Source organism: Buteo buteo, chromosome 19 (genome assembly GCF_964188355.1).
Source record: "Buteo buteo chromosome 19, bButBut1.hap1.1, whole genome shotgun sequence".
Classification (NCBI taxonomy): Eukaryota; Metazoa; Chordata; class Aves; order Accipitriformes; family Accipitridae; genus Buteo; species Buteo buteo.
Genome location: NC_134189.1, coordinates 4,885,058 through 5,119,470, shown reverse-complemented (window position 1 = coordinate 5,119,470; position 234,413 = coordinate 4,885,058). Strand labels below are relative to the sequence as shown.

General features: G+C 45.7%; 1 protein-coding gene across 2 annotated transcripts; it reads left to right on the top strand.

Annotated features, from left to right (window-relative positions):
* The first annotated feature begins 49,978 nt into the window (after positions 1-49,978).
* On the top strand, positions 49,979-226,138 carry ABTB3 (ankyrin repeat and BTB domain containing 3). Of its 2 annotated transcripts, XM_075050920.1 has the most exons (18): positions 49,979-51,147; positions 150,998-151,147; positions 164,573-164,777; positions 176,904-177,056; positions 190,819-190,984; positions 194,384-194,473; positions 197,623-197,724; positions 198,842-198,935; positions 199,044-199,179; positions 200,853-201,073; positions 202,559-202,737; positions 209,111-209,182; positions 214,700-214,805; positions 215,614-215,716; positions 217,479-217,560; positions 218,562-218,630; positions 221,734-221,847; positions 224,730-226,138. In XM_075050920.1, the coding sequence occupies exons 1-18, from the start codon at positions 50,157-50,159 to the stop codon at positions 224,937-224,939; spliced, it is 3,243 nt and encodes a 1,080-aa protein (XP_074907021.1). In that variant the 5' UTR covers positions 49,979-50,156; the 3' UTR covers positions 224,940-226,138. The 2 variants fall into 2 exon arrangements, with proteins under 2 accessions (XP_074907021.1, XP_074907023.1); XM_075050922.1 differs by lacking the exon at positions 209,111-209,182.
* The last annotated feature ends 8,275 nt before the right edge of the window (positions 226,139-234,413 follow it).

The following is a 234,413-nucleotide window of genomic DNA, read 5'->3' as shown; positions in this document are numbered from 1 at the left end:
CCTGCCTTTTCTTCTTCCATCGTGTCGAGTCAGCATGCCAGAGTAGGGCACAGCAGAGGAGAACAAAATGGCCTTCTCCCTGTGGTGGCTGTAAAACTGTGGGTCTTTTTTTTCCTTTCTGCTGCAGTGTGAAGCTCTGTGGCACAGTGAAGAAAACTTCACCAAAAATGTAAGGCGGTGCCAGGCAAACTGAAAATCGTGTGCTCCAGCCCTAAAAGCAGCTGGGGAAAGGTGCTTGCTTCAGGCTGCCCGGCATCCCTGGGCTTCAGGGACAGCTTGTGTGTGCTGCTGGTTGTAATGTAAATGGCCAAGGCATTGGCTATGGACAGGACCTGATCCCTAAGGGTACGGTAACTATTACTGGGAGCAGCTGCTGCAGAAAGCACTTACACGCACTCCTTAGCTAAGGGTTAAGTCACCATCACTGGTGTTAAATGTCCTTGGGCTCTGCTACAGGTGAACCACACAGATGGAAGAAGCGGTGGCACGTAGTGAATTTCAGCACTGAATCCTGAAGCAACGTATTTCCGACCACATACTGACTCGCCCAAGGAGCTTTGCCACTTCTGGGGAAAGCCAGGGGACACCACCTGGAGAGAGGTTGCATGGTAGGAGGGTTTTGGGGAACCCGTGGGCCTGGAAGTAAAGTGGATACCTGGGGTCACTCTGCAGATTGCAGCCCTTCCTAATATTGGTGTGGACCTTGGAGGATCCACAGCTCTCCATGTCCTCTAAACACAGGGCAGCTCTTCATGTGGTTTAGTGGGCATGGTGGTGTTGGGTTGATGGTTGGACTCAATAATCTTAAAGGTCTTTTCCAACCTAAACGATTCTATGATTCAGAGGGCACATTCCTCCTACAACTACTGTCCGCCTGCTACGATCAGCGTGGGTCCTGGTATCTTTTCCCGGAGAAGCTTCTGCGGACATCCTTGTTCTGAGGGCTCACAGGCATGTCTGAGCTGTTCTCCAGGGAGCTGTGGGAGCGTGGGACCAGCCGCAAGGCTGACGACGTGCATGGTGGCTGCAAAGACTCCCCCAGAGAGTTGCAGCTCCTCTGCGAGAGGAGCGTGGGGTGCAGAGGGCTGCCTTCCTCCCCACCAGGACTACAAAGACGAAGGTCTCTGCTGGCAGTTCAGAGCACGTCTAGCTTACAACTGCATGCACTGCAGACAGACTCAAGAGGAGACACTCACACACGAACCTGAGGTAGGGGCTGCAAAGCCATGTGGCATCTTGCCTGTGGACTCGACTAAGGAAATGAACTTCATGTAACATGGGCTCTCCGAGCCAGCCCTGACCAGGAACAGCACATTCAAAAGGGAAAAATATGTATGGGGCAAGGTGGTAATATAAAAGAATTAATCAGCTTTCCCTTTCTGCTACTCAATATTTAATTTACTGCAGTACCTGGATACACACTCAGTAAAAATCACTGTGCACTTCTGCTGAAGGCATTTCTATGTTGTGCAGTACAGCACTGTACGGGGCAGATAGTTCTGCTTCCCATGCTTATCAGGAAGGAAAGCCAGTAACTGAAATAATGATCATTTAATTGCTCATGCACTCTCACTTTGTTCTGCAACAGCATTGTCAGAGTTTTCTATCTATGGCAGTTGTTTTTTTCCTGATCTTTAGGATGAGTTAGTTTTAGGAACACAAGTCTGCTTTTAATCAGTGTTTTAAAAAAAAGTTCTTTTCCTAGAAATAACTCAACCATTGGGATCACTGGAGTCGCTTGCTCCCTGAGACGAGCTCTCGGCTGCTGTGAAACGCTAGGGTCTGCTGGATACTCTGCAAACAGTTTCAGGCACTAAAGCATTGCATGTTTTGCTCATTGTAGCCAAGCCAAACACACTTCAAACTGTGAAAGTTCATTGTTGGGGTGGGCAGCATCTTTCTGAGTGTGGAATGCAATCCCTGTACTTGTGCCCACGTAAGGCATCTCAGGGGAGCTGTGTCCAGTTTCTCACATTCACATACTCAAGAGCAATTCAGTCCATATAAAATTTTCAGAAATGTTGAAGGAAGCCTCAGACAACATCCTCAAAAATTACATAGCTACTGTAGAAGCCTTTCACTGCAAGTCAATTTTGAAAATGGGCTATGCCTTAGAAAATAAGGAAAGGTAAGCATATTTGTGCCTTTTAAGGCCATGGGACATCATGCAGTGGTGTCACATAGGGCCCCGAGATGCCCTTTTGTCACACTCCTTGAAGAAGGTGCACCATCCCTTTTGCTCTTTTGTACAGTATTTACTTTCTGCTTTGCTCCCAGTTCCTCTGAGGTGACTCCTCCTGGTCCTTCTCTCTGAGAGCCCACAGGAGTAGCAGTCCAGTTCAAACCATTGCTTCTGAATCCAGTGCTCCTAACAAAAAGGAGCTCATTCACCTGGCAGAGAGATTTGCAAAGAAATGCAAACCAGGGTGTAGGGTTCAGCAGCACACTCGAGGGTCGGATTTACTAGAGAGAAATCTAAGCATGTGCTTAAGTGCCCTGCTGGGTCCCTGCTGTAACCCCTCGGTCAGCAGCAGACATGCAGCTGGAGAGACACCAGTCTTAGTTGCACAGAATATAGGATAAACAAGATGACACCACCCCCCCCCCCCCCCCCATTTTTGGCTCACTAGCACTGGGCTGGCTGTAAGCTGAGTCCCACACCACAGTCTGCAGCAGTCCAAGTGTGCCACGGCCTCCTATCCTCCACATCAAGCCCGAAGTGGTGTGGGTACCCAGGTTACCTGCCTCCAGAGGGCAAACCCTGGTGTCACTAGAAGCCTTGTTCCCTGAAAGGCTTGATCCACTTAAAGGGCAGGACTTGGGTCAGACTTGCTTCTCACCGACCTAAACAGAGCTTCTGCACATGCTTAAACTTGGTGATGTGGCTAGAGAGGATTTTTCCTCATTCACTGTTAACAAGAAGACTGATTCAAATTTTAGAAATACTTCTCCTTCTACCAAGGCTATTTAATCTGCAAGGAATATACCCAGCAAATGATTTTTCTTTATAAAGTTTTGCTAGGTATTTCAAGAGATTGCTTTGTGCAAATTCCTGCCTCAGTGAATGTACCTTGTAAACCTTTATGATGACCTAATTAATTTTGCTAAAGTCACTTTAGTAGAAGCATTTCCTATCTAAAGGCAAGGTACCCACTGTCACCCAATGAATTTTGAAAAGCCTCTTTTTTTCTTTTTGTTTCAATGGTCTTTGTTGTTGAGCCACCAGATAATATGTTCAGACTACAGACTTTTTTCCCCACTGCATGTATAAGAGTGTAAAACTGTAAGTATTGATTGAATTGTACATTCAGCTTGTAAGAGGCCATCCAGTAGCCACAGTGGAGTCCTGCTTTTCTACTGCTTACTGAGTGAAAAGCAATTCTGCTTAGCTCTTCCTAGCCAGAAAGCATCCTTCTGCCTTTCATACCACAGGCTTATTCCCATGCTTCCAGAGTCAATGGGGGTTTTGTCATTGATTTTTTTTAATTTTTTTTTTAAGTCTTCATCTTGTTAGGTAGATTATAGGCAGTAAAATGATGTAGAATCTGATCCTCTCTGTACTAAAGTCAATACACAATGCTCGTGGATTTTGGTGGCACTACATTAACTCATTAGTTGTAACTACTTTTGCAGGGAGGTGAGGACCATGAAACATGCCTAGCTTATACCTTCTCTGGCATAGGCATAGACACAGAATCTAGTTTGACATCCTTAGCCATAATCATGTGGGAAATCACTAGATACTGACTTACCAACTCCATGAAATCAAAGCACAGCCTGGGAGCTCTCACAATATCAGTCTTTCTAGGAGTGACCTGTGCACGCCCAGGCGTCTGCCCAGAATCACTTCTTGGGTATAAAACTGCAGGCTAAAACCATCCAACATAAAAAAACCCCAACACTGTGTTTCAAAACATGACAATCTGTGGACGCCTACCTTATCAGTTACTGGTGTGGATACCTGCCATTTCCACTGATCTCTCAAGGGAAAGGAAACTATTGCTTTTTTTCCCCCAGCTCTGGCCTGCGTAGTGCTGGAGTCAAAGGTAAATGTAAGTTATCTGAATGTATTCACTTCTCATTTGACCAATGTCAACTTTAACTGCTTTTCTTATACCAAACTCATTTTATATATTTAAACCTGCTTTCTATTTTGCTTTCTACCATTGATGTGTTGCAGTAGGTATGAACATGACATAGAAATACAAGAAACAAAAGCCTTGAAGGGGCTGGTGCTTCTGGCTAGTTTGATTTGTTGTCATTGTTCTTCATCTTGATGGTATTGACTTGCCCTCCCCCTGGCAGTACCCAACGTCTCTCACATGAGACTCGTTCCTTTTTGTGTTCCTGTTAGGGAGAACTGTGTGCGATGGCATTTTTTTAGGAGGGCATGTTTACAAATGTTCATGTTCACTAAATCAGCCGTTCTCAAACACAGGGCTTTTGGTCTGAAAGGGGAGTTTGAGCTTGGGAAGAAGCGACAGGACCAGAAACATTGGAGCACAGCAGTACTTGCCACTAGCTAAATGTAGCTGGTAAGAGAAAATGATCTCATGGAAATAATTCCACTCTTCTTACCTTTTTTCAAAACTTCTGGAGCCAAATCTGACCCAGTAATATTTTAATTTTGTGAACTTCCAATAGAAATATTGATGCACCGGGAAGGCACAGACTGACAGTCAGTGACTCATCAGTCTTATTTTATGGACTGCCTCTGCTTCTCAGCTCTTCTAATTAAATATTTATTCCTTGGAAATGCCCTCCCGGTGCGTCCTCACTGGTTAGTTATAATCCTCTCACCTTGGCTCTGAAACCTCTCCTGCAGATCGAATGCGGCAAACTGCTGCTCCTTACCCAGGCAAATCTTCCACCAGCTCCCCGGGCTTGTGGAGGGTGACATTGTGCCCCTGGGGTGCCGGCCACTGGGTCCTGCGTGGCTCCGCTGGGTCTGCTGTCAACTGTGGGGAAGCCACGGCAGCTTCTGCTTGGAGAAGACCCTCTGTCTTCATCAGTGCTCAGACTCTCAACCTGGTAACCCAGTGAAAGGTGTTGAAATTGGAAGAGGACCAATCTCCTATTGGTGTGAACTGGAGCAATGGCATTTAATTAAAAGAAAAACCCACAAACAAAAACAACCCACATGGCTTCTCCAGCTCCACTGATAACTTTCCATGTAGGCCTCGGTCAAATGTAACCAAAGTCCATGTAGATTAGATCTACCACTTTTCCCTGATCAAGACAAGCAGATATCCAAACAAGTTTAGTCTGACATGATCTGTCTTTCCTAAAATCACATTGCATTTTTGTCTCCTTCCATTTCTGCATCAATTGTTTCCTCCAATATCTGTTTTAAAAAGTTGTATATGATAGAGGTCAGATTAATGAACTGTACTTTCTAAATGATTTTCTTCCCCAGCTCAAGATCTATCCCCAAGTCTTTAAAACTCTTTCAGTTGTTTAAGTGCCTGCACAATCTCCGCCACTTCTATTATGTTAACAACATTGCAATACTCAGGGAAGATACGCATAACCTTGAACTGTCAGTATACAAAGGTTCTCTGGCTGTTTAACATCAGATTAAGTTTTCAAAGAAATTGAACGTGATGCAGTTTAAGACTTTCTCTATTTCCAGCCTTAAATTTGTACATATTGCTCAGTAGCCTCTGCTCAGTATTGCCATTGTATCAATAGTTAACAAATGCAGGCAAAAATGTTCATCTGTTTCATTTACTTGAGTCCCACAGATCAATAGAAAGAGTGTCTCTTTTTTTGACTTTCTTATGCAAAAATGTCATCAATTATTAATCAAAGCAGACTAGATTTCATTGAAGATCTGACTTCCTGAAGCAATATAGGGTATCCTTAAATGTTAAAGGTGCATCTTTCTTAAAATACTGCATGCTAGAGTAGCTTTTAATTGCAATATGAAATGGGTCCAATGGTAAAGCCAAAATGAGTGTAAGTGTGGGCTGCAATGCTTTCACAGGCAAAGAGCTTTAATAGGAGTACTGAAAGTGTGCAGAACAGCATGCTACACAAATGGTCCTGCAGGACTTCAACAGGAAGCCATCCACCCTGGATTGTTTCACCATCCCTGAGGATTGCTGTGGACCTCTGGGGAGCACAGTGGGGATGTTCACTCCTGTGCAAAAAGCCAATAGGCCCCCAAATCCAGATCGTCTTTGGAAGAAGTGGGGGATGCCAAGAGCTGAATTGCAAGACTGGGGGTTTCTTTCCTGCAGTGGTCTCTGGTGATCCTCACCACAGGTAGCAAAGTGGTCCTGGGAATCCTCAGCCTGCCGAGGCCATGCCAGGGAAACATGGGGGCTGCTGAGGGAAAGAGGGATGTTTGCTGGATTGCGACTTAGACCTTGCATCAGCTTTCAGCAAGCAGCTTCCAGTATTTATTTTAAAGCTCTGTTGGCTCAGTTTAAGCCATGCCTGTCATGAGCATTATGTTCAAATGCAAGCTAAAATGACTTAAAGACACATTTAGAAGGACCGTGAACCCTGTCAGAATTGATAACCAAGGCCTCGCTTTCTTTATTATTTTCACATGCTCAATTTATTGAATACGTACAGAGAATGAATTGAAAACAAAGTGCTGTATTTGTGTGACATATTTAAATTATGTATCAGTAGCTCAAGACACTGTGGTTAGCCATTAAATAAATCATCGTAAACAGACCAATTCAGAATGATCTATTTCTATATTTACATTTGTGGCCTAAGTGAAGAAATGGAAGCTTTTCACAGAGGAAAAAAAATCCATCCATCATGGGGTCCTCCAACTAAGGTATCCAGTGCTAGTAAAAATGGTATTTTAAAACACAGTATCGAATGGGTTTCCAGCTTCTCCTAGGAGTGGAAGGCAGTCAAGTTTCTCTGTGTTACCTTCTGGGTTTCCTACGATGTATGCGTTCACTTTGAGAGAAATTTAAGAACAGTTTGTTGGCTGGGCTTTTTTTTTTTTTTTAAAGAAAATTGTTTTCCCTTAATTAAATTGGAATTCATCCCTTTGAAACTCACCTGCCACAGAGCTCAGCAGGCAGGAAAAGGCAGTCCTGCTGGCCCTGGGAACAGTAGCAATGCTCCAATTAATTGCAGTTGGACCAGAAAAAATGGCACTTCTCACAACCGCCTCACAGATTCAATGTGTGCACTCAGGTGTTTGTGCTTTTATTTTTACGGCTGCAGCTCCTGGAGTCGTGAGATTCCTGTCACATTTCAGTTGTCCTTTTCAGAAAAAAGAGGGGAGAAGTTTCTACCTCTAATTGGGGACAAGATTGAAAAAGGGGACCCCTACGACTCGGGCATGAGAAGGTAAGTAAAGGCATCTCAGGTTAGCATAGTAAACCCATCTCATGAGTGCTTTTTTGAGTCCTTGCCTCATGATTTTGAGAGGCCAGAGGTTGGTTATGCTGCAGCAGGATCAGGTCCTGTTGTTCAGGGCTGGAAGGTCAATTATGCAGGTGACTTACACAGGTGATCGGCAGTCAAATGCACACCTGAAATGTATCATCCTCAAGCATGTGGCTGACATGGGACCTAACTTCCTTGGAGTATCCTACTCCAGGGTCTGTTTGGGCAAAACATTGTGTCTGCAAGAACATCTTTGGGGATCCTGCTCTGCTTTTTGGTAATTGTGTTATTTATGTAATTTACATCTCAGTTTGGCTGAGAAAAGTAAAACTAAAGTTTCACTTTCTTCTGCAGAGCTTCTGGTTAATTTAAGTGTCCCATCTGCATCCTTCAGTGCAGTGCTGTGATAGCAGCAGCAAGTGCTCTGAGGGATTCCTTGGCTTTGGGTTTTACTTTTCTAGGGGAATATATATATATATATATATATATAAATAAAAGAAACATTTTTATTGCTTAAAGAAAAGGATCTTAACCTGCTGACTTCCCTCCAGTTTTACACGCTGACCTCGCTGTGTTTGCTTTACACTAGGGCCTAATCTCCAGCAATGAACCTTCTAGCCTTCAGGAGCTGAGCAGTGTCTTTTGGCATTCCTGATAAACCCCTTGATAACCACGGGTACTATATAAAATGTAAGTACTTGGAGATGCTATCTTTCTATGATTGTGCATTTTTAACCCAAGAACAGAAAAAGCTTCCTGCATGTACATTTTGCTAACACAGAAAAGCCCAGCCACAAAGGCACAGAAAAATCAACACTGAAAAACCACCACAGGCTTGCTTTTCCCTTTGTATAAATATGCTGACTTATATCAGCTGAGATCTGAACCCATGTGGGAAACCTGAGAAGCTGTATCTAAGCGTCAGGAATAGGTCCTCCTATATTAAAACCTTGTAAAAAGGGGAACAAGCTGTTCTTTAGAAGGAAGAAAAATCGCACAGCTCTGTGTGTGAATGATGGATCTGTTACACTTGCACAATTTCACTAAAGATTCTCCTGGCAAGAAAAATGCTCTGGGAAAGCATCCCTAAAAAATCCAACACTGCCAATAGTGTCAGCCATGCAAACACCACCTCTGTGTATGTCACCGTATGTAAACCCGGTGAGCTAAATGTTTAACTGAATATTTCTGCTATTCCCCTCTCACCCTGAGAGCTGTTTGCATTAGCAAACAAAGTCTAATGTTTATGTACACAGTCACCCACTCTGTCTCCCTCCATCATTTAGCTTTTATTCTGGAGAATTATTCTCTCCGGTGACGCGAGGCTATAAGGCTGCTGTAATAGCTCCACTGAGGGATCCTGCCTCTTAAAAGAGAGCTGTACCGGTGGGGCCAGAAGATAAAAGCTGGGTCGGTGCACTTTAATTGATACCAAAAGTTCTTTTAATCAAAAGCAAAAGGCACTGCCACGGTCTCTCTGTGACTGGAAGAGACACAGATGAGGATGAAAAGCAGGTCTCTCACTCCCTCTGAAAGTTAACCTGGATAGAACAAGAATTGCCTTTACAGGAGAGGAAAAAAAAATACTGCAATTAAGCACTTATCATCCATGCAGTGCGGGTGAGCAGACAAGTCCACAGTGGCTCATGCAGGTGGGTACTGCATTTGTTCCTGGGGGCAAAGCTGTGGCACAGAGGTGAGAGGTTTCTTCAAGGCTGCAGAGATTCTGGAGTAGAAACAGGGAGAGAAAGGTTGTTTTGTGATGCCACGCTCGCAGCTCTGTCCCCTGGAGCCCTGTGCATGGTGCCGAGGAAGCTGCGAGACATTGATTGAAGCTCTAACAATTTTCTCCCCTGTCTGGCTGGTAAGTGAGTACTGTTGTTAAAATAGACTCTTTCCAGCCATCCTCCTCATTGCTCCTACAAACCACAATAGTAAAAGTGGCAGGAGTTGCCTTCCTCTGCCTTTGAGTTATGAGGAAACTTTATCCTTTCCCTTGAATTACTGTCCAGTCTTTTGTTGCCAATAAATTATTTTCCTCAACACCAAAGGGGGACACTTCACTGGGGCTGCAGTGTGGACCACATACGGTCTCATGCTCAGATGGTATAGTGATGGGCCATATTTTAAGACTCAGTGGATAGAAGGAGCAGGCCATGCATATGTGTAAGAAAACCTGCAGAATACATCTGCTGTTCCTAGCTGAGCTGGGGCCATTTGCGGGGGAGTGCTTCCCTGCTGTGGGATGATGCACTTTGTGCTGAAGGACATGGGGCATGGGTGGGGGGGGTCATTCATTAGATTTTGCTAGGAAAGACTTACCTTGGTGTGGCAGAACCATGAATGGATGATGAACCTCCCACAGAGACCTTCAGGTGACCATCGGCAGGCAAGCCTTGATGAGGAAAAAGCAGTCATTTGAGGATGGTGCCCAACACAGGTCGGTGTCTACACACCCTTTGGCCCTGCCTCTCTCCAGTCTGGTTTTGGGGATGCTGCAGGTGACTGGGACCGGCCTGATGGCAGCTCAGGCTGTGGCAAGGGCGGTCTCATCCGTTGGTGAGAAACCCACCAAGGTAAAGTCCCTGGGGGCACAAGCACAACTGGGTTTGTGTGATGGGGGGCCCGTGGGGTGGCAGGGTGCTGGGGGAGGCAGCAAGGCAACCACGCATGCCCAGCAGTGGAAAGCCAGCTCTGTTGGAGCTGGGCAGTTTTGCTCCTGATTTCAGCAGAGCTGGGATTTCAGCGCTGATGGTACACACTCCTATCTTACAGGAGCTCAGTTGCTCTTGGAGGCGGGTGTCCTACCCTGGTTTGGAGTAAAAAATTTGGGGACAGGAGATAGCAGACAAAGCACAGAGCAGTGGTGAAACAGAGCTCTGTTCTTCCATCTTTACACAAACAAAAGTCCCATTGAAAGCAGCAAGACATTGAGTCCTCTGATTGAAATATATATAAATACGTATAAAAATTTGATGTATTACAGTTTCAGCTCTATGCTTTCCCTTGATTTTAATTGTCTTTGTGGAGTTCAAATACAGAGTGTTCCTTCACAGTTTATTTTCAAAGCCTTTTTTTGACTTTCATACTTAAACTTATTTAAGGCCCTTAGATTTTTCTCCCAGCTGTGGAAGGCAAAGACAGAGAGAGATAGAAAAGTCAAAGACTCTTTTACAATACTGGAACCTTTAAAGAGCATCCTTGAAATATAGGGGGAAAACCACAATAAATAATGCTTAAATTTTTTAAAGGAATTTATCTTTTTGAGTGAAGCCTTTTTCCATTTTAAGAGTATGAAATAATTAAAGTCTGTGCATGCATAACTATGCTTTGTCTCTACACCTGCAAGTATTGTGTGGTTTTTTCTCACTTTTGCTCCTATTTTATCTCCCTTAGGTTACCAGTTGGATACTGCTTCCCAAGCAGGTGCCCTTGGAAAGGAGAAATGCCTGAGCTTATGCCAGAATCACTGTCCTGGTTCTTCAAAACCAGGTTTCCAATATGTGCAGCACACGCTGTGCCCAGGCAGGTGACTATCTCAGGGCTTTCATCCAGCAAGGGTGGGTGTTGCGCTCCGGGGTTTTGTTTCCATCCTTCCCTGTAGCTGATGTGGCTGCTTTGAGTTTTCTTTGCTTGTTGCTGGGAGAAAACAACCAGGTTTGTGCATTCAGGCAGATTTATGCAGAAACAAGCAGCGTGTATTCAGGTGCCTCTTGGACATCTAAGCATCCCTGGATGACTGAAGCTCTTGTTAATGGGGCTGCAGTCCTGGTCTCAGCCCACCCCTTTGCAGGTCTGAGGAGCCCAAGGTCCCTAGACCCACTTGTCAAGTGCAGCTGACAGAGGCAGCTTGCAGATGCAGCAGCTTGTGCAGCAGTTTTTGGGCTCTATTTTGAGATCTGAAATCAGGGGTGGCTCCTGGGAGCCCTTTGAGGACTGTGAGGTGTGGGGTGAGGACAGCAACCGTGGGCCATGACCACTAGCGAGCTCTGGAGCCTGGAGTTCATCTACCCTCTGTAACCTATATTGCTGTAAAATGCTGATTCACTGAAACTCTTTGCAGACATTTGCCTGTTTCAGCAACCATTTGCTTCAGAGTGACCAGTGGCAAGAGTGCTCAGCCCTAACCTGTATCATGCAGACCATGATTTTGCCCTCCAAACTCCACACCCAGGTAAGGCTTTTGCTTGTTCTCCTGAATGCCTCAAGGACTTTGGATGGGCCTGACCTCATCCTGGGTGGGGATGGGCAACCTCTGAAACTACACATTTCTTTCGCCCCCTCAGAAAGCAAAGTTTTATTTCTTTATTTTTCATAGACGAAGTTGGAGAACCAAAGTGAGAATTTTTATATTGCAAAACTTGGTTCATTGTGTCACATTTCCCCTGTACTGTACTTCCTCCTCCAAAAGCCTTTTTCTCTGTAGCTCTTCAGAGGACTCGTATTAATATCGCTGTCTGTGCTGGATTTGGAAGCTCAGTGCCTAGAGAAGAAGGCAGGGAAAGAGGCCATGTTCCCCCAGGATGGACACAAAGCAGGCTGGCGCTGGGGCCACCCAGCCTTATGGTGTGGACTCTTTCCTGAAATGCTTTTCAAATGCTGGCAGCTTTGTGTGCTAGCTCTGGTAGGAGCAGCTGGGTTTGCTTTTTCAAGAGTAAAGCAAGCCACTAGCAACCCTGGGAGGAGTCTCTTAAATATCAAGGTGTGGGGGTATCAATCAGACAACCTAGGGAGCATGGAGGTCATCCTGGAGGGCCAGCTCTGATGCCAGTTGTTCACAGCCCCTCCTCAGCCTGGATTTTCTTCCCATGGAGGAAGCTCTTCTAGCTGAAGCTGAGGAGGACAGCTTTCCACTTAGAAAGCTTGGGGCATCCCAAGGAGCTGCTTGGGGCCTCCTGCCAGCAGCTGTGTAGCCTCCAGGTCATACACAGCTGACTTCATTGGGTGTCTCTCCTGAAGCTTGGAAGCATTGCCAGGGATGCTGTGTTTGTAAAACACCCTGGTAATACACCTGGGGAGGGGGATGAGTTAATTTCTTCCTCCTTTATTTTCTCTGGATGATGCATTTATTCATGCAGTGTAATTAGTGGGGGTGCATGCAGGTGTCTGCCATCTGGAGCACGGCCAATTAAGTCAGGAGACTGAAAAAATGGGCTTGGAGGCTTGCAGAGGGTGTGAGAGGGAAAGGTGTGCTGGCTGGGAATAGCACCCCAAAAAAGAGTCCTGTTGCCACCTTGCTCATGGGCAGCTGTCCCCTCAAAGGGACTGTGCAGCATGGGGACATAAATCTCAGCCTTGCCCAGAGTCTTCCTCACCTCACACAAACATGCCATTGCAGCGGCAGTTTAACCCACTGCATGGGGAGAGGTAGTGGAAGGAGACGACGGGTGGTGGGCACCACGGAAGAGTGGAGGAGTTTGCCCCTGCTTATGGAGTGGATGCTTTTTCCAGCCCCCTGTGTCAGGGCAGTGGGACTTGGCTGCTTGTCACCACCGTTAAGTTTTGATCCCACTGGGCAAATCCAGCAGACTTTGAGAGAAACTCATGAGTCTCAAAGTTAATTATATATTCTCAGCAGATTTATGAAGAGGTTCATTCAGGCAAGGAGGTGGGCCCAGACAGGGGTCCACCAAGGGGACCACGCTTGTAGCTCAGTCCAGCTGATGCCGGTCCGGCATCTTGCCCATGCGTATGTCACCAGAAGCAGAGGGTAGGAGCTGGTTATTGCTGGGATGGTGAGAGTTGTTGGGGAACAGATGCAAATCTGTAGAAACACAGGCTCCATTAATTTCACTGCTTTGTAAATGAGGGTGGGGGAGAAGGGGGAAGAGCAGTCATTACTAGGATGCTTGTGATTACTAGGACAAATCCACTAGAGCTATGAAATTAGTATGCTTAAGTGTGCTATGTCTCTGGATGTTCTTATTCAGAAGTCACTTTTTTTACTATCAGATCTTTTGCTAAATTGTTAAAAAATAATTAGAGGGGCCCAGCTAGAGCTCAGGGTGGCCAACTATGTGAATAGGACTATGTGAGCAGCAGCTTATCAGGTAAAAGCTGAAGAAGTAGAATGAAAATCTCAGGTCAAAAGAAAGCGTTTCCAGAGCCCAGGAAGGGAGAGAAGCTGAATGTTCTGCCCATGTATGAAATAGATCTCTCCAGCTAGATTTTTTCAGAGGGATTACTCTGAAGGGGCTGTTGTGGCTTTATTTCTTAAGCATATCAGAGAGGCCCTTCTAAGATAGTACTTACATTTCCACTCCCTTTTGTGACAGTTGCAGGTTCTCAGCAATGCTTGTTATGAAGTCTTGTTCTCAAGTGCATTTAAAAAAAAAGCCACAGAGCCACACTTAGCCATCTTTTCTATGGGGACTTGATAGATTTTCTGCATATGCTATACAACTTCTTGCATCTCATGAGCAGCTCAAGTATTTTCTATTAAAAAATGGCACAAACCCACTTCCTAAATCAGTTTGAGACATGCCATTGAAGGGATGAATAAAATGTTTGTTCTTTACCTTTTTTAAACAAGTAAACATGTCCTGCTCCTGCAAATGCAGGCCATTCAGCTATGCCTAGACTGTAGGCTGCAGAACAGGATAGGGAACCCATTTGGCTCTTTGAGATGGGTATTGAGGTGCCTGCTCACAAGAGAGTGATGGTCCCAGCAGGATGAATGAGCAGCTGCTGGGCTCTGTGCTCTGGTGGGAAGGCTGTTACTGGCACTCCAGCTAGCTCATTTACAGCTGTGAGCTGCAATGTGGACTATCAGACACACAGTGGCTTTAAAACGGAGGAGAGATCTGAGCTGTAATTTTCCACTAGGAATGCAGGTCTTTTCCCGCATCACTTTTTAAGTTGGGATCGTTCATAATCGTTCCTGTAGCAGCACATTTGAGATTGGGCTCCCTTGGGTGCACTACTGCACAGCCTCGTATTAAAGGTACCCTCTGCCTTGGGAAACTTCTCCCATAAACATATAAGTTGAAGGATGAGGGAGGGAAGGAAGGGCCCATCATGTAGCTGGTGGGCAGGGATAGCAGCAGAGATTTCCTGAGTCCCAGCCCAATGTCTTTGCTAGCATTGCCCTTCTGCAGAGCCCCCGGTCTCATTGTAGCTCAGCCAGTGGTGGCAGATGCAGGAGCTCTTGCTCAGCCCCTTGCTGGTGGAAAGTTGTTCTTTCTGCAGCGCTTCGGTGCTCAGGAAGAAGGGGCCGACTTGCTAATTGGAGAGCGTGGCTTTTGCTGACGAATGCGTCTCGGGAGCTGCTCAGCCGATGGCACTTGCTTCCCTCAGTCAATCCAAAGCCACATAAAATACCGTGCCAAACTCTGCCAAAACATTGCACGTCTGCCAGGCGTTATAATTAGAAGTAATCAGGCCCCGGAGGGGTTTTGCTGCCTGCAGCATAGCATGCTGCAGAAGACACTGCTGTCCAGGCCAGCTCCACATTTGGGGCACTGCTATGCTGCCAGTGCAGCTGAAGTTAACCCTTGAGTGTAACGTTGTCCAGGCAGTGATGTTGCTGTAGAGCTGCACAGGCTGGGCAAGCAGGCAGTGAATCCAATCGGTTGTGCAGGTGCTGCCTATGCTGCACTGCATTTGATATCTTGCCATAATGCCTGATGTGAGACTCCGTGGGCATATTTTGTGGGTTAAAGTAACGTGTGTAGGAAGCACCACAGTCAATCCCAAAGGGTTGAAAGCAACAGGCCGTGCAAGGCAGAGCAAACCTGTCATGTGAGGAAAAGCTGTTTTGATATAAGACCCTTTGGTGCTTCTGGTCCCATATGCAGCAAGCCTGTGGCTCCTCTGGTCTCTTGTTTGCTGGATAAGCATGTGCTGGCCTCATTATGTGGCAGCATTGTGACTGCTGGCAGAGCTCTTGCTGACTTTGATAAATGATGTACTGAAACCCGACTGCTATTCTTCCATAAACTTTCACGGTAAAAAGTTGTGATTTTCAATTCTTAGACATCTTTCTGCATCCATACAGGAAGAAAAAAAATCTGGGAGTTGATTGTCCATAACTCCTGAAACAAATCGGGAGTCTTCCTCCTGTATGAAGTGTAGGAAACTCCCACAGTAAAAGTGCTGTAAGACAGAATACAGTCAGAGTCCCTTGGGCCTTACTTGGCAAGCGGTGGGCTGCAGAAACGCTTCTGAGCCATCTACTGCCTCTTGGAATAGGAAGGGGTATTTAAACGGGACTCATGAAGATGTCTCCTTTGCACTTCCATTTCCAAGCTAGTGCTCCTGTCATGCCATCTCAACCTCCTTACCTATTTGTTTCTTTTTTCCTTCATACCCGTATCTCTGAAACTGTTTGGACAATTAGCTATTTGCTGTCACCTTTGGTCCTTTTTCTTAAAATTTGGAATGTTAAATACTTGCAAGTACTCATGCGTTGCTCCTTCTCATCTTTGCCTCACTCTGATGGCTTTTCTTAGGTTTGTCTCATGCTTAGATCCATCTGCTTTGTAATACTTGAATACAGCTAATAAGCAGTATGATTTTTATCCAAACTGTTGTAAGCCATTATTATTTATTTTTACCACTCCTACTCTAATTTTTGAGCTAATAGTAATGATGCTATAGTTATAATTGAGTTCTAGTTTGTGCATAAGGCTGGGCTTCATAATACTTTTGTATGAAAAATACAATTTGTCCTATACAAAATTTGCAACATTTACTCACTAAGTAGAAACAGGACTTTTTTTTGAGAATTTGCAAGTATATCCTTTAATTAGCTCAGAGTTAAAATTAGTTATAGGTTTGTCTCTTTAAGTAAGTTAGTACTTGGGTCAAATATTTCACTATGAATACTCTTGCTATCAGAGTAGCACAGATACCTCACACTCTCTGTATAATAAAAACGAAATCTTGGGCCCAGGTAACACTGAAAAATATTAGGTTGTAAATATCCTAATTATTAACAATTGCATTTAATTACTGTAATTAAGCAGGTTAAATACGGTCAAGTCAGCAGCTTAGATAAGTCTTAGGTGAGGCCATTTGAGATGTCAAAACTAAAGTCACCTCCCGCCGTCCTGCCTGTACAGCTAATTGGTGTGACACAATTCAAACCTCTGTAACGAGGAAAATCTGTGGGCAAGCAGGGACCCTTGCACCCAGGGCTGCGTGGCAGATTACGTGAGGCAGCCCTGTTGCTCTGGGAAGCTTTGTGGCTGCACGCTGGCATGGGGGCTTATCCTCAGCCCTGCTTGTGCATTGGTACCCCATGGCGAGGGACATCACAGCAGGGGCTGAGCAAAGCATTATGTGCCCGAGGAGGGCTGCCCCAAAGCCCTGAATGGAGAGGTTGCAAGACAGCCATCACACCATGCTCAGACAGGGCTGTGGGTGGGTAGTTGGGTACCCAACCAGGCTGCCAGAGGCACTTCTGCTTCACGTTCGTAGCTTGTGGCTACCATTGGGTTGGGCTTTTCTTGATGGCCATCCCTGAAGGTGCTTTCCTGAACTGTGTGAGACTTCGACTCTGTTTTCTCCTCCACCTCTGAGCAACTGAATTCCCATCTCCCACTTCCAAGATGGGACTCTTCCTTACCCTGCTGAAAGCTAGTCCTCCAGCCAAACTTGTCTGGCTTTACACAAATACTGCCATATTCCCTGTGACCCACAGGAAAAAAAACAAGTTCCTAGTCTGAGGATTAAGATGTTCTTCCATCCAAGGCAAAGTGGGGTGGGGTTGTTGGTTTCACTCCCTGTTCCTGCAGGTGGTTACATATTTCATATCAAGTATTCACAGAAACAAGGGTTGGAGCCCCATTTCTGTGCTGTCACTGTCTTGAGGAATGTAAAGGGTTTCCGTGCTGAGGGGTGCAGCTTCAAGAGATGATGGGGGAGCTCAGCCTGCTGGGAAGCTGTGTGCTCAGCTTCCAGGGGCTGGGGATGGCATTAAGACCACCCCCATCCACCAAAGGTGTCCTCTGAAGGACAGCAATATCAGGTAAAAAGGGACAGGCATTGCTGCTCTCGCACTGGAGTCCACACGGCCTTCCCTTGATGCCTGAGGGATGCCAGAGACAAATGTGCAAACTGTTGCTCTAAGGTGATTGGTGTGAAATGTAAAAAGATTAGTAAAATTAGTTTGTAAGACAAATTAATGTTGACCTTTAAAATGGTGGGTTGAAATCAGCAGCAAAAAGGCAAGGCTTGCCAGAGACAGATGTTGATTGGATAAAACTATCACAAGATAAATGAGGAATGATTTGGAGAGCCCATGCGAAGCCTAGGCCAGAGATCACATTGTCATGTGGAGATGCTGCTGGCCAGAAAGGTGATGGCTCTGTACCAATGGGTCACTTGCTGTGTCGCTGAGCCACTCTGGTTTGCATTGTGTGCCTGTGTATGTTGTCATTGTAGCCATCAGGTGAGCTACCATTTGTGTAAAATCATAATAACGTTGACAACAATAGTTGAGATATTGTTTTATGTGATGAAGGGTGCATAACTCAATGATCCTTGTGTAGGTCATCATCTGATCCAACCATAGGACTTGCTGTGTAAATTGATCTGTAAGTCTCTCAGAGCTTTAGGTGCTGCATGCTAAGATTTATTCTTGAGAAATGTCCCAATCCTGCAGCGTGAGGAGGTGACTGACATGGCTGTGTGCAGAGCTGGCCTTGACTTTGGGAGCAGGGATGCTGACCTTGCTGTGGCCAGGGAGGGAGAGGAGCTCTGCTGTAGGCAGCACAGTGACCTTCTCTTCCTTGCCTTTTCTTTAGTGGCTGTGTGAACTCATTCAAACTGTTTTCCCAGTTAAACTGAAAACTAAGAATTAATATCAATAATACTAATAATCTAGAAGCATTGTAATTACTTCTGCTCTTCCTGGAAGTTAGGAGTCTTGCCAGCCATGTTTACCTCAAAGCATTCAGATTTCTTCTTTTGCTGCTCAGTAAAAGTGAACAGACAACCATATCTCTGTGTTGGTGTGACAGTGCAATGAGAAAATTGTATCTTTAAATACCAACTTAATCTAATCTGGGACAAAAACAATAAAAGGCTTTAATTATAATTGCACGGTGCCTGCAGGCTGTCACCAGAGGGCAGAGACAAGGTTGTTCATTGCCACGTGTAGATAGTTTAGAAATTAAATCCCCTTTTCACAAAGGCAATAAATTCTGCTCTTGCTTATGTCCTTTCCAAATATTTCAGCTCTGTAACCAGATATCTCATTTCATCAGCATCTGTCAGAGACTTTCTCTTGCTTCTGTCAAGCTAGGTACAAAGGGGCAAGGAGAAATGTCTTTATAATACTATACATGCCTGACTTTGTAACATCACAGCTTACATGAAATACTAGCTGTGAATATGTACAGGAGACTAACTTTTCCTTCACAGGGATTTTTCCACTGTTTTGTACTTGCAGTGCGCACGCTCTGCAGATGCGTCTCACCCTGGGTACCCACAGCAAGTACGGGGGGAGTCTAGTGGGAATGCATCTTTGATCAAGAGCTGCTCCCATATGGTACACGTAGAAAACCGTGCTGTGGTTTCAACTTAGAAGAATAAAGGTTTTAAAGCCCAAACCAGTGAGGTACAATTTGTACACTGCCTACCCTATGTAGGGAAGGCAGATTCTGAGAACTCCTCTATTTTCCATTTCCTAAGTTGGAAAGACAGCGAGGGTTTTGAGAGCGTCAGTGACAGCCTATGAATTCGTTTTTGTTCTGGTGAATATTGTGAGGTTTACAGCAGCAGGAAACCCGCTCAGTCTTAGACACTGAAGCAAGGCACATCAACCTTGAGAAACCCCACCCTGGCAGAGCCCTGGCAGCAACTGGTAGTCGTTGACTCGAAATAGCTCTGTCAGCATTTCTGCTTGAGGACTAGCGCATGGAAAATCCTAGTACAGGGCGAATGGGCAGAGGTGCCACAGGCTCACTGTTTTAAAAAGAAATGCCCTCTGCCATGAAACAGGCAGTCTCTGGAACAAGAGTCAGGACACCTGCAGTCTCTAGGTTTCCTGCAAATACCAGGGACCTGTGAGCAGCATGGGTACCTGGGGGAGGGAGGTGTGCTCAGGTGTCTGCTTTTCTGTGGCTGTGTACCTCCTTGCTGTAATCTATAAGCAACTTGGTTTTGTTTAGGAAGAGGTTTTTTAAAAGTCCTTGCAATCCTCCCTGGTTGTTTCCTGGATGGTTAAACGGCATACAAACATCTAAGGACTTTGCACCTTGGGCATTCTGAAGGTCCTGCATCAGATGATGCCAGGCAGGAAACATGTACAAAGAGAGCAGGATTACATACAGGATCTGAACAGTGCTCACAGCCTTGCAAGGAACAAGGCAGGCTGAGTCCTAAGGACAGCATGGGAGTAAAGAGGAAGGCATGAATCCTTGAGCACAGATTAAGTAAATAGAATTTATTTTACTTTCTGTCTTTGCGTATAATGAAACACTCAGGTCTGTTTGTTTCCCTGTCTGAAGAGTGAAAAATGATTGGAGAAATCCATAGGTTGGGAAGGATTTGTCCTATGTCTGAACTCCAGGGGTATAATGATGCAGAAAGATGCTGGATGCTGTTTGCAGTGTACTAGGTTTGCAGTATTCCCAGATCTTAAAATCCACTGCTCTGCACAGTGAAAACAAAGAAGTTAAGCTGAAATTGAGCAGTGTCCTAAATGTGACATGGAGGTCTCGGAGGAGGCTAAGTGGGTATGCAGAAAGCAGATTCAGCATCACCGATGTCAACCATGTTGTTACAGATGTCTGATCAGCGTTTTTTGCCATCGAGTTCCTTTTTGGCAGGTTTGATGACGAGCAAATGCATCGGGAAGGACAGAAGCTCAGTGTGTGCAGAAGCTCAATGCATGTAGGAGTTTGGCTAGAAGGCACTGAAGCAAAAAGAGCGAGGGAGCTGTGGCTCTTTCAGCACGTCTGGTTCTAAGGAGCTACTGCTGCTGGATGCACTGAGGATTTGAGAAGAAACAGCATTACATGCGCTCTTGCAGTTCAGGTACCGATGTTTCCCTCTCCTTCCTCTCCCCACACTGCTGCTGCCCACGGTGCCCACGCATCACAGGGAGGGGTGTGTGTTTTCCCAGGGACACTTCTTTGCTACCAGCTTCCAGACAACTCCAGAGGCTTGATCTTGCTCTCTGCTTTCCACTGATGGTGTTGTTTAGATAGCTCATATGATGAGGGATCAGGTAGTTACACGTTTCCAATCTTAAATTTGTGATCAAGAATAGAATAAAAGATATAGGGAAGCAGACTTGCTCTTTTACCCATCCCCTTTTTTGGTCTCCTAAGGACTTCATCAGAATCCGATCTCTCCCCACCTTGCACCAGGATATCTTATTCTTTAATTAGAAAAACATTTATGCACTAGCTCAGGCAATAGAACAAGGGAAGGGGGAAGAGGCCTGTCAAAGCATGTTACCAATATATTGTAGGGTTTTGTTATTTTGTCCTACTGGCTAATGTTCAGACTCTGCATTTATCGTTTTTACATCTTAAACCTTAAATTTTTGTAAGATAATCGGACTATAACATCTGATCACACTTACACGCCTGTAGTTTTAGTTTAGTTTCATGGTCATGATATTGAATCACCTTGAAACAGAGGCAAGATAGTTTGACTGCAGTAACTATTTATTTCCATGCTCAGCCAGGCTTGTGTTATTTCTCTGTGCATCTTTCATGCTGATTGTCTAATGCTTAGATTTTGGATTATTGAAATGTCTGTAGTCTTTTACCCCAAAATGCTGTTTTGGACTGTCTCCCTTCAACTATACCTTAGCACAGCTTTGGTTTGGGAAAAGCTGCGTTATGCAGAACAGTGCTGCCAGGCTGCATAATAAACTGCAAGAAGACTGAGAAATGCTGCTTATTTTTCTCTGGGGTTGCTGCTTTGTTGCTTAATTTATTAGAACTGAGGCCAGTTTTTCACCTCATGATTAGGGAGGCTGAATTCTTGACCTGGCTCGCTGCTCCCACCCTCCTGGGACACCTGGTGCTTCCAGAAAGTCTCTATCTGTTTCAAAGGTGATCAAGAGAGGTAGGCAGCAGACGGCTGCTGCCAGTGAAGTTGGTTTGTGCCACATACCACTAAACGACCTGGTTCGGTGTCTATAAATGATCTATTTGGTCTGCTGTTCATCACTTCAGTGCGATGGCTTAACTGGAGTTAAGCCTTCACTCAGCAAGGGAAGAAGGAAACACTTTTAATCAGAAGCAGGAATCATTGGGCCAGCTTGCCAAATCAGATTAGGAGAAGTTTATATGACCATTGTAAGGATTTATCATAAAGTGCCTGGCCATAGGAGACATCATTACATAAACAAGATATACCCTGATTTTTTAATTATTTTGGCCTGCAAGAGTGGAAAGCATTCGAAAGGCCAGATCCTTTGTAGTGCTGAATATCCTCAACTCCAGTTGCGCTCCTTGAAATCCAACATGCTTGGCACCTTCCTGGGAGGTTCATCTGGTAACGGCCCCATGCTGCCCTCCCTCCCAGTGAGCAGCCTCTACCACCCCAAGGATGGAAATTAAAAGAGCAACATGACTCCATTGAGAACCGCAAGACATTCCTTGTATGTGAAATTACTTCATATTCAAGATTTCTACATAGCTGTGCTGCCACTTACAGAAACATGTTTTCACAGCTTAAATGCATTAACCCCTACCAGACCTCAGGTCTCTATGTAGGATTTGACATGTCTTCAGGAGATCTTCAGGACCCGCACAGGAATCTATGTGAACTAAGCAGCAAGAAGAAGAAAAAAAAGCCACTCCTGGAAATTAAAAAATAACTGAATTTAGATCAAACACATGGAAAGTCTGGCTTTTGCCCTAAAAGGTTAATCACTATTTGGAATTTTTTGCCATGGAGATTCCTTGTGTAATTATTGAAAGGCGAGATCAAAACCCAACATCATCTTTTGAGTGCCAGTGTCATGCCTGCATAAAAACAAGCTAGATCAGCCCTAATGATATTTGCTCCCAGACGCGCTGCTGAATCTCTGGCTATGTTTGGGATAGGAAGGAATTTCCTCATGTGGTGAATTGGCAAAGCCTTGGGGTTTGTCTTGTTCTCATGCATTGCTCAAGGACCATTTTTTGGAGTCTTATTTCACATTCTTTGACTTTCTGCAGCCTTGTGATCAGAGCCGAACATTCGCCTTTTCCCATCACTGGGCCCTGTTTTGTTTCTAAAGATTTCCTCTGCTTTACCAAACAGGTATGGATGGATCTGATTTTTCTGCATTACAAAGATACTCTAGCAACTGCAAAAATAATCCAGATTATTGCCCACCTGGAAATAAGATGCAGGGAAAGGAAGAGGGCAAAGGGAATAATAAGCTGCTCAGTCAGTTACAGCCTTCAACTCCACTCTCTAGAAAACAAATGGATTGCAGGATGCTGCAGCATGCAGAAGTATGGTCAAAGCACATGTTGTATTGGGGCAGCACTACCTGTAAGGAGCAACCTCTCTGCTTTCATGTGTGACTAGATCATTGGCAGGCCTAGTATGAAGCAAAGGAAGTAATTACAAAACCTCACAGTTAATGGCAAAATTCCTTTATTATTCCCTTTCTGTTATGTTTATGAAAATAGTCTGTAGGTCTGGTAGATACTTACAGCACACTTGATTAGTCTTGTTATTTCAGGCACGTTACTTCCAGATCTTTATGGACAGCCCCAGTGCTTTCTTTTGGTGTTCTTGGTCACCTGCGTGTACTTCAGCTTTGCTTGAAGCCAACAGGAGACTTTGTGCTGGACTTACAGAGAGCAAGCTTTAACTTGGGTCAAGTAGAGCCAACAATTAGATCCAATAACAACTACTTGATCTGATGTTTCTCTAGCTGTTTTCTCTGTTCTGCGGAAGGTAAGCTTATTTTAAATAATAATCCCTGGCTTAGTATACACCTCTGTCATGTTCAACCCCCAGGTTTTGAAACCCATCAAGACTAGACAGCTGCGTGAAGGTTGTCTTGTGAGCATGTGAGCAAACTGAAAATTGGAGCTCAAAGAGAAGGGCAAATCAAATCATTCCTCCAAAAGGGATATTCACTTCAGCATGTTGTAGCTGTAAGCAATGTTTGCAGTTTAATACCTAATTCCATTAGTTATAGTTAAACTGGTCCATTCTGAGGGTGCCAGGGGAGTTTTCCCAGACATGGCACTGCTGTCCTCCCTTCCCTATATTGCCTTGGCAGTGCACAACTGGTTTAAGATCTTCCTCATTGTTCATGGGCCGCCCCATGGATCAGAGGCTGCTGAGGATGCTCATGCGAGGCAATAGCCCCCGCGTGCATCCAGCAGGCATGACCCCAACTATGCGACCAACAAAGTGCTCATTGCTGCCATCAGCTCCACCACTACCCGACGTGCAAAGCTTAAAGGGCTCTTTGACAGGCCCCAGCCGATCGCACTGAAATCCCTTTGATTTAGCTCTGCTTTGCCCCTGTCCTTCTGCTGCTGAAATCAATAGCAAAAGTCCTTTGCCTTCAGTCGTGCTGGAGTACATGTCCTGCCTGGCCAAAAAAAGAGGAGTTAGCTGCGATGGTGCATAAAAGGCAAGTGAAAAGGCAGGGGCTACTGCTCCTTCCATTGTTATTTTATTATTGTACATCAATTATTATAACTGTTATTTCACTCCTAATTGCTGTTCATCTGAGGAACACGCATGGAACACGCTTCCTATTTGGAACTGACAGAGAAGGAGCATCTCAAAAAATCCCTGAGGATTTTTGAGATCACAAGCACTAGAAAGATAACAAAATTAGCACACATAATTCCCCTTGCCTGCTGACAAGGTTAGCAACAACTGTTCTTTCTGAGAGCTTGTTTTGTCTCCTCTACCAAAGAATTCAGATTGGCAAGTGCTAGGTCTGATTTATTATTGTTTTTCTTATGGAGAGGGTGGTGAAATTAGAAACAAATTACATGAAAACATCATAAATTATAAAGGCTGGATGCTGAGGAAAATTAATAAAAAAAACTATTTTTTTTTCTTCATCATTAACTTAAAGTGTAACCTGAAGACCATCCCTAACTGACTCCTATCTAATACATCCACCCTCTAACTTGAGTTGGAGGATGGTTTAAGCAGCTCTGCTGGGAGGTGAACGATGAAGCCCAAGCCTGGTGAAACTGCACAGCGATTAGACTGAGTGTGGTCTGTAATATGGCTGTTGGTGGCCGAGCCAAGCTGTCTGTCCTCAGACGAGTTCCTCTTGAGTTACAGTAACTCAAGCATTCTGTCTTCTAGATGCCAGCTCTCAGCTATTCCTGGAATTAAATTCTAGGCTAGTAGCATGTGTTTTAATAGAAAAACATCTATTTGATCTCCAATTTTTTCATTCTCATAAAGAAATGTTAATTTCTCTAATTTCTGTTGTTTTTTTTCCCATGCACCCCCTGCTTCTCCCACATGTTCTGGCTTGTGACAGAGGCACTTTTGTGATGAAAGAAAGTAGCACCTATTTATGGGAAGAGGCCGGCACAGTCTGGATGCTTCAGAGGATCATCTTGTAAGTAGCTTGTCTTTATTGTTTCATGGTACGAACATGAGTCGTTGTCCTTGTTAATCTGGTTGATTCAAGAGTTAGGAATGGTGTGCAATAATATTGATGGGTTATCCCCAGGGCTGCAGAATGAGAATACCCATTAGTTATATTTGAAAATCTCAGTTACTTATGTTCTCAGGAAAAGCTCCTAATTTTCTCAGCTATTTCTGTATATTCAGCATAAAAGGATTGCATAATGGGCCCAGTGACTCCCGCAACTATTGTTTACAATCTGTCAGCTAATCCTTTCTGTGAGTCAGGCGGTGCCTACTGGGTTGGGCATTTGACTGGGATTAGAAACTCATTATTATGATGATGCATATTGCAGTGCTGCCTGGAGGCCTCAGCAGGATTACGGCCACATTGTGCTAGACAGTGTGCAAACCTATAGCTTGTAGCCTATTGTTAGAGCACCTTCGCTCTAATTCTGCATTTGACCCCATTTCTCCTAGTGGCCCTTGGGTAAGACATCTAATCCTGCTCTGTTTCCATATCTTTTTGTGGGAGATGATAATTCATTTCCTACCATCAATCAATGCTTGGAACAACCTGCTTTTGGAGGAGAATGCCAGGATGATGTCACCCAAAGGCCACAGGGAAATACTGCAGCGCAAGTGGGAAATAGCAGTTCCTCTGCTCGAGTACCTCTGCCATTCAATGAAGTAGGTTTTGCAATGGGAATTTGTGCCCTTTCCAGCAGTGCTGAAGGGCACCTGAAGAATACACAAGGTGAAAAACGCAGCAAGTCTTGAGTTGCGCCAACGCTGTTTGCAGCCGTGGAGTCGCTCGCTGAGCTGGGGCACAGTAAGTGGCTTTAGAGTCTTCCTTCTCCCCTCTCTGTGCTGCACATGGCTCCTGTCCTAATGCGGGGCCCATGTGGGGTAGCAGGCAGACTGTCCTCCTCCCCCTCCTCCTTTCAGGCTGTGGTCGTTCCTGCTGCTGTTATTCCAGTTTCATGCCAAAAGAAAGCTTGCTGGGTCCAGCTACCATCACACCTTATTTGTACTCCATCTCTTCGCTGCCACGGCCACACATCCATGTCTACAGTTAACCCCGACCCTTGTCTACACCTGCCGTTCACTCACTGCCAGCTACTGCCCTACAATACTGCTCAAGCGTGAACCTTGACAGGGATAAGCTGTCTTTCCATGCCGTTTCAGGTCCGGGTGAGCTTGACTGGATTTTATCTCTCCATAGAAATGGTACCTCTTCTTGTCTGTCCTGGGCGCTTTACTGAGGTGGCCATACCAATAGCTTGGAAAAATGGGGTTGAGCCATGTCCAGATGAGCCCTTTGGGGGTTGCCTGCTGCCCCATTTCCCTTGCTGGGAAAAGTGCTGCTAAGTGAGACCATGCTGCAAGATGCTCCTAAAGAACAAAGATGTCTGAGAGATAAAGGTGACATGCATAGTAAAAACCGTGCTCCTCACAGCCATAAGTCCTTTAAGATACCTGTGTGCTTGTTTTTATGCTGAAGGCAAATGGAGCAGAGCTTAAGTTTCAGTTTAAAAGTCTGGTCATTCTAATGCTGCATCCCATATCCCTCAAAGACAGGAGCAAAGGTGGTTCTTGCTGAGAAGCTCCTGAACAGCTTCAGCTTCATCTCCCTCTTTACTAAGCCCAGATCCCTTCTCTAGAAGCTAATAACTATGTGCTGGCATCACAGCCATGGCAGGCTGGAGCTGGCACACACAGGGCTATCCTGTTTTGTGAACTTTTTTGTCTCATGGGAGATTTGCAACTTAAACCACTCACTTGGTCTGTGCCTCCTTATTTGAGACTGACCAGTCTGAATCACTTTTGATAAACTATCAGTAGGAGTCTCAAACATAGTTGAGTTCCTATCAGTTTAATTAAAGTAGATCACTGGATAGAGAAACCCTGTGAAATGCTCCCATTAAGGAGAAAGCTACACCGTAAGTGCTCCCCTGAGTAATTGCCAGAGGCTGCTATCGGCAATGGCTGATATCACAGGACACTTGAAGAGCTTAACTTGAAACTCGGACGTCAACACACACCAAAGAACAGTTGAGGCACAAGTGACTAAGGACTAATTGTGTCCTCTATATTGTGAGAGTAACTGAAAAGTAAATAGAGGAGCCACCATAAAGTGGTCTGAGACACAGGTCTGTAGGAAACTGGGCTTCATTAATTTTCTTGTACGAGGGACGGCCTGTTTGATATGGCCAAGGTTTTTAGATACTATTTTTATGCTATTATAGGCACACGGTTAGTCAGTAAAAACTAACTTTGTTAGTTAACTTTGTTAACTAAAGCCAAGTTATATTTAAAGACTTTCTTTACCTGTTCCATTCCAGCTCTGTCCTGCAGTACCTTTTGAGGATGTGGTACCATGTGAATGAGGCTAGATATGAGAAGCTGAAAAGAGACAGTGAGGAGAAGAAAGACATTTAGGGTCGGCGTGGAGTTTACTTCATGCTTCTCCTACCCTGGTGAGTTACTGGTGCTGGCCACAGTGGTACGAGCTATACCAGGCTGGCCACCTTTGGGGACTCAAATGAATTTGATAGATGTATCTTCTATCTTCTATACTTTTTGTTTTGTCTTCACAAATTACTGTTTGCAGAAACTAACCACAGATTAGATTAGTGCATCGCTCCCATGGGATGCAGACTTTAGGGTTTAGGCAATGCTCTGTGGCTAACAAGAGCCGACAAGTTTTACCTGAGTCATTCCCCTGGGTGAAACATGCCCTGCTCTGATGATGACAGGAGCGAGCTGAGCATCCTCCCAGGAGACACCAAGTGTTGACACAAGGGCAGTCGTCTCCCATTGTGATTAACCAAGCAGAACTTGCCGTGGAAGAGCCACTGAGGCAATCGATCTTACATTTATCCTAGCGGTGATATCAGGCTGCTGACAAGATTAGAAGTACGACACTTAATGTAGTCTTTGGTAGTGGGGCAAGATTTATATTCTTAGCATAAGCTGCTTAGGAAAAGCTTCTTTTACCTAGTATTTATCACTTGTTACTGATGTTTTATTACATTGATAGCCATCCCAAGAAAATGTTTTAAAGTCCCTGCCTGTTTCATACATAGGCATATTCCCTTCGATGCCAAACATACTTGAAAGAACAAGACTGGAGACAAACTGAGTTAGACCTACTTAGTTACACTGACGTAAACTTAGTGTAGCTCCCTTTTTGACCAATGCAACAGGACCTGATGTGCTTGCTGAGTCGTTGTGTTTCTTCCTATTGGCACTGATGGAAGCTGGATCCAGCATATGGTGACTGCAGATCTGTGGACGTTACTCAGGAGAAGCTTACACCGAGTCTAGCAGGACCTCTGGCTTGAGCAAGAAATGCTGAATTTGATCCTGTAGTGTAAAACATGCTGAATTTCCTCAAACATGTCTTTGGTTCACTACTTTTTTCCCCCTAGATGAGCCAAGCCAGACACATTCCTTCTAGGTGAAATAGTCTTTTGTTGTTGTTGTTCACAGGCTTCTCGGGTATACAGAAGGATAATGCAGTGTACAGCACCATCACCTAACGGTGCCTGTAATGTGCACTATGCAGAAGAGTCCCAGGGTGTTGTACAATGAAATTCTACAATAATCTTAGTAACGAAGAGCAATTAAGAGCAGCAGTTAACCTATATTTTTCTACCCTAAGTGTCAACATACACCCAGGATTGCAAATACTAGTTGGAAGTGCATCGCACTGTCCAGAGGCATAATTACAGAAAGCTGTAGTTGTCTTTATCACAAAGTTTTAATTAGCAGGACACATTAAATAACCAGCTGATACAGATCTTAATGAATCATTTATAGGCCTACATCGAAGATAATTATATGTAGCTGGTCACACATAATCACTCGCATACGCCTGGGCTTATGTGAAATGGAATATGCATCTTCTTCATGTGAAGTAAAGGTGAAAGATAGGGACGGGAAAAAACTGGGGCAACAGCCCACCTTAACCAAACAGCTTGCTCCTGGACCATTGCTGACAAGATTGGGGAGGAAATAAGAATAGCTGGCTTCAAAAGAAATCCACCCTGAGGAAAGACAGGAGCTCTGGGCTTCTGAATTGTTGGCTGGTTTGGTTTTTGGTTTTTTTAAATCAAGGTGATTGTCACAGGTGGGCACTTTATGTGGTGCTGCTCAGGAACGAGGAGAGGGCAGGCGCACACCAGGGATGAGGACGTGGTTTCTGGGGTACGCTAGGACTCTGGTGTCTGTGAGCCAGGTCGCGCTGTCCTTGCTGCAGCTCCCTGGCAGCCTAGCATGCCCTGGATGTGTCCCTTTTTTCTCCAGCCATACTGCCTGTCCTGGAGCACAGAGAGGCTGCTCCACAGCAACCACTGCAGACCCCCAGCAGCCGCGTCTCTGCCCCACCAAGGGGAGTTCCCAGCTCTGCGGTTTCACCAGCTTTCTTGCTGCTTAGTATGTCTGGATGAAAAAGTGGGAAACACGCCCAAACATCCAATTGCTCCAGGGCTAATTTTTGCTCTGTGTGCTGTTTCAGGGTCAGATTTTCACAGCATTTGTTTGTGACTGCTCCTTGATAGTAAAAAAGAAGTATACGTTGTCTATCTGGCCAAGTGAAGGAGGCATGGGAGCAGCTGGCTGTGAAAGTGTATTTGGTGTTACTGCTGATTTCTGTAGAGCTCAGTAAGTGTATGCACGTAGCATGGCTGAAGCCACGTGAACAAATAATTGTGGTGTAAGAGGTGTAACATGTGCCTCTTGCTCCCCTTTGCCTAGTAGACGCAGCCGGCCGTAGGCAGGCTGCTCTCATCGATCAGCCGTGGCGGCAGGATGGTCTGACTGACGGAGCTTCGCCCAAGAAACTTGTTTTTAGGGGAAGTCTGCCAGGCCCCGGGATGCATATGTCAGGCGCGGTGCCAGTCCTGTTTCTTTCAGCAGGTTTATCCTTCCCACCTGCTGTGCTGAGCTCCCTCGTGTACTCGCATCTCCTCTTCTCCCTGCCTGGTGTGCTGCCTTGGTATGTGTATCAGGTCCTGTAGTTTAGCCTGTATCATTCTGAGCTGTTGGTTTCTTGTCCTGTTTTTTTAGCAAGTAATACTTCAATGCCTGATTGTATGTAATACATTATGTCCAAGACCCCCCCCCCCCCCCCCCAACAAAACAAACTTCCTGCACCAGATAGACGTATTTGTCTTTCTTGCAATGTCTGACTTGGCTTACTCTGCTTAGCTGGAGCTCCAGCAGGGGCAAAGCCTGTGTTTGTCTGACTGCGAGGCAAAAGCTAGCAATAAACAAACCATTGCAAATGTGTATGTGAAAAGATTAGGAGCGAAGTATTACCAACCCATGCAATATTGTAATCCAAAGTCCTTTAAAAGCAGCATTGAATAATTTTCTCAATTATCCAGAGTCTGCTGTTAACAGGTTTCCCAGGTTCCCTAGCATCAGACGAGCTCTGCTGATCTCTGCAAAACTTCTTCCAGTTTAAGTACAGAGTCCTCCTTAAAATTAGTAAGCTTTTCAGAGTTAATATGTTAATCTCCTGATGCACCACAGCAGGCGTCTGGAATAGATCTTACTAGTCGGTTTAGGCTGTGCTTCCTTTCAGGGTGGTTAGAGGCGAGGGAGCACTTGTGGCAAGAACTGATGTGGTGCAGGGTTTGACAGCGTCTTTCCACACCTACTTGTTGCTTTTGTGGAGGAGGGAGGAGCAGAGGCTCCCAGTATGGCTCCCAGTGTGGCTTCTTGGCTTCTTCCCTGTTGCAGAGCAGGGTGCGAGCTGCTCCTCCATTTCCCCCAGCATGCCCAAGGTGGCAGAGGTTTCTTTTGCCACCTTCTCCTGGAAGAAAAGGAGAAACCTGGTGGAAGAGGTTTACATTCTCTCTCTGAGGCAGAAAATGGTTCGTATGATGTTCAACCCTCCGAGCCTGGAGGCACCTATGCAGAGGAGTGTGCCAAGTGCTCCATCTGACAGGGCAGCCGCTGGGAATGCTCGCAGCACTGTGTCTGATAGCAGCCAATGTGCTAAAGCTGACAGTCTCTCCAGAGGGATGGTTGTAATAACTTTGTACTTTGTGGCTGTCACTGTTTTTATCCTCCCAACACCCACCCTCCCGGGAGATAAGGAATTGCTGTTAGTCATTTTAAGGGGAGAAACTGAGCCACGGCATGATGAGGCCACACAGGGAGACAGTGGCAGAGCCACTCAGCTGTTAGACCCTCCTCTCCTTCCCTATCAGCTCTGCCTGATACGTGTGCCTAGGTAGGATATGGGAAAATGGCTCCTGAGTGACTGTGAAGAGTAGGAAGGAGCCAGGCAAATGGGAAGAGTAGTGCCTGCTTCCAACACCAAAACCTGCCTGAAAGCCCTCAGTACACTGAATGACGACAGATTTGCTCCAGCACCATGTTTTCAGTGGAGCAGATTTTTTCCCAGTTCTCTTGTTAGACTCTCAGTCTTGGTTTTCCAGCCACCGCCAACACTGTCTGGGCACAGGTCCATGTTTACTCTAGCTCCACAGCCAGAAATATGGTGATCTCTGCTTCATGCTAGTGTGTGGTTGTTCTGAATGCATCAAAATGCGTCATCAAGAGTCACCAGCTACATAAAGCACGGAGCTGTGGCAGGGAAATCAGAGAGTATATAGCACAACACTGAGGAGAGTAACAGCACTGGAAGCCAGAAACTTGTCCAGAAGACTCTGAGGTTTAAAATCAGTTTGTCAGAAGGCCACTTCCTAAAGTAAAGCATTTCTTTCGGAGTGCCGTCTTTTGATTTCTGAGCTGGATCAGGAGTACAATTTATTTTACAAGAGACAATGGTACTAATTACAGCCCAAGACTTTCAGAGCAGCACAGGGGACTCAACCACACATCTTCCATTAATTATCTCTTGGCCAAGTTAACTCTGCAATGATAGCACAAGTAATATGTCACAAGCTCATTTTCTGTCATTAAAATCAGCAGATATGACCCTGATCTTTGCTGGGAGCACATCTTCTCAGTAAGACGCTATTTTATCGCAGGCGCTTTTTGAAGAATGCTGTTGTAATGCCAGGTTGTGCTGAAGCAGAGCCCAGCTCCTGCTTTCTCAGACCTTCTGAAGCAGGGAAGAACTAAGAGCCTGCACTAGCCCTCTTATCAGTGCAGAGCCTGGACTAAGCGTGTCTTTGCTGACCACCTTCTCCTCCTCCTGGTACAACAAAGAATTGATCTTAGTTTCAAAAAGCTGCCATGTAGGTACAGCTGGTAGGTATTAGCACTTCAGTTGTATATTGCTGGAATGCAAATAATTTGGTGGCTGTTGTTTTACTTGCTTGACTCCTTGGTGTATATGCTTAACAAGTTTTAGAAGCAAGTATCCTGGATTCCAAATCCAACATTTTGGGCTCCATGGTGAGGCACCTTCACCCTGGGAGAGGGTGTCCTCTGCCCCTACAGCCGTGGTCTGGGGTCAGAGTATTGAACCAGGGGTTGCCACTGTTGTCCACCTTCAGAAATTGTTTCAACTTTTGATGCTCCTGTTCTCTCTCCCATTCCTCCATAGAAGCTTTGGGGGCCAAAAAGCGTCTATTTCTAGGTAATGTCCAGTGCCTACCTCTATGCATTCAGACCTAGCAGTGCATTAACCGCTAGCAATGACAACTTATGCAGCAGCTTGCTCCGCCTGCCAATTCAGTTTGTATCTGAGAAGGAAAAAGCAAAAAATTGCTCAGTTTGGAATAACCTCATAACATGTGTGAGATTGCCATTTTAAAAAGAGAGATGGAAAAACCCAGCCACTGGTATTAGCCATATCCTTCTCTTACCCTTCACGAAAAGCAGTGCCGATGAATAGACGTGTGCATCCCTCAGTCCATCTGGCTGCCCAGTGCCTCTGAAGATGGCAGCTGGGCTGAAAGTGGGAAGGAGGTAACCTGCTGAGTGAAGGTGTGCAGATAATAAATTAGCCCCTAAAAACAACAAGAAAGAAATTGCACTGTCCGAGACCAGAAGTTAAAAGGGACAGGATTACACTATGTTAAGCAGCCTCTTCTGTTTGCAATTAGCACTAGGCATCAGTAGCAACAGAGCAAGTTTTCTACCAGCTCCTGGGAGGTGCTCCAGCGGGATGGATGTGGAGACTGCGAGGCAGTGAGAAGCACCTGACCCTCAGCCTTTTAGAGGGGATTGTCCCTGTGCGGGTTTGTCCTGGCAGACATCAGCTGGAGAAGGTGCCACGTGGCTCAGGTGGAGTCTGCAATCTTGTTGGGATGCTGTGCTAATTCAGGCAGTATTAATGGCAGGATCCAGTTAGAATTTCTTTCTGTGAATATCAATGGGTTTATTATTTTTTTATTATTATTAGAATTGTCATTGAGAGAGTCTACTCTTTCCTTTACAGCAGCTATTCTAAGACTACCAGAAAGTTGACTTGGAAGATGCACTCCTTTGGGTGTGCAGGCACTGATGAGGTCCTTACCCAAGGAGAGGTTTGTGCAGACAGAACCCGGCTGAAGTCAGAGTGGCTATGTGTAAGTGTGGAGTTTCTTTCTCTCCTGGAATCACAGTAAGATCAGAGGTGGGACTGTGTGCCAGTGGCTGCAACCTAATTTCAGTTACAGGGTTGTAAATGTGCTTTGGACCTTTGCATGTATCTGTGTGGCCCAGGGGCTCTGGAGCACCTCTCTAAATTGCTGTCACAGTGTGGAGGATCTCTATCCCCGCACTCATCCACAGCTACAGGCACAGAAAAACAATCAATCTCTTGGACTGACAAAACTGCAAAAGCTAAAAGCTTCTGTTTCAAGGCCGTCAAGGAAAAATATTGCCCTTTACTTCCTCCATGTGCTACAGAACCTTTCCTAGAAGGGCTTCGTGACATGCTGCAGCAGGGCACTGGGGCTGGTTTCCCACCCTATGCCACAGGCATAAATGTGAGTGCAGGTGAGCAAAGGCTGATACATCTTAACCAAACCACCATGGATGAAGAAATAACTATTCAGCAGGAATGTCTTAAAGCAAAATACACTAAAGATTGCGATGAGGTGAAATACTGTAGCAGTGGGAACTGTATACGTTTGCAATGGGCTATATCCAGTGAACTTTACAGGAAAGTCAAGATTTCAGGAATAAGAGGAAATGTTTTTTAAGCTGATTTCTAATAAAACAAGGCTTACACAGTTGTGTTTTCTGTCTCTTTCTGCCTGCTTGTACCCTCCCTCTTCCCCTCAATAACTTTTGCCTCCATTAGGGTCACTGCCGGCTATCAAAGGCAGCGATGATCCCACCAGGTCTGTAAACACCAGCAGTGCATCTGGGGAGAAGCCTGGGGAAATGCTGCCTGTGGACAGTCAGCATTCACACAGCTCCAGGCTCTGCTAGGGCCGGTGGCCATGGCCAATGTCCCTCTGGCCGCCCCGGCAGCTGGCTGGTAGAAGCTTCCAGTGATGGTTTTCACTCTTTTCCCAGGGGAATGACCTCTGCTTTTCTCGGTTTCCTTGTGATGCAGAGACTAGTCTTCAAAGTCTGCGACATAGGCTGGTTTCACAGATGACTTCCAGGCTTATTTTAGGGTCTGTTTTAAGCCAGGAGAAATACTGGTAGAGTCTGTGGCTGGTATGGTCTCGCCTGGCTCTCATGCTCTCGGGAAGCCAGTTATCAGACGGAATTTTAATGGCTCTTACAGGCTGTATGAAAGACTAGTGATATCAGAGGGAATTCTTAAACAGTCTTGTTCCAAGCTTTACATGATGTCTTTTTTTGCCTTGCTGCAGAAATGTAAGCCCTAGTTGCGTGCTGCAAACCAGTTCAGCTGATGGATGCTCTGGGGAGATGGTGCTGGGAGAAGCTGCCTCCGTTGCTGGTTCTGCCCAAAGGATGGGTTTGCATTTGCTGCCTGTGACGATAACCTGGCTCACGGGCCTGTGAAAGGGCTGCACATCGCACTACCCCTTGTCCTCCTGGATGGAGCCATCTCTGGATTTGTGGCTTAAAAGCTGCGTGCTGGCAAGGGGAGAGAGGAAGATCGATAATCCTCAATAAGGGGATAAGTAAGACAGTGGCTTAAGGGAAAGCTCCAGAGAGCTCACAGTTACCATTAGGAGGGACAAGCAGTGATGTCTTATTGGCATATCTCATTAGAAATTGCTGGGAGCTACTGGACTGGACAGTCGCTTCAAATGCCAGCAACCCCAGGGGAGCTGGATGTAAATGTTGTAATTGATAGAAGGACGGAAGCCGCTCCACTACAAAGTGACATTTCAGATATTGTGGGAACGAATGATGTGAAACATCCTCAGCGAGATCTGTTTCCCTCAACTCTTTTGACTCCTGTCAGAGGTGCATGTTCGAGCTTTTCTCTGGGCAGATGGCTTCTGCAAATAGAACTGGCTTTGAAATACAAAGTTTTACTGAATTCATTATATGCCTTCTGACTTCAAAGCTTTGCACTTTCCTCTTTAGCTTTAAATAGAGCCACTTGGCTGCTTTCAGGCCTGTTACATTTGAGACGGGTGCTGCAGTGGATGTCACCAGTGAAGCGCAGCAGCGGTGGAAGAGTTATTCAGGGTGCACTGAGCAGCAGGGTGCCCGCCTGGGGCCGCATCTCACCTCTGCCCACATCTGGCCAGGAGGGACATATATGGGTCTCAGGGGGCTCTCCCCATTGGGGACTTTCCTGATTTTCTCATTCCTCAGCGAGAGGGACGGCTACACCAGCCTGTCCTTGCACCCCCAGCTGTTCCGGGGTGCAGGACGCTGTGCAATGAGAAGGACGGGATAGGGTGGGGATGGTGTTGGCAACAGTTGTTCTGCTCAGCTCTTCATTGAGGACTTCACAACAGGAAGCTTCTTACACAGGAGGGAGGATCTATATGAATTAATATTTAAAGAAGAGCTTTATATTGAATTTACCTTCTGGAGCATGGGGGTTTTCCACTTCAGCTTAGCAAGTAGATACCAGTGGTCAGAAGTTACTGTAAACATAAAGCTGTCATCATTACTTTGCTTTGGCTTTATGTACTTCACTTTGGTCAAAGTGATGGGTTTTGGGTTTCACATCTCATTTTTACTTTTGAGGATGTGTTGGAGGCACTCAAAGGGATACAAATTGGAGGGCTTTCTCTTTCTATCTGTTTGCTACATAAAGAGATGACATTTTGTTGGCCAAAAGTTTTCTTGGAAAGAAAATGTCACTTTGGAGACTGAAATGTCAGTTTAGTCAAATTGTTCATATGCACAAAAGGAGGGAGAAATGAGCACCCAAACTTCAAAGCAGCTGAACCAGTCCTTTCAACATGATTTGCCACACTTTATTTCAAAATCCTTCAGGTTCAGTTTGGAAGTTTGAAAGGCTCAAAGCTGAAATGTTCAGACTGTATAAAATGTTTGCTTTACCCACAAACTATTATTTTCCTTTTTTTTTTTTTTTTAGAACTGGCATCAAACTGAAATTCTATTATTTGCCCTTCTCTGGTTGCCTACAGCATCTGGGTAAGTTGGAGGCAGAACTTGCTAAACTGAAAAGCTTTTAAGCAGAAAAAGTTCTTCATTAGTACCACAGCTCTCAGCAGCTGGATCCTTTATGGATGCTCTAAAAGAGTGGTGTATTATGACTTTCAGCATTCCTCCATATACTCTTCAGCCGAGAAGCTTTTGTGGGATTTTTGTCTTATCAGCAGTACATTATAAAAGTGTCAACTCTTTCCAAACCTTTGTCATGTCATTGGAAGGACTATTCTTAATTTTAGCCCTGGAGCCTGTTTATATGTGGTTTGATCATCTGTTCCTCCTTTCATACAGATGCTATCAACATGGGCAGCAGAGCAGCCCTGTCACACAGGATTAATGGCAGAGTGTGGTGTCGCTTTTGGAGGCAAAGTAAATAAAGGTGAACAGTAATATCATACCATATGAATAAACACCGAAATTGGAATAATTTTTCTAAATATTTCAGCATCCTAAGTACAAAGTAATAACCCTGTCAGGAACAATATTCACTGCTCTCTTCTCTGGCTGTGATGGAATTAGCAGCAGCCTCCTGGGAAGAAGGCAGGTATGTCAGTGGTGGAAACCCAGTGTGCAGTTGTGTTAAAGCAAAAAGGAAACAAATCCCTTGGTCACAATACGGGGCGGAGAAACCTAATATTACTTGGAAAATCAGCACTGCTTTGAATATGGCATTTATCTTGATTTCCTTGTGAGAAGGATAATGCAAAAATGTGATATATATTTATATGTATATGTATTTGTATATCAGACAAAATGTGTTGTAGAATTTGGTAGAAGATGAAAGTTGGAGCCTGTGAAATCTAGAATTAGGGCAGGAGGATATCAAACAGTGGACAATGAGAAAAGACTTACTGAGTACTTTCTGCCTTAATACAAAATCAAGGAGGGGCAAAGCCTCAATGAAGGATGAGAGTTAAAAATATTCCAGTTCACCTCACAGAAATAGAAATAATTCTACAGCATTAGCAGGGTGGGGGGAGGTTACTCAGCTATTTTTCAAATTTGTTAAACTACTTGCCTCTAGGTTTCCATGTGCATTCATTTTTAGAGGTGCCAGCCAAAAGATGTTTGATGTTGAGAAAATTGTAAAAATCTAGCTTTTCCTAGCTGCCCCAAGGTCAGTGCTTAGAGCGTTTAAATTTTGGAAATGTCAGGTCAAGACACTTGCATAGAAAAAATAGATGCGCAATTACACTGTTTATCCTATCTACTCAAAAACATGTTGAGCCCTAGTCATCTTTGAAATAAAATCTTCCTCCACAACATATTGCTGCCCAGTAGCATGTGTCACAGAGCATATTTAAGATTTCTTCAGAAGAAGCCAAGATCAGCCACTGCCAGAAATCAGATATTCAATTAAACGGTCTCATGCTTCAAGCCAGTATGGAAAGGGTACCTCTTCATGAAAAAATTGCTGCTGTGGGAACAGCTGGGATTAAATGATTATGGAGAGAAATTTTTTACATCGCAACAAGGTCACTTGCACATATGTAAAGGTAGGATCTGAGAGGACGGCCACGAGACTGGATGCACGTGTGATGTTTCCCTTGAGTGCTCTTCTTTTCCAGCCTCCAACCGTGATCTAGTCTGACCCTGGGAAATCACAGGAGGGACCAAAAGTGGCTGTACTGAGAAGATGGCCTTGCAAGAAGCAGTTGCACTCCGACTATGGCTTTCCAAGAAGCGGCTGTTCTAGGGCTATGGCTTTGAATGTTGTCTTTGACGGCGCAGGTTTATGCCTTTGCTGCCTCTCTACCCTTCTCCTAAGCTGGCTGTGTCCACGTGTAGGGCTGTTCTACCACTGAACCATGTCACAGAGCAGGGCTCATGCCCTCCCCCTTTCCCCTTTTGCTTTCTCCACGCTATTTTTCCCACCAGCTCAGCTCCCTGGTGCCATTTGTGGTGCAGCTGGTGCCCTGGCATGGCTGGGGATTACTGGGCTGGGGCAGGGACTCACCCAAGGGAACAGAAGATTTTCTGTGCCAGTGGTTGGATGTGTGAAGCACAGGTTATTTTATTTGCCTTTGGATCTGAATTTCTTGGTTTAGGTATTGTCAAACAACTGAAGGGACTGACATTAGCTGCCTGGTTCCCATTAGCAAAGCCACTTTAAAATCTTGTTGCAATCACTTTGTTTTCTAACATGTAACTAAAGGCCTTTTTACTACTCCTTTACGTGACGGCTGCTTTCTACAGTCTGAGCCATGCAAACAGAAATCAGGCATATGCATCTTGCTGATACGGGTATTTTGAAAGCCTTTCCAAATACTTCTGCCAGTGACTGCAGAAAAGCTTTTATATCAGTAAGAACGTGTATATTGAGCTTTCTTCCAGAAGCTGTGAGAGGGCCACAATATATGCTGCTGGCTTATTTTACCAACTGAATAAATGTCATCTCTTTTTCAAATAAGAAACTTGGACTATGGCAGGAGAAGTATTTCACTGTATAAATGAGTTCTACACATCCAGAGCAGGAACTTGGTGCCTTCACTGGGCAGAGATGCTCGGATGTATGCAGACAAAGCACCCCAATTTTTTAATGTGGCAGATTTTAACTGTCCAATATCGTCCATGGTTCCCACCCCCCCTTGGATGAATTGGCTTTTTAAAGCAGCAGCTGAGACCAAGGGGAATAAGTGATATCTGGAGGGGAAAAGAAATCTTTACAAAATCTCGGGCTGAGCTTCTGATTTTGGGCCACATGACTGAAAATGTGAATCCTGGACTTTCGCCCCCCCAACCCTGTTGTTCTGGGGGATGATCAGGCTATACGCTGTTTTGCATAAGGTGATGGGTTATTGCGATAAAAAGCCTCACTGAGTTACGTAGTCCTTCTATCTGCTGGCATGTCATTGGGGTATTTTTTCCTTCATAGGATGAGAATGTACCAGGAACAACAGGACTCCTCAAGAAATGCATTATGAGGCTTAAAACCTAGTGTACAACAAAGGAAGGTATCACCTTAAAATGAAGCCTTCTGTTTGTAATTAGGAGATTAGTTAAGTGCTGTGCTCTGCAACTCTGGCAAAGCCATAGGCAGGAGCTGAAATGCCCTGGGAAGGACTGTAATAGCCACCTTGGTACTTAGGAACCAGGCTGTGGCAAGCTGCGTGTGTTCCCTGAAGTGACATGTCATGTGGACCCTGATGAGCTTGTCCTTCAAGAGAGCTACCACGCCAACCTTGCTGTGCTTGGTGAGGTTACCACAGATGTAGTGTACAGATGCTGACCCCAGGGAGTCCATCTCCTACACGCCGATCTGGATGCTCGAGCCAGTGGTGCTGTGCAGTGACTGCAGCATCCTGCGACTGCCGAGGCTGCGGAGCCAGCTTCTCCGCTGGTCTCTTTTTAGAAGAAAACCTATTCCTCTCCTTCCTCGCTGTAGGACTTTGGAAAACACAGAGTAGCGCCTACCATCCTGCAGCTCTGTGCCTGCTGGGATGGGAGCTGGGTGGTGTGGGGCCACTGCAGATGCGGGTACCCATGGCAGATGTGGGTACCCACAGCAGATGCTGGTACCCACGGCAGATGTGGGTACCCACGGCAGATGCTGGTACCCACCACCTGGCGCAAGCCTGCGGCACGCAACTGCTCTCTGCTCACCAGCGGGTAAAGCACCTCTGCTGCACACCCTTGTTAAAAAACGCATGGCTTGTGGCACCATAAGAAAGAAATCAATGCATTTCTGTTTGAGTACGGTTAAGTGTATTTTGCTTTTGTGGGTAGCTCTTCTAACGCCTTAATTGGCATCGACTGGTGACAACCGGGGTGCAGAGGGAGAGCTGGAAGCGGACGGTTTCTCAACCGCAAAGTAGCAAGTGGCTTTGGGCTGGCTTTTAGTGCTGCATAGATTTAAGCTGGTTTCTTCTGAAGCTTTCCTAGAAAAACCTTGAAATCGTTCTCCAGTTTGCCACTTTGCTAGATGGAGTACAGGAGATGTTTGTCTGAACTTGCGTGGAGGTTAGTTTGGGATGTTTCTTTCCCATTGTTAGCAAATGGGACAGTGCTTTTGTTCCCAGACAGCTTTTAATTTTTAAAGCTGATGAGTGCCTCACTTTGACATAGTGTTAAACATTTAAATGCACCGGTAGGGTGCCTTCTTCATATCAAACTCAGATGGCTCATCTGCAAAAATAACCCCAAAACCAAACTGAAAACAATTCTTTTCATATGCAGAAAACTCAGCCAAAAAAACTTACTTTCTTCCTTCTGTGATCAAAGCAGGAACTATGTAGTTTGGTTTGTGCAATGGGGTTAGATTTTTCTTCTTCCCTGTAACATAGCTTCAGTCAGTTGTCAGCCAAGAGATATGTTTGGATTTTTCATCCCCATGTGGATTTGTGGGAACACGCACTAGGAGACCAGATCAACATTGTAATAGTGCCTGCATTGATCTAACGCAGTGTTTATGTGGATTCCAGCCATCATTCATTTCTTCTCCAGCATCCAGAGGCTATAATGGATTATTTTATACAATAATCATGATAGTACTTAGCTGTTGTCTAGCATTTGCAAGGCATTTGATGAAGAAGGTCAATATAATTATCTCCATTTTACAGCTGGGAAATAAAGGCACAGAGACATGAAGTGATTTGTCCAGGTCTGTTAAGCTCCACAGCAGTGATGGGACTAGGGAGAGAATTTGGGTCCCTGGAGGCCCAGAGTAGGACTCTGGATGGCGTGTCCTGGCCCTGCCGCTAAAATGAGCCTTCTCTTTTTCACTCAGATAGGACTGTGCAGGGTCAGCCCGCTGTGGCTTTGGGATCAGTGCCCACCCGGGAGACCCATGTCCTGGGAGGGGGTACCTGCCCAAAAGCACATGGCTGCTGAAGGATACAGACCATGTGGTTTTCCAAAAAAACAATTTCTCTTTCCTTTGGTCACCGCAACAACGACGTGGAGGTGGGCGCAAAAGGGAAGTGTCTGTGTCTTCCCTCCGCCAGTTGTCTTTTATCTTTGGGAAATCCCATCACTGAGATTTGACTGGAGCCTTACTGAGGTCTGGGATATCTGCCCTGGCAGCTCCTTTCTCCACTGACTCGCTGCAGCTTCACCTCTCCTGCAGCTGGTTTCTCCGGTGGCCCAAGGAAATGGGTCTTGTCCTTCCTCACCCCCTCTCTCATCAAGTCCAAGGGGGTTTGGGGAGCCCGGCATGGCCACCTGTGACAACTCCATCCCTCCCAGCCCATCCACAGCTCCACGATGAGGTGTGAGAATACCAGGGCTTCCTAACACTGAGCTGAAATTAAGATCTGAACCTGGACGAAGGCGGTGGGCTGTCGCCAACATCGCAGAGCTTCTGTGCTTGGGGGTAACAGATTTTGCACATTGGGAGTCTGTGGAGAAGCTTATCTTACTGCCTTAAACTCCGTTGAAAAAAATCACAAAATTAGTCTTTAATAGGGCCTAAACCATCTGTGCTTACAAACTGGGCCCCACCAGCTCATGCCTATGTTGGCAGCATACCCTGAACGGCTGCTTATGGGCACTTTCCTGCAGACAAGCCCTGTCCACAGGAGACAGGAGCAGGGGCTAAGCGTGTCATTAGCTTTTCCCTTCCACAGTCCTTGCAACTACAGGATAAAACTGTGTGTGTTCTTAACCCACACCTCCTTCAAGGCCCAGGGTGGACTCCTGTCCTGTATTTACGTCCTCCTTCAGCATCCAGCAGCTGTCAAGTGTGAGCATGTCCCAGCCCCTGCTTTGGGTACTGGAAATGTTATTTTCCCTTTGCAGCTGGCATCAGCGTATACCTGGCATCAAGGTATATTAAGATATCCAACAGGGGACTCTGAAAAGAGAAAAAGTTGCTTGTTTGGAAAGGTGCTTTGGCAGATTTCTAAATGAAATACAGGTCGTTTGAGAGCTTGCAATGTGAAGCAGAAATGGCTCCCAGCCCTTCCCCCTGCTTCTGTAGTGCTTGCTTCCCGAGCCTTTAGGCATCTGCAAATGCAAGAAATAAATACTTGAAATTACAAAAATTGGAAGAGGCAATTTGGTAGCTCATATTTCTTAAAGTACATGAAACTCCAGTAGGTTGCTGGCTGGATAAAGTGGGTAAGGCATAATCCCTGTGCAGACCATAAATAGTGTGTCTACTCCGAGCAATGGCAGAGAAAGAGGAGGAGAGGGTGGAGAAAGCGGGGATTATGGATTGATTAGGGGGAGAGATTTCCCCCAAATATTTTATCATTTGCTTACGCCTTCACCGTGTGTGAAATCAGGGGTCTATAATAACTTTCTAATTCCTGAAAACACAGTCACTCAATTCAAAAGCTGCAGCGGGTTTGCAGGAGATGTCTGCTCCCGCATGGAGCCTACCGCCCTCGCAGGGCGAGTCCTCAATTTTATTAAACCGATCGTAACCTTGTGTAACCACATTCCCCAAAGTGAATAGCTGGCCTTTCCTTTCCCAGCTTGCTGCACCCTCCATTTCCGAGTCACCAGGGTACCTATGCTGGACCGCGCTGTGCCATGTCGGGGCCCCACGGGATGATGAAACAGGTGATGAAACACACCTCGTGATGGAGTTGGGAAATGTCAGTTCTCATTGCCCGGTGCTCTCTACTGTTAATCTGAAAAAAATTACTGTGAATCTTAAAAAAAAAAAAAAAAAAAGAGGTTTGTATTATTTACAATTTAATTTCTTTAATTTTTTTTTTTAATATAAACTTCTAGCAGGAATGCTCCCTTGTGTCTCCCATGTATCAAGATATAGTTTGTTGTTGAACCCGGTAGACTACAGTGATGTAATATCTCTGCAAAGAAAAGCGCTGACAGCAATGTGAGTTTTTCTGGAGTTAGTTCTTATTAGGTTTAAGGTGAGGGTTTTTTTTTTTGCTAATTTATTTATGGGCATTTCAGCAATACTTCTGGTCAGTCAAGGAATGAACAGAATGCTGTAATGTTAAAAAAAAATGGAGCTTTGATCAGTTTTTGAAAGGAACTGCGAGGAAAACATGCAAATGAAGTTGCAAGTGCTAGGACAAAGGAAAGGGAACGGCACAAGACTGCTCAGTTCCTTAAATGTTATCTTGTGCCAAAATGTCTATTTTCTTGTTTTCTTATTTTTAAGGGATGAATTATTGGAGGAAAAAAAAGCCCTTCATATTAAAATTACTTCTTTTGTGTGCTTGTCTAGTGGTTCGCCTACAAATAGAATGTTCTTACTTAATATCAGGGAATTGTATTAGTCTCTTATCTCAATTATGCTTTGCAATTGTGTAGGCCAGTGGCTCACTAATGCCTTCCCCAATTATTGCGGGGGGAAGGAGAAAAAATCCTTGCCTGCTTAAATGAGAAAGGAGTGAGGTTGGGAACTTGTATGCAAAGCCCTTTCTCCTGGACGTGGGCTGGAAGGTGGTGGTGGAAGAGCTGCTCCCTGCTAGGATGGCACCGGCTGACCCCGCAGCCTGGGGGCTCCTCGTTCCGCTGCCCAGCCACCCACGAGTCGGTGTGGTACCCAGTGAGCTCTGCAAAGCGAGGGAGGCTACAGGAGATGCTGGGAGCAGGACCTCGGCCGTGGCAGTGTGCATGGTGGGGCTGGGAGCTTGTGGTACAGAAGAGGTCTCCCACGTGGATGGCAAGGTCATTCGTCTGCAAATGCCCCCTTAAAAAAAAAAAAAAAAAAAAAAAAAGCATTAGACGGGGAAATTGAGAAAGTCTTTACCTGGGACTTTCCTTCCTTGTCAAATAGCGCCATGTGGGAATAGACTTAACTGACATCATGCTTTTTTAATAGCAGAAATGTAAGTAAGCCTTAAGTACTGGCAAGAAGCAGAGGTGTGAATGGATTTTGAGATAACCTTCTGTAGTCCTTTTTTTCCCTTCTCTTTTTAAAGGAAATCCCCATGAGTGGGGAAAGTGGAGAGCATGGCTCATGTCCTTCTCCCACCCTTCCCTTTGCAGGTTTGCCAGAGGGAAAGGTCATACTGTAGAACCTGTACCACCTAAAATTGCATGTAAAACTATGTGTGGACTACAATACCATGAAGAATCATATTTAAAGCCCCCAAATAATTCTTTTCTTTTAAAACCAGGACTGACTCTTAAATTGCAAACAAGGACTAACAAATACAACCCCCCCCCAGGAGAGAGCAGACGCACTGCGCGGCACGCCGGGGGCCGAGTGAGCGCCAGACCCAGCTTGTCACCTCCTCGCAGCATCAGGATGCAGCAAGCGTGGCTGCCTAACTGTGGGGCCAAGACACGGCAAACAGCCAACAACTCTTTGAGCAGTCCGCTCCTTGAGGAGGCAAAACCGTCACTGCCGAACCACCAAGTAGGAAGAGGATTTCAGTGGTGATAGAGAGAAGCAATTACTTTAAACGGTAGAGTAACTTAAACCATTTTTATGCTGGACATCCTCCCAAGTGAAGAGTAAAGGGCTGGCTAACCTGACAGCCACCACTGATCTCAAGCACGTTTGTTGCTTTAGATTTCACCTTTACATTGTTTTCTCATATACCCATGCATATATCCCTTATGCAGGTTTGTTGTGTCTTGGGTGGGAATGGAAATTACCACTGGCTGAACAGAGTCTTTCCTTGTCTTTGTCCTTCGGGAAGCCTGCTATTCCTGTTTCTTTTAGTTCTGATCAAAACGTAGTATGTATGTATTATCTCACTGCACGGAAAGCATGCAAACGCTCTTATGCTTTTTGGCGTGGTATAGCGAATTGTGAGAAGCACCTACATCTGCTGGCTGGGGGCTACCTGTATATGTATTATGCTTGGCTCTAGATACGCTTTTAGTAATGCCGAAGATAAAATGAGACAGAGATGCCAGTCCAGTCCACTAAAAAATGTTTGGGAGCATCTTTTTATTCTTTACATTTGTAGCAAAGAAAAGTTTAGATGTTAGGAAGGCTGTTTCAAGCAGTAAGATTACTTGGACTTGGAAACAGAGCCTCCAGGGAAGTTGTAGAATCTTCATCATGGATGGTTTTAAGAAAAGAAGAGATTAAAACCTGTCAGAATTCATGTAGAGGTTGCAGCTGATCCTTCCTTAGAACGAAGGACAAGATCCAACATCTTGTAAAGACAGTAAGTACTGCTGCGTTGGCTGGGCAGACCTCTGAACCAAGCTGCGCTTGTGAACTGGTGGTAATGTCCTTGGCTGGTGTGGGAGTAAGGGCTTAAACCAGAGGACTGCCCTGAGGGCTCTGGTCCCGTATCTTGTCTCGCACAGCCGCCAGCGACAGAGCCGTGAGGAACTGAGCAATTACAATGTGCTCCTTCCCCTGGCATAACCTCCCCATTTCTGGCAAGCAGCTGTTGAGAAACTTTCTGAGATGAAGATTGTATGTACATCATCGTGTTTAATAGTTATCAGTGGCCTTAGCCTCCAGGAATTTGTCAGATCTCTTTCTGAAATCATTTATGCTCTTGGCTTCCAAACCATACCATGGCCATGGGCTCCACAGCTTCGTTATATGTGGTGAGATTCAGTTTTGGCTGGCGGTGTCTCTGACCATCCCCAGTTAGTGACTTCTGAGAAATGCCAAGTAATCGCTCCCCTCCACGCAAGGCACGAGTCTACACATCTCTAACAGACCTCTGCTCTCAGTGCATGGGGACTGCAGGAAGAAAGTCGGGAAGGGTTTTGAGCTCAGTGGGAGGCAGGAGCTGCTGCTTTTGCACAGCAGAGGCGTAGAGCTGGGCGGCTGCCCCTGGCTAAGCAATAGCCAGCTGGAATTCAGGGGCAGCCCTTTTCCTTAGTGTCTGCAAGAGGAGCAGCTGAGCTGCTGAACCTTGCCTCTCTTTGGGGCAATAGCTCCTGCTGAGGGTCCTAATGCAGCTAGATGCTGAAAGCAGCAGGATGGGGCTGATCCGGTAAAAAAAGGGATGGTGTGGCATCCGGCTGCCGTGTGTCCTTCCCTCCCAGTCACGCTGGAGGCACCACCAGTGCCTCCCTTCCAGCTAGTGAGCCGGTGGCCTCATTGCGTCACTCATCCCCACTCCTTTCAGTGTTGTACGTGTTCGAAGAGCAACACCAGAGTCGTCTCCTGAGCCTGCTTGTCTAAACAGTTGGCAGCAGTGGCCCAGTGGCCCTGCAGGGATGATGCTACCTGATACTAGCACTCGGTTGGTTCCTTCTTTGATGGACGTCTTCTTCACAGCAGACTGTACACATGCTGCAGCCCCAAAGGCTCCTCTGCCAGGGACATGCATTTCACGCCTGCTTTACAGGTACAGGATTACAGCATTGCTTTGTAAATTAACCCCCTGTGATTAGAAACATTAGCACTCCAACTTCCCCAGCAATATAAGCAACGCCCTCATAAGGCTTGCTGCTTGTTCCTAGCAGTTGGAGATACCCCTGGGAGATCCTGCAAATGCAGCTTTTGATCTGAGCTGTTATTGCGGTGGGGCACATTGAATTTGGAATACAGAAATTGCACGGAGTGGACTGATCCTAGGTACATTCCTGTTCTGTCCCGCAGCCTGTTTGCTGTCATGTTTTTCCCTACAGCTCTCAAGAAGATGCCGTTTGTGGGCAGTTGACTGGGTGGGGAAGGAAAGAATTGCAAATTGCGGCACTTACTGCTCTCCCCATCCAAATGGCAACTTCCCATTCACTTAAATTTGCCCTGAGCACCTTTTAAAAATGTGGTTCAACTTCCCTTCTTTCAGAGTTTTTGCTGGCACTTATCATCCTGGAATGGTACTTAATCAGGCCCTGTCTGAATTCTCTGTAAGGAAAATTGATGCCCATGTCTCCAACAAGCTGAAAATTGTTACCCCCCACCCTAGCCTTTGACATATAAAGGCACTTTGTTTTCTGCAGTGGATGTTTTTGTCTAATAGGCAAATGACCCTGGCTGTAAGGCCTGCGGAGTGGGGTACAGCTGCAGACACCTGCCTTTCAGCCCAGGGCAGGAGAGGTGTGGTGCCCTTTCTGGATTAAAGCTGAGGACTGTCCCCAGAGCTCACCCCATACAGGCACCGGACGTTGCAGGGGTGTGTTTCCCTCCAAACTGTTTAATCCTATCTTTTCCCTCCGAGCTGTTTGATCCCCACTTTTCCCAGGTGGTTTCAAGAACTAAGTCACCCTGTCTCAGGAGAAATTTCAGATGTCCTTCCAAATCACACTGAAGCTCGCTTCGGGATGCAACAGCCAGGATACCCACACCTGGACAGGCAAGATCCTTCAGGCGCCGAAAGATCACCAGAGATCCAGTATGGCCATTCTGTACCGATTTGAACTTCCAGCCCTTTCAGTGAGAAGGTAATTAGTCTTCTGAAGAAGGCAATTAGTCTTCTGAATAAATGAGTCAAAAGCTCTCGCTGCCACTTTCGAAAGTTTAAACCAGCCTGGTGCTGCTGACATGCCTTTGGTGTGTCCAAGTGTCGCAATGTCTTCCGAACTGGTACTGTGACCAGGAATCAAATGGCCATGTGTGAGGTGATCTACATCTTGTCATGACTACAAAATCTCTAGTAAGGCCCAATATTTTGCTTTCCGAATTAAAACACCCCACCACCACCACCCTCTTTTGAAGTACAAACTGGCTCTGAGCTCTGAGTCAGCAATATGAATGCCTGAGTCCGTGCGCAGCCTGAGAGAACCGTCCACTTCTCATTTCTCCTGTTCATCTCAAACCATGATTAATGCTGTAGCCTAGAAATGATGTAATACCTGAAGCACCATTTTTTACAAAGGCTGATGAACGAACCACCCAGTTCACTTGTTCCATCCTCCCTGGAAGCCCACCTTGTGTCTCCGTGAAGCCCAACAAACCGTTTACTAGAAAACCTCCCAAACTTGGACTTTCCCTGAGTTTGACCTGCTGTCACCTGTGCTCAGCGCAAGCAGTTGTGGCACTTTGTGAAAGTGTAGAGACAGAGTTAGGTGAATGGCGTTTGTTAGAAAAATAACTGTCCTGAGGAGTTCGGTCCTGGTGGTGCCTTCCTTATACCAAATGGAAATGTGAATTTCAAACAGCCTCTGCACTGAAGTGCTGAAGACACCAGAGGGCTCTACTGTGAGACGTACAGCTGGATCGCCACAAAGTCCATAGGATTTTGCTCTAAAGATACGGTCTCATTTTTGATGATCCCCCCACCCAAAGACTAGCTCCTGCCGGCAGCGTGCCCTCACCTTCTTACTTGCAGCACGACAGTGGCTCTAGTTGAGGTTCCTCCTGTCCTCAGCTCTGCTATTTTTTATCAGGATATGGTGGTGTTTAGGATTTCTGTGGAAACCTATTGTGCATAGTGCATCTTGTGGATGGATCAAGGCTATGCTGAGAAACCAGTTTCTGACAGCACTTGACTTCATTTGGAAGGCAACCCCCTCTCCGTGTTTTCAGTGGTGTCATAGTTTTCCCCAACCTGTTTGACAAATGAGTCTACCTGTAGTTGCGTTCGTGCCTTTCCTGTAGGAAGTTTATGTTGAAGGATCGCCAGGCTTCGCTCGCTTGGACAGGGAAATCTCTTACATGACTCGCCTTGTCTGCTCAAGAATTTTGGCCGCCTCTGTTGGCATGATAAAGAAATGTGTTTGCTAGGCTTTTATCCTTAAAGGGATAGAATTTTGCTGGTATTTTACACTTAAAAGGATATAACATTTCTTCAAAACCAGAATGCACAAGCACATACATTCTCAGTCTGTTGCCTGGGATATTAGCCGGGCAACTCATAATAACGCTAAAGCCTAGCAATGTAAGATTAAAATACATTAGTTGGGGATAAATTGTCTGTATATTGCACAAGAAATCTTAATGTGCGTAGGAAACGCACCGTAAGCCCAATACCAGTCTTGCTTGGCAAAGCCTTTGTGACACTCAGGGCGTTAATTTCGAGAACATCCGAGGGCTTTATTGTACTTGTTTTAATCATTTGGAAACTGCTCTTCCTGACTCGAGTGATGCCTCGTATTCTTGGGTGGCAGTTTCTGCTCGGTTTCAAAACATCTTGACATGCTCTTTGTGTGTGTGCCTGCGCTCCCTCTCATCTGTTTACAGCAACATCAGGAAACCGCTGGTGCGAAGAAACCAGTGAGGGCCAGAGCGGGACTCCAGTTCGTGGAATGCTGGTGGCGGATGTCACAGACAACCCTCACACCTTGCCGTTCCCAGCCGGGAGGGACAGCGGACACGGTAGGCCCCACTCCTCCCCCCCCGAGGCTCGCCCCGCACCCGCCCGCCAGCGGTACCCTGGGCCAGCGCCGGATTAACGCGTCTTCGTCTCGCAGCGCGCAAAATCCGCGCCTTCGGGACGGGACGGCGGGGGTCCCGCCCGGGGTGGGGGGACACGGGACGCGACCCCGCGGGACCGGGACGGGACGGGGACGGCGGCGGCCGCGGAGCAGCGCGGGGCGGGACCGCTCCCCCCCCCCCCCCCGCCGCCCCTCGGCTGCGCGGTGCGGTGCCGCGCTTCGCGCCCCGCGGAGGCGAGGGAGGGGCGGGGCCGCCAGTGGCAGAGCGCCGCCCCGTTGGCCGCCGGCCGCGGCGCTTTGCATATCCCCGCCCCTCCCGTGCAGCCCCATTGGACGCGAGACGGAGGTGCTTTGCATAGCCCCGCCCTTCCCTCCCTCCCTCCCCGCGCCGCCTGGCCGGCGCTGCGCTGCGGTGCGGTGTCGGGCCGGCGGCGCGGCGCAGTGCAGGAGCCGGAGCCGGACCGGGAGCGCGGCCGCGGCCGGGCGCGGGCAGCACCGCCGCTTCGCTGGCGTCTGGCGGAGCGGGGCGGCGGCACCAGCAGCAGCAGACTGCGGCCGGCGGGTCTCGCCGCGCCCCCTCGCTGTTCTCTCCCTCCCTCCCCCCCCGCCCGGGTCCCGCGGGTGCAGCATGAAGTGCAGCGATGGCCCGGAGAGGTAAGACGGCGGTGAGGACGCTGGAAGACCTGACGCTGGACTCCGGGTATGGTGGCGCGGCGGACTCGGTGCGCTCCTCCAACTTGTCGCTGTGCTGCTCGGATTCGCACCCCGCGTACCCCTATGGAGGAAGCTGCTGGCCGCACCTAACTGACTCCATGCACAGTCGGCACAACAGCTTCGACACCGTCAACACCGTCCTAGCGGAAGACTCCGAGGTGCTGGACTGCGCGGGGCAGCAGTGCTCTCGGCTCCTGCCCGACCTTGAGGAGGTCCCCTGGAGCCTGGAGGAGGTGGAGGCGCTGCTGCTGCCGCCGCCGCCGCCGCCGCGCCGGGAGCCGCGGGCGCCGGGCACCGCCGTCGCCGCCGCCGCCAGCCCCGGGAGCCGGGATGCGGCGGCGCGGCTCTCGACGCTGGTGAGCCGGGCGCTGGTGCGCATCGCCCGGGAAGCGCAGCGGCTGAGCCTCCGCTTCGCCAAGTGCACTAAGCACGAGGTGAGGAGCGCCATGGAGATCGTCCTGGGCTGGACGCTGGCCGCCCGCTGCACGGCGGCCGCCCTCGGCGCCCTCTCCCTCTACAACATGAGCGGCAGCGGCGGCGACCGCTTCAGCCGCGGCAAATCGGCCCGCTGCGGGCTGGCCTTCTCCGTGGGCAAGTTCTACCGCTGGATGGTGGACAGCCGCGTGGCCCTGCGCATCCACGAGCACGCCGCCATCTACCTCACCGCCGGCACCGAGAGCCTTTTCCGCGACATCCACGCAAGGGTGCTGGCCGGCCCCGCCGCCCCGCTCCCGCCGCCCGGTCGCCCCCCGACCGCCGCCGCCGCCGGTGGCCCGGCCGAGAAGGAGAAGGAGAAAGAAGGCGGCGAGGCGCCCCGCTTCACCCTGGAGGCGTTGGAGCAGACGGTCAACAACGACCCCGAGCTCTGGGGTTTGCTTCAGCCCTACCAGCACCTCATCTGCGGCAAGAACGCCAGCGGTGAGTACGGCCGCCCACCACCTGTTGCGCCGGGGCGGGGACCCCCCCTTCTGTCTGTCCGTCCGTCTGTCCGTCCGTCCTTCCCTCCGGGTGCCGGCCGGGCCGCGGCACCTGCCGCCGGGAAGGGAGGAGGGGGCAGCGCCGGGGGTTTTTGCCCCTTCCCGGTGGTGCCCGGCCCGGAGAGCGGGGAGGGAACTGCCGAGCATCCCCGGCTGGGTCTGCCCTGGGGGGTGCAGGGGTGTCGGCGAGGGCTGGGTGATACAGACGGCGTTCGGAGCTTCAATTTTCCACAGGAAATGGCAGAAGCGCAGCTGAAGCGCTCGCAAGCGAGAGCAAACTTTGTTACATATGCAGTGGTTTGGCCAGAGATTGCGTGGTTGGCGCTGAAATGCAGTCTTTCTGGACAGATTTCATTCATGTTGCTGCTTGTTTACCCGGAGCTTGACACAGATGCAACACGGTGATGCATCAGCTTCCTGGGGATTGTTATTTTTTTTTTCTCTTCCTTGCTTTTTTAAACGGAGAGTCCAATATTTTTAATGAGTACAGCAGGATCCCAAAGTTGACGTTTCTTATTTCAGCTCCCTCTGTTTGCCAGGGAAGGGAAAATGGAACGAGCCGCGTCTCGGGGAGCCGGAGTTGCAATCGGGTGGTTTTCTCCTGCCTTCTCCTAAGCGTGCACAGGCACATGCGAACACTTTTATTAAGCTTACATACAAAATACCTGTCAAGCTGAGATGCAAATATTGAGGGGGGGGGGAGGCGGAACTGGGAGAACAAGGATAACTGGAAGCCTAGATCAGGTCTACAGATAAGCCCTGTTAAGTTGTTATAGCCATAGAGGATGCATTACAGCTAATTATCTATTGTGTTAAGACACCTTCTCTCCCATAAGAGACCCAGAGGAGGTTGCCAAGCAGGAGCAAAAGAAAGGGCCAAATCCTCCTCCCCGGTGTAAAGAGATGCGGCTCCGTTCTGTTCCTCTGGCGGTTTTGCTCCAGCCCTGGATGTCCTCCCCAGAGGCTCCGCTGAACCTCCCCTCGAAATGCATCTGCTGTCGGGGCATGTGTTGCAGGACCCTTGCGCTTTATTCTAGCGCTGTTGCAGGCAGGCATGTCTTCCCCAGGAGTGCCACCGTTGTTTTTTTCCTCGAGTCCTGGTACTGTGCCTGTAGGTTTCAGATGGCACTGTGTTGCGTTTCTGACATTGCAGCACTGGCTGTGCAGGCTCCTACTGAGCCTTTCATTTTGTTTTGCGGCTCTCTCCTAACTCCCTCTGTATCAGCTTGGGGGATTTAAATGAACTTCATTCTGACCCTCATTTATCTCCTTTCCAGGGACACGATTCAGAGTGTTCGTCTCCATTTTGTTGTAGCTTTACCTGGCGCAAATCTCCTTGGTAGCTCACTCCTGACTCGAGCAAATGGCATTTTTCTGAGATGTTTGAATCAGACCCTAGCAAGTTGTCCATTTTGTTTTGCCTCTCTCCCTGTGTCATTATGCCTTCTATACAAATGACTGTAACGTTGGTTTGCTTTTTAGCATCTTGTAATACGTAGTCTGGCATCCTGTTATATATGTTCAGAGTTACAGGTGCAAACAAGAGTCAGGCCTTCTTGTAATAAAAGCCATTTTTTATTGCTGTTTACATTTATTTAGATTTAATCCATGGACGCGTTGCATGCTTTTAAGTACTTTCATGGCAACTAAAACAGCCATTATAAACCATTAAACACATCAGCCTGTTTCTTCACCAGTGAGATATGTATCTGTTTATACAGTACTCACCATTTTGATGTCTGAGTGCTCCATGGTTGGTTGCAAATGTTTCCTTCTCAGGCACTTGAAAGGGGGGGAGATCTGATGTGAGAGATTATTTAACGTGCTCGAAACTATTTGGGCAATCTGTGGTAGGAGGCTAGGACTGCTGGAAGCTACGTCTCTATGTAGTGGCACAACCACAAGTTCATCCTTCCTCTGTACTCAGTGCTTGAAACACCGTGATAAAGCAACTTAACAGGTAGTAGACTTCTCCTCACATCTCTCTGCACTACTCCAGGAGAAGAGACAAGTCTTGTAGTCTGGAGTTTCAATAAATCGGGGTGCTATTCCCCAGCTGGGTGGCACGTGGACACACAGGCACTGAAATCGGTGGGTTTGGTCCATCAGACGTGGATGAGCAGTGGTGGCAGGGTCCTTTCTGGAGGTACCATGGCAATATGGTTTGAGTGAAGCGGAGAGAAAGGAAAGCAGCGCAAAAGCAGACCCCCTAGCAGTACCTCATCTGCAGGCATTTTTTGGGGGGCGAGAGATGGTGTCTCTCTGGCAGGCAAAATGCCACACCTTTAAAAATTTTCCAGGCTAAATTCAACACCTTAAATTCTATCTGGACAGTGAAACAGGGAACCCTTGAAGATCATGGGACGCAAGTATGCGAGGAACATGAGTTTGTGCGTGATGTAGTCCGAGATTGCTCTAATATCGTTTGTGACCACGAGTGTTGGGGAAGATGGTCTGAGGATCTGCAAGACACAAACCAGCCTTTCAGGGCTTCCCCGTCAGCTGTGCAGAACGTTTAGTGGTTTCAGCTGAGGTTTTTTTAGCCTGGTGTCATACCCAGTCATCTTGGAAGCTGCTGAATAAGATCAGTATGCAAGATAACCTTCTCCTTCCTATAAATGATGGTCATGTGTCTTCAGACAAAAGGTGTCTGGGCCGGTTCTTTCGGTGGGCGCTTCAGCCTGCTGGGCTTGTCTCGGGTATGTCTGGCCTGAACTCGGAGAGCTGCCTCGACAGGAGCCCCGCTCTCCAACAGGTGCCCGCTCATTCCTCGTGCGGGGTTGAAGGCATGTGGATGAAGGCGGTGGCAGTCCTTGGTGGCCTGCTGCCTGCAACGCACATCTCCTTGATAAGCCTTTTAATAACCCCTTGTGTGGGATGCGGGTAGGGATGACAAAGGAGCAGCAGGCAGTGGCGTCGGGAGCAAGTTGCTGGAGTACGCCAGCAGCTGCTGGCATCTTGGCTGAGCTTATCCCAGTTACTATATCAGAAAGAATAGACCTTAAAAGCACTCTGAGGTAGTAATATTTTTTTTTTCCCCCCTGCACAACCAGAATTTTAATGTCATGGTTGAATGAAAATTAAAAACTTTACGTTTGGGATTTCATTGGCGCTCAAATGTTTCAATTACGAGCTCCGTCTGAACAGCACAGTACACATTTTACATCCTATAACAGTCGCGCCGAGTGTTATTTCCCTTGAAATAGTGGGAGCAAAATATTGTGTACTCAATGAAAGGCAGTAAAAGCTGGCACCTCTGTGGTTTAAGCGATATTATTTTCGTTTCTTTATTGCTCATCAAACCCCTACTTTTAGGCCAGATCTGAGAGCTGCTTTGAGATGACTGGGAAGTTTCCCCAGGTCTTGGATCCAGCGCAAATCACAGGAGTAAGTCCACGTATTCCATTTTCACAGGGGATGCCTGGATGGCAGGTCCAAGGAGCTCAAAGTCACCTATGCTGTATTATAAAGGTTCTCTTTTACCATGTGGAGGAATTGGACAACACTTAGATTAATCAAGAGTTTAGAAAATGTTTTTTTTTCTGTTTCAGTCGGGGGGGGGGGGGTGTCTCCTTATCTTACGTGGCAGGACTCATGGTGGGAAGGGCAGAGGCCACGAGGGAGACAGCCAGAGGAGATTTCTGCGGAGCAGCCGGCGTGCGCAACTCTGCCTTGTCTGTTTGTGTACAGCTACTAAAAATAGTTATTTGGAACCCAACTGTGTCTCTGTGGTTTCTTCCTATTCTTAATATTATTTAGAGAGGAAGACACAACAACTAGGAAGAAACCCAGGATTAGGTCAGGCTTGGCTGACACGTGTCAGCTAACCTCAGTTTAACCTCAGCCTCTTCTCCTGATCCAGGCAAACTAGAGGGACTCCAAGCAAATGAGCACTACCAATATATTAGCACAGCTTAACCAAATCAGTTAATGCTTTTAAGTTCTGATACATATGTATATATACATGTGTGTTTATAGAGCCCATACCCTTCCTTTACTGGCGAGCATACTGTTATCTGTTTGTTACTTCTCTGCTTTCTATGGTAATTGAACCATTCAAGATGCTATTACAGCTTTAGGAGCAACATAAAAATCAATCTAAAACTTATTTCAGCTAGGATGATCGAGGAATATTTGGGCACAAAATGGAATTTCATGCCTTTTTCCTGGGCTTTTTTTAACTGCAGTTTCAAGAACATCCTTTCCCCACCCCCATTATATTTCAATCGTATTTTTCGCTGGTAAAAAAAAATTTCGAATACAGTTTGAAGTTGCACCTGTATGTTACACTTGGAGGTCTTTGCTGTTACGTTTTTTCCCATCTGCTCCTGGGCGCTTGAGTCCGTTGCCTGGAGGTTGACGTGAGTAGTGGTGCAACAAATGATGTGTATTTTTGCCCAATTCTCTTAACCTGACAACCTCCCAAGCAAACTTCCACAGCCTCTCTGAACAAGTTGTGAATTTGTCCCCTCTCCGAATGGGAGGGAGAGTCGCCTGTCCAAAGGTTGTGCCTGATCGTGGCTTGTGGCCACCAGCGCTGGTGGGAGCTGGGATGGCAATGGGGAAACCATGCTCCTTCCCTGGAATGGGGTGGGTTGCTTCAATACCCGGTGTTGGCAGGAGCGGGACAGACGGACGCTCCACGTGTGTGTGCGGGTCGCAGACCTCTGTTGCCTTGTGAGGGTTGAGAAAGAGCGATGATGGGTCTGGGAAGTAGAGACCCAGTAGAAGGTTGTGGTTTGACTGACTGGCTGATGAAGGTTTGTTTCCCCCTGGACATTTTTATTCATATAATTTGTTTCAGTTATGAGTATAACGGGAAAAAAAAATCCCAGAAATACCAGAATAATCATAAAGCTGATGTATGCCAATATGATTATTCCCTTTTTCACGTTGGAAAGTACCTTAATAGCAGTTACAGCCATGGCCACGCTAGGGAGTTTTAGGGGTGCAGCTACACCGCTTGGTTCCTGATGTAAACGAGGCTTTGGAAGGATGATTGGGAAATATGATTGTATATACAAGGGGCGTGTTAGGGGAATAACAGCATAATTATAGCAGTATATTGGGTTCCCGACTTTTTCGCTGAACGCCAACAGGCTTCATGTAGCCTTTCAGCCCTCCCGTGAGCTGACACAAGGTGCAGGTGAGCATTAAGGACAACTTTGCGCCTTTCCCTAACGCTACTGCAGATGATATCTCTTTCGTAGCTGCCCAAAGTTACTTTGAGTGAAAAAGGCACCATGGTTAATATGTTGGCGTTTGGGTAGTACGTATCAAACCAAGCTGTTGGTTATCAGTCAGAAATCTCCCACGTTGTCCGGGGTAAATACCCAGTGATGCACCAGCTTGGGGACACCTGCAGCCTGAGCCTTTTCTCCCTTGTCCTGGACAGGGACCAAGTTCTCCTCTCTCAGAAGTTAGAGGAAAGCTTTATGGTCTTCCCCCCACCTTACCCCTGGTGAAGGTGTGAAAGGAGAAAGCTGCGCTTGATTAGATGACACCAGAGAAGAGAGCTGTTTCCTGGAGCGTGTGGGTGCCGGGAATTAAATCATCCGCCCAGAGTAATTTCCTCTGGCCAACGCGTAGTGCAAAAAGAGCAGGGGCTCCTTTCAGACGCCTCACCGAAACTAGCAGCTTCCACCCAAAATAGCTCTGCTGCTGGCCCAGTAGAGGCTGTACAGAAAAAGCAAGGAGTGGATGGATGAGGGAGTTCATCGCCGGGACGTGTGCTCTCGCTGTGGGGATGAGGAGCAGCAGCGCTGCCGCCATTTGCGTCCCTGAGCAGGTTGGCTTTCTGCGCGCTCGCAGGGGCCGAGGCGGATGCTTGGAGCCCGGTGGACGGCGGACTGCTCCTGTTATCTCCTTTAACACCAACTATTAGCATTAGCTGCTGGGCAGAGAAATGAGCAGCTGCTCGGCATTGTGGGCTGATTTTTTTTTTTCCCAATGCTTTCGTCTCCCAGATCTCCTGTATGATCTTCATGGCGTGCATCATTGCCTGCTCACTTTTCCAGTCTCCTCCCAGTTTCAAGGCTTTGCTGCTGCCTCTCTCAGTCTCCCAGGCTGGGCTGTCATGTCAGTCCTGCCAGTCCCTCTGTCCCAGTGCTCCCACCTGTGGCTCTGTCTGTAGGGTGTTTTCCTTTGCCCCAGGCGTAGGAGGCTTCAGTAAGGTGTAAGGAAAATTAGGGACTTTTTTCTTCCTCTGCTCTTGTCCTTGTTTTCTTCCTGACCAAAAGCAACTTAACTGCACCAGCTCCGTGTAAATCTGTAATTATAATTGTTATGGACCTGCTAAGTATTTTAAAGATTTTAAAGGACATACAGATGGAGTCAAAATTTTCCCAGAGCTTGTGTGGCCAGCTTAACCTCTGGTTACTTCGCCAGAGGTGTTCAGTTGGACAGCCTGAAAAAAACACAGACATTGGAGGACTACGCCAGCCAAATGTGGCTCTTGATCTGTCCTTGCTTTCAGGGATTTCCTACAACAAAAGGTTTCTATCAGTGGGCTCAGCGTGGCCACATTTGTCTGTCAGCACATAAGCTTCCCATTTTCCCAGAAGGTAATACAGCAATCCTGCTATTGTAGGCTGTGAGGAGATACAATCTGGTGGTCAGTCACTCCTTTTGCTTTCCATAAAGCTGCATCTTTCTCCTGTAAAAACAGAAGAGAGGCGGCCACTGATCAGGTGAAATGAGTGGGTAAGAAGGCAGCTGTGGGCTCGTTTTGATGGCAGGAGTGAGGGGTAATGTTTCTGGGAGCAGCTGAAGAACAAGGAGACGTTGTCGGTGTGGATCAGTTCAGCAGCATGGATGGGGTACAGGCACTTACGCCGATACCTTGCTGAGGCTGCAGAGGCTTGTCTTGGTTATTTTAATTAATTTAACCTGTTACACTGAACTGATGCTTTTGAATCATCACACTCCCTTACCATGGCAGTTTGTGGGTGAGGAAGAAGTTGTACATCGTGGCTCATGGGCCGAGACCATTTTCTTGGGCTCCTTTCAAGCGGTGCCTATCATCTTGATGGTATTTTATTCTCTTCCTTGATTCCTACACTCGGTTCATAGTAAGCAGTACCTTTTTTTGGTGTAATTGTTCCAGGAGGTATCATAATATGGTACTGTAAGAGGGCTGTTGGCATCCTGCAGTAAATACATGGACCAGCTTGGGGGCTGAGGAGGTGCTTGGGACACTTGCATTTTACCACAGGGATTCTCTTGGCTCATCACTGATAGGGAAAAGAAATTGGCTTTGACTTGATTTAGAGTTAAACGATACCAGATTGGTAATAGGGAACAGGGAGAAAATTAGACCACTTGTACCCACAGTCCTCAGGACAGGTGATTATGCCCCTGCTGAACTGAGCTGGCAGAGATGGGGAAGGACTTGTTCACCCCGGTCGGTTCCAGGCCATTTAAAAGCACCGTGTTAAGTGGCATCCTACTTGTTGAAAGACTGTGGTCTGGGCGGCTGTCACGCAGACCTGGTGTAAATCTACGTGCGTGGTGGTGCGTGGGTGACTGTCCATGAGCGTAACAGATCCGCTTGGTGGGAACTTTGCTGGCGTGATGCTTGGGGACGGGGCTCTTCCTACCGTTGCGCTTAAGGCAGTAATGGATGTTGATACTGGGATCTTTCAAAAGATGGGTGGAAGCATAAGAGATGGGTATAAGCTCTTTTTCCGCGGTGGTGTAAGGCAGCTGAAAGCGAAAGTGCAGGGAGGGATCAGCGCTGCGGGATGCGTGGGAGGCGGGATGCTCGCCAGGAGATAGAAGTGCACGGAGGCGTTGCAGCCGAGCCGGGAGGGACAGGTAATACCTTTGGGTCAGCAAATTTGCAGCGTGCTCCCAGAGCCCTTGCGTGGATAGATCTTGCTCATGCGAACAGCTCATGGGCTTCACGCAGCCGTTAAGGTCCTGGGACAGGCTCGTGAGTGAGCAGGCGAACAGGAACCCCCGAGAAGATTAGAGAAGAGGCCTCTTCAAGGACCGGATTTCTGTCCTCGAGTGCTGTGGAGTAGCATCTGGACCTGTGAGAGTCTGAGGCTTTAAAATTAATAAAAACACCCTGCTTTTAAATTGCACTGCTATGAAATATTGCTCCCAGGTGGGGGAATTGAACAGGGCCGGGGTTGCAGCAGAGGTATGGTGAATGCATTTGCATTTTCAAGACAGTCAAATTATTGGAGGAAACTTTGCATCCTGCAGCGTTTCGCAGTTTCTCTGGCCCCATGATAGTCTTGGATAAACACTGCTGGGCTGTAGTGCCTTTGCTAATATATTGTGTTTGGCTGTGAACAAGGAGCTAAAGTTGGGGAAGGTCGTTTTTAACTTGCAGAGGGCTGAGCGAGCCTTGCGAGCCCCTCTCCGGGATGTTATCCAGTGGGGATTTGGAAAAAAAGAGGTTGTGGGGCTGTGGGCTGTATCCACTCCCCAGGCTGCAGGTCCTTCACCCCAGGAGAAGCATCTTTGCTTCTCTGTCACCTGAAAGCAGAGGACGTGGCTGGTAGCAAGGGAAGCTGCCACTGGCGAGGTGGGCCAGCTGCCCCGGGACTGACGCTGGACTCCAGCCCTTTGGTGGGAAGTGCTGCCAACAGAAAGGAGAGAGATTGCAGGGGTTGGAGTCGTTTCGGGTACCCACTGAGATGCTTTTTGTGGAGGATGCTGAGAAGATTTTTTGTAATACAGGGGCATTTTTTTTTGCATGCCAGCATATCACAGAAGTTAGTTTCACTGAATCGTTCACTGGAAGTCTGGGTAGGTAGATTATTTTGCTCTGGGTTGCAATATAGTGAACAAAATTGCTAGGAGCTAGATGAAGGTACCTCTGACTCTGTGATGTTTATAAAATAAGGGTGGCAAAACTCAATACTTCAGAAAAATTATCCTTGTGGTACTGATGTTATTTCACTTCTCTAGTGTACCTTTTGTGTGGAGTGATGTATGATACAAGGTGTTCCAAAGGTATTGCTAAACCCAATCCTGTAGTCCTTGCCTGGGCAACATTCCCACTGATTTTGGTGGCGAGGGCAGCCCGTCAAATACCAGGACGAACTCTCACATTTGGTAACAAATTAAAGAAACTCCTCAGTCAAAGCTGTAGGCCCAGATTTAGTTTTGCTAAAAATAAGCTTTTTCAAAACTAGAGGTCAGTATCGGTACCTCACTGCAGGTATTTATTCCTAAGTTGAAAGTTTTTTTCTTTTCATTGTTTTACTGATTCATAGTGTTCAGCTTCAAGACCCCTCAGCGCAGCCTGTAAGCCCTCACACTAACTGGCTAGCCTATTTCCGCTGGCCCACATAAGAAGAATCCTAAAAATAGTCCAGAAGCGTATGTTTTCAAAAGTGAATTAGATTTTTAAAATAAGAGCTTCAGTTTAATTATCTGGCATGCTCTCAGTAAGGAGGAGGGGTTTCAAAATACGCAATTCCTTTAACATGGAAAAAACCTCCAACCCCAAACAAGCTGTCTCTCAGTAACTAGGACCTGCTGCTGCTTTGTTAATAGTTCTTCGTTATGCCACCGTGCTCACAAAAAAATTGCCTTGTGCATCAGATGGTTTTGGATAGTGAAAACAGTTTGCGAGCTGAGTGAATGCAGGGGCAGACACCAGCAACGTGCAGGCTATTTTTAATGAAAAATTCCCGCCTGTGTGAATGCATGTGATGCCTTGCCTTCCATCTTAAAGAGCACGTTTGGTGAACGACAGGTAAGACAAGCAGGAGTAATTTCAACTATTTTACAGGTTTAAATGTAGGAATGAGATAAACACCTGTCTAATGCAAAGGTTGCTGAACTTATGTAGCAATGTTCTCACAGCTGAAAGCTGGGAGCCAAGGTAGGTAAGTCAGCGACGCTGTCTGTCTGACATACATCAGCAGTTAAACTGTGGTGGCTGAATGTTTCTAAAGCAAGATTAAATACAACGAGAGAAAGATACCCTAGCCAAAGCTTATTCCCCCTTAAGCATACAGATAATCTAATTGATTTTCAGGAAAGATATGGGCTGTCACCTCTCTTCAGCACATAGAAACTGCATATGCGTGGGATAATTGGCAGGTTTTATAAGGAGACCTGTGGTGATGGGAGCCATCAAACCGCCACAGCAGATGGGGATGCTGATGTCTGCCGGCTCTGCCTCCTCACCGTTGACCAGGGGTGTCACGGGGAGAGAAGGGCTCGAGACGGAGCTTGGGGTTGTGGAGAGACTCGGCAGTTATCAGATGGGTGGGAAAACACCGCCTTATCAGGGCTGGTGAGGTTCTATCGAGACACCTTTAATTACAGACTGTGTCGGTGTGAGGCTGGAGCTGGTGAGTCACAAAGCGTTTTCTAAGGTTTTGGGCTGGCACTCGATGCTCAGGCGTTGGCCGCTATCGTGGGTGACTCCTCTTTCTTTCGGAGCGAGGAGGCGCAGCTGTGGCAGGGTTTTCCTTTGGAAAGGACCCTGCTGCCCTTACTCCTGCCTTTGTCACCTGGAGATTAGATGGCTGGGATTTGCCCAACCTAGGGCTATGCTTTGGGACTTGCTGGGAGTTTACCTGGAACGCTGCTGCCTGCTTAATAGCTGCTTCTCATGCAAACAGTGCAAACACACCCAAACTACAAAACTGGCTACAAAGCTAGTTGCTGAGCAGAGTTAGACCTGTACTGTCAAAAGGAGCTGCGAGGCCCATGGGCAGCTTGTGCAATCCGTGTTGCATACTCCCGACAGTGCTGCTGAGACATCCCTGGTTGGAGTGAGAAAGTGTTGTGGGCACACTGGGGTCTTTAGGGGTGGGATTCACACCGTTCGTGGTCTGGTAGGGTCTCGAGTTGGATGCGCCCCTGGGAAAACATCCATTTTTGGGGGTAAGGACAGCGTTTAAGGGAAGAGATGTTGAGAAAACGAGGACTTCTTAGTTTACTTCTCCCCTTGACTGTGGCTTGAGGAGCATCACGGGGACGAGTTCTGATCTTGTTCCCTGTGAAGGCTCGCAGTGCTGCTGGCATTGCACTGATAGACTGAAATAGTTGTTGATATTTAAACACACGAGTGTTGGCTGTGGCATAAGGAAAAATGAGAACAATTCAGCACCCCCATAAAACATCCTCTGAGCCTGGAGTAATTAGTTCAGTTTCAGTAGCCTCATTTCCAGAAAGAGAAAGAATAGAGCAAATAGCAGAAAAGATAATGAAAGTCGGGGGGCCCAAGGGGAATGTTTTGGTACGGCGATAGTCAACCGGAGTGGCGTTATTTGGTCCAGAAGGAAGGCACCCAGGGGAAGCTGGGATTGCACTGTGCAAGAGAGTGAGAGGCAAAGTGGAAACTGATCAGCCGCCTAATTTTTTTGCAGACAGCCAGGATGCGAGAAGATTAAATGAAACCGAAAGAGAGTAAATTTAAAATAACTCTGAAGAGCCCTTTCCTTTTTGCAATGTACTGGGGGTTTGTGGAGCTGAATACTGCAGGGAGTGACTGGGAAACAATGTGCTGGGGTTATGCACATGAAGGAGACTGTTTCTAAAGATTATATTAATATTCTGTTTTATATTAATAATTGCAGAGGAAGTACTGTTTCATATTTTAGGCCAAGCTTCGCTTGGACAGCCTTCCCAGGCATTGCACAAGACGTGGCGGGCGTTCCTGGCCTTTCTCTGCGCTGCAGAACCATTGCTGCTGACTGGGCGCTCTGCGAACAGACGTTCCTTCCTGCAGTATTGTTCACACGAATAAACTTCATTCCTTTCAGTAGTCCTGTGAGTGAGTAAGAGCCACAGGACCGAATGATCTACTGTTCTGAGCTCCTTTTGTGATAACTTCTCTAGGTTTCCTAATGCAATTTCAACACGGGCAAATCTTCCTTCCCTGGCTTTCAGATGTGCTCTCCACGTTAGGAGTGGTGACCCTCTAGATATAGCTGCTTTTTCCCCCCCTTAACTTCAAAGAAGTTCAGTATTTACGTAAGCGGCTTGCTAATTTACTGTGTTCTGGCTTAATCTCTCGAATGCCTTTCTGAAAATAGTCTGTCCAGATGAGGTAAAAATACTCACTGTCAAAGCAGAGTATTTAGAAATAGCTGTAATTTTGAGTTATATCAAGTAGAAACCCAAGCATTTGCATTTGATTAAGGACAGGTGTTTAACTTTTTGCGCAGCTGTTTTTTGGATTGTTAACTGGAATTTTTGACCTAGTGCCTCCCCCCCCCCCCCCCCCCCCCCAACCTGGCATCAGTGCTATAGCACTGTGAACTTGGTGTTCAGTAGAAAGAAGGATGCAAAGCACTGTTTCATTACACCGGACTGTTGCATCAATAATGTAGTAACGTAATGTCTTGGAGGGAAAATAATGGGCTCTAATGATGTAACCAGTGTGTTTACTGATACCGTAGCACAATTAATTGTGGCTTTCTTGGAATTAAGTGCTGCAAACAATTTCTGTTAAAAGTGGATGCAGGGCATTTTTGCTTAACCTCCTCCCTGCAAGGAGGCTGGTAGCCTTACACCATTCCCTTGGGACAATCCACAGAAAAATAAAAACGGGGCTCGTCAATTGAAGATGATGGGAGTAGATTTCTCCGTTTGTTGTCCAGTGGCGCGTGAGAGGCCGGTGCTCTGCTTTCTCAGGCCTGTGTTTTGTTGAGTTATTTGTTATCATGGCCAAACCCCGGGGGTGGAGGGATGAGGAGGGCTTCGTGCTTGGGTTGGGTTGATGAAAGCTTCTTCCGTCTTTGTGTCATTCAGCACACTCCTGTGTCACTTCTGCAATGCCCGACAAAGGTTCAGCTTGCCGCCAGCCTTCCCTGTCATGGGGGAAGATAGTATAGTCTCTCCTAGATCTTTTTTTTCCATAACACTCGCAGAATCGCGGTTGTCAGCGGCCATCCCCTGTGCTGTAGTCCTTGGCCAGAGTTGGTTGAAGTCTACCCATGAGCTGGAAGGTTGGTGGGGAGCAGTGGAGGGAACTGTCAGGCATGTGCAACCACATAAATCTCATTTCCTTAGAAACTAGGTAAGAAACACAACTTCCTGCTTTGGAAAGATTTTTGAGAAATGGGTCTGCGTGTGCTCGTTCATATTTCTTGTAATCTCACTGAACAGTCACGCTCGTGTCACATACAACAGGCAGAGACTTACAGGAATTGTAGCTTGGGCTCCAAACATGGTGGTTTATGGGCACCCCTGAGGATCCTGATGTCTTCGGCAGGCAAAGCTCTCACTGGTTTTGTATCATTGGGCTCCAAGACGCGTCCTGCCTTTTGCTATGTATTATTGAGTGGGGGTGTCCAGAATAGGAGGGAATACATTTCTTAAAGCACTTTATAATGCACCTTTGTCCCCCACTTTGAAACTGAACAAGATGTTTATTAAGGGATTTTAAGTGACAGTTGTCTGTTAGAAGATTTCTTTCCTGTTATGAAATGAAAGAATTCTTCAGTTTTATCTTTTAATTTGTTATAGAAGAGCCAAAATGATACATTCAGTCATTTCATAACCACACACTTTCAAAACTGTATTTATCTGATCTTTTTGCTGCAGAGGATAATTGGTTTATATGAAACTAAGTATTTTCTGGTAGCGGGTTACTTGCTTTTTCACATGTATGTAGCAGCTTTGTTTTAAAAAGACTGTGCCAGGGAGAGGTCATGCTGCAGTTCACGGAAGTGACAGTAAGCCTTTAAAAAATGGGACACTTTATGTAGCATAGAGAAGCAGTTGTAGATATCTGTGTGATGTGAACGTGGGACTGGGACTTACTGGGAAGATTCACCATTTAATTATCTGAGAAGAGGAGCTCACCTTTTCATGGGAATTTGCTGGAATTTTGCTGGTAGCGCTTTCCGTTAATAAGCATTTACCTCATTACCTGAAGATGCTATGTACAGACAGATGTTTAGTGTACTGTGGACTACCTGTAGCTGTAAGCCCCCAAGGGCATAACCAACTAATGATGGTGGTAGACCTTCCTCCCCGGGAACAAGGGTGAGCTTCTTATGTGCTTGGGCCACAGGCCAGGCTTATTTTTTCTTACGTTCGCTACATGGATTTGGTGTCAGCTTTCTTCCAAAGAGTACAAAATCATAATTTATTTTATTTATAGAGCTGTGTGATTTATACCCTGAGATATGTCTCGGTGGTTTCAAATTACAGAGAAGCATGGAAATATTGGCTGATTTTTCCCTTACCCAGTCCATAGACTCCGAGCTGCAGGTCCAAGCCTAAAACTCAGCAGCTGGTAATGAAAGCAGAATTTAGGTTCATGGCTTCAAGTCTTGCTGCAAACCTTTCCTAAACTTCTGCTTCCTAATATCTGATGAGGACATGCTGCAATGATCTTTCTTAGGCTTATTGTTATTGTGAGATAAAGCAACTTCAGTTCCATTTAGGTCAGATATATTAAGAGGCAGATCTAGCGGCTGAAGAATGGAAAAGTTCCACTGAAGTCAATATAGCTGTGTTTATTAAAAAAAAAAGAAAAGAAAAAACCAACCCACCAAATGAGTCTGTGAATTCTATGTACATCCCTCTGTTAATGACTGTGTTTTACTGTCGTTTCTATTCCTGGAGCATGCTTGTCAGAGAAAAACATCTCTTATATTTGAACTTTCATATAGCACTTACCTCCTTCAACAATTTTCAGTGATACCAGCCTTTGTGTTTGAAGCGCCGCAATGTTGATGGAAGCTGTCCTTACAACACACACACTTGAAATACCTCAAAATGAGTGACTGACGGGGACATTAGCACGTAGCATGTCATGGCTTTGGCATGCCACCCATTGGCGAGGGCAGCTTAAGGGATACTATCCAGATCTAGCAAATATGCTACAGCCCATTGCCATCAGGTTGCCCGATGCCTTCTCCTGGTGAATGCGAGCAATTCTCCGAGCGATTCTCCGACAGGGAGTTGTTTCAGGCAGTCTGGCTGCCTCGGGGTGCTGGATAAGCTGTCAGCTAGTCGACAATTTGCCTCTGGTTTACATGTGTAAATGGAGCGTTGGGAAGCGCCATCTCCCTTGAGAATGCACAGATCGTGTATTTTGTGCACGTACTTTAATGCGGGGATCTTGAGGTTTGCCGTCACCTCGCTGTTCGTGCGGGAGAGCACCAGCGGGTAGGTACAGCTGTAGCTGCTTATGGTGGTAGTCAATTTGATGCCTCTCGTCTTGGCGTAGCATCAGCTGCCTGACTGTGGGAGCTCTTTTCCCTGACTCTTGGGAAGCTGGAAGGGATGTAAAGCAGGGGTGGGTACTGCCTTCACATATGGAAATGGCACGTCTCCTGGCATGCCTGGCCTGGCTCAGCGCCCTGTTCCAGCTCTGGGCTCTGCCAGGTGGAAACCATGCAGAGCGTCTGGGTACTCGGTGTCTCTGGGCTCCTCTTTTTCTTAGCTGCGAGTTTGCCAGGGTGGGCTGATGGGCCTGTAAGGAGATGCTCTGGTTGGCGTCTACCTTTCTGTCTCTGTTAGCACGACACCCGGCTTTAATGTCTTCGAGGACAGTATCTTGGAAGCCTGGTAGAAAGCAAAAGCTGAAGTGCTTTGACTTCTTGATCTTCCTTGCGGAGACAGACTGCTCCTTTCAGCCCCACGCATTGAGTAGACAGTCCCTTCTAAAGCCTAGTTGTTTCCAAAGACCTCGAGCCAAAGAGGAGGGTCTCTGGAAGCTTTTCTGCTTGGAGGTGACCTTCGCTGGCAGTGCCAGCTCCTGCCTCGGCTCAGCGGTGCTGGGAGGCTGGCACGGTCCTGTGGGATGCTCTGTCGGGAGGTACGTGAACTCGGAATTTTTTCCGAGACTGCAGCAGGGCCTTTGCACAGCAGCTGATCGCATTCAGAAACTCTGCACCTTTTTATGGCAGCAGAGGGAACCAGAAGGCTTAACGAGTCCTGTTGGCTCCTCCAGAAAAGGAAGGAGGGATTTATGTTGTTCTGTAGGCCTTTAAATAAAAATAATAAAAAGCCAAATACGTTTTCTGACTTGTGCAAAGTGAATGTCTAAACTCAGTGGAAAGTGAGGGGAGATTTATGTGTCATCTGCTGTCCTGCAGGTACCTGAGTGATTCCTTGAGAGAAAGTAAGAGTTAAGGAAAGTGGCAAAGAAGGGCAGGTCCCTGCAGGAGTAGCAGTTACTGTGCTGTGGGAACATGGGATGTTGCCCCTGTTCTTGCACGTGTGCACTGAACCTCTAAAGACACCTGGAGTCAGTATAAAATTTCAGGCAAAGACATCTATCCAGGAAGAAAAGACATAAACAAGGGGGGATAACTTTGCTCTCCTGAGATGATGCCGTTTGGGTGTCAGGATCAATACCTGTTCCTGAAGCAAAACAAACAAGCAAACAGACTCTTCCCTTGCAATGAATCATTAAGTTTCTGGAAAGCACTTGTGCTTTTAAAGTATGTGTGTTTGCATGGCATGGATCTGAATTTGCCTGAGTTTGAATGTCCGCATTTGTATTTGATTGCTTGCTGTCTCCTGTGAGGCCAAGCAGCTGGAACTGCACGTGCGTGTGGAAGAGAAAATGCATCTAGCCAGGAGCATTGTGGAAATTAAGAGATCTGATTGACCAACTAAGTTGAATTTCAGTTTTGGTTGCTCAGGAACACCACGGTGAGTAGCTTCCATACCTGCTCAGCTCAGGACCCCTTCAAAATGTGGGTAGCAGATGTCTTGGATCATGTCTTCAGTGGGGCCAGCTGTTGATATGCCTCAAAGAAAAACAGGCAGTTGTTAGTTGCTCAGGTTTGGCTAATGATATTGTGCTGCCCACATCTGAAAACCTGGCTCAGCATCTGCCTCCATGGTTTGTAAGGTGTTGATGGTACCTGAGGCACGGTGCTGCTCCACTGCCTTGCGGGGTGCCTGCTGGTCCGGCTTCAATGGGAACAGAGTCAGGTCTGTAGTAAATATAATCGTCAGCAAGCGGTGAGAGCGTGCTGTGAATCCGGAGTAATTCTGTCCTTGTGGTAGTTCAGTGACGTGCCCGTAATTGCATAAAAAAAAATTGATCACAAAAATTGGTTTGTGACCTGTAAGAAAATAAAAGGGAAGCAAGAAGGAGTGAATAATGTTCCTGTGACAAAAGTGCTCGCTGAATTCAGGTGTGGAGTGAGCTCTGGAGGCTCCTTCCCCTCCTCTGTTGTGACTTTGCACCGACTGAGCTCAGTGTTTGAGAGCTTCACCAGCTATTGAGGCCGGTTGCCTCTTTTTACCCATGCGTATGCTGCAGGAAAATAGGAAGGGTGAGTTCTTAAAAAGCAGACATTTCTGGGTGAATTGTCTTCCCAGCACCCCTCTCTTTCTTCAATGTGTAAATAGTGGAGGCGAAAGCGGTGTCAAAGCTAGCAGTGGGTGAAGATGACATATAAAAGTGCTCTCCTCTGCTTGATGGTGCAGTGCATTTGACTGGAAGCGATAGCAGCAGCCGTCTCTCCTAGCGTGCCCGTAGCAGTGTCCCTTCTGCCGTCATTCCTCCGAAGCATGCTGCGACGTGGCCTGTGATGGTAGACACCTTCCTGACAGTGTCCAGCACTCCCAGGCTCTCCCAGGGAGCGGCTTCTTCACAAGGTTTCTGCTTTACTTCTAAATTTGGATCGTGAGGTTTCATGTAAAATCCAAAGGTTGTGGGAAGTGGTGGGGATGATTTGATTTTTTTGCCTGAGGCGTAACATCCAGCTTGGATGTTCCTCGACTGTCACTGTGATGCATCCTTCAAATAAATTGTTAAAACCAAAACCGCGTGTTGGGCTGGGAGGTCTAACCTCGTTCCCCTTTCACCGAACGGGAGGTTGCTGGAGTGACAATGTCACATACCATGCGTGGTGCAGCGTGTTACTAATTATTGGACATGGATGCAGGCAGGCCCATTCCATACATTCTCGTTTCTGTTTGTTACTAATTAGGAGTCATCATGCTGCTGGTGGTCTCTGGTGCTCCCCACGTATCGTCTGTAGGGTTGGCATCTGCCAGAAGGTGGTGTTTACTTCAAACTAGAGCTAAGCAGCCATTTCCCCCCTCCTGCTATTCCCTCAAAGTTTCAGACTTCCCTAGCTTGAAAAATGTGAAATACCTACAAGCATAGCTGTGGAGAATTACAGGTAGCCGCTTTTGTTGTGAATCAGAAGCTGATGCAAAGGAAAGTTGGGAACACCAGGCTGTGCAGTACAATCCTATCAAGAATTAAGGGATGGTTAGGAAATAGCAATAGAAAGTAAGCGTGGGTATACATGGTGAATTCTTGAAGGTGACCTGTAAAGTGCTTTAAAAATGGAGTTGTCCCTTTAACAATATGCAAACAGCAACAGGAAAGGGAGCATTTAGTCACATACTTTTTTATTTTATTATTTTTTTAAACCTCTGAAGTTCTCCGAAACTGCAGCAGCAGGCTGTCCCCGCTGTGCTGCGGTGCCCCAGAATGCTCTGATGTCCCTGGTACCCCGCTGGGTGATTGATCTACCCCATACAGGTTCTGCGCGGTGGTGATTGCATATTATGAGATGGCACAGCTTAGCATGGCCTATGATCACACTTTTTTATATCCTTTTGAGATAATATATACGGAAATGTTTTTAGAGATTGTGAAAAACTGTTGCTCTTTTTAAGCGGTATTTTTCCATCCTTCTTTCCAAATCTGTCTTTTTTCCAGTGAGTGGAGAGGTGAAATGAGTAGAGATAATTGCCTCAGCCGTATGGGCCGGCAAACCAAGTGGATGCACTCCGTAGTCTGGTATTTTAATTTCTGAGTTCCTATCAGTGCTGCTGAAAATAGTTTGCACTTTAGATGCTCTTGGTTCTGCTGCTTTGGGATGACACGAAATGTGTCTGTAGCATTTTGCAGCTTTTAGCTTTTGCAGTTTGGCTTCTGATGGTCGAGTTGCCTCTGTTTTCTCTCGCTATCTCTTCTGTCTCATCCTTCAGCTGGGCTGAAACTTGTGTTGTGTTGTGCAGGGACAGTGGAGGAGCCACAGAAGTTCTTCCCTAACTGGGACCACAAAACTTATTCTGTTAAATTGGATCTACTGAGCATGGTTGTATGGGTTAGATGTAAACTTCTAATGTGTATAATACCCGACTAGCTTGGGAAGCTAAGGGATAAAGCAGATCACTACCGCAGCACCAGTGGAGGATGTGTAAATAGTCTAGGATGAGTGTTTTTGCCTCCTCTTCCACTTACTTCTGTGCTTCCTAAATGGTTGCTGAATATGTCATGCACCAAGTTACTTCAAAACATCATTGCACTGTGCAGCTGGTTAAAAGGAAATGCACAGTGACCGTCTTGAATTCAAAAGTCCATGTACTGTCACTGGAAGATACATGCTGATACAGGCCCAAAGTTATTAAAGCCATATTTCCAAAGACTTTCCCTTCCTCTTAGCGCTCTGCTTTCCCTGCCCCGTGGCCTGCAAGAGCCCCTGCTGTTGACCAGAGCCCCGGAAAATTGCAAAGATGAAGGAGGTCAAGGCTGATGGGGAGGTGGTGCCCTCCTCCCACAGCTCGTTTGGCGATGCTGGTAGGACAGCCAGTGCTGAGGCTCAATGCCACTGAAGGACCGGGCTTTTGGCACCATTGTGCAGAGATTTCTTAATAGCATGTGGCTGGTGTCTCCTGATGCCTCACCTGGCATCGTCTCTACGCCTGCATCACCTGGCTTTCTGGGAAGGACGCTTGATGCTTGCTCTTGGAGAAACAGAAGGAGTCTCAGAAACTTCACTGAGAGCGGAGAAAGGCAGCTAAAAAGGGATGTGGGGAGCAGCCCAGCTTTTGATAATCCTTGACTAAGCCACCCGGCACCAGGCTTATCCCCTGAGTTGCTGATACAACAGTTGAAAATAGCCTCTCTGCAAGGCCCGGGACTTCCCGAGAAGCCACGTTAAGGGTAGATGTCCCGCAAATCCACCCCCTCACCCTTCACTCTGGGAATGCTTGTCATCTCCAAGCAGCGAGAGGGGGATAAAAAAAAATAAAAAGGAATTTTCACAAGGGCCATGAACTCCATAAAGAATGAGCGAGCCTGAATAAACTTGTTTTCCCGTTCCTGTCTCAACAAGGTAAGCCACCTTTAAAAAACACAAAGTGCACAACAGGCACTTGTAGTGACTCCTCCAAGAAACAGAAATGATTGTGTTGTGAGCCTTTTGATTGACAGCTGCTGCGGCAGCCCTTGGCCTGGCTTTGAAATCCCCTGTAGCTTGCCAGAGCTATCAAGCAGGTCGTGCAAAAGCTGTGGCAAACGTCAGGCGTTGGAGTTGCGGTCAGTGTGTCCCTTCAAAGCCAAGGGCACGATGGTGTGGAGGTCTGGTCTCCTCCCGTGTGTGTTAAGTGCCAGCTGGGAGGCAGAGGGATGAGTTGGGTGTGATGGGGAGTTCCCTGAAGTGGGCAACTCCTAATGTTGCGGGGAGCTGTTGCTTGCTGATGTGTTATTAGGGATGGTTTACTTATGAAGTACCTCTGCAGGCAGGGCAGATAATGTCAAATAAAAGCAATTTTGAGGTACGGTGCCAGTGGAGGAGCTGTTTGGGTAAGCGGCAGGAAGCCTGCACCCTGGCAGCTTGGTCTGATACAGTTTTATGGTAACCTATAGAAATCTTTCTTTCAAGCTCCTTGTGACTTTTCATCTATCATACATTATCCATCCCTTTGCTGCTATATATTGCGATTTTTCAATTATGCGTAAATTGTCTCCACTTCCTCTTGTCTCCCTGAACTATAAACAAATTTCCTCAAAGCCCCTGTGCCTCCTAAACCTGCTGATCCTCTTGGTGGCATCTCCCCAGCTGTGCCTTCCCCTCCCCACCCCCAAACCTGCAGCCTTTGGCACAAAATTGTGCCTTTTGGCTGAACAAAGGCTTATCCTTCATGAATGTGCGCATCTCCCTGGCGTGCAGGCTCGTTGCATGGTTTCACTTGGTCTTCCCCTGTGTTGGTGGTTCTCCATCACCTGGTGACCTCCTCAGCGCTCATCACAGTGAAATGGGTTTTCTTACTAGGCTGTAAGAGAAGGGCTGGAGCAGATGCACATCAGCCCTCTTCCTGTCATCAGGTACTGTTCATTACCATTCGTAAATGTGGTTTGATCATGAAATTTGCTTGATATCTCTGGTCTTGAAGTAATTTTTTGTAAAACCTCCCTGTATCAGTGTTATTCATGTGATAGCGTTTGGAGATCTAGCGGTTCTGCGTAAAGGTTGTGGGTGCTATAGGAACTTCTTCCTCCTCTACCAGTGTTGTAAATAGGCAAAATTTTGCATTAAAATATTGTGAAAATATATAAATGTTCTAAATTGCCAACTGGCTAGTTAACCCAGATGTATCAGAAATGTGGGTAATTTAAACTCGCAGTAAGCACACGAACAGAAGACGTGGATCTGTGATTTACGTAGGTGACTGAAAATCTCCAGGCGTGTTCCCACTGGTAACGCTGGTCTCCAGCGGAGAGAGTCAGTGATCTGAATATGGTTTTGCGTTCATCCAAATCAGTCTTCATAACTGTCTCCTCAGTCTGGCAGCTTGAGGTCTGACCACGCTCGCTGATTTATTTATGGTTCCTCTGGCATGAGCGGCAGTTTACTTTCCAGGATGAGCTGAGAACATCGTTATCCCTGTGTGCTAAGTTAGCACCTTTCCTAAGAGCATTAGTTCACACTGTGAAGGGATTGGGTCCAAGGCTGGTCCAGCCTTGGCTTCCAACTCCACTGAGCTAAATCCACGGCAGCTGGTGAATGTTATTCAGGTTACACGGGCGTAGATGAGCGTAGGCTATGACCTAGGATTTTCCCATTCCCTCTGTTTTCATGGAGTTATTGTTGAAATCATACTCTTACATGTATGTTTGCAATCCCATAGGAATAAGTAGTAAAGACTGCTTAGTTAATCTAGGATTCATTCCCTCCAAGACAATTCTGTGTTTGGAAGACATTCAGGTTTCTCTGTGCAGAATCATTCTTTATTGAACTTTTCTTTTACTCATCATGCTGGTTTATGTTGTGTATTTTATTTCTTCTAATAAAACAGTTGATTGGAATTTCCTAACTCTGTCTTACCCCATGCCCATGTCATACCTCTTTTCTACAAACTGTTTGTCTCCAGACTGCTCATATCTTGCTAGTTCCATATGAGCTTCAAGACTGCTCAACAGCAGTTTTATGGTCTCAGTGTATATTTGGTTTCTTTAGATCCCTTCTGTGCATGTCATTTGGTCTTACTGAGTTGTAAAATGGTAGGCTAAATTTATCCCTTGTTTAACTCCATTGACTTCAGTAGATGTTTGCTATAGAAAGAATTTGGCACATTGATTAAACAGATATACTTTAACATTTCTTCTTCATTTTTTTTTTCCCAGGCTTATCTAGATCATGAATTTTATCTCCTGCTTAATACTTCTGTGTCCTTTGTACAGAACACATAGGGAAATAACTATTGAGTGCTTCATCCGTCTGAATTCTTGTTATGTGATCCCCTGCCTTGTTCAACAATAGACCCATTCTCTGCCCTGTATTTTCCTTGGTTATATTTATAAAAACATATACTTGTTTCCCATTAGTCTTTCAAGCTAAAAGCAAAACAAAAACCCTACTGTTTGTCCCCTTAACTTTATGCCTTATAATATTTTACCTCCAGCATATATTCAGACTTCATAACTTCTTTTCTTTCCTCTCTCATTTCTTTTCTCATTTAAGAAATGAACTTGCTTCATGCCAAGAGCCAGAGGAGCCATGTATTTTGACCCACTTGTTTCTCTCTAGCTATGGAACTGCTTTCACATGTATTTCTTCCAGGTTAGCCTTTAGGATATACCATCCTTTGCATTTTGAAATGCAGGTCACTGTTTTGTCAGGTTTTTTTACTTGAAGATAAATTTGTTTCCCTGAAGAGCGATTGTAAGTCCCTTCCTTTGTACTTTGTTCATGCAGAAGGGCTACCAATATTTTTCTTCTAGGTTTTTAGTAAACACCTCCCTCCTAGCACCAAATTTAGCATTACCTCATGTCTCATTGCATTCCCTGTTGAAATGTGTTATCGTTACCTTCACAGTTCACAAAGTCTTCTGACCTATATATTACAGAATGGCAGGTCTTTCCCAAGAGCTAGCTCAGCAATTAAAATTTCCCACTGGCACAGATGGTTATGATAATAGGACATCATATATGTATATACAGAGAAAGTGAGAGAGAAGGAGAGAGCGAGCACTCCTACATTTTTCAAAGCAGTGTACAAACATTAGCTAATTAACCCTAATAACAGCTCTGCAAGGATATTAAATGTGATTATTCCCATTTTATAGATGGAAAAGCTCAGGAAAGCAGATGAAGTGACATGCCAGAGGCCAGCACAAGATGTCATTATTGAGGGGTGGGATGAGATTTGAGGACCAAGAGCCATCCTGGCATGGCCGCTGTTCAGTCCAGCAGGCTGCCGAATGCCAGGTGAGATCTTTCCTGAAATCCAGCTGGTTTATGCCTCTTGTATGGTTTTGAGTCGTCCCTGGTGTGCTCGTTTATTTAAGAGAGAGTTAAATTGTTATTTTCAAAGCCCGTCCTTCTTTGCATGGCTTGCATTTGTCACTACCCTGAAGCCAGAAGAGGTGCTTGGCGCTGGAAGTTTATTTTCTATCCACATTTTTTGGCGATGAAAACAAGCAGGTTTGTGTTGTAGCTGCACTGAGGATGTCCACCTGGTTTCAGTGCAGGGAGCTCCAGCACCATTTTCTGCAGGTGGCTGCTGTTGGAGTTGAAATGCAATCACTGAGGCTGTCGTCAGAGGCTCCAACCTGCTGAAAAAAAAGGTGTAAGTAGTTGAGTAGTGAATTGTTATTTAGTTTAGATGACCTTTTTTTGTCATCTCATCCACTTCACCCATGGGTGGGCGGGGGGAGTCCCAGTCTGTGAGTGGAAATTGTGCTTCAGTGGGCACAATGCTCAACCTTTTGTGGAAGCCCCTTTATGCAAGGGGAATTTGAGGTGATGTCCATGTCAGATGCAAGTGGGCAGTGAGTGCATTGAGGCTGTGATGGCAGTTCGGTGTTCGGATGGTTCCTAGGATTTGAACGTAAGATTTTGATGTATTCTTCCTGATGAAATAAAATGTGAAATCCAGTTGCACTTTCTTAATCTTTTCTCACCTTGCCTGTCACTTCTGGTTTTTGAGAACCGGGCAGAAGTGTTGTATCATGTTATCAGCTGCTATTTTTAACCTGTGCAAACAGCACCGTAGATAACCTGTACACTTTGCAACCATTCCTGGAATGCAAGTCTTTCAAATAACCTTCATCTCAAAGAGCACGTGCAAAATCAGATGCAGAGGTCGCGAGCATTTTGGAAAAAGATGGTGGAGTTTTGAATGTTGTTTGCTTTTTATTTTCAGGTAACCATCTGGCCGAACACCTGAAAGTGGGGTAGTATGGTGTTTACTCTTTCATTATCAGGCGCTGGCAATAGCAGCTTTTCCCTGGGGAGTTGTCCTGATGAGGGCACAGCAGGAGCATTTGAATTGGAAATGGTTGTGCTATCTGAATTTTTCTGTGTCTAATGGAAACTACAGCAGGGAGCTGGAGGAAACAAAACTCGTTTCTTTTTCTGCGATGTCACTGTCATAACTTAGAATGTAATGAAGCCCAGTTTATCTCTAGTTGGCCTTCCACCCAGAAAACAGGGAAGCAGTGCAAAGCCATGCTGGGTGATGAAGGGCTCTTACTCACTGTCCCACCCCTCTGCACAATAGAAATGCTTTCTCAGCAGCAGGCATCTGCAAAACCTGAAATCCCTCCTAAAGCGAGCGCTTGTGCCCGCGCCCAGGAGCTGAACCTGTGTGTGGCCACCCATGCCTGGGACATGTCCAGGGGCTCCCCCCGGTCCCTGCTGCTGGGGGGGAACCCATCTTGCCATCGCCCTGTGAGCCGGTGAAGCTTTGTTATTCCTGTGTTATGGAAGGAGGGGAATGTTTTTGGCAGGGCCAGGGGAGGAGTAGGATGTAGGTGGATGCCCTGGGAGACTGTGGTCCCTGTGAGCTTGGAAGAGGACCAGGGACTGAAGCTGCCGTCCGGGAGAATCGCCCTGGGTGGCTGCAGCAAGCGAGGGAGGAGGCAGAAAGTGGGTAGCTGGTGAATTTTAAGGGTTTGTGCCACAGACCAGACCTCTCTGAAGCAAGGAGAGGTGGGGATGCACCCCAGTTTCCCCTGGGTAACCATAGCCTTGTCCCCCCACCCCCGAGGGTGCTGGCAGGGAGGTGAACCCCACTGGGGGGGCTGCTGTCCCACAGCAGTGATTTCTGTTTCTGCCTTCATCAGCCCTGGGCGTAACGCCTTTGAGAGGAAACTCCGCATTGTGTTAATTATCCTTGGCTTGTGCTGGGTTTCATTGTTTAAATGGGTTATTCGGCACAGGGCTAGAATTGGACTCTGTAAGGGCTAACGTAGATTTGGTTTATGAAGGAATGTAAATCTAGCAGTGCTGCTTGCGGAGGAGCCTCTTTTGGAAAGCGACTTCACTGCATTAGGCTGAGTGTTTTAGTTTGTTTGCTTTATTCTTTCTCAAAATCCAGCATCTGTGAAGTTATTCCCATACATTAGGCACTATACTAGCAAACGTCTGCCAGCTGGTGGCAAGGTCCTAGAGCGACATGACCATCTAGGCGAGCCCCATCCAGTGAGCTGGGCTTGGGAGACGGGTACATCACCCGAGCCGAGGATTTTAGTCATCTTCCAAGAGCTGTATCACATGCTGCTGCCCAAAATCCCTGGTTTACCTATGGTTTTGGCATGTGCCCCAAAGCTCCCCTATGTGCCTGACCCTGGGGGAGCTGAACGCCCAGCTGAGGTTGTTTTTTCAGCGTGCTGCAGCAAATGGATGAGCAGAGGCTATGCAAGAGCAACGCGCTACGAAGCAGCATCACAAGAATACATGGGATTAGAAATGGTCTCTGGAGTTGCTATTTATATTCTGAGTTAAATTAAGGTTTCTGAAATTTGGAGTCAAGGGGGAAGGGGGTTTACTAGAAGGTGTAGCTCACAAAAGCTCATTACAGAGGCCTGGGTAAAAAGGCCCTTAGGAATCTGATGGAGTGCTTATATGAAATATTGAGGAAAACCAGACTGTATTCCCAATTTTGCCCTTAAATATACTTTCCTGTCTTCATTAAAGTCAGCGGCAACCTTGCATATGCATCTGAGGTCAGAGTTTCGCCTATTAAAAGAGGCAGGCTTAGGGTGTTTATTGTTGGTGTGCAGATTGACTCTGCAGGGGATAAATGCAGTTTATTTTAATGTGGTGTAGTGTAAGAATGCTTCAAGGAATCGCAGGCATCAGCGGGGGCTTAAAGCAAAATCTGGAAAAATACTCAGATACTTAAAAAATTAAAGTACAAGTCATAATTTTATTTCAAACTTAGCATTATTATATTTTTCATTCTGCAGAAAAATAAGATTTAAAAAATGGTTTTCATATGGCACTAATGGATTGATTACATAGTTCGAGCAGATCCATGCTCAAGCTATGAAAAATCTTGAGATGTGGCTGTATAGTGTGAAAGAATATTGATGCCGTCTCTGTGAAGTTTTCTATGCATTAACAAGTGGCCTGGACAAAGTAGGAGTAAGGTGTGTAATACCCAGTTATCTGAAGATGGCAAATTGGGCATGCTTTTCACATAGTGGCAGCAGCTGTGAGACAGAAGGTGTAGGAAGACCAGAGAGTGAAGAAGAATGGGCAGCTGCTTGTGGTGTTGGAATTAGTATAGGTGTGTGGAAAAACTAATACACTTGGGGTGAAAATACTATCAGCCAGAAATAAAAAAGAGATTATTAAAATGCAGAGGAGCAGAGAAAGCCTGAGGATACCTCACATAACTAGCTAATCAAATGCGAGTATTCAGTTTGATGTGTTGCAGAAAGCAAATGTTATTTGCCTTCCAGGACTACAAGAGAATATGTCCAAGAGCAAATAATGCATTCTTAAGTGGACCTGCTTAGCATTCCTGTGCACTGGGGTAAAATAAGCTGGTTTGTACTTGAGGCAGCATGAGAAAGGACCTGGATTTCTTTCTTGATGTTGGTTATGCCAGTGGGAACTAGCTCTGTCTGGAAGTCACACTTAAACTTATTGTATGTTCTTCTGTCATGCAAGCAGCTTAAAACTGAAATCACTTTGGCAATGGTATTTTTCTTCATTTTATGTCATTTTTCAAAGGCTCTGGGAAAGTGGAAAGGGAAATGATGTTAGATGTCTCTCTTTCTTGACTGAGGGGGCACCTGGCTGGTCCTGGGTGTGTTCCCAGCCTTAACAGACCCTTCTCAAGCCATTCACACCACGGTCATGGGTTAATTCTTACTGCCTGCATTGCATGAATGGCCTGGCAAGGGAAGCTTTGCTGCTTTTTTCCCCTGCTTTGCTAAGGTGGCAAAAACCCTAAAAGGTCCTCTATCTGCTCATCAACAGCATTGAGAGACAAGTGCTAAGCACAGAAGGTAGGGCTTTTGAGGGTTGTGGCCAGCAAAGACTTGCTGTTCTCTTTTCAAACTACCTTATATTTCAGGTGCATTTGCTCATAATGTGTGCCCTATGGCATCTTCAGTCATTCCTGCGTGCTTGTATTCTGTAAAGGTCACATCCCCTGTTTCTGGGAGTTCACAGCTGGTAAAGGTTAAGTGATGAGTGAGTTCTTGGAAAAGAGTTAGCCCAAGGCCAGTTAGTCATTTCCAGCAGGGTAACTCAAGATAAGCATGGATTAACAGAGTTTGTAGGCTTCTGATTTGGACCTGGTAGTGTCTACATTCTCACACGTGCTGAACAGGTAGGTTTACCCTGGTTTTATTCACACTGTACAGCAGCCCCATCCCTGGGGTGCTGGTTCATGTCTTATACTGGAAACTAGAAGTCAGCGGTGCTTCTAAGAGGCTCCCATAAATACAGGCTGATTGTGTGGTGGTTTTTTTTCCCTCGTTCCTCTATGATACTGCAAAACGTTTTATGTGAATGTCAGTGAAGGTATTACTAAATGCCTGTAAAATTGTTGCTTTGTTGTTTTGCAATTACCCTCCTGCTTTTGCAAGAGCAAACTCACTGGTTGGAATGAGGTTCCTGACTCAAAAGCGGTTTGATGAACGTGTATATGTAAGTAGTGAGTGCACAAGATGTGATCAGCTATTTGACTTGTATTCTTCTCTGCAATCAGCCCATCTCACCACTCTTGCCCTCCATGAGCCCTGGCCAGCCCGTGGGCTGTGATACCAGGGAATTTGCTGGTGCATAGGGCCAGGGCGGACCATTGCTTTCTCCTTGGTAGAACCACCCGGTACAGCATCACCTTCAACTGTGTGAGGTGGCTAGTGGTGGTTCCCTTTCCTTGTGCCTCCTAAAACTGAACATCCCAGCTGGGATGTGCTCAAAGCAGCCTGTGCAATATGCACACCCAGTCCTCGTGTCCTCATGATGGCCAAAGTACCTCCTGTCTGCTGTGCTGCCATGGTGAAGCGTGGCTGCTGCTGGTGGGATGGGTGATTGCTGACCAGCAGAGATGGATGGACACAGTATTTGTGGTGGTGTAGAAGAGTCAGGGCAAACCTGTGTGTGGAGGAGAGTGGTCTTTGTTTGTAGAAATAGGAAACATCATCTTCCTGATGAGAGGTAGTCTACACTGAGGGTAAAAACACGTGGGCATAGAAATCCTAAGATGTAATTTTTCTTTTTTTTCCCCTCTGTCTTTTCTCTCCCTCAACCAGCTACTGAGAATGTCTTTTTGCTTGGTCTCCTTTGACCATCCCCACACCTCCCCCCAGAACAAAACCAACAACCCCCCCAGCAACAGCAGCGGAACTTATTTCTTCAAACCATGCATGGGGTTTTTTTCACTTCAAGATGGACTTTCTTGCTGGGCAGCTTTTGTCCGGTACCTTGAAACTGTTTTGAGTTAGCCTGGTGCTGGGGTCTGTGCTCCTTCAGCCACAGTCTCCACATCACGTTGCTTCCCATGTATTTTCTCCAGTTGCAATGAATGCTTCCATCTGTTATGATCTTTCTGAGCTCCTTGATCTTAATCTCCAAGCTAAGCCCGGGATGTGGCATCCCAGCTAGACTGAAGGTTTTTGTAGCACCTAAACACAAGGACTTTCCTATAATACTGAGACCGGGCTTGGGGACCACATCTTGCAGGCCATTGCGGTGATGGAGGAACCACCTTGAGTTCCTCAGGGCCCAAATACTGTCTGCTGGAAATTACACTTTATTTTCCTTGTGGTGGGGTGCTCTCCTTCCTCCCCCAGTCCCAAGTTTAAATCCTGCCCTCGGAGCCTGTTGCAGTGGCAACAGCTGAAACATAATGAATGAATGTTTATTAATTCAGGAGCATAGAAAAACATTTAGGGCGACTCTCTTCCTTTTCAATAATTGTGCATGTTTCCACATATATTGAGGAATGCTCTCTGCAAGAGGTTCAAACCGCTGCTGACAGCTCTATCCTCTGTATTCTGATGCAGTGTTCAGATAACTCCCTCCACTCGAACCAGATTGCATCCCGAGAGAAAATCTCTCTGGGAATGAAGTCGGGCAGCTTGACTGTATCATTTTATATTGTCATTTGAAAGAATCATTTCTCTGCAGCTGGGACTGTTCCTCTGAAAGAAGTGAAGGTTATAATTTACTTAGCTCCAGCAGGGCAGGGGATGCTGCACAGCCATACACACAGTCTTATTGTTTTCACAGCGTTGAGCAGCACCATCTTCTCAAACTCAGAGCATAGGGTTTAATACAGCTTATGAGAAATGGCAGCTTTTGCAAGAAAATAGAGTAAAAGTGTTAATCTGCATGCCTTTATAATTCCCACATGAAGCGAAAATTAGCCTCCTTCCACTTTGCAGGAAAAAATTGACCAAGAGGGGAGCTGAAGAAAAGATGGTTTTATTTTTACTTAATATGCTGTGTTACATTTACCTGCTTGTTACCAGTAACTGAAACTGAACTGCAGTTGTCAAAATAGGTGAAGCACATTTTGCATATGTGTAGAAGGGTGTCTATATTTAGTTAGTGCTTGGTCCTGGATGGTCATGACTGACCACCAAATGTCCACCTACCCCTCCAGCCTCTGGGGACAGCATTCATAGTCACTTGTGGTCTGAGCCAGCCCCTGGGTATTTCACTGGAAAAGCTCTTGTTGACTTCATTTGGAGCTGGCTTGGGCCCCACGCTTCAAGATGCTGCAGGGACAGGACCTAATAACTCCAGGCTGAAATGAACTATTTTAGCTTGACATGCAAAGCCGTGCTGCATGCTTCATTCTTGAGGGTGATGGGAAGAATTTTCTCAACGGCAGTAGACCAAGGCCAGGGAAACATTCCTGTCCTTCGTGCAACAACTGGCGGAGGAAAGCATCTGCCGGGGGATCCCATTGCGGGGTGTGCTGTTGCTTCTGCTTTAGTCTGTCAGCTGTTGTAACAGGAGTTACATTTACTGGCTGCTCATGCCGTGGAGTGGGGATCACATTGCTTCTTAGGGGCTGGAAGACTTGAATGCATTGGTAGATGCTCCCATATATAGTGCCCTCTCTGCTTGATAGATAAATGTCCCGGCAAGGTTACCAAAATAGCACAAGAGTGGAAGGTACGCAAGCAACTGCTCTCTCCATCCCAATGTGAAATGTGATGGCTCTGGAGACGAGCACAGCCATGCTCCATTGGAAAAGTCAATTAGAGGTCAAGAGGGAAGGACCCAGGTATGAAGAGTTGAGAGTATATGCCATACTGCAGCTCTGCAGGCAAGTCCCCTGGGCCAGTGAAGTGGTTTTTGATGGGCACACAGAGAAGACACGGCTTGGCAGAAGTCAGGCAACGAATCAGGTGAACCGCAGAGGTCTAATCTCCCAGGAGTGTGCTGTGGCCATTGGCAAACTCTTCCTCCTTGCAGAACAAAGAACAATCATTAGACCGAGAACTATTGCAGGAGCTAGATAATACTTTTGTTTCCAAAAAATGAATTGTATACAGGTTTAGATTCAACAGGCTGATATGCTTGAAATCTGATTACAAACAAAATTTTTTTTCGCTGAAAGATGAGGCTGTTGTGATTTGATTTTTCTTTTTTTCTTTTTTGTATTTGGCATAAGTTAGCTTTTGTATGAGATGAGTGGGGGCATTGCAAGCATTCTGAAAATGCAGATATGGGTAGACATAAGCATCCCTAATGTTCTTACGTAAAGATACAGTAAATACACATGCATGCATACAAATGTGTATAGCAACATGTGTATTTGTGTAAATTTACCAACTTGTGACAGTAAATTATATGCATTATTAAAAAAAAATTGCCTGTTACTTCCAACTGTTTGAATGCAGGGTTAGTTTTTCTGGCTGGAGTGCACTGGAAACTTAAGTCCAATATTTACACACATTGCTCATGCTAGAAATGATATAATCCTATATCAGAGCGGTTTAGTCATTGATACCAGTGTAGGTTCACAGAGGTTAGATGATGCAAACATAAATCAGCAGAAGCTGGGTTCCAGTGAGAGTTTAAGTTTTCAGAGCCCTGGAAGGCACTGGCAGTCATCTTAATGTGGAAAACTAACACACAGACCATAAATATGCTGAGTCCAGTGCTTTTTGTGGCCATAAGCAAAGCACATAAATTTTTGAAAAAGGAGCTATTTGTGTATGTTTGTGCAGCTTTTTGTTGTCACTGTCAGTCCACCTTCTCTCTGTCCCCTTTCTCAGCTATAATAAAGAAATCCACCTCTCTGCTCCCCCATCCTCCCACTTACTCTTTTTGGGGAACCCACATATCATTGTATTGTGCTTAGCAGAGGTAAATACTTATTGGAAAACAAAGCAGCAGCTTAAGAGGCACGTTGTTCTGCTGCAGCTTGTACGACGTACTTGCATGCTCTTCTGAGCATGGTTTTGCCCCACCTATCCAGCTGGCTTTCCCCTCCTGCAGTTTCACAGCCCTTCGGCAGTAGTGGGAAATAGCTGCACATATCCCAAGTAACCATAAATGATTTCTCTGCTTTTTTTCCATGTCCTTACCAGTTGCAGCACATTTTCCTGTATAGATTTTTGGGTTTCGGCCTTTTAGTCTTGTGGGGGTGGGCTTGCTCCTGTTCTCCTAAATTGAGTAAGCTCAACCCATGCTGTCATTCATACGCTCTCAAATCAAACCTTGTAATCTCTTCATAAGCTGTCTTTTGGCCAGATCATGAAGTTTGCACTGATGATGAAATCAATAGGCGTTTGCCTGAAAAAAACCTCAGGGTAAGGTTTTTGCAGGGTAAGTAAGCTCATTATAGAATCATTTAGGTTGGAAAAGACCTTTAAGATCATCCAACCATTAACCTAGCACTGCCAAGTCCACCACTAAACCATGTCCCTAAGTGCCACATCTTGGTGTCTTTTAAATAGCTCCAGGGATGGTGACTCAACCACTTCCCTGGGCAGCCTGTTCCAATGCTTGACAAACCTTTCGGTGAAGGAATTTTTCCTAATATCCAATCTCGACCTCCCCCAGTGCAACTTGAGGCCGTTGTTCCTGGGGAGAAGAGACGGACACCCACCTCGCTACAACCTCCTTTCAGGTGGTTGTAGAAAGCAGTAAGGTCTCCCCTGAACCTCCTTTTCTCCAGGCTAAATAACCCCAGTTCCCTCAGCTGCTCCTTGTAAGACTTGTTCTCCAGACCCTTCACCAGCTTTGTTGCCCTTCTCTGGATACGCTCCAGCACCTCAGTGTCTTTCTTGTTGTGAGGGGCCCAAAACTGGACATGGTATTCGAGGTGCAGCCTCACCAGTGCCGAGTACAGGGGAACGATCACCTCCCTGCTCCTGCTGGTCACACTATTTCTGATACAGGCCAGGATGCCGTTGGCCTTCTTGGCCACCTGGGCACACTGCTGGCTCATATCCAGCCAGCTGTTGACCAACACCCCTAGGTCCTTTTCCACCAGGCAGCTTTCCAGCCACTCTTCCCCAAGCCTGTAGCATTTCATGGGGTTGTTGTGACCCAAATGCAGGACCCAGCACTTGGCCTTGTTGAATCTCATACAGTTGGCCTCGGCCCATTGATCCAGCCTGGCCAGATCCCTCTGTAGAGCCTCCCTACCCTCAAGTAGATCAACACTCTTGCCCAGTTTGGTGTTGTCTGCAAACTTACTGAGGGTGCACTCAATCCCCTCTGTGCAAAGATCCCCTTTGAGACAGATGTACCCCATCTGTTGGCAGCAGCCCTGGTGTCGTGTAAACCCACCCATGATCAAAGAACCCAAAATTCTGCTGGTCACACCAGGCTCGGAATGAGGTATTAATCTGCTGGCTCTTCCTGCTTCTTCCCTCATCATTCTCTGCAACTGAAGGGATAGAGGACACCACCATCTGTGCTTCCGATCCCTTAACCAGTCATCCCAAGGTCCCGAAGTCTCTCTTGATTGGCCTCAGACTTCTTGTTGCAACTTCATCGCTACCTACCTGAAAAACCAAGCGTTCATCTTTGCCTCCTAGTGCTTTCTTTTTCATATCGTGAAGGCTTTTGGTTGGATCCTCACGGCTGCTCTTGTATGTGACCGTGAGGGTCTGTCTTGGTGCCTCCCCTGGGTACCTAATGTCCTATCTGTCCAGTATCTTTAATTCAGGACTTAAGACGTTGTGTTTATCTGGCTTAGCCTTTGGCTACTGAAGCAGCAGACCCTTCTCTTCAAAAATGGGGAGAGGACAACCTCTATATAAAAGTGTATCGCTGTGAGGTAAATCATCACTTCTATGCCATGGTACTCCAAAGAAATCTGTGTAAGAGCACAGACGCGTGTCAAGGCAGAAACTGGGCTCTGTGCATAAACATGCATTTTGGAGACAAGCTTGTTAGGTAGGTGATTGTCCTTCTCTCTCTCTCATGTTTTTTTGGTTCTTGAAAGCTGTCAAAGTAGCAGTGTGGTTGTGGGCCTTTTAAAATCCTGGTACTTAGGAGCCAAGAGAAAAGAAGATGTGGTGTGTTACAGTAATAAGTAGCTCTGATAGAAGGATGTAATTGTGCTGGGGCTTCTGGTGACCTCATGAACCACATGAGCAGGCTTGGCTTCTCACCACATGCCCCAGCTGGGAGGCGCTTCGATTGTACGGTTGTATTCGAAAACTAAACTCAATTTTTGCACTTCTCCTTACTTGTGGTCACCTCAAACCCTCCCCTTCTTCCATCCGAGAGTGACTTGAATATGTGCTGTGTTCTGTATTAGGACCCAAACCTGTACGGCATGTGTCTTCAGCTACTGTGTTCTCTTGGTATAGCGTTTTCTGCTGTGATGGCTCCTCTTGGCTTCCTTGCTGAGCCCTCCTTCTGTCCTCCCTGTGCTTCCAGTTAAACACCTTCCCATTGCTCCACCTCCTCCTGCAGCTCCTGCCTGCCCTTTGGCCTTCAGCCGCCTCGCTTTCCTCTTCCCAAAATGCTGATTTTTGTTTTGGCTGGGAGTTTGCGAATGCATTTTATCTGTATGCAAAATATGGCACTAGCTAGTGGTGCAAATTACTCAATCTGTGTTCGGTGATGACCTTGTGAAATCCGACATCTGGTGCAGCAGTACTTGAGCATATGCGCTCTTGTGTCACAGCGTGTGGGTATTAAGGGACACGCAGCTCTTGGCACCGCACGCGGAGGAGAGCATGAACAGTGGCTGCCAGCAAGGACACAGGGCTGTCACCGGGTCCCGTGGTAGGTAGGTCCATTTGTTTCAGAGCAGTTGTTGAGGTGCCATGTCACAACTTAGCTCAAAGCGGGGTGACATCCCAGATGCAGGAAACAGCTGGAGAAACGTTGCGGCTGGCACTGGTGGTCTTCATCTGTGCAAGCTTCAGGATGGTGGTGGGGTTGGTTGGTGAGACCCTGCAGCAGTTTGCTGCTTGGTGTCTCCTCCTTCAGTACCTTTTCTTCTCATGGCCCATCAGACCTCGTATGCACCCTCTTCCCCTGGGATCCTGCTGTGCCACTCTCGGGCAGGTGTACCGCACCGCTGTGTCACCCTTCCCATGTTCTGTGTCATCCTTCCTTCCTCTGTCCTGCCCCTTGGACAGCCCTGGGGTTCTGTGGCCACCACACGCAGCATGGGGGGCAGCTGTCGTGCCACCGGACCACCACCGGCCTCCAAGAAACCTCCCTCCTTGCCGAACAGAGCCGAAAGCCCTGTTTGCCCCAGCCTCTGGTGCTGTCCCTGAGTTGTCCCATAGCTTGGGGCACTTGGCTGTCAGCCTGCTGCCTCTTCGGGCATCTCCACCACCATGCACCCAAATTGCTCTGCCAGCATCCTTTGACTCTTTGATCCTTTATGGCTTGTGGCTGACAAATAAGATGAGTTTTCTTCTTTGACTTTTGGGAGAGCTGGTGAATGGTGTGTTTGCTGCCGTTGAGAGAAAAAGAGGTGGTTGTGTGAGTCTGGATGACAGTGCTAATCCATGAGATCCAGTTCTGTAGGCTGCCAGGTGTCAGAAATGTGGTTTTCTGCTCTTGCTGCGTACTCAGCCTCTGCTGCGACCTGCAGGCTGGGTGGGTTGGTGTAGCAGTAGCTTAGCTGGAAGCAGCCGCATACGTGGGACTTCCCCAGGGCCAGGGTTGGGCTGGTGGGCTTCTGTGTGGGATTTCCACTGAGGTCAGTGGAACTGCTTGGATGCAGGGGTGGGAGCTGGTTCTACCCCAAGTTTCATCCGTTTAACTGAAAGTGTGACTTCAAATCAGTTAAATTTGCATGTAAATGTTCCTGGGCTGACTGAGGGCTGCCTGGGCCAGGAGATTTGTGTCAGCTGAGCTAGGGTGGTTCCTTTTACTGGTTTCCTTGAATTAGGACACAAATTACATGTAAACCTTGTGATGGGAATGCACATGGGGAATTACAGTGCAGGGTGCCGATTTCCATGGGATTTCCACCGAGTTCAATTTACCAAGCAGTAGGTTGGGCACGGCTTTCCTATGGTACTTAATAGTGCTGAAAGCACTGGTTGCCTTCACTTTTTGGTAAAGAGTGCATGTTTAGAGGGAGGTACAGCAACTATGAGCTGATACATACAGCTTTGTTCGATAAATAGCAAATACCGGTCTGGATACAATCTGTGCTTTTTTCCATTGTTCAAAATTGCCATTTTTCTCCCCAAGGTCTACTGATTTGTAATGCTAGGTGTGAGATCCTCACTGTAATGCTGCCTCCCTGTCAGGAAGACCCTCTGGTAAGCAGATGCCTGCTGTGCTCAGCTCCACCAGCTGTTGTGCAGGCCAACAGCTAAAGATACATGTTTTGCATCTTCCTTGGGGAGTGTTTCATGTTAGTGAGTAATTAGCATTAATAATAATTAATGTTGGATAGAGATAGTTTGTACCTCTACAACGCATTTATTTTGAGAATCTCAAAATGGATGTAGTTGTGGGCTAGCAGCCTGGAATAAATCTTGATGCAGCTGGGGTTGATGGCTTTAACCCCGCTGTTCCCTAATGAAAAGTGTGGGAAAGCTGGAAATAAGAGCTCGACAACTCCATTCCTCATCACTTGTGCAGCAACTTCTGGTAGCACCCCTCCTACCTACACAGGACGGTTTGTTGTTCATCTTGTTATATATGTATATTTTATAATAGCTCTTGCGAGCATCAGCAGAGATCCATTATGCTCCCCGCGGAGCAAAGCATAAGCAGGAGGCGATCGCAGCCCTGAGCAGCCCCACTCCGCAGAAGCTGCCCCGGTGCGTACCCTGCCAGCGGCCGGTGCCTGCACCCTGCTTGTGAATGCCTGCTGGCTGCCTGCAGAAGTTGGGTGCTGTTCGGTGGGATGGCAGTGAGAGGGATGGAAGCAAGTGGGGTGCGATGGCAGTTTGGGGGGAGCAGCTCGGGAAGCCAGCGGTGGAAGTGGTGACGGAGCCTGGTGCTGCCTGCTGCAGCAGGGACAAAGCCGGGATGCTGAGCCGCCCGCCTGCCACGGGCTGCTGGTTGTGAGCTTGGTGAAGAGTACCCGGAGCAAAGCGGAGCTGTCATAGCCTCGTTTTATTTAATGAGCGACACCTTGTGAAGGCACAGATTCATTTATTGGATCTCTTCCCTGTGTTTTTTTCCTAGCGCTTAGCTGCACTTTACATGTTACCTGGAAGGCTGAAAAGCAGGATCATGTCTATTTATTAATCTTTGCCTAATAAAGATGACTGCCAGATATGTTCTTTGGCCTTAACAAAAAGGTATAATTAGTGATGAGATTAGACATGACCCAAGAGGAGATGCTTTGCTTAGGAAAATATTCAGCGATGGCATATAACGCAGTCTGTCTGAGGCACCGCATCCTCCCCGGAGGCCTCGTCTCGAACTGAGCAGTGACCCTTCCCAGCGCTTTGGTGCCGTAGGAAACCCAGGAAGAATATTAATGATAAAGGGATACACAAAACAAGCTTTGCCTCAGTCAAACAACGCACCACCAACCTAAAATTATTCAGCAGAAGTTTAGTTGGCAAAGTTAATAATTTATGGTTCGGGCTGATAGCACCCCATGCAATAGCGGTGTGTTCAGCAGCCCCAGACCTGATTAAATATGCATGGGCTCATTGGATGCAATTTCAGTGCAATTAGTGTATGAAGGCAGAAGGAGCTGTATCATTTCTGGAATTGTACTAAAAGGATCTGGTAGTTCTTCCATTATAACGTTTTACAGGATAGTAATTGTTCCACATCAGCTGTATTTAAGTACACTATTCTAAGGAGTGGCTGCCTGCCGTGTTATGTGTGATATGAGAAGACAAATACTCTGTGTGTCACTAGGCACAGAGACTGCCTGGAAATACTAAACTAGTGCTGGACTAGAGAAACCTTGTTGCAGCAGGTCTAGCCTCACCTGCGCTGGGTTTTGTATGTGCTGGCACTGAGGAGCGCAGCCTCAGGGAAAGGTTAGACCAGAGAAGATGATAGATCTTGTTTTTTCTTTCTTTGCTGTAAAAACTTGTGTATTGTGCTTGTCACTGAAACTTCTGAACGCTGGGTGCAGGAGCTTATATACTTGTAGAAACGCTTTAAATAAGAATGGGGAAAAAATGGTATTGGATGTTCTGTAGTCAGTGTTGTCAGCATCTGGGTGCGTCTCCTGGCAAAACACCAGTGTCACTCCAATGGCTTTCCTTCCTAGAGCCACATCACCGACGGTTGTGTTTCATCCATCGCCAGCATGGCCAGCTCTGTAGATGGAGACGAGTCTGACCAGTTTGCACCAGTTGACAGTCTGGCTTATTCTGTTTAGTGACCAAGGAAAATCCTTGCTCTTCTCTGCAGCTTCCTTCATTCTCTTCTCTCTCCTTTTGTCTCCTTGTTGTCCCCCCTTCTCTGCGCTGGCTCCTTTTGCCTTCCTCCTAGCTGTGTGCTCTTCAGCCTGCTGCCTGCTTGTGAGCCACGTCGCCTGAAGCTACTCCAGCTCCCTGGGTTTGTGGCATGTGTGCTTTTGTTCTCCAAAATACATCATTTTACTAGCATTTCACCTAATGATGATTTAAGACAACCCTCAGAAGGGTTGGATTGCTTTCAGATATGGATCCCTTGGCGCAGAGTTACCTAACGAGTGGTTCCCTGTAGCTGCTTAAGGGGAACACGGGCTCAACAGCTCAAAACTGGAAAGGAGCATGAAGGGGCGAGTGGGCTGTGGACGGGTGCACGGTTGATTAGTAGTGTTGGTCTCTGAGCCTTGCAAATCACCGGTGCCGAAAGCACCCTAGTGCTGTGGGCAGAGAGTCAGAGAAGAATTGAGGTTGGAGCAGACTGCTGGAGAGCATCTAGTCCAACACCTCGCAGGAGGCAAAAGTAACTTCAAAGTTAGGTCACTTTGCTCAGGGGCTGGCTGGTTGAGGGTGTTAAACAGAAAGAGCAAGAAAAAGAACCTGTGTTCCTGCCTCGCAAATAAATGTTTAATTTACCTGTTTTGGCCAGTGTAGGTGAATTGTTCAGGCCATGGGAAGAGCTTTCATATTCTTGCTTTGGTTAAAATTCTGAAGATGTGCAACCTGTATTTACTGGTATGAGTTCATACAGGTGTCTGCTCACCTGGTTGTTTGATGTTGGTACATTACTGTGTCTGTCCCGTGGAGGCCTGGGTTCGTGTTATTTTTTGCAGCATGATGGTGCAGAAAGGGGACGGCTGCACGGTCCTGAGTGCAAGGCTGAGATTGGGGGCTTCTTGTTCAGAAGTTTGGTCCTCCATCCCTGTGAGGACGTCTCCAGCATTGGGGTTTTCAAAGGAGCCTAAGGGAAGGCCAAAAGCAGGGGGGGAATTGGACATTGAGGACCATGTTGATGTTTAATTTCACTGAGGTGCCTGCAGCTGCCCTAGCCTTCACTCACCCCTTCTCAACTGCCTTCCAGAAACCTCCGGGGCCATTGGTGTCCAGGTACAGGGACCTGGGAATTTAGGGCAGCTGAATGCTGCCTTTAATGCCTCGCGGTCTCCTTCAATATTCAAGCCTCCAGCTCCCTCCCTTGGCTTCCCAGTCAGTAATTTGGGGATAACAGAAGTGTCTGCTTCTCAGAAGTGCTGGCAGGATTAATGGGTGAGTGTGTGGGAAGCACCTTGAAGAGGAATGCGTGAGTGGTGGTGGTGTTGCAGGTGGAAGCTGGGATTTGCTCGGTGTGTGCAGAGGGGAGGAATGACTCGAGCCATCTCTGGCCAAAACTGCAGTCCTGCCAATGTTTGTAGCATGTACAGAATAGCCTGTGCCACCTCAAAATAAACATGTGCCTCATTTTCCACACCTATTACTAGCATTGCAGATGCAAGCACAGCTCTGCTGACACAAGTCGCTTCTCTGCCTGAGGTGGCCTTCTGCTGGCTTGCAGGGACCAGGAATGGGTTCAGACATCCATGTGCCAAACAGGTACTCTGCCTTTTTTGTGGAGCCCGGGAAATGTAATGCCTGTGTGGTAGTGCTGGAGTTTAACATACGATGTCTAAGTCAGCTGTCACACCTGCAAAACCCCAAGAAGTCATCGTGTTGATGGTGCATTGGAGGAAGGTCATGCAAACAGCTCGTTTCACCATGGGCACAGTGGCATTGACCTTTTGCAAGCCCTTAGTGCTTTTCATCGTGGAAGGTGTTACTCTCAGCTGCAAAACAACCTTTTGAAAGAGGGAGCTGTTGTTAGGAGGTGCTGTACAGATGCAGAGTTCAGAAACCCGGCACTCTCCTCGGTATTGCATGGGAAAACCTGCAGGTGAGCAGTGCTTAAAGCTAATCCTATGTGGCTGCCTGCTGGGCTCGTCTTCATTTCCCCGTTTGCCCTTCGGGCTTCATTGAGAGGCAGAAAACTGAGTGATAGCTTGAATCTGTCCCGTTTGGTTGTCAACTTTCAAGATACGATGATGGAGTTACGACAAGTGGCTGATGGTACGGTGAGGACAGATGGAAGGAGAAGTTTGGAGCACAGAGAAGAGGGATGAGAAGGCAGGCCAAAGGAAGGCAAAAAGGAAGAAGGAATGATAGTGCAGGGCTGAATATCTTCTTGCTCATTTATGTCAAGAGTGACCCACGTGAAAGGATGTTGGCTGCCACTTACGCATTAGCTCTGTGTGTCTCAAGCAAGGAGATAGAAGGAAAACCATGGCTTGATAAGGAGAAAGAATAAAAGAATTTGTCATAAAGCCAAAAAAAAAAAGGAGGCATCTTGAAAGTTTGGGCTAGAACATTTGTAGCTCACGGGAAATTTTAATTTAAGCACCTAACTTTTTTTTTAATTTGTAATAATAGGCTTTTGCTACCTTTAACAGTATAATTTCAGTCAATATTTTCTACTGCATGTGTATTTTGTTCACATTCTGTGAAAATATTTTAAACTGTACATTATGAAAATCACCTAGATTCAGCTTTACATCTGTCTGTCAATTCTTCATTTTTTATTTTCCCTTAGGAAAGGATTTCCTGTACTTTATTTTTCCATGCTGCTACTTCTGGAGGATCTGTTCTTTTCCAAAAATTAGCTATTGCACATCTGGCTGTCAGTAGCACTTGTGTCGTTGTTGGGTTCTTCCCCAACACAGGAATTTCCTTGGGTTGTAACGTAATAAAATCAATGTGAGTTTTGTGCATAAAGCTACTTTACTGGTCTTGAATATTCTATTTGTTTTTTTTCCTCTAAAACAGTACTTCAGGATATTATTACACTTTCAGAAAGGTCTTTCCTTGAAGGAGAAATCATAAATAATAAGGTTTTCATGGATGTTGAATGGATGGAGACTCTCCAAGTAAGGAGAATCCTGTATAGAATTCCCTGTTTTTCCTCTTGCAGGAATAGTTTGCTTTCTTTTGAGTAGAGGTTGTGGAGATTACAGAAATACATTGCCCGAAGGGGTGGGCAAGGAGTTAGCCACTTCATTGCTTTACAAAGCATCTACTAGCAATTTGAAAAACTGAACAGTATTTCTCTTTGCAGCATTTGTATGAGGTAAATGTAATGACAAAATTCTCTGGTTAAAAATGGGCTGAGAGTTTTTCAGAACATTTTTATAAAAACTAATTATTGCAATTATTCATTAACAGAACAGTAACAGAATGAAGTATGTATGTGGGGAACAGATTATTGCCTTTAAGGCAAAGATACATTCATATTAAGTTTTGCATAAACATAAATTGATATATAATCAAATAGACCAGTTCTGTTGAGGTTCTGCATATTCAGCAGCTCTGAAAGAGAGGTTGGTTCACATCTTCCACTTGTCTTCAACAATGGAAGCATGTAAATCATTTTCCCATGAAAATTAAAGCTAGAGCTGCAACATTATTTATCTGATTACTCAGAACAACTTTTCTCAAAAGCAAGGATAAACCAAGGAGCTAATAGTTAAATACTTGCCTTCAAAAACAAAACTAAAAGAAGCAGAATTTTTCAGTGGAAAGCATTGGTTAGTTGGGGCCATGGGAACTGTTTATTTAATGATGTAAGTTTTAATATAGTGGTGGTTTAAAAGAATTGGGTAGGAAGGATTTAAATACTTTTTTTATTTCAAGAATATCAGCTGCTAACTTGAATGTAAACAGGAAGATATGAGTTCTTCATCTACCCAAAGCAGGGCGATACCATCATGTAACTGAAGTGGGGTTATTGTGGATTGCAAGCAGGAATGCTAGATTCATAAAAAAAAAAAATAATAAAATTGCTGTTAGCATTTTTTTTTTTATCCCAAACCACAGGGTGTTTTTGATTAACCAGTTATTCCTGGCCTCTTGAGGGAGGGTTTGGAAATTCAGGGTAAGAAGAAATAGCATGACAAATGGAAGAGTTTGACATTGTTCTGGTTCACATCAGCTCGTGCGGTGTTGGGGACAGAACTGGTGTGGTTGAAAACATGACCACGAAGTCCATCTTTGACTGTGGATTTTAAACCTGCTTTCTTTTTTGGCAGAGGAAGCAGCTTTAAAAGCATGCTGCTCTTGGTATATAACCTACAGGTTTTTTTCTTTTTCAGTGCTATTTGGTGATGATGATCGTAGACCTCCAGTTTACTGGGGTCCGGATGCTGGTGCTTTCATGCATCTCGAATAACGACACTATTGCCAGCTTCTTTGATTTTATTGCTAGTGTTTCAGGGACTGTTTCCTTACTCCCTATAGAGCCCCAGCTACTACAGTGGGATTTCAGAAGAATTGCTGCGTTCATTTAATTTTCCTCCTTTCCTCAAAATCCACCCCCACCACCATGGCTGTGCAAAAGAGCTCAAAAATAGGAAGCATGTGTGCTCCAGAGGCTCAGAAACCTGATAGCAAATAAAAAGAATTATGGTTTGAAATTATATACATTGGGCTTTTTCAGTCAGTTGCACATTCGGGGGAAGAGGGCGGCTGGCAGACAGAAGTTTAAACCTTTGTGGTCGGCTGATCGTAGCCCCTGACCCCAGGTACTGGTTGCGCATGTCAGAGGAGCTTTGGCCAGGCAAGTGCAGCACGTTGGGAAAGGTGATGGAGAACATACTAAACATGAACTTCACATTTTGCTAGAAATGCAGTTCAAACAGTCTTTTATTTAAATAATTTGCCTTAGCATCCCAAAGCTGTTGCCACAGTTGCCTCTAAAACATAAGCTTTGCCCAAGGATTAACTGATCAAAGATGTCCTGGAGTATCATCTAGTTTTTTCAAGCGGGTCTTCCAGGTCATGGAGAAAATATTTGAAGGGATATGGCAGGGCTTTTCCGCTTGTGCTGTGACTGCTGAGTGGACTTTCGGTTGGTCTCAGCCTGGAGAGGCCGTCGAGACCTGGCTGACTTGGGCAGGCTCAGGATCAGACCTGTGCAGAAGCTCTTTTTCACCACGTCACCCGAAGACGCGGATCCCTATTACCCCCTTGTAAGCCAGCAATAAATTCATGCTTGTGGAGACAGCCGACAGAAGGATTCATGTACCATTTAAACTGTTATTTGAAATATCAAAACACAGCTTGATGTTCTTGGTGTATATGGGTGCATTTGTCATGGACTCCCTTTTTCTCCCAAATCCTTATTGAGGCAGAAGCAGCAGTAGCTGTTAATCAAAGACATGAAATACATCTATTATCTGAAGACTAACAACCTGCTATACAAACCGATGTCTTGAGTCTGCAAATACAGGAATCTTGTGAGATGCCAGGAGACCATACAGCACTATAATTAAGTGCTTTTACCTGGGGCTTGTCCTTATTTAAAACAAACAAGGCTGTTGGTGGTATAAATGATGGAGACGAGCCTGCCAAAGGAGGTGAGCGTTTTGTACCTGTCACGATTGCTAAAAATACACAAAGTAAGTTGTGGGAAAAGTGCCTTTCAGGCAATAAAGGTTCTGTAGAAAATTGTAGTTTATCTACAGTGTTCATTTAAGGGGGAGACTTAGTGATGGAAAATGTACCCTGATAAACCTTTCTGGACTGCAGTTCATCTAGGCATCTTGAATATTCAGAACAAACTTTGGCAAGTTGCAGGGTTGCTCTGAGATGGCGTTGGCATTGCCTGCTGTGTCTGGGTCAGGCTGTTCTCCATTTTGTGTCTGAGCATAATGTCATAACAGCCTTGTGATGCCAGCAGCCCTGAGTGCCGGGGCTTTTGAGCTCAGCTGGCAGCCCGGTGGGATTAGCCAGCAGAAGCACCACTTCTTGGGATTTATTGATTGAAGGTGGATACTGTGGCATTGGTTTGGGGGAGGCATGTGAATGCAACTTTTTGGTTGAGTCTGGGTGGAGTATCCACTGGTAGGGTCTTATCTGGGTGGACAAAGAGGTCCTACCTCCTGTTGGCACATGGAGGGGCTCTCTAGTACTTGTGGTTCAAGGTTTTGCATAGTGTTGAGGTCCTCCAGAATCTCACTGCCGTAGTAGGTCTGTGTGGTATGTATGTACAGCATCCATTGATTTACTCCAAAAGAACGTGGTCCTTAGCATGATGCGATTTTGGAGATGCGTAGGTGTGTTTCTTTGCCTCAAGCCTACAGGGAAAAGGTACTATTTTTGGCCTTTCTGTCTTTCTGGAAGGCTCTTGGCCCATCCCACTATGACATTCTTCTATCAACACTAGTGAGGGGTCACTTTAAATTCAGATTTTCCCAGATGTGTCCCTTTTTTCTGGATTCATGTTGGATTTGAGAACTGTAAATCTGTCCTTTTGCCTGATACTCCTGAGCATGTCCTGGTGCTTGGAAACATCTCTTGTGCGTGCTGTGACCATCTCTGTAGCGCATGCAGTGAAGTTACAGTGGACACGTAGGATATAAAGTACACGTGTGTTGTATTGCATGTCTGTGGCCATTGGATGTCTAGCTCAAGTGTGGACCGTTCAGAGGTGTACTTGTACAGCATGCTCGGAGCTTCCCAGGAGTGTGGGACTCGCTGCGCTTGGGCAGTGTAGTACTGCTTCTGCAGGAGTGTGCAAATTGGTGAAAGCAGGTGATGGAGAGGGGAATATTTCATTTCCTCTCAAAGAGGTTGACCTGGGGGGGGAAAAAAACCACAACAGGTTATTTTTGCTTCCATTTTGGTTTAATATTACTGGCAGTTAGGAGCTCTGGTTGTAAGTCAAATAAAAAGCATAGGCATGGATTTCCCCTCCCTATTTACTGGGCTGTGCATTGGCTTGTCAATTTGTCCACACTGTGCTCAGTGAGGGTAAGGGAGTCCTTGGACTTCAAACTGGAGAAAAACTTCATTGAATGAGGACGGACTTAAGTCCATGCAAAATTGTGAGTTATCTCTGGTTTATGTGGGCAGCCCTGGAAGGGGCCTGTATGCTACAAAATGTGCTTTATAAATTAAAAAGGTGCTCATTGATTTTGTTTAAAATGAAGTCTGTTATGGAGTGATTGGACAAATAGCTCATGCTGGTGAAAAACACTGAGCAAAGAAATAGCATGATTCAGGCAGGCAGGAATATTTAAATATACAGAGTATGAAGGCATGTTAAGTATAGAGTTTGTGGTCCACGGAAGAGTTAGGGGCTCAGGATATGTTACCTGAGTGTTCCTGTGGTGTGGTCCTCAGAGAGGACTGAGGTTTGAACCTCTATCTCCAGCTGTGGGAAGTCTGCTTAAAATAACCAGCTGGGGTTTTTTTTGGTTTTTATTTCTGAAGTGATCCTTGATACTGAGTATTGCTTGTGGAACCCCCCCCCTGTACTTCAAAGAAGTGATGTATTGTGCTTTTTGAAAACCAAGCCTCTCCCAGTTCCCTTGGAGTTGGCATCCAAAGTCACTGGTTGCTAGTGAGTCGCAAGCATGTCGGGTGCAAAGCAAATCTGCTCCCATTACTGCTTCCTGTGCTGTTATTTACTTTTGGGTACCATTGTTAATTTAAATGGATATACTAGAAAATAGTCAGAGGGGATCAACAAAAAATAACAAACAAAAAAAAAAAAGAAGAAAAGGTTTGGAAGCAGAAGGCTTGTAATAGAAAAGGCTGAGGATGAGCTCTGTGCAAAGAGACAGATGACTGATGAGAGACACAGTATCTACAAATACATAAGAACAGTTTCAGAGCAGGCAGGGATCAATTATCTGCAGTCAGTTGGGACAGAAATAGTGATGAATGCAGCAGCAGGGAAAAAAATAGGTGGAATTAATGGGAAAAAGATGAAGATTGCTTTGGGGAAAAAGATGAAGATCGCGTCGGGAAGGGCCGTGGGGCGTCCATTGTAGATGCTGCAGGCTTCTGGCAGCTGGGACCCCTTTTTGTGGGGTGATCGTGCCCTGCTGGGCACGGCTGGTGGGCACTACCATGGGTGGCTCAGCAGCCAGAAATGATTTTAAGCCCAGGTCCCATTATCGAGGAAACATTTGAGCATCTGTGGAGTTTGAGGTGTGTGCTGGAGTCGCGGTGGTGGCAGCAGGAGCTTGGTACCTGCTTTCCTGAGTCACAGCCCAAGTGACGTTCCTCCAAAAATGTAACTCTTTCACTTTTGGAAGTTTAGATCATTTCAAAGTGAGTTTTTAGATATTAAAGTGAACCCAGAGCACTGAAGGAGACATTTTCAGTGGCAGCTGAAGCTGGAGCTTGAGCCGTTAGTTCCAGGTTAGGATCTGTGTCTTTAAAGACACTCAAGCTGGGGTGACCTGGTAGTCAGTGGAGGAGTGTGAGTTGTTTGGAAGGGGTTGGAAGTTGTTTCTCATGTCTCTGGAATGAATCCTTGGGTGCCGTGGGTGTAAATAAATAGTTACTGAGACGTTGACTTGGTCGGTGGTGAGGAAAATGGTAGTGACAGAGGGAAAATAATGGTTCCATTTATACTTTTTGAGCATTTCTTTTTCCTCTGTAAGCATGGCTCCCACTGACATGCCATCATCTGAAAGAGCTAAAGAGGTCTTTGTGGGCTTGGGACCAGAGGTGGGAGCCATGTTCCATGCAAACGCGCACACAGATTATTTTGGTGTTATTTTTTTGGAAGTGCAGTCTACTTACAGAAATGAATGTTGCTCCCTCAGAAACCTGTCCACCAGCTCTTCCCACAGGGCTCTTGCCTCTTCGCTGAGGAAACACAAGCACATTTAATGCTGATAAACTAAAGTTGCCAACAAGGTAGGTGTTGACTTCACTTGAAGCTGGATGCACTCAGCTCTGGTAAGGTCAGGCCTTTGGTCAAGACAGTTTTTGAGTAGACATCCGACTTGAAAAGGTGTTAGCTATCATCCTAAACATGAATTTGCTTGTCGGGGTAGGCTTTCTATTTTGTTGGTACCTGCCATGCTAAAAGCACAGTCTGCTTGTGGAAGAGTTGTGAGCTTGTCCTGTGCTGTGGGGTCAATTTGGAGCTTTCATGAAGAGCATATCTTTAGCTGCCCCGGCACGAATGTGTAGCCATGTGTGTTTGATCAAACCAGCCCTGCTCAGACAAAAGTGTCCTCCTGCACGCTGCTCCTTCTGGGGAGAGAACAAATGGGTGAGAGATGGTAGTAATTCAGCTTCAGCAAACACAAGAGTAGAGCGCCTCGTGCCAGAAACCATACAGATTGGTGTTTTTATCAGTATTGACACAGTATGTTCACAGCTACACCCAGACTTCTTACCTGTGGCAATTACCATCCATCTCACCTTTTTCTTCAGTTTCATTGTAAGCTGCAAAGAACTGAGACTCAATTACCTGCGTATTGCACACAATGCAAACACTGCTGCTGTAGAAGGTGAAGCTCCTAATCTTTAGCATTTCTCATCCAAATGCAGTTATTCTGATTGCCACATTTCAAGCCTTTCTTATTTAACCCTCTCCTACCGTCTTTTATTCCTCCTCTGCAGATCCTTTAAATCCCCATCAGCTGCTGTGGCAGCGTGGGAGAACTCATGGTCCTGTGATAATCCTTTGCTTTTGACTTTTTTTCCTCCGAAAGGAGGCCCTTGGCTGAGTGAAGGTCCTTCAGACTCTGAGCTGTTCAAACTTAGCATTTAAGCATGTGCCTTTGTCCCACAGACTTCAGCATCATGTGCGTTGACACCCAGGAAGACCCAGTCATTCCTTTTGTGAGGATGTGGGAAGACACAGCAATAGGCAAGAGGCAATAGAGCTCAGGAAAATTGAAATTTTAGCATCCATGGTGCTTTCATTCCTTTTCTTCTATATCTGTTTTCCTTGGCACTAAAAATATACAAAACTTCATTATCTTAGGAACAAAACCAAAACAACCTTTTCTTTATTCATGAACTAATGTCTGTTTTGAAATCTCATCAGGAGGGGGGAAGAGAAGAAAAAACAACACCCCAAGCCCATCAGTTTCTTTATTTGCTTGTTTATCTCCACTGGGTGCTGCTGGTAGAAATCCCGCAATAGGCACTGCAAGGCAAAACGCGTTTTGGGAGACTTCCCAATTTAGCACTGTGATTCACCAGGGTCCTAGAGCAGAAGCCTTGGTGCATGGTGGAATTAGGAGCTAAACTCAGGCAGAAAGGAAAAAAACCGGCGGAACCTCAGATAGAAAGCGAGCAATTTGTGATTAGCTGTTAAAACTAGCTTTCTCGATGGATTTGTGTATGCCTGTGTCACCCAAGCACGGAAATCCGAAATACCTCCTTGCCAAGCTCCCAGTGTCCCCAGTTTGTCCCTGTGTCCCCAGGCTCCTTCCAGCCCCCTCCTGTCCTCTGCGCTGTGGGCAGGCGAGAGGCAGCGTTCCCGCTGGCTCCTTCTGACCCTGTGTCTCATTGTCAATTTTCATTCATTTTGGAGAGACTCAGGATTTTGGAAACCTTTTTCTCTCCCTCAAACGGGGCTGAGCGTGGCCATGGGTTGAAAAGGGACCCCAGGGGACCTGGGAGACATGAGCCCTGGGAGAGCAGGCTGCCGCGGAGGGGCACAACTTGGGTAAAGAAGGGAAAAGACGTTTGGGAAATTCCCGCTTGGATCAAGAGGCAATGATTAAGCTAATGCAGTCAGCTAACCGTATTACGTTTCTGAAAAGAAAATGGAAAATGAAAAAACCCTGAGCTTTTCTGTTCTGTATTGCAAAACGTGGTACAGATTCATAGACAATAAAATTTCACATGTGAAAGAACATCTAAGAGTGGGAGATGTGGCTTATCAACGCTGATTATTTTTTTCATTTTCTATTCTCCTGAAATTATGTCTAATAACATTTTTAATTACCTTTCAATATTGTTTGTTATCATAATGGTTTTACTTTTTGAGGCCATTCTGTGTTTTCCACTTAAAAATTAATCTTTTTCTTAAATTTCCTTTCTTCCCTCATGCTTGTTAGATGCCATTGAGTCAAGTATCAAAATGAAATGATTTATTTGTGGTAGTCATCTCTGCACCCCCCCCCCCTTTTTTTTTTTTTTTTTTTAGGGATTATATAATTTTATGTCAGATACTCTGTTATGCATATGAAAATAGAGCTAAACAAATTTCATGCTTCAGGATATACCTGCTTCTCCAGAGATGAGGAGAGATGGTTTACCCCATTGCACAGCTGCTTGGGTGGGTGCCTTGGTTCCACAAGTGGCCGAGGAAGCGTTGAGCATCTTTGAGCACCCTGTGAAGGCTGGGGGAGGTGGGGGCACGCAGCACCTTACAGGATTGCTCAGGACCTGGCAGCACTGAAACCTGAAGACTTCCACCTTTTGCTGTAGTTGTCAGGTATTGCTCGCTGCTGAAGGCAGGAACATCAACCTGGTGATCTGTTACATTAAAGCAAAGCACATACTTCTCTGTAGCTGCTAGACAGTTCTTACATGTTTTACAGTGGGGATCCTGTCTCTGCTTCTGTAGTTTTAAAATGTCTGTGTAATACGCAATGTGGTTAACAATCTCTGCAGATCAAGTCCTTTGAGTGACTTTTTGCACTTCGGGACTTTGTCGGCTGTTTGTCATGTTGCCAAATTGTAAATCCCTGTGCTAAAATTTCCCAAGAAGGTCAGCAAAACTGATGCTTTTGCATATTTTATTTTAGTTTTGAAGTGGGAGGGAATTTCAACCAAAATAGTTCAGATATTTCCAAGAGCGAGATTAAGGGGAAATACGTTGCGTGGCCCAGGTGAGATAGTTTTGGGAGCAAGGATTTGGGGTCTGGCAAAGAAGCTGCCTAGTGGCAGGCATGCCTCCTCCCTGCTCTCATGAGGATCTGCACAAAGTAGGTGAAGTGCAAAGCCTTGGAAAAACGTCATGCTGGGAAAAGACCAGTTTTGGCTGCTGGCTTTTCCCCCATCAGCATCCCCCTTTCCTCCCCTTCGCTGCGCAGTGGCCGTCCCTGCCGGGGCAGCTCTCGCTGCCAGGCTCGTGGTCCCTGGGGCAGGTGGGTACCCTCGCCTTGCTCCCTTGGCTCCCGATGTTGTGGCATTGCCTGGGCAGTGTCACGGCTGTGGTGGAGCTGCCCTTGATGGGATTACCAGGCTGCTGCGTCGTGCTGCCGTTCTCCCTGAACTCCGGCTTCTGGGTTCTTGTGGGTTTATCAGGTGTATGAAGTAACGCACAGGTGATTTTTCATGCCTTTTTAAGACAAATTAGTCCTTACTTAGATGATCTGGGAAGCTGTTTGTTTATATCCACAACTCCTTCATGCATTTCCTTGCCTCAGTGCGTTTCTCAGCTCAGGTGCCCGGGGTTCTCCTCTGGCTGCCACAGGCACGGCCAGCGGGTCCGGGAGCTTCTCATCCCGTCCCCGAGCAGCTCACTTTGTCCTCGGCGGGGCTCGCAATCAAACAGCAATTCTGCCTGCTGAGAAAGGATGTTTTCTGTTGGCAGCCTCCTCGTGCAGCTCGCTCTCATACCTGCCCTATAGTCTCCGGGTAGAGTGCGATCAGCAAATTGCTCAGCCCCCTGCCAGGGCCGTGCCGTTCCCAGCTACCGCGGATCCCATCCCAGCGGCGGCTCTGCTGGGTTAGTTTTCTTCCTTCAAGAGAGATTTTTGATAGGTGTCTGCTGCTATTTCATGGTCCTGTTCTCTTGTGCTTCAGTTCAGAAGTGCAGGATATTCGCTTCTGCAGTTTTCCAATAACTGAGCAATAGTTTATGTTTGCTCTGCAGTAAATTTAATTTAGTGTACTGGCCTAGTTACATAAGTGATCCGAATCCCTCTGGATCTCTCTTATGGTTGCTTTGTATTTACTACTCCCTTCAGTTTCATGTCACCAGCAATTTAGCAATTTTACAGCTGGTTTCTCCAAGTAATTTATAGACATTATCAACAGGGTGGAATAGATACTGAAAATTTGCTTCATAGATCCCACTGACTTTAAATGAACTACTTTTGCGGGAGCAAGAGTAGTTGACGGGGGGGTGATGGCAAATATTCATGTCTCAGGCAGGCAACATGTGCACGCTGATGATCAGGAGGTAGTCCGGCCGTAAATTTTAGTGCCAGTATTGGGGAGTTTGGGATCGATGCTTCTGAATGTTTCCAGCTGAGTACCCGTGCTGATATATATAAGCTATTGCAGCCCCATTAACGGCAGACACTATTGTCAGCATCACCTTGAAGGATGCTCGCAGCGAGATAGTAGCTTAATTCCTTCCCCTGGGAGATACACGTATTTCTTCTGCCGCTCCTTTGGAAGGAGTGCTTAGGGCAAGGATGCTAAATCTCCGTGCTCTCCACAAAATAAGAAAAGGAGAAGAGATCCTAAGAAGACTGATGTAGCTGAAAGTCTTCAGTTTGGCAGCATGAGGAGGTAAAAAAGAGGTGGAGGGACATCTGTGCAGAACTACTTGGACACGTCTCCTGTAGCCACAGGTCTGGGGAGCAGAAACTGCCCGGGACTAGTCTGCCCTTCCATAGGGTGCTATAGCTGCTGGCCCCGTAGAGAGTATAGAGCAGGAGCAGGCTCTGTCCCCCATGCAAGTCCAACCCCGAGGCTTTTCTCATCGTTGCGTGTAAAATCTGCAGCATTGCTGACCTCAAAGCTGTGATGGCAGATGTGAAACTGGGGAGATGACTCACTCCGTCGGTTAATTTGGGCTGAAAGCTGGTGTTCCCCAACCTTTCTTTGACATTTAAGAGGTGTCCCCCTTCCCCTCTGAAGAAAAGTAAACTCAGAGTGCCCCAGCCAGTCTCACTATCACTATGTCGTGTCGAGGACTTTCTTTACGACTGCAGGTGCTGAGGACTGAGTTAAAACAGTAAAATTAAAGCTGACGGTGGAAAATAGTGGGGAGGGCAGTTCCCTTCCCCAGCTGGCTCGCTATTCCTCTTCGGAGGGGAGACCTGCGCTTAGAGAGATGTTACCACAAACATTTACTCTGAAGGGCAACAAAACACATCTGTTCTCGTGGGGAATATTAAATGTTGACCTTTAGCAATAATTTTAACGGGTGTTAGAAATTTTTAGTGAATAATACATGGGCTTCCCCAAGAAGCCTCAGATTATCTAGGGGGAAAAAAAATATCTCTCGCCTCTTCTCTGGGTGAGAGAGAGATGCATCGCAGGTGCTGCATGTGTTGGTAGGGACTCGCTGGATACGTGTCGATGGAGAGCAACCCACCCTCTGTTTCCAGTGGGGAAGTGTTATGCTGGCAAAATTTGTCTCAGCCCTGCCACTGTTTTTAAAAAAAATAAATATCAAACAAACCAGCCCTTTGAAAGTGTTTGGGATATTAGATAGTTAAGTGCTTTTCTCTGCAGTGCAAAAACAGTCCCTTCCCTGCCAAACACACCTGTTATCACTGGTATTTTCTTTTTGCTTATCTGTGCATAACTGTGCCGTATTTTCATGGTGGCATTTCGTACCTGGTTTTGATACTCTTTGTTTTGCTGCTTTTGCTTTCCTTCTCAAAAGGGATGAGAAAAATTCAGTGTTCCAAGGTACAAATAAGCCTCTTATCATCATAATATCAAAGGAGTGATTATGGGAGAATTTCAGGTCCTTTTTTCTGGTTGATTTTCAGGTCCTTTTCCAGTTTTCTATTTGCCTAAGTAATTCTTTGATCCCAGAGATGACTGTCTTGATTTCTCAATTGATTGGAGCACTGCTGAAGCAAAGACCAAGACTGGCAAAATTGGTCTTTGGAAAAGCACCCCGGTAATTTAATAAGTAGCATGGAGTGGGTGTTGTTTAAAACCCACCACACATTGAGTTCCTCATGGGCTTCAAACAGCCGTATCGGTGGTGTTTTCTGTAGTTTAGTCGAGGAAATTCAGGCACAGTCGGCGGTAGCGGTGAGGGAAATGTCTATAAATGTATAAAAACACATTTATGTACCGTTGCCAATACTTTTAACACAGCAACGGTCTAATTTCTGAGGTTTCCCTTCGAAGTGTGGGCTCAATAGCCTGCCTTGCCGGGCGTGCGCTGCCTTATTTGCTCTATATTCATTACCGCATCCTGCAAGTCGTTAATGGGTCACCTCGGAGGTGCTGGAATGTCCTGTCTGAAGACCATTAGCGAGGTGCACACATGCCTCTGGGCCCCGCGCACCTGCTCCTGCCCCAAATTTGCCCTGCAGCAATCCTGCCTGCGCTGTGCTGCCCGTCAGCCGTCAAGTGCTAATGTGGGACTAATATAAAGCCTGCACCTCTTGTAGGGTTCCCCCGCTCCCTCCTTAGTTTTACATGACCCGGGGGAGGCTGAATGCAAACAGGACCAGACCTGCCACGGGTCAAAGGAACGAGGCAATCAGGAAGGCAGAGTTTTCCCAAGAGGGGATGGACTCGCTGGCTGACGGCCGGGATAATGAAACTGCTCGGCAGAGATGTCAGCTTAAATGAGTATGTGCAAAAAGCCGGTTATTGCAGCAGGTCTAGCGGGCCATGGCCGTTTGCAGGACAACACGCTGGTTTGGTCTCGCCAATGGTTAGTTTGGAATGGTTACAGGGGTGACTGCTTGCCAATGTAAATAGTTGGATAAACAAATGTATAGGAGAGCGACTGTGGATGTGAATAACCCACCGTTTATTTAGCGGATGTGAGAAAATGTGTAGCTCTAATCGAATTTGCTGGGGAAGTGACCACGGAGGAGATTCGGGTGTGATGAGGCAATGGAAATGTTTGCCTGGAGGAGAAGAGCAGCTGAGTGCTGTGGCGGAGACCCAGGGGCAATGGGGGCAGGAGACCCTGCCAGAGGGTGCTGCCTCTGTCTGTGGGTCCTCTATCAGCGGCGGTGAAGGGCTTTGAGGGCGCTTGTCCCCACGCCACTTCCAGGGCTGAGGCTGTGGGGGCAGAGCAGCAGTTTTCGTGGCTGCAAGCAGCCCTGGGGAACCAGCTGGTGAACAAGGTGAGGGGATTTTTTTTTTGTTTCTTTCCCCCGGGGGCCTGGCCAGCCTCCTTGCCAAGCTACAGGGGTTGCGTGGAGCCTCTTCCCATTGCCCTCCCCATTGCTCGCCTACAAAGGTGACGCAGGGTGAAGCATCCTTCTTCCACTGGGTTGGGATGCTTCTCTGCAAGGCTGGGTGGAAATCAGGGGCAGGCTGAAGCTCAGCAGAAAACTTTGCAGTTCTGTGCTAAATTTGTAGCCACGAGGACTAAGGGTGCTTTAATTCAGTGAGTCATCGCTTGCTCTTATACAAGAGTCTGTGGGGACAGCTTTTCTGGCACACATCCCAGGGTTGAGGTACAAAGGGGAGCTGCTGTGGTGCGTAGCCAAAGAATTGGTCCCAAAGGCCTTTACCCCAGCTGGAGGAGCTCGGAAAGGCTTTTTCTCACAAGAGGCAATTGATAGCCTGGGACCTAACAAGAGAGACCTGGTCAGGAATGACAGTGCTCGGCTCAGGAGGGTCCTGCCCGCAGGCTGGTGCAGGGAATGGAGCCATCCTGGCTGGGCACCCCATGGGGCAGGAGTTGGGGTGCCCCAGCTGTGGGACATGGGAACATGGGCAGGATGGATGTGCCAGTGGGGCTGGGAGAGTTGAGTGGAGAAGCTTGTCATTCTCCTCCAACAGGAAAATACAGGATTTCAAATTAGAGCATGCTTTCCACTCATCTTTTTCCTTTTTTTTTTTTTTTTTTTCCTCCCCCTCCCTGGCAAGCAGAAGCTTGTAGTTTACTTTCTAGAGTCAAAGCCTAAGTGTGTATAAGTAGATGATGTCTGAAGGTAAGAGGTTTAGAGAATGCCGACGTTAGCTGTGCTTTTCAAGAAGTTAGCTACTGTTGAAGTACGTGGCAATATCTTACTGCAGTTAAAGGTTTTGAGGATGGATAGTATTCTCTAGACCGCAGAAGTAGCAGTAAGATGTGCCATGGGTCGTGTTACCAGTCTCTTGCTGGTGGTGGTTTAGTGTGTGGCATTGCAGAGAAAGCCTGTTGAAATTGAGGTGCAGTTCCATAAGGTCCAGTACAGATGTAATTCAGAACACAGACCCTCTCCAAATAGCTTATGCTGTTGATTTAGTAAATGACAGTAGTGATTTTCTTTTGGCCTGCTTTTGGGTTTGCAGCTACTTCATATAAAACCCATTGCATAGCTACAATTTGATAGGGTCTGAAATCTTGTTGTCCATGTTGGGTGGTATTTTTGGTTTTGAGAGGATAGCCAAGAAAATCACTGAGCAAAGCCCTGGAAAAATTGGTGCCATCTGACTCTAACCTGTACTTTAGTTGACCTACTTCAGGTCTAGAGGTTTGGTAGGAGGCATCTTCAAATGGACATTTAACATGAATAGTTAGAAGTAACCTTAATTTTCATTGCATTCAGAATAAGCAAACAGTTGCATAAGCACTCAGTAAAGCTCTATTAGAGGAGTGAAAAGCAAGGTGCGGTGCTATGCAAGGCAATCAAAAAGGGGCATTCATATAGACTATCTTTTTATCCAGTAGCATTTTGCATGAAAATTAATTACATGTAAATACATAAAATGTTAAACTGATGTTCACCTAATCTTCATTGCTAATTGGAACTCCAAATAGCTGTATTATGTTTGATAACGGGCTGATTGACCTGAGTAAAGCTTGCGTATCTCTAGGATGGAGACAATTGAATTATCATTCAGAAAAATGTCAAGATGATTATATCATATCCTGTAGTTCATGGATGCTTTCTGCAGTAGTATTGCCTTTAGTTTTCAGTAGGTAGCAGTAGGCTCAGTATTAATGTTGCCACGATTATAATACAGCCTTTATGGATATAGGAATAGGTTCAGGAAGTGTCACATCCTGTACTGCAAGTCAGACTTGGAGACCTGATCCCATCCTTCCAGGCGGGTGATGAAAACAAACTAAATTAGCTGTCAGCTTATTTTTTTTTTTTAAATGTTGAGTTGATGTCCAAAACCAGCACATATAACAGCAGCATCCTTGAGAAGATGAGCAAAAATGATGGAAAACACAAACTTATACATAAATTTCTTGGATTCAGTGTATACTTGCAGCTGAGAGGAAGCCTTAGGCCACAGGGCACAAAGTGCCACATCTTTGTAGGTGGTCCAGAGCTGCAGTTTTCAGACAGGCACTCAGGTGCTTTTTGTAATTCATTTTCCTTTAGAAAAGTTTTAAGATCTCAGGTACACAGGGTAAAGAGCTCTGGAAGTTCTGCAGCAAAGGCAGCTGCAAGAGGATAATAGGACTGAGTCTAATCGGAATATTTTTGGCACTTTTCCTCTAAATAATTAACAACGCAGTTTTGCTGAAGCTGAGCCATTTTGCGGAGATGTTTGGATTTCAGGGGGGTGTGTTAGATTCTGAGATTCAGGATGGACCCCTTCATCATCTACCACCCCAGGTGGTAAGAGGTGTGTTGGGGTGAGGAAGGGAGGGAAAGGGGAGAGAAATAGAAAATCTGTCCTGTTCAGTCTGTTGTGTCCCCTATTGAGTTTCCCTGGTACTAGTAGTGCCTGTAAAGCTTCCCACTTACCAGGCAGAGAGAGATCCCTAAAAGGTAAACTAAATTTAATTCTCAGCTCGAAAAAGTTTTTTGTCTTGGGAAAAAAATCTCTAATGAGCAGCTGCTCCTTCTTAGGCAGCTCGGAAACTTTGGGGCCTGCCCTGAAGGATACTATTGATGTCTCCATATTCAGAGGTTTGACAGGAAAATCTCTTTTACCACATTGGCAGGAGTGATCCCTTGGGTAGGAAGAGCTGATGTTAATATCTAAGGGAAATCCATGTTTCATGGCTATATCGTACCAAATGCAGCACACAGTAAAATCTTACTAGGTTGGAGGAGGTTTTGGATAAAATACGTTGTCAGATTACTCCAGCAGCTAAAATAGGGAGGAAAATAACAGCTCTGTGGGCAATCTAGTGATTGAAACGTATTGAAGATGTCTTCAGACAGCTCATCTGGAGACGTAGCATGCATGCTTATAAGGTAAGACATCAGAGGCTAAACCTCCAGGGATAGAAACAGGGCTGCAATCTGTCCTTGTTTGAGAGCCTGCTGCTGAAAGGTGGTGCCGAGGAAGGCTGGACCTGAAAGCTGGATGCCTGCAAGGACGGTGGTCCTATTGCATGCAGATACCTGGATGGAGTGGCTGGATAAGTGTTTGTTGGTGGACAGGCACGTTGGGTGCCTTTGTTATCCCAGTTCTCGGGGTCCTGCCAAAACTGGTGTTCAAAACTATGTAGGAAAGTGGTACCCAGTGTAAGCAAGTGATGTCTTCTAGGAAAAGCCTGGAGCTGAGCATCATTGCACAAGGCATGCATTGCGTGTTGCCAAGTCTTTGTCCCTTTGACAAACCCAATACATTGGTTTGGTGTTTCTTCAGCACAGCGTAAATAAAACTTCTGGTGATGAGGCTCATGCCTTGGAGTCATCTGAAAAGTCCTCATGAGCTGGAAGCCATGGCTGGCACTGAGTGACCCTGGCTACTTATGGTGACTGGCTTTCAAAAGGTCTTTTTCTAAAGTGTTGCTAATGTGCAATGAGTAATTTTTAGTCCAACATATTTAATAAACTTGGAAATGAGACTCAAGGAATAAATTTCCCTTTTGACCGCTGTCAGAGAGTTTCAATAGTTTGTTTATCAAATCTGTACCAGCTCTTTGGTGAGCTTGAGAAATGATGGTTTGGGGCGTTATCTACTTTCCCAAGCCTCCATTTGCACCAGAGCAGTATTGTCTTGTTCGCTGGGGACAGCAAACATGTGAGCGAGTTCTTGGAGCAGATGCTACTGCAAAGGTAACTACGCTGTCATTCTTTTCAGCTGGAAGTGTACTTGTAATTTTAGGATTAGATTTGGGTGGAAATGTTACTTGACTTGTTTATAAATACACCCATATGGCAAATTCTTTTTTATTTTTCTTAATTTTTTAAAAAAATAAATGTCCTCTAATACAAAAGAGAGGGCAGACAGAGGTGGCTGAAGCATTGCTTATATCCTGGGTTCTCATGTTCATCAGTTGTAGCTTTCTAGTCTTCTAAATCCCCATTTGTAGTGGAAAAACCCAAGACACAGACATACGGATCTGGAAGCTAACGCAGTTCCAGAGCCTGCCAAGCTCCTGGCAGCCACCTCAGGTCTTTTGTCAGATGATTTCAGACCCATTTTTTCCCCCAGTGAGTTGCTTCTTAATCCTTTAGAGTCCCTGCCATTCAGGGAAGATGCTCTGCAACCTCAGGTAGTCATCAAGAAGTCAGTGGATTTATATCAGCTGGTGATCTCATGGCAGTTAAAATAGTGCTGGGTGCTGGGAGGATGGGAAGATCGTGAACACTTTGTCTGGACCACCCGTACCTCCCATCACCATGACCTGGCTGCAGGCAGAACCTGTCTGCCTCACCTCTCTGAAAAGTGGGGATGTCAGCACCCGCGGTGGGAGCCTGGTTGAAGTGCTTTAAGGTCCTGAGACAGAAGGATCTACACATTGTTGTCTGCGTATTTTTCAAAACCTTGTTCATGCTCTTTCACCTCTAACATGTCTGTGTTTAGCACTGAACAAACAATGCATGTATTGTGGCTAGCCATTTATGTAATAACAGAGTCATTAGTTTACCATCTTCAGCCTGAGCAATACCAGCCAACGAGAATTCTGAAAGCAAATGGTGTCCTTCCACCCTTCGGTCAGCATTGTCCTTCCTCCTGTCCTCACCCACAAACAGGAGAAACTCCTAATCTCTGTTCTTGATAGTGGCATTTACCATCTCTCAGTCCAGGAGTCTATCATACACTCATAAGAATAGCTCTGGGAATTATTTCAGGAGCCCACCCCCTTACACCCAGTAGGATATCCTCGCCAGTTTTGGCAGAGTTTGCCTATTCAGTTTGTAAAAGTCTTCAACATGGGAAATTCCACAGGCTCCATCAGCAAACCTGCCCAGGGTTATCTTTATATCGGAAAAAAGCCTTCCCTAATGCCTAAATTAGATCTTCTGTGCTGCAGTTTGAGCCTGTAAGTTCCTGTTCTGTGCACTGTCATTGCAGAGAACAAATCAGTTCGTTTCTATTTGCAGCAACCTTTGATGTGTTTGCTGACATCAGAGCAAATCTGATCACTTCACTCTTCTCTCACAGGTCCAGATCTTTGATTATTCTTGTCCTCATCAAAGTATTTCCTTCAGTTATCCGAATTTTTTGTTCCAAGTGCAGATGGCACAGATTTGGTTTTTTTTGGTAACACTAGTTTGTTAGATATATATGAGTTCGACTAAGGAGCATGTTTGGTTGACTGAAGTAGCTCATGAGCCTTGAAAACTTTCTTTTATAGACTTGGTACTATCTGGCAAGTTGCCATTCTATTAATTTTTTATGTCCTTATTTCACAGTCCTGCTGCCCTAAGAAATCAAGTTCTTATTTTTGAAGGTTGAGGCTTCTAGGAGTATTGGTGATCACTTGTTTTGTTTCCTTTTGAGATAAATGCTGTGTTCTCTTTCCCATTTCAGATGGCAGCAGTTGATCAGCAAGGGCATAACAGAGTACGTGCATAGAAATCACGGGTACGGGGGGGAAAAAGTCTAAATGTCAAAAAATCACACGATCAGGTAAACTCTGGATTCTCCTTTAATGTCTGTGGTAGTCGGACATTATCTGACCTGTTCCCTGTGGGATTTGCTTCTATGGCTGCTTTGTTTCCCAGCCCTTTTGTGCAATAATTTTCAATCTCTCTTTGGTAGTTTACAATGGATTACCTATGAGGTCTCTGCAAAAATAGGTCTAAAAAAAGCAACCTTATTGCCATTTAACTGAACTGTGCATCTGCAGTGCCACTGGAAAGCTTTTAGGAACTGAAGAGTGAAAAAGGGTTAAACCCCCCCTTCCTGTTGTCCCCAAAGTCCCTCCCTTTTCTAAAGTAAATAAATGCTGTTCATATTCTGTAGCTGTTCATATTCTGTAGTTCAGCTCTAAGCCCCTTTCCTGGAGAAGCAGTTCTCTTCAGCCTCAGAGTTTCAGCAGAAAAAAAACAGTTTTAGATATTTGGATTGTGATCCATCAGTTGGGATAATTACTGTTATTTAAGTTCTTTGATATTCAAAACGGACAAGATCTGGTAACCTTTACTGTTACCTGTTTATTAAATGGGGTAGTTAAGACCAAGAATATTTTGTAGGATAAGATTTTTTTGAGAGCAAACCATTACAAATACCGCCCCCCTTCCCCCCCTGTATTTTTTTGCTTCTCTGAAAGTGGAGGATGTTTTAACAATAAGCATATGTTTTTAAATAATACCACGTGAAGAACAATAATATGTGCGTGGAGTTGCACTTAAGTCATTTGCCAGACTATGCAGGTTGTAAATGACTCCCTGTCACTTTGAAAAGCTGCTTTTCTACATCCTACAATAAAATAATTCACAAGGTCACAGAACATTTGCAAATACTCACAGGGTACCATTCATGCAGAATGGCAGGTGAAGAAGGAGTCATAAATAATTACAGAGTCTTTTCTTTGCCTTGGGTGAGCTTGGGATTGGGACATGGTAACTAGCTGGCAAACGAAAACTGAGCTAAAAATATTTGCATAAATGATTCGTTTCATGATCATGAATGCTGAATACACTGGGAACCTTTACAGCCGCTTTGAAGATCATTTGAAGCATATAAGGATAAATTATTTAAGTAAATGATGTGCATCTAGCAATTTGACAAGATTTAGGTTTTGCTGCTCTAAAAGACAAGTGCTTAAATATCTTTGTAATGTGCAGATGAAAAATCTTAACTTATCATACGAAGTTTGAAAGAGTGAGAAGGTTTGCTGAGCCTCCAGGAAGTCTTGTAAATCTCCTGTAATGGGGGGCTTGCCATGACGCTAATAAAAAGACAGCGACATATCCAGGTGCTTTTATAGAGTGCTTTTATGAGGACTGAGATTTCAGTTGGCAGAAATGAGGGGGGATTTACTCGGGCAGAGGAGACCCAGTGGTTTTCTTCTTGTCTCCCTGTCAAGACAGAACTGATGTAAGAGGCGACAGTCGAGTAAGCTTAGGGATGTTCAAGAACCAGTTGCATTCTCCTTATTTACTTGCCTAATTTAGCTACAACTAGTGGTATTTTGGTGCTAGCACCCAGGCGCGTGCAGGTTCCCACCCCACCCTTGGTGGCTCAGCTGAATTTTAAGCATGAGGGAAGTGCTTTGCTGAATACTGGGGACTGGCAGTCCTCGCATATGGGGAGGTGACTTGGAAAGAGCTCTTGTAGCAATGCTGAAAAACAGCGGCCGCTGTTTAGCAGTCAGCATTTATTTGCAAGCCCTGAAAAACTCCGTCATTTATTCTGATTTTTCTTGTTTTGAATCCTGCTCTTGGTAAACTGATGGCTTTCAAGAGTGGTCAATAAGAGTTAAATGCATTGGTTAGAGGTGTGTTTTCTTTAATGTTTTTTAGGAGTGATGGGAGTAAACAGATGTGTATGAAGAAAGTTGTCTATAGAGAAACTTCAAAGTTTTGCTTAGTCTGTAGGAAGCAAATCTGCAAATTGGAGCTGGAATTAATCAGTGATTTTTTTGTGTGTGTGTGCATTTCTCATAAGCAGACTGTCGCTGGCATGCAACAACAGCTTTGGTATTCTTTTGGGATAACTTTTTTGATGTTGTTTGGGAATTAAAGCTGCTGTACCTGTAACTCACTTCTAAGTATGTAATTTCAAAGAATACCATAAATTTCTTTGCCTGTTGGTATTGCAGGCTTGAAGAATGATTGAACGTGAAGTTTTATTAACTGTAGCCCTAGCAATTTCAAAGATACCAGTTGTGCTGGAAGCTTTTCTGACAGGTCTTATTCATAATGGCCTGAATGTGTCCAAGACGGTGTGATCTATAGCTTTTAATCAGCTAATGGATTGAACCTCACAGTGAAACGTGGCTGTATTCAGGCGGGTTAGAACAGAAAGGATTTTGCAATTTTACAATTTTCAGACTGGAGCAAGTTTCTGAGGGAAGCAGCAGCATCGTTCCTGGCTGCCGGGGAATGACAAAGCAATGTTATAACACAGAATAAAAGGTTGCGTTTAGCTCAGCTTCATTGAAGCCTTTGTAATGGCCTTTGCCCTTGTCCTGTTTTAGGATTTTGGGTCTTTATATGGCTGTGTTTTGGTCAGGCTATGGGTAAGGGCAAGTAAGGCAGAGCAGAGGGAGATTACCAAAATTCAGGGATGGAATTCCACTGTAAAGCTTCATAATCTGTCTTTTTCCCCTGGATTGCAAGTTCAAATAGGTAAAAAAGGCTGTGTAGAGGAATAGGCAGTGGTCGGGGTCGCCACATTTTCTCCTGGTCGTCGCTGCAGTGCCGGGGTGGATGTGCTGTCGGGGTGGTCCAGCGGCGGGAGAGGCAAGGAGGCATGGCCGGGATCGGCATCTTTGAGTTCAAATTCAGGCATGTGGGGTGTGCACCCCCGAGACCGTTCAGGGAGATACACGTACACATGGGATGTCTGAAGCAGTACGCTGGAGTCTGTACGAGTTCCCTTGTCAGAATTTTTTCATGTCTGAGAGCTCTTCACGTTGATTAACGAGGTTGCACATTTCCATATTTAGTTCTTCTGTCAACTGTTTCCTTTTGTCTTTTCGTCCAAACTTGCAAGACTGGGGAAAAGAAAAAGAAAAGAGAAAGAAAAATCAGGTTGATTTAGGTCTTGGGGAGTAGGAGTCGCTAAGGGATAGAGAGGAGGAGTCATTCTGCTTTGAGCAGAGTAAGATGAAAATTGCCCTGTAAATATGAATTCACCGACTTTAACGTGTGTGTGATGAAGGCCCCAAACTCTGTGGATGTAGTCACAAGGTAAGATGAGCCTTTCTTTTTTTCCTTTTTTTTTTCTTTTCTTTTCCCTCCCCTCTTTCAAAAAATAGGTGAGGTACTGACCTCAGGATTGGCCAGCTCTGCTGCAGGGGATGCCCTGGGCGCCGGTGATGCTGTTTACAGCCAGACTTACTCTGGTGCAGGTTGAAGCTGGCTTGCCTGCCCTTCCGAATTCCATGCCTGTAGGGTAAAACAGACTCTCTTCCCTTTAAACAATCTCAGATTTCGTAAATGTTAAATGTGATATTCACACCTGGCATTGCACAATGAAGGCACTATATTTCTGGTTAAAAAAAAAAAAAGCAAGAGAGAAAAAGTTCCATTCCTTGGTAATATTTTTTTTCTTTTTTTCTTTTTTTGTTTTTTTAAAAGAGGAGTGATGTTTTGTTGGGGTTTTTTTGTTTGTTTGTTTTAAGAAGAGGTTTATCAATCCCTGCAGAGTGGGGAGCTGAGATGACTGTTAGAAACACAGGCCTGCAGAGCTGTCAGGCACCCAGACATCCCATTTAAGTAAGCCACGGAGAGCCGTGTGGTGTTGCTGGGGGAGCTGGGAGCATCCTGACCGGCTCCCCTTCTTGTCAGGAGCAAGGCAGCTCTGTGCAGCAGCTTTTTTTTTTTCCCATCCCCACGCACAGAGCAGGGCTGAAGCTGCCAGGAGGACTGTGGCGGAGGTGAAGGAAGAGGAGCAGGTTCCCAGGGTCTTCCCTTCGCCCAGGGAGGCCATGGTAGCGCAGGGCATCCCCTGGGGTGATACACGAAGCGATGGGTCCCTGGGGGGACAGGGCTGACCCCCTGCCTGCTCCCAGCCCTGCGCACCCCTCCTTTTCGGCAGGGTGACGCAGGAGAAGGGGTTGGTGGCGGGGAGCCTCTCTCTCCCCATCCTGCTGCTGCGCTGGGGTAGGTACTGCGAGCGTTTAAAGGGATTATTTTACACGCTGTTACTACACAAGCTGGAACATGATTCAGCCCTTAATTAAAATGCCATATTTAGGAGCAATCTGCATACAAGGAGTGCTGTTTTCCCACATGCAAAGGGCTTGTGCTTCAGCATCGCAGGGAGACCGCCTGGAAAGACAGATTTTAAACTCTGCGGAGAAACTTCTCTTTGCAGAGCATCACCTGCGAGCAAAGGTAATTTGTGCTGGAGGATTGGCCCTGCCAGCAGCAGAGCTGTGCTGAGCCTCGTGCCTTACACTGGAAGTTGCTTTTGCAACGATGGGTGGAGGAGGAAAAAAAGGAGGAATAAAGTCTTGTTCCACATGGGACAGGAATGATTCACAGCCTACCTTTGTTATTGCTGTGACTTAGCACTTGCCTTGCCCAGGAGGTATGTGACGCTAAGTTTGCCGCACTCAGACGTGAGGTGAAGTCACTATATCAAACTGCTTCACTTCAAATGGGAAGGGAAGGAGACTGGTGGGTGGCAGGGAGAAGATGGCACTTCATGGGGCTGCAAATGTGACACCCACGACCAGTGAGCACACCAGTGTCACACTCAAAATCTGCAGCAGGTCCCGACATGAACCTCCTCTGCCTTCTGCAAAAGCAGTCTGTAAAAAAGAGAGTAAGCAAGATTTTATTTTATGGAGAAATTAAAAAATTGTCCAATATCAAATTCTCTTGAGTGTTTGGAATGGGTGTATCGCTCATTTTGATGAGCTTTCCTGAGAATAAGCCTTTGTTCTGTTGCTCTCAGTGTAGTGAGTGATCATTACGGATCTCAGACTTGATATGGCAGAGCGTAGGGTGACTTGTTCACATCCCTTCTACTGGGAGAATTAGTATTCCTGGGCTGATTAGCCACCATTTCGGTGGCAAGCCATATGAAGAAAAAGTTTTGAATATGTTTTGATTTTGGCTGATTATTGCTTGTATCAGAAAATGATACACTCTGCAGAGTTTGGCAGTGGTGGAGGTTGTGAGCTCGGGGGACTGCTGGTGATGGGGAGGTAGTCGGGGACCAGCTCATGGGTCCAAGGAAACCCCAGTGCCTCCGCAGCGAGGGGGATGCCCATGCTGGGACCGTCCATCGCCCCAGGCTGAGCCCAGCCTGGACGTTGGCCTGCAGGTTAGAACGCAGCCGGTTTGGGTAGGAGCGAGCCTACTAAAACCCTGCCTTGTGCAGCCGTTGTAGCCGCTGCACTTAACACTGCGTCAGCATGAACGCCTGGCCGGGCACGCAGCTGCTCCCAGCATCCAGGCTCCGACTCCTTCTGTAGTTAGGAGCTTTCCCAACCCTCCCTTGCCGAATCCTCCCCAGCTCCGTGTCCTTCCCGGCAAGGAAGTAAATCTCTCTGTGAACTGGAGGGGGGGGCAACCGAGTGGGATGGAGAGCTGCCAAAAAGCTGCATGGGTGCAGGTTGAGCCTGGCAGATGTCCTCATGGCCCTTTGACAGCGTCGGGGAAAAAACCAAACCTACTTGTCTATGACAAGGAGCAGGTGGGTAGATATTGTCTGCAGCCGCTGAGGCTGGTGTGTATGGGGGTGCTGAGGGTGGAGGATTTGGGGAGTCCAGGGCTATGCTTCGGGACCTGGTGAATCGAAAGCCCTGTCTTCATAAGTAGTTCTTTTGGGGTGTTCTTTGAATTTCTCTTAATAACACTCCTAAATGCGCCAAATGAGTAGCTCTTAGCACTGGTTGAAGCCAGAGCTGTGTACAGTAAAACCTTTCCCAAACACAAGGTAAAAAAATAAATAAGCAGAGCACCTACCGGAGCCGCCGTGTGCTGGGGAGGTGTAATCCAGCCCTGCCTGTGCAGCCTGTCTGTCTTCCACCTCCGTGCTACAGACACAGACAGTGAACCTTCATCCCTCAAGTGTAGCGGTTCTCCTCCCATGGTACACACCATCTATGAGAGACCGCGCTGGCAGTCGGATAAATCTTGAATATTTACACTTTGGGGGGGTGGTGGTTTGGTGTGTTTTATTCTTTCCCCCTAACGTGTCTATCAAAGGGATTATTCTTCTTCTATACGATGTTTCCGCAAGTGGAAGTTCCAGCAGATGCTCTCTTGGCTGGTTGCTGTCGGCTCCAGCTGCCCCCGGCAGTTTGTCTTTGAGGGATGGTGTGTTGGGGAGTTGAAAGGAAATCCATTGCCATGGGAAATTAGCAGCGGTGGGATTTGTGCCGGGGCCATAGGAGGGTTGGACTCCTCGCCGCCCCTGGAACTCACTTAGGACCAGTTTTTAGACAGGCTTTCCGATCTGAGGTTCAGGGGCCAAACTAATGTAGGCATGTAACCCCCCCAGTGCCTGTAATGGGAACTTGGTGCCTGAAATATCTGGCTGGAAACTGAGCTGTGGGTTGGGGGATGCTGGGGAAGCCTCCGGGGAGTCGCAGGGAAGCTCCATGGATGAGGAGAGTCAGATGGCAGGTCCCTTTGGATAAGGGATAGGGTTGGGCTAGAGTAGGTGGTTATGGGGTCATCCAAGAATGCCTACGTGATTTTTGGCGTAAGTGTCAAGATTCGTCCCATTTAAGTTCAGGCACCTGACCAAAGCTTTGGAAGGAGGAAGGAAATTTCCCACCACTGGTTCTGCAAGAACCAGCCAGGCCTCCAGGTCTCTTCCCCTGGCTTTCAGGGAGAAGAAGGTGTGGAAAACAAATACGCTCTTCCAGCCGTCGTCCTGCTTGGGACTCGGCTAAAGACACTTAGAAGAAGACATTCTCCAGGGAAGCCAGGGCTGTGGCGGAGCTGGTGCCTTGGGGCTTTGCCCACGGGAGGGAGAGAGCCTGTGATAGCCAAGTTTTTGGTTAGCCCACCCTCCCTGGGGGCTCAGAAGAGAGAAGCCTGAGCCTGACAGAGGAAGGAGAAGCAATTGTTGGAAGTACAGTTAATCTTTCTTTAATTAGAAGACATGCTAAATTAAAAGGCCCGGGAGTGATCCCACAGATGTCAGCTTACTGAGAGATAAGAATTGGTGGGAGAATCTCATGTTTTGCTAAGCTTCGTATCTGTGTTTGATTGCATTGTTATGCTTCTACGTACTTTGTTTAAACTGAGAGAAACTTGACCCAAATAGAGAGCTCAAGCTTTGTGTTCTGTCTTTTTCAGGACTGGTATTGGACAGGTTTACTTAAACAATAGTGCTAATGCTAATAATAATAAGCATCATCATCTATTGTCTATAATTTTGGAGAAAATAGCAGCTAGCTTTAGAAAACTTTGGAGAACAAATCTCTTTCTGACAGCAACTGTGGACTTAAACTTTTGACAGCAGCACCTGTGGGTAAATTTCCAGGAGGATAAATCTGAGCTGTGGGAGGCAGGATGTTGTTTGCACAGAGCAGGCAGCCCCTCGCTTTGGGCATCATGCTGCAGAGATGCTCCGGCTCTGCTCAGCAGTAGGCAGGCAAATCTGCTGTCTCCTTTGCGAAGTACGGCAAGAAGTTTTTCTCATTTTATTCTGGGGTGTTTTAGAAAATTCCTCTCCTGCTTTGGGGGTGAGGGCTGTCTGTTAAACCCAGGCTTTGTCAAATCCTCTGTCAGTTCTGCAGGGTGACCTGCTGCCGCGGTCCCTGTCCAAGTGCCCGTCTGCATCCCTCACTGCGGGACCCCAGCATGGCTCTGAGCTTATCTGAGCACAGCTTTGGGGTATCCCATGTGAGCACACAGCAAAAGGCAAGGGTCAAGTCCTGGGTCATGAGTCACCTTTCGTATATAAGATTTAAGCCAGCAATTTTTATTTTTTTTTTAATTTTTTTTTTTTTTGAGTGTGGCAAAGAATCTGTACTTTCCTTATAGCTAGTAGGAAACACCAGCTCTTGCTTTATGGGACATCAGTGTTGGCAAGTCTGCACCTTAAGCAGAAAGAAGTCGTCTTTCACGCACAAAAGGAGAGTCTCTCTGACTATCCATACGGAGGACAAGAGGAGCACTTCCACTTCTGTTGAGGGAGGAGCACGAGGGTGGAGAAGATGGTGTTCGTGCCTGGGGAGCGCTCAAGGTGCTGGATATGTTACAGCTGGTGACGCCTTCACCCTGGGCATTCTGCAGAAAAAAGCTTGTGGCACATGAGAAGGAAGCTTGTGGATGTTTGTGGGCTTTTGGATTGTGACTTGAAAGCACTTTCTATTACAGTGTGAACCTGAGCAACGGCATTAGAACAAATAAAGATAATCATGGCAGTTTTATTGATGTAGACGTAGTTACGAGGAAATAAAGACCATTCTTTTCAAACAGGCTTTCCGATACAGTAACACAGTCGACACAGCGCTTTCCTGACTTAAACCAATTTTACACTTATGTTTACATCAACTGTGATGGAATTATTCCCAGTTTACATCGGTAAGTGAGAGGAAAATCAATCGCAGCATATCGACCTCAAAACACACTAATTACTTGCTGCCCAGAGCTGGGTGAAGGAAAGAGCCGCTCTCCACCTCCTGCGGAGCTCTCTTCCTTCTCCCTGCTCTGCGCAGCAGCCGGGGATGCCTGTGGTTTAACTGCTCAAACAGCAAAGTTTTTCTGCCCCTTCAGATAAGATTTTTTTTGAAAGATTCTTACTCTGGAGCCCTTCTTTTGGTAGTGAGCACCATGGCAGAGGAAGGGCAGGCTCTGCTTTCACAGGCATTGGCATCACCAGGTCCCACATCCCAGGGAAAAGGAAAATCTTGGGAGATGCCGTCAGCGTCTCCCATTTGCTGTGCAGACCCGGTGGGGGATGCTGGAAGGAGCAGCCCCCGAGAGAAGAGTCCTGGTAGAGCCTAGAGCCAGGGCTTCATCCCGACCTCAGAAACACCAGCCCATCGCGCAGTTCTGACCAACATATGCATGTCCCTCACCTTTCCCCCACTCCCACCTTTTTTGTTTTATTTTTCCCAGAGAGGGAGAATATCTGACAGTTTTGTTTTTTGTTTTTTTTTTTTTTTAGAGTTGTTCTGAATCTCACTCAACTGTGAAGTGAAACCTGAGGTTGTACCCAATGTTACGCAAATAGTTAACCCTTCTCTCAGAAGCCTGTATGTGTGCGTGGTGTACCTTCAGGTCGCAGAAGGGTGCTTCTTCTCTCTGCGCTCAGGGGCTCATAGTCTGGCTGAGACGTAGGATCAGATACAAGTGAAAAGAAATCAAGACATCGATTCAGTACAGCACTTGCATTTAATCCTGTGCCTCCCCTTAACAACAACATTAATACTTGTAGTGTGCCTATAATCAGTATTTAACATCTGAAATTTAAGTGTGTGTTTGGCTGAATCAGCACCTAATTTTAAATGGATGTAGCAGAAGGGGAGAGGAGTGCTGGCTGATGATCAAATATTACAGGTGCTCTCATCTCATCGAGACCTTTCCGTCCGTGTGCTCGCACTGACTTGGGTACGCCTGCCTTACACCCACACAGCTGGGTGGCTCTGACAGTGGCACATCACCCTGCTGAGGGTCAGGGGGTGGTTTTGGGATGCTCTGCTGGGTGGTGGGAATCATGCACCTCGCCCAGGTGGTCGCCTGTTCCACCTCCTGTGCTCGCAGAAATGGTTTGCTTTTGCTTTTGCGTTGGCATGTGCTCTGGTGGACAGATCCGAGGCACGGTACAGAAAGCATTCCAGCAAATGAATGGCAGCATTCTTTCTTTTAAAAGCCTTCAAGAAAAACTGTTATCGGTAACCATACAGCCTGTAGAACAAGAGCTGTATTCACCTTGTGTTTATAGCAAAGGCTGCTCCGCTGTCCGGAAGGTACGTCTTCCCTTTTCATTTCAAACGCAAGGAAGTCCTTTTTTGTGAGGCAGTTGAGAAAGAAAACCACAGAAGTTTCCTCTTCTTTCAGTGCGCTCTGCCCAAAACATACTTTCAGGAAATACTTGTTCTGCCTGAGAAAGGAGAGTGCTGGAAGCTCTGCAGTTCATAGCCGTGGCACAAAACGCATGAAGCTAGATCATTTTGCAAGCTGTCTAAATGCAATCGTCAGTAGACCTAAAACGAAGGAAATTAGAAGGCTAAATACTCTTGAGTAGCTGATAACAGTAATTTAATGAAGACATGCCAATAAGCAAGTTTTTCTCTAAAATAGCTCATTAAAATATTGTTAGTCCTGCTACTTTTAGGAATGCCAGCCTGCAACTTCAGGCTCCTTGTGTCATTCATACAGGCTTGTCCTAATGATTTAAAACATTCGTTACCTAGTTAAAAACATTCATGTTCATAGCTTTTTCTCTCATGCTTGCCTTGGGAGAAGAGTGCAGGTTTTCTGCTGAGTGAAACAAACTTTGAGGTTTTCATGTGTTTAGGGAGGCAGCTGCTGGCCTGGCTTTAACCAGCAGCACTGAAGAAAAGAATTAACAGATAAATTAATCTGTTTGCTCTAGTGGGCAAAGGCCATTTATCTGACTTTCGACTACAGCACTGACTCTCTGTCAATTTTATTTTAAAGTCTTCCAGCATTTCGCATTCAGTGAAAAGTCCAGTGTTAAATGACATAAACCCGACATCTCCTTTTCCAGTCAGCCATGCGATCCGATTGATTGTTTGTATAAGTTTTGTGCAAATGTCAACATTACGAATTGACGGCGCTTCGCTTGTCCGTGACTGATGATGATTGATGTGTTTTGGCACGCCGTATTTGTTCATAATTCATGAACTTGCCTTTCTGCCTGGGTTCGTATATGGTCAGAGTTTACAGCTGTGTAAATCAAAGCGGCACTTGAGCAGTCGCCGTCCCTGCTGACCTGAGCCTCTTTCTGTTAACGATGAGTTAAGATTGTCTCATCTCATTTTCAGATGTGACGTTTGCATCACCGTGGGGCAGGGAGAAGGTGCTCGTGGTAGAGACGTGGTTTGTGATTGCTAACCTCCTCGCGTTTGAATTTGCACCCAGCCCAGCTGGCAGAGCAGTTGAAGCCAGGGTTGGACACGAATGTGAACAGACAGCATGCCGCCAGCCTCTGCTTTCCGACAGACAGATCTGTAGCGTGTTTTGTACATAGGCTATACACAAGGAGGCTCGGTAGTGAAAAAAAAGAATGTTTTGGTATCGCAGAGCCCATTTCTGCTCTCATTCTCATTGCAAGGTCTATGCTGATGGTAAGCTTTGGTTTTAGCAGGGCTTTCTTGCTTTTGACCCAGCTAGTGACCTTCAAAGTGCCCAAATCCACATAGTACGGTCTCTGGACAATATTCCAGCCAAATTACTCATCGCAGCAGTACAGTCCCTGAAAGGCTTTAAATGATGCATTAAGCAATGCAGTAGCATCTGCCACATGTGGTTCCTCCTCTTGGGGATGTTTGCACGCGGGCAGCTCTTTGTTTTGCTTTGTGTTTTGGAAGGACAGGGATGCGTGTGTGCACATGAGCGAGAGAGCAGCGCACGTTGCTCGTGTGTGCACGGATGGTGGCAAAGAGGTATACCTGCTGTCAGAGTTGCAGCGTTGACCTAGCAAAGCCTTTAAGCTCATAAGGTGCTGATAGTGCTGGATGGTTCAAGGAGGTACCTTAAGTGCCTTCTTGGACGACAGCGCGATTACTCAGCACCTTTCGGGTCCGAACCGTGGGAGCGGAGGTGAGGAGATCTGTGAGTGCTGAAAGCAGTGGAGGTGAAGCAGCGTTTCTTGCACAACGTTTCTTGTAGAGCCTTTAGCCAGCAGTAAACGTGGCGAGGAGTCAGCGGACGCTCGGAGCAAGGGCTCCATCCTGTAGATGTTTAATGCTACGGGCAGCTCCGCTGGAGCCTGTCGGACTGCTCGTTGGATGGGACCGGGGCAGGAGGAGCCTGCAGTGGAGGGGGACCACAGTCCCTATGCTCCCCATGCCTCCCCACTTGCCCATGCACCCGACCACGCGGCGTGGTCCCGCGGCACCGCAGCCCGGCTCCCATGCCTGGTGTGCGGCAGAGCTGGGAAGGGGAGAGTAAAGCTGCCGAAACCATCCCAGCCGGGGCGAGCTTTTGCTCCAGTGACAAGCAGGAGCGTTGCTGTGACAGTGACGGTGTGCGTTACCCTCCAGGTTCACCGTCGAGGTGGCGGGGTGACCTCCCCATCACATTGTGAAGGCTGAACTAACGTCGCTGCAGACCGCGTGAAGGGCTGCGCAGTGTCCTGGGGGGGGATGCCAGCACTTGTGCTGTGCTGCACAGTGTAACAGCTACACGTGTGTGCAGACAACTCGGTGTAAATACGTGGTCTTGTGTGTAAAAACCTCTTTAAGCACCGTTAGCCTTAATTGGCAAGGAGGCTAATAGCACTGAAGGTGCTTGGCCTGAAGGAAAAGGAAGGTGCAGTCTTCTGTACACTGGTTAATTCATGCAAAGATTACTGCAGAATTTAAATATGTCCTTAGTGACAGAGATACATCTGTGAAGAGGAAGATTTGCCTTGGCAAATTCACACGTGGGGCACAGGTGGGTTTTGCTTGAACCATCAGCGTTTGGGATGCGGGGATAAACTGCTGTGGTTTTGACTTGTACCTGGGAAATAACACTGAAAATAGCCCATCTACGCGCTGAACCTAGGTGCTACTGTGACTATTGCTGATTTCATTATAATATTATCCAGAAGGTCCTGCTGCTGCTGGTTGCATTATGGTAGGCACATTTCTTGCACTGAGAAAGAGTAGCTCCTCTCCCTGCAAGCCCAGTATCTTGTGGGCAGATGAGGGGTGGGAGAAGATTGGAGATTGGAGGTTCACACAGACGCCTTGTCTTGTCCAGGGCCCCTTTAGAAGTTTGTAGAAGTGGACCCCAATCTTTCCCATTTCATGCTAGTGCCTGAATACCGAGATGCGATTTGTTAATGACAAAGCAAAACATCATGACTCAGGGAAAAGCATGACATCCCTCACACTGACAGATGTAATGTAGTGGTTGTAGTGATCCAGGGCTTGGTGTTTCCTTGAGTATAAAGAACCCGAGTGGGTTCCTTGCCACGATTAACACCTCTGAACCAACCTGGTGTACAGCAGGAAAAAAATATACAGGTTGCCAATTATTCTAGAACGGGGACAGTATTTCAAAGCCCATTTGGATTTGGAACAGTACCCAAATAATTAGTGGAGTGTTTCTGGGTCTCTGCATCGCCCCGGGAGAGTGAGGAATAGCGAAACAACATTCTTGTCAAGGTTCAAGATGGTACAAAGCTCTGCGTCAGTGGGTTTGGCTGGCAGAAACCTCAGTTCAGCCCGTTGTCTCTCCAGTAGCTGCAGTTCCAGCAGCAGTGGATATGAGAGAGACCTGTGGGAGATGCTGTGATGCAGAAGTGTCTCTCAGGGAGGGGGCAAATAAGAACTCTATTTCTTCTTTTTTGGCTAAGGGAGAGGGGAAATACTTTTAGAAGGTTATGCCACTTTCCCCAGTATTTGAGTTTCAAAGGTTGTTAGTCTCTTGGAAGAAAACTCAAAGTAGCTCCATCAAGAGCTGGGAAATTAGGAGATCAAAGGATAATTTTAACTCTATCTAGAAGTGTAATTCTTCGGGCAAGGACCATTAGGATGACCTGTTTCCATCCTTTACCTTGGTGGGGCAGCTTCCTTGAGTGCAGATGACATTACTGCTGAACTGCCTGCTCAGTATATATTTCTTTGTATTATCATAGTCTTGAAAAAAAAGAGAAAAATGAAGAAGAGGCAAAAAAAGCTGGCTAACCCAGCCACAGTTAATGCACCGCCATGGAATTTGTGTCAACAAACTGAGTGATTCTGAGGTTATGTTGCAGTCCGTTGTGGAGATATTTAAAACCTTGTCGGTGGCAATGCTGGGAGAAATAAAGGGTTTAGAAAACAGAATATAGCTTCATTTGGCATGGAGTAGGTACGAGCCATATGGAGTCCAGATGTTCCCGGTGCCTTCTGAAAAGGTAACAAATCCAGAGTCACTGAAGGAGGAATTTCAGACTAAACAAATGAGAAAAATATGTGGCCGAACACAACAGAGCTTTTCAGCACAGCAGTCTCTCCTGCCTCTCTCACCTTCTCGCCGTTGCCTCGTTTCGGTGCCTTCTGTGGGAATTTTTTAATTTAAAGTAGCAAAACCCATGTCTCGATAGGCAGAATAATGTCTCAGCATCTATATGCAGTCTGAAGCTGGCAAACAAGGCGAAGGGCTCCATTTTGAGGGATAATAAATAGAAAAATGTTTAATAGGTGGAAATAAATAGAATAAATAGAAAATGTAAAGCATTTTAAAAAAAATCCGTCATTTTCCCACTCCTTTCTTTCAGTATAGGCCTCAATATTTTATCTTTAAATCCTCCATGCTGAAGTGTAACTTTTTATCAATAATACATAATTTGCATTTGCAGCACATTACCTCATTTGCATTTTACTTGTCAAGCAACTTGAATACAAAGAGGTAGAGGCCCCAGCTCTGCAAACATCTATATGTATGAGTAACAGTTCAATTAAGCAAAGATATACATATGCATATGTTTGCAGGGTGGAAGCCTCTGTGTTCCTCCTGAGGTAATTTTGGAAGTTTAGGGTTTATTCAAGTTGAGAATAGAGTCTATGTCTCTTGATAGCCAGAATACTCCAAAAGCCATTCTTCATTAAATGAATGGATCTGCCTTGTGTTTGCATGGAAAACAGGTTTCCTGATAATTTGCTTTGCTTTACATGAAGAAGAAACAAGGGATGGTGGAAATAAGTGTGACAGCTAGCGCTTAGACATTCAGGACCATATTCCTCAAAACCCTGCACCACTATTGTCTAGTCTTGCACCAGCTGCCTTTTTATGCTAAAATTACCAGATCCTCAAACTTTGTGTTACCTCTGGCTGGGATATGTGTGCCAGCAGAAGCCCGGTGCGTAAGTGCGGATATAAAGGCAAATTATGTCTGTTGTCAGCGTAATTATTTTGCTTAAGGTGGACAAGGTGAAAAAAGAGAGGTTGAATTGTAACATTGTTCTTCAGTTGGTTGAGATTGTCTAAGTATTAGGAAAAGCTCGCTTCTGTAAGCTGCTTGTCTAGCTGTGTACTAGGAAGATGCTCCCATCGCGTACCTGCTCTAGGAGCGTGTCTGGCAGGGGATTGTGCCTTGCAGCACACCTCGCCTTTCCCTGACCTTCACCTCAGGGACAGATAAGCCTAATCTGCAGAAAAAAGGGTGAGGTGTCCTGGAGTGGGCCCCTTGTAAAAGAAGTAGCCCCAAGTTTGAAGCCAGCAGCCTCCACCTGCCCTGAGTTTGTATGACGGAGTAAGTAGAACTGCAGTATCTTCTTGTCAGGTTCACCTTGTCCAAATTAAGTGAGGAAATTGGTTTTCTTGAGGCACGCTCCCAGGATTTACCCTCATTAAGACTTCCTGCTAATGTGAGCGCTCAGCAGTATTTTGCCTTTGCAGATTACAAAGCTAATGGGTGAAGGCTGCGACTAATGAATGGCCTCGGTCTTCTGTGAGCCGAGAAAAAACACCACTCAACTGGGAGGATTTGGCCTGACTCCCGACATTTTGCACTTCTGGATAGCTCTTGCTTTGGATGTTCACAAAGCGCAGGTACCACGGGCCGACCGCACCCCTGGTGTAATGCTGTGTGTGGTCAGGAGGAAAAGCCGAGGTGGTGGCTACCTGCCTATCGAGAGGGTCAAGCCATCGGCAGAGGTCCTTTCCCTGCGCCGGCTGCCCTGGTGCTTTCACAGCACCTTCCCAAAAAAACGACAGCCCCTTGCAGAGCTATGGATCGCCCGGCTCGTCTGCCCGCTCCCAGGGACCGCTCAGATTGCCGAGCCTGCCCGTTTTTGCACGGCTGGGCGACTCGGTGGGGTTCAGCTGGCAGCTGATGGGGAGACCCCGTCTCCAGCCGGGGAGCTGCTGGGAGCAGATGGAGACAGGCTGGCGCGGTCGGGTTGTTGGGGGCACAGCTGGAGCCAGGAGAGGACGTGCGTCTCGCTGGTCTCAGCCAGAGGGAGGGATGGAAAACATCTGGAGTATTTGCTCTTCCACACCGTCGAAGGTGCAAAAAGACCAGCGATGTGGGTAATTCTCTCCCAGTCTGCACCACTCCCATTCCTTTTTGTTCTCTCTGAACGAAAGAGAAAACAGCAAAAGAAAGGAAGGTGGAGTAAAACACGAGGGTCAAAGTGCATCTTCTAGAAAACAAAATAAAGAGTTTTCAAAGAGGTGCTTTCTAAGGTTTAAAACATTTTGCTTTCATGTGTGCGTGCTGCTTTATTAAGATCCTTTGAATCTCAAGCTGGAATTTAAGTTATGCTTCCCTGTCTACTTAAGCAAGGTGTTGTTTTGTTCCTACTTTCAAAGCTGTTGGTGTCAGGTTTGGCTTTTTTGATGTCCAGATCCACACGTGCCGTCATTGCAGCAGCATCCGGCTGCTGTTCCGCCAGGAAACTGCACATTCTTTTTACTCCAGGCCTTAAATCAACAGTTTTTCTGACATTTACGCTGTTTGTTTACTACATGCATGCTCCAAAAACATCCGTAAGGGGCTGTTGTGGTGTAAGCAGTCTTCAATCTACCTCATTTTGGCCTGGAAGCGTTTACCATCTGAAGGTTATGAAGCCTTAAGTTTTCACTCGGTCTGTTTTCGGTATTAGCTGAGAGTGCCTGAGCTTGCAACTACACATGGAAATATGTGGAAGATGATCAGAAGGGCAGTTTAATATCTGTTGCTTTTGGGAGTACAAGTGGGGCCCTGTTTTCTGTGTTAGTGGCATTCAGGGAAAGAAATGCCATTAGGACATTTTGCTTCTTGTCTAGCACCTTCTCAGATTTTCTTGATTTGTTCTTCAGTTGTTTCACTGAGGTGAAGTTTATGCTACTGATCGTGTGGGAAGGTCAGAGAGGATCATTAAACAACTGAAGAATTGCTGTTGAGGACACAAACACCAGTCTAGATTCAGTCAGCCCTGCTTCTGACCTCAAATACAAGTGAGATTTGGGATGTATGGACCCGCAGGTGGTTCTTTAGGTGTTAAAAAAATGACCGCAGCCATGCCGTAATGCTCATCACCCTATGCTGTTGGTGAACCTCGCCCTTGAAACGTGTGCTCTTCGTGCTTTGTAATGGTCCTCTTAAATAACTTGTAATAATGCAAACATTTTTACCTGGGATTAGAAGGAGTCAGCAAGCTCCGCCAGAGGATTTTAGCAGTAGAGCTGGGACAGGTGATTCAAGGAACCGAATTTATAGTTGCCAGGAAGTGCTAATGATGGTGATAATGAAAGACAGCGCTTTCCCTTGGAGATTTAATGATGGTGAGAACAAACTGAAGGCTCCCAACCTTCTTGCTGTCAGGGTCCTTAGAGACGCCAGGCAAATCTTTGCTCAGTGCAGCAAAGAAAAAGCTCTTGGACATCAACTGTCCCGGTGTTCTCCAGGGTTTTGTGCCGCCTGTTAGAGCAGAGAACCTGCACAATGACCCAGATGGGCTATTTAATGAGATGTTCCTCTAATGAGGGGTTATCATTTTAAAGCTGAGCAAATAAAGGGTGAGATGTAGTTTCAGATGCTTCCTTTTTTGAGGTTTTACTGGGTGCTTGACTGTCCTACTTAAGGTGAACAAAACTCTGGCATTGCAGAGCAGTATTTCACAAAAGCAGATTTGTCCCGTGTTTCCATATTCCCTGGAATATTACCTGGTACAGATGGAAAATGTGGGGCTTTTTTCCTCCCATTAGAATGTACGACTCTGTAGATGTTCAGCCAGAGAAAATGTGGCTAACTGTACGTTGGCAACACGTCAGTGTGAAGCTATCCATCTCAGTGACACGAGGACAAGGAAGCACAGTGGGTGTCTGGGTTTCTTTTTCTTGCTTTGTTATTGTTTTTCTCTAGAATCAGGGACTAATCACTATAATCTTCCATCATTTCTGCTTTCCTTCCAACTTTCTAGTAGTTCTTGCAGGTCTCTGTCAGTTTTGTGAAAAAACTGGCAGTGGAATAAAACCATGTGTGGTAGTGCGCGTGCACAAGAGAACAAATTTAGGATTGCAGTAGTAAATTTAATCTGGCAATTCCTAATTTTAGAATACTTGACTTTGTGACTCTAACTTTCCTTTGGTGTGGTTTGGGCATACAGTTAACTAAGTTGTTCCAAAAAATTACGTTTTTTGATTGAGTCGTGTGTGGAATATTTTGTAACTTAAGTGAATTACCAGCCCAAAAGTATTAATTTGTCTCTATATTTTGTTACCTGTAGATTGATGAGTACAATCATTTTCCTGCATGTGTGTGGGTTTTTTGAGTTTTTAGGATTCTTTGTTTTTTATTTAGTGCATATGTTAAAATAGTGCAGTTTTTGTCAGCCATATAATATTGGGCTGTGAAGTTTAATTTTAATCCAGGTCATGCTCACACTGATCGCTTAAACTCTAGTGGATTGCCAGTAGATGCAGTATATTATAAGGTATAGACTGCCTTTGTCATTTAGGGGCATTTACATCACTTTAAACATTCACTCTTCTTCAAAATTAGCCTTCATAGTTTACAACCTTACGTTAAAGACAGATAGTATGTGTACATAAAACATTTATAGAAACATTAAAATTGTAAGAACAGAAAGAAGGAATCCCTTCACGTCACATCTCATTTCTAGTTGGTAAGCTCGTCTATTAAGCAATGACTTTTAAGTATCCCCCAGTTCTGTAGCACAGCTCTATAAAACCTTTACTTGAGCAAAAACCAGTTATATGAGGGGACAGATTTATGGCTGTTCCCCCGTGTGCTTGCTTGTGGGCAATTTTGCTGTGAATACCGTTTCCAAGGGTGCAAGATGGGGCTGTATTTTTGCACGTGCGAGCGCAGCGGCAGCCCGTGATTGCTGGGGACGAGGCGTAGCACGGGCTGAGCCCGTGTCGGTGCTGCCGAGTCCTGCCGGCATGGCTGTCAACAAGGAATTACCGCCTCTGGCTGGCAAAGCCCGACCGGCAAAAAGCCCAGAGTCTAGATGCTGTTACATGAGCAAAATGACTGCTTTTTGGTGTCTGTATTGCTGCGGCCAGGATCTAACGATGCAGCTTTTTATCTGCCTGTGTAGCTGAAGATGAGGAGGAACTAGTCCAAAAAGCCACCTGTGCTTGCAAAACTTCCAGTGTCATTTCCACTTTTTCCAGGGTTTTTCCCCCGTACCTTCTTCTGTTCAAGTTGCATCCCTGTCATGCTTGCCAAATGTTTCCACCCCCTTTTCTGGGTAACCCTAAAGACAACCCTCATGACAGCCTCGGAGTAAATCCTTGCATCTCTTACCAATGTTATACCCAGGAGTTTCTGATACATTTGCTTCTAACAGCGTTTGTCTGTCTGTACCCTTCACGGATTTTCAGCTTTCTTGTCTGTATATCAAGGCAGAACTAACGTTTTGCATTGAAGACTTGTAGTTGTCAAGAGTTTGAGCCATAGATAATTTTTTTAATGGGTGAATCTTATTTAAGATGCTAAGCACAAATACCCTCTTTTCAGTTGGTGAAATTATCCCAGTAGACTGTGAATTACGGACAATTATATAAACTGCGTCACTTCTTCTAAGATGGAAGCTGTGTTTTAATTACATTTCTTCCTCTGTAGCAGGCTGCTAATCCTATCTTCTTCCAGTGTTGGATCCAACTGTTGGCCTTTATCAGTCTTGTGTGTTGCGTAGGATACACTTGGGAGACTTGGGGACATCAGGAACAGCTGGATTTTGAAGGGGACTGTTGTTAAACCGTATATTGTTACATTTATGTTTGTTTTCCCAGTGAAGTCGATTGCAGTGTCCAGCTATAGAAGTGAGCGAATTTTTGCTGATCTGACACCAGCCTTTATGTTGAACCCTGTACTTAAATCTGCATTTGCTTTAAGTATTCAAGCTGCAGCTTGGTATAAAGGCTTGATGATGTAATTATTTTTGTTGGCAAGCCTAACACTTCAAGATGTTCCAGAGTGAATAGTGATGGAGTCTGTCAAGTGCTTTCTTGAAATCTCTGAAGTTTATGATGAGTGAATTTTGCCATTTGGTGCTTTCTTCAGTGATTAGTCTTACAGTAAAAATCTGGTCAACACATGAGCTTTCAGGTCAAATTATTCACTCGCTTCCTCTTTCAGATTTTCATGGATATTTTTCTTTCATGTTTTTTACTGAAATGAGTTCCTTGAGTTCACTAAACAAAAGTTTGCTGAACTTGATGTAAAGTTTACATAAAACGACAGAGGAAAGCGCCTCTGAAAAAATTTCTGGCAAATTGCATTAAAGCTTGCCATGGAAAATGTTGCCAGCCTCCGTTTTGTGTTATCGGGACTGTCCGTCGTTGAGGCTGCAGAGGCTGGGTATGGCTGCCAAATGTTGTTTCCAGTAAAGACTAACAAACCCCACGACGAATTTTAGGTTAAGTTACTTGTAAATGCTTGTCCTCCGCCTGTGTTTTCAGCTGGGGTGGTTAAAAAAGGCTTTGCCGAGATAAGTGTGTTCTGCCGTAGAGCAAGAGGTCTTGTTTGGATGGGCTGCGCATCTTCCGGATGGCTCCCTTGGCATCCGCTGCTTCCCGTTGGGATTTTGGAAGTGAGCGATTAGCAAGCTGCTGATGAGATCTAGTTATGCCCAAAAAAGAAAGAGAGAGGGGACTTGATTTTCCTGAGTGTTCTGCTCAGTGGTAGTCTCAGTGACTCTATTGGCGTTACTCCTCGTTTTTCACTGTAGTGTTGGAGAGCTTGATCTGGTACATTATTTTTATGGTAGGATTTACAAAAACAAAAAGCAGATGAGTTGGCAAATAAAAAAGTCCTGCCATCTTTGATCTTTATTGTGCTGATGATAAAATCAGTATGAGTTTTGCCTTGTCTGAAACCTGTTTCCTATGGACTTCATCTGGTTAAGAATATTCTGCTAAATCAGTCGTCAGGTTCAAGTCATTTATCACTGTCCCTTGGCATTTTCATTAAACTTTTTCTTAAGAACAAGAGGGTAGTGCGTTTACATCTTTAGAAAAAGCTGAAACCCAGGAAATGCTGTGACATCCAAGCCCAAATTTTCAAATTGCAGTGCTTCATATTAAATTTAAAATTACCATGTTTTACACAGTCATTAATTTCTATTAGGTTCCTTGTGGCATGTTTGCATTCAAAGTGTGACCTTGATAGGGGTTACTTCATTCTGCAAAGTGCTTGGGCTCGCCAGTCCCACCAGCCAGCTCCAGCAGCGAGGGGTGGTGGGACTGTGCTCCAGCCCTTGGCCCACAGCCCCACTGGCTGTACCTCTGTTCCCAAACCTGCAGGGTTTTCTCTGTGTTAATACCGGCAAAGCTCAAAGTGTTGGAGCAATTTAAGAAATAATAATAATAAGGTCAGAAGGATAGCTTACAGAAAAAGATCTCTTGTCCTGGGACTGTTGCATGAATTACATTTGTACTATTTCATATTTTTATCAACTCTACACATTCTTTTCCTAGCGCTGAATTATTTTCACTGTCTTCCCTTTCCCTTGCAAACAGCATGAGCTTTTCTTTGGCATTCTTCTTTATAATTTTTTTTTTCTACAAAAGATGAAAGAAAAGCAGAAGGCTTTGATAGATTTATTGCCTGTAAATCTATGAAAGGTGCTACTAAAAATTTCAGACTGAATGGCTGAGATGCTGGTGAGGATCTAGTTAAGAACCATGGCTGATGTGGTCATTAAAGGTCTCTGCTTGTTTGATGGTTTTCCTAAAGCCCCAGCTCTTGGGTTGCTGGGTTTTCTTGAGAACTTTTCCTCTGACATGCAGGAAAATGTAATTTCTGTTTTTCTTGTTTGAAGAGATAAGTTTGACAACATGACTAGAGCAGAGTGTGTGCTGAAAGCTGTGGAAATAAAGCAGCAAATGAAAGAACTCCAGTTTTACTCATAAAAATGTATTTATTTTTAAGCCAATTTCAGGATTTTTTGACATTTGGATTTCCCGATAATGAAATGTTTAAAAGTATCTTTGAGACTGTTAAACAGTTCTACTAAGCTACTTCGTAACATTTCACTGCCCTTGAATATTTGCTCTGTATGATTTGAAAGGTCTGTACTTTGTATTTTTTTTTTTTTTTCCTTTCCTGCGACTCTGCCAGGTAGATTGTGAAGTTCTCTGAGCTCTTTAATGAATATAAAGTGTTCTTTCCTCCTTGCATTTTTCTTTTGACCTTTTTTTTTTTTCACAAGGCATGGTTTTAAGAATTGAAATATTTGACATCTGGATTTATTAAAGTCCACAGCATTGGGTGCGGGGAGTATTTTTTTTTAAGAGCACTTCATTTTCACCTCTGCGTAGTGGAGTTGTCTTTGAAATGCACCCAAGGAGAAGAGCGTGCGCCCTTCTGCTACCAAGGCAGAGTCGTCCGCCTGTGTTTAAATAAGCCACCATGAAGCTCCTATTTTCCATTTTCACTGTTTCTTTTGAGAATTGGTTTATCGATAAAACCTACTGGGGGAGCTGTTTATGTAGCGTAGTGCTTCTCAAGGTGCTTTCCAAATGTTACTGAAACAAGCCTCCACGGCATCACCAGTTTAATGGAGGGATGAATTGGAGCATGCCTAGGTCTGGGGGCTTGTTGGAAGCCAAGGAGGCATCCGTGGCAAACTGCAACTGGGGGTGGGAGCCCTGGCTCCCAGCTCATTTTGGAGGTGTGTTATGGAGGGGCTCGCGCTTGCTGTAGAAGATCCTCAGACCTGGACAAGGCGTACATTCCCTGTCAGAGCAAAGGTTCTCTTCCCACGCTGCTGCTCCTGTGCAGGATGCTCCTCTGGATATCTCTCATTCTTCATCATGATGAGCATTTTGGGCTCGTAGTTAGCACTGATTTGGGACCATCAGTGGTGTAAATAAGGGGCAGTGCCCTCAGTGTCAGTGTAGTACACTGAGGTGAAGCCACTTTGTGTGGCATCAAGCTAGAACGTTGCTTCTTTAATGAAGCTTTATTGGGTCGACGTGTTAGAATGCGTACTGGGCGCATCGTTGATGCTGCGTGGTCTCGGTGGTTGTGGCAGCGAGCCTTGCCTTGCTGGCTTCGCCCAGGTTGCATCTTGCACCCTGTTTTACCCTGCTGCCAACTCTTTATAAAGAAGAGAGAGGGGTTGGGCTGGCGGATTAAGACCTCTGAGCTCTAGTTTCATCGCAGGTACTGGTATTTCTGCTCCCATTCAAGGCAACAGATTTGAAGCATTACACCTTAATGGTATAAACTAAAAGAGGCCTAACCATACCCACCCGAATTGCAGAGGTCTGAGGAAAATTAGTGCCCTAATATTAGTTAATTGCTTTGAAGATATATATTGAAAATAAAGTTCAAAGTATCTTGGTAAATGTTGTTTCCTTTATTACAGCAATGTATCTCATTTTATGGGAGTCATCTGCAGTAGCATTTAGTCGGTGGTGATAAAGCAAACCCAGCACTGCACTTCACAAACCCCCACCGGCGCAGGGCTGGTTTGCGCCGATAGCTCTTGAAAGCCAGAGGATGCTCACCGGCACGCACAGCTCCGCCAGCAAAAAGCCAAACCGGTTTCCGTGCCTGCCTGCCTGCAACCACAGCCTGCAAACCACAGCACCTACAGATGTCACGTACGTCCCTCGGTGGGATGAAGGAGGTCGCTCCGTTCTCACAGGCTGCGGTTGGTGCAGAACCCTCCTGAAACGATGAGGAGCCAGCCCGGCTTGGTGGTGGTGCTGGTTTCCCCATTTTCGGGCTGGCAGTGGTGCGGCTGTGCCATCAACCCCCGTGCTGTTCCCCCACTGTCCTCACAGCTTCCCGGCTGTAGGCTACGAAACGCGGAGATTTCATCGGCGGCCAAAAAAAAAAAAACAACCAACGGAGGGAATTGAATAAAGAGCGGGTGTTGGCACGTGCGCAGACGTACTGGCGGGGAGCTGTCGCTGGAATGGGATTTCCACGGGCGGCCGGCTCGTTGGTGTTTGCCACCGGCCGAGCCCCGGCACGGCAGGCATTTTGCATGCCTACGGGAGTCACCTTCCACATCCAAACATCCCCAGGCCACTCAGCTTAGCAGCAGCTTTTCCAGCCTGTCCCGCGGGCCTCTGGATTTGATATCCAAACAGGATATTAGCCAAATAAGTAGTTGTTATTAACCAAGTACCTCGCACCTGGACTGCAGGGTGGTGGGACACCCTGGGGCTGTTAGTTCTGGGGGATGCATGGTGGCTTAGGTGCTTGCAGGAGCCTGCGCGGCTGAGACGATGTGCTGCACGAGTTGGGGCTTGCCGGGGCCTGAAGGCTTCATGATCAGTAGATGAACTGCCCTTATCCGGCTGAGAGGTGACAAAAATGTGTTTGTTTCCACCTAGTCTGGGTTCATCTCTAATAATACATTTTTGTCTTTGGGCAAGACTGGTCTTGGTTGTTGTTCTGGATGTTGTCTTCTTCAGATGAAGACCTGCATGTTCTCACTGCCTCCAAGATGCGTAACTTTGCATTAGTATTATGTATCTTGAATGCCTCTCTTTGCTTTGCTTCAGAGTCATTTCTTGGTCAGTCTGCTTTTGGAGCACCTAAATTAAGGTTTGCTGTGCAGGTAAAATTAAGTGTAAACTGATGTTTGCTTCAACAGAGCTGTCCTCATATGTTGCTGCCACGTACACCAGTCAGTTACTATTAACTCGTAAAAAGTAAGAGGATGGTAGAGCACATGAATGTTATTGCACGCTCAGCTGTCAGTTCATTCCCCAAAAGCATGCAGAGTGGCTTAGTGTGAGGATTATTTTCCATCATTTATGTTTTTATTGTTTTCCTTCTCTATAGCTGTTTGCATTAATCTTGTATGTCCTGTCGATAAGCCGCAGTTCACGAGCTCCTTATCTCTCTTGTCTACGTCATATTAGTCTGTGCTGACTCTTGAGTTATGTGCCTAAGGACATTTTAATCATACTTCCACTTGCACATGAAAGCCATTGCTTCATCCTGCATATTTCCCATGATTCTGAAGCCATCCCAAAAATATTTTACTTTTTTTCTCCTTAGAGTTGCAAGCACTGTCTCCAGCAGTCATATTTTTCTTCACCTCCCACCATGATGTGCAGACCCCAGAACGTATTTTTTTGTGTATGAACAACTCAGACTGGATTTTCCAAAAGTATGTGAAGATCAAGGCTATGGATCCTGAGAAACCAGTTCAGGGCAGTCTGTGTCTGCATCTGCATCTTGTTTCCCTATCTCAGTGTGCTGGGGAAAGCCATGCTGCTGGACTTGCCCTTTCTGAACCAGATCCCTTCTGAAACATTTTTTTTTTTGCTTAAAAACTTCAGTGGGTGGACTTTGCAAGTGGCAGCCTTATGATCAGTCCGTCACCAAAACTGAAGGACAGTTTCTAGTTCCTCTTTCCAGCTCTATCTGAAGAAGAAAACCTTGTCTCAAAATTTCCAGTTTTCCCCTTTGTTTCATGGTCAGGGCAAAGTCAAGGTCACTTGGGGATCCTTAAATGTGAACTGGTAGAATTTTTAACATTTATGGGGTTGAATGTAGGGTAAAACCTGAATTCCCTATGTATTTTGAGAACTTGTCTCAAAGGCTTTCAGATTGTCACATTGTCACTGCTTTTGCCATGAGTGTTATACTCTTCCCTTTAAACCATTTGAGTTGGAGACTTTTTTTTTTTTCTGTCAGTTGACACTAAAGTTCATTGTGAATTCAGTTTCAAGTAGTGGCTGTTCAAGCAGAGGTGGGGAAAGAGCTCATGATCATATGACAAATCAGTACCGGTGACGCATACACACACAATTGATTTTGGAAACTAAATAAAAATGTGTCAGATTCCCCAGCAATGTTTAGTGGACAAAGAATACCACCTGAGTGCTGAACAAAGATGAAACTTTCTGAGGAAGGAGCTTAACAGATAAATTAAATGGAAAATTTTCAGTACTTTGTTGTGCTCTGGAAATACCAAGAATAACAATTTCCACATGCAAAAAAAAGAAGCTCACCTCTTTTGTCAAAATTCCTCTTCATTATCTATGGTCTTTCAGTTCTCATACTGAAGGCTTTGCCCACCGCAGCTGTTTTCATGGTGACCTGCATATTTTGGAATATTGCCATTACTGTACCCATACCCTTCCACTGCAGGAGATGGGGAGAAGGGAGGTTCCTTTCACCTCTTCCAGGGTAAGAAGCAACTTTCTTACTCAACAAACCATTTTGAGCATCCACCAAATCCATTGTTCGTCACCTAGAGACATGACTAGCATGAGGAATTTGGGCCAGAAGAGCTGTCTGTCTTCATTACACAAATCTCATGTCAGAAAAGACGACCCACGTGCGACATGTCTTTGAAGTGTTGTGTCTGTATGACATAGATATATCAGTGCAAGAGAAAATGATATTGATTCCCATTTAAATGAAGAGTTTAGCTCTGCTTATGAATAGTCTATAGTTAGGCAGTATATTTTTGTCTCTGAGTGCACTAAAACTTCATTTAAAAGACCACAGCAATGACAGAAATTGCATTGATTTACTTCATACGGTATTTTCTTGCTGATGAGCTGGTGCTCTGTGCGCTATATTCAGGAGCCGTCAGATGCCTGCACGGCAGCACCCTCAGCACTGTGCCGTGGCTTAGCCCTTGCAGGAAAACAGTTGCTTTCAGGAGAAGAGTCAGGTTCGATTACCTGTTAACTCTGGAGGTGAAACGAATGCATGGATAAACGGGACAGGCCTCATAACTCATTTTTTGCGTGTTGTCTGTCGGCTCCACCTAACATCCACCAAGAGGTGTATATGTGGAGATGGCCCTGCAGGCATCTCTCTGCACAGCCAAGTCCAACGCATAGTCAAACTCTTAGCAGCAACTTAAGAATTATTTTCTTGATTACATATTTCTGGGCAAACGCGCTCCAAGTGACAGTTCTCCAGGAGAGGGGACTCTCTGGGAAGTCTGGTGCATGCAAATGCCTACTTTAATTTCACATTGTGTGTGTCTATATACATATATATATGAACTCCATTTATGCCTACTTTAATTTCACATTGTGCGTGTATATACATATATATATGAACTCTATTTAAATTTCTTAATGAAGCTCATAGATCACTCTTGGCCTGCTGTAGCAGTCCCTGTGGCTAGGGTCAATGGTAGTGTGTTGTCCGCTCATGGCTGGAGGCCATGAATCTACAAATGATTTAAATTGCAGAGTTCTGCCTTTTCACTAGAATAGAATTTAAATAACTAATTACAAATTTATTTTATTTTCGAACTAGAAATTTAGTCTATTTTTGTTTGTTCTCCTCATGACGTACAGCTGAGATAATGAAAACTCGCTTGTAATTCCTGTAAGTCTTGCAGTGTTGTGCATTGCAATTAACATTTCATGGTGTGTTTTTATGCTACAAAATAGTAGTTCTTCTGGAATCCTTGATTTTTCCAAAAATTATGAACTTCATAATTCTCTTATAATTCCCTATGGTTCATATCATTGTTAATATTAAGAAATCTAAAACAGGGAGCGTTTCGTTGTGCTTATCCAAAGAGAATGTGATCGGAATGAGTACAACTTTACTTGGTTTAGGAGCTGTAACCCCCTCCAGCGAGGACTTCCAGGCTGAACCGTGGGGCTGGTTTGTTGCAGGTGTAAGATGATGTTCACAGGAAAAGGACTGGGCGTCTCTCTGTTGTAGCCCTGGAGAAGATGCTGAGAACAGGTAGCTGTCCCGGGCACAGCTGGTGGAGAATGAAGCGGAGGGCTGTATGCAGGTGAGATGAGATGACGTCACGAACAGGTGGCTGTTCGGGGACCGTACCCGAGTGATGGAAATGGAGTTTTTTTGACTGTTGGGAAAAGGAGTACGATGAAGAGTTTACTTTGTATTGGTTTATTATTTGGGGGTTCTTTTCTATCAGGGCTTTTGACTTGAATCAGTTTCCAAGATTTATGTTAGATTTCTGTTCCTTCATAGCATATATTGCTTCTCAGTTATGTCATCCGAACCCACTGAAGCCGTGTCTGGAAGTTTCCAAATACCATTTGGTTTCTTTCAGTCTGCTTAAAAGAGAAAGGGCTAAATAAAATCAGCAGATGAGATGTAGCTGGTGAAGCAGTTAGCATGGCCTACTGTTACAGCTACCTGCTGATGATCATTATACGTCCCTGATTTCAGTTGCTTCTGATATGCTCCAGTAGCATTTAGCTTTTTCTAGGGCAGTCACTTCCCTCAAAATGATTTAAAAATACTTTTTTTTTTTTTTTTTGAATTTCAGCTGAGTTGGGTCATTTCCAAGACCAAGGCTGTGGGGGAAAAACTGCCCCGCGGTTTGTTCCCCACTGTAATTTTGCTGCTTGAGTATTGGGGAAGGGCTGGTGAAGCTGTGCTTGGAGGTGAAGCAGCTCCGTGGGGCGGCCGAGGCACTGCCAGGGATGCGTCTCTGTCCCTGCGAGGGCATCCGTGGCAAAAGGTGAGCCCGTGGGGACCAGCATCGTGCTTTACTCGAAGCAGAGGATGGATAAGATGCGATTGTGTCAAAGTCATGCCAAAGACTGAATCAGAAAGATAAAATAGCGAGTGTCTGTTTATTCATTAACTACTGTCTGTTCAGCGCACTGGAGAAGGGTCTGACATAGAAATGATCATATTCCCTTACTGTAGGTTTTTTGGTGTTTGTTGATCTCTGTGTGAATGTCTAGGTAAAACAGTGGTGGAGATTAATAATGCAGAGGTTCACATCTGAAGATTATGCGTAAATGAAAACTGGGTTTGACCTTTAACCGCTCTGAGAATAAATGTGCAGCCATTTCTATCTGGAAAAAATAATAGAGGGCATCATTTTCAAAAAATGAATCAGATGTTTTAGGAATAAAACTGTGGATCTTGATACCATAAAATTCAGAATGTACAAATGGATACTCTGCAGGGATGCAAAAAAAGTATTCAACCTCTGTAAAGTAATTCTTAAAAGTCTTTTTCAGTTAAACTGGTAGCCATGCAATGAGCTCACACACCTGAACACAGTTAGTTTGTATTATATATAGCTGGGTGGGGAAGAGGGTGTCCATCAGCTCTGTAAAAACTGAATTACTTGAAATGGGTTCAGCCAGCCAATCCGTAGGGCAAGTGGTCATAAAAGTATGCTAGCGACATAGTCTAATGTCTCTTCTTGTAAATTATTTTACCATATGTAAATGTATATAGCTTAACCTTTACTGATCAGAGCTGATTTATTGTTGTAGGTGTCTATATCAAAGGTCTGGATGGTGAAATATGTGCTATTAACAAGCCATTTCTATTTAGTAAGCCAAGTGGTATTTTTGAAGAACGTAAATGTTACTTTTAGAAATGACTGTCAACTGGCCGGCATCCAGGGTTTCCAGTCAGTGAAATTTTTAGGTGAATATTTGGCTTTAAATACGTGGCAAAACCCCATTGAAGCACATGCTGAAGGCAGAGGTTACTCCCTTACTGAGGGTGGGAGCCGGGTACCTTGGTCCCACGCAGGTCACAGCCGTCGGTACCTGAGCTCAGGTGTTTGCAGGGGAGAACATCTCGCCTGCTAGGGATACCCAAAATGATGCAGCAGACCTGGTTGGGGGGGATGCAGGACACGTCCTGCTCTGGGACTGTCGACAGTTCAGGAGATGGCTATAGTTCTGTACCATATAACTTCAAGGGCAGGCGCTTTGTATCCTGCTGTGATAATCTGTTTGTTCAGTGCCATCCTTAGCAGGGTGGGAGGGAGCGTAGTAAATGCTCGGGGTGATGGGATACTGCTCTAAAGCCAGTAAGTGGCAGCTCGTGTTTCTAAAACATCTTACCATTCTTTACTTTCATTAAGCGTGGGCTTTCATGGTGAGGGTGGAGTGGCTAATTTGATATTCATCTGTGCAAGCAGTTGAAAGGAAATTCTAATTACTTAACTTTTACTGCGTGCCCCGCACACTCCAGTCTACCCAAAACTCATTGCTCGGGGGTAAAATCCCGACCCTTAGAAAGTCAGTAAGAGTTCTGCCAGAGCCGCCTGCATTTCCCCACCAAAGCACGGCAACATGCGGCAGCAGTGCAGTTTTGTTCATGTGTCCATAGGCTCAGGGGCTTCGTTGTAGCCCCTACATGTCATGTGTTTTCAGGCTTAATGCCCTACCAATTGCGGGCTTTAGTAGTTTTATTTATTTTATTCAATCACATACCTTAGTGTCTTCCCAGAAGCCTTTGGGGCTGACGATTTAGTTGTTCAAAGTTGAAGGATGGTGATGGTTTTAGCTGCTTTTTGATACTACAGTAGCATTGCCTGGGGCAGAGCCCAAGGCTTTGGCATTCATGGAAGGTGACTTACAAAGCAAAAAGCAAGCACCCAGCTCTGCAGAAAGGGGTGTCATTCTCCCATCAACCGGTCACCCCACCCTTGTAAGGTCAGGTGTTTCACCAGTTTGAATTGCAAACCATCCTTATTCCTGTACGTATGGTTTGCATAAGCTTTTGCATACGGAACTGGCTCCCAAGCGCAAGGAGGCGATTGCTCCATAGACCACAGGCACCTCATCCCGCTCCCCTCGATCCCGTTTCCAGCTGCTGCCACCGTGTCTGCCTGTGAAATTCAAAGGGTGCAGTTGGTAGCTGTGATGGGAATGCCCCGTGCTCAATCTCGGCAGCGAGTGTCTGCTCCGCTATGTATTATTCATGGGGTTTTGTACAAGCTGATGGTGTTCCAAAGCGAAAGGAGGAATTTTGGCAAACCAATTCCTTCTCCTGTAAAAAGCATACTAATCTTTGCAAATATTAGAACAAATGGAGGAGGTGTTTTTTAAGGTATTCAAAATATTCTTGCCAAGTGTATTGTATAGTATTCAGTGCAACCACTCAGAAATGTAAGCGCATTGGTGTTTTTGAAATGATGTGTCTGACCCTCGACGGCATCCGATGCATAGTGCCTATGCCAAAGGAACGGTGGCGCACAGAGAAAGCAGCGGAAAAAATGCTCTTTTGGATCAAGCATTTTGTACCACTTTACTAAAGCTGCAGTACCTGCTAGAGGAGCCTGTTTGGATAGTAGGTATTGCAAAAATGGGGGATTATGTGCTTGCGTGGGGTTATTCGTTTGCAGTTGAAATACTAAGTCTCTCTTCTCAAGAAGTCCAAAACAGGATCGTTACAAGAAACTCCCTACTCATACACTGTATGATAGTGCTTAGGTGCGGGTGTTCTGTTTATCAAATGCTGGAGGAGACCGGACTGGGTTAGGAGAGATGCCGTATTGGCACCGTTGGGCTTTCGGGCCGTGCCCGCGTGACGGGTGCTGAAGGTAAGTCTTCTGTCACGGCTGGGCATTTTGGGGGGCTGACGGTAATGAATGAAGGAAATTACAGGCTCTGGGAAAGCATATTAAGCTATGAATCACTGAATCCTCTTGTTCTGCTGCTATCGGCTGACAGGTCTTTTTCCGTGAAATAAAACCCATTAATGCGTTCTTCGTCATTTTCAGTGACTCAAAGGCTTAGACCTTCTGCAAACTCTCAGCCTAATAGGAGATTGTGCCTGTTTTTAGCCAAACCTATTTTTGCATGAGTTAGTACTCCTGTGCATGTCCAGAGTCCATGTTTGTATCAGCGCACATCCTTTCCCCCCTGGAGTATGTGTCTGCCATCTTGAGTACTTGCCAGTAGCTGCAAGAGGCATCTCACGGTTAGACTGGGTACCATCAAATCCACATTTCTTCGAGCTTCCTCCCCAGCCAGCACTGCCAACGCATTCATCTTGCTCTTTTCTTCTGTCGAATTCCCCATGACCTCTCAAATTCTTGCTTGTATCGAGACACCGAGAGCTGCATGTATTATATTTATTTGCATGTAGCAGAGAAGGAAGATGATACTGGCATTTTTTAATTCTATTTTCTGGATCTGGATGCCTCCTGTCAAGACAGTGTGATAGAAAACCTTTCTCTTCCACAGCGCTAGTTCCAGGGCAGCATAGTTTAGATCAGGGTAATCTCAAGCTGATGGGTACTCGGCGTGAAATAAATGCACTGTGTCAGCTCTAACATCTCTCTGCCAAAAAAATCACAACTCGCACTGGAACTTTTATGGTCACCGTGACAGTGGAATAGCGCGGCTGAGCACAGTGTGCTGTTGTGCAATTTTCCTGTTGCGAAGTCGATAAAATGCCCCTTCGTGGCCAACAGGGAGAGCGGTGGTGAAATTCGTAGGTAGGTGAAGGTGTGCAGTGCACGTCAGTCCCCTCGCTGGAGAAAGGGAGAGGGATGATGCAGCTATTACATCAGCTGCAGCTTGCCGCGCCATCAGCACACGTGTCGTCTGTCCAGCCCATGGATGCACATGGGTAAGCAGCATCTGCTGCTGCTTGCCCGATGGCAGTACCACAAAGACCACTTCAGGGAACTAGGAGAGACCTTGGGATAAGCATGAGGAGATGGATCTCCGTTTCTTCTCTTGGTTATGGACTGGCTTGCTTCATGTTCACTGTTTTGGGGGGTTGTGGTTTTTTTTTTTTCTGGTAGTGGTTTTGACGCTTTTGAAGTTTTGCAATGGATTTTGGCAGGACCAAGATTTTGTTTTCTCCATATCCTGATAAAAATAAATGTAAAGCTGTAGCTGGTGATTTGGGAGCTTAGTTTCTATGTTTAGTGGGATCTAATCTTCTGATTCTTCTTTTTTTTGTAATATAGAGCCTAAACAATCAAATCCATCCTGCGTTCCACTTGGTTGTGCACCACTTAACTGCTTGGTGCTAGCAGCATATATCCTAATTTAGCTGAATTGTTGTTACTTCTATACCATTTTAAGCAGCAGTGATTGCCACTCATTATCATTAGGTGAAAACGATTGCCTTTAGAAGGATCCTAGTAAGGAGGACATCCCAATTAAGCAGAATATGTTGTGCTAAGAAACTCCTTACAAGAAAAGATGTCAAAGTCGCGTGTTGTAATATAATTCTATTATCTCGTCTTCCTATAACGTCTGCTCTAATATCTCACAGAGGTACTCTGCTTTGGATGATGATCATCCATTCCAGCTTTTGATGAAATCAAAGCCAACTCAGCTGGGATACTGCCCTGAAAATGATCACACGTCTTTGGAAAAAACTGCTCTGCAGATATGCAGTTACTAAAATTTCCAATTGCAAGGAGCCAGAGACAAAACTGCTCAGACAAAACCTCCAAACTTGGCCAGATGGAAAAAAAAAAAAAAAAAAAAAAGTTGCCCTTGCTTACCTCAGGTTCGTTCTTCACAGTTGTTCTGGAAGTGAAGTTCCTGCTGGTGAGAACGCAAAATCTGCAGAGTTTGTGCAACTTCTGTTTGTCATTTATCAGTGGTTGCTGCCGTTGATCATTTTTTGGCAGATTTGGTTAGGCTCTCAGTTCTTTCATTTTTAAGCATTATTCATTTGCTCTTCTACTGATTTTTCCAGGAGAGAAAGGGTGATCTCTTGTGGTTAAACTGCATAACTAGAGGCCTTATGCTCTTTCCCTGGTTTTCTCTGACATTTCTTATTTCACCTTGAATTAGTTACTAAGCTCTCTAATGCTTTGCTTTCACTTCATCTATAAATTGGATGTGAATGTTCCCGTACTTGCTTAACGCCAGTGTCTTGAGGCTAAGTGTAAAGCTGGTAATGCTTATTAATGTCGTTGGGTAGTAGGTGTTAAAGACACACAAAGTAGCGTCCCTTTAGTCTCTTGCATCTGATTCCTGGGCCTGTTCCACCCTTGCTCATTTGGGCTGCTCTGCCTACTCTAAGACTCCAATTCTGGAAACTTTATATCACCACCTAGCTTTCCCAAGCGCTTTGCATTTTCTCCATGCAAAGCCACTCCCTGTTATTTAACCGGGCTGGAATGTGTGGAAAGAAGACACTTTGCACTCCTTGCCTTGAACGCTTTCCATCTCTTCCGTTAACTGAAAGCACTGGCTGATACGATTAGCTTTAAGGTTCTCCCCGTAGTCTCATTGCTGTGAGGAGAAGTCAAGATGTTTTCCATCTGCCTTGCTGGTCAGGTTGACAGGCTGAGCTAAAGAATCATGGCGCAGGTTGCTTCAAACAACAGAGATAGTAGGGTTTCTTTCCAAGTTTGAGCTTCTACGTGGTGGTTTGGGTCACTTTGTATTCACCAGCTCCTACGCATCGGAGTCGGGATGCTGAGAGCAGGAGACTGGACTCAAAGACCTTCTAGTCCCATGTTCCTGTGTAAAAAATAAGAAAACGATGACGATTGAGTGGATTTCCTACTCCTAAATGTAGTCCTCCTAGGTAAGGTTGGCATTTACTTGAGCAGTGTAACATGCAACAGCACATTTTGGGGACTGTTCAGGGTTAACTACCATTTTCAGGCTCATTTTGTACAGCAATTTGCCTGATATCATCTGTCCTGCACACTTAATTTCTATAAACTCTTAGTAGGATCCAGGTATTCCTTGTAGTGGGAGTATAAGCTGTTTTCCAGATATGTACATTTGCTTAAGATGTAACAGATAGATAAAGAGGGAAGTCAAAGATACTTTGAATTATTTTCTCTTGAAAGTAGGAGCAGTTAATGAAAGAAAAATAGTAAGAGAGCAGCAAAACCTTCATGCTTCTATCCAGACACTAAATTAATATATATATAAAGAAATCTGGCACTCTTTCCAAAGGAACAAATGGTGAAATGTTATTTTATAGTCTTTACAGCACTTATATTTTTAGTCAAAACAAACACATTTGTGTTGGGTTTCTGCTAGATGCCTCAGCACGGATCATTTGAATCACATTGTCCAGTGGGCATTAGAGCATGGGATTTGAATACTAAAGGAGAGAGAGGAGGCAAAGAATTCAAAACATGGATAACATGAGGTATTGCAGACCCATGAAAGTAGGCAGTGCAGACTTCTCCTTGCTTGCCTTGGCCTGTCACTTTGTATGCAGATACATATAAAAAACTGAATTCAGTAATAGTTGAGATACCATTTGGTCTTGGTGAATTTGCTGAATGCTCAAGCAATAGCTTGATTAAATGTCTTCAAACTCTTTGAAATACAAATAAAAGCTTCAAATATAGGAGGTGTATGGTACTGAAGCATGTTTACAATAGGTGAGAAGAAGAAGGTTGGAGCAGTAACTTCAGACCTGCAGTAACTGGAGCTGCAAGTTTAGGCTCCGTCTCTCTCATTCTCTTTCTCCTGAGATGGACTCACAGTTGAAAATGCTACTTTAGGTGGAAAAGCTGCTTTGGGACCAAACTGTGGGATGTTTGAGCATGCAACACAGCCTTGCCCCAAACTTTACTGCCCATTCCAAATAAACAGATTTGCCATTTTATTGCTTTCCACATTGTGCAGTCATTCACGGTGGTATACAAAAGACTGCTTGTCTTACTTTTTGCTGTTTTGCCCTTTGATCTGCCTTTGTGTAATACCAATAGCTGTGTGGCGTCAAGAGCAACACATGGTCCGTGGAAAGCAAGCAGCCTCCTATGCCTGGGAGAAAGCGAAGTCTGACTGCCAGTCCTGGAGTTTGGGCACCGAAGGTGCCAGCGCTTCAGGAATCAAATGTTTTGCAACGGCTGGTATAGAAATAAATGCAGATATCTGTCTAAATAGAGGAACAGTGGAGGGGGCTTGGATTTTTTAGTGATTGCTCTGTATTTAGGTGAGATTTGAGCTCCAAATCCCCTATTTCTGCTGCTCTGAAAGCCGAATCGGTCACACACCCGGTGCTGCGTCTGGTGTTGGAGTTGCTCTTGGCCATCAGGTCCTTCGGGCTGTTTTGCTGGGGAGGCACTGGGCAGCGGGGATGAGCTCTGCCAGGGCTGCTGCTGGGTGCCGAGTGCGGGATGTTTGCGTGATGCACACACACTTCTGTCACGCTGCAAGGACAGCACGAGCAGCAGAGTGTGCAGCGATGTATGTATATTTGTGCCAAAATCTGCCTTGCAATGGAGGGTAGTGCATCAACCAAAGCCCAAGAGCTGGGATTGTGCATGGGGAAACTGGAACAGAGTTACCAGGTACCCCTGTGTTTGGATGACTTTGCACGAAGGTTTAAAATAACTACTTCTTTTGTAAGTTTGGGCATCTTCAATCTTCACTTCGTCATTTTGTGCAGTACTTCTTTGGTTTGGGATTTTTAAGTCCTTGGGGATTGAGCTCTGGCTTGTGTTTCATGTGAGCCCAGAGGGCAGGAAAAATGTGGAGTGTATTAATCGTACATCAGATTTCCCTGTGATGTTGTTTTTTCTCTAGAGATCTGGGAGGAGAAGCATTAGGAGCCTGTCACTATGATTTTTTTTTTTTTTTTTTTTTGGCATCCTGCTGATTTTAAAATGTATTCTCTGCCTTTCTCTTCAGTCCTTTACCTACAGACTGCAGGGTACCCTGAGACCAAGGGCAAAGTGAATAAAGTAATTTTCGATATGGTCTGTTCTGGATATATCTCCTTGCAGACAAGTCCTAGACAGATCCGTGCCCCAAGGAGGGTACAGACAAGGGGAAGCACCAAAAGAGGTGACAAAATCCAAATAGACTTGAGGGCTTTGGTTGTCTTGCCTTGCTCCAGTGGTTCACAGCAGTCATAGACGCAACGTATGGCTGCTGTACATTGCTGGATGGCACAGAGCAGCCAGGGGCGTATTGAGTGAGTCTGGCCCTGTATTCATCAGGCAAAAACTGACTGCTTAATTTCCACTCTAGTGAATCAGAGGGAAGATGAGGGATAAAATAATGAGCAAAGAAGTGCACAGGGTTGAGTAACGGAGCAGAAAGGAAGGACACTGAACAGTGCTGGTCGAGAGAAAAGACAGATACCACCATTCATTTCTGAAGATACTGCACAGAAATCTTTGGTGTGGAATGACAGATGGCATCGGCAGCGACAGCCAGAAAAGCAAGGGGAAAAGTACTGGTTTTCAGGCCATTGGAAACTTGAGGTCCTCACCTGTTTGTCAAGTTCAACACAGTACAGGTGCAGATGCGGCTGAAAAAGCGAGTGCGTAATACCGATCGGCAGAGAGTTAAAGTAAGGAAGTTGACCTCTAGCCAAACCAGTGAAAGCTGGTGGTGGCTATTTAAATGTTTCTATTTTTAAAAAAGATATTTATAATCATGAAGTTTTTACCTTTTTCCCCGCCCTCTTCAATTTGGCGTGCTCTCTTCATGCTGGGGAGCAATTCCCTGCCATAGCCGTTCATCCAAATTTGAGCTTTACATCAAACACTGATAAAAAGAGAGCAGGTTTTTCTTCTAAAAAGCATTTTATTCACCTTTCTTTAATCATTTTGGGGGAAAACAGCTGAAGCTAGAAAATTGGCAGAGTTGCATGCCTGAGCCATAGAATTCACTTTCTCCATGCTGGTGAAAACCAGATTTGATCCAGCAAAATTATGAGAGTTATAAACAAATCTTCCATCACCCTGCTGGTCACCCGCTGTGGTCAATTATAGTTTTGAAGCTGGCATATAAGTATCAGATGTTTGGCTATCGCATGTCTTTGCTAATCTCCAACCCAAGTAAAACCCTTTGGCGTGACATATGCTATAATTTGCTAAGTTTTTAACAATGGCGCATTTTTGCATTTCATTTGCACTTTTCATCCAAGAACCTAAGAATATGCTCCCGTCTCTAAAGAACAGAGTAATTAATCAGGGCTGTTTGTAAGGAAAAGGCCTGGCTGTGGGAACAGAGACATAGACAAAGTAGAGGATAAATTGTCTATATCCCACTGCTTTAATCACTTGGAGAAATAGCTCCTGTACATATTACGATTTTAAATCATTTGAATCTTATTTGTAAAGGTATCTTAAACCAGTGTTTTTTGCACACTTAAGGTATGTTTTCACTCAAAAAGATTTTCTTGTTGGATATTCATTTTTTAAAGATGCCATAAAGCTGTTTGTGCTCTATTGTTTTTAGAAATCTCTTTGAGTATTAGATCAGTTATACATCTGTTTTCTGCCGGGAAGACTTCCAATTTTGCCTTAATTTCTACCCATTAAAATTGTAAAGAATAACCTAAATAAATGAGAAATATTTCCAAGAGAGAATACTTATTAAAATATGCAGGCAAGTCTGCTTTTTAAATCCAGGTGGTGTACTTCTCGAGGTCTGTACATCCCCAGAATATAAATGTTGATCAGTGCACCACATGTTTATGCGAATCAGCCACTGAGCGATGGCAGGAGAATTTGGAGAGCTTGTTTGATAAGCTGTTGGCGCTTTTTATCCCTTACCTCTCTGCTATTAATTCTTTCCTCCTCCGTTGCTGTGTCAGCTGTCCTGCTCTTTCTCTCCAGGGTGCTTCCTCGCGAGCTGTGTTCCTCTCTTACAACCTTCCACACGTGCGTACGGTTTTACCGTAGTTGTTACAACCCCGGGACCGGAGCCAGGGCTGGGATTAAGGCTGCTCCTGCTCCTCTATCTCCAGTATTCAAACAGGCTATTAGTGAGCCTGTTCTGGTGTAGCTGTTGCGTGCGGAGGGTGATCCTGGTTTAGGTTGCTGTTTTCCAGCCACGGTGGACAAGACCTTTAGTCCTGCTTTTCCCATGTATCCCTGCTTGTTGTTTTGAATGTGCTCACTGAACCTGCGTCGTCTCACTCCTCCCAGGATGGGTGGTTTTAGGTCTGTGCTACAAATACAACTTTTAGACTAACCTCTTTGCAGGGAGGAGATGGATGTGAGGAGGGAATTGAAAGCAGTTTGGTGGAGCTAACAATGTGGCTGAGAAGCATCCCCTCAGGCACGTTACCTGGTCTTGTGATGCTCCAGTGCAGTGATGTTTGTGGGCTGTTTCATAACTGAAGTAAACAGGGATTAAGGTGACCATTCTGCCTGGGACCTCCAATGTTATACCTGTTGGTAGAATTATTGATCAGTAGAGTTAGATGCCACATATTTACAGAGCTGGGAAACTAGGCAAGTTCTTCCCCCTGAAGAAAAACACTAAATATGTACCTCTTCCTTAATGTATTTTGTAAAGTCTGCTTGGCCCCTAAGGGCAGAACCTCTCCCCTATACTTAAAGGAATAGTAAAAGCTAATGGAAAAAATAAATTTCCTACTCTGGCTTCTTTTCAAAGGTAATTGTTGCATATCACACAATCAAAGATAAGATGAAATTTAGTCATCATAAAGAGGTACAATTCCACTGTCTCCAGTGGGTCTCCACCTGTGTGTGTCCCAGCGGGACTGGGAAGGTGATGCTGTGGAGAACATGGCCATAGGTGGCTGTTTGTAGACCACAGGAAGGGAGGAGAGCTTGCTCTCCAAGTTGGACTTCCATGCATCTGTTACCCAAGGATAATGCAGCATTTGCTGTTGTAAATAAGTTCTGTTTTTTAGCATGACAGTGATTTTGATTAATAAATGTGTGCCCTCTATCTACGCCTGGGGGTTTAGATGTCATGGCAGAAAGTGACTTTTGTGCCTGAATGAATGTGTATGTAAATTATTTTATGTCAGTAGCTTTACTTATGTCCTGCCCCACAAAAATTCGCAGCTGCAAGGGCTTCTGCATAATGGGCTTTTGAAGCCCAAGCAGTTCAAATGCCAGGAGTCGTATTTACAAAAGAAATTCAATAAGCCCTTCAATGACACTGCGAGCATCTTGACGCTGTCTGTTATTTTGGCAATTGTCTGTGGAATTCCCCTTATAGGAAAATCCTGTAAATATATAGTCTGTCTCATATATAATTTTAAAGCCTATCTTTAAGAATTCTGTTGCTGAGATACCATTTTCTAATAAATTTGTATGGGTTTGGAGTAGAAAGGAGGCTTCTTCGGAACCCTCTTGACCTCTTCCTTGGGCAATTCTCTAGGGTTTTCTGTAAGAATTATCTCTAGGTGACATTGTAAGTGACTTGAGGATATTCAGAAGAGCTAATGAGGGCCACTTCTGAGAGCATGAGTCATCTGTGACATTGAGTTACAGATGTTGATTGTCTTTGAGCTCTGCACACACCGGCTTCATCTTGGAATGTCCCCAGAATGATGTGGTGGTGGCAGCTGAAATTACATTGGTCTTCTCCTTTCTTTTTATCCGCTGTAGGTGTTCTCTGCCTGCCAGACAGCTTGAACCTTCACAAAGACCAGCAAAGGTCAAACAAGCCTGGAGAAGTGCAGATGTTCAGCCAGTCAGAGCTGAGGACCATCGAGCAGTCTTTACTTGCTACGCGCGTGGGGAGCATTGCTGAACTCAGTAAGTACAAGGCTGTTGATCGTGTTTGGGTTTCTTTCCTTGGAGTAAAGCAAAGCCGCTCGCAGAGGAGGGATGAGGGGGCACGTGTAATGTTGAAGGAGACGCTGGGTCTGATCTAGCCATGCTTATCCTCCATGGCCAGTTTGAAAGCTGAAGCTGAAGCCATAGGAGAAAATAAGTCTCGTGCAGTCTCATAGCAGTGCCTATGACTTGTCTGCATACACTGCTCTCATTTTTAAAGGTGAAAGATGCTTCATTTCATCTTCCTTATGTTGCATTTGAGAGCACCTCACAGCTTGGCCAGACTTGCCAATGTCTGTTGTATTGAGGTCCTGTCTCATTTCACTGGCATGCTTATTTCGAGATGGGCAGGCAAAAAGCTGAAGGTTGCGGTAAGTGAAGGAAATATTGTCACAGATTTAAAGCAGAGCTAGTTTGACCTGTGTTACAGAGGGTCCTTCACCCTGCCTTTCCTTCTCCAGTAAGAAGGAAAGAACCACAACTCAAACTTGCACCAGAGGAATTTGTGCCTGGAAGATAAATTGATTATTTGCTGTTAATCAAAACACTTTTTGAGAAATGTAAGAATCTATGATATCTGTCAAAATCTGAAAGCTTTGGTTTCAGCACAAACAAATTGTAGGAGGCAAATGCCATGTGAATCCTTATGTGACATGGAGATAAAGTTACCAGAAGTGCCTTTTTAAAATTTTTATTTTTATTAAAATAGAAGCCTTCCAATCACATTTATGGTATAGTTAGAGATATAAAGCTATGGGTGGGAAAACAGAAACATTCAGACAAAAAACGTGGGGTTTTTTTCCAGAGGTCTGTTATGAAATTTTGGAGAGAAATTGAAAAGGCTCAAATCTATGAAGATACAGGCTGCCCAGCTTACTGTTGTTCTTATTACTGAATTCTGTGTTACCAACATCGTAAAGAACATGTATAGATATCTCATGTTCATTTTCCTGGCGTTTTCTGTAGCAATGGGAGTCTCCTCTGCAGGTCCATCGTATCACCAGGGCTCAGTTTACGTGCTGTTCATGAGCCCTGTGGATGTACTGTCTAAGAAGCCACAATATGAATTTCTGTTTTCAGCTTGCTAATTTTTCTCTGCTCTGGTGAAACGTCAACAAGCCAAGAGCACTTACATGCCTTAGCGTGAAGTGTTGCTCCGTCTCTGGAATCAGGTGTTTGGTGTTATTCAAATTAAGTAATTTATGCTTATTTATTTCATGTGCATGAAACACAACAGTAGTGTCTGTACGCCAACTAAATTATGCATGATACAGCTCTCTTTCTTAAAGTGCATATGGTTGTGTTTTAATAAATAAGTAATCTGTGCATATGTCAGGGTTGGGTTTTTTTCATTCTGGATTTTTTTGAACCTCTGTACGCAACCCAAAAGCCAGACTCCTTAATTACCACCACCCCCCTTTTTAAATTTGATTTCGAGAAATCTATCATCTCTAAGTAGCCCTACCTTAGATTCAAACGATAGGGTTTGCTTTCTCTCTGTCTGTTGACTGCAAACACAGGCAGAACGCTCTTCGGGGTGGCCAACTGGAGGAAAAGAGCGCAGCAGTGGGAGTTAGATGCAGCTGTCAGAAAGGCTGGCACCTCCAGCACGCTGGTAGCCCTCCAGAAAGCCCTCTGGACAACCATCGGGGGCACCTCCCCGGCCCCTGCAAGCAGATGCATGTCGGGGTAGAAGAAGTAGGAGGAGCGGTAGTTGGCAAAGCTCGCAAGGCTCGGTGCTGAGCTGGGTAGAAATCTTTGCCGTGGAGCAGCGGCGGTGCAGAGTTCAAAACTGAGCTGTGAAACGCGGAGGGAGGCGCGGCACGTCGGTGGGCAAAAACCTGTGAATTTGGGGGAAAATTGTGAGATGGAAGGAAAATGGAGGGGTGAGGGGTACAAGGGGGTTTGCTCTTTGTTCGGTGATTGCGTGTCTGTCTCTGGTATCAGCAGAGGCTGTGACCCGGAGGTTACGGCGAAGCCTCTGCCGCGGAGAGAGGCTGGGGGACCGCAGCGTGGGGGCAGAAACGCTGAGCAGCGGGGAGAAGCCAGCGGGGAACACCTGGGGATCAGAGCACGTTGGCAGGGAGGGAGTAGGCGAAGGAGGATTTATTGTTGGCCCGGTGGTGTGAGGGGGATGGAGAGCTTTAGAAGCGGCGTTGCGGAAAGGAAAGAGGATATGGCAAAGCTCTGGCATGGAGAAGGTGGCATATGCGGGAAAGGTTAGGTACATAAAAGCCCCTGCACTTGTGGGGATGAATAAAGGTGATGAGGGAGATGCTCTGGGTAGGAGGGAATTAAGAGGATAGCACTTGTGAAGAGGAGGAGGAGGAGATGGCAACCAGGAGTGGCAAGGACAGAAGCTTGGCCTGCTGGACCAACAGAGCGGACAGTCCCCAGGCGTGTGTCCGCAATGTCCCACCGGCTTGCAATATCCCAGAAGCCAGGACTTTATTTCTGTTCTCTTCAAAAGAGCGCAAAAAACAAGGGTAAAGAGTGATCTTGCAATAAAGCATTTTTAATTTTATCTCAGGGAAAAAAAAAAAAGAAGAAAAAAGGCAATTCTAATTGAATGAGATTTCCTAGAGTTTATCGACATTAATAATTAAAGCATAACAAGTACGCAGAATAACTGGAATTAACAAACGCCCGCATGTGGAGGAAAGGCTTCCCCTACGCTCAGTTCTGCCCAGCATCCTCGCGCGCAGTGGCACGGCCGGCTGCTGGAGGCTTTGAGACCGGGAAATCAAATGTGTCCCCTGGAAGACGACAGCTGGCAAACAGGGCCCGTTTACTGCCCAGCACCTGTATTTCAGCTCACATCTTCTTAGTTTCTTCACAGGCTGTCCGAGGTGGAAAATAGATTCCCAAGGTGAAAAGCCGTGCGTCTCATGGTACCTTCGCCTTGCCCTACACTTGATGGCCCTCATTTGTCTGCTCCCTTTGTTTTTTCATTTATGCTGTCGGCGTATTAAAAAAAGACCGTTTGGGTAGAGCTGCGTCTCCCCGGAGGGGGTGACAGAGACGAGAGAAAATGGGGAAAGGTGGGATTGGGTTGAGGAATGGCAGCACCCTCTGGGAATGCTGCGGAGGAGGAGGTCAACCCAGGCCGGCACTGACGGCTCTTCGTGGCCGGGAAGGTGCAACCAGACTTGCAGATGCTGGTCTGGTCTCCCCCAAACCCAGTTTGCCTGGTGGTTCCGCTCTCATCTCCTGAGGTTAGCAGGCAGCGGGTACTGGTCGTCACTGGGACGGCCCTGCCCTGCCCGGTGGCGGCGGCGGCGGGGCGAGGGAACGCCACCGGCCCTGGGGCACTCTCCCGAAAATAGGAAGAAGAGGTGATGTTGCTGACTTGGTGGGGGGGGATCAAAGGAAGGGTTTCATCTCCAGGACTTATGAGGAGAATGTAAATAGAGACCTAATTCTGCACCACAATTACAGCGGTAATGTGTGATTCCAAGGAAAAGGCTTGAAAAATTAATGTGAAACCTTATTCATTAAAATATAATGAACATGGCACAAAGTTAAGGAACAACAATAAATCTGGCCTATGTTATATTGGCATTTAGTATTCAGGAATTGTAATTGCCTACTACAGTGTGTTTTAAAATAATGTAATTTCATTTGAAATGCTTATTATATAGAGAACATTGGGAAGAACTGAAGCACAGCAAAAATAATAGGATTTTAAACAGTAGCCTGACAGTATTTCACTGTTTAACCATAGAGAAAATATTTCACAGGACTTTTTTTTTTTTTTCAAAAAAAAATTTATTTTTTTTTTCAGTTTTTCCTAAGGTTACCTGTATTTCCAGACCAGACCTAGAGGAGAAGGGGAATAGATCTGTTTGGGTTTTTTTCAGAAAGTTTTGGGGATTCTTCTCGTTTTCTAGTTCTCTTTTACTTCCTCCCCCTTCAGAAAGGGAAAAATAAGTAGACTGAATAGAAAGAGAGAGGAATATTAGGAAAAGTTTTGGCTGTTGAGAGATCCCATGACACTGCGTTTTGACCTTTGAATATTTTTCCTTACTTCTTTATATGCATGTTTGCAATCCACAGACATTTATGTTATATTTAACTGCATAACACTCCAACACACCTATTCATCACCTACCTAAAAATACCGCTGCAGGCTTGGAGACCAGATGCAGAAGGGATGAGGCGCACAACTGGAGGTCGCTGGTGTTTTGCTGGATGAAGGAGGACCCTCTTTGTCTTGCCTGGGCACGTAGGTGGTGACAAGGAAGAGCAGAGCCTTAGGGTGTGCTGGGCACCAATCCTGTTACTCCCTCGCTGCCTTGGGGTGAAGACCATAAGGTGTTAATGTATGGGCGAGCTGGGACAACCACCCCATGCTGAGGCACATGTGCAGGGCTGCGGAAGGGTTGTGTCTCTCGAGCTGCACAGAGGGATAAACTGTGCCTTAGGATGTCACACAAACCGTGTCTTCACGCTTGTCTTCAGGTTAGAGCACAAAACTCTTTGGGGTTTGCTTTGGGTCCAAAGATGGCCAGTCCGCTATGGCTTTCCTGGGTGAGAAGTTTGCCACCCAGTCTTGTGCAAACCACGGTGACTAGTGGTGATGGTTATTAGTCTGAGTGTTAACCATAACAAGTAGGCATTTTTATTTTAAACTATGATAATCTGAAGATATGGAGGGGACTTAACACTGCTGATCTCAGAGTTTTTTAGCCTTTGAATGGTGTTTAACATAGAGCAGCTCCCAGATGTGATGTTCAGGCTGGTATTTCCTCCATGTCACCCCTCAGGTTTCAGCAAGGTTTTCCTTTTTGCCCTTGGAAAAATGCAACCCTTCCCCACCATCCTTTCTTTGTTTCCACAGTGCTGAATGTATGTATTTCCAAAATAACAGCCTCCCAGTAGATCTTTGCATGTTTTTAGGGATGAAAGGAAGGGTTACTGCGCAAGTGTAAGTAGGAATGTGATTGCACATACCAATACTGTTTTTCATTTCTTCTCGCAGCCCTAGCCAAGGAGATGATGAAACTCAGCATCCCCTCCCTTGCCTTTTCATCTAATCTCAATCCTCTGCAACCACCAGGAAGGAGCACTGCAGGAGCCATACAAATTGATTCATGTCCTGTAAATAAGAGGTTAAACCTAAGCTTAGAAGCAAATGCCAGGGTAAAGGTGCTTGCTGGAAGGGTGGCATCTGAAGGAGGGTTGTTGCAAGTGCTCTGCTTATTTACTGCCAGAACAAAAGCTCTGTTTGTCAGATATTTTTCTCAGACTAAACAGCACTGTAGAGAAAGGCCAAAGCTTATTCCCTGTGAACGTTTTGGTTCATGCAGCGCAGTGCTGAGCTAAGCGGAGGTACTAGCCGAAACCTGCAATTCAGATGCAAGCGCTGCCTTCAGCATAGGGTTTGGCCATAGACTGGCAGCCTGTGTGGGCACTCTCCAGAGGTGGTGACACTTTTCCTAGTTTTCGAGGGTCCTCTGCTGGGTTATGGCACAAGATCTCTACGTCCTCACTCTCCCACCGCTTTCTGGGCCTGTTGTTTGCGGTTCCTCCTCGCTGCGATCCGCATGTCGACCACTCCGTGTGTAAAAGCTGAAAAGAGAAGTTGTTGAGGTGCCCCTTCATCCCCTAGCAGAGAATACGAGACAGATTAATGCAGTGCTTAAATGCTAGGTAGTTTCTTGCCCCCAGTAAGTGCTAGCTGGTTGCAGGCTCCCCTAGCTGCTACTCCATCCCCTTGCAGCCCCCGCCAAGTGATGGACCCGAGCCTCCATTTGCCGTCTGCATCTGTGCACAAGAAGGATTATGGGTTACTTAATAGCCCCAAACAACCTCCTGCTTTTCTTCCCTTCCCCCCTGAGATACCCATTATCATAAACCATAAAGCAATACATTTATTTATCAGTGGAAACAAAGCGGGAGGGAGGATAATTTGAAAATACCAGGCTACACGCTGCTAAGGCTTTACCTTCCTTCTCACTGCCCTGCTGACTAGGGGGGTAGATTTCTCTCTTGGGTTACAGGGGCTGAACAGAGGCACTTATCGCTTGCCTGGGTCCCTGTCTGCTGTCAGCACTCCTTTGGGGGCTCCCTGGCTCCCCCGTGGGTGCGAATCATCTCCCTTCGCCTTCCTGGGAGCCGAGCCGGGGTCTGTCCCTGCACAGGTGGTTTTGTTCCTCCGGGGCTTCTACCTCGTGCTCTGAAGCCCACTCAAGTGTTATCATTAGAGGCAAGAGGCATCACGTTGGTGACTGGGGGATGCTGGAGCTCCAACCCTCCACCACCTTCCCCCAGTATAGTGATGTATCGGCTCAGGACTCCCCCACGTACATCACCCTTGAGGTGCAGACTGCCATCAGCCCTGAACTCCTGGGCATCAGAGCACGCTAGGGCTTAAACCAGCATTTTCCTTTCCTTAGGTTTGCAGTCCTCCCCATCCCTGCTGGGCAGAGCACAGGCAGTTGGTCAGGCCAGGGTGAGCACTCTTCAGCTGTGGGAGGCTCTTAAATTCAGAGTTTGAGGACATGGGTCTACATCAGGCCGAAGAAAATCCAGGAACGGTGGTCCGTAAGGCAGTGGCGGTCTGCAGAAGGAAGGCTCTGCATTAGGTCGGCAGATGAATAGCTTATCCAAGTCAAAGCTTGTTTTGTTTGGAGTTGACGTGGTTTAAGGGGAGTCAAACATAAACATCATGCTTGCCATGTTGGGTTGGAGATTTCGAAGGTGATAGTGTTGTTATAATAGGTATGTGAACTTGAGAAGGTTTAATTATTATTGTGGCTTTTTAATGGGATATATCCAATCCCTAATTTCTCAGTCTTCAAAGGCTTTGCAAACACTAAATTGCACACAAACACTTACTCTGTAATATAAATAGAAGCTTCTTGTGATGGTGGGATAAGTGGAGATAAAAGGTTAAACAATCTGTGGGAGGCCACAGGGAAGCCACTGTGAGGAAATGGGCTGCTCGTATCCCGGTCCTGTCTTTTGGTGCTGAATTCAGAGTTTGGGACCACAGCTCCTTCGTTTGCTTTTCTGTGGGAGACATGAATGCCTGTTAGGAGAAGGAAAGGTTGCTTGGGGCAGGAAATTCACACAGGGGTACGATGTGGGCATGTGGAAATGGCAGAGATGGGGAGGTTTTTGCAAGGTGAGCTCGATGGTGAATCTGTTGCACGTGGGATGCTCCACTGTGGGTTACGGCACCCCAAATGCACCCACAGCCTGAGGCAGCTGGCTCTTGAATCTGGAATATACTCTGTGCCAAGAATAGCATAGCTTTATGTTTGGAGATAGTTTGTGCTAAGAGCATGTGCACAGTGAAATACATACTAAACACTTTCTAGTATGCACCCACCCTAGCTCTCTGCACACTTCTTTCCTGGTATAGATGGGTCATCTTGAGTTAACAGGAGACAGTCCCCCAATAAATCATTTGAAGAAAGGCTTCTCTCGAGCAGTTTTTGCTCAGCTGACTTTTGAAATGTAGAGATTGATGCAACACTGGAGGCAGAGCAAACATGGGAGAACAGCAAAGCTGAAATGAAGAGTGTAAGGATGGCTCAGGCGGCTGACTAAGCGGATGGCTGGAGGCAGTCTGCCATGGTACAGGAGACACAGTCAACTACTCGTATTCACCTGCATTCATGCGCTTACAGGCATATGCTGGGGTGAGCTGTAGCAATGCATCACTTTGATGCAGAAACCAGAGGCAACAGGGAGGTAGAAAGGGAGAGAGACTTAGCTACAGTTGGGGAAGGATGCAGGATGGCTGTGGCTACCAGGTAGCACTCTGATGGAACAGACCATGGTTTATTATCGGGGTTATAATTCATATTTTCAACACAGTCTCCTTGGAGCCCGTCATGAGCAAAACCATAGATCCAAGACTTTTATACTGAGGTGTGAAATGAATCCAGGTCAAGAAAGTGAGTTTTGCACCTGGTTCACATGCTTGTAAGGGGGCAAACTTTGGAATCTACTGGCCATGACATCAAGTTGGTGTCTGGAGGGCAGCTCCCTGAGCGATACTCCTCCTTTTCATGGTCTGGCCAGGACACAAGAGGACGTTAAGCGCTCTGAAGGACAGACACGACTCCAGTCTGTGGCTCTGGCCCCCTCTATGCAGGAGAAAATGTTCGCCCAGGTAGCACAGCAAAGCAGTAATACTGTGGGGCATGATTCCCGAGAGCAGACTACACACATTCGAGTCGTGGACAGCTGGAAGGATGATCAGACTGGCATTATCAAACTGATGGGTGCTGCCTGCAGGATGTGGTCATGCTAGAAACATGGCCTGCTGCTGCTTCGCAGGGTCCCCTAACAGGGCATCACGTGGGAAGAGGGTTGTGGTGGAAACAGAGATCCTCCTCTCTCCTCTGGGCTTTGAAGGAAAGACACAGGCCAAAGAACTGTGTGTGGCTTGTTTTCAGTGCGCAAAAATATCATCGTTAAGTTACTCTTGTGGTTTTAGGACATGTTTTTGGAACAAGAAAAACTCGAGGTAGGTGTCATAGGGAGTGGCCGTGTAAGCATCGGTCCAGCGTCGTTCACCTCGGGGTCGAGGTTGTGCAGACACACACCCAGCTGAATGTTTTAGGCTGTGGAAGTTTATCCCTCTGAAAGAACTGAGCCTGCTCCTACGCAGGCATGATTGCAAGATCGGGTCCATCATGACAGACCATAAAATGCCGCAGGAAGGTTCTCAGAAGTGGGCATTGGGCATCTATCATTTCCTCTTTCTTCCTCCTCTTTTTGCTTTTCTTCTTTTTCCTGCCTCCTCTGTTACAAAATTAGAAACGCATATGTTATTTATTAAGCATTGGGCTCAAAATAGTAAAAGCAGTGATAATAGCTTTTACCGAAGCCAAACACAGTAAAAAAAAGAAAAAAGGCTTTACTGGTCCCTGTGGAGAGGGCTCAAGCCGTCCATTTGTGTGCTGTACGTTGTTGTTGTATGTTGTATACCACCCCCATACAGGCTGGAGCAGCTTAACTTTCCCTGTCACATCACATCTTTGGCTTGAAGTCAGTGAAGCTGTTCCTTAAATATTCAGTATTGCCTTAAACCAGGCCCGTGTCACAACATGCGCATTACATAATATTTTTAATCTTTAAATCAAATGTATGTGGACCTTGCGTTGATAAACCATGCTGAACTGCCGGCAGCAGCGATGGGCAAGTCCTGCTGTAGTCATGGAAAGGATGAAATACTGGTAGCTACAGCGGCAGCTCTCCACACGCTGCGGTGCGGTGATGGTTTCGTGGGTCCTTTGCTAGCCGGCGTGTGAGGCACGGCGTTGCTCCTGTGGGCTGGCAAGCTCCAGCTTGGAGCCACGTTGCCGGAGCTCTTCCCCATCCCGATCCAGGGCTGCGAGGCAGTTCCAGCCTGGGGCTCACTGCTGCCTTTGCTGCCCTCTGAGAGCCTGCCCTCTAGTTCTGGCTTCCCAGCTTCAGCAACAAAAATATCCTCAAATATCCCTCCACCTCGCTGTTCTTTTTTTTTGTGTGTGTGTGTGTCTACCCCGCACAACATGATATCTTCCTCTCTCTGGCTCTGCCAGCAGAGCAGTTTGTGCGTCGGCTCACTTGGCTTATGTTGCATAAATTGTGGAAGTGTTTATTTGGTTTAAATTAAAAACAAAATAAAATTGGCAAGGTCTTTTGTCAGGCAGATTGGCTTCCCGGTCTGTTCCTCAGATGGGTTGCAGGCGGTGGTACTGGGGCGAGAATAAGCGCAGGGGACGGCAAGACAGGGATCCCCACCGAGCCCCTTCGTGCCGTGACGCCACAGCTCTTGAGAGCTGTGTCCATGGCATTACGAGATCAACTCAGCTGCTGGGATTTTTATTTTTTATGGGTTTTTTTGGAAATGATGGACTCAGGATAGTTATTGGCCTTTCAGATGTGCTCAGCTGATACATCTGAGACATTTTCAGGGCTAAAAAAGATGCAGAAGAGCCAACAATGCTACGAGCAGGTAACCCTCCCTTGCAGAGTGTTGCTGTGCTGAACACGGCTCTGAAGCACAGAGATGGTTAATACAGACTGATAAGGGGAGCTTGCCTCTCTGTGCTTGGTCACAAATTCAAGGTTGCACTCAGTGTTCAGGTATACCATGGCTTTTACAGCTGGTAAGAAGAGTATATATAGGTTGGGTTTCCCAGATGAGACTTGAGTTGGTTGACTGCTGGAGACCAGACCAGTGAGTCCCATCGTGGAGCTGGTTTCACATCCATGGGCTTTGGGGTGCTCTGGCCAGGATCAAAGAGAGTTTCAACTCTCGGTATATTCTTTGGAAGAAAATGGAGAAGCAAAAGCTTATTAGCAAGGAAGAATAGAAGCAACAAAACGTGGTAGGGATTGAAAACGACACACATGCGTCTTGAACCAGATGTTACACTATGCTATGTTTCACAGAGTATGCATAAGTACAACCATGCGGCGTGTGCGTGTGCCTGTCAGCTCCCTCGTCCCTTCTTGGCACTGACCCTAGTGCACAGATACACCAAGGCGCAGTCTCTACCCTGAATAATTTGCACCGTAACTGGATGCGGCTGGAGGAGGAAAAGGGCACCAGGGCATGCAGTGGATTTTCCGAGGTTACACTATGGGATAAAATAGAGAGCAGCGATTCCCGTCGTGCCTCCAGTGCTCTGCCTGTTGGGTACCAAGGTCATAACGCAGCTTTTTATGCTTACTTACTGTCCTCTGTGAAGCTCGATGATTTATAGGTATTGATTATTTGAGTTGTCTCTGATAGAGGAATGTTATAATAATTGTTAATACAGAAATTATTTGAAATGTAACCAGAGATAACCCAGCAAAGGCAAAAGCAAGATCTAAGCCAATCAATTCTTGGTATAATGTAATTAAATGAGGCTTAAACATAAAAACCCCATTAATTCAGCTTTAATGGCATGAATTAGTTTGGGTTTCTTAAGAAGCAGTTGAGGAAATACAGAATAAAAGGGTGAACTCCTGGCCATGTTGCAATGGATGGGAGCTTTGCCATTGATTTCAGTGAGGCTCGAGTTCCTCCAACCTTGCATCAGCAGCGATGCTGAGCCGCCCGCCCTGCCTACGTCATTCTTGCTGCTGCTTTTCCTCCTTACTCACCGCGCAGCTTCCTCTGGTGCTGGATGTGTCATCGAAGTCGCATCGCCCCAGCGCTCAGGGAGGAATGGGAATGAAGTAATGCTGCTGCCTGAATCTGGGCCTAAATTGCATCCTGGTTTTTATTCATCGTTGGGTGCAGAAGTCAGAGGCGATCTCTGGTGCCTGCTGTCTCAATCCACTGAAATAAGACTAGTCAGGTGCTTAACTTTAACCACGTGCTTTAGTGCTGTAGTGGCTTGGGTCTGAAAAGGCTGAATTTAGCTCAACTCCTTTTTCTCTGCTTTTGCTATTATTGTTAAAGCTGGATGTTGCTGCCAGCATTTCTCTGCATTTTTTGGGGGGGCCTTTTGGAGGAAGAGAGAGGAATTTACTTTTGCTATCAGCAAGGGTGCTGTCAGTTAAATTGACCTGTGCTAGGCTTGGCTTTGCATGTCTGCTGTGACAGAGTGGGCTGAATGAAGGGGGTCCCAAACCTTCCTGCTGCTTCTGGTTGCCTGCAGATAATTTTGTGCAGGACTGGGGAGTCATCTCAGAGGCACATCTGTTTCTGCTGTGGACCTGATCCTATAGGCTTTCTGCATGCACGGCTTCTCTCGGAAATTATGAGCATGCAGGGCTGCAAGATTGGTCCTATCATGACAATTTCCTGGCAGAGGGAAAAGACAGAAACTATTTTTAAATGAAAGCTTTGAATCAGAGGAATATTGCAGAGTGCAGCAAAAAATTGTGTCAAAACCCTGAAATCATGGACTCGGCAGTTTTCTCATGCCAGCGGTTTTCTTCTCTTCATGGTTTTAAGGCTGTGTTTTTGGAGGACCGGGCTGAGCATTTTTCAATGAGACGTTTCTGTTCTCCCTGGTGCACATTATCGCAGCAGCAGCATCATTTTCTGTGCGAGTCAGGCTGGAGAGAGGTGATGTGCTGTGATGTGTTCACAGGGGTGGGACTTTGCAGAAAAAACCTGTAGCTCTGCCTTGCACACAGTCAAAATGGTTCTCCTTTAAGTTTGCTCAGGAGTTCATTATTCAGCCTTCTCCCCCCCACCCCAATGTGGTTTTATGTTCCTACCTAGGTGTATATTTCCAACTTTTCCTTCCAAGTTTCAGTGCTCAGTGGTCACTTGGGAAAAGTTCTTCTTATCACTGGAAAATTATGTCCTCTTTTCCCCATCACTCGCTTTTGTATAGCTTAAGAATGACCCAAAGGGCTCTTGCTCAGATTTTCATTTAAAACAAACCACCCGATTTGATCCAAGATCATTATTTCCCCCCAAAGCACTCTCAGAGTGATTTGAACATGTGAAAACAGGCAGTTTATAACCACAATTGTTTCCCTGCCTTTGATAGAGTGGTCACTAGTCAACAAACGTAAAATTCACTGCCTCGGAGGGAGATGCTTTAGTTAATTAGTTACAATCAGTACCGTGCTAAGAGGCTCAATGCTGCTTGCCTGTATATTTGCCTGCTAATCTTGCTTGCTGGCTTTGCTGATCCCAGTCTGCATATTGCGGCTGGTTTCCCCTACCTGCCCTGCGAGGAAGCGCCCAGAATCACGTCGGTGCAGAGGAGACGATGAGCATCTTTCTCCTGGACCATTCTCTGTGCTTTGGAAACCTGAGGGGCTGCGTGAGCCTACTTCACAGGTTTTCCTCTTCTGCTGACATGAAGTTTTCCAGGCCCAGCCTGGGCTTACAAATTGTAATTTTGGTTGCACATTTCTGATATCGTCTTTTAGCAATTTTTTTCCCCCTTTTTTCTTCACCTGTGTGTCCCTTTCCGTGCTCCTGCAGAGCTCTGTGTGTTATCTGACTGCCTCCTTCCTCCTTGCAAGGGGCTGGATTTCCCTGCCACTCTCTAACCAGGGGCATGCAGCTTTTGGTGCCACTGCATTGTCCCTGCTGGTCATTTTTGGGGGCTGTGGGGTTTTGGCAGCCTCCAAAGACTGCCTGTAGGTAGCTGTGAGCATGGCCCTGGCATACCGGCTCTTCTGGTGGTGCTGAGATGGGCCAGCCTGACACTGCAGAAACTATATTTGCAGAAATACACACCGTATTTGCAGAAATAAGTTTCCTGCAGGCGTTCAGGGGCTTGTCTGCAGCCTGGGTATGTCACCCCACGCCACGTAAACCCCCAGGCAAAGTCCAGCCTAGTGATGAGCAATGCACGGGATCCTGTTCTACCCTTTACCGTTTGCATATGTGAGGTTAAACGGAAGGGAAAATCAACGCAGCGTGTCTTTCGGTTGGAAAACTCGGGGGAGAGGCAGCTGAAAAGCCTGGCATTCACCCAACTTTTGCTTTTTTTCCAGGCGACCTGGTGTCTCGAGCGATGCACCACCTCCAGCCCCTCAACGCCAAGCAGCACGGGAACGGGACGCCGATGCACCAGAAGCAGGGATCGCTCTACTGGGAGCCGGAGGCTCTGTACACCCTCTGCTACTTCATGCACTGTCCGCAGATGGAGTGGGAAAACCCCAACGTGGAGCCATCAAAAGTCACGCTGCAGACCGAGAGGTGAGAGCCGCTGCACGGTGCTTAAAGTCGTGGCGAAGACGTTTCGTTAATAAATCAGCCTGGCTGGCTAATTGCTAATTACAGCTTGCGCGTGAGAGGCTGTGGAGCAGTCTGGTTTGGTTTAGGATCACCTCTTTGAAATGCGTTTCTCTCGCCGAAGCGCTGCGTGGCTGACCCAATATATATCAAAAGTGACACCCAGTGGCTACATACAGCAAATTGGTTCCAGATGTGCACTCAGGAGAGATTTCCTTTTCCTTTTGTTGTTGCTCAGCTATTCTGTGTTTTGGAAAAGAAAATGAGAACTTCTATTTCTGGCCTAGCAGGTTTGGGTTTAAATGTGTTTTTTCTGCGCATTAATAGGGCTCGACAGCTGTGATTGGGGAAGTGGAAAATGAATAGAGTAGTGTGTAGAAAGGAGAGGTCGTTAAAGACGCTGGGCTCCAGCCGTGCCGAGTACCCGGGTGCAGGAATAACCTCTGGGCTGCCCCGGCCGGGGACGTGGCAGGGTCCGGCTGTTGTCCCCACTCCGGGGATGACCAGGGCAGGGGACACACGCCTGAGGACCAGTCCTGACTCAGGATCTGCTGTAAGGTGAGAAGGAGACATCCCTGAAGCTGATGATGGGGTTACCAAATGCCAGCAGGCAGGCAGGGTGCCCAACGCAGGGGAGCTCTGCAGCCGGACACTGCAGAAAGCAACCGGGACAGCTCGCTGGCCAAGAAAATAAAGTCATCTTCTGTCAAAAGCCCAGCAAACCCGCTAGTAACACAAGCCTCCACTTGTGTGCTGATGCACACTGTGCTATTTCCCTGCTGCGCTTCTCACCAGCCCTAAACCAGGCTTCCCCAGTACGGAGACGAGAGGAGCGGCTGGTGCTTGGAAAATGCTGGGTATTCATTTTTAGGATGGGTATCGTGGTGATGCAAATGCAAGCTGCTTTTTCAAGCTGGGCTCCACATTTACATCCCGATGTCTGTGTTGCGCTGTACGTGTGAGTCAAACTCGTCTGCACGTGTGCTCCGAGAGCTGCGCATACGGGGCTTGGTTATTGTTTCAGTATAAGTTCTGCATCTCAGAAGCAGCATTTGAGAATCTCATTGTATGTGTAACAGTAAATGGTATATAATATGATATCTTCATTGAATTACTTTTATATCAATTCACAGAAAAGCATACAAGATAAAACTCTGGCATTAAAGATGTTACTGGGAATTTTGCCATTTGCTTTTGGATGGCATTTTGTTTCTTTTCAAGTTTGGGTCGCTCCGTGAGCATGTTTGTCGCTTTTTTTGCACTATTGTTTCCAAAGTATGAAAAAAAACAGAAGGGAAACGACAAGAATGCAGAATTTTCTAATTTTTCTAAGTTATTTTTAATCTCATGATTTGTCAACCAGCCTTGTTATTGCAGAAGGCCTAACTTCTGTCCAAGAGTGTTTAGTATGCACAAAAAAATAACCGAAATTAGAAGATACCCTGACCTGATCTGTAGTCTCCATCTGTAGGAGTAATGCCACTGGAACCAGTGGGAATATAAAAGTGGATAATGCTGAGGCTCTGGTTTTGTAAGATTTCTGCAGACTTCCCTGTGGAAAGTGAAGAGGGCAGGAATATTTGAAAAATCACTTTTAGCATTTGCTTTAATAGGTTTTCCTTTCTCTGAGGTCACCTTAATACATGTTCTCTTCGCTAGAGCACTTGAAACGCTGATTATTTAAAGCAATTGTTCTTCTTTGCTTTATTTTGAATACTCCATCTGGCAAGATGTCTTCCTCTGGCAGGGCAGTTTAACAACTGCGGTGTGTGGTTAGGGCCAGAGCAAGTACTCGGTGTTATTGCCAAGAGCTTGTGGTCACTTTTGGAAGGAGCAGATACTCCTCCTGTTGCCTAATCAAACATGCGTTAGTACTTAGTGCTGGAGTGGGAGCGATGCGAGGGTAAGCGTGAGCCCAGATATTTCCATGGAGTTGTGCTCTGAATCTTCATCAGCTGGATGCAACCATCCTGTGCTGCCCGGAGAAGAGATCCGTGAAGCTGACTTCTCCTTAGTCCTCTGAGGAGCCTTCCTACCTATTTCCCATCTTTTTTTTTTTACATGCAAGCATGCTTTGTGGTCCATGATTTATTTCTGGTGGTTTCAGCTTCCACGATGGGTTTTTGTGCGTTGTGGGGGAGTGGGTTTGTTAAACATGACGTTTTTATATGCAGAATGTTTGCAAACTTTGTGCCGTATCTACGTGCCATATCGCCTCTCTACTTCTCCAGCTGTGGCAATTGCTTTTATGTTGGAAGAAGCCCGGAAGGAAGCAAGGAGGTCCAGGTGTCTTTCCCCATCTTTGGCCTCTCTGAGTCCTTGCTGGTGCAGAGAAGGCAGGACCTATGTGGATCTGGCTGTAGGCAGTATTTCCATGAAACAAGGGTTGTCCTTGGCTCATGTAAAGCCAACTTGGCTACTGTCTTGGCCCGTGCATGCCCAGGGTGCAGAGGGTTGCAGGATGCTGCCAGTGAGTTCCCCCGGCACTTGTAGGGCTTGGTGGCCCCATGAGAGCTGCTCCCGTCCTTCCCACCCGTCTCCAGGCCACCTGCATTTCGGCTTTGAACTGGCTTGGGTTAGGGAGCTGCAGGGGCTGGATATGGGAGGGAAGCCGGGACGGTGGCGGTCCTGCCTGACTTAGCACTTTCCAGCACAGAAAGCGTACCTCCCTCAAAGTCTTGGGGGATGCGTAAAATGGGATATTTACCTTTGAATAAATCCGGTTCTTCGTTTCTAGGGAGCGTTTCTCTGTGTTTGCTCTTCATGGAGGTAAAGGAACGAGAATGCGGTGTGCTTTTAATAGTGTTTGCCTTTACGTAAAATAAGAGGAAAAAGATTATTATACAGCGGAAGCTTTTGCTGGGGGGGGGCTGCTTTCATGGGAAGGGGAGGAGGTGGAAAGTGGCCAGGATTGCTCAGAAAACCTGGAAAAGATTCCCCACTTTCTAAATGCCAACAAACCCAACCGTAAGATGGATGTGTGACCCCCTCCCACTCCAAATTCATATTCTGCTTTCAGTCTAGTCACTCAGATTTTTTGGCTGTCTTGTTGGCACCAGCACAAGCCGGTCCTGCTGGGGTGGGTTACCTAATGACCATGTAGGCAGCTATTTTGGCAGGCGTGGATGTACTGGGAGGGAGTGGGGTGGACCTGTTTGAGGGATCCCCCTTCTGTAACGCACCCAGCCAGGACATGATGGAGACATTTGTCTTGTGCCGGGTGTTGCCTGCGAAAGCAGTGCACCTGCGGGTGGCTGTGGATTATTTCGGTTTGTTCATTCTTTTGCTTTCCCGGGAATTAAAAAAAAAAAAGGGAAGAAATTGTAGATGAGGCCACTCTTACCAAGATTTCTTTCTTGCTTGCTGCTTCTGGTTTAAGAAAAGGATCTCTCCTGTGGTTCTGTTTTGCTTCTCAGCCTCTATAACACTTCCAAAATTATTGCAAGTAATTTCTTAAGCACCGGAAAGCGCAGAATCTGTAGTTGCAGATTTGTGTGATGGTTTTTTCCTTAAGTGGTTCCTTACCCACTTTTATCCACAGCTGTCTTGACAAAGTCCTCATTACTTCCTAACTCTCCATGTTCCCCATTAACAACTCATTGAGAAGCTGCGGCTCAGCAGCTCAGCCCATCCAGAACCACCCATTAATTCTGCTCACAGGCAGCAAAATTCCTTCTCCAGCGCTTCCTCTGCTGCTCCGCCTTGGAGGAGCATTAACTCCCTGTACCGCCCAGCAGCCTTTAGCTTTTCCCTGGAGTCGTAATTGAGTTGGTGGATACGTGTCTGGTTTTAACCTTCTTTTCACTTTTCCTTCACTGCTTTTCCCTGTATGTGGAGCAATCCCTTAGGAAACTCCCATGGGCTATCGCCCGCGTTTTATTTTTCTGCCTGCCTTGCACACGTGCGTGGATGCACACACAAAAATATACACGTCCCCTGCACATGCGCACACGTGCAAATTGTAGCCTGTAGTCGTTCGTGATTAATAGAAAGGGTTTGGGTTATCATCTGAGTTTTGCTTCATGCTTTGGATATTTATTAGTGTACCTGGCTAATTAACGTGGTGCAGCCCCCTTAATGAGAGGAGTGTTCCACTGCTATAAAATAACTTGAAGTCTTTCAAAGCACTTTCGTAACTGGTAAAGCCATGTCTGTAGTACAGATTATACCCATAGAACAATTTCAGTAAGAAGATAACTAGGGAAATGTTTCCCTGATTTAATTTATTATGTGGTACAAACTGCACGGGTAGGGCAGTCTCCAGCAAAGGCCAGCAGAGAGTGGAGGGAATGATGGGGAATGCTGATGAAGAAGAGGTGGAGTGCTAGCACTGGGAGTGTGGAAGTCCTGCTGGGAAACTGGAATGAATCTTGCACTGTATGTCTGAAGAAGGGATTACACATGCTTGATGTGCCAGTATGGCATAGCCCTGTATAACCCTATATATTTTTATCCACTATTCAGTTGAAAACCTCACGTGGTAAAACTGTGGCCTTGCTGAACTCAAAGTTCAGCACCAGGGTTGATTTGACTGGGAACCACTGAAAAGAAATCCAGATCCATCCTTACATAAATCCTCTAGATTTGCATCTTAAATATCAAACTTCCTACTTTTTAAAAATCCCTTCAGAAATGGTATTGGCAGCTGCCTGCAGCATGTGAGATTGCCCATGTTACAAGAAGTAGTTCAGGCAGTATTTGTAGCTCGGCTGTCAGACAGTATATACTTGCTGGGCTGGAGCTGTATTCTACACCTAATTCATCAAGCTAGCCTTATGCTGTCCGTGGGATGGCTATAGGATTTTTTTAAATAGCAAAAATTACGTGCAGCCCTGCGAGAACAGCGTGTTACCCAGGCTGTTCTGCGCCGCTCTCCCAACGCTGGCGTCTCTTCAGGGATTTATGCCACAGCCAGTCGTGTCAAATCTGATGTCAAAACTGCCTGTGAAGTATTTCCCTGTTGTGGTTGCTGGCCGAATCACTGCTTTGACTCGGTTGCCTTTCATGTCTCGGCCGTTAATGTTTTTAATGCAGGAGAGGCAACGGGGATGATGCATTCGAACACTGGATGCACATTTAAAAAACATGACTTGCAGATACCCTTGTGCGGACTCTGGAGCACGGATGTCTTGGTACACAAAAGCATAAGGGTAAACCCTCCCTCTGCCGAAGCGAGTCTTGCTGAGACTTTGTGTGAGAGCGAGGAGAATTATTGATCCTTCAGCCTGAACAAAATGCAGAATTGGCTTTTTCAGAGGCTGGTTACTTGGGTCGCCCTTAGCTGGGCTTCTGGGGTGTTGGGGGAGCTGCCTAGCGTGGGAGAGCTGCGTGGACTCGCGTGGGGCATCAGTCGGCGTTGCTGGGTCCCTGGGCAGGAGCGGAGCTGGCAGCCTTCTGAAGGCATCAGAAAGTATTTCCTGGCACTGAAGGCAAGTAGTTTATGATGTAAATATAAAACAGGAGTTTTTCAGCTTGGAAACCCATCTGAAAAGTATGCTAAATATAGGAAAAAACATGCTTTTCTATCCCAATAACACTAAAAATGGACTAGCATTGCATATATGGATTCATCATACATTCTACATGAAAACTGTCAGAACTGAGAATGTTTTTCAGTTTGTATATAGGGATTTTCTTTAAAAACCACCCATGAAAACCTAAACATAAACCCAAACAAATGAAAAGACCTTTTCATAATGTTAAAGTTGCTGACTCATATCTGCAAGCAGAAACTTCTCCCTACCTGTGTCTAGATAGGCTTTTCCTTGCAAAAGTACAGCTCAAAAGTGCTGTTAACTCTAAAATTGCAAAAGCAGCCAGTAAAACAGCAGTGACCTGCATGTAGCACTTTGTCGGGTGTTGCCACGCAGGTTTGCAGTCACCACTCCTTTGCTGGAGTGAGTGAAGAAACTAAACACCTACCGCAACAGCGTCCTCCGCAAGAGTTAAAGGGTCCTGCAAAGAAATCATCCTATAATTGAACAATACAAAAGGTGTTTAAGTTAACACAAGGTCAGGTTTATACAGCTGTGCACACTTCACAGCTGGTGAAACTGAGGGAGGGACAGCACGAGGCGGCTGTGGGAATTCACACCTGAATGGGATTAGTCCTCGGGAATTTCTCCGTTCCCATTGTGAAGCAGACCATCAAGGCAGTCCTCTCCATAGCAGTTGATTTTAATACATACAGCGAGCATGTTCGTGTGGTGGGGCAAGGGCTCGGCATCAGAAGAGCAATGTGAAGTGCCCCTGGAAATAGAGAGGCTGCTGTGCTGCACTTGAAACAACCATTTCTTCTTTGAGGACTGTGATTATTAGGGGAAATCTCTTATGCGCACTTGATGAGCTCCTCGACCTGGAGCACGCCGCAGGCTCTGCTACGAACAAGGAGCTGGTGGCCTCTCCGGGCTTCATGAGCCACAGCGGTGGAGGAGGGCTGAGCCTGGGTGAGGAGCGGTCAAAGGTGATGAGCGTGCCCTCAGGAAGGTGGTTTAAGTCTGCACGCCAGAGGAGGTGACAGGCGAGAAGGTCCCCCCCTTGTTTGAGACTCTCATCGCGTGGCAAAAATGATTGGGGAGTCAGCCGCCGGAGGAGAGCTTGGGAAGAGTCACCTGCCCTGGTTTCGGCTGGGACGGAGTTAATTTTCTTTTTTAGTAGCTGGCATAGCGTTATGTTTTGGGTTCGGTAGGAGAAGAATGTTGATAACACACTGATGTTTTCAGTTGCTGCTAAGTAGTGTTTAGACTAAGTCAAGGAGTTTTCAGCTTCTCATGCCCAGCCAGCAAGAAGGCTGGAGGGGCACAAGGAGTTGGGAGGGGACACAGCCAGGACAGCTGACCCAAACTGGCCAAAGGGGTATTCCATACCATGGGATGTCATGCCCAGTATATAAACTGGGGGGAGTTGGCCTGGGGGGATCACTGCTCGGGAACTAACTGGGCATCGGTTGGCAAATGGTGAGCTATTGCATTGTGTATCACTTGTACATTCCAATCCTTTTATTATTATTATTGTCATTTTATTATTGTTATTATTATCATTATTATCGGTATTAGGTTCTTCCTTTCTGTTCTATTGAACTGTTCTTATCTCAACCCATGAGTTTTACCTTTCCCCCCCGCCCCAATTCTCTCCCCCATCCCACTGGGAGTGAGCAAGCGGCTGCGTGGTGCTTAGTTGCCGGCTGGGGTTAAACCACGACATCACCCCAATGGTGGGAACCGGGAGGAGAGAGTGAGACATGACACCGCTTTCCTGGCAGGGGGGTGCTGCCAAAAAGATGGATTACTCTCTGCAAGGGAGAGGGAGCGACTGGGGAGAGGAAGAATTGCTTAAGCTGCTGAGAAATCAAGAAGAGAGCGGGGGTGTGTGGCAGCCCTCCTCTTGAAGGACTGGGCAGCAAGGTGGACCAAAGGTGTTAGGGACAGTGGAAAACCAGGGCAAGGGGTTATTGGGAGCTGGGATTTGTAGGAGTGCTGGCCCTAGTGCTTTGCAATTCCAGCGTTGCAGCAGGCGGTGTCCAAAAAGGAGCTTCATCGGTCTTCTCGCAGACCTACGCAAAAATAATGCAGCATCCTATTGTGTTGTACAGTGCACATTTCTCATGCTCTTCCATCTAGTGATTCCTCCTGTTTATATATAAGTATACTGCCACTGATAACAATAATAATACTAATACTAATAATAATGAAAAATCCTGAGCTACTGCAGATGCGTGACGGGACTTTTAATATCTCTGTGTGCCAGCAAGCCGAGGAGGGAAATGGTGGGCAGCCCAGGACTGCTGCGCACGTCTCGGGTGGAGTGTGGGTTTGGGGCAAAAAGTGGCACGATTGGAGTAGGTCATACCTTACATTTAGGCCCCCCCAATAGCATTTGCTTTCCTGATGAGCCAGTTTGTAATTCAAAGCACCCCAGAGACATCAACCCTGCAAAAACCAAGAGAGATGTGAGGTCCGATGGGGTGCGGAGGGGTCGTTGGCCCCGCTCCCGTAGGGAAGGTGCTGGGGAGAGGCGTGGGTGGGTGCTGGCGGGGAGCTGCCACGTCTGGGGACGATGCAGAGAAGGACGTGTGATATCCAGGATGGGAGAGGAAGGCGAGCGGTCGTCCCTCACGGGGGGATGCCGGCTGGGTATTGCCTGCAGATGTCTGCAAGGCACAGGAGCTTGCGGGTCCCCGAGCAGTCCCAAAATAGCTGTGAGAGGGGAGCGGGGCGGCAGGAGGGAATGGGGAGGGATGCTGTGCAGAAGGAGGAATCGGGGATGTGAGGGTTTGTGGGGCAGTGATAATTCCCTTTTCTGTTCAAGTAGGGACCCGGGGAGGACACGCTCCAAGAGGAGCGTGACCGGGGGACAGTGCCCACAAGGGTCCAACCCTTTGGGGATCTGCTTTTTGTCGTCCTCCCCTATTCCTTCCCCACCTCCCGGCTCTTTTGTGTGGAACGGCAATGGCTCTGCGCAGAAACCTCTCCCTGCCTCTTGATCTGAGATGTTTTTCTCCTTAGATGACAGTTCAGGAAAACACAAGCCTGTGCTGAAAACCACCTTTTTGGGGGGACATTACTTAAGCTCATGCTTAACTTTGAACCGCAGTGAATTAAAGAGGATGGGAGCGCACATTTAAAGTTAAGCACAGGTACAGAGATGGGCTGGAGGAGGAGGTCAGAGCACTCATTGACCTGCACCCCAGTAAGGTGCTTCTGCAGCTGTCGCGCTGCTCCTGACTTTCCATCTCCTTCCAGTCAAGCCCAGCACATTCCTACCATGGTTAGATTAATTTAATTAAGGCGTGTGCTTCCAAAGCATAGAGCTAGGTGACTTATCTGCTACGTGTCTGCTCTGGAACACAAAAGTACCGAACCCTCCTAGTTGTTGCCTGCCTTTGTGCCAGAGATAAATATGCCAGTGACATAATGTATTCGCCTAACCTGTTTTCGCACGGTGTCATTTGAAAAGTGAAATATTTCTTGCTGATGTCACATTGTCTTGTGGGTTGTCACACCCCTATAACTTTGTGTTCCGCTTTCTTCTTTGGCACACAAACAGTATTTAAAATTAAAAAAAAAATCCCCTTCACGTGGTGCATAGACTCTTGAAGGGTATTTTTAACCTATTGCACGCAGCCATATTTGGTTCTCTTCTCAAAATACAAATTCCCTGACATGCTTAGATACACAGTGATGATTTCTTTTGCCTTGGAAAAAGGAATGTAATATATTGTGAGTGAACTCCAATGTCCTGATGTAGGGACTGAAATTGGTCTTTAGAGAAAATCCCACTGCTTCCGCAGAACACTGATTCTCTTTCCCTTGGGGATTTATTGCACCAAATAGCTATGTTCATTTCTATTTCTCTGTTGAAGTTTGCAAGACCAGGAAAAAAAAGCAATTTTATAGTGCAATTATCACAGTTCCTGTAAATAATTTTATTTGCTCTGCTCCTTATTGTGGTGGGGCAGTTTTTGTGCTGGCTGAGTTTCTGACCTGCACAAGAAGAGGAGAAAGCATGAACCCCCGAGTCCCCCGATGAGCCACGGCCCTCTGCTTATCTGTTCGCCCAGCAGATGTTATAGGAAGGCTCCGTCCAAGCCTGTCTTCATTTCTGTGGTCCAGACCACATTCTCTCACGCAAACCATAACCTAGAACTGAGTTTCCCTTGAATTGTTTTCCTAGCACCAAGTTTTGTGGGTAACTATATGCATCTCTACACTTCCAGTGTGATTTGCAGCTCCCTTTCCGCTGTTTGCTCAGCAAGTGTTGAAAACAACTCCCACCGATCACTTGTCCCCAGCTCCTTAACGCTGCGAGAGAGGGTCCCTTCTGCTCCGAGGACACGTCGCAGGTGACCTGGGAAGCAGGTCACCTTCCAGGAGCAGACACACTCTTGCTTTTCCCCTCTCCCTCCTCTGACCGCTGCCACCCTCACGACAAATGAGCTGGATTATGGAAATCGTTTTACAGGAGCTGCGGGAGATTTTCTGTCCTTATCTGGCTCCTTGGGTGGCCGCGGCAGGTCTGGGGAGAGCAAAAAGCCTTGGAAACAAATGCAGCCTGGTCTTGAGGTGACAGCGATGTGTTTGAATAGAATAATGATGAAAGTGGCAAGTCGGCCAAAGGTGTCATATTTCAAAAAGACGTTGTTCATTTAAGCGCCCGTGAGATTTGGGAACCCGGCATCCTAGGGAAGGTTGGTGGCCTCAGGGCTTCTCTGTCCTTCGGCACTTTTAAAATATCTCATCCCTCCTCGAGAATATTAATATCAGAGCTATGTAAAGTCAAGTCTTCAAAAGAGAAATAAATGGCATAAAGAGCTATAAATAGGAAAAGGATATTCCAGAATCAACATCTTCTTAAATAATTTTTCTCAGGCTAGATCCTTCTGGGGTAAAGTTACATGTTTAAAATGTAAAGTACTTGCCTACTGGGCACCTAATCCAGACTTTTTCTTTTTTTTTTTTCCCCTCCATGAAAAGGGACCGCAGAAGGAAAGGCAAGTAATGGAAAGCAATATTGAATGAAAAGGAGCAGGAGAAGAGAAGGGAGCAAAAGCAGGGGATGATGCTGCAGCAATAGGAATCTTTCCAATATTAGAATGATATACTGAGGTAGTAAATGGAGGGAATATACAGTTAAAGAGGAGGGGAAAGGGAGCCACATAGGAAATGAGACAAAAGAAAAAGGTTCAGCAGAAGAAGGTAAGAGCAGGTTAGTTACAGACATTCCTTGAGGACAGTAGTCATTTACAAGTTTCATATCTTTTTTTCTTTCCTTTTTTTTTTTTGTTGTTAATATTATAGCAATCTCTGTTAACATCCCGTAGCCATCGTATTTACTTTACAGTGTGGATGAAACAGCCTCACTCTGTCTAAATAGTTTTCAGCAGTCCTGTTTAAACACAGAACTTTCAGCACAGTTTTCAAGTAGCTCTTGGAGAGATTTATTATTTTTTAATGATTTTACAATTTTTAGAATTTTGTAGTATAGTTTTATAAAGAGGGATTTCTTCTACCCTTCCTCATCCCTTCCCCACACAGACTTTGTCTCCCGTGTGCAGCTGTGGAGGAGGCACCGTTTTGGACACGGCAGCTAGGTGATGAAGCAGCCGCAAAGACCTGTTGAGGACAGGAGGGCAGTTGCTGCAGCTTGCATTGCTCTGCGGATTTTGTCTACCTTGATCTAACAGGCAGTGACCTTCCAAGGTGTTCAGCTGTGGATATTTTATTATTTTTATCTCCAAACTAGGACTCGAAGCTATGATTCTCATATAAGGTTTGGCATTTATCTCTTGGTCCCCAAATAATTTTTAGCATAGATGGGGAAAACTATATGCTTCGTCTAAGGCTTGGGCAGCTCTTGCTAGGACGTGGGGCTGTCCAGGTCTTGTGGAGTGAAGGACCGTGTCTCCGATAGCGTCCACACTTTGCTCAAGTTGGGGCTGTGGCCCAGAGTCCCACCATCCACTTTGGGTAGGCAGTTTTGTGTATTTTTGCTCAAGTGGCAGAACAGCCTGGTACCCAAAGGTGTAGCGCTTTGATACCGCTAAAAGTGAAACGAAACAGCCTGAGTTCCGACGCTGCTCACGGATAACCTCCACAGTACGTCTTGGCATCGTGGGGTGGGGGCATCCCCTCTCTTTGCCCCGGTTTGTTCTCCCGTCCCTCTTGCAAAGTGGCTGGGGAGCGTACCCAGCCCAGTGCGTCAGCCAGAGCAGGACGTGGTCCTCTGCCAGGCTCCTGCCCTCTTTTCGGGATATACGGTGGGAAGGATGCGGTGGGGAGGGAGGGCTTGCCCGGCGGGTGCGCTGACCTCGGAGGCGCCCCATAAATGAGCGTGGCTCATAAATCTCACTCTTCAAATACTCGTGCTCTGGCGACAGGGTGAGACATCTTGATTTAGACCTGCTTGAAATTTGCTGAGCCAGTTTGCTCTCCCATGCTTTCGTTTTGCTTGTTCCCTTCTCTCTCTCTGTATAATATACCTCCTCACACATACATACACATGCACACGCACACCCCCCTGCCCTCTCTCTCTGTATACCTGTTATTTCTGATGCTAGTGTACTGTAGCATTCATGTCTGTGTGCTTTCCCAGGCCGTTCATTGTGCTGCCTCCCCTGATGGAGTGGATCCGAGTTGCCGTGGCTCACGCGGGGCACCGTCGCAGTTTCTCGGTGGACAGCGATGACGTACGGCAGGCGGCGAGGCTCTTACTGCCGGGAGTTGACTGCGAACCTCGACAGTTAAAGTAAGTCCACGCCAAAAATCGGCTGCTTTGTGCAAAACGTGTCTCTCTTTCCTAGCGAGAGCGAGCGAGCAGGCAGGCAGAGGGCTCTGTTATTGCCTTGAGAGGTGCACGGATGCTCGGGCTCGTCGCTGTGTGCGTTGCAAAATCGGCTCCTGGTATTTGCTCACATCCGTGGATAAGCTGGTTGCATGGTAATGGGTGCCTGAATATCTCACAGCTGGATCGAGCCCGTAATCTGCTCGTCAGAGCTTATATGGTGGTGGTTTTTTTTCTCTTACTATTAGGTTCTGCTTGCTAATGAGGGGCTGAAATCGCCTGCTAATTGTCTGCTTCACATTGCTTTGCTATAAAATACTGAAATGTAATTGGCAGGGCTGCAGATATTTTTCTGGGCTTTGTTTTCAGCATTAATGCTTAAAGGGCACATTTAAACTTCTAGGTAAGACTACCTCTTGCAGTAAAATTGTATTTTTCATGCTAATGTCGGTTCAAATTAGCTGTAAATGTCAGCCTAGATAATTTGAGTTTTTCGTGTATCAGATGTGACCTTTTGGTTTTCTAATGAAGTCTTAAAGTATTTATTGCCAGGATACGTTTTTAGTGTCTGTTTTGCTGTATTATTATGTACATGTATAAAAGCATGATCTAGGGCTGTTCCGGAGTCAAGAATATATTTGGTTTTGATTTTCATATGAAAAGGCAATCTGAATGTGCCAAAGTAGAAATTACTCACTGCTATTGCTTCACAAATTTGTACATAAACCCCAATTTTCAGCAGTCTGCTTCTTCATACAGCAGTAGGTGCATTCTTTACTGCAACATAGAAAGCAGAGGAGTGATCTACATGATTAGCTGTGACAACCTGCATCGGAGCAGCTGCCTTCTATTGACTCTGGCCTTGACATGCTTTTTCACCAGAGAATATAATACTTTACTTTGAGATCTGCATAGGCTTTTCAGTCTGCTCAGCTATTCAATATTTAATTGAAGAAATATGTTGAATTTCAAAAGCGAAATCTTGAGCGTTTCAGATTTCAAATCTTGGCTGTAATTGCTTCCCTTTGGTGTGACCGTCGTGGCCCTCATTTCCAGAAGTGCAGTGTTCTGCGTCCCTACTGAAATGTCAGGACTTATAGGTACTACGCACTTTCTGAAGACCTAGCACTTGGTTTTGAAAAGGCATAATTAATTTAATACCTCTTCCAGTAGTTAGGTAGGATTGCAAATAAGGCAATAGTGTTTCTACTCTACCTCCTCTGTCTTAAAAATAAAGGTAGATACAGTTAAATATCTGTGGATTAAAAACCCACAATATACCATTCTTAAAATTGTATTTTCTTAGTGTCTCTATATAGAAAATGCCATCAACTGTTAGACAATTTTCCAGGAGTTTCAAAAATCATTTGAAGTTGGGGAGAGTTGTATTATGCTGCAGAAGAATTTATTAATTATGGGGAACAAGTCAGCACTCAGTTTAAAGTTGCCACCAAGAATTAATTTCATAAAGAATAGAAGTGATTGCTGTTGTCCTGCTTGTCTTGCAAGTGGGAATGAGCCTGAAGAGCGCAGTCTGGGATTAGTCAGTTGGGAATGAAAAGAGAAATCATTCCTGAGACAAATTCTGGATTTTAGAGAGACCAAACTTTGCAATGTGCCCTTATTTGACTGCAGGGGCCTGATTCACCCACTGATGTCCCAAAATGACAATCTCCCTCTGCTGTGCTAGCAGAGGTCTGCAGGTGAGTGTCCGCGTAGTTTGGGGTTTATTTTAAGGTCTGTGCCTACTGCTGGTGTAATGCAGCAGGTTCTTTGCATAGCTACAAATCAGACCCTGGCTGCCTGTGATCCTGAGATCAAAGGAAGGACTGAGCTTTTCTGAACAATAATGTGAGGCATCAGGATGTTAATTTGAAACGTTGCAGCTTGTAATTTTTTATTTGTATTCAGTGCAGACCCTCGGCACTTCTCATTTCCACTAAGCCAAGCGCCGGCCTTTCATGCCTCCCCATTAGGGAGGGAGTGTTTCCAACTATCAACTCCTCAGCAAGCATCAATTCCATAAATGCAGACACTGGGAGGGGAGGAAAAATACAACAACTTTGCAGGGGGTGGCTTTTCAAATAATCTGTGTGACGGATGACAGCTGAAGGACTTTGAATGCAGTTAGCTTGATATATTTTGTGACTTTTACAGAAATGGCTTAATAAGTAGAACCTTGGAACTGGTTCAGTTTTTTGCCTTTTCTTAGCAGTCATCTTTAGTACCTAAAATACAGAGACCTGAACCCAAAAGTTCCCATGGTCCCATGTGATATTGCATCATTCCACGGTGTTGATTCACAACCTGTCATTGCAAACGTATAAAGCAAAATCAGCTTCTGCGCTGGAAAAACACGCTTACGGGGAGAGGGAGAGATGGGCAGGATCTCAAAGGCTGTGAAGTTCAAGATCAGTTTGGTTAAAACCCAAATGTTCAGTTTCTTATCTGAACTACAGCATGGAGGTCTCCCAGCAGATTCATGTTGACAATTCCCTGCACAATCACATACTCCAGCAGTAAGGTTCCCAATATGTGGCTTTGTAAATCATCTCTGCATTCTTCCTGCCTTTCATTCTGGTACTTCTTTTCTTTCTACCCTCTTCTGATCCTTTTTTAAAAATCCATCATCTTAATTTCTCACAATGTTTTCTTCTCCTGAAAGAGGACCTGCTCTTTCTCTGGGTGGAGGAGTGAGGGAAGCTGGAGTCAGGCAGGAGCTGCCTGTCTCCTTCTTGATCTCTTCGTTTTACAGCAGCGGACATGCCAGAAAGTTTCTTCCCTTTCCCCAGCCTTGGGGACATGAGCAGGGATATAAATACTCACCTTCCCCCGGGAGTGGAAGCTTTAGATAGACCAGTTGTCTCCACCTTTTGCAAGGAGGTAGGTTTCACAGATGGATTGACTGCTGGATGCATAACAGCTAGCTGGGACGGAAGCCCAAGTTGTGTCCAAAATATTCTTTGTCATAGTGGGAGACCAGACTTAAATAAAGCCTCGCCTGTACCCAGGCCCTGTTGGGCCACCGGAGGCAGCTGGATGTCGTCAGTAGAAAACCATGTGCAAAGTAGCTCTCTGCTGGCGTAAATCTGGTGAAGGTGAGTGCTCTGCTCCCTGCTCTAGACCTTTTATTAAGGAAGGCATTAGGGAGGAAGGTAATTTGTTGCCAAAAAGGGGCACGGTGGTAAAAACTGTGTTGACCTGCTTTCCTGCTACGATAAGGTGGCATCACTTCTCAGTCTGTACTGGGTCTGGCTGGCTGCAAACAGATGCCTGGTTTTGGCTGCTCCTCATCATCACATCTGCAAGGGGTACCTTTCCCCTTGCTCCACCTAAACACAAGAAGCTCTTTGCATGTCTTTCCTTCCTCCGTTCTGTGAGATGTCTGTTTAAAACAAAAAAAACCCACCCCAATGTGTTAGACATGTGGTGGGGAGGATTGCTAATGGATGACTACATCTGGGAACTGGAGGCTGACGGCAGAGAAACAGAGCAAGGGAGGAGCATCCTGTATTGCTCAGCACAAAGGCTGCCGTGCTTTTTATCAGGGTCAGTGGCTTCATTTCTGGTTGCAATATATCATGGCAATCCTGGAGGATGTAACTGGAACAAACTGACCCGAGAGAGGTGGTAATGTCATGCTGGGGACTGTTACTTGGTCACTTCTGCACCTGACTGGAGAAAGGGCTATTTTCTGGCCAGTCAGAGGTTAAAAGAAGGTTATATTCCAGCGTGCGAGTGTGTGCGTGCGTGCGCATATTCGTCCTGATAGCCAGAAGCAGCAAAAATTGAAAAAAAATCCACAGTCTCGGAGATGTGAGTGCAATTCCCCTCTTCAAAGGGCAATTCCCATGTGTTACTTGAAGTATTTTCTTCTACCCTCGGCATTGCCTCAGACTTCTTTGATTCCAGGTCATCCCCTACCTGCTTTCTCTGGGAAAGCTGCTTTTCCTGGCTGTTTCTGGGCCTGAGAAGGGCTCTGTGTTGCTGACCTAGCCCACAACAAGGGACCTTCCTGGCGTCTGAATGAAGAGGGACACCGAATGTGTCCCCATGGCACCAAGATCCTCCAGAAGCATTGCCTATGAGGCTGAGCATTTCTCTGCAGCCGTGGGAGTGTCTGGAAGCCCTCTCATGCTCGTTAGTCCCCTGACCCCTTGCTCAGCAGGCTGTGAAGCTCCTGGCTGAGATTTGGAGGAAAAGCAGAGTTTAGTCGTCTTGAGGAGTGGTTTCTTCTTATCCATAGGTGAAAAGGCTCGTGCCTTTCTCTTGTACGGTGGAGAAGCGAGGTTGCTCCCTGTGGCGTTCATTACTGTCCACCATGGCCACACACTGGAGGCAGATGCCACACTGTGGCAGGAGGAGCCCGGGGCAATTCTGTAAAGAGGGCTGAAGTCCTTTTTGGCATCTGTACCCAAAGGGCAGCGATGGGAAACGGCATTTTTGCTGTCAGCCTCCTCACGGGTAGAGTCCCACAGGGGTCTGTCTTCTTCTTGCCCCGTCCCATGTTGACATACAACCCGTGGAGACCCCTCGGGCTCTGGTACCACCAGGATGCCTGTGAGAAGCATCCCAGTCCCTTGTTTGCAACCCCCTGGTTGGAGGGACGCTGGAGGACAGAGCTAGGCAGTGGGGTTTGCATGGCAACCCCGCTGGTGCGGTCAGAACCCCCCTGTTACGTCCCAGTTAAATTTAGCTGGAGGTGGCAGCATCGCTGCCGGTCAAGGCAGAGCTGGCAAGAGCAGGAGCTGGTGTGACAGAGCTTGTGCCAGAGCACAGATGGAAAGCCATAACTTGATCCCTTTTAATCGCTTGCTCGTACACTTCAGCAGCTTTTTGGAGTTACGGCTGAGTTCCCCAAGGGTGCTGGGCTTCACGTATAGTGAACGCAGCAAATATCCCTTTTCTCCTCTGCCTGACTGTGTGTCTGGGTCCTGTCTCTGCTCCTGCCCACGGGCATGCACGTTTTTCTCCTCTTTGCCTGGGAGGCAGAGGTGAAATTGGTATCTGTAAGCGCTGGCCTTGAGGAAACACCTGTGAGAGGTGTGCATCAGTGCCAGCAGAGGCCATCACCCAAGAACTTAAGTGAATACTTTGCCTCTGTTTTCAGGAAGAAAATCCTGGGGGAAAAGGAAAAATAAATAATAGCAACAAGGTAATGAAAATGGAAAAACAGTAATCAAAAGGAGAGCAAATCATGCAGCTTAATGCACTCAAATTGGGGTGACCAGATAACCTCAATGCCAGCAATGAGAAAGCTGCCTCACGAAATCAGAGGGTCAGAGAGAAATATTTTTAACAAAGCCCAGAGTGGTGCCATAACTCTAAGGATTAATAATAGTAATGCCCAACGTTTGAAAACGATGAAAAACGATCCGAGGAAAATTCCAGGCTGTTAGTGCAAGGCCTTCGAATGTTTTTTCAAGCAAAGACTGATTAAAGACATGTTGTTGAGGGAAAAATGGGATAAAATGTGACACAGATTTTCTAAAGATAGATCTTGCCAGACTAATCTAATAACTTTTTGATAAGATAACTGATTTTCTACCCCAAGGAAATTCAGTAGATTTCATCTATTTGGACTTGAGTGAATGATTTGATGCAGCCCATGCAGGGAGCTATTAGTTAAGGCAGAGAAGATGGGGGTTAGTAAAGGAATTGGAAAGTGAGCAGGGGCTGGCTTCAGGAGAGGTGACAAGGGCTGGGTTGGCAGTGATGGGGTTACAAGCAGACATCTTCGGCTCTCAGTCTTAAGAACTGGTCTTTTTTAATTTTTCAGAAAGGGTTTTGGCACAAATCTTAGCAGTGTGCTCATGAAGTTAAAATTTGCTGATGCCACAGTGCTGAGAGGCATTGTCCTGACTTGACAGAGGAAGTGTGGGAAATCATCCAGGAAAAAGTGGATGACCTTGAGGGCTGGGACAAAAGAAATGGGGTGAAATGCAGTTTTCCACAAATGGAAGGCAAACACGTGGAGATTAATTAGAAAAATACATACTGCAGTGTATATGTAACATACACACTATATATGCAGTTTAATATATACTACATTGGGAGCTGAGTATTGAAAGGCGGTGGTAAAGACTGTAGAGCAGTATTTCATCTCAGAATGACTGTAAAGCACAAAAGTGGATTTTTCCTCAGCCATGAAAAAAGCAAATGCATTTTGAGGATGCATTGGGAGAGGGATTTCCAATAGAAGTAGGAAAATATTGGTGCCTCTGTACGTGAAAGTGGTAGGAAGGGATGTGGAATCGCAAATCCTGCGTCCGGGTCAAAAAAATATTCACCTTGGACCAGGTGGAGAGAAATGGGCTGGGGTGGTTTGAGTTTTGACAAAATGTTCTCATGGAGGAAGACTAGAAGAAAGGGGCTCATTCAGCTGAGCAAAGCGGGTGCTGAGGGAACACGTGACTCTTCTCTAGAAATACATCAGGAGTAAACACCGCGGGAGGAAAAATATACTATTTAAAGGGCAGTGCGGACACAGAAATATGTGAATATTAACAAGTCATGAGTAAGTTCCAACTGAAAGTGTAGATGGATCCAAGCCTTGCTGCAGCACAGGACTGGGTTTATTAACCCTCCGGTCCCGTATGCTCCCGCAGCCGCTGCCCTGTCGCCGCTTCACCCAGGGCTCCGAGTTGCATTTACAGCTCTGATCCAGAAAGGTCTCTGGGCAAATGCAGTGTCTGAGTGCCTTTGAAGACCTGTCTTCAGTTGAAAATCAGTCCTAGTTTCCAATTAGCCTTGGCCTGAGAATACTTAAGTCTGCTTTTCTGTCTGGGACTATCCCTTTTAATGAAGGCTCTCTAGGAAAATAGTATTATCAACCTCAAGAGTGAAGCTTATTTAACATGAGAGCATCCTTGGCTCGTTGTAGAGAGTGTTCTTAAGACTGTGGAAAGGAAAAAATACAGCAACGTAAAGACAAGATGTGTTATTTTGTTCTTTCAGAGCAGTCTATACCATTTGCCATGTCATCTTAATACTATACCACACATATGCAATTCGAACTTGAAAGTGAAAGAGGAAGAGTTGCATTTAATGTTTTATTTATGGAAATCCTGTGCTTGTACTAGAGCACGGGAATATAAATAGACTTTAATAAATAGAGATTTGAAGGCAGAAAAAAATATTTCCACTACTCTTCGCTCTCTCTTAAAATGCGCTGGGTAAGGGGCTGAGTTTCTGGAGAGGGAGAGCGAGTGGAAAATTGCTGAGAAATTCTGCTATTTAATTAGATACAGCCGCTTTTAAGTAGGGCTGGTTGGTGTTTGCCTAGCTCCTTGAATGTCCTTGTTCTTCCCACAAATTTTCACTAATCCTTTAACACCAGCCATGGCCATTGCCGTAATTAGACACAAAAATGCCAAACCAGTGAACGGTAGCAAAGAAGCTGCTTGACAAAATCCAGCAGTCCCTTGGGGCAGATGGTGCCAGTGGATGAAGGAGATTTTATTACTTAAAAGGTAGAGCACGGGTTTCCCGAGGTGAATCTGAAGCTCCCCTGCCAACCGGCTGCTTGAAGACAGCAGTAATAAAACAAATCATCGAAGGGGAGGACCTTGTCCTCATGTTCTCCTTCACTTTTAGGGCAGAACACACTTGTATTTTTACGAGCTTTAGGATCCAGCCTTCTTGGGTTTTTCCCATTGCAAGCAAGTTCATTACTGTTTCGTATGCTCTGTCTCCATACCCATTCCTGAATATAATAATTAGGATACAGATAACATATTGTCTTCCACTCATTAGTGAAGACTTGTGCTATCTATTTATGTGAAAGATGAATCTCTACCCAAATTTTCCCAAATGATATGTTGGCCTTGTTCAAAATCTGAAGTCAGATTCAATTTTGAACATTGTTCCTGGCCTATATACATGGGACTGTAATATTAAGAGTGTTTTGAAATATAGATTTGGGTCTTGATTTGATAGTCACATCGCTTTTTTAATGTATTTTCCAGTATCTGTAACCAATTTATTCTCAGGTCTTTGACAAGAATAAGAGGTTGACTAATAAATATCTGGAGTATTTTTATTTTCTTGTCTTAATTTGGCTCCTGATTAAAGTAAATGGAGATATATTATGTCTGCGTTAAAAAGTAGTGCTCTTCATCACTTTGATCAACATGTTTGTGCTTATGTTTCCTTCTCTCCAAAACTGAAAATGCAAATAATTGTCTCCATATAGTATTTATATTGCAGTCCTATTAATATCAGCATTATACTCCCTTTTAAAGGACCACATTGGAAAAAAGAGTGTTCACAAATTTAAATCAAATCGTCTGCCGCTCCTGCTATTGCCATTTGTGTCTGTAGTCTCATTGAAGAGCCCCAGGCAAGGAACAGGACCCTTTTGTGCTACAGGCTGTGCATACCCAGATCAAAACTGTGATCCCTGACCCCAGGAAATTCAGCATTGTAAATGCATGTATATTGCTGGCTAAAATATGACTCCTTCCAGACTTCCAACCAGCTGAACTATAATTTCTGACTCGAGTCCTCATTCATATTTAGGACAGAGACAGACTGAATAACTCCACAGAGCTAAAAAGCTGGATTTAATTAATTGATTATCATTCTTTTAATTGAAAGGGCTGGTGATCGAGTCCCAGGTGGACAAACAAAGTTTTGGTGCTTTGGTGCTTGGCTATCAGGATGATGATCTGTTCATTTCAGCGGAGGGGAACATTTGTCCTGCTGCTCATCACAGTCTGCACTCCATTTCTTTTAAATCAACTACTAGCATGCTATGCTGGCACGTATAGCTTAGAACATGATTAAGATGTTCCTACTTCTTTTCTGGTAACATTTACAGAGCATTGCGCTTTTTTTTTTTTTTTTTTAATTGTTCACTACTGACTATGGCAATAATCCCCTCCCAAAGAACAAATAATTAAAAAGCTATGTAATAAGAGAGCTGCTGCATCTACTGGTTATGATGGACACACTTTGCCTTTGAATCATCCATTTTCCCAAATGTATTCAATCTATGAGTAACTTACTAAACATCCACACAGACCCTATCTTAGTCAGTCTGAGGGAACACGAAAAAAAACCCTTGCATTTAAACTGATGCTGTAGAAGTGCTGCATTATGTTTTTGTAATGTGAGTTTGGGAAAAGATAAAAATAATTTGCTGTGCTGCTAGGACCCATTATAAATTAAGAAGAATATCTTTGACTCCTTTCAAAGGTTTGAGTATTTCGGAGTACGATAGAGTGTCATGGTCACCATGCAGCATTTGGCAGTGACCATTTGCAAATAATTAATTTTACCATGGCATTCCCCATATAAAGCCACAGTGAAGTTAATTATGTGCAGTGGCAACACTAATGATCTTGAAGATAACTGCTGTAGAAGCAATATCTGTGAGGAATTAAAAGAGGACTTGGAGAAAATTGTATTGCATTGTAAGTTAAAAAATGTGGTCACAGCTTTGCTACAAATATAAAATCAAGAAGATTTCTAAAGAAAATCTTCTAAAATGTTTCTGATTTTCCTTTTACTTTTAAAGGCAGTTGTTTGCTTGATTCATGGTAGGGAGGGACCAGGTAGGCAGTTTACAGGCTGTGTGATTGAAGCCCTGAATTAGAGGGGTGGATTTGCTGTTGAGCACGAGGACCATGATCAGTGTATGTTATTAATTCAAGCATATTACTTCTCAGTTCTGGGAGGGGGAGCATGTGTACAGCGGTGGTGGTGTCAAGGAGCCTGCCCAGCCCCACAGGTTACTAAATGGGGAAATCCAGAATGGGCTCAGGCTTTTGAGAGAGGATATCACCCTCCAAGGACGCAGGTCAGTCCTGCCTTCGTCACTGTGTCACCTCGGGGGGACCTCAGAGTTCCCTTGACCCAGCCAGCATCCAGGGTGGTGATGTCCTGCCATCCTGAGGCTGTCCCGAGGGAGAAGAGCTTTGGCCCCCCGTGGTCTTCTGCTCCTTCCGTCAGCCTTCCCTGGCCCTTCGATGAAAAAGCGCCTTTTCTGCAGGATGAGGTCTTGGGGAAAGGACAACCCACGCGAGTGCTGGCAGCCGGTGGAATCTGGCAACGAACCAAGGTGGCCTTGGAGGGGACGTCCCACAGTCGGGCCAGTGTCAGCCTCCTGTGTGCTTGGAAAGATCACAAAGACTTTTTGGCAAAAGGGCCGTGAACTGCTGGGGAGGTTTCCAGCTCTGTTTGCGCTTATGCTGGCTTCCCTTCCTTTGCAGGCACAGTTTCACAACTCTAAAAAGTGACCCTGTATATATAGCTGACTTAACTGTTCCTTGTCAACCTTCTTTTTCAAGCTTCTTCCCATCCCTTTCCCACCTCTTCATAGCTTGTCACTGTATTCGTTGCAGTCCAAAGTGAAGAAGTCTTGAGTGAGTCAAGCCTGGGTGCCTATTCCCCTCCTCCTTTTTTATCTTGCATCCTTTAATGTTTGTGATTGTGGATGGTGTCCGTGATGGAGCAGCATCCCCTTATATAGTGTAATATGGAGCAGAGACCCTCTGCTCCTGTTGGAATCAACATTATGCAGTTAATGGTGTGAAGGAGGAGGAGCAAATGCAGTGCTGTGGTGGCTTAGCATTGATTTTTGATGGATTTGGGGTGGGGTTTTTTTGATTTTTCAGTTTTCATTTTGAAATGCGACTCCTCCATCTGTCTGCTGTACCATCTTCCCAGTTGGCTTTCTCCAGTGTTAAAAGTGATGCTGTGTTCTCCTATTCTGTACTTGTAGTTCCTGATCATTTTTGATCTGTCTCTTCACTGCTTTTTATCTGTACATGTTAAATCTCCTTTTCCTTAACTCATTCTTCTCTCTGGCTTTTCGAGATGTTCCTACGCTTTCTCTTCTGAAGCATCCTCCTGTTCCTTTCCCTTGCATCATGCTCTTGTTTTATTAAACTCCCCAGTTTGATCACTATCTGCTTTATCCACAATGATCTATGTCAATTTTTGCCATATAGTTCCCTTTGCTGTGTCCCATAAATCGGGGCTGTAACTCGCTCACGATGGGTCCTTTTTGGATGTAAAAAGGCAGCAGGCCACTGGTAGTCGTACAGAGTTGTACTAAGTGGTTTCTTGTTTTGTGGTACTTGGTCTAGATCACGTTTTGTCAGCGCTGGTGTCCCAGGCGCTCCCTTGCATCCGTGTTATTGTTGCAGTGTTTGTACAGCTGTAGCATCGCAGAGCCCTCCGACCCAGACCCTTATCTCCCCAGCTGACTGAGGAGTACTAATTTGCTGATAACCCAATATCTGCGGTAATTAATGAATCCCCTTCCTCGGGTATAGTAAGCAGGTGAACTGATGTGCTTTTAGGGGACCAGAGCCAACTCATGGAGGAGTTACTTATGGAGAAGTAATTTCTGAACGCCTGCCAGAGCAGAGATCTGGGCAGCCTGTACAGGATAGGTGAGATAGATCCTTGTTCCTCCTTCCTCCTTGTGTGAGTGTGCAACCCAGGTCAAAATCTGGCTTTTTTTAAAGAGGAGATCATCAACTATTGTTTTGCATGCACCGAGCTGGGCTGACGTCAGTGAAGCTCTGCCTGTTTCTGCCAGCACTGAGTTTGACCCATTTTATTCAGAGTGTATGTTATATACCTCAGTACAAATGATGAAGCAGTGACTTAACACAGGCAGTGATTCATAGTGGCAGACACCTCTGCAGTCCTCAGAGGATGTCTAGATCTTCCTGTAGCTGCACTTTGCCGAGGAACCACCTCGTTTTCAGCCCAGAATCATCTGGAAATGGCCAGCTGCAGCTGGGAGATCCAGACTCTCCGTGCACAAAAACCCCCATGACCTAACTTCTGAGTGTGCTTTATCTTTGCCATACGTTAAAGGAGGGCACAGATGATCTCTAGCATCTCATGCTATGGGGGTAACAAGTACCAAATGTTGCTGTAGCTCTTGTGTCAGAAATGTGCCATATGGTGTGAACGTGTTAAGCCACAATTGCTCCCGTGGATACCGGTGTCATTGAGCTCAGCCCTCCATATCTGTGCTGGTTTTGCCTTTTCCTTAAACTCGCTCAGAAACTACTGCAGAAACTCAGCCTTGCTATGGGTTGCTTTCTTCATCTCTGTTTTAGGCATATTACTGGTGCAGAATCTGTTATTGCTGTTACGGTGTATTTATTGTGACCGAGTGTTGTGCATTAATCTTGCAGCAAACTGTTGTGATGAAGCGTCATCGTTGTTCCCCTGAGTAATGATACTCCAAGCATACCTTGTTTGCATTCTTAGGACATCAACTTTTTAGCAGTCAAAACCCAAACTGGGCACATAGAATCAACATCAACAAAATATCTGTTGTCTTCCAGACGGGTCGTGGCCCAGCACGGCAAAAAGCAAGCTTGAGCTCAGATGCCAGTTTCAGTACTAAGTCCTGCAGAAGCTTTGATCAAAATACTTTGTATTTTCCATCTCACTTTTCTTCCTCTGTTGAAAGAGGAAGAGAGGTGGCTATTACTACATACCACAGCTTCTATATAAACAGCATATTTATTGCATATTGCTGTTAAATATTAAGCAGTGTTATATATTTTATAAAGCTCTGATAAAGCACTTTGAAGAAGAAATTTAAATGATAATGATGTGCTGTGTATATTTTTCTTTTGGTTTGCTGCATTTTTTTTACATATGAAATAGAAAAGAAATATTGGAAGTATGTTTGACTTTTTCACTTTTGATCTTTATTTTGTTTTTCATTCATAAGTAGCCCCTTGTTTTCTAACTGAGCGTTTTTGGAGAATGAAAGTGATGTTTTTCCAAACAGTCCTTTATCCAAGTTCACACCAAAACCACTGTGGATTTGGACTCCACCCTCTGCCCCAGACACTCCTCAGCATGAAAGAAAAGCAAATCTTGTCTTTTAATAAGATGTAACTGAGTTGGATAAACATTAGATTTGAATCGCTTGGCTCTCTCTGGAGCTGTAGATTCACATCTTGGCTAAATATCTCCTAGCCCTTCTTCCATTTGAAATGGCTACCTTGAGCAGTTTACAGTTTGGAGATCTTTTGAATAAGACCTTAAAAGAATGACATTTGTTAGACACAACCAGCGTGGATTTGTGGTGTTTTGCCATGATTACCTGGCAAGATTGCCTTCTCCCTGATGGCACGGTGCCCTGATCCACAGGTGGCCCTGCTTGAGCCGGGGGGTTGGACCAGACGACCTCCAGAGGTCCCTTCCAACCTCCGCTGGTCTGGCATTCTGCAACTTCCACTTTCTGCTCCAAAAAGGCTTCCCTGTTACTGGGGCTGTGCTGGTAAGATCCTTGAAGGCGTTTGGAGTGACATTATTTTCTCTTTGTTGTATTGTCAATGATTATACATCCATTTGATGTAGTTTCAAAGCTGACTGAAGCCCCTGAAACTTTTCAGAGATTAGGGGGACCGGATAACCTTGCCATGCAGAGAGAAAACCTGCGGTGAGAATGTTTTGTGCATTGCTTAAACAGGGAAACAAAATCAAGTGAAAGCTGTGCTTTTTTTGCCCAATTTTTTATAAAATGTATAATTTGTCCCATGAAAGATAGACCAAGGGCAATCTCCATTAGCTTGCATTAGCATTTCCGATTCAGCACTTCCCTCGAACATACAGGTCAAATGAGAATGAATGCGTGCATGACCTACATCTTTCAAAGATAGGGCAAAGTATTATTTTCCTAGGGACAGCGAGGTCTGTCCTCTGATTGTCCTCTAAGGGACTTTATTTCTCATGTCCACAGAATCGACGACTGTTTTTGTGCATCTCGGAAACTGGATGCAGTTGCCACTGAAGCGAAGTTCAAGCAAGACCTGGGTTTCCGAATGCTCAACTGTGGCCGAACAGATCTGGTTAAACAAGCCATATCCTTGCTGGGGCCGGATGGGATTAACAGCATGAGCGAACAGGTAATGAGATAGAAACATAAAGAAGCAACTGTGAAATGTGAGAGTTTTGTCTGCTTATCATAGAAAAAGAGCCCCAGCTTTCAGCTAAACATAGACAGGACCGTAGTACTTTCCCGGCATTACTTAGCATTGAGTTTAAAGCACTGCCAGGTGAACATCTATGTTAAGTTTGGTCTTTTCGAGTGGTACTGAGGTAACTCAGCATGAGGGCGAATGCATTCCCTGAAATTTTCTTAACAGTGAACTGAGTTGAGTGAAGCCAGGAGATCCCAAGAGAGCTTAGCGTTGATCTGAATACTTAAAACTGCTTCAATGCCATGAACAGTGGTGTGGGGCAGGGCTTTGTGAGGTGGACGTCCTTCCACTGAACACTGCCGTGGGATCTGCAACGCATTTCGTGTGCACCACCGAACCCCCGGCAGGAAAGGATTCATTGCTGGCGCTCTTTAATTGAGTTCAGCCCAGTTTGAACTGACCTTCCAGATGTGAAAGTACCTCTGCAGTATTACCCCTTCGTTGGTCATTTGCCAGCATCCACCAACTAAGGAGCCTAAATTTCCCTGGATTTATGTCTCCATGAGGCTGGTGGTTGTGTCCGGGGATAAACCTGCCTCTGCAGCTACCGACCGGCAGCAGTCTCTTGGGTTGCGATGTTCACTGAGGTGGTTCCCTGTTCCCAGAGGGAAACAATAGCCATGGATACTACTGTTTCCCTTTGAAATAGAGTCCCCTGAATTTGCTGGTGCCCCTGATGAAAGTGTCACTGCACGTTCCCGGAGCTGTGGCATCCTCTTTGGCAGGAGGCGGATGGCTGCCGCCTCTGAGGTGGTTGCTTGGGACAGGAGCTGGACTGTTAGTTGGTTTAGGTCTTCTGAGATGAAAGCTGCTTCAGGAATGTGAGTTATGTTGCTGTTCAGTAGCTTTTGTCTGAGTCGATATTGTGGATTCATCTGAGAAAAGCTTTAGAAGAGGGCAGTACTCCCTGAAAAAAAATAGTATCAGACTGCTCATTCCAAGGTTCATACATTATACATTTTAAAATTATTATTATTTCAAGTTAGTCTGAACCTGGAAACTTTTAACAGCGTATTTCCTCTGTCCTCCAGGCTGAAACCTGGGAACACTCTGGCTTGATTCACTGAAGTACCTAATCATATGCTTAACTCTGAACACATGCTTACATCCTATTTGAGTGAAAGTTAAGCCTGCACTTAAATGCTTCGCTGGATCAAGCATCCCACATCTTGCAGGATCCCACGTCTTGCAGGACAGAGCCCTAAGTGATACAAGGCTGAAAGAAAGAGTAATTTTTTATTTTGCCAAAAGCCAAGTGTCCTTTGCGTTGATTGTACACATTGTTACCGTGTTCCTGTGTGTGCGTCGAACACTAACGATGGGCTCATTAAAAATCCATTCCTCCCATGTGCAAAGAGAGGGGGGCTGAGCGATGCTGCAGTGCAAGGCTGAGCTGCAGAGCAAGCCTTGGGGAGGACTGGCAGAAACAAAAGCAGCAGGGACAGCAGTGCAAGGGAAGGGGAGGTTAGAAACCTCATTAATGCTTTAAAACCCTGATACTGCAGCATGACATTCCAGGCCCTTTTTAGTCAGTGATAAGTCCTTCTTCAGCTTCAACGGGGCCAAAATATCCCGTGTGGTCCCCAGGCAGACCCTTTGCTCTGGGTGTTGCTGTGGGGTTCTTTGCCGCGGCTGCCCACGTGCTGCATCTTGCAGGGTGGAGCCCGGGCACCCCGTTTTCAAATTCTTTTCTTCAGATCTGATTAGACCCCTTGTGCTAAACCCTTGATTTAATTTTCGAATGACACCACTTGCAGAAATTGAAAAAATAGTTGAAGGAACACATATTGAATTTTAAGCCATCCCGTCCTCATGTTTCAAGGCCCAAACACAATTTTTTGTAATTCTCATGGTCCTGTTTGTTCCTGTAGTGTTTATTGACTGCCAAAGGAAATGTTTTGCCACTGACTGTAGCTGAAGTAGTTTCAAATTCTCTTTGCAAGTAACTTCAAGTCACCCAAGAACTCTCCTTGCCTGAGGTGAACTTGTTTTTTCTTCATAATGGCATGAGAACCCAAATGCCTATTCCCTTAACTCTTTATCTCCATAAGTACACTTCAGATTTGATCCTGTGAAATGCTCAGTGTGTTTCAGGAGGGATCTAAGTACCTTGCAGGGACAAACCTTAATTCATATTTTCTCTACAAGAGCAGCCCTTCCATACATCAGCACCCACTACCTTTAGCCCTGCATGCAAACAGGAAAAATGGGGTAGTTCAGCAAAAATCGCGGTGCTGGACTCTTGCTAGGAAAAGCGGTGTCATGGCTCTGTGTCTGGCCATGCTAGGCACCTCCAGTTTCTCTGAAAATAACTTCACTTCATGGCAGCACTCACGTTAAACAGCAAACGGGCTATCATCTGACAGCAAATTTACCAGGGGACCTCAAAGTAGGCTATAAACATGCATCAGAGGTAGCTGTGTGCTGCGATAGATTTACTGCAAAACAACTGGTGGCTGTTGATCAACACCCCCTACTGTATTTAATAAGCAGCTTTTTCTGTTATAATTTACGGTAGATTTAATGATTTTTCCATGGTTTCATCTGGACTCATTACCACAGCCAGAGTAATACTTATGTTAAGGGAAATGGTGATCAGCCGCAGCAGGTATTTCGGATTAATACAAATTGTACTGTGGTGGTTCTGTAGTGAAGGGTCGCTTAATCTACTTTTCCGCCAAACAGGACCATGTTTTCCTAGAGCCAGCAACTTGCAACAATGCTGTCTGGCATTTCATTTAAAATTAAGTCCTTGTTTGCTAGGGAGTGCTATACAAAGCCTTTACATTTCCAGCCTCTTACAGTATCCGTGTTGAAAAAGCTGTGCTCGAATCTAACCTATCTTAAGAGGAGCCTGGGAGGTGTTTAGAGGCTCTTTCAGTAATTAAAAAGTTAGATTTTATGCAACTGTGATCACAGAAAACTGAATAGAATTATTGTCTTTTTAAAATACCCGTGGAAATACGGTTGCTTTGATAAAAATATTTCTCTGCTGGGGCCCGAAAGACAAAGATGCTCAGTTTAGTATATGAAGATGGAGGTGAGGCTGACAAGCCTAGTTTCACTCACCATGCTGAGGAAGCCGAGGATAACATGGAAAAAAACAAACACAGTCAACACAAGTGACAAGAAAAATGGAGATTTTACAAAAATGCTTGGCTTTTGCTAGTCTGAGGGGCATGTCTGTAAAAGAGGTAATGGCTTTTGTTAAATACATACTGTTAGTCTTGATGATATATACTTTAATAATTGTTTAAAAAATCAAAGAGAGTTCTGTGTTAAATTTGTCAATTCCTTTGTTTTTTAACTCCAAAAAATGACTAGGGCATGACTCCACTGATGTATGCTTGTGTCAGGGGTGATGAGGCTATGGTGCAGATGCTGCTAGATGCTGGAGCAGATCTGAATGCTGAGGTGAGGACTTTTTGTTGGTTGTATCTTTGTTCTGTTATTTGTTTACATCTTAAACTACCCCCTGAAACTGTAGCAGAGGGAGAACCCCAAGAATTAAAAAGAAAATAAATTTGTCTTATCCTGGATGGCACCACTTGAAATGAATAGTGAAATCAAACTGCATTAGGTTAGTATTGGGATTCACTGCACGAAAGGGCTCAAGTCATCGGACTTACCCCACAGGTAATATTGATTTAGTTGTTCGCACACTGCAATGAATACAGGCATTAGCAGTAGCATGGAGCACAGCTCTAATGATACTGGAAGGACTCTCTGAATCTCAGCTGAGTTAAAATGAAGAGGGTAAAAGAAATACCCGTGTGATAACCTGCCAAAGCTCAAGCATTTCTATGCATTGGGACATTCCAGCTAAGCACCCCCAGCACACAAGTGCAGTGTAGGTTCCACTGTTTTGTTTTACAAAGAGCCTTGGGCTAAAACTGTTGGATGAGGAGCTTGAAGCTTCCAGAATATAAACGTCTCTTTGATGAATGCACATCACAAACTTACACAATCTGTCCACCAAACAGATTGTTGTCCGACTCTGTGCAATGCAGGTATGTACATTTTTAAAGAGCCGTTTGAAAATCTGCGGAAGAACTATTTGTTAATGATTCCAGTTTCAATTTGTTGAGGTCATGAGTAAATTAAGCTGTCTGCTTCACTTATCTGTGTTCCATCTGTTCTGTTTGGACTTGAGCGAGCTGATAAATTGTAGTCACTGCTTTCAGCCAGACGTTTTGCACTTTTAAAAAATCTAATTTAAAAGTAGAAATGGATGTCACCTCTAAGAGACTGATAGTCGTTACTATCTGATTGCTGTTTGGTGGCTCCTGTGAAATCAGCTGATGATTTCAGTTCCCCAAATTCAAGCACACCACCCTCAAGAGCTGGCAATAATTGAATATTTGAACCCTTGTTAGTGCACTCGATAGACACACCAAAGACTAGATGGGCATGGAGACTCCTTTAACCCTGCCTGTGGCTCAGAGGTGAGATGGCATTATTTGGTTCCTAGGACAAGTTTTCATTAGGAGCAGTGCTCCCAGTTGCTCCAGTAATCTTCCAGACTTGAACCAAATCCAAATTTAAACAGTTTTGTCTTCCTGAAACTGCTGACATCTGAGAGAACAGCTCCAGTGAGGAATGTGAACCTCCTTGATTCATTTCTGTAGAGTGTTTGCTCTAAAATCAAATGAAAACACTTTGGGACAAGAACTGTGAATAATTATGGTGTGCAATTATAAGATGATTTGTGCACACCACAACCAACTGTGCAAATTGGGCAATTACAGCAAAAAAAAAAAAAGGCAAATCAACCATGAACAAAAATAAATACTCTGTCAGGTGCCTGCATCATTTTCCCCCTTTCACTTTGCAAATCAGTTATATATATATGTTTCCAAAAGTAGCTTCAAATGCTGGGTGCCTCCCTTTTTGATTGCCCATCTTTAGTGAAAATGGACTCATTTCCAGATGTGCTGAGAAGCTGCAATTCACTCTGGAGTCAGTGGGACCTGTAGCTGCTCAGCAAATCTCAACTGAGGCCTTAGAAGCCCAGTCATCCGCAGGTCTTTTGCAAACACCAAAAAAAAAAAAAAGGAGCAAAGGAGTTAAAACGACTTCATTTTCTTTGCCGCTTGCCGTGAGCTGCCCCGAACAGTGGTGGGAATCCGTGCTTGAGGAGGAGCTGGATGCATTCGCTGAACCGTGATCCTGCCCGTCCTCACCCTCCGCTGCTCTTGTTCCCCAGCCTGAACCCCAGGGCTCGAGCTGCTCGATCCTCTTCGTTCTGAGCAAACCCAGACCCAAAGAAGCCCTGTGCCTTTGCTCAGAGGCCAGCACACTTCTCCTGTTGCACTTTGAGCTCTTTCTTTGGCAAATCTGGGTGATAACAGCCAGGTGCTGGTGCAGATCTGCTTCTCTGGCAAGCCGCAGGATCCGCACGGGCTCTTCAGATTTTGCCCTCATCCCTGTCCTTGGGACTGAGGGCCTGGTCGTGTGCTTCTAGCAAAACGCTGCATGTGGCGCTTGGAAATGCGAGCTGCTAATGCAACCGAGCATTTAATAACTGGCCCTGCTCCCCTACATGGATAAAAGTACTTCAGACAACGTAGTGAAAGCTTAGCTGGCTGATGAGACAGAGATGGTGCATCTTTTACTCTGATTTTAGTCCTCCTCTGAAGATCAATAATAAGATTTTGAATTTTAGTGTCACACTCCATCTGAGTGTGCAGTCTCGGAATGCAATTGTTCATTAGATTTTACCATCTCTGTGAACCTCATCAATATTAATACTCCCATCTTTAAGACGGGGAAACTGAAGCAAAGAGTGGTTATTCATCTTCCTCAATGTCTACATTAGAGGCACGAGGCACTAAGGCGTAGAAAATGGAAGGAGCAATGTGAAAAATACCATTTTGTTTTCTAAGGGTATAGTTTGCATCTCTTTTAACTGTCACCACCCTGCTTTTTTAACTCAACTCAGACAGGAGAAGGCAGTAAAAGGAGTTTTCTTAAAACATTTTGTGAAGTGCCACTCTGCCCCATCACTTCTCAGCTGTCTTTTTTCCTCTGGTGGGAGGGGAGGAGCCTGGAAGCACACCTGTGAACTCTAGGGTAGGGCTTGTGATGTGTCTTTCATGACAGCAGTGACAAAAGTCATACTGATTTATGTGGAAAGAATTTCTTTGGGCCTCGAGCAATCCCAAGACCCGGGGCTGTTGATACATGGTCTGGAGAAGTCAGTGGGAGCGGTCCTTAGCTGTAAGCGTCCTGATCCGTCCCTGCTTCCCCAGTGTGTGCTGCTGTAACCAGCTGTGGATGTTTTGACCTTGTGCAAAAGTATCTGGTGGCCAGTGGTTTAGATGGAGCTACAGTAGTTGGTAAAAAGACTTCATTTGGTATGAACTCTATTCAAGCTGTCAAATCGGCATGAACAGTTTTAATATTGAGAAAATTTTTGCAGGAAAAAAAATGAAGCCAAACATTTTATAAAGCACCTTTCCCAGGTTTTCTGTTTCACTTTCTCCCTCACATGCCTGGCTCTCAGGCAGGTTGAATTTTATTACGTATAGCTCTTTAAAAAAATAACTTTAATTTGTTTGTAGGTTGTCAGTACTGCTCATAAATACCCATCCGTCCACCCTGAGACCCGCCATTGGACAGCTCTGACATTTGCTGTGTTGCATGGACATATTCCTGTAGTTCAGGTATTATTGTATTTCCCTACCTGCATCTCATTCTTTTGTTTCTCCTCTTCAGTTCTAATTACATCCATCTCAAACCAGTATCCTCTTGTCATACTCATATTGGTTACTTCTGCTTCTTCTAGAGTGTACTGATATATAATAGACCTATTATATAGCGAATACGTTGTTCAAACCTTAACCAATATGAGGTTTAAATAGGACAATTTCAAAGCAAAGGTGCACCAAAGAAAGTCTGACAACTCCTTGTGCTCCTTCCTGACCACTTGTTTTGTATGTTTGTTTATCCATTCATTACACTTTCTTACACTAGAATATTCTAGCAAACACGAAACAGCTGCCTTGGTGGGGGAGAGGTGGACAACACCCCTTGTGCTGCTCCAAAGCGGGAGAAGCACTCCTTCTCCTTACCCCATCGAGGTGTCGCGTGGGATGTGCTGGTTCTGTGCTTTGGCATCTCAAAAGTTGAGAAGGTTTATTCTTCAAAACAGCGGTGTCTATGGCACGCTTAATGAAGCGCCAAAACTGTGAAGGCCTCAAGACAGAAATGGCCAAGAGGGGGCTGGAGCACAGGCTCCATCCTGCTCTCCTTGGCCACTTTTGTTTTCAGTGTTGTTGTTATTTACGTGGAAGTGTCCGCGATGGAGATCACAGCTTTTGGACTCACTGCTGCAATTGGTTCTTAAGAATTGCCTTTCTTTTGGCCATGTCTTTATATAAAAGATGGAGGCAATTGAAATCTGATCCATTTTAGGATGGTGCTGGGCTTCTAGAAGACCATGAAGGAAGGATGCTTGTCGGGCTAATTTTCCGTACTTCCATCTTCAGCGCATTACTTCCTAACACTGACCTTACCCCATTTCCCATTCAGAAACACTGGGTTACACTTTTTTGGCTCTGAAGTTGGACACTAGTGCTCCTGGTGTCTGGCAGCATAAAATGAGCGAAAAAAGGAATCGGTTTGCCTCTGTGAAACAATGGGCAGAATTTGCATGTCACTTGTCTCCATCGTACCTGGTTTGCAGCTAACAAGAAGCATTAGACTCCCATCCGTCACTGTTCATGAACTCTGAAGACTGTGATACCCCCAGTTGCTCTAAATGGTGAATTTTCTTTCTAGCTGTTGCTGGATGCTGGAGCAAAGGTAGAAGGTTCCTTGGAGCATGGAGAGGAAAATTACTCTGAAACTCCTTTACAGTTGGCAGCAGCTGCTGGTAAGGACTTTCTCCTCCCACTGTAATAAATTCTTCAGTCGGGGTCTGTGGTTTAGGTGAGCAAATACTGGATTTTAAAAGAAGTAAAAATGCATCTCTTGCTTGCAGGAAATTTTGAACTGGTCAGTTTGCTGTTGGAGCGAGGAGCTGACCCCATGATAGGAACAATGTACAGGAATGGCATTTCCATGACTCCACAAGGTGACATGAACTCTTTCAGTCAGGCTGCTGCACATGGACACAGGTAGAGTGGGAACAAGTCTAGTGGCATCCTTCAAGTGCTTATTTTTTGCCTGGGTGTCCGGTTTGAGCAGATGGGTGAAAGTTCTGCATGAACGATTGAACATGCCACCAACTGAGCAGAGACGTAAGGCTTTTTGCTAGCATGTGAATTTAACCAGTTGGTGGTACAAGCTGCTTTTTGATATCTGATTTTAAAAAAAAAAAAGGAGGTGACTCCTCGTGGTGTGTTGCAATGCAGTGGTTGTTAAATGGCAGCTGATGTGACGGCAGAAAGGAATGCCAAAGACATTCCTTCTGAATTTCTTGACGTATTTCTCAGATTTGAGTGAATCGTGTCTGTACTGCTGCAGCCTTAATTTTCGTTGAATAGAGTTTCTGCATCTGTGTTTCCTGTAAAGTCCTGTATGTCTTAATGTTGTATGTATGCTGCAAATTAAAAAAAAAAAAAGTAATGAAATGAGCACCTGGCATGCATGAACTTGCAACGCTCAGGAGTTGACTGCAGTGTAATGGATTAGTATTATGATCTTCACGTTCCTACTTTTCTGATTGTAGCCATCCAGAGGAACATAGATACAGGTTAGAGACAGTACCTACCGTCTGTTTGCTTAGAGACAAGCTGCCAGTCTAACAACATGCTAACGGCATGTCAGGGCAGGTTCGCGCAACGCTGCCCATCTGGAGCCTGCGAGGGATCCCTGGGACAGAGCGGACAGTTTGGTTATCGGAGTCTCACGTTCGCCACTCCGGCCTTGCTGCCAGCTGGCGTGAGTGGAAGCCGTGTGCCTGAGGAGGACCCGGGGCTCTCCTCGGCTTGGCTGCTGGCCGTGCACGTTGAGGGCCACGGCTCTTACGTTTCTACCCGTAGGCCGCTCACGCACACTCCTTCCTCCTTCCCTCTCTGCTGCGGATTTGTTTGGGACACGCCATGCCCCACTGCCACCCCACACCGGGGTCTGAGCAGGGGCAGGGAGGACGTCGGAGTACGAGGGAGGTGGGATGGGGGCCAGCCTGGTTTCTCTTCTCACGACTGCGAAACCGAGAGCGACTCTGTTGAGGTTGATGAGGTTACGCTGGTACGAACCTCAGGGCATCAGGTCTCTGAGTTTGGGCTTTGCTATTTGATGGCCCAGTGATGGATCGGTGGCTTTGCAGAGTAGTCCCAGATGTGCTTGAACCTGCCCTGACTGGCCTCGTTGAATGTCTAGCTGCTCCAGCTTTCCCAGACCGCTTTGAGTGTTAATCGAGTGGTGGTGCTTTCGGTAGCTCCAGGCAGCTCCCTTCTCAAGTGGCCTCCATGGCGAAAGTCCTGAGAGCTCGTCCAGAGGCACCTCGGCCTCCCCTGATTGTGGGAAGAAGTCCTGAGTCACGTTTGGCTCGTGGGTCTCTGTTCCCACGAGATGCCGCTACTCATGCGACATCTGCACGGTTCCTGTCACGACAGCAGCGTCTTGCAGACGCGGCCCAGGCGATGCAGGTGGGCTAGCAGGAGCGGTGCTTGCCTCGGGACTGCTCTCAGCCAGTCCTGCCGTTAGTTGGAGTAATTTCCTGGATAGGTGTCCTAATTTGCCACATCGCAGCAAGTATCCCGGGCACAAAGAAAGCCAAGCCGCTGACTCTGCTCTCCCACCCTCTCTTTCCCCCTCCTTCTCTCTGTCGTGCTGCGATTGACAGGAACGTCTTTCGTAAGCTGCTTGCTCAGCCGGAGAAGGAGAAGAGCGATATTCTGTCACTGGAGGAGATCCTGGCTGAGGGGACGGACTTGCCCGACTCAGCGGCGGCTCCGCTCTGTGCCAGCCGCAACAGCAAGGCCAAGCTGAAAGCCCTGAAGGAGGCCATGTACCACAGCGCCGAGCACGGCTACGTGGATGTGACCATTGACATTCGGAGCATAGGTCAGTCCCGGCACCCTCTCTCCTCTCCCTCCGGGGAGGGACCGCTGTCAGAAACACATCTCTTTTGATGGGCTGTTGCTTAAACCGACCACAGTTGCACCTTCCTCAGCTCTCGTGGAAGCAGAAGGTGACAGGGGATTGGCAGGTTCCTGGCCCATTTCAGCTCCACAGCGTGCCTCGTTCAGGGACCGCTGGCGCTTTTCTGCAGGACAGAGTGGTTTCCACCAGCAGCCATCTTCACTGCTGCGTGGCAGAGTTTAGGAGTCCAAATCTTAACCTGGAAATGCCCCAGGTAAGGCTCTGAGCTGGTGTTCGGCTGTCGTGGGCCACCTCCAACAGCTCCTCTTTTGTACTCTGCTGTAAAGCAGTCCACCGTTAAAAACACCTTTTATTTTCTGAGGTTTGTGAGCCTCTGAGGGCAGGAGCAGGGAATTGGCTTCTTGGTGTGCCAACTCTGCCAATGCAGGGCTTGAACATCATACCAGCCCACTGGGAAGCCGCTTCTGCCCGTGGGGAGGGTGTTTGGGTAGCACGGAGGGGAATCAGTCTGGACCAGGTATTTACCGTCCCCATTGATTTGCATTCAGTGAGAGAGACCCGAGCGCCTGGCACGCCTCTGCCCGCTGCGGTGCTCCAGCCCTGGGGACATGTGGCATGGGTCAAGGTCTGCGGTGGTCTCAGTGGTGGCTTAGCGGGTGGGCTGAGCAGGCGAAGACCTGGCGATGAATGAGAGGAGAGCGACGGGACTGTTCTCCAGGCACTAGGCATTTGCTGAAATGGAAGGAAAAACCTTTTGTAGCCAAACGCCAGGCTTGCGTTTCCTCCCACTCCATTCTGCAAGAGCAGAAACTAGGTCACATCCAGCCTAATGCCTGCAGAGGTACATTAGCTCCATGTGCTTTCTCGCTCAGTGCATGGGAGCAGTTCCCTTTAAGTTCCTGGAGAGTGGTTCTGCCACGACAAACTCCTTGGAAAGGCTGATCTGCTTAACTTGCCCAGCGGTGTTTAGGGAAAACAGTAATGATCAGGAGAGGACGTGGGGTAGCACTTAAAGAAAGTTTTAAGCTGAAGACCACCAGTTTGTATCCAGGTGGGTAGTGACCAAAATCCTGGTTTTTACCATTTAATGGCTCTCCAGGGCCGCATTCAAACAAATGAGCTAGTGTAAATCTAGTTTCCAAAAGGCTTTTGCATCACAGAGCACCACAGCAATTACCACAAATTGGCAGTCTCAGCAGAGAAGCTGAAGGCTAGATGAGCAGAGAGACCACAGTCTTCTCTTAGTATTTGGAGGAAAGCCTCTGTGCATTAGGTCTGGGTTGTCCTGATAACCACCAGCCTTCTCAATCGGGGATAAGTAGGAATTTGATTTCTAGGGTTATTTGGCAGCTTTTGCTTAATATCTTAGCGTAAGTACAGGTAAAAAAGCAGAAGGGCACATCCTTCTCTGAAGCTGGGAATATGAGCTCTGTCCTCTGTCCGTAGGTGTTCCCTGGACACTGCACACGTGGCTGGAGTCCTTGCGCACGTCCTTCCAGCAGCACAGACGACCCCTCATCCAGTGCTTGCTAAAGGAATTCAAGTCCATTCAGGAAGAAGAGTACACAGAGGAGCTCATCACGCAAGGGTTGCCTCTGATGTTTGAGATACTGAAAGCCAGCAAGGTAGGATAAATTACGTGTTTTAAAGAAATCAGCCTTATTCCCATCCCATAAGACACAAAGCTTGTGATACTGTTTTTGCACAGCTGTCCCAAAGCTTGTTTGGACTGTATAGGATTATTATTATTTGTATTATGTACCTCAGGTTTTTTTCCACTGTGGAGGCGTGGGTTAAAAACACACAAGCTAATCACATCTCCTGCTAGAACAGCTTAATACTGATGCTAACAGTAAGCTGGAGAGACAACAGAAGCTGATGCATGGTGGTGAAATTAAAGTCAAAAGGGTCACTGCAGTATGGCAGAGATGTTGATAACCAAACCGACCCAAAGAGTAACTTTACCCAGCTTGTTTTACAGGACCGTACAACAAAGCTAATGTTCGTGTTTGCTTTGGATTTTGTTAACCTCTCACATGACTTTCTTTTCCCTTCATGTGGGATTTGGACTCTTAAACTTGTGGGGAGACTGGTTTCTACAAGCACAGAACAGGATAATTTTTTTAAATCTTCTTTGTGAGTGTTTGTACTTGCAGCCTCCCCAGATTTATTCCTTCAGCTGACATTTTCTTAGCCAGACAAATCAGACTAACAAAACCTTTTGAGGGAGGTACCATTGAGTATGCAAGTATAATAGCAAAGGGGATGATCATGGGGGAGGCAAGGAGAGGAAAATGTCTTACCTAGTGAAGGAAGGATGCTTTATTTTAAAACATGTTATAACCAACAGTCTCTTCTCTACTGGTCCCTCTGACAGTTGGTTGCTCCCAAGGAATGCCCAGTCAACTTTACTGTTACCAGAAAATCATTTTAGTGATGAAAAGCATCAAAAGGATTTGATTGCTATTCTTTTTCTCATGCGACACAATACATGTTGGTGTGGTCTTCTAATTGTTTAACTGGGAAGTAAGTGACATTTCTCACCCAACTCTATGTGTAACAGCAAGGCGCAAATAATTTTTAGCACCTGCAGCAATAGCCTAAATAATGTGAAAAGGGGAGAGGTTCTGGTGCAGGCGCTCAATACTAAAAGGTTCCAGACTTAGAATAGCTAATGAAAGCCTACATGGATTTATTTCTTGTATCCTGCTGCAAAAGAGGGCTTGGACTACAGTCCCGAGCAAATCCTGAACACTTGTTCCAGCAATTGTTCCGATTTTTGTTCCTGCGAGCCTTCCTTTTGGGATTAGTTTGTACTGGGTGGGTATTTATGGAGAATATTTGAGATAGCGTTTAGGAAATCATTCCAAATCCTAGGATTTGTAGATTCCTTGTTCTGAACTCGCTTAGGTTAATGTATGTTCACCCAGTAACTACCAGCAAGGTGCTGTTTGGTTTGAAAGATGATAAAAAACTAATCATATTGAAAACTTAACAGAGATTAGGTTTAGGCCTTGTAATCTAGGATGAGGGATGGCTTTAATTGCTCTTCTCCAGGGTGGCTGAAGCCAAGGCCAGTGATCATTGTTAGTATAAGTTATTTACGTAGGATTATACCTATGGGACATGTTAGACTGGGTCTTCCAGAGTCTATTGTAGGAGACCTGGAAACGAGTAAGACTGCTACCTTCTGCTTTGGGTTCACTTAAAACCTAAAATGTGGAGGGGTGAAAGGACTGTAGCATCACAAAAACCCCTACACAGCAAAGAAGAAATCTGTGCTGATCTTTATTCCTGCCTCTGGGCCTAGGGGAGCTGCCTGTCTTCACTCTTCATGAGCATGCATATTCGCAAATAACACACACATACACTGCTTCATATTCTGAGAAAAATAATGAATCATTCTGGGACACTGAAAGGGTTTACAAATTGTCTGCAAATGGCATGAATTATTGCAGCGGTCTTGTCCAAACGGCCTCTCACAAAGCCCTCCCAGACAGAAATGAGGACAGACTCTATGCAACCCTTTGGAAGGAATCAAAATAAATTCATCTGTAGGAGAATGAGCCAATAAAAGTTCTCCCTGGTCACTCTGTAGAAGGCAGCCGAGGAAAGCTGAGATTCAAAAGATCTTCTGTTCCCCTTCTCTGGAAGGGATGAGGGCTGAGACCGTTCTTTATGTATACCCACAGAATGGAAATCCCCTTTGAGAGGTGCAGAAGGGCCGTAACTGTGGTTCACATCCTTCTCTTTCGACAGCAAATTGTGGAGCTCTGCATTTTGTAGAGCTGTGGGGAGAGGAGCTTGATTTGCCCACACGGACATCCTTTTCCCTGTGGGCTGGGAACTTCGAGAGAGATTACGGCTCTTGCTAAACATCACAGTCTGGCCCAGTACATTTCCTTAATGAGTTTTTCAGGGCAAAAAGTATAAAATAAGCAACTAGGAAGCACAGAGCCACTTAGCGTTTCTTGGCTGATGTAAAACAAGATGTCCCATTTGCTGCATATTGTGATGCTCAGTATAATGTAATTGCATGGCAACTTGCACCTAATAGAAATGGTATTTTGCATTCCTATAAAAAGTTCCAACTATCCCATAGTCTCAGAACAATTTACAAATTTTAATGAGTTGAGACATGGAAGAAGATCTTATCCTCCCTTTACGAACAGGGAAACTGAGGTAATTAAAGAGGCAGATTTTCAGTGCCTTGTAGAGTGACAGTCTCAGCCTCAGAAGCTGTGACAACCTGGATAAGCCAGACTGCAATTTGTAATTTGAGTAATTTGGCCAGAGAGACTCTCCAAAAATCGCATAGAAACATAGGGCAGGTCTCAAAGTAGAAAGCACACCTTCTGCCCCCACCTTCTACTTTGCACTGTCAGACAAAATGTTCTTGCAGGTTCCCAGGCCATGCAGAAAGGCCAGATACTACAAAAATGAAAAGATTAAAGAAAAAGTAACCAATACCCGTACAAGAACACCATCAGATATAAGGAGTCCCTTTTGTCTTACAGATGTTTTTTAAAATGCCTGTTCCTAGAAGGTCCAGATGTGAGGGTTTATGTGGGAGCTCTGCCACCAGCCAGCACTGGTGTCCATCAGGGTGGCACTCCACTCCCGTTTATGTGCTGGGACACTGGACAGTAGAAATAAAAATAAAATTTGCAGAAGTTCTGATGCTGCAACACAGAACGGCAACAAAAATTGGCAAACCAGACAAAACTGCAGAGCTGAAGTCCCTAGTTTTATTGCCCCTCTTCAAGCTGTGAAATAAGCGGGTAAGAACAGCGAATAGATTGCACTTCAGTTGTTTGCTGCTGCACTAAAGCCCTGGAGGAAGACTTCCAAAAGCACAAATGAAGGTTCGATACCCAGCTCCAGGTGTCTTCCAGTGGGACGGAGCGCTTTCATTTCCTTTCATGCCTTTAAATGTCTTTATCAGCTACACCATTGAGAATTGGATGGCGAGTGGAGAAGTGGCAGTATTTCCATGCTGGCGAGGCAGAGCTGTGAGAACATGCAGAGAATCACTCTGCACTTGCCCCCCCCCCCCGCGGTTCCTGCTGTCATGCAGTGTGCTCGGGTCATTACCAAACCAAAGACCAGAGATAAGGTACTCTGGAGAAAGCAGCATCAGTGGAAAGGACACGGAGAGCTCGGTTTAAGGCACTTTCCAAAGAGCAAGCAAAACTCAAACCGGGAAAGCTCTGACACTAAAAACGTCAACGACGTGGTGGTGGATTTGGGCCACCAGATGAGGAGGAAAGGCACTGCCATTTCGGGATGGATTGAATCTCTGTGGCAGACAAGCATGCAAACATAGCCTGCTAGAAGTGGTTTGGACAAGGCTGCGTGAGAAAAGCCGGAGAGACACTTCTGGGAGCAAGTAGCCCTGAGCTAAACTTGAGCTGCTGCGTAGAGCAGAGTTGAGTCCCTCAAAGCTAAGATGACACCAGAGATCTTGTTACAGAAGAAGGATAGGAGGATGCAGCTGAATTTCTGCCTGTTGGAATCTGTGTTGTGCTCTTTGTGGCCTGGGGAAACCCCCAAACTTCTTGCTGGGATCTCTCCTTTGCCTCCAGACGAGCTTGATGTTTGCTTTGCCCGAGCTTGGCTCTGAGCTGGATTGCCCTCCTGCCCCATGTCAGAGGACCATATTTTCCTGAGGAGTGGATATGCTTGAGGGCTGGCCACAGCTCAGAGATTGCCCCCCTCCGCCCCAAATAGCAAGTCTTGAAAGAGCTGCATGGAGGCTGCACCCAGATCTGCAGTCTTGTAGTGCCCGAGGTGGGGCTCACAGGTCAGCTCTTCCATTTTTGCAGGGAGGTTCTCTTGAGGATAACGTGCAGAACGTGCAGGATGCTTCTCTGTCCTCTGTCTATGAAAATCCTGGAGCTGTTTCAGTTTGATCTTGACATTTCCACAACCTGAAAAGAGAGAGACTCAAAACCACAACCTTGGAAGTTAAACACATCTGGCCTTTGGAGGAGGCTGGTTTTAGATTTCCACTCTGGAGCTCAGCGTGAGCTTGAATTGTCATTAAAATCACCCAGCTCCATCCATGCAGACGAGCCAGCACCGTTGCTGGTAGTACGAGGTTATGAGCCAGTTTCATCCACTGCTTTTTCTGCGTACAGCAATTGACATCAGATTGTCCTTGGCCTAGTGTTTTGAGGAAAAATACAATCTTTTAATTCCAAATAATCTCTCTTACAGCTTTCTCCCTTCCCCTCGCAGTATGGACAAGGAGCTGCTATTTGCCATTACTTTGGATCCTTTGTGGGCACACATCACTGAATTGCGTGTTAGTCCACGCGTGCATTGAGCACACGTGCTGCAGCGTTGTCTGAAGCTCTGTCTGACACCGGAGGTGCTTCACACCAGGAAAACTTGGCTTAGGACTACGAGTATTCCTGCTAGTGTATTGTCCAAGACAAAATCAGCTTGAAAAGTCACGGGAGGGGCCCTTCATTGCCATTCCTCTGTTGCGTTCTGCAGCTTTCTCTTCATCCTTCCCATCAGTTTCTGTCAGTGACAAGGTCATTTATTTTAAAATTTAGGCCATTAGCGAGGTGTTGATCGCACTGTGCAGCCAGGCTTGTTGAAAGGTGCAGGAAACTACTTTGCAAAGATGTTTCCTCAGAATTTAAAATTCCTACAGAGTTTCCCAACCTCTACAAATGCACCTATAGGCAGCTGAAGAAACCTGCAGGAGTGCAGAGGCTGTTTTGGAAGGCTGAGCTTTTTGAGTAACAGCCATCAGTCTGGTGAGTTATTGAGAACAAATAACAATTCAAAACAATAACCAGTTTTTAAAATTCTAAAAGGATGAAGGCATGTGGGTATCTTGAGAAACCTAGCCTATATAGTTTAAAAGCTAAAGCACTCTTTCAGCAGTAACTCAGCAACTTGGAATCCAAAATCTCTTAGAAAGTAAAGTCTGGAGTTGTTTTTTTAATACATCTTTTCAGAAATAGCAGCATGTAGCCTCTGTCACAGATGCAGTAACTACTGACAAAAAAATTTCACATCTCCAACAAAGAGAAAGCAGCAGGAAAGGCTGGAACGCCTGCCTGCTCTGTTGCAGCAAAATGTTCAGAAGCTGAAGCTTGAGGTAGGCATCCTGTTTCTTTATTGCTGTGGTCTTTCTGGATTTAATTCCTCTAAAACAAATGTCGGGAGAGGTTCCTCAGAGAATGTCAACAGACTCAGCTCATGTGTCTGTTCTACAAAGTCCAGGCATGGTGGTCGGCAAACATCAGCTTTCCCCCAAGGTCTGCACGTGACCTAGAAAGTGGCACTGCTAGAAAATTCCCCTTTTTGTCCCTTGCTTCATGATGGGCTGAAATGAATATTTAAGATGAGCTTGAGTGAAACCGTGTTTTGCTGTATGAAACCAGACTACCCTGTTCTGCAGGAAGGGCTTAGGGGAGAGGGGAGAGGTGAACCCTCTGCAGCGCTCGGCTCCTAGAGGAAAGCCCTCCCTTGGGAGAGTGCTGTGCGTGTTTCTCTTGCCTGGAGACAGATCAGGAAAGACCCCTCTTTGCTGGGTGAGATTTTACTTCCTTGTTAAACTGCTTTTCAACAGAAAATTGAGGTTTTAATATAATGACAGGTTTCATTAGAATATTTGTTCTTCACATAATATTTTGCCTTTCTTGAAAAAATTAACACCTGAAAATGGAATATTTTGGCTGATGACTGAAATACTTTAAGTGAAGAAAAATGTGGACTTTCTGCAGAGGAGACAGACACACCAAAACCTGCACTAAAAATAACACTGAAGACCTCCAGGATGCTAAAGTGCCCACTTACAGGTTCCGTGAGTGGTTAGTGCCCTTCTGTGTGTCAACTAGTGCCCAGCCTGCGCTTGGTGATTGATCTTTTGGCTGGGACTTTGAGTGATTTCATAAGGCGGTTTTCACTGTTCTCAAGTAATTGCAGCAATCTGTAACGTTGCCCGTTGTCATTTGTAGTAATTCTGTGTCTGAACAGTTCAGAGTAACCAGGACGCAAGTTATCCACACATGTACGTCGTGCATTCTCCATGTGAGATGGGAACGCCAGGTACCGAGCAGCATGTTAATAACAGACTGTTAACTCTGTCTCGTGTTTTCGTAACGCAGATTCAGCTTTGTACTAACACAGGTTTGATTTTTTTTCTACCCTCTGTCTGCCTTCTAAAATGTTTCCCTGCCAGAGGCAGGAGCCGTTTCTTCATTTACAATAAATAAATGCCATGGATGTGACACCTGCCCTTTTCTGGGCTCTCACCCAGGGATTAGACTGTGCCTGGGGATCCGAGCTTTTTACATACAATGCACAGCTGTGATATAAAGAGCCTTTTGAAACGGAGGCTTGGCAGCTTTCCCAGAAGCTAACTGAAGGGTCCATTTGTGCCTTACCTGTGATTAATTCTTTTCCGTTTGTATTTGCAGTGGAAGGACTTGAGCCCGGCACTAACAAAACCCATTTTGTTACGCAGTTCACTGCCTCTAACTGTATCTCCAACCTCTGGGGCTTCCCTACCTTTGCAGCTGTTGACTAATATTAATTATGTGTATGCGGTTTAATCATCTAGGAGTGACCCTTTAAAGTGGCATTTAATCAGTTTTGAGGCAGCTGGCAAAAGTGAATTATGCTAGAAGACCGTAGTGGAAACACCTAGGCAAGGATGGAAAAGGTTCAGAGAGAGGGCGAAGAAAGTCTCGTAGAGTTTGGGTGCTCAGGGCTGGGGCTCTGCAAAAAGCCCCCTATCTTGCTTCGCTCTTTATCGGCTCTTTCTCGGAAGAAGGGAGCATAAACAGAGAAATAATTCAAGGGCATCCCAGTGTGTCGTGGAAGGAAGTTCATGGATGAGTCCTCAATGGGCTTGGGGTATCCTGAGACTCCACCACTGCTGGAACAGCTGTCGGGGACCACATGTGAAATGGGTGACTGGAAGCGGCACTTCTGCTGCTCTGCGTTTAGCAGAAAGCGGGATCGTTCCGGCATCCTCAGGACCAGAGAGAGAAAAGATACCTTTGCCAGCACCCCTGTTCCCTGAGCAGCATGATTTCTCTGCTTGGGGGGGGAGAGATGTGTATTGACGGGCAGACACTGAGCCCAAAAGAGTAAGTGTGATTTTTCTGCTTAACATAGTGAGCTTTTGGCTTTGGAGCTTTGTGGTAGAGGAATTTGAGGGCCTGGCACACTTAGGTTAAACTGGCATTAATGGGGCTGAGCTGGTGAGAGTGACATCAATAGAGGGAAACCCCAAAGTAGTGCTTGGGATTTGAGAGGCAAAGAAAAGCAGCCTAACTTGTTACCACTGTAGAGGGCAGCCACGGGGAGGTGGTGGGATATCTATAGGCCAGTGAGGAGAACTAAGGAGTGGGTTTTGAGCAGTGCAGAGATGTGGTGCGGGAATGGGGGAGCCTATGAAGAAGAGGCAGCTGAAGCAGAGTGTGGTCAGAGAAGAGCAGCAAAGCTTTAGCCTAACTGCTGAATCTAACCTGAGTTTTCCCTTTGAGAGTTTGGAGCATAGCCACCAAGATGGCTATGTATGGATGTATCTTCCACAGGTACTGGAGAAAACTGGCTGTGTATTTCCCAGCTATGCCCAGTACCTTGTAGGACCACGTCCCAGAATGGCTAGACTGGGTTGAACTGGGTAAGATGGAATGGAGCAAGCTCTCCCAGGGTATGTGCTGAAGTCTGGAGGAGCCTTTCCTGAGTCCTGCCACAGACGGTCATCAGACTGACATTCAGGAAAAAATAATCCTGCACTCTCCACCCAGGTCTTCACCTCTTTTCAGATCAATTGGCTAGTCACCTCTGCTCCAGCAACTTGAAAACCTTCAGCTTTGCTTCAAAAGAATTTATTAATTCCCCTCACAGCTCAAGTGCATTCACCAGGAGTGGGGAATTCCTTTAGATCTCTGCTGAAGAATGCTTTTAAGTCAGGAGACCGCTTGTATCTACAAAGCAAAGTTGCTTGCTCACCAACCAACTCTGCTGGAAGCACCGTCTCCCTCAGAAGATTCACTGTTGTTCCCTGTTCCCTCTTGCCTATCTGTAAACTACCCCATAGCTAGGTAAATATTTTTATTATATCCTATGCCAAGCTTTCTTCCCCCTCCCACAGTAGAAGATGCGCATCAGCTCCCTTTGACTGCGAATGAACGCCCATGTCTGAAAGGAAGCTGGCCTCGCTCCAGGTCTCAGCCTCGCACATCCTGGCACAATGTTTTTCAACATCAAACTATAGCGAGAAAACAAACTTCGGTTGCTCCTCAAGTGTTGGTATCGTCGCCCACAACTGCTGCAGCGAGTTCTTACAGCTGTTATTTCACAGTCAGCTGTGATACTGATAGGGTGATAGGATAAATGGGGAAGAATTATCCAGCTCGGTGCTTAAATGGGATGGATGTAACCAGGGCAGCTTCTGAGCTTCCCAGCGTGGGCACTGTGCGAAGGGGAAGGTTGGATAGGCTGGACACGTCCTCCTGTCTGCTGGAGCAACGCTGGTGCCCCAGGTCGTGGACTCTTGCAGTTGTTCCCAGTTACTTCACAGGCAGCCCAGCTCAGCCTGCTCCAAGAGTAGGATTCGGCTTTAAAAAGTCAATTTTTTCCCCAGCCACCCAGTCGCAGGCAAAGCATCCCTTTTCTCTCTCCTCTTTGCTGCCTCTTTCTGCCTGGTTTCTTGGTAAAAGCCAGCAGAGGCTCTGCGGGGAGCAGATCCAGGGCGACAGCCGTGTAAGCTTGGCTGTGCGTGGGGTGGGGAGGGAAGCAAGCTTGCTCTGCTGTACTAGCTCACTGCTCCCCTCCCAGTGTCTCGGGGAGAAAACTTGCTGCTCTTTGTTAGCAATGACTCTAAATGAGCACATGCTTCACCTTTCTAGCCAAGCACATTTTTTGGCCTTTCGGTGGCCTGTGTTCTAAGTATTTAATGTTATCGACAGAAGCCAAAGGTCTCCAACCTCCTCTCTGCCAAATGAGATCAGTGTCCTGCACTGGAGGTCTGAAGCTCCGCAATGCATCGAGCCACTGTCTGTCTGATGGCCCCGCTTTCTTTGATGTGCCGATCCTAAGGTCTCTTTTCTCTTTGTCCCGTCTCTGTTCTGTGTCTCAGGGTTTTTAAGCATCTCTCATGAGAATGTATCACGTCTTGAGCTAATTAGAGCTTAGTTTACACCAGGTTTTTCACAGGCTCGTGGGCAGTCAGTGGCAAGGTGGCTTTATAATGGGCTTGTGTCTGCACACCACAGGGTTCGTGCCCCGTTGGTGACCCAGGGAGCTGGCAGCATCTCGCGTGTGTAGGCAGGCTCCCATGGGGTTGTCCGCATTCCCGACCCGTTCATCCCGTTGTTGGAGTTAGGAGCAAGGATCATCCTCTCCCACCTGCGTGACTGGGTTTGGCCCGTTCTTCCCCAGTCTCGGTGCACCTGGACGTCCTGGTGCTGTGGCTCGGACTGGTGAGCGAGACCCCCAGCTCCTAATGAGGCACTGGGAGATCAATACCCAGATCTTCCATCAGCGCATTCCCACAGCCAGCCCAGAAGGAGGAGATGCATCATCTTTATTGATGTATATGTGTGTTTTTAAAAAGCTATTGCCTGGCACAGCTGTAGCTGGGACTGCTGAGTTCGTGGACCCACTAAAACCTCAGCGGCACAGACAGGACCTGTGCAGCCCAGCAGATTCGAGAGGGAGCTGCCAGCAGCTGTCCTCTTCAGTGCAGTTACTCTGCTTTTATTCACTGCGGGTAAAGGTGAGCGTTGCTCTTCCAATTATGCCTCTCCTCTCCAGAAGCTTCCCTCTGCTCTGAACCATGGAATTATCCCCATCCTCTGTTGTATTTACTGACTTCTTAGCATCTGCCGGATCCAACTGGGAGCTGCCCTGCTGGTAATCAGCATCCCCCCGGACGCACTCCTCCCTGGCTGACTCAGTCGGCCGCCGTGCTTCGGCACAGCCCTTCCGAGCAGAGAAGCAATTGCTCTTTCTGCCCTGTCTGTCTAGAGCTCTCCCCCCAAGCCCTCCTGGCAGCTGAGTCACTTCCTTCTTTAAATCTGGCCTTAAATCTTCCTTTTCTCTTTGCTCTGTGATTCACTCCCTTTGTGAAGTGCTTCGCAGAGCTCCGGCTGGAAGATGTTGAACAGAGAGACGCTGCCGGTGCGAGACGTCCTCCTTGTCTCAGAGCCACAGCGGTGAGCCCCTCTCCAAGGGCTGGTCCCTGCCTTGTGCTAAATGGTGTCGCTTAGTATCAGTATTTCTCTTATCTTAGCGTTTCTTTCAGCGCTACATCTGACATAGTACTAGGAGCCAACTCCTGCCTGTGGGCGAGCGCGTGTAATTTCCTTTGACATCGGCGTGTGCCTGTGAGGGCACAGCTCTACCCTTTCCCACCCCATTTGATTAGATTCAGTAAGGGAGTCATTACAGGATCTCTGCCACTCCCCCTCATCCCTTGTGGGATTTAAGGAGCACTGCTGTTAGGACTGAGCTGAAATATGCTCGGAGAAAGGAAAGCTTCAATTTCTGCTCTATAAGCCTGGAGATATTTCTAGTATAACAACTACACTCCTCAAATTTTTATATTAAGATTTTATTTTTTTTTTGTCCCTCACCTGCTTATTTCCTTGGCCTTGGACCCTCTTATATTTAAGTGCCTTGCCTTTTCACAGTTTCCTGGTGTGGAAAAGGGTCGCAAACCAACAGGGTAGTTAAAAGATGTCATCATGAATTAGCCATGTGGCAGGGTTGAACTTGGCTAGACCTGCTCCAGTTATCAGCAAAGCACGGGATAAAATTTGCCAAAGCTTTTAAATCCTGCTTTCAGCTGTGACTTAGGTAGTTAAGCACTAAATCCATTTCACTACCCTTTCAGCTTAGGCGTACGAATACTCAAGTTGCTGAGGCGCTTAGGGAAGTGTCCTGCGGGTGCCTTGCCCCCAGGGTCTGGGCAGAAATGGGTAAGGCCAGGGACCAGACCTGGTTCTGTGAAGGTCTGGTGGCTTCCACAGGACAGTGGTGCCCAGGCCAGTGCCAGTGGCGTAAAAGCACGTTAATGAAACATTTGGGATTGAATGGGGAGATTCAGTGGCAGACTGTGACGCTTCAGTCACTCTGTAAGGGAGGGTCTGTTTGTGAGACTGTTGAATGCAGGCTGCGCAGCTATATCTGTTTGTAGCTCTGGTTTTCTAAAACGTGACCGACGACTGTTTTCTAAACAGCGACAAAAAGTCATTTTCCAGTACAGTAAGTCTGCAAATGAAATGAAATTGTTATTGTAAAGGAGCTTTGTTTCCGTGGAGGGGATAGGGGCTACGGAGTTTGTTAGGAAAAGAAGACCTCTGGTCCAAGGAGAGGACTTTTCATTTTAACTAATTCCTGCAGGAGACATACCAATCAAGGAAATGAGAATTGCAGTTTCTAGCAAATAGTGATAATCCTAAGCTCTGATTTTTAATAAAGCTTCAGCAATCACATTCTTCAGCTTCAAAACAGGCAACTCTTGAGAACAACATAACATCTCTGTTGCATACTGATCTCACCTTGCATACTAAGCTACATTGCATATATTTGTTTTCTTTTGCTTAGAACGAAGTGATCAGCCAGCAGCTCTCTGTCATTTTCACTCATTGCTATGGACCCTACCCTATTCCAAAGCTCGTTGAAATTAAGCGCAAGCAGACCTCTCGCCTAGGTAAGTGTGACTTGAAGATACTCGTTGGTTCTCCAAGGAGAGTTGTGGAAAGTCTGCATCGTTGGCCGGGTGCTTGGGGGGCACAAGGCAGAGAAAAACCTGAATTTGAAAGGGGGAACTAGAAAAAGGAAGGGCCCCAAACTTAGCCTGACCTGAAACACCTGCTGAAATCGGGAGGGTCATCAGGTGCGTTAGAGTGGGACTGTAAATCTGCAAAGATTTGTCTGTGTTGCTAATTAGGCTGGGATCCGAGCCTGGGGCCCAGAGCCAAATGTCTGTCCGCATCTCAAACCGCCGAGGCCGGCTGCGGGCGATGCTGCGGCGGCACAGCCCTCCCAGCCCTACTGACAGAGCCCGGGTTGCTTTAATGCGACCAAGAGAAGACCCAAGCAATTTTCCAGGACCCTCTTCCCCTTTGGCACGAAGACTTCCCCGCACAGGGAGGGGGACGTGATAGGGTATAAATGAGCGTAGGGCCCTCCAGCATCCGTTCAGCTGCAGTTTGCTTTGGGTAGCAGAGCTGGGAGGCTGTGCCAGCTCCGCACGGTGGGGATGGCTGGCTGTCATCTCAGCAAAGGTCGTCACGGACTTCAAAGCTTTGAATTCCCTTTGTCTGAACTCCACGTGGCTGTCTGGGGGGCTTCTGTCTCAGGCTGTCCAAAATAGCTTCATGGGCTTTACTCATTAAAAACAATATCCTTTTACGCTATTGTCGTCTTTTGTCAAAACAGGAAAATATTCTGTACGTTTATGACCTCTTCCAAACTGAAGTTATTGGCTTTTTTTTTTCTTCTTTTTGTGATTCTAGATCCCCATTTTCTTAACAACAAAGAGATGTCAGATGTTACATTTCTGGTGGAAGGAAGACCATTTTATGCACACAGAGTGTTGCTATTTACTGCATCCCCAAGGTAAAATATAGAGACATTTCTGGGTTTTAACAAAAATAGAATTTGATGTTGTGGTTTTGCTTTTTTCCTTTTTTTGTTTGCTGCTGTTAAGATTCTTCGAGGGCTAGTGGCCCAATCTCCAAGTTTTTCCTAAGCAGAACATCTCAACGACTTGATTCTAGTTGATCTGCGGGATGTTTAACAAGTGCTCCCATCACTAGATTCCTACCCAGTAAATGATCCATGCTTCTGGCCACGCATCTGACTTCATTCCACTGAGGCACATTTGCATGGAGCTCATTGCTGCATCCAGCTCTTAACCGTAGAGGAGTCTTAATATTTTGATTCTTAATAATCATTTATCCTGTGAGTGGCTAAATCCTGCCTTGTATTGTTGTAGGCAGTCTCCAGGAAAAACAAGCTACTATGACACAGTTCATTGCCAGCTTTTGACATTTTTTAAATAAAATAAAATATCTACGAAACATATCATACTGTATCTAAAGGCAGTATTTATAGTCTGTTCCCTGTGCTCAGAAGGCTGGACGTGGGTTTTCCAGCTCAACCCAACCTTAAAGTTGCTCACAAACTTTATTTGTATGCAGCTTTATAATTAAAGGTGTGCTTTTAAATAAACCTAGCTGGCCCTCCATAAGGGCTTATTTCAAGACGCGGCAAGGACAAGCCACTGAGTTTGGGTAGTTTGAGCAATGTGGGAATTGGTGCTAGATGTGCTGCCAACCCAGAGCACAGAGCAAAGAGATTTGCCTAAAGCAACTGCAGTAACTGACCCTGCCTTCAATTAAGAAATGGGTATTTTGGTTTAGAGCGTGTTGGTAGAGGTACAGGCACATTCCAAACTCCAACTTTAAACCTACTAAATTGTGTTCATAATAGAGTTTGACACTAGTAAAAGCAAATCAATTGTTATCCGTATTTTAATTAACAAGATGCAGTCGTGATATGGAAAAGGTTACCATCCAGCAAATGCTGGTCTTGATAGATAAGCCAAGCTTTTCACTACCGCTAGAAGGTCAGATGAATTATCAAAAAGAGGAAGTACAAGGGCAGATGTTTCTGGCAGCGGATTCCCCATTTTCACCTTCTGATCAAATGGGAATACCTGGTTTTGAGAAACAGATTCCTACATATGCATATGCCTCACATAAATCTGCAATTATTAACTTAAAATGTTGGGGTTTTTTCTGAAACTTGTGTCTGAATTTCAGGTTTTGATAATCAGAGAACAGCAACCTATCCAGTTTTCTGTTCTGCCTCTTTTTACGCAATTTTATTGAGCCTGCATAGAAGCATTAAAAGTCTTAGTGTAGTTGTTTTAATATTTTGTTCCAAAACATTTTTTTAAGCAGCACAATGGACATAGGCCAAAATTTATCTCCTTCAAAAAAGGTGTGCAGTTTTTAAATGTTGCAAGTCTTCCTAAAAGATCATGTTGCCTCTAAGAAAAAAAAAAAAGAAAAAAAATTTTGTTTCTGTAATATGCATCATTACAGTATCTGAATTTCCTATGTACATTTTATTCTGTTGTGATATTAGATGTATTTTTCCAAAACTTCAAATTGAAATCTCCTAAAAGAGAGGGTTCTTCCTTTCAGTTTGAACTTTATTTTATGTCAGTGTCTAAACCTTGATGCTTTTCGGTGACAAATCCATTCATTTCAGTGTACTGTTTTTGCAAGAGTTGATGCTGTCCTTCTACTTTGCTGTACTTTTTCACAGAGATAATTGGGCTGGTATTTCAATCTCGCTCCTTTTTATTTAGGTTTAAAGCATTGCTGTCTAGCAAGCCCTCATCTGATAGTACTTGTATTGAGATCAACTATGTGAAGTACCCCATCTTTCAGGTAAAGTCAGTTCTCACATTGAATTTGAATGGAACATATAATAGGAACATCGTACATGCCCTGTCCAAATTAGTACGTATGTATTTGATAAACATGTAGCTCAGAGTAGTGGTTTCATGAGCACAGGCCTCACCTCTGTTCATACACTAAGCTGCAGAGTGCTATTGATTGCAAATGTCGTGCCCGACCAGATACAATAGCATGCATTTCACTTACATGGGCTATGCAGACAAAGCAGTGCATGTCAAAGTAAAGCGCTTGAGTCTTTCTTCTCTTGTTGGCTCTTTCTGTATTTAATGGACAGGCTTGGAAGAGATGCAGTTCATTCCCTTCCTTAGCAGTATTGTTCCATCAATTTTTTGCTGTGAAAATACAGAGCTTGCTTTCTGTATTTGTAGCGTATACGTGTATATGCTTCCTTTTATTTGAGTCAGAGCTCAGACAGTTCCATGTATTGACTCTTACCGCTGCAGATAATTCCCAGCTGCCTACAATAACTTCAGGCTTGCTGGAAGCCGACTGCAGAGGGATCTTAGCTGGCTCGTATTACAGTGCAAAGCCTCCGCCACTCTTTCTCATCATCCATGCGTGCCCGCACACAGCTGGGTGAAGGTGGGGGTGCCATTGCCAGGGAAGGAATAAGGGAACCACCATTGCATATGCTATATTTTCCTGCATCGATAACGTACTGAACGTACTGGGAAATACATTGAAAATTCCGAATGAATTAATCGGCTTCCTGCAAAGTGTTTGGAGCTCACCAGAAAGTCTGGACAATGGGGCTGGTGAGGGTTGAGACATTAGACCACCTGTGAGAAGGAACTGTGCAGAGAGAGAGAGTAACCAAATATATCCTGAAATCAGGAGGTTTGGGCCAGTTTTGTCTACAAATCCTTGGTGGTGTTGGAGAACCTCGGGTATTGCCTGCGGTCTTTACATCACCCCCTGTTCCCTGATGTCTTGGATTGCTTTTTATAAACACTCCCTTTGTTTTATTACAGCTGGTTATGCAGTATCTTTATTATGGAGGTGCAGAGTCACTCCTGATTAAAAATAATGAAATTATGGAGGTAAGAGACATTTATTTTAATTGCAGTGGGAGCAATGCTAAGTGATCTGTGTACTGTTCACCCAAGGGCACGTGGCCATTGGGCAAGGCGTGAGCACTCCTGTAAGAGCCAGCAGTGCCTCACCCGGAGTGCCCAGGCTATCCGCAGTCCTGCGGGAGACACTCAGTCTCCTTCTCTGCTGGTCGCCCTTTATGGTAACTTTTCCCACTATGAAGTTGACTGTCAGAGAAGAAAGAGTAGAAAAATTATGGTCGTCAGGCAAACAAAGTATCTGAAATAAAAATATCTAGTTAGATGCTTTGAGAGGCTCTTTCAAGGAAACGCAAAGCTGGTGTTACCAAAATCTGGAAGGAACTCCCAGCAGCGTAGTGTACCATCCTCTCTCTCTCAGCCTGGTAAGTGAGGTGCTCTGCTCCAGCTGGGCCAGTCAGCTGCTCTCTGCCACACTCTTAATTTGGTTTTATTAGCTCAGGCTTACATGTCCAGAGCTATTTCAGCAGCATAAAAGCATCCAGTTTGGTTCCTCACTCGGGAGAATTCTTGGGTGTGTACCTGGCTTTAACCATGGGAGAAATCCCACCGGAGTCACAGTTCAGTTCAATTTCAAGCATGTGACTGTCAAATTTTCTGAATAAAACCGTAAGCTGCTCCCCGAGATACAGAGACTCCTTTGCCCCTTTCTCACCACATGTAAAACATCCAGTGCCGTTGTGCCCATCTGCGAAAGCCAAACCAAGCCAACTGGAGCTGACTGAGCCTTCAGCGTAGCCACACATCCATAACCTGTATGGATGTTAAGTCATCCTCTTCCCAATACTGTGTGCTGTCGTTGCCAGCTATGATCAGCCTAACGACTCCAACTATATAGAAGTAAGAGATATTTGAGCAAATTCTCAATTCAGGGAGTCATTCAGGGAGTTTTGCTGTTGACAATCACCAAATTATGGCAGCCAAAAAGAATATGGGACAGTAAATACTAAAATCAGAGCTACTTAAACAGCTGGTAATCATCAGCGTACAGATTATATAGTCTGCCACTGTGATGTTTTATTGTTGCCTACATTAGTTAGTCTGTCCCTATGACAATACTGCCTGGGGCATCCATGCAAGGCTTGGCTTTTACCAAAATACTGCTAAGCAGAAATTGGGAGAGACGACTCTTTGGGGTACGAGTGGCCAGGGTGAAACAATTCTGATGGGTACAGGGACATCTGCAGCCACCCTGCTGGCAGCCAGAGGATGGAACTGGTCAGGACTGAAATCATCCCTCTCCAACACAGGCAGTGGATTTTTAACTAAGCATACCCGCACTGACTTTGTGAGCTTTATAGGAAAAGGTCACTGATTCTCTATTTCACTCATAGTTTTGAAAGAAGCTCCAGAATTTCTAACCCTTTCTGAAATAAGGACTCTTAGACTAGGCAGTGCAACGGCTTTATAGAGATGTGTGTGTTATCACCTAGGCTGTTAAAAAGCTTGTGCTGCAGTTCAGCTGGCTGCTTGCTCTACTTTTGTGACATCTCAAAACTTCTGTGCCTCAAGAATGTATGACTGATTGATTGATCTGTTGATAACAGATCTGGCCACGGTTCCTCACAGTTTAAAGTAATTACAAACCAGCACATGACTGCTTGAGCCACAGAGGCAGCTGGAATAGGATTTGGCTTTATCTTTCAAAACTGCATTTAGCAACTTGCCTTATTACAAATATGATAACAAGAAGCACCAGAAATACTCCACAGAAATCTTTGCTGCAATTCATAATTGGGGCCAGCTGGCTGCTATCACATCAGCACTGCAGATTTCCAGCACTTGGATTTATTTATGGGATTAAAGCAGAGCTTGAGCGGACTGCATAGGAGAAGTCAGAATAATGTCATGGAAGTTTCAGGGTTTTGTTCCCCAACGCTCTTACCTAGCAGCGTGAGAACCCTTTTGAGATTCACAGGATAGCTTTTTGTCATGCAGTCCTAGATGATAAGGGTCATATAAATGAACACCTTGGCTAAAAGACCTGGCTGGGTTAGGGCAAGGTGTCAAGCAATGGAGAACTCCCACCTGGCTTCCCAAGCCAGAGCAGAGAGCCAGAGACAATGACGTACCATGGAAAGACAGGAAGTGAAATCCCTTTTCCCTGCTCTAAAAGAACAGAAAGGGAGCAATAGGTAAAACCTTAGCACTACTGAAATCAGTTGGAGAACTCAAAATTTAAGCCATTTTCACCCCCCAGACTTCAGGTGATGCCCACAGTGTGCAGTGGCAGTGCAGGTAGCATATCCATGGGGTGGATACAGCACCGATGAGGGAGGTCAGCCAGAGTCCTGATGGCAGGAGAGCTGCGGTAGTGCAACGATACAGGCACATGACACTAACATGAGTGTTAATTAGGTAGTGCCTTACACCAAGCCGGTTCCCACGTTTGCATTCTATCCTGCTGTGTACCCACTCCTTGGGGTCGTGGAGCCAGAGAGTGTTCCAGTGCCTGTGGCCTAGACATGAGCTTGCCGCTGCTCGCGAGCTAGAGCAAGGAGCATATGGAGACCTGACTCCATTTCCTTGAGCCTGCTGAGGTGACAGATTTGACGTTTATTGCCCCTCTAGATTTTTAAGACTGCCCAGCGTGGTTATCATCATCTGGTTTGAATTCCTCTGTACTCTTGGTCCCGGCACTTCTGCTGACATCCCCACATCCAGCCCAGGTGCTCTGTTTTCAGCCAGAGCTTGTGAAACAGTTGAACCCAAACACTTTTTCCCTGGAATGTAATTGCAGATCCCTCCTTGCAGAGTCATGTTTGCAAAGTGACCAAAGACTCTCCAAGCTGCCGTTTCCTTTTTCTCTCTCCCCCCACCCCAAAGTCATGGACCTGAACAACCTGTGGTGGTCTCTCCATATACAGCTTCCCATGGTGTGATCTAGAGGGGACTGCAAAGGGTTGAAGCAACCAAGCGACCTTCTCATTCTGACTGTTTGTCAGTACTTTCATGAAAACTGAAGCAGGGGCAGAGAAAAAAAATATAATGAAAGAGTAAAGAAGCAAGCTCTGATTCTGTACGCTCAGGAGTTTTGACTATTTTCTTCCTTGCTTTTTTTTTTTTTTTTTAGCTTCTCTCTGCTGCTAAATTTTTCCAGCTTGAAGCTTTACAACGACACTGTGAGATCATTTGTGCAAAAAGCATTAATACAGAAAACTGCGTGGATATTTATAATCATGCGAAGGTAAAAATAACCACATATGCTTTTATGTTACGTGTCTGTTGTCATACTCATAGGTCAGTTTTATGATAAATAGTGATAGTTTGTTATTTTTGTAAGATTTGTCATTTACTGGGACTGAGTGGCTAGTAGGTACCTAGCATAGTGACAGTCCTAAACCGTGTAGTGTAAGAGCAGCCGTGGCAACTGCTCACCCCCTTCTCCAAGTGCTTCAAACTCAATTTGCGTGTACCACCATGTGGCAGACCTATCCCTTATCATGGCAACCCAAACTGCTGAGTTATTCAACAGGAATCACCTAACTGAATAAGACACCTCTCTTTCACCTTCCAAGCTGCATTTTCCCATTACAATTCCCTGTTTTCTCCTGCCTGAAGCCCACTGGGGTGATATACTCAATGCTGGTGACAGCTTGTCAATATATAAAAATGCCACATTGTCAAAGTGCAATGTCTCCGAGCCGTGCAAGGATGGTAATGAGAATTTTATGTCTTGGAGAGGAGAGATTCACAGCTTCTTATTGGAATCAAATTACTTACTTAGCTTGTGAGGGGGCCTAAGTCATTAGGTATAAAAGCATGGCATTTTTTGACCTAGAAAACCTATTTTCGCTCATTGATGGAGGTGGTTGCCACATTGATTAGTTTCAGTTTTTCTCCTCCTCTCGTGTGCTTAGTAGTTAGACTTTCAGTTGGAAGATGGAGATGACACACAAATAGTTGCAATGACATATTTTTAAAGCATTCCTTAGATAATTTTTTTTTCTGTAACTTACATGGTCTATACAAAAGATAAAACGGTGCAGCATGACACAGAGGTTTGATTGAACAGAGTAATGCTGCAGATTGCTCCAAACCCCTGCAGATCTGACCTCCATTCCCATCATCAGGTATTTCCTACAGAGAGTAGTAATGTTAGGTCTTGATGTACAGATACTGTGCAATCAGTGTTTGAAATAGCATAAAGTTCCACCTATAAAATGAATAAGAAATGAGGTATATCTGCAGTTCCATTTATTGTAATAGGAAAAAAAAACAGCAGTGCAGGAATCTTTTGAAAAATATTTCATTTATCTCCTAGCTTATGTGGGAACTTCTCAATTTGTATTACTGTTACTAAAAGTAAAACGAATAATTTTGTTTTAAAATCACATGTTTTCTTTGAATTGTGAAACGTGGCTTGTTATTTACATCCTGATTGAAGAAAATTCTTACATGGAGCTTTAGACCTGTCTGAGGGACTTGTACGCTGCTGATACTGGGACTGAACAAACCCAGTGACTAAATCCAGCTCCTTGTTTGCCTGTAAGGGCCCCAGCCTGCAAGTTTTTTGCCTGCATCTCCCAGTGGAGGCAGTGGAAATGGTATACTTGAGAGGCTTTTACGGCCAGGGTTGTGTTTGCACCGACACGGGTAGTGCATTGCAGAGATAGCCAAGCTAGCTGTGAATGAAATCTTAACTTCTGGAATTAGTTAAGCCACATCACCCTAGAGCTCTGTCTGCGTGGGCTAATTTACCCCGCTTCCAGTAAATTACCAGGGCTAAGCTTCATACTGCTACAGCTAGAAGGTTTCCAGGACCTGAACTCACACATTTAAAGCTAGTTCAGATACCTCTCTATTACGCTGTCTGCAGAGCAGAGAAGACGCTTCATCTTTTTGCTCCCAGTCTGTGTGATGTGCAGGTGATTAATCTGAGCACAGATCGTTCTGCCCCGAGTGCTCCTGTCACACAGTAGCTTCATTTGTTTGTTATGTGAATACGAGATAATGCTATGTGGCGGAAGAGGCCAGATGGTCCTGATGAGCCAGGGGAGCTCACAAGCGGTTCAAGCGCAGCTTGCCAGCCAACTGTCTGCTTTGCCATGTTGCTCTTTGAAGTGTGGAAAAAGCTTGTGTTAGACCGCTGTGAGGATGGGAATAAAGTGAGCAGGTACCGAAGCCAGGAACCACCACATCAGCCAGGAACAGGTTTTGATTACCTTGCTCCCACTGCAGGTACCATTTCTAGTCCTTGCTATTTTGCAAGCTCAGCTGTACCTGCAGGAATTCAGGCGATGCTGAGACCTGCCTTTCCAAATGGAGAAGTGCGAGCAGGTTGGCCCAGAGACACATGGAGCACGGTCTTTGTCATCGTGATGGAGAGAAAGATATGATCTGGTGGAAGCATAGCATGAAGTGAGAATAGTTTTGGAAAGCTGTGGTGGAGGCCTAGATTGTAGAACGGTGTTTAGCAGGGTGGTGAGCTGTGTAAAAGGAGCTGTAGGAACAAGAGATTGAGACCCTGGGTTAAAGAGGTGAAGTGGTGGTAGGAAGGTGAGACAATGTGGCTTTGGTCATATTTGCTCACACATTGCAGTATCCCTGCCTATTACCCTGACACAGTGTCCAACTTAAGGGAGATACTGACCTCCCCAAACCACATGCTCCACAAATCTCCATTTCTCCTCAAAGCATGAAACTTTGCATGACAGGTTTCTGCAGTCATATGTCCCATCCTTGCTAAGGATGGCATTCGTGAAACTTGGTCTGTAGTATGTTTTCCCAAACCTGTAGTTTTAGGGTGTAACTTCGAGCATGAAATCATGGGTCTGCTGAACTCTGTGGCAAAAATCCCACCAATTTCCAAGGAAGCAATGCTTCAGCCCCTGGAAGTTTGTTTCCTGAACAACGAGGGCTTTATAACATGGAATTGTTATCAGAATCATCAGCATAAAATACTGTTTGATTAACTCCTTCCCCTCCACGCATATATATCCATAAGTGTTACTGTGCCTGTCTGAAAGGCTTACTTTGTGTATTTGTTTGTGTGCAGCTCTTATGCACTGTATTTGCTGAGTGGGTTTTATCAGAATGGTTATCTTTCTCTAATTTCACTTCTTGTAGTTTCTCGGAGTGACAGAACTTTCTTCCTATTGTGAAGGCTACTTTCTAAAAAATATGATGGTCCTCATTGAAAACGAAGCTTTCAAACAGCTGTTGTATGACAAGAATGGAGAAACGTCTGGTCAAAATGTACTACAGGACTTACAGAGGACGTTGGCCACAAGGATTCAGTCAATTCATTTGTCTTCTTCAAAGGGCTCCATTGTGTAAAGCTGAGGAAGACGGTAACCCTCTAATAAAGACCCTGCAAGTTAAGTCTGCTGTTGCAGTTGCTTAATCCCGTTGCGGTTGCTTAAATGACTACAAAAAAAAAAATTTAAAAATTCTACTTCGCATCCAAATAGTTCTGTTTTGGCCAAAGGTGCTGTGCTGGGACTGCAGCCCCATTTGGATGAGGGAATATAGAAAACGAAGCTCCTCCATGTTTTTGAGCAAACGGGGTATAAGAGTATCCAGTGAATCGCTGTTGTACTCAAATTCTGAACACACGCGTGTCGTCGTGGAGCTCGATGCCAACAAAAGCCAGAACTCACATCAGTGAACAGCAGAAGCCCCTGCCTGAGCAGTGGTGCAGGGAAACACCCGAATTGACCGGTTAATCGTTTAAGGTGGATTTGTTCCAGTGTTACACATTTAAGAACTATATCTATCCTGGAGTCCATTATCTCATGCATTTAAGAAATGTAAGAACTGTTATTGCTGTCGAGCAAAGATCAACTGTATTAGAGAGTGGGTAAGACTGTTACAGCTGAGGAAATATACTGGCAGATTTTTAAGGGTGGGAACTTTTTAAATTGTTCATAAAAAATAATGGGGTGGCCTTGTAGTTTAAAAACTATTTCTTAAGCTTAAAATTTCATTTTCGACAGAGCTATGTTTGAGAATCTATGTAACATGTTTTGTTTTTTTAAATGGTAAAATGTACATTGTGTAAACATATATATGATCAAGTTTTGCTTGTATTCTTTCCTAGGGTGGTATAATCTTGCCTAACAGGCTATGGTTACACCAAAGAGGTACATTACCCAGACTATCTCTAATACAGTAGTTGGGGGGGCAGGAGAACTGCATGCTACTCGTGATTTGGGGTTAAAAACAATGACAAACTCAACATGCATTTGCATGGTAACTGTACCTGTGAAATGTTACGTTTGTGCTTTGTTTCGCCAAGACAAATGCAATGTTACTTCTTGTCAAACTTCATTTGTGAAATTAGCATATTTTTTTATTTGGTGCGATTGGTTGTGATATGATACCCCTGGAGACCCTTCTCGAGATGCTGATTTCTGTTTGTTACAGTGAAGGGATAATAACAGATCTTTACTTCAGTAATGTGTTGATACTTTGCTACTGGCCAGAGATTGTGTCCAAGTTAGACTTTTTTAAATTATAATTAAATATGTACTATAGAATGATTTCTCACTGTATCCTGAGAATGTATAGGTTATCTACAATGCAGGGTTTGGGTGGGGTGGGATGGGGGATGTGATTTAATGTCAAAGCTTCATTTCTTTTGCAGCATATTGTTAGCAAGACAAATCGGCTACGTGCCACAACATTCCTGATGCTCTGTCTCTGAAAACCACAGAAAGAAGTAGGCAAAGATGTTGCCTTCTCCATGGCAAAGAGACATTAATATATTTATTTTCTAGCATGCTGTTCAGAAACTGTGCCCAGTTCATAGACTTTAGAAGTTTTATTTTGACAGTGCATGTTAACCTCTTGTTCTTTTGTTGAAGTATCTACGTCAGGTGCTCTTCCATGCCGATAGCTTTTGGCATGCTCAGAGAACACAGTTTTGGCTTTATTAATCAACACGGTAGGAAGCTGTTTTATGACTCTGAGGTGTAAATCCTCCTGTGTGCTTGGTCTTTTAAAGCCTCTACAGCTCCTGCAACAAATTACAAAAATGTCTAAACTGTCATTAATGTTGCAGAGACACAGTGTGTCAGTCAATTAGACTTTTTTTTTCTGCATAGTAGATGTTCACGCAAGATGTTGTCTGGAACATTTAGGTAATGGCAACTTCTATGTGAATGTTGCGGTCTTAGAGAAGCGAGACCATGGTTGATGCAATAGCAACATGCAGGGGTGCTTGTGTCATTTGGTGTGGTCCTCATCCATGGAAGCCCATCCTTCCATGTCAATGATAACTAGATAGGAGCAGACCTCACCCCACAGCTTCATGGTTTAAAATAGCAAAATTTTTCTACCAATAATCATGATACTAAAATTCTTCCCTTGGGTTCATGCGTAGTGCCCAACAAAGTCAAAGGGAGTTGCATACGCATATATCTATAGGCAAAATGGCTTTTATCTGGGGAACATGCTCACAAGTATGCTTGTGGATAGTCTGGCATCTAATGCTATAATGATAGCCACGGGTGTTGTGCCCCTGTTTCTAGCTCAAATACTAACTGTGCTTTGGTAAGGGGATGTAGAGTCCTGTGTGCACAGGCTGCCCCTGGAAGGTGACGTCTTGAGTATTTTGTAGGAACCTGCCTGGACTCATTAGGAAGGAAACGCTGGTAACTGTGCTAGTTGTTGTTCTGATGAGTTGAGAGTATCTGTGGTAACATCTACTGGTTTTCTTTCAGAGGTAAAGGGCTTAATATGTCCTTCGGTGGCCGTACGTGAACGGAGTGGTCAGTGTGTTTGGGCGCTCAAAGGCAAACACGAGCCAAAGGCTCTAGGGACGGAGCGCAGCTGCCTCCCAACACACGCTGCGCAAGTCTGCCAGCAGAGCTGCATCAGCCCCTGCATTCGTGTGTCCCGTTGCTGCTTCGGAGGGTTGTGAATCTGGATGGCTGAGCACGACAGAAAGCGTGGCACCCGCTGCTGCCGCGAGATCTGCTTTGCTGGTGTCTAGCAAATGGTAGGAGAGAACAAGCCCCAAGAAGCTATCGTTCAAAGCTGTTACAGGAAGAGATTGCAGCTCTTGATTTATAAGGGAATAACTTTTGCCCTTCAGAACACTGGTAATCCCAAAGTCATAGATGTATAGCTGAAAGGAACCTTAAAAAAAATAATCATGACTTTCAATTCTTATTCGACCTGTGACCCCCATCACTTTTGCCAGCAGAAGAGCCAGCCCCTGTGTAACCCTGGCATTTATTTCTCCTGGAAGTAGTCAGCAGACCTTTGTGGATCCACAGACCAGAGTTTGAAAACTCCAATTTTAGTCCACCTCTCCTGCTGTGAAGCTGGTGAGGTCTAGCTGAACCACACCAGACAGTGTGCAGCTTGCAGGCTTTTCAAACGTGCAGCAACAGGCATCCATGATCTTCACCAACCTCATAATCAGAAGGTTTTCCTAAGAGACTATGTGGAATTTTTTTACTGCAAATTGAGCCACTTTTCCTTCAAGCCCTGATTGACAGGAGGAACAGATGATCTTACAAGATCTTCTTACAAGATTATTCTATGTATGAGAGGAATTATCCTACTTTCCTAGTTCCTTTGCTGGTATTTTCTAGGTCTCTGATTTTTGCTGGTATTCCCCTCATGACTCCCCAGTTTCCCCAAAATGCAGTACTCCCACAGGGGTTTTATATAGTAACAAGCAAAGCAGAGTAACTGTCTCCTGTGGTTTATGTAAAGCATATCAGAAAATATATCCTGCAATATTTTCTACAAGAACATCCCATGGCTGACTTTGATCTAGTCTGTCTTCTGTTATAATTCCTGGGTAATTCACTCACTGCTGCTTTCCCAGGACTTTGCATTTTTATTTGTGCATTTCTTTACTATACCTTCCAAAGTATAACACTTTCAACTTGCCTTTAGTGCATTTGTTCTGCTTTAATTGGGGCAATTTCCCCACTTCATCAAGATCAATTGCAATTCTGATCCTGTCTTCTAGCCTGTTTCATAATCTCCAAACTTTATTGTATGTGGCTTCATGCGTGGATTTTTCATTCCATTAATCTGGGGCTGAGGGGGAAGGGCTCTGTTGTCAATTTAATCTAAAAAGCAGTGTGAGTTTCGGCGGGTGCCCATGAATACCATCACTATCAGATAAGGCTCTTTCCAGCAGAGCATTTTATTAGCATTTTTTTAGAGAGATGTTGTTACCATCTTAGAAAATAAAAAGCCTTCCACTTCTTTAGTCTTTGTATGAGTTGCAATAATTTACAAATTTTGAGGGAAAATATTGCCTCCAATCTAGGTGAAATGGAAAAAAATACATCATCATTAGAAAAACTTGTGATTTTCTTTTTCTTTCTTTCTTTCTTTCTTTTTTTTTTTTTAATTGTAACTTTCCAGCCTGTAATGTGTGGAGGGCTGTTTTGGTTCCTTTCCATCTGTCTTTTTTATACGAATCCACTGCTGTAATATTTGAGGACTTATAGGCATCCTGCCCCTGCCTCACTGCAGATTTTTCTTTCTGCCTCTCTAGAAGGGTCCTCCCTTAGTTTTCAGAATTTCCTCACATTTTCACTTTGCCTCACGTGCTGCCAGTTTCCACCCTTCCCAGTTTTTTTTACTCTAGAGCCCTGCTGGATCCCTTCCCAAGCCCAGAAAGGGTATCTGTGTCCTCCTGAATGGGCGATTTTCCAATAATTGTCTTGAGAGTTGGGAAGAGAAAAGGATGGGGAATGTAGGAGGGTAGAGGTTTTAGACATCACAGAGAAGGGCTGGTATTCTTTTCACGACAAATTTCAGCACTGTCTACTTGTTTCTCAGATTTTCCCCTGATATATTCCTTACGCCTGCTGTCCTCTAAACACAGCTGGTGGCCAGATGCTCTCCATTCTGGAAAAGGGCCAGCTTTCTTGATGGCTAAGACTTTTTTTTCCCCCAGCTAAAACTTTGCCTGCTTGGTCTCAGCTTCGGAGTAGATTTGTGCAAATGTCTGTTAAAGACAGAGGAAACATCTTTAAAGAGGTGTGAAGGCTTAGTAGCCAGGCTTCCATTGGCACCAATGAAAGCTGCTTGCTGAATCCTCCACATGCTGCTTTTGACACTGAGCCTTTTCGTATTGAATATCCACTGGCTTCATACCAAACATAGCACAAGTCCTGGATGGGCTGCAGTGTGTGGTGTGCTCGGGGCTTTTGGAAATTCTAGTTTTGTTTCAGAGCGTAGCACAATGTGCTGCTTTTTGAAGATTAAAAGAAAAAAGAGAATTCTTCAGTTTGTACTGAAATAAAGTGCTCTGAGGTGGTGCAGTTAGAAAAAAGAAAGGGCATCTCTTCTTCCCCCCTTGTACCTGTCTAAAATCAGAGGAGGGTTCTGTAATGGCATGCAGTGCAACTCTAGGTCTGTGAGGACTCAGGCATACAGGACCCTGTTTAAGTGGGGTTTTTGTGTTCAGGAAAAATACAGGTGGTGTTAAAGTTCACACATCCACATACTCAATGCAAGGCTCAGGCCATCCTAGAGCAAAAGCCACTCCTAGTACTCTTTGTCTGTGGGTTAAATCCTAGGAGAAGCTGAGAACCTGCAGAACTTGTCGAAATCGGTTGCAGGTATTTGGTGTCCCTCAGGAGCTGACTCTGTCTTAAAAACATTGCTGCAAGATGACATCCTGAAGCCTGCATTCACTAAAGCTGCCTCTGAAGTTAGTGGATGAATTTTATTTTTTTTTTTTTGAAGAATGAGTTACCTAAAGTCAAAGACTTGAAGATAGTTTGTTTGACAAAGCGTCTTTCATGTGAGGCTCTGCAAGCGCTGTACAGAAATGAAGGGCCTGATGTTGCTTTCGTCCTCTGGCCCAGAGATGTTGAAATAGATAAGCATTTAAAAAGCTGCTTAGGATTTGTCCTAATATTTAATACACCAGCTTGCAGAAAGTTAGCCTTGAAATAGCATTCAATAATATCTGAAACCCCCATAGACGAGCACATCACTAATTTTAGATGTCTGCCTACAAGCACAACATTTATATCTCTAACTCGCAGCACTTCCAATCACATCTTCCATACATTTATAACAAAATTAATGTTTTGTTATTTTTTAACTTGTTATTTATTTTGAGGTAGGGACCGTTACCTTCAGTGGGTGAAAACTGAGGCTGCCCACTGACCAGATTATCACATTTTCAGTAGAATTGCACCTGACCTACCATTTATAACTGGCCTCCAAGGGCAAAAAATAGCAAAGCTGAGTCTTCAGCTGTGAGTCAATGATCCGTGAGTTCAATGAGACCGCTGCTGAAAACATTACAAATGCAATGCCCAAAGCAGAAGGAAAATCTGGAAAGCCGCAGAAGCTAATGGGCATTTGTCAGCTGCCTTCACTGAGCCTGAGAACTGGGGAAGCAAGCTCAGTGTGGATAGGAGGGGGGTATTCAATTTCTTTTTGTTGCCATTAAACTGTCATTCTTTTGGCTTGGTTCAAGGTTCCTTGCATGGAACAGCCATGGATGGCCTAGTGTTTGTTTATCTTAGGTGCATGCAGAGGGCTCAAAATGTGGTATCTCATGTTCTCAAGTCAGTAGTCTCAGTACACGATGCTCTTTGTGCTTTGCTTGGACTGCTTGTCACTAAAACACCCAGGAGACATGGCAGCAACTTACAAGAGAGGTTGCATTGTCTGGATAGGTTAAATTCTACAAACATCTTGTGTTTTGCAAGCTATGTTGTTTAGCTGACTAAATCTGTCCACCTGATTGTACATAATGTACCAGAACAGCAATTTTGGTGTTTGTTTTCCTTTGGAGAGGCATTTTTCATCCTTCTTCAGGCTTACAGTTTTGTTCTTTCATCCTGAAGAGATGACACTGTGTGAACGGGCATGCTTAGATTAGGCACAGGTTTCTGTCTCTGTTGGATGGCACGCTAATGAAGAGGTCTCGGTAAGGGAAGATGATTAGGTACAAGAATTTGAATGTCTAATCCCAGATATTTGCCTTGGATTCCAGAGGCATAGTGTTCCCCTTTTCCTGCTTCATTTGTTCTCCCAACTCAGAGCTTCCATGAAATCAGAGGGGAAGGCAGAAGGCAGCACAGGAGGAGAGGAGGAAGCAGCCCCATCTCCCAGCCCTTGCTCGGCATCTCCAGCCAGCCCAGTTGGCTCTGGTTTCTTCAGAGCTCACACAGAGGGTTTGCTTGGTCCCACTGCTCAGATATGGCCATGGAGCTCTAGCAATTGGTAGTTTTTCTTTGTCCTTATAAATATCTCCAGTGCCACAGCTGCAAGATCAAATTTGCCTGAACCCCTTTGTGTGTGGTTAACTTTGGTCTTTCTACTTCCCATCATCTCTGCTGCTGTGTTTTCATTAAAACTTCCATTACTCGGCTTTGCCCAGCACAGTGAGAGGCAATCTTGTTTCTTATTGCCTTTCTAAAGCAAACAAAGACAGGGAAAAAAAACTCTCTGAAATACCCAATCAGAAATCATTCATGGTTTAAAATAAGCCACATTAGAAAATGGAGATGCTCAGACACACACAAAAAAGAAAGCCACGTTAGAAAAAGCCAGTGTGTTAGGAGGTCATTTTAATTAATTAAGGTCAAAGCCTTAACACCTCATATGTTCTGGCAGGGACGGATTAACATGGTTCAAAACATCTGGACTTGTTCAAGCCACAGGTTCAAGAAGAGTCCAGCCTTACCCTTTCCCCTTCCCAGCAGTGGATAAATTGACTATCCTATAGCTTACTACGTGAGAGGCTTTCAAATGAGCCTTTCCAAAGTCTGGTTCTCCCTGTTCTGCATAGCTTTTAAAGAGCTCACAGCACATCTGCGGGCTGAGATTTGCTCCCAAGCACAGTCGAAAGCCCCTGTGCCCCAGCGCTGGCTGCGCCTCACTGGGGCAGAAGGTAGGAAGGAGCACAGGAAGCCCCTGGAGCCTCACCAGAGTGAAAGCTGCTTCCCCAGCATCCAAGCATTCACTTGATCAAACACCCTGCTTCACCTGCTCAAGCCTGGGTAGACCACTGATAGACAAATTTGGGACAGTCGGTTCAATACCTTGGGAACTGATTTTTGCCTTGCAATTATTGAGCCAGTGACTAACTGTGCCATTTGGGGACATGGTAAAATGTGCAGTCTTCCTTGAGTTGTGAGTTTATGTCTATCCCTTGAAGAATACAAGGACTAAAGGAAAGTATCTGAGAGCTTTTTGACCTCATGTTCCTGGCTAACTTCCAATTAATACTAGAAAAACTCAACCTATTTTAAGTCCCATCAGTACATTTTGACCAGTGTGTTGCTTCCGGTCCGTATTTCTCTGAGTGTTGCAGCCGTATGTGCTGTACCAGTGGGGAGTAATGGTGCCTGAGCATTATGCATACAGTAAATAAGTAAATCCCACTCTGCAATGCAGGACATTCCTTCTACTTATCTCCTCAGCATTATGTGGAAGGTTGAATAATGCATCTCTGGTGTTTAAAGCCCCAAGATAAGGTCAATGGTCTCTTTCCCCACTCTCTCTTCACTCTGCCAGCTTACCACACAGCAGAAGGATCCGGATCCTGCGTTTTTTGAATCATAGTGAAGACCAGTAGAAAAAAACCACAGGAAATACAACATTTTCTCACACACACATACACACACCCAGTAACAGGTGGGCTACTAGAGTGTCCTTGAGTCTCGCTCACCTGAAAGCTTGTTGTAATGCCATTTGTGCATTAGTTATCCTCAGAGCAGGCTTTTGGTTAGGTTGAAGTCTAGAAAACATCTCAAGTGGCATTGTAAAATAATTTGTTCTGTATCATCCAAGCCATGCATTTTCTGCTTCTTTGTGGGTTTTGGTGTTGTGTTGTCTGGTTTGGGGTTTTTTTAGGGAAGAAAAGGTTAAGCATATGTAATGCTTTGGATTTTCTGTCCATAGTTATCTTTGTGTGTTTGTATGTGTGAGAGAGAGGGAGAGAGAGACAGACAGTAAATAGATCTACGGGATATGTTACGAGGCGTGAAATCATGTTTGTAGTGAGTTTTCTTGTTAATGACAGTCAGCCTTCCTTGATGCTAGGCATTAATGTAGTATCCACTAGTGCAGCTAAACCTCCCTCTGCTCCACTTTCCCAACTGGGTTTCATTTTGTACCTAGTTTAGCATTTATAAATATTTGATACAAAGTTCAAGAAGTAATTTACATGTTAAATGAAAGATATATGAATGTTCTAGGAAAAATACAAGTTAAGATGCTACTATAACATCTTTCACAAACCAAACATGAAAGCATGATGAAATTTTCCCCATTAAAATTGCTGGAAGCCTTTTTATTGATTTTTCTAGTCTGTGGATTAGGTCTGTTTTCCATCTCTCTTTCATACTATGTCACCTTTGAAGTCTTTGCACATCTTGCACTTTCCAAGCCGAATGCATATCTGTAATTAGAAAGCACAATCTTGATCTTTAAATGGGGAAGCAATCCTTCCTCTGTCATCCACTTCTGAAGGGCTGGTTTTGTATCTTTATGTTTACCATTGAAAACAACAGCTGAATGGGGAAATCCCAGTGCGAGCATCCTGAAAAGACGAAGAGCTAGCACTGTCTGTGGGAAAACTCTTTGCTTCCTTCCGCCCTCTTCACATCCACTCCCACTTGTCCCTGAGATGTCTTTGGACTTAAAGCTAGAAAAGAAAAATGAAAACAAGAGGAAAGGATATGCTAGCAATAAGATGGTTTCTAGAACAGTGCAGAACCATCAAGTGTAATCTTGGCTTTTTGCAGGTTTTAGGCAGACTCCTAATTGCATTTGTTACGATAGTTATGAATTTGGGTTTGGTTTTTT

Excerpts from the sequence above, each read along its gene's own strand:
- ABTB3 (XM_075050920.1), top strand. The coding sequence starts at position 50,157 with ATGGCCCGGAGAGGTAAGACGGCGGTGAGGACGCTGGAAGACCTGACG. Across the intron at positions 197,725-198,841 it reads GACATATTCCTGTAGTTCAG|CTGTTGCTGGATGCTGGAGC; the intron begins GTATTATTGTAT and ends TTTTCTTTCTAG. Across the intron at positions 209,183-214,699 it reads ATGTGAGATGGGAACGCCAG|AACGAAGTGATCAGCCAGCA; the intron begins GTACCGAGCAGC and ends TCTTTTGCTTAG.